This window comes from Hippopotamus amphibius, chromosome X, assembly GCF_030028045.1.
Source record: "Hippopotamus amphibius kiboko isolate mHipAmp2 chromosome X, mHipAmp2.hap2, whole genome shotgun sequence".
Taxonomy (NCBI): domain Eukaryota; kingdom Metazoa; phylum Chordata; class Mammalia; order Artiodactyla; family Hippopotamidae; genus Hippopotamus; species Hippopotamus amphibius.
Window position 1 is genome coordinate 130,944,636 of NC_080203.1, and position 288,358 is coordinate 131,232,993.

A 288,358-nucleotide genomic window follows, 5' to 3' on the forward strand; every position below is an offset into this window, starting at 1 on the left:
GGAGTTGTGTAGTTGGGATAGAGACGGTAGATTTCTACGTAGAGCATGTTATCCTGCTTGCTGGTGTTGGCTTGGTCTGTGCCAAGCTCTATTAATTATTTGTAGGAGATTTCAGATGCTGCAATTACAGCTTCAGAGGATCTTTCTAACTCTAATGTATTTACCATGCTTTATTCTCACCATGCATATTAACATATGTTTGGCATATGTGAGCAAGTCTTTCATTTTGCAGCTGATCAAAGGTTTGCTTTGATCAAGGGATTTTCCATCCAAGTCTTCCTCGAGTTACAACCAATAGAATTATTGACTTGTATCCTACTTATATTTTGTTATTTATATTATTTATGAATAGAAACAAATATTAATTCATTCTCCTCTAGTGCTTGCTCTTTTATGGACATGTACAATTTGCATTTATGTCTAGCTTTGCCAGATTTAGCAAATAAAAATACAAGGTGCCTAGTTAAAGTTGAATTTTGTATAAACATCAGATCATTTTTTAGGAGAAGTATGTCCCAAGAAAATATAATTCAAATTTAATAGGGCATCTTGGGTTTTATCTAGTAACTCTGTTTATGGTTTAAATTTATCGTATACGTCTTCTAGGATGGTAGAGCTCTAGGGACGTACCCCAATGATGACAAATAGACTTGAAATAAGGAACTGAAAACTCTACTTTTACAAATGCTTGCCATGGTGTTGATTGGTGCCAGCCATTGAAGAAAGATTTATGCAGACAATAGGCGATTCCTTGTTGGAAAGGAATTATCCTGTAACCTAGATTGATTAAATATTATACACACTTAGGAAAAACCAGGGAAGAACCTACATTCCACAGGTAGAAAATTAACATAGAGTCTGGCACTTCATAAATATGTGTCAAATCACCTCTGGATGGTAGCTATGGATGGAAGCGAAAATGAGAGATATAGGAGTGTGCTGAAATTACCAGAAAGTAAAAACAACTGCTGGGTTGCAGCTACAACGATATCATGCACCCTTTTGCCGGCACAACTTCGTTCCGTATCTCACCGAGGTTTGTTCATCTCCTTCCTAAACCTGAGTATTCTACACTGTTTTCTTATCGGGTCACTCTCCAAGAAATACTAAGGGAAAACACCCTGAGATTTTACCATGAAAGTATTTTAGAAAATAGAGACAATAAGGGAATGAGTGAATGAATGTGGTCGACAAGGCTGCTTGTTCCTTTTGAAGGGTGTGTTGTGGGCTTCGTGTCAAGGAGGAATCCTGCTCTGAGAAGAGCATCTGGAGGCTGTCCTCACCTGAGCGCTCACCTGTCCCTGGAACCTGATATACTGCGACTGTGGGTTTCAAATTGAGGTTAGTGAACACTGGTTCTGAATATATTTTATTTCATCCATTAATTGCAGCAGCTGTAATGTCCCACTCATAAAAATATTCTTACAGTCTATAAATCTGACTCTGAAATATTTTGCATGAGGCTCTGCTTAGCAACTTGATGTGATGTTTACATCTAAGTCTATTCATTTGGGAAACATCTAGTTAAACTTGCAAGTACAAAGGAAATAAGAGTGTCCTTGACCACCCAAGCCTTAGATGGTCCCCAGTTTTGAAGTTGCACTCCTTGAGAGCAACCTTTGGTTTTTAAGTAGTGGACGTGAGGGTGTGACAGAGGCCCTGATGGTGTTTAGATGACCCAAAGGAGCAAGAGCTGACCATTGATCATTCTCCCTCCTTCCACGCTCTCAGTCTTGCAGCTACCAGCTCTTCTGGCTTGTGGGCTGTATTTATCTTTCCTAAGTAGCATGAGACCCTCGTTTTTATACTGATCCTATTACTGTCACAAATTATAGGTTCTGGCTTTATTGAACTATCCTTAGAGTCAAAATAAATGACCATGGATATTTATAATTACAGTTATTCATGGAATCAGCTCAGTAATGGAGGATGGTGTGGGTTTCATAGATGCTCTGTTTTATTTATATCAGAATAATTTTATGCACACAACAGTATATCATGTAGGATGCTCCAGAGGGTGATTTTAGGGAACTTTGGCCAAAAGCTCTCCCAAGGGTTTGCATACAGTTTTAATAATATTCAACTAAACACATAATCAGATGTTTCTCATGTATTTTCAAGAGCCCCATATGGTGAGAAATGCCTGCCAGATTTCTGTTTTGATAAACAGAATGACACTTATTTAAACAGTTCTGAAAAATATCTTCTTTCTCTACTTTATGCTCAGGAAGGTTAATGCAGTCCCTGTTTTGGGCAATACAATGCTACACTGCCTGGACGTGTCCTACCAACTGTCTGATTTTCTCCCTCCCATGTCATTCTGAAGAAACTTCAAGGACATTAGCTTTCAAAGGTTTAAGAGTTTTAAACCAAGAACGGATGATGGCAAGTGTCTGACCTCAGTGAGCTGGTTGGCATTGAATTTTTAAAAAGTGATTCATTGTCTGTGAAACTAGTTATTCTCTAAAGAGATGGTTACTTTTACTGCATAACATTCAATATATTTATCATAAATTCCAATAATAGAAATTCAAGCAGAATGGCTGAAGCAATGGAGAAAGGAAAAGGAGTAAATTCTTCAGACATTGTTATGCTATGTTGACATATTTTCTGCTCTGGCTCCATGGGTCACTGCCCCCCATTATTTAGATAGCAAGAAGATCTAATTGAACTGAAAGTCCCCGTCCTTGAGAAACGGGCTGTTTTGTTTTGTTTGCCTTTTTCCCTGTCAACCTTCCCCATCTCTGAGGTTTGCTTTGACAGCTCTGAAGTTTGGGTTATATACAATTATATACACAAAGTAAGGAAATAATTAGGTTGTATGGTATGTTTTCATCCTGGAAACCACAGCTTTAAAATATTCCTGTTGTTTTCCCCTGTCCTTTGCCGTTCGCTGACAGTTAACAAGGACTTATGCGCAAAGGGATGAGACCACGTGGGCCATCCAGAGCTCTGCTTCTCCTATGGTCCCACGGAGGGAATCAGCCCACGCTGGATTAAGCACAACTGTGTGAAAGTTACATCCCAGTGCTATTGATGAGTTAGAAAAAGGGCCTTTGATTCCAAACAAAGCACTGAATAATTAGGAGAATTGTGTGCTGATGCTGGTTGTTGACGGAGGTATCCACATCATTTACTCTAAGAAGCGTGGGCGAGACATACCATGGTATCAGAACATCCAGGATTTGGAAAATGTGGGTTCATCCTGCAGAAGCCAAGGACAATCCAAAGAGCGAGCCCTGGTTGGCGCCCCACAGCACGTATTTCCACGTTGAGTTGCCACGCTAGGGGTTTCCGAGCTGTTCAGAGGCTGTTCTCCATTCTTTGTGGCTTCACTTTTGCGAAACTGGGTTCTCACGGCTTAGTTTCAGGATTTGATTTCCGTATTTTCTTTATATTTATCTGTATCATTTCTATTTCTTTGAATGATAAAGCTTACACAATGCTGCAGTGAGTCCTTATCAGAAGCTTGGTAGTAATGATAATGCTTATTTTGTCTTACATCAATATTTATTTAGGCTTATACCAATCCATACTTTGCCACCATTTTATAACTCTCAAAGATTATGGTGAAGCTTTCTTTTTCAATACTCAAAATATCTCTTCAAAAATATCATAGTGTGTTTTGATAAAAAAGAGCCTACAGTTAGGCAGCTCTTGGTAATTGCTAAAATTAATACTTAGCTCACTGAGATGATTTCCACATTTATATGATGAAGCAAGTTTTGAAAATAGACCAAAAGATATTTTCAAATAAATTTAGGCAAGTCCATCTGCTACGGGAGATTGAAAATTTCTATTTGAAATCTGCAGAATAAAATGCTATTTTTATTTGAGATTAGAGACAGAAAAGAAAATGCTGATGTTGCTTGCATTAGAGGAACTTTGGAGGCTAGAAATTTTTAATAGAAAGACTTGGGGACGTCCCTGGTGACACAGTGGTTAGGAATCTCTTGCCAATGCAGGGGATGTGGGTTCAATCCCTTGTCCGGGAAGATACCACATGCCACAGAGCAACTAAGCTGTTGTGCCACAACTACTCAGCCTGTGTACTGCAACTACTGAAGCCTGTGTATCTTGAGCCCATGCTCTGCAACAAGAGAAGCCACCACAATGAGAAGCCTGAGCAGCACAATGAAGAGTAGCCCCTGCTTGCCACAACTAGAGAAAGCCCTCACACAGCAATGAAGACTCAATACAGCCATAAGTAAATAGATAAATAAATAAATAAATCTTAAAAAAAAAAAAAAGAAAGAAAGAAAAGAAAGACAGACTTGGTCTCTGACCCAACGACTTCATTGGTGAAGAATCAGAAACAGATGTATATCTGGGATCAGGTGGGGTGAGCATTCTGGTTTTTCTGGAATGAACTGGCAGAAAGGGCTTTCAGGCGATATCTGTTAATCAGCTCTGTACATGTCTGACAGGTGCATCATTGTTGCTTGCAATCCCATCATTTGTTTCAGTTTCCCAACTGCTGGAAAACTGTAATGCTGTTGGGGAGAAGTGAATAATTCAGCTTAAAGTAACAATGTTGATTGTCTACATTTTGTAGAATTAGAAAAGTAATTTTGAGTAATTTCATAAGACCAAATCCTAGAAAAGGGAGCCTTTATTATAAACACACAACTCTCAGAAACAAATAAAAAATAACAATGTGAAATAAAAATTAAAGAAAAAGGTAAGAAATAATTCAGGGATTTCCTTGGTGGCGCAGTGGTTAAGAATCAGCCTGCCAATGCAGGGGACACGGTTTTGAGCCCTGCTCTGGGAAGATTCCACATGCCACAGAGCAACAAAGCCCATGCACCACAACAATTGACCCTGTGCTCTAGAGCCGTGAGCCACAACTATTGAGCCCATATGCCACAACTATTGAATCCCATGCGCCTAGGGCCTGTGCTCCACAAGAGAAGCCACTAAATGAGGAGCCTGCGCACCACAATGAAGAGTAGCCCCCCTCGCAGCAACTAGAGAAAGCCTGTGTGCAGCAATGAAGACCCAATGCAGCCAATAAATAAATAAAATAATAAATTTATTAAAAAAAAAAAGTAATTCAGGTAATCTCCACATATAAATACATAGTTTTTAATAAGAGAACATCTGACTACCTTGCTGAATTCAAAATATCTGAATATGTTGCACAGAAAAATGTTTTGCAAGTTTTATGAAAATGAGTACCTGGATAGAACTTTCTTCTCACAGTCATTTCTGACTTATCTTTGTAATAAATTTTGGTTTTGTAACATGAATAACAAACCTATTATTCATGTTGTCAAGGCCATCAATTTTTTAAGTCTTCCCAATACTGATGGGATATTGCATAGGATTTCACTGTTCTCTGTCAAAGACTGGTTCTACTGTATGCCTGAAAACACTGCAGTAGAGCTCCCACAGATACACATGTGAAAGATGCATAATCAGGTAACACTCCTTGTGTATTCCAATAAATCTTGACAACAAAATATTTACGAGCAGAATTGCATTTTGAAACAAGCAAGCACAAAGGAGAAATTCATAAAAATACACGAATATTTTATTACCTCTTCAAGTAGCCTTACTTGAAAAGACCATCATTACTCCATGGCACATGGACCCAGTTGATCCTGAAATAACCTTGAGTTGGATGTGTCCCTTGACCATCAGCAAGTCAAGTATATAAGGCATGGAGAAGGAAGACCCAGGTCACTCTGGGCTTCATTATGGCCAACTTAAGTGGGAAGGCTGAACAGGGAACTAGTTGGCGTTTATTGAAGAAGAAATGGCAGAGGTCTTCCAGTTGGTACCTTCCAGTCATCATTGCTTGAAAATAATGACGGATTGTGCACTTGTATGTAGCAACATAAGTCTGGTGTGTACTTTACAAGAGAGCCAGGCAATTAACAAGTGGCAATGCCAGTCCCTAGAGTCTGTAGAGTCTTTGTATTTGGGCAGCATTCCGATAGAAGCCTGGTGAGTAACCCACATCAGACTGAGGCAGGCAGATGACTGGATGTCTATTCTATGCAAACCCTTCATTCCTCAGTGAAATCCCTAAAAAACGCCTCCTCACTGCCTGCCCGTTTGTCGGAGTTGCGTCGCTACAGTGCCTCACCCTCCTGTTACTACTGATGACTGTTGCTAGAATTAAGGTCTGAAGGTGATTTTGACTTTCTTTTCTTAATTAAAAATAGTAAGCATGTTATGTAAATTAGTGCCCTCTTTTGCATGTGAACTTCTCTTGTAATAGCCCTTGAAGAGTAGGAACTTGAGAAGAATGATAATTCAGTCTCTTTGCTGCTAAAAGGATTTAATCATATTCCTTGACATTTTGTTGGCTTGTAAATGGACCATGTCCCAGAATGCAGTGCACACGAGGACATTTATTTGTCATAGCATCTTTGACAAGTGAAATTCCCCCGTTAGACTATAAATAAAAACAGCTGTGCAATCTCAGACATGTTACATAAACTGAAGATGTGTCGAATATAAAAATGAAACAGCTATTGTGGAATTGAACTCCTCCAGCTTTTAAATATCATTACAGACAACTTAATAATGCATTTCAGGCTAACTGTGGCTTTTCAAAAATAAAACCAGAGGCTTCCAACTTTAATCTAGAAAATTGCTTTTGTTGGAGATCCTTCCCTATTATCGTTATGAAACAAAAAGCAAAACAAAACATATAGATAAAAATCGTCTATGAGTAAGATTGTTAAATTGCATATTTTATTAGAGCTATTTTAAAGTAAAATCACAAATCTAACGAGATTGAGAATACTTTACATCTACTGAAAAAGCCAAGTTGAAAATGTTAAACAGTCTATCATCATTTAAATAGAAGCCGTTTAATATGCAGAGCTTTCTACTAGATGCTGTAAATATTTTATAAAGGATGCGTACCAGCCTATTCTCCTGAGAGTTTAGCAGTGCTCTCTTAAAAATCTGGGTGAATTGAGTCTCATTCAAATACAGCATAGAAATAGATGTAAGTCATGAGAACAGTTTAAAAAATTGTATGTGGTGGAGGAAGGAGAAATCCATTAACCTAGAAAAGGAATCTTGCAAAATAATATATAGTTCCCTGATAGAGACCAGAAGACTATAGTCCATGACCTCATAACTTCATGGGACTTTCAAGGTTAAATTAGTCAGTCCAGGCCCCTTCATTTCACAGAAATTCCAGGTTCTTTATTATCTTGCCTGAAGTTGCACAGGTAATTAGCAGCAGACTCAAAACTAGTCTATTTGTTCTGATTGATTTTCCTAAAATAGCAGAATATTTACGTTTTAATGTGCAGGTTTTGAAAGATTTGTATTGATCCACCTAAAAATCTTATAGTTGGATGCCGGAAGATGTCCCAAGTTGCCTTTTGAGGGTAATGTTCTTTGATTCCCATTCTAGATGCATTTTCTTTATCTAATTGAGCCGTTACACTGAGTAATCCCAGGTACAATGGGAACGGTAAGCAGGACTGGTGGTTTTAGATGTTCCTGATAGGAGAGGATTTACAGAAACTCTGGAGCATATGCAGAGAAAGTTGTTCTCTTTTCACCCCTAAGACTGCAGCTCCTGATGCAACCCATATAAATACCAGAGTATTGCTTTCAGAGATTTCCTGAGGCAGTGGGTAGTGAGACGACTGTTGGAAGCATTTTGTTCTGTTACCGACAGTGAAGGTCTACAAAGTAGATCTCAGTCTCCAGTGAATTTCCTACACGACCAGTCCCTATGCAAATGTCCCCCTGACCCTGTCTAGTTGAGCCCTACATGTATCTTTGCTTGAATGTCCCTCAGCTCTGAGAAAATTGACCGAGAGTGGGCAAAATTCATGATTCACCTAGACCAGGTGTCAGTGGTTGGGTTATGATAATAAATGACCCCTGCATTGCAATTGTCTGTAGATTTCTATGCCCGAAGGTAAAATTAAATCCAGCTACAATGTTATGTACATACTTTGAGCCAAAAAAATATAAAGTAAGTGAAGATTTTCCTTTTATTTTCATATAAAGGCTAAACAGTGAGATAATTCTACTGATGGCATTAAATGAACATATTTAAGCCCTCGGGTATTTGAGCCGGGGGATACCTATAGGCAAGCTTTAAGAAGTACTGTTGCATTGCTTTTCTTTGTCATTGTCTTGTCAAACATTATAGAAATGCATGTAAGTTCCATCTTTATTATCAGGATTAATTTTAACCAAAGCCTTCAGGTAGATCCAATAGATGTCATTGTTTACTCCTTTTTTAAAATTCATATTTGCCGAGGGCTGCGGCAGCCACCGAAGACGTGCAGAAATGAGTCTCATTCCTGTTTAGTGAAGTCCATTGATTACTCCTTTTTTAAAATTCATATTTGCCGAGGGCTGCGGCAGCCAGCGAAGACGTGCAGAAATGAAAGTCTCACTCCTGTTTAGTGAAGTCCATTGAAACCATAAATATGGTATTTGATGTCTCTTAAACCACAGGAAGGTGGCAAACACTCCATTTGAGCACTCTTTTGAGGTCCCAGAAGCTAAGGTGATCAGCCTGACCTGGTCAACCAGACAAAGCATCTGGCTCCGGACGGCAGTCTCAGCAGGCGTAATCCGTTGGCGTTGGCGTTGGCCAGACGGGTTAAGAGGGTCATCATTAATAGGGTTCCGGGATCGGCCTTTCTAACCTTATACAAAGCTCAGGAGACTAGATCGGGTGAAGAATGTCTTCCTGAAAAAGAAAATCTGCTGGCAAAGGCAACACAGCCCACTCTTAAGGGGAGAAGAAAGTGGTAGAACTACTTTAGCAACTACCAAGATGGAATCATTGTGTATTTTATTAGCAAGATGTTCACACGTCCGGGCTTGAATTCATAAAATGACATACTGATGAAATGACAGTATTTCGTTGAGGACCAGGAGGAGGTTTTGTTGAAGAGAACACGGTAAGGACGAGCAGCGTCCTTTCTTTGTCTATTTCTCTCTCGTCTCCGGGCCTTCCAGAAGCCAGCGTGGAGAGAGAGGGGTGTCATGTTGAGCCTGAGCTGGAGGTGCGACCTTATGCATCTCTGTCATTGTTTTAGGTTCCTTCGTTTCACCTGTGTAGACCTTGCCTCTTCCTCAAAGTTGTGAAAATTGTGTTAGCTGGGATTATATTCCTATGCAGCGTCAGACCTCACATCCCAATGCTTTGTAATAAATGCTTGGAAAACCTCCTTTCGGCAACGGAGAGAATTTTGCCCTATAAACGATAGCTTAGTCACTTGCCGTCCAACCTCGACTCATTCTCTCTGCCCGTTTCCCAGTCAGTCATCCTTTCCCTCTGCAGTGGCTATCAACACTGTTTGGGAATCATGGTGTCCTTGGAGAATCCGATGGAAGCGATGGACCTTTGCCATAGAAAATACTGGGTACACCTGAAACTTTGTCCTCAGGGTGTCCCCTGCCAACCCGTAGATCCTACACACCATCCACCTGCTTGCTGGCCCAGTTTTGCTGTGGCCTGAGGTGTGCAAGGGACTCCTGCATGGCCACCACATGCTTGAGTTCTTAGGTCAAGCAAAGGCGGCTGCTGTGGGATGCCGTGATCTCCTCTCCCAGATCTATACTCCACGTTGTCATATTCATCTGAAATTGAACAGGAAAAAAAATCTGTTAATTTTTTTTCGCTAGGCATCTCTGTCTTTAATTTTTTTTTTATTGAGGAAACACTGATGTATGACATTATATGTTTCACGTGTACAACATTATATTTCTACTTCTACGTACCCTACAGCATGCTTAGCACCCAAATTTTGTTTCCGTCCCCGTCACCACACAGTTAACCGCCTTTACCCATTTCATTCTCTCCCTGCTCCTCCCCTTCCTGTAACCGCTACTCTGTTCTTTGTGTCTGCATTCTTGTTTCTGTCTGATTTGGTTTGTTCATTGAGTCTGTTTGTTCGTTTATTAGTATTTTATATTCCACCTCTGAGTGAAATTATATGGTATTTTTCTTTCTCTGACTTATTTCACTTAGCATAGTACCCTCTAGGTCCATCCATGTTGTTGCAAATGGCAAGATTTCATTTTCTTTATGGCTGAGTAGTATTCCGTTGTGTGTGTGTGTACCGCATCTTCCTTATCCATTCATGCATCAGTGGGCATTTAGGTTGTTTCTGTATCTTGACTGTTGTAAATAATGTCATAGGAACATAGGGATGCATTTGTCTTTTGGGTTAGTGTTTTCATATTCTTTGCATAAATACCCAGCACTGGGATAGCTGGGTCATGTGGTAGTTCTATTCTGAATTATTGGTCACTCAGCATTTGTTTACAATGATAGGTCTGCTGAAGCCTACTTTGAATGATGTTTACTAATATCTGGATGCAGTGGCATTAAGTGGCCAAGACCTCGTGGGCTGAGGGAGGAAACTTCCAGAATGTTTTCGTGAGGAGCTCCATAAACCCTGTCTCCCTAAAGCCTTGACAAAACTGGAAAAGATTGTGAAAAGTAACATTTCAGGACTCTAAAATTCAACCAAAGGACAAACAGGATGCAGCAAAACATTTCCTCAATAGTTCTGCCAAAAAGTCGAAATCTCACATTGTCTTCCTGTTCTACCCATTTTGCCAAGCCCAACCCTAGACTGAGACAGCCATCTGCTCTTTCTGATCCAGCATCAGACAACCATGCCCTGCTGGGAGAAAACCAAGCAACCAACCAAAACACCCCAGTGTGTGCTGGTGGGGCACTGCTGTGGATTCTAGTTTCCCATGGGCCCTTGGTACCACTTAGAGATGCTTCCACTTTCCCCTCACAGCTTCCTCCCTCCGACATTACCCAAGATGGTTACGCCACATTTTTACTGCTCACTTAAGCCTCCTTTCCTGTTTTTGCTTCCTTGAATTCTCAGATAACAAGTTTCCTTTTTATTCTAGAGGGAATAAATGATCAAGTCAGAGCTACCCGAAAGTGCCTGCTTATTTAGCCTCTTCTCTTTCTTGACTGTTTCAAGGTCATCTCCCTGCCCAAGCGCAGAGCCTTTTCCCCAGCATCCCCTCTGAGTTCTTTCTCTCCCATGTCCTCCAGCTTTAGCATCTCTACTGGCCCCTTTGCTTCAATTCATGAAAACCTATAAAAATGTACAGTTATCTCCTGCTTAGGGAAAAAGCGTTCCCATCACCTCACATTTGTCTCTGCCTCTCTCCTTATCCTCTCTTTTCATAGCCATATTTTTAGTGTGTGGTCAGACACACACAATATAAAATAACCATTTGAACCATTTGAAAATTGCATTCAACCATTGTTTTTAAAGTGGAAGATTCTCCTTTTAATTATTCTTTTTGGCATGATTTTTTACTGCTTTTTTTATTTGTTTAGATATCTTTATTGGATTATTTTAGACATTTCAGTATTACAATCTAAATTCTTTTTTAAAAATTTTTTATTGGAATATAGTTGATTTACATTGTTGTGTTAGTTTCAGGTGTACAGCAAAGTGACTGTTATACATATACATATATCCATTCTTTTTTAGATTCTTTTCCCATATGGGCCGTTACAGAGTATTTGAGTAGAGTTCCCTGTGCTACACAGTAGGTCCTTATTAGTTACCTATTTTATATTTAGTAGTGTGTATATGTCAGTCCCAATCTTCAGCCATTTTAAAGTGTACAATTCTGTGGCATTCATTACATGCGCAATGTTTGGCGACCATTGCTGCTGTCAAGTTTCAGAATGTTTTCAACACTCCGAAAGAAGCCCTGTAACCATTAGTAGTCACTCTATCCCCCAGCCAGCTGCTGACAACCACCAATCTGCTTGCTATCTCTATGGATTTTCTGATTCTGGGTGTATTTTATAAACCCATAGCCATAGTTCTTGCAAAGATAATAAAAGCTGCCTGCATCCATGAGTTCACTTTCCATTTTCACCCTACTCTCCCCTAAACTTGCTCTTTTCCTATACTCTCCGCACCAAACCTGCTCTCTCTAGGACCTCAGTGACAGTCTCCTTAGCCATCCAGTGGGTTGTCTTGTCTTCTTCCTCCTTCACATCTCTGAAACACTGGAAACAGATCAGTAGCTTATTTGGGGCTTTTGCTGCAATCCATGTTTCTTTTTCTCAGCTAGGAATAAAAGATACCAACACCACTGTGAGAGCTACTCATGACATCATGTCCACTGGTGGAAAATTGGAAACTATTACAGCTCTGATGCCAGGTCTCGAGACTGGTTTCTCACCCCTGTGCTTATCCAAAGGGACATTAGAAAATGCCATCTTGAGTTCATTTGCATTTTAGATTTGTCATATACATTTTGGTTTCATGTGTTAGGCCAAAGTGGTTTTTTTTCATTCTACCGTTGTCTCCTGCGTTTATATTTTCTTACATATATGAATAGTTTTTGAAGGTTTAGTGCATACGCATGTGTTCAGTTAGCCTAGACTCACAGTTTTTAGCAAGAGTTGTGAGGTCTCATGAAACTTGAAGAGAATGACTAACTTTAAAGACATAGGTCCTATTTTATCAATGTATCTTTTAAAAAATACAATTTAAAATATATTCTTTCTTCATATAGAAAGAATTTGTTGGGCCACTACCTATGTACAGAGGAGGGAAGATGTTTAAAACTGATTTTAAATGAAAAAATTCAATACAATAATAATAAGGAAAGATGGGGGTGGGGTGGGAAATGGGTTTATTTTTGTACTTAAATTTTTTTCCTAAAATAAGAGGGATTGTCACTGCTCATCTGAAGGCTAATGTCAGAACTAATTAAGAGGCTTCCAGGGACACTTTGGCCTTGCGAGAAGTTGACATTTACAGATTTGACGAAGGTCCTCTTTTGCCTTTGGCCAGAAGACAACATAACATTAATTTTCCTATATAATTATATCAACCAAAGGGACAAGTGATCTATTGCCCCAAAACTAACCCCCCAGTTTGGAAGAGTAATGGAGTAAACAAGAGAACATTACTTTTTAATGTCAGTGAATAACGAGGTTGTGATTTTTGTTCTCACAAGTCATTAGCTAACAGCACAGAGTTTTGGTCTTCTAGCATCAAGCTAAGCAGCTTATGCTAAGGTCAATAGACTGGGTTAAAACATTTCGGCTGCTGAAGTTGCCACATTCTTTGTAATGGGGGTTTTTGGAAATACTCCTTGTATGTGAAATGAAATTCAGATTTAAAAAATCTATGCTGTATGGAATAAGCATTTTGATTAGTCAAGCGTTTTAGACCACACTGTCGTTTTAAAAGTTTTTTCTCATCATCAAGTAGACTAGATGTCTTTTTTCTCACCTATTTAAACCGTATTTTACGCTTCCGATTAATTCAGAATTAAGTAGTGATTGTTCATCACTTCTAAACATGCAACTGCCTCAGTCCTTCATAAGTGAAAGGGGTTAGTATTTTTGTTTGCTTGTTTGAGGTGTCTGTGTCTGTGAGAGACAAAGAGAGAGGGAGAGTGAGATCTCACACATTATTTATTTTGACAACATGTGTGAAATGTTGTCTGCCAAGGACGCCTATTAAAGAGTCATCACCACCCAGGGTTTTAACTGGGGCTGGTCACGTGGACACCCTCTGCCTAGCTCCTAGCAAAATTCCAGTTTCTCAGGGGAGCAGGTGTTCATCATAAACCAATCGTTTGTACAAACAATTTAGCGCAGTGAGCCGTTCTTATCAGGAATGGCAGCAACATTTCTGAGCTCCAGGTTCCCAGCTGCCATCCAAGGGCTGACCTTGCAAGCGTGATTTTCTCGGAGTGCCGTCTGAGGGCTGCTGTGTAACACTTCTGCACGAGCATCATGTTGCTTATGTCTGGCTCTACTTATCCAGACCTCCAGGTTCGTCCCCAATCCTGCCTCTCATTGACTCTTTTTTTATTATTATTATAAGGAATGGTTGCTTCCATTTATTTTATTTATTTTTATTTTTTAATGTATTTTATTTATTTACTTATTTACTTATTGTTTTTATTTATTGGCTGCATTGGGTCTTGGTTGCTGCATATGTGCTTTGTGTAGCTGCAGAGAGCGGGGCTCCTCTTCATTGCAGTGTGCAGGCTTCTCATTGCAGTCGCTTCTCTTGTTTTGGAGCACAGGCTCTAGGCACGTGGGCTTCAGTAGTTGTGGCGCATGGGCTTAGTTGCTCCATGGAATGTGGTATCTTCCCAGACCAAGGCTCGAATCTGTGTCCCCTGTGTTGGCAGGCAGATTCTTAACCGCTGCACCAGCAGGGAAGCCCCTCTCACTGACTCTTACACTGCATCGGCAGGATCAGCTTCCATTCCCTGAGAATACCATAGTCCTTCTACCCTCTGCTCTGCCTCTTAGTCATTCTTCTGCCTGTGATGTAATGGTGATGACGTATACCTTGGTAAGCTAATCTAAAATACTATTCGATCACTGTAGACACACAAACATGGGCTGACGTGACAAAAGGCTAATGTTTTTGAATATTAATGTTTGGTACATTGATGTTTTTGAACGTGAATATTTTGCATTATATTTTGAAACAAGTATGTTTTTATACAGATTTCACTGTTATTTCATTTTATAGATGATGCCATTAGATTTCATTCTGAAGCTTGTCCTAAAATTTTTTTTTAATTTTTTAATTTTTATTTATTATTTTTTGGGGGGTACACCAAGTTCAATCCTTGTCCTAAAATTTGTTTCATTTTCTTCTAATCATGCTCGTAAAAGCATGAATTGAAATGTAGTTATATAATAACCAATTACTGCTAGCAAATATTCATGTTATATGTTTCCTCTGATTAATTAAGGAGAATTTCACTTCCTAAATTGCTACACTCTTTAGTTTTTTCCCCCTTATCATGTGAAAATCAAACGTTAGGTTATTTTTGTCACAGTAACTCCTCTCTTTATGGAACATTCCTCATTTCTCCTCAGCACTGAATTTCAAAGCGCAACAGAGTAACATGTGTTGGTGCTGATGTTAAGAGTTTAGACTCCTCAAACGCTGCTGGTGGGGATGTGAAGTGGAGCGGTTGCTCTGCAAAACACTAGCAGTTTCTCAGAAAGTTAAAAAGATTTTGCATGTGACTCAGAAATCTCACTCCTAGGTAGATACCCAAGAGAAGTGAAAGCACATGTTTCCCCAAGAAACTTGAATATGAATGTTTGTAGCAGTATAGTCATACTAGACACAAAGCGGAAACAACACAAAATGCCCATCTACTGATAAGCAGGAAAACAGGATGTGGTCTACCTCTACAATGGAATGGTATTCAGCCATAAAAAGGAGTGGAGAGCTGGGGGGGGGGGGAGTCAAGGAAGGGAGGGAATACGGGGATATGTGTATAAAAACAGATGATTGAACTTGGTGTACCCCCCAAAAAATAATAAATAAAATTTAAAAAAAAAAAAAAAAGAGTGGAATACCAATTCACATTACGACATGAGTGACCCTTGAAAACATGATGCTAAGTGAAAGAAGCAGGCATGAAAGGCCACTTATTCTATTGTATCACTTGATTCATATTAAATGTCCAGAATTGGCAAATCCATAGAGACAGAAAGTAGATTTGTGGTTGCCAGCGGCTGGGAGGAGGGGGAAATAGAGAGTGACTGCTAACTGGTACAGGCTTCCTTTTTGGAGTCACGACAATATTCTGGAATTCAAGAGAAGTGAGGGCTGCACAATGTTGTGAATATAGTAAAATCCCTAAGTTGTACACTTTAAAATGGTGGATTTTATGGTATGTGAGTTACATCTCAATAAAAAAATGAAAAAACTCAGATCATGAATTTCCATTTGAAGATAAAGAAAAAAATATTTTAAGTTTCTCTGTGAAGCACTTAAAAGAATTTTACAACAGAGGATCTAATGGAAATTTTAAAGAGAAATGAGAACTGAGAAGCAAGGTAAACCCTCCTTACTTCAGTAGTCGTGTGATTTTTTGAAGAATCATTTAATCCAGCAATTAGTGTTTCATTTGTCAGAGAGTCCCCAGTCACACATAATAATGCATAATGATGTACAGTTAGTGATCCTGATAAAGTAAATAGCTTTCTTCATGTCATTCTTCACTCTGCTTCCAGTGTTTTGAGGTATTGCAGATTTTTTCGGGGATGCATGAATAGCGTAGGCAAAGACACATTGAGGGCGTTTGGAAAAACCTCAGTTTCTTATACCACTCCATCACCAGGAAAAGTAGAAAATGTGTCTGAGGATGTATGCATAAAGCTCATGTCTTTCTCTCTCCTTTCAACTCCACTGAAATGCTGTTGCATTTTTCACTCTTGCTAGCTTTGATAGTTTGTGTTTAGGCTAAAAACGATTGGTCGAGAAGAGGAATTACTCTGAGCAATGCCACAGTTAATATTGCATTTCCAGTTTCTGGCTTTTCAAGCCTGATAATGTTGTTAGACCATGAGGCAGTTTCTCCGTGCTTTATGCTACTTGAAGAAATGTAATCATACTTTCACATTTGTTCAATGTTTTTGTGTGTTTTTTTAACTTGCAGCGTATGCTTAAGATAATTATCTTTGTGCTGTGCTATTTGATAAGTTAAATTGCGACAAAATACTTCATTGATAACAAGGAGCGGTTGGAATACCTTTATTATGTAGACAGAGGACTTGTGGAATAAATTAAATGTCCAAAAATGATGACAGTTTTTAAAAGATCCTTTTTTGTTTGTTTCTGTTTTTATTACGATGTTTTAAAATTAGGCATGCTCCTTTACAGGAGAGTAAGAATAGGTATTTATTCATTTACTTAAGGAGTATTACTAAGAAGGTACCGTCTGTCAGGCTCAGGGACTAGCAGGATGACTAAGCATTCAAAGTGGCTCTTCAATCTGCCAGTGCACCAGAAGGGGCCTCTGATGGGCAGTGGGTGCATCCCGCTTCCCCAGAGCAGATCATCACGGACCTGCCCTGGCTTTCTTTCTACACCTCAGAGGTCCAACAGCGTCCCTTGACCAAGGATGAACCCAGGAGTGGAGCCATGCATGGGTGCCAGGAGTAAACATGGCAAAAACCTAGCTGTTGTGTATGGTCCACCTATGTTAACTATAATCCCATAAAATTTTACATCAGTGACCAAAATATCAGCAACTGTGAACTACTTGGGAACTGGAAATACTTCAAGAGAAATCAGAATCAGAGCATAAACCAACATTTTAGGGATGGGATTTGACCACAGTTCTGCCTCACATGAAACTTTTTGCCAATAAAAGACAGTGTCAAAAATGATACCAAAATGACAAGAGGGGCTCCCCTGGTGGTGCAGTGGTTAAGAATCCGCCTGCCAGTGCAAGGGACACAGGTTTGATCCCCAGTCCAAGAAGATCCCACATGTTGTGGAGCAACTAAGCCCATGCACCACAACTACCGAGCCTGTGCTCTAGAGCCCACGCTTCACAACTACTGAGCCCACACGCTGCAACTACTGAAGGCAGCATGCCTAGAGCCCGTGCTCCGCAAGAAGAGAAACCATTGCAATCAGAAGCCCATGCACCACAACTAGAGGAAGCCCGCATGCAGCAACAAAGACCCAACGCAGCCCCCAAAAATAAATAAATAAATAAAATGACAAGAAATTCTAGCAGAGAGAAATCGGAGATATGAGATCCAGTACAATCTAGGGAGCCATTGCACGTAGCTTTGGGTTGCTTCACGTAAATAGCAAGAACGGAACTTTCATTTCCTGCTCTGTGTTGTTTACGAAGTTACTTGCGTCCTTCGGGGGGAGGAGAGGGGAGAACAGAAAACCATTCGCCCACCATTGATGGTGGAGGAAGGGTCAGTAACCGAATTGGAATGCCCCACAGGATCAGTCTTTCATGGCCCTGGGCTAAGCGTTCAAGGCTTCTTATCTCAATTGATCCTTTTAATAGCCTGCAAATGACATGTTATTAGTATCTCTGTTTTACAGACTGAAAACAGGATAGCAAGCTAAGTCAATATTCTGCCTGGGAATAAATAGCGAGTATTTGGTAAAGATGGATGTAACGGATGTTTAATCATCATAACTGGTCTATTCTCTGTCTATACACACTTTCTTTCATCTCCTGATTCATTCAAGACTTGGGTCAAAGATCACTTTTACACTTCACCTTTTCTAGAATGCATCGTCCCTTGGTTCTTAAACAAAATTGAGATTGTTCTTATTCTTGTCTCTGTAGTGGTTCCGTAGCTCTCAAACCATGTTATGGCTGTTATTCACTTAACTGTTACCCTTAGAGGAGACGTTTTATTGCATTCGTAGTTTTATTCCTGGAACCTGGCATACTCCCAGGCGTATAGAGGTGCTCAATAAACATTTGCTAAATGAATGACTGATCGTTGAAGGAGTAAATTAGATAATGTTGAACAAACATTAATTCCCCATCCTCTGTGTTTACATACATACTACGTTAAAACATTGTCTTGAAGTTTATCCAAACATCCTATTTTCTATGAATTAACGAGGACTCCTCTGTTTTTAGATTTTCGAGTTACATCTCTTTTGACTCATATCATTTTAAAATATCAAGTGGGACAGAATCCTACAGTTCAGATAGTTGACATCTCTTTAAGGAGCAAAGGTCACCCAGCCGTCTGCCTCCCTGTCTCAGTACTCAGACAACACTTGCCCTGATGTCTGTTAATGCACATTAAATCACGTCTCCTTACCTGGCCTCCGAGTGTGCCTTATCTAACAGGTCACTTGGTTATTATTATCTTCTACCCAGAATCAAGATAGAATATGTGCCAGAGAAAGATGTCTTATAGAGATTCTCGAAATGGACTAGTTATACATAAACAAATAAATTACCAGGCCAAGCGCTCCGACCTTTTTGAAAGAGATTTGTTCCAGGGGTTGAGAGTGAAGAAAATCGATCCTTGTTGAACTGATAAGTGTCCCTTCTAGATAGTTTACATTGCCATTAAAGCATAAAGTTGCCATTTTTCTTTATCTGTCAGCTACTTATTTCCTGCATGAGCTATTCAGGCTTTCTAAATCATATCTCTTGGTCTCTTGCCAAATGCTTGGCTGTTGGGTGCATATGGAATAAATTATCCAATGAAAAAAATCTCGATCTTTCCAGCTATTTGATCAAATGCACCTGTAAATCTTGAAATGCCTGTAAAGAAATGTCTAACAAGCATCTTGGACACAAGATACAAAAATCTCACAGACGACAATAGTAACTAAATTTCGGAAGGTTCAGTGGACTTAAGAAATTTAAATAGTTAGAGAGGAAAACTCCCCAAACCAAGCCTTGAAATTCTGATAGATAGTAACCACTATTTATACACATTTATGTTACTCTTTGTATTCAGGAAACTGATGGGGACATGGATAGTGGTATTTCCTTTTTTAGGGTAGGAGGGGGAATTCCCCCCAAAAAAGGAAGGGGAGAAATAACCAGGAAAAAAGGAGCACTCTTTCAAGGCACCTCTTTCCCCAGCCATGGAGAAGGCTTCTAGTTCTGAGCTGCGCCTGCCCTGTGTTACTTGTTCTCCTGTAGAAGACTTGTCAAGGCTGCCTGTTGTGTGAGAGCTGTGTCCTCAGGCCCAACATACTAGAAGAGTATTACATATTATCACATAAACGTATGTCATTGCTAGTTCCTACCTTTGCACCTCTGTCAAGGTCATCCTTTCCTCCACCTATCTCTCATCCATGCCCCAGCTCTGATTATCCACATCCTTCAAGGGGAAGACGTTCTATTCCTGGGGGGCATTTTCTGAGCCTCCTTTACAGCCTACCTAGGGGAAACTTCTCCATCTTTTTCACTTTGTTCTACAACTTGCATGTTGGAAACCTTTACTAATGTCCTTATATACTGCATTGCTGTATTTTACAGCATTTCTTCCTTCCATTACATCTGTTGTTTGCATTCCCAGGGTCTAGCACGTAGTTTTGTTCAATACACAGCAAATGAATGAGTGAGCTAATGAGGGAATGATTAAAGATAAGATGTCCTTTATTGCCCTTTCTCATTGAAATACGTCCTTGTTCTGTGGCCTCTTCCAAAGAAGTGCAAGTTCACTGAGCATAGGGTTGCCAGATTTAGTAAAACTAAACAAAGTCTTACCATGGATCCTGCGCTTGTACTCCTTGGTATTTACCTAAATGCATTGATAAGTTGTATTCACTTGAAAATCTGCATGCAAATGTTCAAGTAGCCATATTCATAATTGCTAGAACTTGGAAGCAACTAAGATGTCCTTCAGTGGGTCAATGGATAAGCAAACTGTGGTCCATCCAGACCATGGGACCTTATTCAGCAATGATAAGAAATGAGCTGTAGTGCTGTGAAAAGACACGGAGGAACCTAAAATGTATATGGCTAAGTGGAGGAAGGCAATCTGAGAAGGTTCTGTATTGCATGACTCTGACTCTGTGACATTCTCAAAAAGACAAAACCATGGAGACAGTAAAAAGATCAGTGGCTCCCAGGGGTTGAGGGTGCGGAGGAATGCACAGGCAGGGCACGGTGGCGTTTTAGGGCCGTGAGACTACTTTATGTGGTACTGTGATGGTGCGTACATGTCCCTGTACATGTGTCCAAACCCGTAGAGGACAGCACCAAGAGTGAACCCTCATGTAAACTATGGACTTGGGGAGATGATGATGACGTATCAGTGTTGCTTCATTGATGGTAACAAATGCCCCACTTGGTGTGGGATGTTGATAGAGAGGGAGGCTCTGTGTTTCTTGGGGGAGGGGTTATATGCATATGGAGACTCTGTACTTTCCCCTCAATTTTGCTGTTAACCTAAAACACTTCTAAAAGGAAAAGTCTACCCCCAAAATGCAGGGAACCCAATTAAACATGAATTCCAGATAAACAACAAATACCTTTTTAGTGTAAGTATGTCCCATGCAATCTGTGTGTGTCTGTGTGTGTGCAAAAGAACCTTCACATCCTGCTAAGTGTTATTTGTTTTAATTGAGACACAGTTTACATTCCATAAAATCACTGTTGTGAAGTATACAGTTTGTGGTTTTTAGTGTATTTGCAGAGGTGTACAACTGTCACCACTGTCTAATTCCAGAGTGTTTTCAACACCCCAGAAAGAACCCCCACACCCACTAACAGTTCTTCCTCCTTCCTCCCTCCTCCCAGAGACTGGCAGCCACTAGTCTACTTTCTGTCTCTGGTGACTGGGTGCTATTTAAGGCCCCCTTGAACTTGGCGGTTCTGTTTCTGTGTGCCGCCTCACAGACATGAGCAGGCTTTCTCAAGGGCAAAGGAGAGCTTAGCAACTGAAGGTACTGTTACACTCACGTTCTGAACGGAAATAACTGAGGAGGAACTGTCTTTAACTCTCACATTGATCTCACGGCGCTCTCCTTCCGAATAAGCCCTAAATGTTTACTGTACCTAGACATGCGCTGGTGGGTCTGTGACGTAAAGGAAAATCCTAAAGTCAAAAAGTGAAAACTACATTTTACTTGTAGCCTCATTTTGTTCTATAGGAAATCTTAGTTTATATTATTTTCTGAATATTATGCAGTTACAGGTTGGATAAAAGAATGTTTCCTTCTTTCTTGTCTTCCTTCCTTCCTCCCTTCCTTCTTCTCTCCCCCCTCCCCTCGCTTCCTCTTTCTCTGTCTCTCTTTCTCTCTCTCTCTCTCCCTCTCTCTTTCTTTCTCTCTTTCCCTCTCTCTCTGTCTCTCTCACTCTCTATTTTCCTTTCAGAACTTGTGATTCTGAAAAGAGGAATCAGGAAATTCACACCATGCTTGCACTAAACCTCCTTGACGTAGCGTGACTGGAGAAGATGTCCCCGGGTAACGTCATGATGAAGACGGGAGTGGGTCCCCTTGTTCTGTGAGGATACCAGGTGGCACCCACACTTGTGCTTCTCATCTTTGCTTTGGCAGAGCACGCAAAGCCCAGCTACAATCAGTCACTGAAGTGCCCAAGGCATTTGGGATCAGATATGTTTTATGATAGGAGCATATTTAGGCTGTGATGGAGAAATCTGCTTTTTATTCCAAATATACCACATCTGGGTTGTACTTAGCCAAAGGATAGTCATGTTATAATTAAAAATGAATTTGTGTTCTTATAGAATTCAAAACTAACAAGAGCCGTGATTGAAAACACATGACGGTGACAGCTGAAAAACTAGCACTTGTATTTGTTTCCTGTAAAGCTATCGTAAGAAAAGGGCTTACACAGCAGAAGTAAAATACTCTGCAGCTAGATCCAAATACTTTCCTTAATGCTGTTCCTGCTCCTGGGTCTGTGCAGAGGGCTTTATACATATTTGGAGTCGAGGAGAAGTTTCTATTCAGTACATGTGTGAGTTATATGCTCTATGACGAAATACAACATATTCTTGGCCTCTAAATTTTATGAGCTCACTCTTTTTTCTTAAGGAACTGTCTTTGAATCTGATATAATTGAGGACAGTCAGTAGAGTCCTCTCATATACTTGGAGTGATGTGAGGATCTAATGGCTTCCACTGGTTTATGACAAATTCCTAGTGGATGGTGCATACGAGTTCTGGGGCTGCGCAAGGAGAATCCTGGCCTGCAGACCTGTTGGAAAAGTTTGCAAACTATTTAGAAACAGCGAAAGGTCCTTGTGGCCGCATCACAGAGAGGATGTCCTGCAAAATCATGGCAAACCACAAGGGCCTGTGCCACAGAGCATCGGGACCTCCACATGGGGCACCAGAGTCTAAGAGAGGGCGCAAGCCAAGATGAAACCAAGCCAGCTGGTCCTTCCATCTCTAAGCAGCGGCCTGCAGCGTCTGCTGGTCGGGCTGGCCACTCTTCCACGGACGTGGCCAGTGGACACAAGGAGCCTGTCAACTACAATTGGCCCTCGCCATTGGCATTTGCCATCTACCGCTGCAAGATTAAATCAGGTGCCGCTACAGCTGCTGGCTGTCAAGGCCCCCTGAAAGGCGTCCAGGGAGGGTGGAGGGCTGAAATGAGGCCCTCTGTGCTCTGTGAAAAACTGGCAGAACAGGTCTTTAGATAGATATTTTCAGGAGCCAACTTTATGGGCCCAGTTTTTTTTTTTTTAATAAATTTATTTTATTTATTTATTGGCTGCGTTGGGTCTTCGTTGCTGCGCACGGGCTTTCTCTAGTTGCTGCGAGCGGGGGCTACTCTTCATCGTGGTGCACAGGCTCCTCATTGTAGTGGCTTCTCTTGTGGAGCACGGGCCCTAGGCGTGTAGGCTTCAATAGTTGTGGCACATGGGCTCAGTAGTTGTGGCTCACAGGCTCTAGAGCACAGGCTCAGTAGTTGTGGTGCACAGGCTGAGTTGCTCCGTGGCATGTGGAATCTTCCCAGGGCAGGCCTCGAACCCGTGTCCCCTGCATTGGCAGGCAGGTTCTTTACCACTGTGCCACCTAGGAAGTCCTGAGCCCAATTCTTGTATCTCCTCATATCTAGGAAAACTCTGAAATCCTTCATGGTGACGACTGCTCCTTGTGACTAGCAGTAACCTTTTGTAAACAATATGTGCTTGATTGTATGTTTTTCCCTTTCACCAAACCACATATATACTGAGCTTCCCCCCTGCTTCTTTGGAGCAGTGTTTCAGAGCTACCTGGGATGCTGTCTCGCGGGCTGCCGTCCTCATTTTGCCCCAAATAAAACGTAACTCACAACTCTCATGTTGTGCATTTTTTTTAAGTCGACAAGCCCAGAGGGATGCAGACAGCTATGACTCACACAGGCAGCAAGAGCAAGGTCAGTGTGGCATCGGCTCCCCACGAGTCTGGTCCCACACGACAGCAAAGAAATCAAACTGGAAGATGGCAAACGCCTTGAGCGGTGGGTGGCTGAAACTAGAGAGATGGAGGAGTGACTCTCAGCAGGGGAGGTGGGGGGGTAGGGTCTGGGACCATACCTCACAGCAGCCCCTCCCCAGGCCTCTCTCCCTTGGCTCCCTTGGAATTGCAGGGCATTCCACCAAGACGTGGGCCGGCGTGTGGTCAGGCTTTGCGTGCGTGGCCTCTGGGGGGACACGCAAGGTGCCAGCATACCACCGTGGAGGCGTTTCCTACAGGTAATTGCTCAGTGTCAGAGGAGGGCCTCCATGCCTCCACCGTCCAGAGCCTGGGTCCCCTCGAGTCTGTCAGAAGCTCTTGCAGTAGTAACTCTCCAAGGAACATCTGGAGGCAGCCTTGGCTGTGGGGGTGTTTAGCATTGCACGGGGATGTGTGCTGATGAAACCAGGACCAGAACTCAGTGAATCTGCCTTATCTCTCTCAGCTACTGATTCAGGCCTGGCAATACCACCCTGGACAACAGGATCAGATAGTTCTGTCCTCCCATCCCCACCCCATCTCCTGTTCTGCATCTATTTCAGTGTTTTTCCACGACATGCCAGTGCCCTGAAACGTGCCTGGAGCCCCATGGGGACGACCTTCCCCGTGCAGGTCTGAGTTCTGAGTATTCCTCACTCCATCCTGAGTATCAGTCAGTCACTGTGGCCTGTTCCAAGATGTGCAGAGACTGAGAAGTAGGCAATGACCGCAGCTGTGGTTACTGGAGGTCTGGCCGGCCAGATGGCCCGAGATCCACCAGAAAGTCCTTCCTCTCGTGGTTCCCACAAATCAGCACACTTATTTGCCCGCAGCAATTTCATGCTGCAAACTCAAAAGATTGTTCTTCGTTCGGATGCTCATGGGTTGTCAGAATTCTTGTGCTGTCTTACACGGTAGTGTGGAAAGCACAGCCTGAGTAATTGTGAATATTTTCAGTTCATTCATTTCACCATTAAACGAGCATTTATCAGGTTACTGTTACATGTCAGGCATTGAACTGAGTGTTGAGGACACAGAGATACATGTGATGCGTCTCTTCATATAATCAAAATCTCATGATGAATGACTTTGCCATATATGACTGTGATTCTACTGTACGTCCGATCGTAGCTCTTGTCTACAACGGTGATTTACAGCGTCTCTCTCTTGTGATAATGGAGGAAACCTATTAAACCAGAGCTTCTCTGCTAAACCTATTGGGCAGCTAAGTCACTTGGTCTTAGTCTGTGGTGAGCCATGAGCGTGTCACTGTCCACTGCCTTTCTTCACTTTCTCCAACCTGGCTTCTAAGAAGGCATTAAAAACCAGAAGAAATATAAGTGTGTATTTCCAGGTTTATCAGGAAAATGGAAACTACTCTGAGTATTTAGAACAGACGACACTTGGACTTCCCTGGTGGCACAGTGGTTGAGAATCCGCCTGCCAATGCAGGGGACATGGGTTTGATCCCTGGTCCGGGAAGATCCCACATGCCATGGAGCAACTAAACCCATGCACCACAACTACTGAGCCTGTGCTCTAGAGTCTGCAAGCCACAACTATTGAGCCCATGCACCGCAACTACTGCAGCCGCACGCCTAGAGCCCATGCTCTGCAGCAAGAAAAGCCACCACACTGAGAACCCGCACACCACAACGAAGAGTAGCCCCCGCTCCCCGTGCAGCAATGAAGACCCAACGCAGCCAAAAAATCCCAAAAAACCAACGAGAACATAGGACAAACAGAGGACATAATTCAGGAAGGTGATGGAAGAACTAAACAGCCAACCTGGGATGGGAAGGTAACGCAGAGAGCAACCTCCAGAAACACGAACCCCCTTCAGGGAAGGAACACAGGAAGGAAGCAGTGATTTCCAAACCCAGGGCCTGCACCACCTGCTGGGAACTGGAGGCACAGAGGCCCTGGGATCTTATAAAAGACACGGCGGCCTGGAGGCACTGCCCATCGGCCAATCCCAGCTGGAAGCCTGCTCGTTGGAGAGCCTGGGGACCAGCTTGGGGGGACCAGCCCCAGTATCAGGAAGGGAAGACGCTGCAATACACAGAGTGTTTGTACCCCTTCCCCCTGCCAAATTCCTGTGTTGAAATGCTGCCCCCAATGTGATGGTATTAGGAGGTGGAGCCTTTGGGAGTGATGAGGTCACCGGGTGGAGCCCTCATGACTAGATTAGTGCCCTTATAAAAGAGACCCCCCAGAGCTCCCGCACCCCTCCACCTTGTGAAGTTATATTGAGAACCCAGCCATCGGTGAACCAAGACGTCGGCTCTCACCAGACACTGAATCTGTCTGCACTTGATCTTGGACTTCCAGTCTCCAGATCGCGAGAAATAGAGGCTTGTTGTTTATGCTTCCCAGCCTAGGGTATGTTTGTATAGCAGCCCGCACAGACAGGTACAAGAAATGGAGCAAATTGACAAAGACTTGGGCCTTCTAAAAGCTTACCTTTTAGGGAGACGTAGAAAAACAATAAGCATTTTATATTATTCATAATTACATTGTACATTATTAGTATAGTTTACATAATGACAATTTTATGCTGCATTTTTTAGACTTTAAAAGGGTGGTGAGTGTCACAGGGGAAAAGCAAGTGTGTCAGAGGAAAGGGGTCAAGAGGACCGGGGTGGGGGCAGTTCCCAGCTTTAAACAGGGAGGGCAGGGTGCACTGAACAGACGCGCTTGCCTCTGAGCCAAGATTGGACAGAGGCAAGTATCGCTCGTGTGAAATTCTTTCCCCTGGTGTATTTAAGGCAGAGGACACTGCAAGCACACAGATCTCAAAGGAAAGCAAGCCAGAAAAGTTCCAGAATCACACAAAAGAAAAAAAAAAAAAGGAAGGAAGGGAGGGAGGAAAGGGCCATTTCAGAAAAGGTCAGAAGGGGAGGGGGGCCCCAGATCACACACTATGGGGAGAAGTATGGACAGTTGTAAAGGAGAAGCATCTCTTCAATGTGGTCTAAAGGATGTAAATTATGTCAACATAACAACAAGATCTGTGTGTTATAAAGTAGTATTTTATCTGTAAACATGGACAGTTCAGCCAGTATTTTATAAATATTGAGTTCTTGTTATGTGTCAAGAGGGGCACATTTTAGAGAACAAACATGGATACCAAGGAGGAAAGGGGGGGTGGGATGGATTGGGAGATGGGGATTGACATATATACACTATTGATACTAGGTATAAAATAGATAACTAATGAGAACCTACTGTATAGCACAGGGAACTCTACTCGATGCTCTATGGTGACCTAAATGGGAAGGAAATCCAAAAAAGAGGGGATATATGTATACATATAGCTAATTCACTTTGCTGTGCAGTAGAAACTAACACAACATTGTAAAGCAACAATACTCCAATTGAAAGCAAAAGTCTATGTAAAAAAAAAAGAGTGGCAAATTTGATAGGAAAAAAATCCTTCTTTTATGGAGATTATATTCTAATTAGAGATAAAGAGCAAACAATAAAGTAAATGAACGTACAGGTAAAGAATGCAATTTTAGGTGGAGGTAAGTGTTAAGAGGAAAAATGAAGCAGGGTCCAGTGAGTGATTGGGGGTTGAGAGTATGTACATGACTAGAGATGGAGAAATCAGAACTTGACAAAAACATACTTTTCTCGGCTTACTACAAGCCATTTTACAAGTTTTTTGGTTATAGTGATGATAGGGAAATAAAAATCAACTTATATACCATGTTTTATGTATTGAGAATTTTGAGGAAATCTGCCATTTCTTGTTTAATGACGTTCAAAATGCAATTCTCATGAAGACTAGGGGTATTTCTGCTGGAATTTGTGGAATTATTTTCCTTGCAGCAGAGAATGTAGTGGTGACACTTGAGCAGGGTGCTGGAGGATGAAGGGCTGATTGGGTGTAAAAATGTCTTTGGCTGTGGGAAGCATTTTCTCATCTTCTGAGGAAGGAATAAGCTTGAAGTACAGCAAGATATGCATTGGGGCTGGAGTGGACAGAACAAGGAGAGGACACAAGATCAGAGGGAGGCCAGGCAAATCAGGAAGGGCTGGAGGACAGGAAGAGAGATGGGATTAAATCTACAAGTGGCGGGGAACCATGGGGGGTGGGTAGGAGGAGAGCTTCATCATCTGCTTTGTGCTTTGAGGGCTCAGCCTGCTGACATTGGTCAGTAGTGGGAAGGGCAGATGTGAAGGAGAAGACCCCCTCGACGGCTATCGAAGTAGTGAACAGAAAAGAGCAGTGTCAGGGGAGGTGCTAACGGAGGTCAGATGTGAAATAGGTGTGTCAGGGGCTCTGTAACACAATATTGTTGGCAGGAGCAGGAGTAGGGCAAGATGCACAGTCAGGAGACAAGCCAAGTGGTTCCATCACATTGAGAATGCATTTGCCCGGCATTTGGCCTCTGCTTTATACTGGGGTGGGCAAACCTGTTCCATAAAGGCCAGGTAGTCCATCTTCTAAGCTTGGTAGATCATAAGGTTTCTGTTACAATTACTCACCTCGGTCCCTGTAGTGTGAAAGGAGCCGTAGAGAGCATGCAAATGAGTGGGCGTGGCTCATTTTGTGTTGCAATAAAACTTTATTTGTGGAAACAGAGGGCAGGCAGGATTTGGCTCTTGGGCTATAATTAGCTGACCCTTGTTTTAGAATCTTGGACCACCTGTAAAATTTCCTAACCTCTGCTCCATGTAAGAGATTGTGGCCATGCATTCTGGCCGTCCATGTGTCCAGGGATCCAGGCTTCTGGACATTTTGAGCCATTCAGTATCTCCCACAACCCCCTAACTTCTGACCTGTAGGCTCACTTAATCTCTTGACTAAGATGATTCTTTTGAGTTCACTGAAATAATATCATTCTTCTCAGTGTTTGCTTTTACTTACAAATCTTTTACTTCTGTATAAGATTTTAATGCTAGCCTTTAACTTCAGGTTATTACAGATGAAGTCATGGGTGCATTTATTCTGCCTCCCAATTACTTTCTTTCTTCCATTAAATCCTTTTGTTCATTTTTGTTGTCCAGAAGGATGGTCTAATGCAAAATGCATGGCCTTTGGAGTAGCTGGACCTGGGTTTGGATAACAGTTCCACACTTACCCACTGTGTAAATTACTCAATTGCTTAATTTCTGTGAAACTTCATTTCCTCATCTGAAGACTCAGATAATATTTCCTTTGCATCCTAGTTAATATTAAATGATAGTCCTAAAGTACCAAAGTACCAGGCATTGAAAAAACTTGGGAATTCTTTATTTTTTTTAGTTAACTTTTATTGGAGTATATTTGATTTACAATGTTGTGTTAGTTTCTGCTGTACAGCAAAGTGAATCAGTTATACATATACATATATCCACTCTTTTTTAGATTCTGTTCCCATTTAGGTCATTACAGAGTATTGAGTAGAGTTCCCTGTGCTATACAGTAGGTCCTTGTTAGTTATCTATTTTATATATAGTAGTCTGTATGTATCAATCCCAATCTCCCAATTTATGCCCTTAGTAACCATAAGTTTGTTTTCTACATCTGTGACTCTATTTCTGTTTTGTAAATAGTTTCATTTGTGCCATTTTTTTTTTGGAGTATAATTGCTTTACAATGTTGTTTTAGTTTCTGCCACACAGCAAAGTGAATCAGCTGTATGTATACACACATCCCCTCCCTCCCCTACCATCCCACCCAACTAGGCCATCACAGAGCATGAACTGAGCTACCTGTGCTATACAGAAGGTTGCTAGTAGCTATCTATTTTACACATAGTAGTGTATTTATGTTTTAGATTCCACATATAAGCAATATCATATGATATTTGTCTTTGTCTGATCTTATGGCTGAGCAATGTTTCATTGTATATGTGTACCACATCTTCTTTATCTATTCCTTTGTCAATGGACATTTAGTTTGCTTCCATGCCCTGGTTATTGTAAATAGTGCTGCAATGAATATTGGGGATACATGTATCTTTTCGAATTATGGTTTTCTCCAGATATATGCCCAGGAGTGGGATTGCTGGGTCATATGGTAGCTCTATTTTTATTTTTTTTAAGGAAACTCCATACTGTTCTCTGCAATTTACATTCCAACGAACAGTGTAAAAAGGGTTCCCTTTTCTCCACATCCTCTCCAACATTTATTGTTTGTAGATTTTTCCATGATGGCCATTCTGACCAGTGTGAGGTAATATCTCAGTGTAGTTTTGACTTGCATTTCTCTAATAATTAGTGATGTTGAACATCTTTTCATGTGCTTTTTAGGCCATCTGGATGACTTCTTTGGAGAAATGTCTGTTTAGATCTTCTGCATATTTTTTGATTGGGTTGGGTTTTTTTTTATATTGAGCTACATGAACTGTTTGTGTATTTTGGCGATTAATCTCTTGTTGGTTGCTTTGTTTGCAGATATTTTCTACCATTCTGTGGGTTGTCATTTCGTTTGTTTATAGTTTCTTTTGCTGTGTGAAAGCTTTTAAGTTTAATGAGGTCCTATTTTTTTATTTTTGTTCTTATTTTCATTATTCTAGGAGATGGATCAAAAAAGATCTTGCTGTGATTTATGTCAGAGAGTGTCCTGCCTATGTTTTCCTCTAGGAGTTTAATAGTATCCAGTCTTACATTTAGGTCTTTAATTCATTTTGAGTTTATTTTTGTGTATGATGTTAGAGAATGTTCTAATTTCATTCTTTTACAGGCAGCTGTCCAGTTCCCAGCATCATATATTGAAGAGACTGTCTTTTCTCCATTGTATATTCTTGCCTCCTTTGTCATAGATTAGATGACTGTAGGTGCATGGGTTTATCTCTGGAGTTTCTATTCTGTACCACTGATCTATATGTCTGTTTTTGTGCCAGTACTATACTGTTTTGATGACTGTAGCTTTGTAGTATAGTCTGAAGTCAGGGGACCTAATTTTTCCAGCTCTGATTTTCTTTCTCAAGATTGCTTTGGCTATTCAGGGTCTTTTGTAAAAATATTTTGTTCTAATTCTGTGAAAAATTCTACTCATAATTTGATAGGGATTGCATTGAATCTGTAGGTTACTTTGGGTAGGATTTCTTTCTTAACACATTATTGACTGGGAAATTTTTGCAGAAACTAATTGCCTGTGGCTGTTGATTTGCTATGTAAGTGAGTATTGAAACACCCATGTTTGAGTAAATATCAACAACTTTTTTTGCACATAATATATTTGAAACTTTGTATGTCTTACTAAAGCATTCTAATATTTCATTAGATAGAATATGATAGGCAGTACTGCAGGCACCTCTATGCAGGGGAATAGAACATCTCTTACAAATATACTGTGTTTCACTGTGCTTTCCCCTGGAAGAGCATACTCTACACTTTCTGGTGGGGTTTTTTTTTTTTCAGTCCTGTGGGTGTTATTTCCTCTAGAATATGTTCTTTTATTTTGCCTGATAGTCAACAAGGTGGATCTTTGTGGGGGGCTCTTTTAGAAACGCCACAAGAAGGACCAGGTGTGGGACTATCACTATATTCACCAGAATGTTCAGTTACACATTCTCTAGCTTCTGCTAAAAAAAATTGCTGGCAAGTCGTTTTATTCTGTGCATTAAGGCTACAATAAATTTTAAATGCATTGAATAAACCACAATTACTCAAGTAGAAACCCACTTTCTTATACCATTTTCGAGTTTTCCAGAGGATATTGAAGTTTGCCAGATATTGATCGGATCAATCAACTCCTTTCACATGTTTATTATACTCCAGTATACACGAGTGGTCTCAGTTACCTGATGGCCAGTCCTCCTGTCTTCCTTTCCTGTAGATGCTCTGGAGGCATCATGAATAGTTGTCATCATGTAGACTAGCCTTTTGTCTTTCTGTATAAGAAGAATCACTTCTCCCTTCTGTAAGAATGTCATTTCTCCCCTCTGTAGATTTTTAGATTTCTCCTTTAATTGATTTGGTAGAGCACCATTCTCTCTTACAGTCTCACATACTCTGGTTTTATTTTTCAACAGTATTTCAGATGTGGACACTGTTGAATAATTGTCTTGGTAAATATGGTGCCATGAACCAAAATAAGGTTGTAGGACCGATAAAATATTTCTTCTTGCAGTTTCTTTCCTTCACCCGTGCAAATCTCAAGGTTGCATATGTATCCAGCTTCACTTTCACCAACCATCCTGACCCAAATTCCATATTTTGTAATTTTTCTAAGATTATAGGTTTTTGAATCTGAGTCATCCTCTCTACTTTATCATTGTCTTCTCAAGTGACAGCTCTTGTTTGGTATATAGATTGATTGAAATTTTGGTAGAAAATAATCCAAAAGAGGTTTAACTTTTGAAATTCTGTCTGCAGGAAGTGCAGTTTCCGAGTTATATAAAGTGAAGAAATGTCAATATTTGATCAAACCCATTTCTCATCATAAGCTTTGGAAAGATAGGTGTTTCAAATAAGGGATCAGTCGACCAATATTCTTTCCAGTGTGACTTTCCTATTTGTCCCATCAAAATTATTAATCCAAGAAACTTTTTCATGTCACTATTGGTTACATCAGTCCATTTTAAAGCCTTATCATACTTTTTATATGATTTTTCATTCTGTTGGTGATACAAGTTTGTTTGAGAAGCAACCAGCTCGAAAAAGTCGTTACCAAAAATTAATTCTGTTATTTCACTAACAATTTGTGGGTTATTACATTCAATAGTTACACCTGACACACCTGTAAAGTCTTTTAATTTTCATGAAATGTTATCTTCAATCCACTCTTCTGTAGACTCAAAGGAGCATTCTCCAGCACCGTGAGTTTCATTTTCACTTTCCGTATTGGAATCAATCGCTAAGGTTTTTTTTTTTATCTTTTTGTTGGTCTCATATTCACATTGCCTGAATCAGAACTATATTCTGAAGAATTATCATCTTCTGAGACACTAGTATATATGTCGCTCGGACAATCAGAGAGAGCATCTGCATAAAATTCACTGAAAAGGTCTTCTTCCCTCAAAATTTTGCGGTGCATCATTTTTGAAAATTTTACGGTAATAAACTAATATACACAATGTTAGAACAAAAACTAATGGAGCAAAATGTGAATTATAACGACAGTCATAAGTTGGATAATGAACCCTTGGTCAGTTTTAAGCTCTAACAACTTCACACGGTAATGGTAATTGCATCACTCTCTGAAAACATATTGATGTCTTGGGTCAATAGCGTTCAGGTAACAAAAGACGTATTAATACATCTACGGTCAATAAATCATTAACATATCAAGTCAAATTAGAAGGCACTGAACCCACTAGAAAATGCTGAGATTTGCAAAACCCCGATTCATAGTTTTCTAATATTTTCATAAAGTTCCAGTGACCTCTTAATTTGATTATTTATGGACATTATGCAAATAAAGCACATAAACTATGATATTTATAAGACGTTCAACTAAGTGGTTATCCTTAGGGAATACAAGATGTAGAGCAGGAAAACATTTTCTAAATTTTTGCTAAAATGTCATACCAGGCTCCCTCTTGCAAGAGCACCAGAATTACAACTAACTGCTGAACAATCATCGACAGAAAGACACTGGAACTCACCAAAAAAGACACCCCACGTCCAGAGACAAAGGAGAAGCCTCAATGAGACAGTAGGAGGGGCGCAATCGCATTAAAATCAAATCCCATAAATGCTGGGTGGGTGACTCACAAACTGGAGAACAGTTATACTGCAGAAATCCACCCACTAAAGTGAGGGTTCTGAGCCCCACATCAGGCTTCCCAATCTGGGAGTCCAGCAATGGGAGGAGGGATCCCCAGAGAATCAGACTTTGAAAGCCAGCAGGATTTGATTTCAGGACCTCCACAGGACTGGGGGAAAGAAACTCCACTCTTGGAGGGCACACAAAAAAGTGTGCTCCCCAGGACCTGGGGGAAGGAGCAGTAACCCCATAGGAGACTGAACCAGACCTACCTGCTGGTGGTGGAGGGTTGCCTGCAGAGCTGGGGGGCAGCTGAGGCTCACCGAGGAGACAGGGGCACTGGCAGCAGGGGTTCTGGGAAGTGCTCATTGGTGTGAGCCCTCCTAGAGTCCACCATCAGCCCCACCAAAGAGCCTGTAAGCTCCAGGGCTAAGTAGCCTCAGGCCAAACAACCAACAAGATGGGAACACAGCCCCACCCATTAGCAGACAAGCAGATTAAAGTTTTACTGAGCTCTGCCCACCAAATTGGATTAAAGTCTTACTGAGCTCCACCCACCCAGCCCTACCCACCATCAGTCCCTCCCATTAGGAAGCACCCACGAGCCTCCTAGATAGCTTCCTCCACAAGAGGGCAGACAGCAGAATCAAGCACTATCAGCAGTATTTCATCTTGTGGAACTAAAAACCACAGTCACAGGTAGAGAAAATGAAAAAGCAGAGGACTTTGTACCAGATGAAGGGACAGGATAAAACCCCAGAAAAACAACTAAATGAAGAGGAGATAGGCACCCTCACAGAAAAAGAATTCAGAATAATGACGGTGAAGATGATCCAGGACTTTGGAAAAAGACTGGATGCAAAGATCGAAAAGTTTACCAAAGACCTAGAAGAATTAAAGAGCAAACAAACAGAGATATGCAACACAATAACTGAAATGAAAAATATACTAGAAGGAACCAATAGCAGATTAACTGAGGCAGAAGGGCACATAAGTGACCTGGAAGACAGAATGATGAAAATCACTTATGCGGAAAAGAATAAGGAAAAAAGAATGAAAAGAACTGAAGACAGCCTAAGATACCCCTGGGACAATGTTAAATGCACCAACATTGGCATTATAGGGGTTCCAGAAGGAGAAGAGAGAGAGAAAGGACCCGAGAAAATATTGGAAGAGATTCTAGTTGAAAACTTCCCTAACATGGGAAAGGAAATAGCTACCCAAGTGCAGGAAACGCAGAGAGTCCCAGGCAGGATAAACCCAAGGAGAAACACAGCAAGACATATAGTAGTCAAATTGACAAAAATTAAAGACAGAGAAATGTTATTAAAAGCAACAAGGGAAAAATGACAAATAACATAAAAGGGAACTCCCTTAAGGTTAACAGCTGATGTCTCAGCAGACACTCTGCAAACCAGAGGGAGTGGCAATATATATTTAAAGTGTTGAAAGGGAAGAACCTACAACCAAGGATACTCTACCCAGCAAGGATCTCATTCAGATTCGATGGAGATAGCAAAACAGACAAGCAACAGCTAAGAGAATTCAGCACCACCAAACTAGCCCTACAACAAATGCTAAAGGAACTTCTCTAAGCGGGAAACACAAGAGAAGAAAAGGACCTACAAAAACAAAAACAAAACAATTAAGAAAATGGTACTAGGAACATACATATCGATAATGACCTTGAATATAAATGGACGAAATGCCCCAACCAAAAGACACAGACTGGCTGAATGGATACAAAAACAAGACCCATATATATGCTGTCTCCAAGAGACCCACTTCAGACCTAGGGACACATACAGACGGAAAGTGAGGGGATGGAAAAAGATATTCCATGCCAATGGAAATCAAAAGAAAGCTGGAGTAGCAGTAGTCATATCAGATAAAATGGACTTTAAAATAAAAAATGTTACAAGAGACAAGAAAGGACATTACATAAAGATCAAGGGATCCATCCAAGAAGAGGAGATAACAATTATATATATACATGCACCCAATATAGGAGCACCTCAATACACAAGGCAAATGCTAACAACTATGAAAGAGGAAATGCAAGGCAGAAATAGAGACACAGATGTAGAGAACAAACACATGGACACCAAGTGTGGAAAGCGGGGAGGTTTGGAGGGGGATAATTGGGAGGTTGGGATACCAAATTGTACACTCTAAATATATGCTGTTTATTGTCTGTTACCTGTATCTCCATAAAAGTTCTTAAAAAACAAATGTCATACCAGTATGCAGTGACAGAAATAGTGACTAGCTCTATAAGGACAGAGATTTTTAGTATAGTGAGATAGGTAACAGTTACAAAACTCAAAATGTTTTAAGCCATCTACCAGCGCTTCATAAATAGATATAAATACAGATCTTACGTTTTGCAGCTAGAAGCATCAACATTATAATAGCATCATAAAAAGCGCCACACATTTTCTTTTATTCATTCCTAGTGGGTCAATTTAATGTTCATGCTAGGCTTAGAAACCCAGCTAATAATCATCTACCAGTATCTTTATGTCCTGAGTTTCATTACATTATTTTGAACCAACGATTTCTTTTTCACTTAAATTTCACAGTTATTAGACTAGTCATTTAGCATGAAAAATAAAAATCAATACAGTCAGTCAGTGTAATTGTAAAGTATGGGATGATGGTTCCAGAATTGCTGTTAAACTATCTGCTAGAAATCTTGTGAGACTGGAAATAATAGAGGCCACACACATTTAGAATACATAGAGAAAATCCAGCCTAGCGGTAACCGAGGTGGCAGTTGCATTCATACTGATGACAAGTAGAGTTGAGGTGTGTTCGAGCACCGTGTTAGAAATCATGGCCTCGGTTTCAGGTTTTCGAAGAGAATTAATCTTTTAACTCATTTTTCTAGCTTTTCTTTATTTTGCAGAGATATTCGTTCCATTTTTCATGCTATACAGGATTTGAACGTCATATGACAAACGTGGGTTCCTTTCTTACATTCTCTTCTGTCTTCATGGAAGGTACCAGGGTATAGACAAACTGAGCTGACACAGAGAAGAAAGCAGGCTAGCAGTGCATGGCTTAAATGAGAACGACATTGAGTGCCAGCTCATCTGTCCCCTGCTTATGAGCACGGAATAAAGATGAGTGCATTTAAGCCTCACGAGCAAGCTCTGAGCAGGACACTGCCCCCAGGTCACTCACTCCAGGACGTCTACTTTTTACACGTTAACGTCTCTGAAATTGAAGTGGGGCTCCCAGCACAGTAACAGCATCTCACGGTCACTGTTAGTCAGACGGCAGGCGGGAGACTGCTGTCTTCACCTAAACAGGGTCATGGCCATTGTTCACTTCTGGTGGGTTTTGTGAACTGCTGGTGCCACACACGTTGGTTCTCCGTGCCCAGCAGATGACACCGACAGTGGGAGAAATCTCCAGCTCTCCCCTTTGAGGAGCGGCTGTCAGCATGCTGCTGGGTTCCTGTCAACACTGAACACGGGGTCCGAGGAGGTTTCGTGAATTTCCCACCTGATATTCCCATTGCAGGGCGGGGCAGCTCTGGCTCAGTGACGGACTAGGTGGGGAGGGCCCAGCAAGCCAGCTCACTTGCCCATTGGGAACGGGGCCTTCAGGGAGGCAACTCCAGGGCACCTCGGTTTTCCATAGTGGCTGCTACCCCTTTGTGGGAAACTCTTGCTCCCACTCTCATCACCTGAAGCAGAGGCCTTGGTTCCCAGAGTTTCCCCTAAGTACTGGGGTCTCGCTCACCGATGGTTTGGCTGAGGTGAAACCCAACGGTGTCCACCAGGCTGCAGTGGCTGTCTGCCCTTAGCACCAGCGAGGCACGTCCAAAGGTGGACCGCACGCAAGGCCATTCTCATAGCTCCGGGCAGGGCTCGCCCTGATGAACCCTGCTTTACTTTACTGATCCTCAGTGAGTTGCCACTTAGACCACTCCAGACTTGGCAGCTGTGACTGAACCACATGGCTCCCCAGTGCAGGCCACCCAACCAGGGCCCCCTCTCTGACAAGGCTCGAGGCTCACTGCAGTAGAGCTGTGCCACCCAGATGGTCCCCGATGCTACCTGGGGATCAGTGACCTCGGACCTGCAGCTCCCCATCAGGGCTCTTCAGGGTGCCCTCCCCTGCTTGCTGTCAAAGCTTTTGAACTTATTGAACACAATGTCAGTAATGCCTGCCAGACACCTCAAGACCAAGTGCGATTTGCTGGCTGGTTACAAAATGATCCCAGCAGACCAGTAACAGCCTTCACTTGCCTTCAGGTAGCTGGGGAGGCAAGTTCAACATAAAAGAAAACACACAAAAAAAACAACCTTTATTCTTAGCATTCTTTGGAACTAGAAAAGTTCATTGGTTGAATATTTGTTGAAAAGAGAAGCTCTTGCAATGAGGAAATGCAAACTGTAGGACTGAATATCATTCTCTAGAGTACTGTAAACATCTACACCCATGAATAAATAAGCTGCAGAGGGTGGAGACTTTATTTTTTCTATTATTGTGACACAGTGTCTGGAACAGTGCCTGAAACATAGTAAGAGGCTTAGAGAGTCACTGAATGAATGTATATTCTTTAACATGTTGTTAGAGGAGTAAAATGTAAAATTCAACATGTTAAAATCATGAGGTGGAGGGAAGGAGGAGAGCAAATGAGAAACAGAGAAACTGATTTAACTGCACCTCTCTCCTGGCCGGTGGAGAAAAGGAGAGTAAGAGCACGTGATTGCATGGTCTCTCCTCGGGTTGGGGGTGGGGGTGGGGTTGGAGGGCGCTGCTTCTGGTCCATCCCTGACTCCAGGGAAGAGGCCAGGGAAGCGCAGCTTGTGGGAGGGAGCTGTGGAGCCCTTAGCTGGAAGTGAGGCTGTACAAGTGGGAGCTATTTACAACCTTCCAGTAGTTAGGGAGAGGGAAATGGTTTTATCTTTACGAGAAGTTACATTGCGGCAGCTTGAAAAGGGAGTGGAGTGAAGGCAGGGTAGGGGTAGGGATCCAGAAATGAAACCATAAAAGAAATGGAAAGCTTTTCTGTTGGTTCACTTTTAATTCAAAACATCCAGAACTTCATTTAAAAGTATTGTCTCTCTCTCTTTTTTTTTTTTTTGCATGGTTATATATTGCTATTTTAATTGAAGGCCATGTTTGTTTGTTTGTTTGATTTTTCCTAGAAGTACTGCTTGGTGGTCCTCAACCCAGGGAGGGGGGCAATATTGTCCCCCCAGGGCACGTGGCAGTGTCTGGACACACCTTCAGTTGTCACACTGGGGAGAGGGTACTCCCAGGCATCCAGTGGGTGGAGGCCAGAGATGCTGCTCCCCGTCCTGCAGGGCACAGGACAGACCCCACAGCGAAGAAGGGTCCTGTTGAAAATGGTAATGGTGTGGATGTTGAGAAATCGTGAGTTTCCTAGCATTTTCATCAAATTCTTATAATTTTTCTCAAATCTATCATTTGAATTCAGGGACAGATATGCTTGTTGATTCTCAACTCTGGTGCACACCTAGATGCTGTTAAAAATGACTGATACCTAAGCCACCCCACACCAGTAAATGAAGATGTCTTGAGTTGGGGCCTGGGCACCTGCATTTCTAAGTTACTCATGGTTACCAGCATTGAGCAGCACTGGTTTAAATGATACAACACAGGAAATGAGAACCACCAGAGTTGATTTACCTTATCTGTGTTTAAAATATCTACAAATAAAATGATACAACTCTTCAGCTTAAATGAGAATATAATAGCTACCATTACTCCATGGCTTCCTATGTGCTTGCTTATATTTTATAAAAGGATTTTCTTTCACTTAGATATGGGAAAATGTGCATTAAAAAATGTTTCTGGTCTTGTAAAGATAGATCTGGAATAGGATAAAAATATTTACTTCTTTGTTTTGATATGTTAATAGCAACACAACTTCTAAGTCCATTTTTTTATGGTGAACATTTCAGTGACTTATTAGAGATGCAAAATAATAGTAATAATAATAAAAGTTATAGAGTATTCCATGCTATTAGTGTGCTAGGCTGCAAGTCCAAATATACGACCATTATAATTTCTCTATAAATAAAAACTGGGACATAAAATACCTATGGATTGATAACTTAAAATAACTTCTAGAATAATTGTGGTTTAGATTTAAACATTTTAGTTTTGGGTTGGATTATTAGTTTATTTAATTCCTTTTAACTAAGTTTGTGCTAGTGTGCAAGTGTTGTGTTTTTGTTTTTCTTTCTCTTTGATGCCCAAGACTTTTCCAGAGTTAGTTACAAGGTTAGAAATGGAAGCAGATGTTCATGTATTAGGATTCTCCAGAGAAACAGAACCAATAGAAGATAGGTAGGTAAGTAGATAAATTGATAGGTAGACAAACAGATAGATGATAGATAAATAGATTAGATACATGGATAACAGATAAGTTGATGATACTGTAGATAGATACAAAGATAGATGATAGATAGAGAGATAGATAGATAGACAGATAGATAGATAGACAGAGAGTTAGATAGAGATAGAGATAACTAGCTAGCTAGGTAGAAGAGAGAGATTTATTATAGGAATTGGCTCATGTGGTTATGGAGGCCGAGAAGTCCCACCACCTGTCATCTGCTGTCTGGAAAATCAGGATAGTCAGCAGTGAAATTAAGTCAGTACAAAGACCTGAGAATTCTGGGGCAGATGATGTAGGTCCTGGTCTGAACCCGAGCGCCCAAGAACCAGGAACGTGGACGTCTGTGAGCAGAGGAAGATGGATGTCTCAACTCAAGCAGACAGAGAGAAAATGCCCTTCCTCTGCCTTTTTGTTCTGATTAGGCCTTCAGTGGATTGGATGGTGGCCACCTGCATTGCTGAGAGCCATCTTTACTTAGTCTACTGATTCATACGCTAATCTCTTCCAGAGACACCCTCACAGACACAGAAATAACATTTCACCAGACATCTGGGCATCCCTTAGCCTAGTCAAGTCGACACGTAAAACTAATCATCACAGTTCCTTTATCATATTAATAAATGGTTTCCCAGTAGCATGAAAAAGATCATGTTTGAAGAGAGTCTTTCCTGAAACTCACTCAAGTAATCAAAAAGAGAAGTCTAACAAACATGGAGAAAACAGTTCAGTAACGTCATAGTAACAGAAAACCCTCAAATAGCTGATAGAAAGATTTAGGTTAGGTTAGGTTAGGTTATATCTGATATAGATACAATCAGGAACATATCTTTCCCTAATATTATGTTACTTGAGACTTGCCCCAGATTACAGGTCTGGGTTTTCCAGACCTCACCAATCTATGAGTCTAGGGAAGGCCTTATTATTGTAGGAACTGTTTTTCTGGCTTGTGATGGTCTTTAATCCTTGTAGCTCTTCCCATTTATATCTACACTTGCTCCCTGTGTGACCTCATTCAGCCCATGGTTCTCAGTACCATCTGTATGATGACAGGCCTTAACATTTTCTCTGTTAGGAGAGTGAAGGGCTGAGAAGCAGGGTGTCCCCCATCAGTGGGCAGGCAAGGTACACAGGGGACCATGCCACGGGTGGTGGCCTCCACATGCTGGTCGTTTAAACCCCGCAGGTCTCATAGTCTCCCAGTGAGTCAGTTCCCTGTCTTGTACTTTTTACCTTCTAATTTTTCTCACAGTCACATACGGTCTTCCTAGGGACTTGAAGCAGTTCTACAGAGTCTGGAGCTATTGCATTCTCAAGGTCAACATTCTTCAGTCATTTGAATGCTACCTTTTTGTTCCTTATTATTCCCAAGAATAACATTCGACGACTAAGGCTTATGCGTCTCTGGCTCTGCACACAGAAGAAAAGAACTGCTTTTTGACTCATTCTTTCAACAAAGAATACATTTAATATTGCTCTAGAAGCCCTGGGCCCTGAATTGCTGCTTGAATAAACATGTAGTATCTGGCACTATTAATTTTACTTCATTATATTTTTTAATTAAACTTCAGGAACATGGAGTTGGATGAATTATAATTCCTGGTTCATGACATTTTCATCATTTTCCAGCTATGGCCCCTTCTAAGTATTCAACTAGCTATTTGATTAGTTATTGTTAAGAGTGTAATGGACACCAGAAAATCCCATTACCAACAACAAAAGCTAGGTCTTTTACAATCAAGCAACCCTCTTGCTTTCTTCGCCATAACCCTGCAATCTAGGTCAACTATTCCCTTTTCTTTCCTTTTAATGTAAATTTATTGCATATGTATGCTTACGAATAAAGTAATTTGTATTCTAGTTATCATTAACTTTATGAAAAGGGTATCCTGTCATATTAATCTCGTGGCAGTTGTTTTCACTTTACTGCCATATTTTTAAGGTTGATCTTTAACATATACATCTCGGTAATTAACTAATTTTGACAGCTGTATACTACTTCATTATGTAAACACATGAGCGTTTATGCATCTGCTTTTCCACAAAGACATTTTGTTGGTTTCAAGGTCTTGCTAATTTGAGCTGTGCTGTTATAAGCTTGCTTGTCTGTGGTGTTTACAGTATATGTGCAATAGCTTCTTTTGGGTTGCCCAGGAGTGTAATTGAGGGATCATCACCTGTGTGACTGGTTGGTTGTTTACAGGTGATGTCTGACCCTTTTCCAGAGTCATTGCATCAATTTACACCTGCACCAGCAGTGTATAAAAGTGTCTGTGGAACTACCTACTCTCCAATAGGTAGCATGGTCAGATTTTCAGTTGTGGCTGAGAGAAAGGGTATAAAATCACATCCACTCTGGTCTTATTTTACATATTTTTTTTCCTGATCTTCAATGACGCTGAACATTCCTTCATCTTTCTTTTAGAAATGTGTGTTTCCTCATCTGTCCGTGCCTGTTCATCATAACTTTTGCTTATTTTTCTTTTGGTCTCTTTATGCTATTTTTATTGATTTGTAGGAATTCATTCCCTAGTCTTCATTCTAATATTTTGTCAGTTGTATTGTGAAAATATTTTCTTCCACTTTGTAATGAGTCTCTTTTCTTTCTTTAAGATGTTTTTAATGAACACTGTCTTAATTTTTAATTTAACTGAATGTCTGTCTCTTTTTTTTAACAGTGAATGCACTGTGTTTTATTTAAGAAATACTTCTCTAGTCTCTAGTTCTCAATTTATCTTTGATTTAACCTCTGATTTTTTCCTCTCATGTCAGATAATGGTTTGAGGACTTCCTCACTTCCGTGGGCCTAATTCAGGTTTTGCTGGAGGGTAAATCAGTATTGCTTTCTGAAGCTTTGAGCTTGAAGCTGTTTCTCCAGGGACTGAGCTTCCAGCCGAATTTCCAGCTCTCTGACTCTGCGGGCAAATGTTGGTGCTGCCTTCCAGCCCTTTGCTGCCCCCTGCAGGCAGCTGTAACCAGGGTTGCTGCATTAAATCAGCCAAATTGTACGCTGGGGAGCAGAGAAAAGGGTGTGGCCTAATGAATCTTTATTTGTTTCAGGTCTCAATAATTTCAGTTAATTCTTTTGCTGTTAGCGAAGCCCCACATCATACTTTCAAAAACCTTGCACAGAGAAAGGAATGAACTATTCCTGCGTCACATATGTTGAATTCAGAAGCACTATGCTAAGTGAAAAAACACCAGACACAACACTTCATACTGTCATTTGTATGACATTATGGAAGAGACAAAAATGGAAGGACAGCAGTCAGATCGCTGGTTGCCGGAGGCTGGGAGTGAGGGCAGGAAACTGATACAATAGGGCATAAGAGAACTATTTGTGATGCTGGAAATATTCTATATCACAATCATATTGGTGGTCACAGAACTGCATACTTTGTTAAGGCAAATTATGTCTTAATCAAATTGCTCATTTAAAATTTACGAATTGTATCTTATGTAAGTTAATTCTATTTTTAGTAAATTTACCTCAATAAAGCTGACTAAAAAGTAAAGAGTTAAATAAGGGAAAATATGTATAGTTTAACTCCCCAACCATCAAATTTTATGCAGCAAGCACTTAAAGAGGGGTGTTTAAAGTCAGGTAGAGTGTTTGACCAGGTGTAGAAAAATGGCTCCGGTGTTCACATCTGCTGTGTGAGTTCTTTTTGGATAATATCCGAGGTTTGACTGTTTGCCTTGAATACTCTGGAGAGGCAGATGGTAGTTGTACCTGGGTATTTGCTTTTCTCTTTAGTCTGTCATCATTTATATATGGTCAAATAAGCTGCTTTGAGAAATCATTTTGGAAAGTGGACTTGGTTTTCATGTTCAGAAGCTAATGTCCATTTCAGAAGTCATTTAAAAATCATCTTTACCTTTCCATTAGTGGGAATTGACTTCTGAACTAAAGATGCATTACTCTAACACAGTGGTTCTCAGCTGCGAGTCATTTTGTCCCCAAGGGGACACATGGTACTACTGGGGAGACAGTTTTGTTAGCTGTGATTGTTGGGGGGAGGGGGTGAATGCTGCTGTCATCTAGTGGGTGGAGGCCAGATTAGCTTCCCCATAGCAGAGGAAGCTCCCCAAATGTCAACTGTGCTGAGGTGGGAAACCTCGGTATAAAATTCGTACTACAAGAGTAGTTAAAACCAAAACTTACATTATAAATCCACTGGTTAATACTGTGAATGCTGTATTTATTTACCTTGACTCGTTTGGGCAATCACTATTAATTGAAGGTCTGCACCTAGGCTTTTTGAAATATTACTCCAGAATAACCCTGGGAGGTAGTTTCTGTTGCAATCTCTGTTTTGTAAAGGAAAGATACAGCAATGCAGGGAAGTGAAGGAATTTTCGTAGGTAGCACCTCCCTCGTTGCTCCTACTGAGATTTCAACACCAGGCTGATTCCAAACTGATATTTTTCACCCCTTCTAGTCTTCAAACGACATCATTTCTCATAATCCCTTAGTATCTGAAGAGGCAATTCTGAAGTCATAACTTTGAAAATTTTGCAGATGCAGCTATAATTTCAGTTAATTATTTTGGCAGGGAGGGAAAAATCTCTATCTAGGGTAAAAAAGTCTTTGGTATTACATTAACATTGAACAGGTGCACCTAATTCTCTGAAAACAGGAAGGGGCTTGGATCACTTTCATTTCTTTCATTGTTGGTAATGCCAGGAAGCAGTAATTCACTTAGTGAGACCCTGCTCATGTGACAGCGTCAGCCAGCTCCCAGGGATCCCAGTCTCCTCTCAACTGGCTGATCTTGTATCAGTGACCTAGGTACACGTCTGCCAGTATGGTTGCTCTCAACCCAACACTTCTTCTAGCACAGTCCTCTCATACGAAGAAGAGTGTGAATACCACGAGGTTGAAAATAAACTTCTCCGGGATGACCTTTGTGTGTAAGGCATCCACAAGGGTAGCTAGTAATTATTCGCAGGAGGAGAAAAAGAAACGGATCGAACCCACGTCCGTTCCTTCCCGTAAGTTCTTTTTGAGCTGAGAAGTTGTTGCAGTGTCACCAAGGACTTTCTCTACATGATGCAATACCCAGAAGGACTGTAAGAAAAATGTTCCCACTAGGAATCCCACTTAAACACTAGGGGAATCCCGTTTACCATCTTGGATATCCAACTCTTGTCCATCTGTGTCCCAGGGAGGCACAGATTGCTAAGAAAACAGAGCACACGGAGCTGAGTGGGCTTGGCATTCCTTGCCTGGAACTCAAAGTCAACCTTTTGTGTGAGAGGGAGTGTGAGCATTTGAGGAGGGGTGGGCAGGGGGAGGTCCAGAAGAAACTGGGTGGAGAGAGGAGGGCAGGGAATGACCTTTGATTTCTGACTCCTGGAAGCACCCAGAGTCAATCAGAGAACAGAATATCTTCCAGCTGGTTCCAGTTAGCCACTATAGAAAAGCCTGAAAGTAAACCAAAACATTTTTATTTGTTTTCCTTTGGTTCTGGGGATGCTTTTTTTTTTTTTTAAGCCCCTGCGGATTCAGAAGAGAAAAATATTAATTCAGGCCCTAGTTACATTCATCAGTCTATTCCCTTGGTCTCAGGGTATCACAGTACTTCCCTCAAGTTCTTAAATGTGTTTATCTTAATCTCTTGACTGTTGGTTCATCTTGTGTAAAGTAGCCAGTGAGCGATGAAAGGCAGTTTCTGGGTCTTCTTTCTGTTTGCTAACACCGAAGATAAAGCCTGTCAACTTTCTTTGCTTTAGTTTCCCCTGGCGTTGAGTTTTATTCACATAGTCTCATATTTTAGGAAATCTTAACAAGCAAGCAATGCGTGAGCTGCAAAGGTGTTTGGAACAGGAGCTACTTCAAATATAATTCATACACAATCTGCCTTTGTCATTTAGTTTTGCAGTGAATAGTTTGAGAAGTGCTTAAAAGCTAGGAAAAAATTCATTTAAAGACAGCTATGCTCATTTCCCTAATTTCAGTGTGACTGTAGTTTCACAGGAACGCTTTCCTGTGTTTAATTCTATGGTGGAATTAGTCAAGTTGGCATTAACTAAGAGTGATGCATGATTATCCTAGTCAGATTTATGCTTTAAAGTTGACAATTTAGTCCTCACATTAGTTTATCAGAGGATTTGGTCTTTTGCTGTTACGTTTTATTTAGATGGCCAGCGTGTGGCGCTGTTTCCTGCTAAAAGTTGCCTTTTTCATTTTTCAGAGACTTCTCTCCAAATCTATGGTATTTACATGGCTCAGTGCAAATTTCCATGGGTTTAACAACATCAAAGAAGAGCAACCCCACTTCAATCTTTCAACAGAATAGAGCTTCAGTATTTTTGAAGAGCACCTGTGTAGGTTTCTTTTCATGTTTAGGAATGAAAATCAGAATAAAAGTATGATTATTTGAACTTCATTTTAAAAAGCCAAAAAAAGTCTCATTTTACAAAATTTTAAATATGAATTTTACTGAAAAATTTCTTATTCATTTCCAATGAAAAGTAGGCCGTGCAGAAGTGAGAATGAGGTTTTTAGTTAAAGTTATATCATTTAAGACTTGGGTTAAAATTATATAATTTACATTTCTCTTAATTTGCTTATGCTTCTCAAAATGCATGTTTGGGGGCAAACTGGTAATATTTTGGTCATGTCAAGAACCTGAAATACACAAGTTACTTTCTACTTTCTATTTCTTTTTTTTAGTTTCCTGCATTTGGCTGTTATATAGTATTTCTTTTATGGCTATTTATGTTTTTCAGTATCTACAGCTTATATATAAAATGAGATGTGAGAACCCTGACTCTTTCTGGTTGCACAGTGTAGTGTTGCTAACATTAAAATTTGGGTAAAATCAGTTAGTTGCTGGTCTTTGGGACAAGTGTTCAATTTTACTGACACTGAACATTCTTTGAAACCATTGGGTTTAAAAAACCCAAGGTTCCTTGCATGGTCCAGCAGCTGTTATGCTCAATAAGACACTAAAATCAACAAAAGCCCTCAAATAAGCTAACGTTAAAATTTCCTGGGGCTGAGAGGGAAAAAGCATTTGCAGGTGAACATCACCATTGCCATACAAACATAAAAATGCACACTCTGATACATTTTTTTTAGTAAGTATTTAAATTTTAGTAATTACTACAGGGACAGAATAAAACTTTAGTGATGACTTAATCTAGAACAGGCTCTCAGCATGACTGCAAAACAGGTACCAAACAAATTTAACACTAATTGATGGTGACTTTGGGGAGAGGAGGGGAGGGGAAAAAGGGCAAGGAGACAAATTCTTGAAGAGTAGTAGTAGTTTGAAATCGTGATATTTGACAATTCTTTGCATGTTTTGCAAAAAAGAAAAGTTTAAATTTTTCATTAAAATATTCTTAGCATACAAAAGTAATAGCAAGCACATTTCTGATACTTCTTGGTAAAATCTTAGTAAATATCGAGGTGATTAAAAATAATACCTTTAAACCTGTATGTACTGCAACTGAATTTTTATAATCTTGCTGAAGAGGCAAGTGTCTTATAAACTAAAATTATCTCCAAATAGGATATTTATATTGCAAGATGATAAAAGAAAGCAGATAATTGCAAATGGATATGCGTGAGCTCTTTTCCAAAAAGTAGAATGTATATTCAATGACCCAGTGTGAAAAGCTATAATTTTCATTTGTAAATGATTAAATTTGCCATGAGGGACCAGATCAGTACAGCACTATAGAGGTTCACCCATTCTTACCTGAAATCATATTACAAAGGATGCAAATCTGATATTTCTCCATTCCGTTCTTAATTGCATCCGAGCTCCCCATTTGACTCTTTTTTTTTTTTTTTTCTTTTTCTTTTCTTCTTTAAGAGCTCGCTGTGTGTCCCCTGGATCATGCATTTCAGAGCTGAGCAGGAGAGAATTAAGTGTGGAGGGGGAGGAAGCACATTTGAAGAAGAGAGCTGGAAGAGTCTGGCCACCAAATTCTGCCAACTCTGCATGCAAATGTGGAGGTGAGTATGGGCCAAAGCTCTAGCACGGCTCACTTCTTGGTTTTTCTCAAGATATGAGTTTTTTTAATTTTTAAAATTTAATTTTAATTTCTCTGGATATTAACTGCAGTTGAAGAGAAGATGCGTGTTATTGCATCATCAAATGAAAGCAATTAAGAGAAAACTGGGCACCGTATGTGAGTTCCGGGACCTCATTTCACTGTCCCCTATAACCCATTAAAAATGACTATGGACCACACTCGGTTTAAAACTCAAAAATGCCATCAAAGGAAAGTATTGGTCTTCTCCAGTTTTAGAGCAAGTTCTCAATTTGCTTTTCCAAGAGGGAAAGTCAGAGAAAAATTGTGCTTGCTTCCTTCACAGTTTATCGTTATCAAATGCAGCTGAAAAGCCTTTAAAAACACAAGCCGCTGGCCCCCCAAAATGAGTTTAAGAGTCTTGGCTAAATGTTTTGGAAAAAATATATCAGTGTGATTGTTAAGAGGTAGATAGATATGTCCAATCTATACATCCAACACACATACCTTAAAAAAGGTACTTTAAACAAAATGAAGTCATAGATGCTACTGAAATCAAAGCTTCCACTCCATTTTAAATGGGGGCACATGTTTTCTAAATCAGTTCTCTCTCAAACCTGTGTTTTCTAAATCAGTTCTCTCTCTCGAACCTGTGCACGGCTCACTTGCTATAGGATCAGGAGGTGTTGTTTCAAAGCTGAGATTCCAGGGCTGTCGTACCCCAGATACGCTGACCCAGAATCTCAGAACGTGGAGTCCTGGTGTACACCTTTAGCCAGCCTCCCAGGTGCCTCTTATTCTCTGCTTAAGAAAAAAAAATAAGTCAAAAAGGAGAAGAAACTGATAATCTGGAACAATGGCAAGGAAGAGCATAGCTAACTTTTTGGAAACTGGGAACGGGGGCCTTGTTTTGTGTCTCTTTTGTAACCTGACTGAGAGACAGGCCACACATTCTGGTCCATATTTGTTCATATACATAGAAATAAGAGTCAATGAAGGCCCTTTTCTACTCTCTTTAATAGATGGGTATTTTGTCTTTTTAAGTCCCACTGAAGTCCATATGAGGTTCATTTCTTCTCCAAATTCAGACCATGAGGTCCAACTTGGCTTTGAGGAAAGACATACTGAGCACTTTGCTACTAATGCACCTGGACGAGTCCCACCCCCTCATTTACCCGTCATTCCTTCCTCCTTCCGTGCCTACTTCTGGTTACCCCTCATGTGGTTGGTCTTAATGAATATAGGGTGTGGCTTACCCAGTTGTCAAAAGTTAGGGAGTGTCTGTGCCAATGCAAAGGGTGAAGTGCATAATAAATTGGGCATATGTGAGCAGAATAAAATAGTAGATTTTGACTGTTACTCTGACTTTACCAAAATACTTTCCTTTTCAAAGTTACTTTAAACTGCAATTAAAATAAATAACATGAAAAAGGCCAGCATAATCACAGAGGATGTCTGTGATAATTTTAAAGATGAAAGCAATATAACCACAAGTATTATTTTAACATATGCATAATAAAGCAGCCCTATATGTTTAATCCTAAGCTTTCTGTGCAACTCACTAGATGTTCTTTTGTGGTTTATCATAAAATGCATTTATTCATGGAAATGAATATACTATGTAACCCATATAAGCAGCACACCATTGCTTTTTAAAAAAAACACTCATCCCTTTGAACACTCAAAAGCTGTTTTAAAAGCTCAGCATGCTTGTCCTTGTGATTTCACTTTCTAGAATATAAATTTCATGATATAACATGCAGAGTTATAAATCAAAGATACCATAAGGAAATGTAGGCATGCATAGTATCCTTGCCTTCCTCAAGACCAGGTATTTGCTTAAGACTCAAACCCTGTGGAAGGATCCACTGCAGCTTTTGGAAATGTTTTTTTAGTAATTCCTGAATGAAAGTGATAGAAGACAATCCTGTATTTAGATGTCTCCTTCCTTCACTGACATAAGGCTCAAAATAGCTTCCTGCTTGGGGTCACCACCCCAAGAAGCAAAGAGCTTCTTTGCTCTTAGTCAATATTAAGTATGTTTAATGTACTTTAAAAAGATTTCCATCCACAGTCCTGAGCATCTTTTAAGCAAACTTATGAGTTCACATGAGCTCGTGTCTAAAGTTTTTGTTTCCGGCTCACATGCAGAATTGTCATGCTGAAACCTACAGATGGGGCTGGCTATGTGATTCGTGGGGCTAGGGCAAAATGAAAATTCAGAGAACCATGTTCAAAATCAAAATCAAGATTGTGACAGAACATTAAACAAAGTATGGATCCTTCTAAGATCACACACCCATGAAGCCAGCTCTGCCTACAGGCCCTTTTGAACAAAACAACTCTGATTTTTAAAATTCATTGGGAAATATGCCAAGCAATTAATTTTATTGGCCTTGCTGATTTAAACTCTATGAAGAAATACACACATAAGATGATGTAAAAGAAACATGGGCGTGCTAGGATAACTGCGCATGACTGTCATTATCATTTGACAGGAAGATCTCAAAACCTCAGAGTGGAAAATGTGCAGAATTTTGGGGGGAGAGGGTTGGATATTGGAAAAAGCTGTGGGCTCTATGGGACGAGGACTCCAGCTTTGTGCTGTATCTTTGAGCAGGTTGTGTGCATCTGGACACTCCAGCTGTGTTTAGTGGTGTGTTTAGGGAGATACTACGTTTTAGAATGTGTGTAAGTGCAATTCTGTGTGAGAATGTGGCAGTGTCAGTTCACAGGAATATCAGTCAGTTGTCCTGCATCCGAATGAGTGTGTGTGAGTCTTTTGGATTTGATTGTGTTACATAAATATCCCCATTGTGGAGCACAGCCTTCCTCACATCCCAGCTCTCTGTAGGGTCTCCTACTGGCTCCGGACTGGAGCATAGTCACTTCCAAGTGGGGCTCAGGGAAGTGGAGAGCTTTGTTAGGGGTGGTGGAGGATGGATGCTGCCATGTCTCTTTCTCTGGCGGAGAAAGTGTGTGGGACGAGAACGTGTGTGGTGAAAGAGCACTGGAGAAGATTACAGGAGGTGACAGGGTGGCAATTTTGCTGCTAAAAAGGCCAAATCAAAAGGCTTGGGGTAAAGACAAGGAGAAGAGTGTCGGAACAATTTGTCTTGAGTAAGTCACTCATGCTGGGCGTGTAGTGCTTACTGGAACGACAGACACCTGAGGAAACTAGGTGTATGGGTTTATTTAACAAAGGTTCTAGCTGCCTGCTCAGATCGATTCCCAGGTGATAATTGTGAGGGAAGGAAAGGACAGGAGGAAGGTCTCCATGGAGAGAGGAAGAAGAGAGAGAGGGAGGAAGAGAGGAAGGGATGAAGGAAAGAAAGAAGGAATGGGGGAGGGAGGAGGAGGGACGTGTCAGTTAAAGGTCCCTGCCTGGCCTCCGTCTCGTCTTATTACATCCATCTCAGTCCTGGTACTTAGCTCTTTTCCACTACTCGGGGAAAAGGGAAATTCAAATAAGCGGGCGTATGAGTGGAGCTGAGCCCGGAGTCGGAACCGGGTAGGAAGCCCACAGCTGAGGGGCGCCCCGTCCTTCCTTAGGCTGTTCCCACGCCCTGGTGGGTTCCGAGGCCCTGCTGCCCCAGACAGCACCTCACATCCAGGCCCGGGCTTGCGCACACCTGACGCTCACCTGGCCGGCGGGGGGAGGTGGGGGCAGGAAGGAGCCAAGGCGGACTGTGCGGGGACCCGCGTGGGAGCGCACCACCGGGAGAGGGGCGCACGGGGGCACTCCGCCGGCGGCCCCCTCCCGTGGCGCTCCCGGCTCGCGGCCCCTTGGGCCTGCCCAGGGCCCTCCGCCCGCCCCCCAGTCACTCACTTTCCTTCCAGCCAATGGCGCGGCCGCCTGTCACCCTCACCCCACCCCTGGAGGCAGAGCGGGGAGGGCCTTGGCGGGGAGGGCGCGGGGCCGGAGTTGAATGATTGAACTTTCCAGCGGAGTTGCGGCGGCCGGGAGGTTGCCGGCAGTGCGGGCCCCGTGGCGGAGCTGGGAGCCTCGGCCGGCACCCGGCGCCCGCGCCCCCGACCCGCAGCCATGGTGCCCGGGGCGCCCGGCGCGGCCCTGAGCCTCTGCCTCTGGCTGGCGGCCTCCGGGGGCTGCTTGGCGGCCGGCCCCGGCGCGGCGGCTGCCCGGCGGCTAGACGAGTCGCTGTCGACCGGGAGCGTCCAGCGCGCCCGCTGCGCCTCCAGGTGCCTCAGCCTGCAGATCACGCGCATCTCTGCCTTCTTCCAGCACTTCCAGGTACGAACCGCTGCTCGCCCGGGTCCTCCCTGGCGATGCGGGCCGCGGCGGGGGCGCACGGGGCGCGCCTCCCGGCCAAACTTCTCGCCCAGCTCAGCCTGCAGACCCTGCCTTCCCTCCGCGTGGATTTTACAGTCGGGGTGCGCGAACCCTCCTTTCCAGCCCCCTGTCTGCTCCCGAAAGGAAAAAGAAGCCTGCAGCATCTTTCCCTAACTCCCTTCTTTCCAGGGGAAAACGAAAGGCGGTTTCTTGGGGAAGGGAGAGCAGTTTTGTGGCTTCCAAGGGTGGGAGTGTGGATTTGTTAGTTGCCCGGGACTTCCGCGCGCTGGAGTCCCGCAAACTCCGGGACGCTCCGGGCCCCCGGCGCCGCAGGCACTGCGAGCGAGGCCGGGAGGCGCGCACCGCTGCGCCCGGGGCCCCGCGTGACCAGCCCCGGCCCCGCAGGTGCCCGCGGGCCGACACTTTTGTCTGTACTGCGCTGCGCTTTCTCACTCGGCCGGCCGAAAGCCCGCGGCCCACCCTTCCAGCCCCTGCGCAGGGCACTTGGGCCAAGTCGTGTTTGTGTGGGGGCGTGGGTGGTGGTGATGATGGTAACTGCGCGCGCCCCAATTCGGAGTCCCAGAGCTTCTAAATCTCGCCAATGAATGGCGTGGAGAGTAAGGGAAGGGATGCAAGGGATACGGGACTTGGAGTTGCCGTGTTTGGATGCTCCGGGAGGACTTTCCGGAGCCAGTATCTCTCCCAGCCCTCGTAGGTGCTGTCAGCTTGAGGGTAGGAGAGCCTGTGTGTGTGTTGGGGGGTGGGGGTGGGTTGGGAATGTAGAAGGTTCAGGGAACAGCAGGCTTGGTGCCTGTGGATGGCCGGGATCCTTGGGGTGGGGCCCAGTGGGGAGGACCCCCGCCGGACGTGCTCAGGGACCCTGGATGCGGGGAAGCGCACGGGAACCGCTCACCCGGCCAGACCCAGGCGCGTCTCAAGCTGCCTTCCCCAGCTGATCCGAGTGCGCGCACTCTGAAATCATTCACGCAGATAACCTAATTTCTCTCATCTGCCGTGCTCCTCTCCCTAGCTTTCTCGTTTATCCTCAGCTGTTCACCTCTTCCAAGATCCCAGCTTCTTGCCGCAGGGAAAACTGAGGAGGCCAGAAGGAGACCCGGGCTCCTTGGTGAGGTTCTAAGCCGAGCCCTCTGCCCTTGAGAAATAAACTGGGTGCCTCTCCCCCTTGGGCGGGATGAAAGGGGTCTTCCAAGGGGCCCTGGGAACTAAGCTGAGACAGGAGGCCATCGTGATGACCGCGGAGTTTGGGACGAATCTCCGAAGCCTTAAGCGATGTTCATTCTGGCGTGAGAAGAGCTAATGAAACCTCCCGCCGAATGGCAAAAGGAGAACTAAAAGTTGGGCTCTTCAGGGAGTGAACCAGCTGGCGAAGTGTGCTTGCGCCTGAGGACGTGGTATCTTCTTAAAGAAGCGACATCCCGTGGGTTTCAGAGAACTCAGCCGTCTCTGCGGCCCTCGTGGGTCTTCAGGGAAAGGGGAAAGGGAGTGTGGTCTCCTGCACTGAAAGGACGCGGACATCCTGGAGAGGGCTCCTCCCCAGCCACCTGGTTTCAAAACCGCCTGCCCTGCGCTCAAAGTCCCTCTCCTGAGGAGATGCCACACTATTGTTTAAACAACAGAAAACAGAACAGAACAGCAGCCTATTTCCAGGGAGAAAGAGTATCTTTTCTTTCCTTCCTTCCTTTCTTCTTTCTTTTTTTGATTGAATTGTCAGTTGCTGTCATTTATTTGTTTTACAGTTTCAGCGGCTAAAGAAGCAGTTTAGATCAAGCCAATTCCCGTGAAAGGCTTTTCTTGTGGTCTCTTGGCATGATTTCTCCTCGGAAGAAAAACTGCTGACAGAATACACATTGCCAGACAATCCTGATTACATTTTAATTAGCTGGGGTGAAATAAGCTGCAAATTACTCAGTTAGGACTTAATAACTGCTGTTTTTGCAATCAATTGCAAAGCCATTCTTGGATGTTTAACCCTAACCTGGTAATGCCTATCAGATTTATCTAAATTGCAGGGATTAAGCTTTCTTAAGATTTGAAAAGACAGAAGCACATACTCCTTATAAAGCCTCACGCTTCCCTGCCCCTCCCCCTTTTTAAATAATTGGAAGGATGTGGAGGAATCAGGCTGCATGCAACTCATTACACTGCACGTGGGATTTATTAATGGGCAGGAAAGGCTGGGCTGGAGGAAGGGTTTGGAAGAGCCCCTTGTATCAGGGCACCCCACCCACCCAGCCACCCATTTGTGCAAATAAGCCAGAGAAGAAGGCTGTTTCTGGAGCAGGTGCCATTCTCAGCTTCTCCTGCACAGTTCCCGGCCTCCTTTGAAAGCTAGCTGGAAGGCTTGAGGCCAGCCAAGTGTGTGGACTCTCACGTGTGCAAGCCGCCAGGCCTTGGCTAGGAACATCCCAACCTGTGCCCTCACGGTATAGACAGAAACTCGGAGCCACCAGGGCCGGTGACCTGGGGTAGCAGGTCTGCAGGGGAGGCTGGGGTCCAAACATTCTGGCCCAATTCTGCACACTCTCCAGTGCCTCTGAGCCTTGCAGCTCGAGGCTGGAGGTAGATAGAGCGCACCTAGCGCCTCCACGTCTGTGGGGCTGGATCGGCTTCGCCTGTCAGTCATGCGGCTGTCAACCTTACCTGAAAGCACAGGGGACGCAATACGGATGCCTGGAAGTGGGGGTGGTGATGGGGATACCGGATTATCTGTATCTGGAATTATCTGTGCATGGTCCCTGACCTGAAGGAGCTTAGAATTTCATGCTGCGAGGGAGATGGATTCTGAACTGCATCGTTTATTTCATGACTGAGTGCTGCCTCTCATTTGAGAAAAGCAGTACCAGCTAGCATCTCACAGGTTATCAGTGCCCAGCTCCATGATGCCATGTGCAGGGCATCTGGCATGTCACCATTCATACATATCATGTATTCACCTGGCTAAAATCCTGCCAAGGGAGGTGATTGGGAAGGGCATCCTTTCCTCAGTGAATGCAGCTGAGGTCTGAGCGGTGGGGTAAGCGGCAGGGAGGTGCGCTCTGGAGCCGGACAGACGTGCTTCGTGTCAGGCTTTGCCACTTGGCATGTGTGTAGCTTAGGAAGATCACCTTTCTGAACTTCCAGCCTCTCATGTGTCCGGTAGGACACCTGCCCAGCAAGGTGGAGGTCATAAAGCATGCTGGGGCTAATGAAAGCAATGGCAATAAGGGGCTAGCGGGAAGGTTACTCGGTACCAGTCACTGTTTTGCGGGCCTTACAAGTCTGTCTCATTGCGTCCCCACAACCGTCATACAAAGAAGGTACTCTTGGTGTCCTGCTAGAATTGACAAGGACCCGAGATGCTGAGAAGGTGAGAGACGGTGGAGCTGGCTTCCCAGTAAGGACAGCTACTGGTTTGGGGTGTGTTTCTATTTTTAGGATTTTATTGGTTAATGGGTTGACTTCACAACTGGCTACCTTTTCTTCAGGCCCTGGTGCCAAATGGAAATGTGCTGTCCATTATTCAAAGAGCAAAAAGTATCGTTGAAGGAGCTAAAATATAAAACTTGCTCTTTCTTCTGTGACCCTTCTCTCTTGGAATTTGCTATCCGGTGCTGTTCTCAGTAAAGAATAACTTAAACGTGAAGTTATTCACATGGATTTCGCTGTTGAGCTTTCTGTTGTGTGGTGCCAGTGTTACACGCAGACATTTCACGTGTACGTGGAGTCACCCGCAGTACACAGTTTGGATCTCCTGGTTCACCTCTGGAGGGACACGTGGGGACTGGGCTCAGGAAGGTGGGAAGGAGGAAGAGGGGACCCTCCAAAGGGTCCTATATGGGGTGTGCCCAGTGGGTGCCCCACAAGGGAATCTGGTAGGATACATGCAGACTGTCATGGGTACCCGGGGTCAGGCGAGCACACATGCCTGCTCAGGCATGACACTCGCCTGGTGCCCTGTTCTGCCAGCTGCCGGACCAATGCATTGTACTTTGTTCTGGCCGGATGCTCAGGAAGTTAAGCCAGGGGTCTCCCCCTCCTACTGCTCAACCCAGAGCAGGTGGGCAGCCCCCAAGTATACTTAGATCTCCTTGCCAGATGCAGTTAGGAACCTGCACTAGGGACGGGCAGTAGGCTCGTTCCTGTGGAGTCTTGGACGCTGGCTGGCCGTCCACCAGACACAGCATGCTGGTCCCAGCATGGGACGGGAACAGCCACCACTAAATTCTGGGACACGTCAAATCATGGATGCGCCACCCTGGCCCTCCTTGTGCTCACTCTCAGGTCCCTGCAGAGGGTAGAGTGTGGCAGTGATTTGGGGGTGAGGAGGGGGAGGTTGGGAGGATTGGGGTGCCAGGGGGCCAGGGAGTGGGCAGCTGAGAACCTTCCCTGGGGAGGAGAAGGGGCCGTGGGAGGCAGCATTACGCATGCCGGTGCCTCCAGAACGTGCTCCTATATCCCATCAGACTTCACATACAAAATGCAAACTCAAAGACAAAATCATTGAGAATGTCAGTATTGGTGATCTTGGCACATTAACTCCGAGGATGGGCCACGTGCATTGGTCATTTGTCCCTGAAGCTGTCCCTGGTTTGGGTTTTTTAACCCTTAGAAGAGGTTAAGCCCACTTGTCCTGGTGGTTCTTTCTAGGCCGTCCATCATGTTCAAGGGTACAGTGCTGACGTGCTTACTTGGGAATAACCTTCTTTGCACTTGTTTTCTTAACTTTACTAGAAGATTGAAGAAGAGGGAAAGAGGGACAATGTGCCTGAAATAAGCTCTGTCTCTTCTGGGGTGAATCTCATTTCACTTGAGGCTGGCTTCCTCTTTGGTGCTGGTTGGGACATTCATGGTGGAGATGCCGCCTGTTTCCCCAGCTTCTGCTCCTCATGGCAGCGACAGAGCTGAGTCTCAGAGCCTTACAGAGTCCTTCCACTAAATATTAGCAGACCTGCAACCTGCTTTTCCTCTGCCCGTTTCTCAAAGGAGGCTTAGTAGGATAGGGCCTGAGGAAAAATAGTAGCCCAAGCGTAATAAAATAGGAAGAGCGCATCTATTTCTTTGCCACATTTCGGGACCTGAGGGGAAAAGTGGATGGAAGATAGGTAGCAGGTTGCTGGCAGCTTTGGTCCTAGGGCTCTAGAATTTTATTAGTGTTAAGAAATTCTTTCTTAATGAGACATTATTCACTCTCCAAACTACCGCTGATAGGCTCCTTTAGGTAGCTGATTAGAGATCAGAGGCTTTTTCCAGCAGTAATTGGAAGCTGTTTGTTTTGGCAAAAGAGAGAAGTAAGCTGGTGATTAGCTCATTCTACTTAGAGGACCAGCCTCTCTCTCACAAAAAGTAAACAAACAATTAGTGCATCAGAAACCTTTAGCAGCCACAAATCTACCCCAGGCTCACGGATTTTTGGAGGAGCGATTTTGTGGTGAATTTACTCAGCCCTGGTTTGTCTGTTTGGCCTGCAGTGAGATTGAAGTTACGTGCTAGAAAGTCTCTGGGAAGAAAGGCCGTCCTCAATTTTGGCTTTTATATTTTCTGGTCTGGGTCACTGGATCTCTGGCCCTGTTTCTAAGAACTTCTGAATTAGACCCAAACTAAACATTAGGCTATTCATGGCAAATTTTCATGTTTTTAATACAGTGTTTCTCACTGAACGTGATTTAAAAGTCTATCTTATTGTGACTCTTATAGAACATTAGAAAAATACATTAGAAAATACTCATTTATTTCTTTGTGCATTGTATCATTAGAGGAGAAATATCTTTATAATTTTATATTGTGTAGAGTATATATTTATGTACATATTTTTTATATTGTGTAGAGTATATATTTATATACATTTTAATATAGTACTATAATGCACACCTGTATGTACGTGTGGAGATCTACATTTAAAAGTTAATGTTGGTGCAAACATTCCCACTTTAAAAAATTATAATTAGGAGGTTATTATATTTTTTTGAAATAGATTCGTCAGATTTCACTGTATAACCTACCTTGGTATGTTCCAGCAAATAGGCATAAAACTTTCTGGCTGCGTCAAGAAACTTACGAAAGTGTTTGTGGGCACTGCTTGTATTAACTCAGAAATGGAGAAGTTCCACGTGTGACTTGGTGTTGCTTTCCAGAAATCTGACTGTTAAACGATTTTGAGGGTTGGGCTTGGGACAGTGATCAGTGAAGCATATCTGTATTATCGAGAGACTTTTTTTTGTATGAACAATAGTACTGGGGAAAATAGCAAACGCCCTGTTGGACTGCTTTGTCAAATGATTACATAACACATACTGTTGGTGCGCTGTCTGAGTTCCAAGTCCTTTCGAGTTCTGAAGCCAGCTACCTTTCAACATTTCTTTTCCACGCACCCTGCACTCCATACTTTGAAAGTATGTTGTCTATCAACATATGGCATTTATTAAGTGTGACCTAGTTTTTCCTCTTCACATTAATCAGAGATATCCATAACTCCTTCAAACTTGAGATCGGCGTGAGGTCACCCACATTACCCCGGCAGACTGATAAAACTGGCATTCTTGACGTTTTAGTTCTTTTTGCACCCTCTATCTTAGGAGAATGTGTCATTTCTTTTAGATTCTCTGAAATATTGGAAATGGGTCACAGACACCTATTCCTTCTCAGGAGACGCTGTTGGTGACCTTCCGTCCCTCACCGCACCAGCCCCCTGGCTCCTGGATCAGCTGCTAATAGCTTACAGCTGCTCCCCCTTACACACTAACCTTTAGCCCCTGGGCATCTTCTTGCCAGCAGGGCAGTGTCTCCTCCTTCCTTGATGAGGGCAAATCATGGCCATTGGCTCACCGCTGGGGATATAGGAGGCCAGCCCTCTGCTGGGATCAACTCCGGTGCAATTTATGCTCCAAAGCATTGCATGGGGCCAGGCTTATCAGGTCCGTAGCCCAGAACACATGCCCACTCAGCTCCTCCTGCGTCCTTCCCTCCCCTTCCACTGAGAGCTTCCCCCTAATAATCACATTCACAGAAAGACCCCTTTCAGCCCCTGTTTCCAGGAAATCCAATCTCAGACACCTACCTTCAGATACCTCGTCTAAGTCAACCCTTTTGTTTTGCAGATTAGACAGTTTGATGCTTATAGGAATGATTCGTTCAAGCACATACAGATAGTAGATAGCAGAACTAAAATATAATCCAGCATTCACAACTCTCAGCTCAGACTTTCCCCACTATCCCCTTTGTTTTTTTACTAGTTTTTAACTGTAATTTTTATTTTATATTGGAGTAAATTTGATTTACATTGTGGGGAATTCCCTGGTGGTCCAGTGGTTAGGACTCAGTGCTTCCATTACCAGGGCCTAGGTTCGATCCCTGGTCAGGGAACTAAAATCCTGCAAGGTGCATGGCATGGCCAAAAAAAAACAAAAAACCAAAACCAAACCAAACCAAAACAAAACAAAACACAAAAAACAATATTGTGTTAGTTTCAGGTATAAGCAAAGTGATTCAGTTATACATATACATACAGCCATTCTTTTTCAAATTCTTTTCCCATATAGGTTATTACAGAATATTGAGTAGAGATCCCTGTGCTGTACAGCAGGTCCTTGTTGATTATCTGTTATATACATAGTAGTGTGTATATGTTAATCCCAAACTCTTAATTTATCCCTCCCCACCGCCCTTCCCTTTTGGTAACCGTAAGTTTGTTTTCGAAGTCTGTTAGTGCTGTTCCTGTTTTGTAACCCACTATCCTCTTTTAAAAACTGTGAGAGTTTATACAGATTTAAAAAAGAATCCTTCTAGATGAGGAAGCACTTAAGAGTCAGTACATTTTCTGTTACTGGAATTTAGTTTCTCTATCCTGATAATTTCAGGAGAAAGATTCAAATCTTGATCGTAACACAGGAGCATATCATGCTCCTTCATTGCCTGTGTGAAACTATGTTGGGTTGGTCAAAAGGTCCATTTTTTTTTTTTCCTGTAAGGTGGCTCTAGTAGCACTTGGTTGTCTTTAACTTCATTTGAAACAATTTTGTTAGATTGTATGTGATAGCTGTCATACCAGCGTGTATTTAAAAAAAGACTTATCAAAATTGGTTAATTTTTGTGTAGCCATTTTAATATTGAAGATGGAAGAAAAATAACATTTTGGGCATATTATGCTGTATTATTTCAAGAAAGGTAAAACTGCAACTGAAACACACAAAAAGATTTGTGCAGTGTGTAGAGAAGGTGCTATGACTGATTGAATGTGTCAAAAATAGTTTGTGAAGTTTTTGCTGGAGATTTCTCGTTGGACGATGCTCCACGGTCAAGTAGACCAGTTGAAGTGTATAGTGCTCAAATTGAAACAATAATTGAGAACAATCAACGTTATACCATGCGGGACATAGCTGACATACTCAAAATATCCAAATCAAGCGTTGAAAATCATTTGCACCAGCTTGGTTATGTGAATTGCTTTGAAGTTTGGGTGCCACATAAGCGAAAGAAGCCTTGACGGTATTTCCGCATGCAATTCTCTACTTGAACATAATGAAAATGTTCCATTTTTAAAACAAATTGTGATAGGTGATGAAAAGTGGATACTGTCAATAATGTGGAACGGAAGAGATCGTGGGGCAAGCGAAATGAACCACCACCAGCCACACCAAAGGCTGGGCTTCATCCAGAGAAGATGGTGGTGTATATCTGGTGGGATGGGAAGGGTGGAAGGAAGCTCTATTATGACCTCCTTCCGAAAAAGCAATTAATTGCAACAAGTACTGCTCCCAGTTAGACCAAGTGAAAGTAGCACTCGATGAAAAGCATCCCGCATCAGTCAACAGAAAATGCATAATCTTCCATCAGGATAACTCAAGACTGCATGTTTCTTTGATGACCAGGCAAAAACTGTTAGAGCTTGGCTGGGAGGTTCAGATGAATCTGCCATATCACCAGACAGTGCAACTTTGGATTTCCATTTATTTAGGTCTTTACCAAATTCTCTTCATGGAAAAAATTTCAATTCCCTGGAAGACTGTAAAAGGCACCTGGAACAGTTCTTTGCTCAAAAACCAAAGGCGCTTTTGGCCAACCCAATATATAGTCGGTGCTCCACAGTTGGTTGAATCTGGGAATGAGGAACCCGTGGATACAGAGGGCTGGCTGAACTCTGCCATATTATATAAGGGACTTGAGCATCCGTGTATTTTGCATCCATGGGGGTCCTGGAACCCATCCCCCATGGACCTCAAGGGACGACTGCACTTCAGGTATTTCAAGTCAGCTTGAAACAGTGTGTGGTAGATGGACTGTAGGTGGGGCGAGGGGACATCATTAACCACAGTACCCCCTGGCAGGTCTAAGAAGATGGCAAAGAGGACCAGTTAGTTCAGATATTAACCAACTTTGCATTTACTCAGCAAGCAACCAGGCTACCACATCCCCCAGGACCTAGGATCTCTGTATCTTTAGAAGATTTCACACGTGGTTTCAAAATGGTGAACAGAGGCAGTTTCCCTGACGGTGGTGGAGAAGGTTGGATAAAAGTGGTGACCCCTGACAGTCAGTAAGGAAGGAAGGATTTATGGAGGCAGTGTTTAAGGCTCATTTTAATGTAAATCACAGACGTAGATGCTGGATCTGTTTCTCCCTTAAAAAGAAAAAAGCACCGCTTTAGTCACTTCCATTTATTTCAGCTAATATCGATGGATTGCTGCAACTTCAGAGATGAGGCTATAAAATCCCTACTCCTGAGGGATTTATAGTCTGGTAGGGGCTAAGACTTGCAAACAGACCACTGCAGTTCACAAGGGGGCGGGGGTGGGGGAGGGGTTGGGGAGAGTTATCTGTGTGAGATCACGGGGGGGGGGGGGGGGGGCTTGTTGCTTTAGGGGACATGTCCTAGGCGAGATGACACTTGAGCTGAGCCTCAGAAGCTGGACTCTTCCAACACAGAACAGCCAGTGTGAGTAAATGCAGAGTCTTGCAGGAGTCTGGTCTCTCTGTTGGGGGCTCCCAGTGACTCCTAATGGACAGGATGCAGTGTCAGCCCGCCCAGCCAGGGGCCGGGCGTTGGGAACTTGCTGGTGAGAGCTGTTACAAAGCTCAAGTCCTTTGTTCTGCGGGACTGGCTGAGAGCAGGTCATCACACTGAGAGGTGTCATCCTGCTCCTTGCTGACCCAGTTGAACCTCGGGCTACACTACCAGCTGCCCTCAGGCTGTTGAGCTGATCTTTGTGGAGATCCTCGCCAGCACCCCTAAGAAAGAGCCCCAGATGAACATGAAAGGGAAAGAAGAGGGCTGCCTTTCCCGTCTCCCCGCCATTTTGCTTTGCCATACCGTAGGACCCCAGTTCTGAAGTTGGGCTAAACCCAAAGTAAAAAAATCTCCTGAATTACTGAGCCACAGTGTCTTGATGTTGACAAAGTACTTTCACGTAAAATATCTACTTGACCTTCACAACAACTCTTTGAGGTCAGGAGCGTTATTTTATGTTTACACGTGAGACAGCTGAAGCTTGTGAGCTGTCGGGACGTGAGATAACCAAGTCTTCATAGCAGAAACTCAAGCCTAATTGTCATATTCCCAAATATGTATTCTAAATGACCTGCTTCTCAGCATGTTAACAGTAAAAGAAGACAGAGTGGAAGTATCAGCAGTAATATCAAGAATCATGGATTTTTGAGGGAGAAACGGACTTCCACGTCTCACTCTCTCATTGCCTCTTGGAGGTAACACTGTGTCACGAAGTGGCACAATTGTGAATGATTGAGAGGTTGCTGGTGTGATAGGAAAAAACCATGAAAAATATCAGTCTATCAACAACATCCCCTGTGCATTTGTCTCCCCCGATCCATCTTCCAGCCGATACGAATCTGTCACACACAGTTATCTTTCAGGTATCTTAGGTTCTGGGGACCCAGCATAAGTGGCACACGCTTTCTGCCTGCCGAAGAATTGTTTTCTACTAGGGAGAGAGAAAGAGACAGACATTCACGCAAATAGTTGCAAAGAGTTGTTGAAGAGAAGAAAGTGTTATAATCATGAATCATCTTTTAAATCTTGATAAATAATCATTTGACACATTATCATAATTTCTTAGCTGAAGATATTTTCCCCTTATAAATTGATTCTGTTTAGGGCCACCCCAAATCCCACTTGTCCAGCTAAATAGCAGAGTACTATTGTGATCCTTGCAGAAATGTTTCACAAACAGCTGGACTCCTTGATGTCCTAGAGGATGAGTTGTCTGGGAATAACAGAGGTCTCAGAACTTCAGCCTTGACCTTCATTCTTGGCTGTCATTGCTGTTTTGCATGGTGGTGGGACACATTTGGAATGTTTGCAAGTGGTGATCATGGCTCATAGGTATGTGACAGCTACTTCTAAGAACTCAGTGTGTCTTGTAAGTTTGCTTGTTTTCCTTTTGCTTTGATTTTGGAAGTGTGTTTACATTTTATCATTCTTTCCAGCATCTCTGTAAGGTATAAAAGTTGGATAATAAGGAATTCTGAGAAAAGAATATTGAAAATTCTCAAGGCCACATGTGAAAAGAAAACAGTGATGACCAAAAATCTATCCTCGGGGGAATCTGAGAAACAATGGCTCATCCAGAGGGAAAAAAACTCTCTTAATTCACATGCTGTTTATCCTTTTGTTTTAAATTAGAACTTTTGTCATTTAGTAAGCTTTCTGGTCTGCAAGTTATTAATATCCTGTCAACATGAGAAAATAACATTCTGTTAGAGTGACCTCAAAATGTATAATTTTGTCTTTTGTGTTACTTTCTTTCTTTGAAAGATAAGGCAGATACACTGTCACCACTGAAAACAGCTGTGTACTGTCTGGTGGTCCCCTCTTCATTTTAGGGAAGTGTGTGTTCCTCTTGGCGTGCGCAGGATCTCAACTTTCAGCGAACAAAAATGCATGTTTTCCCTCAATTCAGTATCTAATTATCACTGATGACTTTTTAAATTTCATAGTTGATTTCTGGTTATATCCAAAGAATGGACAATTTTGTAAGTCCATAAGGGAAAACAGAAAACAGGGAGTCCTTTTAATGGAACAAGAAACATTGATTTTGCAAAGTAATCCATCACCTTCCAAAAATGTCGTTAATCATACTGGTGCTGAGGACAAGAAAAATGATGGGAATTCATTCACTTAAACAGTTTAGAGCTCTTTTCTCCGTATTCTGTTTTCAGTTTACACCTTTTTTCAATCCAATGTAATATTCTAATGCGTTAACAATGCACACGTGTGAAACGCCATCACAGTGTTTTTGTTCTTCCTTTCTCCCTCCAATGTGAATGATGTTCTTATCTACGGACAAACTAGGTGGATCACGTTCTTGGGAGGTTACTGACAGCTCCTCTAAAAGAAAGACTGAAACAGCTGAGAAATTCTAAATGCAAACAAAAATAATGCTTTCAGGTTAAAGGTGATTTTACCTATTATTTATTGTGTCTCTATTGAGTTCATATAAATGGTTCATCGGATGTAAGTTTATCAACTCTTGTTTAATTCCCTGATCACACATAATGGAGAGAGGTGGCACTTACTACACTTAAATAAATGTCTCTGTTCCTGTCTTTAAATGCCTACACTACTGGAATGAATAGCACTCTTTTGAAATTTACACTGGTTGTTATACTTTGTGGACTGGAAAGAAAATTGACAAAGACTTGCAATAGCGAGAGAGAGATCTTGAAGAGAAAGCACATCTTTTAGTGATATGTCACTGCAGCCCCCGGACAGGTTTCCAAGTGCTGTTATAACAAACCAAACATGCTAAGGATCCTTGCATGTCAGGGTCATTCGCTTGCTTTCCAATTGATGAGCAGACCCCTGCCGGATGCAAACACCAAGACCATTTCCAGTCACGAGGGAGTCATCATCACCGCTGTTATCACCACCACCACCATCCTCACCTTCGTTATCCTGATTGCCACATTTGGAAATGTGGCACTCTTCCCTGAGAAATCTCTGTACAAACAATTCTGTTGAGATACTCAGATTGCCACGCCTATCCATCATGACAAGGTACTTATTTTTTCCCCTGCTGACTGATGTCTGTCCTTCCCTTGATGGCCATTCCCCCAGTGAAAAGGGTTTTGCTCACCGTAGAGGAGAAACCTCATGTGAAACAAGGATCAGAAGACCACCCAGGCATCTGGGGTGGCCCATTCTTGGCCAGCAGTCCTGCCATGTGGATGATTCACATAGAGGTAAAGTTGAACGCTTGCAGCGTAGCATAACTTGGAGCTCGCTTTCTGGAGTGGAATTGTGTTAACGATAAGAATGCCAAGTTTATGCAGACGTTACTGATTACTTTCAGAAACAATGAGCAGAAAATAGGAGGCCGGTTGCTATTAAAATGTTTTGGTAACTGCAATTCTTTTAAATTTCTTCTGCGGCAAGGAAGTGCCGGGAAATCACCCAAGATGCTGTCCACAAGTAAAGATAGTCATGGGTGGAAGGTGGGCACTTAACTTGGCTTCTCATTTTCTCTTCCATGTTTTGGACTATTATAGCCATTTAGAACTAGAACTTTGCCCTTTAAAACCTAAAGTATGTAACCCAGTTCCTTTCTTCCTCTTTTAGACATTGGTAGGCCCTCGATAGAGGTTTGCCAAGTATCTCCAACACATCTTTAACTAGAAAATACATCTTCTCTCCCTTTCCTTCCTTTATTTTGACACTTGGCTGTACCATTTTGCAAGCAGCTCAGCCAAACCCGTTTGCTGATCATTCCAGAAATGGCCTACATCTGGGAAGTTATTTTCCCATTAGGCCAGAATCTAAGAGAAAGTAGGGAACATCTTTTGTTGTTGTTGTTTCCACATTTTTGTATCCGGAGTTATGAGATAATGTCCTCACAGCTGCAAAGAAATGAAAAAATACTCCTGAACAGGATATGTTCACTTGTTAAGTATCACCAGAGAAAAACATATTTAGAGGTGAGACTCCATGAGAACAGACATCCATTTGTATTTTGATCTATTATTCAGGGGCTGTAAACTTATATAATATTTTTAACCTATTTTTATTTTGTAAGATTTGCATACTCTAGTCCTATTTATTACTCCGGAATTTTGCACAAAATGAGGAAGTTTCTCCTTTTTTGAAAAACCATCTGAAATTAGGGCCAAAATGTTTTTTCCATGTATATGTGTCTGCATGTGTATTATACAAGAGTGTCTAGTTCATGGTTTCTCAGCCTTGGCACTACTGACGTTTGGGGCCAGAGTATCCTTTATTGTGGGGACGGTGCTGTGCATTGTTACCTCTTTAGCAGCATCCCTGGTCTGTACCCACTAGATACCAGTAGCATCCCTCCCACCCCCAGTCATGACCAAAAAAGTATCTCCAGACATTATAATATGCGCCATAGGACAAAATCACCCCTGTTGAAACCACTGGTCTAGTTCTATCTCTTTTTACTTTATATCTCTCTTGATCGATATGTTTCCAATTCTGTATCTGTATTCAGATATGTATATCCATATCTAAATGTATATATGTACATATGATTCTTTTATTACATATTGTTATCCTCTTTGAAAGAATAAACTTAGATACACGAGCCAATAAATTGATTACAGCAACAATGTTCTTTTTCAGTTATAACATGGGAGTTTGGAAAGGTGCTCATTTATGTCTCCATTTGAGAATCTAGGAAAGAATAAGGCATTTGTTTTGAAAAAATACTTGGCTTCCATTGTATAGCAAACAGTCTCCTGAATGAAGACAACTGTATCTCTGTCTTTAGCAGTGATGATTCTGAAGATGTGTCACGGCATTTGTGGATGTGATAGCCTGTAAGAAAATTGTTTATTTATTTTTCAGCCATGAGCAGACAAATGTAAAGTTGATCATATTGCATCTTTTCCTTAAAATACCTGTTTTTAAACTTTGGTGAGCTGGTCCTAAAGTCCGATCCCCTTGGAACTTCTTTGCAAGTAAACTGTCTTTTCCTTTTAAAAAACCTTTGTCTCTGACCCTTCCTTTGGACCACTGATGTGCTCTTTACCTCACATTTCTCACCTATAAAGTGGTGGCAATGGTAACACCGTTTCATTGGGTCGTCTGTGATGCCATGCAGTTCACTTGGAGCAGAACCTCATGTGTACTTAGCTCTGCAGAAGTACTGGCTGTTGTTAAGATGAACACAGCACAGAGTGAGCGCTGATGCTGAAGATCTTTGGACAGAAAAATGAACAGTGCACACCCCTGGATCCTTCACAGGCTGGTCAAAGAGCAGTAAAAGGGAATTTAAACAACCTGATTTTAAAATGGTCCAAAGACCTCAATAGATACCACACCAAAGGAAGTATACAGACGGCAAAGAAGCATATGAAAAGATGCTCCACATCACGTCATCAGGGAAGTGCAAACTCAAACAGCAAGAGACCACCACACACCCATTAGAAGGGCCGTAATCCAGAACACTGACAGCACTAAACGATGCTAAGGATGTGGAGCAACAGGAACTCTCCTTCCTTGCTGCCGGGAGAGCAAAATGGGACAGTCACTTTGGAAGACAGGCAGTTTCTTACACAATGAAAAATACCCTCACTCCTCAGTATTTGTTCAAATGAGATGAAAACTTAGGTACACAATGGAACTTGCACGTCGATGTATGGAGCAGCTTTATCAGTAACTGCCGAAACTTGGAAGCAACCAAGATGTCCTTCAGTAGGTGAGTGGATAAATAAATGAGGTACGTCCAGATTATGGGATATTACTCAGCACTGAACAGAAGTGAGCTATCAAGCCATGAAAACACATGGCAGAAACAAAAATGAATATTGCTGTGTGAAAGAGGCCCATCTGAAAAGGCTGCACGCTGTATGATTCCAACTGTATGTCCTTCTGGAAAAAGCAAAACTATGGAGACAGCAAGAAGATCTGTGGTTGCCTGGGGTTGGGTTGGGGGTTGAGTAGAAATGAAGAGGTGGAGGACAGAGGGCTTTTTTGGGCAGTGAAACTACTCTGCACGGTACTAAAATGATGGATGTGTCATTATATATTTGTCCAAACCTGGAGAATATACAGCCAAGAGTGAACCCTAATGTGAACTATAGACTCTGGGTGGTAATGATGTTTCAGTGCAGGGTCATCAGTTGTAACAAATGTGCCACCAGTAGGGATGTTGATAGTGGAGGAGGCTGTACGTATTGCGGGAGCAGGGGGTGTGTGGGAATCTCTGTGCCTTTTAATTTTGCTATGAACCTAAAACTTCCCTAAAAATTAAAAACTATTTTTTTAAAGAAATGTTTTAAAATTTAATTTTTTAATTAAAAAAGACTTACCCTTTGAAGTTTCTTGGAAAGTGCTTAGTTCTAGATAGAGAGTGAAATTCAGATCTCTTACATGCTCTTGTCACTTAAAGATTTTCTATTCCCATATGATGCATGCAGATAGTTTAAGTAGATTTTTAAATTGAAATTTGAAATCCTGGGATAGCTATTATGTAAGGAGAAAAGGCCACTGAATTCTAGGTCATCTATTCTGTGAGGAAAACATACCTAACTTCCCAGATGCTGTATGCTTATAATTCTACAGATCACACATGCTTCTTGAAATTGACTTTTTTTTGGGGGGGGGGGGGTAAAGCGAGGTCTTTTCTTGGCGTTAGAGCTTCCTCTTGCATCCCACTTAATTTGTCATGTTTTCTCAAGTGATCTCATTAAAACATGCTATCTTTTGAAGTTCATATTAAAATAACCCAGAATCATGATGAATGGGCTAGAATATAAGTCAGGGTATAATCGACTATCAGGTGCTCTATTTTAGTTTGATTAATTATTCTGTACTCTCTAATGAATAACATAAATTAGCCAATGAAGAAATATATATCATAAGAAAACCATGTGACAAAGATCTGACTTAGTAAAGTCAGTTAGAATGGGAAAACCGTGTATCTCTAGTAATTCTTTTCTCCACCTTAGATTTTCATTTTCTAGAAAGGAAATTCAGCTAAACCACATCCCGAATCTTCCAGCCTATATATGTGTGTCAGGTGGTAGATTTTGCTTTAGTATTAAAATAAGTACTTCTAGAGTTTATTGAATGTATTCCAAACAGGTTACTAAAATATTCTGTAGGAATGCAAATACTTTCCATTTATGAGGTGTTGTATGTTTTTTCAAGTAACATTTTTTAGATGGTTGTAGTGATAATAGCAATAAAGTCCGGTTCATGTTATCCGGCAACATATTGTCTCTGGTTACTGTTAATGCTTATGAGTAATTAGCTTGATAATTCTTCCTTAACCTCTGCTGGTCAACATGCCAGAAACCAGGCCTTAATGTGCCTCTCAGGAACCGCTTATTAAGAACCACGGATCACCCCTGTCGAGCTTCACACCTGCCAAGCATCTGTTTTGAAAAATAACAGGGGACCTGGGAGTGCCTTTATAGTCTGCTGTGCTTTTTCTCCTCACTGTTGTCCCGATCAATACATAGCATCTTCCTAGAGTTTCTTTTATGAAGATGCTCAGAGATGGAGGTGAAACCAAGACAGAGTGGAGGCCAGCATGGCCTGCACCGCACTGGGGGTTATTGCTCTGGGCGATCCGTACTCCCCGAGTGAGCGTCTGCCTTCAGGCTCAGAAGCAGAAACACACTTGAACTGGTGGAGAATTATACATGAGCGTGGACACACACGCACACACAGATCAGTTTCTTACTTGACGGAGAGGATTGTCTGTCTCAGTACATGCAGTGCTGCTGCGAGACACCTGAAGAGCTGCACGACGTACTCAGGGGTCTACGTGGTAACATGGAGAAAGAGAGGGAAGCCACACTTGGAGTGACTCCATGAAGTCCCACGTAGCAAAGTACAGAGAACTGTCCTTCTCCCTTTGCAGCAAGGTTCTCTAGGGCTTCTCTCTAGTGCCTTTCTCTGCTTGGTGGGTTGTGCCACGTTCTAGCATTGCAACTGTACATTCTTTGCCCCCAGCCCCAACATTATTCTTCTGACCAGCCTTCCTTTATTCAAGGTTATGTAACGTTTATTAAGATTTAAGATTAAGATTTAGCTTATTAAATAGTCAGTGGTGGCTTCCTTGGGAGGAAAGTCACTGAGGACACACTCAGTTTCAATATTAAGGAGAGGATTGGAGTCACTGTTGGCTATCATCTCTTTTGCTTTTTTTAAAAAAAATACATTATTTATTTATTGGCTGCATTGGGTCTTCATTGCTGCACACAGGCTTTCTCTAGTTTTGCTGAGCGAGGGCTACTCTTCATTGTAGTGCGCGGGCTTCTCATTGTGGTGGCTTCTTTTGTTGCTGAGCATGGGCTCTAGGTGCGTGGGCTTTAGTAGTTGTGGCAGGTAGGCTCTAGAGCACAGGCTCGGTAGCTGTGGCACACGGGCTTAGTTGCTCCGCGGCACATGGGATCTTCCTGGACCAGGGCTCGAACCCGTGTCCCCTGCATTGGCAGGTGGATTCTTAACCACTGCACCTCCAGGGAAGTCCCCATCATCTCTTTTTAAACATGGGTCATAGCTCCAACCTGTTGATGGGGGAGGAAGCCCACCACTGCTTCCTCTGACCATACGTGTTCAGGAAATCTACGTGTAAGGGGAAGACACCTTAATAGTGACCTCAGAGAGCAAAGGTCATTAGTAGTCATGGTCTAGTTACAAAATGAATCCAACAACATGAAGTTGGGACTTCTCTAATGATCCAGTGGTAAAGAATCTATCTTGCAACGCAGGAGACATGGGTTCAATCCCTGGTCAGGGAACTAAGATCCCACGTGCCGTGGGGCAGCTGAGCCTGCGTGCCACAACTACTAAGCTCATGTGCCTCATCTAGAGAGCTCAAGCACCTCAACTAGAGAGCCCACGTGCTGCAAACTAGGGAAGAGAAAACCTGCATGCCACAACTAGAGATAAGCCCACGCACCACAGTGAAAGATCCCACATGCTTCAACGAAGATCCATGTGCCACAACTAAGACCCAACATGGCCAAAAAAATAAAAAAGTAAAAAATACTTTAAAAAAAAGAACATGAACTTGGGGGTCTGGACCCAGGGTAGAAAAAGCACCATGAGAATGGACTGGTTCCCCCTGGGGGAGCAGATGCTGGGTGTGGCCACGCCATCTCCTTGTGACCGTGTGGTTGCATATTTAAGAGGCCTATGTCCACCACAGACTGCACTACTTGATCCTAAAGAGTCTACTTTATGGTTAACAATTGTCTCCTTATGATGCAAGCACATGCTTTAAGTACTTTATGTAAAACACAAGGGACTGGTCATTGTTGGTGAGACTGAGATGCAGGGAGGATGGGGTGCACTGAGACACTGTGCTCTGACAGATGCCAGGAGGTGGCAGGGAGGCCAGAGTTAGGGAATAAACCCTGATGGTGCCTTTTTGAAGCAAGTGGAAAAAATGCATGAAAATATTAAGGTGCAGATTCTCGATTGGGGTGGAGGTTGGGGTGTGGTTGAAGCAACACAACATTTCTCCCGTGACTTGGATTTATTTTAGTCGCTGTCACGGGATGAATTGTGTCCCCACCCCCATGGGCTGATGTCTTAACCCCCAGTACCTCAGAGAATGAGCTTATGTGGAAACAGTTGTTGGAGATGTAATCGGTTAAGACGAGGTCGTACGTGAGTAGCATGAGCCCCTAATTTGATATGACTGGTGTCCTTATAAAAAGGGCAGATTTGGGACACAAACACATGGAGATGTGGGGACATAGGTAGAAAACTATATGAAGATTAGATTTGCAAGGAGAACCGACAGCTAATGCTCAAAAGACCCAAACTACCTGATGGCTTTCGGAGGGGGTGGTTTTGAAGGCACCATTTGGGGTAAGGGTTGCAGGGAGCATGACTTTCCTCTGGCTGGTTGGTGATGAGGAATCTCAATCGTCAACCTTCCGGTTCCGGCGAGTGTGGGGTCTCGTGCTTGTGGTCAGGATGTAGTCACCAACCTCCAGCTGGGTGGCAGTCTTAGTTTCTGCAGAACAACTCACAGGTGCACATCAGGTTTTATCTACATTCCTTGAGGAGGAGCTGGCACGCGGTTTTATCACTGACTATTGTTTAAAGTGTCATTACGTTTCTTGCTAACTGCATTTCCTGTGTTTCTGTATTCCCTCACTTCCCTAATTGGTAACTGCTTGAGTCTGCTCTTTAGAACTCAGGGAAGGCCTAGGAGACTAAAGCCTTTTTCTACAAACAAGAAACCAGGTAGATGGAGAGGACCCTGCAGGTCCTGCTCAGTTTCAGTCCGCCCTTTTCTTTGATGCTCCTCAATCCCGGTGGGAACAGGTTAGGATAAGAAAGGAAATAAAGTTTTGGATAGAGAGGTTAATCTTAAACTTGGCAGTTTTAGGGAGACTCAGTTTTACCGTAAACCGAGGAACTTCTGAAAGTGAAGAGAAAGGCATGGGCCAGATCTTCCCCTAGAGCCTTTGGAGAGGGTTTGGCCCTGCTGACACTTTGATCTCAGACCTCTAGCCTCCAGAACCGTGAGATGGTATGTTTCTGTTGTTTGAACCACCTAGTTTGTGGTACTTTATTACAGGAGCACACGAAGCTTATTGTCACTGTATTTCATTTTGAATTTTAAATACTATTAGGAATAGTGTGATATTGTGATTTATAAGAATATATATTTGGCTGTTCAGGTGACCAAAATATTTCTCATGTATGTATTTGGTCTTCACCCACTGGTTCCTGGCTCACAGCTCTTAAAATCCTTGCAGTTTCCTGTAATAAGAGTGATGAAGGTGTCTTTTGTTCTGTTAAAGAGAATGGGGTGAGTTTTGGAAAGCCCCTGGGTAATCTAAGGATGGGGCTTGCCCCCCCTACTTCAGACATGCTGGGAGGAGAGGTGGGCTGGGAGCCTGGGTCAATTGCCAGTGGCCCATGACTTAATCACCCCTGTGTAATGAAGGCTCTGTAAAAGGATGGGGTTCAGAGAGCTTTTGGCTAGGTGACCACCTGGAGGTGCTGGGAGAGTGTTGAGCTTGGAGAGAGCATGGGAAACTCCATGCCCTTTCCCCAAGGTTTGCCCTGTGCATCTCTTCCGTTTGGCTATTCTTAAATTATATCCTTTTATAGTACACCAGTAATCTAGGAAGTAAAATGTTTCTCTGAGTTCTGTGGGCTGCTCAAGCAAATTAATCAAACCCAAGGAGGGGTCATGGGAACCTCTGATTTATGGCCAGTTGGTCACAAGTACAGGTAACGACTTGGACTTGCAACTGGAGTTTAAAGCCAAGGAGGGGTGGTTGGAACCTCCAGTCTGTAGTTGGTTGGTCAGAAGCTCAGCCTGCCATTGGCATCTGAAGGCGGGGGGCAGTCTAGTGTGACTGAGCCCTTATCCTGTGGCATCTGGCGCTGTCTTGGGGTAGATACTGTCCCAATGGAGTCACACTGTTCGTGTGCAAGAATTGCTTGGTGGTGTGGAGAAACCGCCCGCTCCCCACAACGCATATATTGGAATGGGGTCCAGGAACCCCAAAGAAATACTGTTTGGTGTTATTAGACTTTTATGCTCCCCCATATGGGGTTATGAATTTAATTTAGTGCAGCTCTGCATTAAAGCACTGGTCTGATTCTATACTTCACATGGACATTGTGCTTTTGGAAAGCCTCAGAACAGCCAAATGATATAGACGTTCATAAGACGGACCTTATTCCCAAGCATCTGAAAATCATTTTCTTTATCATTAAATCAAAATGTATGGAGGGCTCTTAGAATTCTGACTTCTCCACAGTTAATCACATGAACCAGGCAGGACTCCAGAACTCTCTGTGAACTTCTTCTAATTATTGAGTCACTCCTTGTGTGCAAAGCGCTCCTATCAATGGATTTCTATCTTGCCAGCTAGACAGCATCCTTTACTTTAGAAGATCACAGAGGGTCTTCATAAACATCCCTGTGATGATCTTTGTAAAAACGCTCTTCTTTGCGTTTTAGAAAAGAAGTTAATTTTTCCAAGAGCTCACATGATGGAGAAGTGGCTTGGGGTGTGAAGTAGGGTCTTCTGATTCCACATGAGGTGTGCTTTCAACTGCAATATTTTGATTTGAATCAGTAATGTGTTACATGTTTTTAGACTTTCTGGGCTCCACTGTCTGCATCTCTGAAGAGAGAACGTTGGTCTTGAATCTCCCTTAACTGTTGCAATCCTCATGATCTAGAATTCTCCTCAGAACCTGGTGTTGCCAGTATTGCTGATGGCTCTCAAGTGTAATTCAAATCCGTGATAATCAGTGATCCAAGTGGCCAGACAGTCCTAGGCACGGTCATTCTGAGGTTTAGTGCCATCACTGGACATGTCTATCCTCCCTCTCACACTGGTGGGCATTTCTCCAGAAGTTGCCCATTTCATATTCACGTCCAAGATGCAGGTTGTCTGCATCATTATCTTAGTCCTGTCTTGAGTATTGTGGGGTTGAGGAATGTCTCTGTGGCCTTCCCTCTTAGGGCGCAGACTGGATGGACCCTGTGCTGTGTCTTTCTCATCTGGTTTTGACCTTTCTTTGTAGGTATCATAAATGTCTTGGAGAGAGTTATTAGAGGTGTTAGTTAATTAGAGGATAACATATTAGCAGGCAGAAGATCTGAAAGTTAATAACTTCTTTCCCCTTTGCTCTTTAATGGTTTTGAGAGATTTGGGTAGGAATTCAGGGATGGAAAAGTCGATGAGACAGGGTAACATGTTACTGGGACACTGTAACCTCTTTCCTTTGGAAAGTTCCTTGTATTGTAACACAATGATATGTCATTAACGACTTACATGTGTCTTGTTTTCAGCAAGAAGATGGATTAAATGACCCTCAAAGGTCTTCTCTGATTTGTAATTATATGGTAGCATCTGAGTCAGAATTCTACAGTTTACAAACATTTTGAGTGTGTATTTGCAATCATGTTTTGGGTCTCTTTCCTTTTCCTGCCTGTACTTAGAGAACAGGCTTGGCCCTAATCAAATAGATCTTATACTTTCACAGACAGAGATTGACAGAGATGTGCATGATGAAAATGCTTTGCAGAAAAGGTGACCGTTCGTAATTAATGTTGAAGGAGGTCTCAGCTCTGGAATCCCACGTGGCTCATGTGATGAGCCTGTAGTGAGTTTTGATGTAATAATAAATTGGTTTTCAATTGCTTCTGAATAAGAACAGCTTTTGTTCACTGCCCTTCCCAGGTAGGACAAGATTGAATCCCGCTGTAGCTCAGAGAGAGATCTTGTGAAGCTATGGTTTTAGTAGCTGACTGCATCCCTTTAGTTTCTGCTAAAATTTCTCCTAATTTTCAGTTTTGTTCATGTATAAAACATCGTGCAATAAAAACACAACAGCAACAAGAGCAGCAACAATTAACGAAAGAAAAGATCTAAGAAGACTCCTGCACATTACTCGTCATTTGATGTTAACGCATGCTTTAGTGAGCTGTAAATATGTAGCACATCACTGTCTGTCTAGAGGATGAGAGTAAAGGATGTAATTGAGAGTTGTGTGAAGTTATGTTTTTAAATTGCTGTTCCACGTTGCTCTTGCATTTTTCTCTCCTTTGATAATGGTTTGAATTCTTCACAGGAACTGTGATGTGGGTTTTTTTGTTTTTTGTTTTGATGCTTTAAAAACAGTTTATGGCTTAAATTATGAGTAATACCCTTTGACGAACATCTGCTCGGTTCTCCCACCCCTCAGCCTCTGGCAACCACCGTTCTACTCTGCTTTCGTGAGTTTGGCTTTTTTAGATTTCACATCTAAGTGAGATCACGCAGGACTTGTCTTTGTCTGGCTTATTTTATTTAACATAATGTCCTCTAGACTCATGCATGTTGTCCCAAATGGCAGGACAATATTCTTAAAAAGAAATATGATATAATGGAATCATATGCCATTGTGTGTATATACCACGTTTTCTTTATTGATTCATTTGTAGATGTGACATGTGTTTTAAACAATATTTCCACTGTTCCTTTCAGTCATTTGGTGCGCAGGCTAACATGAATGTTGCTTTCAAAAGTGCAGATGAACATAGCTGCCAATAACAGGTTGAAACATTTTGGAAGAACAATATGTTCTTGGGTGAATTGCTCAAGAGACCACAATTCTCTTAGTTTCAGGAAAAATGTATCAACCTGCAGTGAAATTGTGATGCCTCCTAAACTAGCTTGGTTGATTGAGGAAGAGTTTGTTGGGACTTGAAACGAGGAGATGTGTCCTTGGGGTAAAGTGGCGACCAGCTCACCAGCCACTTCGTGTGGACCCACCTTTGTCTTCCACGCTGGAGGGGCTACACTTCCATACAGCTCTTATGCCTTCCCATCACGGGGTTCATTTCTTCAACACCCTCATCTTTTTTGAGAAATACGCCTCGTATCTGCTTGCCTTTGCTGAAACTTCGCTTTTTCCGAAAGCCATTCCATTGGAGAAAGCACATTCCCTCATCCTTGATGTCTATGGCAAGAGGAGTCGTTTTCTGGGATTGTGTTATTCACGCAGCCTATTCTGAGATTTTGAGATCTGAGCTCAGAACATTCCTGGGTGGTGTGCTCAGGATCAGCCCTGGAGGGGAAGGGAAGGACACGCCTGGGGCGGGGGGAGGAGTTGGGCTGCGGGGCAGCCACCACCACAGCGCATCCCAGGGCAAGCTCTGGAGCTTGGGGTGCCGTGCACGTTACCCTGAATGGGACAGGGTTGGTCCCTTGTGCCCCCAGCATCAGCCAGTCATTGGATATGGGCTTCTGCCTGAAGACACAGGGCCTTGGGTCAGCTCTCTTCAACCAAGTACAACGTCCGGTGGGGAGAGGGGGAGTTTAGCTGTGAGCCGTCAGCTCTCAACACCCTCAGGAGCTAGCAGCATGTTTCAGCCCTGAGGTTGGGATGTGGGGACATCTGCATGGTCCCTGCAGTCTTACCCACAGATAATTACTCTTTTATTTTGTAGGACACCGTTCTCCTACAGTTCCAACCGTTGGCACACCTTGGCCCACTCACCCACCAGAGCGCTTCTATCTTACAGTTTTTAAACTCCACTCTTCCATGCTGAGCACAAACACCTGTCATTTTAGTGCTTTTATTTACTTTACACAACTGCTCTGTCTTGTTCACCACAAGACCTGCGTACTGTAATCCCTCAAAGTTCAGACAATCTATTGGCCTAGTGTTTACCACGTGTACCACATGGTAAGGAACGTTGAAGGCCTCTGTTAGTCTACGGATTCCAGGGTCAAGTCTAGGTCTGCTGAGTCAGTCCCTGAGAACATCTACGTCTAACAGATTTCTCAGGTGATTCTTAAACTGGGGAAGTTTGAAAGTAGTGTTACATTGACCCTTCTTATAATTTCCTGCTGAGTCCTATCTAGAGCTCATGATGCATCATTTTCATCTTTTTTTTTTTTTTTTCCAGTAGTTTCATTTTCTTGCCCTTTGGCTACTCTCTAGCTATAAATTTTTTTTAGTTAATTGATTTATTGGCTGCGTTGAGTCTTCGTTGCTGCACACGGGCTTTCTCTAGTTGTGGTGGGCGGGGGAGCTACTCTTCATTGTAGTGCGCAGGCCTCTCAATGCGGTGGCTTCCCTAGTTGCAGAGCATGGGCACTAGGTACGTGGGCTTCAGTAGTTGAGGCACATGGGCTTAGTTGCTCCGTGGCATGTGGAATTTTCCTGGAGCAGGGATCGAACCCGTGTCCCCTGCATTGGCAAGCAGATTCTTAAGCCCTGCGCCACCTAAGAAGTCCCTCTAGCTATAAAATTCTAACTCTAAATCCAGCAAACTCTAATAGCTGCTTGGATGTCAGTTCAGTGCTGGGTGCTGCCAGAGAAAATCACCCACCTGTACGGAGTGCTATTACTCTAAATCCATAGTCTCAGCCTGAACCGTCTGTCTATCCTCCGAGTGTGCCTGCAGTCATCTCCAACTCTCATCTCACTTCAGCAGCTAGTCCACTTTTCAGTTCTCTCCTTAAATTCCCTCCCCCATTACATTCACTGCTTGTGGAAAATTTCCTCAGTTCTGGTTTCATTGGGGAAAACGAAGGGCAAGAGAACGCCTTCCTCTCAACATGCTGTCAGGGTAAATCCTATATGCACATTCCATGTAGACATCATTGAAACTGACATTGGGTTTACCTTTGGTATTTGTGGTGTGGGCACACCTTGATCCTACATCTGCTGATCATACCCTGGTCCTTATAATCACAGGCCTGCTTTCTGGAAAATATGTATGAGTTTAATAAATCACTCACTAATCATTTCCTGGCTGCAAATTAGAGAAAGTGGGGGCAGTCCCCCAAAGAGTAACTATCAAGATATGTCAGTATGGAGAAGAAAGTTGTGTTCCATGGGCAGAACATCCATGTTTACCTAACCCTAAGTTTTTTAAAAAATTATAATAAATAATGACACGTGGTTTAATGATGGTGTTTAATAGAGCATCATTTGGTCTCACTAATACCTTGTTACTTTGTTAACACCTTTCATCTGGCCCAGGAGATTTGGTGATTTCTTTTGCCTTCATTTGCTTTTTTGCCTGAGATTGTGAATCCTTTTGTTCATATATTAGTAAGAACGTGTAGCACAGATTCATCTACCTGTGACATACTCCTTCCTTAAATCCTATAAAGTATTAGTTATTAGTTGCAAGAAAATATGAAAATGTGAAAGTTGATTCTTTCTGCTAATGAATATTTGCCATGCTTTATTCTTTGCATTTCTAAGCACAGAATAATTTTTACTTTCAATGCCAAATCTTAGTCTAATTATTTTAATCACATTTTTTTAAAATTAATTTTTAGTGGAGTATAGTTGATTGACAATGTTGTGTTCTTCTGTACAACAAAGTGAATTAATTCTGCATATATCCACTCTTTTTTAGATTCTTTTCCTATATAGGTCATTACAGAGTATCAAGCAGAGTTCCTTGTGCTGTACAGTAGGTTCTTAGTAGTTATCTATATATAGCAGTGTGTATATGTCAATCCCAATCTCCCAATTTATCCCTCTCTCCCTCGGTAACCATAAGTTTGTTTTCTACATCTGTGACACTACTTCTGTTTTGTAGATAAGTTCATTTTTACCCCCATTTTTAGATTCCACATATACGCAATATCATATTTGTCTTTCTCTCTCTGACTTACTTCACTCAATATGACAATCTCTAAGTCCATCTATGTCACTGTAAATGGCATTATTTCATTCTATTTTATGGCTGAGTAGTATTCCATTGTATACATTCTTTTTTTTTTTATTTATAAATTTATTTATTTATTTTATTGGCTGCGTTGGGTCTTTTTTGCTGTGCGCGGGCTTTCTTTTAGTTGCGGTGAGTGGGGGCTACTCTTCGTTATGGTGTGCGGGCTCCTCATTGCCATGGCTTCTCTTGTTGCGGAGCACAGGCTCTAGGCACGTGGGCTTCAGTAGTTGCAGCACGTGGGCTCAATAGTTGTGGCTCACGGGCTCTAAAGCTCACAGGCTCTAAAGCGCAGGCTCAATAGTTGTGGTGCATGGGCTTAGTTGCTCCACAGCATGTGGGATCTTCCTGGAGCAGGGATTGAACCCATGTCCCCTGCATTGGCAGGTGGTTTCTTAACCACTGTGCCACCTAGGAAGCCCCCACATCTTCTTTATCCATTCATCTGTTGGTGGACATTTAGGTTGCTTCCATGTCCTGGCTATTGTAAATAGTGCTGCAGTGAACATTGGGGTGCATGTATCTTTTCATATTATGGTTTTCTTCGAATATATGGCCAGGAGTTGCATTGCTGGATCATATGGTGGGTCTATTTTTAGTGTTTTAAGGAACCTCCATACTGTTCTCCAAGTGGCTGCACCAATTTACATTCCCACCAACAGTGTAGGAGGGTTCCCTTTTCTCCACACCCTCTCCAGCATTTATTGTTTGTAGATTTTTTGTTGATGGCCGTTCTGACTGGTGTGGGGTGATACCTCATTGTGGATTTGACTTACATTTCTCTAATAAGTAGTGGTGTTGGGCATATTTTCATGTGCTTTTTGGCTGTCCATGTGCCTTCTTTGGAGAAATGTCTATTTAGGTCTTCTGCCTATTTTTGGATTGGGTTGTTGTGCTCTTGATATTGAGCTGCATGTGCTATTTGTTTACTTTGGGGATTAGTCCCTTGTCCATTGCTTCATTTGCAAGTATTTTTTCCCATTCTGTAGGTTGTCTTTTTGTTTGTGGTTTCCTTTGCTGTGCAAAAGCTTTTAAGTTTAATGAGGTCCCATTTGTTTATTTCTGTTTTTATTTTCATTACTCTAGGAGGTGGATCAAAAAGGAGCTTGATGTAATTTATGTCGGAGAGCGTTCTACCTTTGTTTTCCTTTAAGAGTTTTATAGATCTGGTCTTACATTTAGGCCTTTAATCCATTTTGACTTTATTTTTGTGTGTGGTGCTAGAGAATGTTCCAATTTCATTCTTTGCATGTCGCTGTCCATTTTTCCCAGCACCACTTATTGAAGAGAGTGTCTTTTTTCCATTGTATATTCTTGCCTCCTTTGTCATAGATTAGGTGACCATAGGTGTGTGGGTTTATCTCTGGATTTTCTGTCTTGTTCCTTTGAGCTATATTTCTGTTTTTGTGCCCGTACCTACCATTTTGATGACTGTAGCTTTGTAGTATAGTCTAAAGTCAGGTAGCCTGATTCCTCCAGCTCTGTTTTTCTTTCTCAAGATTGCTTTGGCTATTCAGGGCCTTTTGTGTTTCTATGCAAATTGTAAAATTTTTTGTTCTAATTCTGTGAAAAATGCCATTGGTAATTTGACAGGTATTGCATTGAATCTGTAGATTACTTTGGGTAGTATAGTCCTTGGACAGTGTATATTCTTCCAATCCAAGAATGTGGTATATCTCTCCATCTGTGTCATCTTTGGATTCTTTCATCACTGTCTTATATTTTGCCTCATTAGGTAAGTTTATTCCTAGGTATTTTATTCTTTTTGATGTGATGGTAAATGGGGTTGTTTCCTTAATTTCTCTTTCTGATCTTTTGAATCACATTTTAAATAGTAATTATACCCAACATGTGTAGAACCAAGAAGGTACACAACTCAGTGTAAAGGGTGATAGCTTGCACAGCTGTGACCACCCAGTTCACATGTGTGGAAGGTTGACCTCCACATCATGACTGCCACGTGGCAAACAATGACTGTGCACATTCATCACAGTTGGGATAAGATGCACCCCGACTTCAGAGACATTCCAATCGTCTGTCTTCATGGTGTATTATCTCAGGGCTTAGCCTAATGTTGTTGAAAGGGGATGTTCGAGGTCCAAACAAGTGGATCCTGGTCATTAATATTGTTTCCAGAACTCTTCACATCCTTTTGTCCACCAAACTTTCTTTCTGTGCTTTGTCTCTAATTACTGTGGATTGCAGGTGTAGCTGGGATACTCAGATTTTAGTGGGGACCCCATATCCAAGTTTGAACAGGCCTGGTGGTTGCCATGGAGACCGATCTGAAGCCTTGTAACTGAGCATAGCATCCTAGCTTCAGAAAATGCCACCTCTGCATTCAGACACCCACCAAAGGGACCACTGAGATGCAGGCCACTTGCAGCTGATGGCAGTCCTGATCACTTTTGTGTGGCTGGATTATAATAATCTTAAAGAATGCAGAAGACTTGCCTTTGCCTCTTGATGACAAAAACAAAATGTGCTTTTATTATTAAATTTTAAAAAGATTTTAACATCTCATGTTTATGCCTAAGGACTTAGTATGCCATTTACCCCAGACTTTTGGGAGCTTTTCTATCTTTCTTCCCTATTTCACCCACTTCCTCAGCTATGGCTCCTTTTCTTCTCTTCTTCCCAGTCTTGTCTTTCCCACTATCACTGAGAACCAAACAAATGATTAAAACTAAAGTCAGGGACCCTTCAAAGTAAGGGTTGGAAACAGAAGTGTGTGTGGCCCACTCAACCCATGTACCTTGGAGACAACCCTTCCAGCACTTTGAGACAGATGGTCATTCCTACATGATGAACCCTTGTAACTCTGCCATGCCAGCCTGGGCACTTTGTTCCATAGGCGTTTGTTTACTTTCTAGACAAGCAGGTATGGCAACTGGGGAGAGATTCTTGGAATTGGGAGAATCCACACAATTTACAAGCAAAGTAAAAACTTGAGAGTGATGTCTGAGCATGCCTGCCTTTATAGTCTGCATTCATCGACACTTTTCTTGTCCCTGCTGTGAAGGAGGAGCTGGGAAGAGTATGACGTTTATACAGATGTTTCATTATATTTTAGGTTTCCCAGGAACAATGCTGTAGTTGTTTCATTTATGTAGGTACTCTGTTGATCATGCATCCCTTACTTTGTGATATGAGTCATTTACTAAATTTTAGTTATTACATTTAATGCTCCCTCTAAACCTACCTAAGATTGGATTTCTTTCAGCACAAGTCATTTATTCAGTCTTGAAACCTTCCAGGGCTTTATGTGATTTTGAGGAGAGTGCACAATTTACCAGAATTTTCTCCTGAAAATATAAATTTTATTACCAAACATGGTTTAGTGAATACATATCCAAGGTCATAGCTGTGGCAAGAATGAATTCAGAATTAGCACATCCTCTTGGGGGAGATTAAAGGTGGAAGACTATTGCTTGAGATGTGCTAACAGAAGCTAGTATCTCCGATTCTCTGGTGGGTCCCAGCATTCTCTCAGGGACGGTAAGCAGTAAAAGTTGCGTCCTCACCTAGTGCTCTCCCACAAAGAGAATTTGTAAGCCTATTCCTTGCTAAAATTCGTAGTAAAGATGCCATTTCCCATATTGACATCATCGAGCGCTTGCTGTTCTATAAATTTTCTTTAGATAACTTTATTTACATCTGTAAAAAGATTGTTGAATGATTATTTCTTAAATAATTTGTACTTGATTCTGAATACAAGTTTTTGTACAGTTTTTCATATTCTTGTGCCGAATCTCTTGGACGTTTACTCTATAGGAAACAAAATAATGAAGCCATTTCCTAAAAGCTCCACCAAGAGAAGATGAAAACTTTCTTCAGCTCTGTTTCCCTCTTTTCAGTTCCTCATGATCTAATGATTAACGTTTAAATTCATTTGTATGACTCCCTATTCCATTCATTTATTTATTCAATCAATATTCATTGAGATTGTGAGGGAGCCAGTGGTGAGGGGGAGATACAGACACATTCTGTCTTTAAGGAGGTCATAGGCAGGGGGTGGGGGTGATGATCATTAAGGAAAAACAACACAGATACATTTATACTTGACAACTGTGTAGGGTGCTTTGGTAGAGACTTGCAGGGAGGCACAGAGCTTGTGCAACAGGGGAGCTGTTGTAGTCAGGGAGTTGGGGTCAGGGAAGGCTTCCTGGAAGAAGTGGCATTTGCAGTGACCTGAAGGATGTGTGGAAGTTGTCTTGCGGTGGGGACAAGTTCTGGGTGGGAGGACAGCACTTGCAAAGGTTCTCATTCCTGGGCAAGCTCCCAGGTGTGAAGAAGTGAAGCAAAGAATGTGGCCAGACCCTGCATTCCAGTGGTGGGGGCCCGAGGGGAGGGCTGGGTGTCTGGAGGGTGTGTTTGTATGGTCAAATATTGTGTTCCTATAGAAATCAGTGCACTGTGAGATATTTGAATTTAGAATCCAGAGGGAAATTTTTCAGGGGGCGTGGTGAATGAAAGGGCTGTTTATTTACTGAAGATGATGCATAACGTTTGAAAGAACTCCTGCTATAAACAACGAATGTAAGCACATCGCTTTTTTCTTTTTTTCCTTTTAAGTAGGCTTTGTTTTAGAGCTCTACTAGGTTCACAGCAAAATCGAGCAGAAAATGCAGAGAGTTCCTATATACCCCTGACCCCATACATGCACGGCCTCCCCCACGATCAGCATCCCTCCCTGGTGCTGTATTTGCTACACTGATGCACCTTCCTTGACGTGTCGTCATCACCCCAAGTCCACAGGTCACATCCGCGTTCGTCTTGTGCGTCCCGTGAGCGTGGACGAATCTATAACAACATGCATCCACCGCTACGGTATCATACAGAGCTGGCCAGTGCCCTGAAGACCTTCTGTGTTCTGCCCGTTCCTGCCTCCTCCCCCTCCCCCCCACCTTCTGACGCCCACTGAGCCCTTTACTGTCTGCATAGTTCTGCCTTTTCTACAATGGAGCAATGGAATCACACAGTATGTAGGCTTTTCGGGTTGACTTCTTTCACGTAGCAATATGCATTTACGTTTCCTGAGAAATGTTGTAAATGAATGTATAGTTTTGATGATTGCTAGCAAAGATTCATTTTTAAAAATATTTTGAGCCACGGAAATGCTTAGTCTCAATGTAAGTCTCCTGAACTCCTCTTTTAGCTGTTATTGAATATGTGAGAAACTTGAGAGTATATCGACAATAGAAAAGAATATCCTTATAACAATAAATGAAGTCAACTATTTTATTTCTTAATTCCAAAGTAGTAGGAAAATATTCTGGATTAAAATGAATTCCTAAATTTTAATCCATGCCATCATTTAAAAAACCTTATATTTAGCATGAAAAGAAAATCATAGATTGAGTCACAGCTAATTACTTGCGGTTTCATAGGCTTGATTTGTAAAATTTAGGTCTATTGTGGGTTTTCTGGAATGGTTTCAGGTCAAGAGTTCTGTCCTGCTGTTGGACACTCATTCAGTGTTGTGTTTCCGAAACGGCACACTGGTTAGTCCTTGTGGCTATTCCACACCATCACCTGCTTGTGCGAAAAAAACAAGTGGAATCTGTCCTCATTCTCTTTTTTCTTTGCAAATCGTATCTAGATAACTAGTTTTCATCTATCTTTATCCTTCCCTTGTGGGTTGTCTTTAAATGAAGTGTTTACTTGAAGGTTTTAAAGAATTATTTTTCTTTAAGGAAAAAATCAAAAGGCTAGAAATGGAGAGACTTTGAAAATATCATTGAAATAGTGTCTGGATGCAGTTGATTGAACTTATATAAACTCTTTGAAAGTTGGATTGACTGGCATTCAAGTTTGATCTCGTTAAACCAATAAAATACAGGATGTAATCTTTATATAATTACAAAAGTCCCACTGTCTGATCCTACCTGGGGGTTACCATGATGATTCTAGAGGCAAATGTCTTTCATGCCTAATGTACTTTATTTTGCTGGCTTTCAGCCAGAACGAGACTTTATTGCAGATACTGTATTTTATTTTTGTTGTCAAGTGGCTTAACTGGTGAAGGCTATTGTAATCTGAGTAAAAACTTCCCCCAGGCGGGATGTTGAAATGTACTGGATTCTTGTATTTTTCCATTGCTTTCCTGCTCAAAGAGCATTCCAGGTAAGCAACATAAATGGATGGTGCAGTGTACATGCACACCTGGCCCAAACACAGTGGCCAGAGTTAATCGGGCGTTTGTAGACATCCTCGATGCCATTAGGCAGGGTTCTTAGAAGTTCTTTGTGGAGATCAATTGTATTGTACGGCCGTTGCTGATTGATAAAGGCAAAAGCATAGGGCAGCTGCTGTACCTTGACGGGGGGGGGGGGTGAGGGATTGTTTTAAGAAAAATAGGAAACCCAAAACGGAAATAGAGACACATTTTGAGGGGAGGTGTGTGTGTGTGTGTGTGTATGTAGAAAATTTCTGCATGAAGAAAACTTCATGAATAAATTCAAAAGACAAACGATGCACTGGAAACATTTTACAACACCTATTACAGACAAATTATTATTAAATCTATTTGGTAGTAATAGTTGCTACAATTGCTAAGAAAAGGGTAAATTATCCAAAATAGAAATGGTAAAATGTGTAGACAGTCCTTTGTAAAGGAGATACAAATGACCATTCCAAGGCAATTAAAGCAATTGCCCTCTCATCACACTGGCAAACATTGGAAATTTGCTACCGCCAAGGGGAAATAAAACGGTGATAATCACCACCCTTCCCCAGGCCCCCGCACCTCACTAATAAGATGGAACCCCTTAGCATAGGGTGAGTGTTATACATAGGAGCTGGGAGATGGTGAGTCCTCCACTCCTCAGAACAAAAATAATGACAAACAAAGGAAGTAACATCAATAATCACAATGACCTTTTTTTTTTTTTTTTTTAACTCTGTGTCAAACATTTTGCTAAATCCTTCACATGGAATATCTTTTTAATCTTCCCAAGCAAGCTATGACATACTATCTTCTAGTCATAAAAAAAGAAATGATTATAGTCACAGTAATCTTTCATGCCTGCTCACTGTTGCCCCAAATATTTCTTTCTAATGACTGCTTTTCATTTTATGATTAATGGGAAATTTTGCTTAAAATGAAAATGCTTTGGTTGAGGAAACGCACTGATATTAATTCCCACTAAAACATAAACAACAGATGGGCTTTGTGGCTATTGGGGTGTACGAACCAATAGGACAGGGAACGCTGTGTTTCATCCTGGGGCAGGCAGTAGATTTTGCATGTGCTGGGCAGCTGAAGGCAGTCTTTGCTGGATTCTTTTGTTGTTGAGGTTTGACCACTTTACCTACAAAGGGAACAAAAGGATTCTAACCAAGGTGCGCCATGAACAGAGCTTCTCACAGATCTAATCCTCTGTTTTTTTTTTTTTTTTTTTTAACCATCTGACATTTGCTAAATAAAAATTTTATTTCCAGTAAGTTGAAATCCACTGTCATCTGCTTTCTCTCTCTTTACCCAATCTCCTCTCCTATTCTCTGCTCCAGCCCACCGCTCTGATCTGCTGTTCCCTGAGCTTACTGTGTTCAGGACTGTCTGCACCAATTCCTACTCTCCTTCCAAGATGATAAACCTGGAAGTTCCTTCATAGCCCACTGTAACTCTCACTCAGTTTTCCTCACTGCGGTGCTCACGGTCGGGTTTGACTGCTGGCTTCAGGATGTGCGTATTTTAGTGGCCCTCTTTGACTCCCAGTTTCTGAAGTGTGAAATGGGTAAATGAAGCTTGTGTCGCATGCAGGATGGTCATGGGGGGTGAACATGTGGAACACCAGAGCAAGTGCCTGCTCTGTAGATGTGGCCAGTGGTATAATCATAACCATATTTATTGATAACAATCATGTCAATGACATATTACTCCATTAGTAGTATTTTTCTCAACCACTGATTTGGGGCAGGCAGCTGTTGCCACACCTACTTTTGCAGCCCCAGTCACCCTTCCATGGCCTTTGATGGAGGCCACCTCTGTGAGAACCAGGAGCTGGTCCAGTTGCCAGTGTGAAACTTTCAAGCAGAGAGGAAACAGGAAGGCTTGTCTCCTGGACCACACTCTAGTTGAGGAGCTAAGGCTTAGATCAGAGAAAATAGATCCTACAGCAGGAGAGGGCATGGTACATCTCTCAAGAGCAGGGCAGCAAATGCAGCAGAGGCAGACCTCCAGAGCTCCTGCCTATCTGTCCAGGAAAAGGAAGACCTGCAGGGAGGGGAAGGAGGTGGAAGCTGGTCCCAGGTGAAGGTTCCCAGAGCAGGGAGCAGGACCCTCTGACCTGACACAGGAGGCAGAAGGCCCTCAGACCATGACCCTGATGAAGAAGTCTGAGATTGGAGTCCAATTCACTTCAGCCCTGTGTCTCTTTAGAAGGAACCTCACTGGTTCCCATCTCCAGGCTGTGAGCACGGAGCAGTGAAGCTGGGGCTAGGATGTGCTCTGACAGACATGGTCCCTGAAAGTCCCAGCAGGACCCAACCCTCACAAGGCAAGCAGCAAAGACCCTTTTCGGAAAAGACGATGAGGGTAGAAATTCTCCAAAGCTGCCCCGGATCCTGCTCTGAGGACCCTCTCTCCCGTAAGAACATACTTCTCAACGTTTGCTCCTGCTTTTGTTGCAGTTGTCACCCTGTTTATGACCGACACCTCAGTCTGCCTAACCCCACTGTGAACTTTGAGTTTGTCACCAGGCCAAGGGCTCCCTTTATGAAACACCAATTTGCCCATAATACCCTCTTTCTTACACCCTTTATACTAACACGTCATTTCCCCTAATTAAATCATGTCCAGCTTTGGCCTCTGCCCAGTATAATTATTTCTCTGATGTCAACCCTGCCAAAGATCGTATGTAACCTCAGCTCAGGCTGTTCTTCTACAGCTCCAGCTTCAGGCCTTGCTTGTCGGACTGGTGAACATGGATATGTAGAGAGAGATGAGGGCCCACTGAGGATGCGTGGGGCTTAGTAAGGGGATGAATAGGTTGATACCAGATTATCTAAAATTGCAGGTGTGTTCAGCAATTTGGGGGAGTTAAACCTGTAAAAGAGAAATTTAGGGCCGTACGGTGCAGGGATTTAATAGCTAAAGCTTTACTGTGGGACTGAGATCTTTTAGCCTAATGATTTTTAGATATAAGAGGAAAATTTCTAATCCTAAGCAGTTGAGATCTACCCAGTGATTTGGGGAATCCTGTATTATTGATATATTATCATGAATGGAAGAGCAAATAGCCACATGATGGAATTGGACAATGAAAAAGAATGAAGTATTGACATTTATGACAATATGGATGAAGCAAAAATACTGTACAATTTAACATAACGTAAAACATTATGAAATGAAAGAAGCCAGACGCTGAAGACTACATCTTGTATGATTCCATTTATATGAAGTGTCCAGAGTAGGTACATTTATAGAGAAAGAATGTTAGTGGTTACCAGGGCCTGGGGTAAAGGACTGCTGATGGGTACAGCTTTCTGTCAGGGGTGATGAAAAGGCTCAGAAATTAGTGGTGATGGTTGCACAGCCTTTCTACTAAAAACCACAGAATTATGCAGTTTAAATGAGTGATTTTTGTGTTTGTGGGTTATGTATCAATAAACTTGTAATAAGAATATTTAAAAGATATATTATTGGTTACATTTCTTTTAACTGCAGAAAAAGGTGGTACTATTCTGTTCATACTGATGTTCTTAAAAGTTTAGATGTTCGTACATAGGAAATGGACTACTTTATCTCATACTCAACCTTGAACTTCAAAGGACAGGAGGCCACAGCATCTTAGTTATTGGGTGACAGTTTCTGTTCTCTCTTCCAATCACCCCAGCCTAGAACAATCTGATGTAAAATATCAGTCCAACCATCACCAAAATTTTAATCATGTGGAATGACAAGTTTCGAGCAGAAATTCAAATACTAGGGATAATAAATCATAGTCCTACAAAACTCTAATTTGAAAAGGTACATGCACCCCAGTGTTCATAACAGCACTATTCACAATAGCCAGGACATGGAAGCAACCTAAATGTCCATCGACAGATGAATGGATAAAGTAGATGTGGTACATATATACAATGGAATACTACTCAGCCGTTAAAAGAAGGAAATAATGTCATTTGCAGCAACATGGATGGACCTAGAGATTATCATACTAAGTGAAGTTAGAGAAAGACAGATACAACATGATATCACTTAAATGTAGAATCTAAAATATGACACAAATGAACTTATCTATGAAAGAGAAATGGACTCACAGGCATAGAGAACAGACTTGTGGCTGCCAAGAGGGAGGTGGTTTGGGGGAGGGAAAGATCGGCAGTTTGGGGTTAGCTGATGCAAACTAGTACGTATAGGATGGACAAACAGCAAGGTCCTGCTGTAGAGCACAGGGAACTATATTCAATATCCTGTGATAAACCATAGTGGAAAAGAATATGAAAAAGGGTGTATATATATGTATAACTGAGTCACTGTGCTGTACAGCAGAAGTTAACGCAACACTGTAAATCAACTATACTTCAATAAAATAAACTTTAATCAATCGGTCAATCACAGCCCTGGCATTTGGTACATGTTGAGTAACTGTCAAGCTGTGCTAAGTTGTTTGTATGTATTCCCTGTCTCACCGAGCTATCCCACTGACCTCTTGCAGGAGATCTTGTCCTTGTGCTTTACAGATGCATAAACTGAGGGACACACGTAGTAAGTCCCTTGTCTAGAGTCACACATCCAGTGAAAGGGAGAGAGAAAAATTTTTCCCATGGGATCTGACTTTCAGGCTCAAATTCTTATTACTGAATTGGTTGAAGTTGAAAGCCTCCAGGATGCCAACTTGTAAATTTACCAAAACCGCTTACTACGGGAGAAACGTCTAGGGGTCATTTTCCTGCTGGTCTGTATTTCATCACACCCTGAGAGATGGCTCAGACACTCTCCCTTCTGAAACAGCCTGAAATCTTCATTATTTTATATATGCTTGTATCATGAAGTCAAGGGCAAAACATGATATGTGTTAGAAACACATTTTCCATTTTAAGAAGAGAGACATATCAGGGTAGCAAAATTGGTCTTTCACTAATGCAAATATTTTGAAGTTATATTAATACACACAGGTGTGTGTAGTTTCCAAATAGAAAATTATTTAATGAGTCAGTATTTCTTTTTCTTTTTGCAGAACAATGGTTCCCTGGTTTGGTGCCAGAATCACAAGCAATGTTCTAAGGTACGTTCCCTACAACTATATCAATGTTTTTAAAGGCTTTTAATTTTGGAACAACTGTAGTCACAGGAAGTTGCAAAGCTAGTACAGAGAAATCACACGTATTCTTCACCCAGTTCCCACCAATGGTTACACTTTATGTATTTGTAGAACAATATCACAAGAGAAAATTGACATTGGTACCCAGTATGTATATAGTTCTGTGCGGTTTTATCCATATGTATGGATTCAGTTAGTGTAGCCACCACTGCAGTCAAGATACACCTATCAATATTTCTATATATTACCTTATGTCGCTCTTTATTCTATAATTATCTTAATCAAAAATATTTTCAAGGAGAAAACATCTTCTGATTATACCAGAAGATGTAATGTGTTCTGCTTACTGCTAAGTTATTTTTTATGTTTATTTTGTGTGTAGGAATTGCTCATTAAGTAATTTAGTTCTTTAAAGAAGTGGTCTCTTTTCTATTTTTGAGTATTTCTTGTTGCACACACATGCTCTGAAGTTGTCATACTCATTCATATGTTTAAAAACATAAATTTCTTACCTCCATCCCCAAACATCACAATCTTTAAAAAAAATTTGTGTATATACATAAAACATATAGTATGTATATGCTTTAGCCCCAGTCTGAAAGTTGGTTTTATATTTAGATTATATAAATGGATAAAGTTTAAACTTGCTATAAATACTGGAGCACTTTGTGATCGTAATAGTGTTTGATGAGATTTCTTTTATAGATACGACTATTGGATTGAAAATTGAAGCATTCTTTTTTTACAACCAAAATTTTGTTACTGTATGAATGTGAAATAATTTGGTGAAAATAAGCTTTGTTTAGCTCTGACTCTCTAGATCAAGGGCAGAAATGAAATGTCTGGTTTATGATCCTTTTCCTTTTATATAATATCATAAACATTTGCTCTGATAAGACATTTTCTAGTATCTATTATATTAATTGTTCTTCAACTTGTGTTTTGGGTAATTTTTTATGTCATCGCTGCAGAAAAGGATGGATATATATGTGTGTGTGTTTATATATATGAATATATGGCTGTGAGGCTGACTAAATTTCGTAAGTAGTGTTTTTGTCCAGTTTTGTTAGTTGGGTATTACATGAATGGTAATTTGTTGTATCAGTATTATTTCTAATAAACACCCTGTTTCTCCTTATCCCATCAAGAAATTCTTTTTTATACACTTGAAATTTGAATGGGAGAGGTTCATTTAAACTGCTTTTAAACTATCCTAATTAAAGAACGTTGCAGCTCTAGGGAATACAGCTTGTCAAAGTGTATTTTGTCATTGAATGATCAAGGCTGACATGAGAGACTGAATTTCACAAGAAAAGAAATCAATTCCTTTTGCCTGAAAGCAAAAATGAATCCACTCACAGCTAACTGCAACAGAAACTTTGGAATATATTACAAAGCTGACATAAATTTAAGGGCTGTCTTTATGCTGAATCCTTGGGGATGAATCTTACATGTTAAGCAAAGTTTATCTCCTACAGATATTATCACCACTGATGCATTTGCAGGTAGTTATAGTTTGCATTTCTTCTGAGATTCATGGAGCATTGTGTAGGCTTTTCTTCTTGCTCTTTAAGTTAATAAGGTGAAGGTTGAGTGATGGTAGCTCCATTTTACACATGGAGAAATTCAGGCACATGCATATTGGACAATGGTCCTGGAGTTACTCAGCAAATCGGTGAAGGCAAACTAAAGTGTGGAATGCCATCTCCTACCTTCTCAGCCTTGCCCTCCTGGATCACCTCCCACCCGTGTACACATGTCATCGCCTGTATTACACCCGCAGAACATTTATACCTGTTCCTTTTTCTTGGAGACTGTCTCATTCACCAGAAAGTAAGCTCCAGGGGGACATTGACTGTGTCCCCTTTGTTCACTGTAGTATCTTCAAGCCTAGAACAGTGTTTGGCACAGAGTAGTTGCTTAGCAAATATTTGTGAATGGATCCATGAATGAAGTCCATAGATTACATTTTCTTCCTCCCCCAAGGGACGTCATTACTGTATTATCTTCAGGGAAAAGATTATAATTCATTTTGTATCCGTGTAACTTAGCATGAGTATCTATTATTAATTAGGAAAATCTTCCTCCTATAATGAAGTCAGTACTATGAAGTTAGGGGTCTTTAGCGTCATTCAGCTCCTGGATGATGTAGAGCAGTGACTCACTGTCCAGCATAGCTTGAGGCCAGTGGTTCTCAAGCTGGAGTGATTTTGCTCCCAAGGGGACATTTGGCAATGGCAGGAGACATTTTCGGTTGTCACTACTGGTGGTGGGGAGTTACTGGTGTCTCCTGGGTGAATGGCAGGGATGCTGACAGAATACAAGCCACAGGACGCCTTCACAGTGACGAGTTGTCTGGCTCCAAGCTCAGTAGTGCTGAGGGAGGTTGAGAAACCCTGGTTGGTACATTTTGCGAGTTATAAAGGAACTGAAGAACACAGTCCCCTTCTCAGCAGTTTTATGTTATTATATGAGGGTGAGTCAAAAATTATTTGCACTTCAGTTATATTAAACCTGAAAACTATAGCCAGAGTGTGGATAATTTTTGACTCACCCTTGTATGAAGGGAAGTAAATATGTAATTTACTGAGCATGTGGTATGTGCCAAGCACCTTTTCTGGAGCTCATATGTTAGGAATTCTAAGGCTCATCATATACAATTTCTGTCAAAGGCCAGATAGTACATATTTTCATCTTCGTAACCCACAGAGTCTCTGTAGCAACTACGCGTGTGGCCATTGTAGCATGAAATCAGTGATAGATAGTACCTAAACAGAGGAAAGTGGCTGTGTTCCAATAAAACTTTACGTATGGACACTGGAATTTGAGTTTCATATAATTTTCATGTCTTAAAATCTTATCATTTTTCCAAGCCATTTAAAAATGTAAGAATAATTCTCTGCTTGCCGGCTGTACGGAAACAGGCGCCAGGCTGCCTCTGCCCAGTTACCATAGTCTGCCATCGCATTCACGTACGCAAAAGCTACCAGAAACAAAGCAGTAAAGTTGCATTTGTCTCTCAATACAAAGACATATCTTGATGAATTCAAACTAAAAAGCAGACAGTATCTAACATCATGGGGGGAGCATTGTTGGTCAGCTTGGGAGGATTTGTTGAATGAATGAATGGTAAATAATAGTAAAAAAAATGTCAAATCACAGTGAATTTTGGAAAATTTAATACCAGTAAAAATTGTGGAGGACTTCAAAATGGGCAAAAAGATGGCTGGATGTCCTCTCTCTTGCACCCTTGCAGGTTGTCTGCATTGTTTGTCATCTGTCTTTGAGCTGTTTTCTTACTCTGTAAGTGGTAGCAAGCTGTTAATAATGCAGGTGATTCTTGTCCATGGAAATGCAAATGACTGTGTGCAGTGGGTTGCAGTTGATGCTCCCCCCATCAATAGACCATTCTGCATCTATTTGTAAATCCATTCTAGCACCCCTTTCTGTGTGTGAATATATTTATATTCGTATTTTTCGGATTTCTCCTTTGAACCAAATGTAACATCTTACTGGCCCTTGCAGTATTTCGTGAGTTAAATCTTTGACACTTGTTCATTTTGTATTGCACGAGAGTCACATTTACTTCATAAAATAAGTATCCTTCGACCTTACACTCAGTTACGTTTCTAAACATCGCATCTAAGAATGGCACTTTTGGTGATACCCACCCATGTCTGGAGAACAAGCTCATCCATCTCTTTTTGGGTGTTATAACTCACTCACTTGACTTTTGTTTCCAATTTGGTTGTGAGGATTTGAGTTGAAAAGCAGTAATTTAGGGCTCAATCTTGGTGCGGTTGTGTGTTGCTTTGATCTCAGTGGGAGTTCAGTTCTTATAAGGGCTATAACTCCAGATTCTTAGTGATTTTCCAGGTTTATTCAGAGCCAAATTTAGAGGTGAGGAAGATTGGTTTTGCTTGTATGAACATCTGGACGGCTTCATTTGACATCTGTGAAATTTATTGGATAAAGGTCAAACCCCAGAAACATAACTGAACGTGACTGTTGAAGGTTTTTGTGTTGTGTTAGATGCTTTCTGTGATTTACGTGGTAATGACTGTACATGCATAGAGCCCCAGGAAAATACATCTTAAGGAGGAAAATGAAAACTCCAGCACCCATGGAAATGCACTGTGTCCAAATACCCAAAGAACCAAAGTTGAACAGTTTATTTTTTTTCAATATTCTAATATGCAAAAGTTTGAAATTTCTGATGTTATATGTACTTTAAAACATTTAAAGCCTATTGTAATACTTACTGATAGTCATACAGTTTTCCCTGACTTTGTATAATCAACTTCAAGGACAAAGTTTATGTATATTGAGTGTATACTGAGCATTTCTTGTCCAGCATATTGATATCTTCTGGGAGTTACCAATTACTTCATAGGCAAAGCCGCCATCGACATTGATTATCAAGAGAAGTTGTAGGTTTTTGCCACGGGAAGAGTAGAAAATGTCTCCAATGTTGTAATTAATTCCCTTTATTTTGGATACCAGTGATTTTATTTCCATAAGTAACGATCATGACGTGATTTCTAAGTAAGTGGGATGTGATAATCTAGTAAGAGAAGAGAAATCTTTTATTTCCTTAAACCAGTGGTGGAATTAAAATGTGTATGGAATCCATGTGAAAAGAAATTGTGAGGTGGGTGAAAGTTTGGCTAGTGTTCTTTTGACAAATGAGTCTGTAATGCAATATTGTACCAGCACGATGAATAAAGGTTGTCGAACGCACGTTTGTCACACCATGCTATAACATCATGCCAGTAAATGGCACAATTTTAAGTACCCCAAAGACCACTGTGTGCTTTTGTGCTTACCAAGAGATGAAGTCTCTCCTCTGGGAAACCAGAGCTCTTGCTTGGATTTCCTGGTCTGCAAGCAGTTGAAAATCACATAATCAGCAAGCTTGAGGTAGGGCTGCATGTGCAACTTCATTCATACGTACTCCATCCAGTGTCACTGTAGGGAAACGTTCAAGTTGGTATCGTTTCTGAGATAAAGGCAGAAATGGAGAAGAAAGAAAGAACAAAGTGAGAGAATGTGGAATGGATAAGAACAAAGATAACTTACAGATAGGGAAGCTCAATAAATACCTAGTTTCAAAACTTCATTTCTGAAGTGGTAAATGCTGAGATTTGCGAGAGCCGACTGAAGGCTCCCAGCGGGGTCCCTGGCTAGGGCTCAGACAGGTGGATCGGTGACTTAATGATTTTAACAATGAGAGATCTGCGGCACCCTTCCGCCTCTCACCGCCTCCTGGAATGCAAGCTCACAGCTCTAATTGGAGCCTCCAGCATGGAAGGCTGCCTGAACGGGTGTCACTGATTTGCTTTCTCTCATACTGTCATTCTTATGGTAAGTGTTCTCTGCCCTCACGCTGGGAACTTTTATCAAACATATTAGTGTGCTTTGGGGCGATCATTAGCCAGCAGTAGCTGGAACATTCCAGGGTTTTTTAGCTTAGAAACTAGCCTCTGTGCTGCAATAACTTGCAACACTTGGCCAGGCTCATAACACAATCAATATTTAAGGAAAAGAACAGGTTCTTATTTGGATTTAAATGCAGCATGTGACATATTAATAGCCCTACGTGTTTCTGATTTTCCATATCAATTTTTATGGATGTGAAAGACTTCCAACTGTTGTAAACGTCAAAGCAAAAACATGAGGAGGGGAAAAAGCACCTCCGTGTGTCTTTATCCTCACCCCTTCCTCATCTGTTCCTATTAATTTCTCCTCCCATGTCTTGAAAGAAGATGCAAACAAAATCTCTTATTTGGTTCATGACTGAGGAAGGGTTCCTGAAAGCTGGCTTTAGAAAGGGAATGCATTTTGAACACACGAAACACATCTCCGTCAGGATGCATCACATGGTGATTATGGTCTGACAGATGTTTTGCAGTTGTAATGTAGTCATCAGAAAGCACACAGAGGAGCCTGGATAGGCTCCGATTGCTTGAAGATGTTGAGTTTAAGCTGGCAGCTGGCAAAGAGCACCAGTGCCAGTTGAAGGGTGGAAACAGTTATGTTCTAGGAAGGAGACAGCATTGGATTTCAGTAGCTGTGGAGGGCAGAATTTGTGGGCATTGAACATGTCACTGTGCTTGCGGCCCTGCCTTCTCCTAGGAGGGTCACTGTCAAAGTCGTCCCCACTGAGGTGAAAACTTGCACTTGAATTTAGGGGGGGTCAGCATTTGCTTGTCTGTGTTCATGATTGTAACCCCATCCTGTAGGGAATCCTTGTCATGAGGGTCAAGTTGTTCTACCTGATCATACACAGGAATTCCTCTTAGAAGCCTGATTTGTGTTGGCACATGGTCTTTCTTGGAAACATTATTTCTCTATGTTTGTAAAAGGGCAGTCGTTATAGGGAAGTAAATCTAGGTATTAATTTCAACTTTGTTTTTACTAGCTGACACTCTTTTTACTAGGAGACACTCTTGTGTCTAATTTGTCTAAAGAAGGAATATAAGCTAATTATTTGAAAAATTCATTTTCTCAAGAGTTCTCACTTTTCATCTATTTGATGTGGAAGAACTTCCTTCCCCCTAGGCATCATCACATTTGACCAGCTCAGTATATTTGTGTTGCAGTCTCTGGGGTCAGAGGACATTCCTGTAAGATTCATTGCTCAAACCATGATGTTCTTTGGGTGAAGTTGTTTCTGAACCAAACTTGGGTCTGATCGCTTGCACCGTAGAGCCAATCTACTGACACTGGGTTGTGGTGAAGGAAAGTGCAGTGTTTATTGCAGGGCCAGTAAAGTAGTATGGGCAGCTAGGGCTCAAAAGACCTGAACTCCCCGGTGGCTTTCAGGGAAATATTTTTAATGACTGGGTGAGGGAGAGGGCTGCAGGTGTACGAACAGCGTGTGGACATTATTCTGATTGGTTGGTGATGAGGTAACCAAGTGGTATTTTGGGAGTCCACATCATCAACCTTCTGGTTCCAGCTGGTCTGGGGTCAATGTACTTGTGGTCAACATGCAGTTAACTTCTTCTCCCTGGTGGGAGTTTTGGTACCTGCAAAACAGCTCAAGGATGTGATTCAGAATATTATCTATAGTCCTTGAGGAGGAAACAAATGTCCTTGATTTTGTTTAATGGCTAAACTATTATTATTTTGTCTTGCTTGACTGTTTTCCTTTGTTTCTGTGTTTTTCACTTCTCAGATTAAATGTGCTCTTTGGAACACAGGGAAAGCCTAGGAGGCTAAAGTTTTTCTACAGACAAGAAGGCAGAGGGCATGGGGGGATGGTCTGTCCTTGGGAAGGTCCCATAGGGTGCTGCTTGATTATAATATGAAGTGTGTGTGTGTATGTGTGTGTGTCTTTCATGGCTAAGCTGGGCATTTATTGTAAATGCTTTTCCAGCCTAAAATGACTGTAGCTGTGCACGGGATCTACCACTGAGTTTGTATCTTTTGTTTTCTTCTGGGTTGGAAGAGAAAATAATTTTTCCTAAGGAGGGTCTTTACTGAATACTCCTTTCATCTTCTTTGATGCCTGTCTAGGCAGAGTTAGGATGAGGTTTTTATTCAAACCGTTGTCTTCATGAGGCTCTGTAGTTTTTGCTGTGGATGTCAGCATGAACAGTTCTGCTGGCTGTGAAAGGACAGTGACATATCAGCAAGCCGCTGCTCTCCTGGTACTTGCCAAGAACGAATATCAAACCTTTTGTATCCTTGCGGTACCAAAAGGCACCAGAGAGAAACAATATTTGTACATGCCTGATGCATATACAGTTTCCAGATGCTCTACAATCCATGTCTTGATTATAGGACTAAACTATGTCCCTTCACAATCGCAAAATTGTCCTTTAACGAATGACATTTCCTGAATCCTATGTGGCTGCAGTGTAGCACGTGTAATATTCTCAGAAACTGTCTCACAAACCCACTCAGTGAGGCCACTCTGAGGAACTTGCCAAGGACATCGGTCTGCTATTCCGTGCCATCTGTAGGAGGAAACTTGGGAAGGCATTCATCATGTTCACCTTATCAGTACTAATTATGTGTCCCCTAGAAACTGGTAGATATTGTAGCCTGTGGACACCGTGTTTCCTCCCCCTTAGAATTAGGTATTAGAAAGCTGAATGATAAGAAAAATCACCTGCTTTAACAAGATTACTGAAATTTCTCCTGTGTGTTTTGGAAACCAGCTTTATCCCTGACTCCAGTTTTTATTTTCCTTTATCTCATTTCTATCACACATACATAAGATCTTTTTTCTGGCTGTATCCACTGGTCTTTGTAAATTGTCTTGAATTCTTTTAAGAGTGAGAAAGGCAATAGATAAATCCATAAATCTGTAAAATAATGAATAACTAGAGAAATGCCACATTGTGGCTGACGCTTGCCTGGTGCGTTGTGTAGTTTCCTGAACCATTTTATCCACAGTTTCATGGTTAACTGAGATGAGATGACAAGACATCTATATGCCTCCCAAAGCTCTTTCAGCTGTGCGGTGACAACTAGGGCTTCATTCCTTGGAAAGGAGCAAAGGTGGACACTTGTCAGTTAGGTAATGGCTGGGACTGGGCGAAAGAAAGAAGAAAATGCAGTTTAAGTTGTGAAACCAGGGGGTGTGGTATGGACGTGTTCTGAGGGGGGATGAGGTAAGTGGAACAGAGGTGAAAAGCTTTTGTTTGCCAGCGCCTTTTGGAGCCAAAGGGGTTTGGCCCTGTCTTCACACATCTTAAGTCATAAATAGCAGAGGTCAAAGAATAGTCTTTAAAACCACACAATAAAGAAAGAACTTCTCTCAACTGGGTCTTTTCAGAGCTGAGCTACCCGTGTGGGTGAGTTCATTTTCCATTGGTGTGGGGGAAGCAATGACTTAAAGTGTGCACGTCATAGAGATGACTTTCCTTCCCTCTCCCATTCCTTCCTCCCTGCTTTTCTGTCCTTTTCTTTCTTTCTTTCTCTTTCTCTCTTTCTTTCTTTCTTTCTTTCTTTCTTTCTTTCTTTCTTTCTTTCTTTCTTTCTTTCTTTCTTTTTTCTTTCTTTCTTCCTTCCTTCCTTCCTTCCTTCCTTCCTTCCTTCCTTCCTTCCTTCCTTCCTTCCTTCCTTCCTTCCTTCCTTCCTTTCTTTTTCTTTTTTCTTTCATCCTTCCTTCCCCTCCCTCCCTTCCTCTCTTTCTTTCTTTCTTTCTTTCTTTTTCTATCTATTATTAGTAGCAAATGTTTATGTTGATTTCTATGAAGAACCTTCCCAATCTGCCTTAGCTTATGGGAGTCCCTCTTGGAAATTTTAGGCATAGAGAAATAGATGTGGATGAACGGCGTATTTCCCCTTCTTTACAGCGGAAACCCCACTCAAGTGACAGAGTGGGCATCTCGGTGTGCTTTTCGTTACACCAGTAGCTCAGTTCACCTTGATGTTGACATATATTCATGTTGGAAGACAGGTCGTGGGTAAGGCTGAGCTGAAGAGGAGAAATTTGCTGGTGGTTAGGAAACTGGGATCACGCAGCATTGACTTATTAAACAACGTGTGTTTTAAGGAATTACAAGTGACTGATTCTGCGTCACATTCCACGTAGGGAATGAATGCTGTTTACAACAAAAACCGTGCAAACTGTAGGGGGCCAGGACGGGCCTTGTGCTGTGCAAGCAAAGGTCACTTTGTGTATTCGGCTGCCTGCAGATGTGGCTGGTTCAGCCTTTTGCAGACATTTCTCACGTGCCTGGATGGCAGCCTTGTAGAGAGGGGCTGGGAGCCGCCCGCTCCTCCTGGGGACAGGACAGGCCGCGGCGGCGCGTCTGGGGCTCTGCCTGCTGAGGAAGGTGGGGCTCTGGAGGGCCGCGCGCCTCCCGGTTCTCACAGCGGAAAGGTTGAACTTGGGCGGTTGCAAATGAATGAGCTGCCTTTCCCAAGAGAAACTGCACAATGGCTTTGGGACTATTAAGCTGTGAAGATTCATGCTCTGGCATTTGGGGGTGTGTGTTCAGCATCTTTTCCTTGGGGAGGGAGGGGAGCATGTGCGTTTTGGCTTTTTACATCCAACTGTATGCACATTTTCCCTTTTTGTATGAGGAAATAATGCCTGCACTGAGGGTAACCCTCCCCTCCTCCTAAATCCTTCCACAAAAAGATACTTATTAAGGCTGGCATTCTGAAGCACTAAATGCTTCTTTAACTTTGCTTTATCTGCTTCAATGAGCACAGTGTACCGAGTCCGGGGAATTCACATTACGGCCGCGAGCCGCCCTCCCTATTCTCTCGGGCTCTTTGGGCACAGAAATAATCCCTTCCTAGAAGCTTTTGAGAAAGCAACTGAACTATGCAGGCTAATCAACTGTAAATCTTGGCCATCCCCAAAGTATTGCATGAAGTTGCATCTAAAAGTGTTCGATCACCAAGAAGCCTGTTGCTTTAAAGACAGACACTCATTTCAAGACCCAGGGCAGATTTGCAGCAAATGTGTTGATTTGCTGTGTTTCAAAGCTCTGGAACGCTGCTCCTTTCTGCAGCCGTCCTCCGCTTTTGTTCTTTGCATCCTGTGTATGTTTATTTCATGTCTTTGTTTTTTGGAGACAAAAAGACAATGAAACTCCTTAGACCTTTTGTTTTCCAACTGGTAATGGAGAATATTATAAGGAGACGTGAACTCTGATGGAATGTTGAATTACACACACTCAGAGGCTTTTGGTATGACTTCTAAATCATTTTCTGCTTGGTCCTGGGACAATATTTGAGTGGAAAAAAACAACCTAAGTTGGGAGAGTCACATCTCCAGGCCTTTGTGAGCCACTGTTCTGAACACCCCCCCCACCATGTGATCACATTAGGTGTCATTCTGCTGAGAGCTTGTGTCTTGCTTAGGAGGAAGACAAAGCTAGTTGGCTTGCATTCTCCTTGGACCTCTGAGATAGTATCAACCATGCATTTATAGTAGCCTTAAGATACTTAATGTATCCAGTTGAAGGCTCTTGCTCTGAATCACCAAAATCTAATGGAAATGGGACATTGGCATTTGCGCCAACATTCCTCCATTTTACATACACAAACCACTGCCATATTTCTATCCCTGAGAGGTGGGTTCAACTCCATACTCTTCTGATTTATGGTCCCTTAAAAACCCCTGAAATTGCTGTGTCCTCACTGAGACACACTTCTTCTGCCCTTTGCATGAGAGGTGGGTGAGCGGCATGTGGACAGTCGCATCTTTAGGCTCCAGGGCTGAGGGTGTGACTTACAAGCTCTGTGACCTGGACCCAGTTGCTTATTTGTCTTCCCCAAACCTATCCTTCTCGCTGGATTCTCCATATTAACTAAAACATGAGTATTCACTCAATCACTCAACCTACAAACTCAAAATCCTCCTTTACCTTCATGTCCATCCTTCTTGCAGCGTTCTTCAGATTCATGTCACAAGCTAACTTGCCATTCTCCCTTGCTGTAACTCACGCATGTATCTTCCCTGAAATATACTAGTCTCATGGCCTCTATTGTCTCCCTCTTTCTACTCTTTTATGGCTTCCAACTTCTTGGAGGAATTCTTCTCAAATATCAGCATGCCTAAGTGTCTCCTGGTGAGCTTACTCAAGTGCAGATTCCTGGGTCCCACCTCCAAAGATTCGGATTCAGTAGGTCTGGCCTAGGGTTTTAGATTCTGTATTTCTAAGAGACTTCCAGTGGATTCTGGTGTTGCTGGTCCAGCTTCTCACCATTAAGTCTGATGGTAGCTGTAGGTATTTCTGTAGGTGGTCTTTATCAAGTTGAAAGTCCTTATCAAGAATAAGTGTCAGATTTCGTTCAATGATTTTTCTGTAGCTATTAATATAATCATGTGATTTTTCTTTTTTAGCCCGTTGATGTCATGGATTACATTCACTGATTTTTGAATGTTGAACCAGCATTGCATTTGAGGCTGGGATAAATCCTAGCTGGTCACATGCTGTGAATTCTTTTCATACATTTTTGGATTTGGCTTGCCAATACTTAATTGAGGATTTTTGCATCTATGTTCACGAGAGAGAATTTTCTACAGCTTTTTTTATAGTGTCTTTGTCTGGTTTGGGTATTAGGCTAATGCTGGTCCTCATAGAATGAGTAAGTATTCCCTCTGCTGCTATCCTCTGAAGGAGACTGTAGAGAATTAGTATAATTCCTTCCCTAAATGTTTGGTAGAATTCACCAGGGAACCCATTCGGGCCTGGTGCTTTCTATTTTTGAGGGTTGTTAATTATTGATTTAATGTCTTAACATAGATATAAGCGTATTCAGATAACCTCTTCTTGTGTGAGTTTTGGCAGATTGTATCTTTTAAAGAATTGGCCGATGTCATCTAGGTTATTGAATTTTGGGGCGTAGAGTTGTTCATAGTATTTATTCTTTTATTATACTCCAAATTTCCATGTGATCCATAGTGATGTCCCCTCTTTCATATCTGATATTAGTAATTTGTGTCCTCTCTCTTTTTCTTTGTTAGCCTGACTAGAGGCTTAATGATTTTATTGATCTTTTGAAAGAAACAGCTTTTGCTTTTGTAGATTTTCTTTATTGATTTCCTTTTTTTAATTTCATTTATTTCTGCTCTAATTCTTATTTCTTCTCCTCACTTTGGATTTAATTTATTCTTCTTTTGCTAGTTTTCTAAATTGGAAACTTAGATTATTGATTGTAGATCTTTCTTCTTTTCTAATATGAGTCAATGCTACATGTTTTCCTTTGACCACTGTTTCCACTACATGCCACAGATTTGAAAAGTTGTGTTTTTATTTTCATTTAGTTCAAAATAATTTTTGAATTCCTTTTCAGATTTCTTCTCTGACCCATGCATTATTTAGAAGTGCATTGTTTAATCTCCATATGTTTGGGTGTTTTCCAATGATCTTTCTGTTATTAATTTCTAGTTTTCATTCCGTTGTGGTCTGGGATAGACATTGTATGACATCTTTTCTTTAAGTCTGTTGTGGTGTGTTTTATGGCCCAGAATGCGGGCTGTCTTGGTAAGTATTCCATGTGAGCTGGAGAAAAATGTGTGTTCTGTTGCTGGATGAAGTAGTCTATAGGTGTCAATTATATACAGTTGACTGTTGGTGTGGTTGAGTCCAACTGTATCTTCACTGATTTTCTGCCTGCTGGATCTGTCCATTGCTGACAGAGGGGTGTTGACGTCTCCAGCTATGAGAGTGACGGCATCTCTTTCTCCTTGTGCTTCTATCTCGTTTTGTCTTGTGGAGTTTAAGAACCGTTATGTCTTCTTGGGGAATTGACCCCTTTATTATTATGTAATGTTCTTTTTTTTATCCTCATAACTTTCTTTACTTTGAAGTCTGCTCTGTCTGAAATTAATATAGCTGCTCATGCTTTCTTTTGATTAGTGTTAGCATACTTTTAATCTCTATGTGTCTTTATATTTAAGTCAGGCTTCTTATAGACAACGTATAGTTGGGTCTGGTTTTTTGATTCACTGACAATCAATGTCTTTTAATTGGTGCATTTAGACTATTGACATTCAAAGTGATTATTGATTTAGTTGGGTTAACATCTATCATATTTGTTACACTTTGTTGCTGTCTGTCTTTGTTCCTATTTTTTGTGATTTTTAAAAATGGAATTCTAGTTGATTTACAATGATTCAGGTATATAGCAGTCATTCAGTTTTATATAGATATATGTATATAGAGAGATATATATACACACATACGTAGGTATAGATATTTTCAGATTTTTTTCAGATTTATTGCAAGATATTCCCTGTGCTATACAGTAGGTCTTTGTTTACCTATTTTACATATACTAGTGTGTATCTATCAATCCCAAACTCCTAATTTATCCCTTCCACCCCTTCCCATTTGTAACCATAAGTTTGTTTTCTATGTCTGTGAGTTTATTTGTTTTGTAAATAAGTTTGTTTCTATTTTCTTTTAGATTCCACATATAAGTGATATGTTGATATTTGTATACTCCAACTTCACTTAGCATGATAATCTCTAGGTCCTTCAATGTTGCTGCAAATGGCTTTAGTCCCTTCTTTCTTATGGCTGAGTAGTATTCCATTGTATATATGCACCACATCTTCTTTATCTTTTCATCTGTTGATGGACATTTAGGTTGCTTACACATCTTGACTATTATAAATAGTGGTACTGTGAACATTGGGGTGCATGTATCTTTTTGGGATACATGCTCAGGAGTGGGATTGCTCGATCATATGGTAGCTCTATTTTTAGCTTTTTAAGGAACATCCATACTGTTCTCCATAGTGGCTGCAGCAATTCCCACCAAACACTATACGAGGGTTCCTTTTTCTCTATACCCTCTCCAGCGTTTACTGTTTATAGACTTTTTGGTGATAGCCATTCTGACTGGTGTGAGGTGATACTGCATGGTAGTTTTGGTTTGCGTTTCTCTAGTGATTAGCAATGTTGAGCATCTTTTCATGTGCTTTTTGGCCATCTGTATGTCTTCTTTGAAGAAATGTCTGTTTAGGTCTTCTGCCCATTTTTTGATTGAGTTGTTTGTGTTTTTGATATTGAGCTGTATAAGCTGTTTGTATATTTTGGAAGTTAAGGCTTGTCTGTCACATCGTTTGCAAATATTTTCTCCCATTCCATAGGTTGTCTTTTTATTTTGTTTATAGTTTCTTTTGCTGTGCACAAGCTTTTAAGTTTAATTAGGTCCCATTTTTTAATTTTTGCTTTTGCTTCCATTACTCTAGGAGAAAGATTCAAAAAAATATTGCTGCAATTTACGTTAAAGAGTGTTCTGTCTATGTTTTCCTCTATGAGTTTTATAATATCTTGTCTTACATTTAGGTCTTTAGTCCACTTTGAGTTTATTTTTGTATGTGGTGTTAGAGAATGTTCTAATTTCATTCTTTTACATGTACCTGTCTGATTTTCTAAGCACCACTTATTGAAGAGACTGTCTTCTCCACTGTATATTCTTGCCTTCCTTGTCATAGATTCATTGACCATAGATATGCGGGTTTATTTCTGGGCTCTCTATCCTGTTCCATTGATCTATTTGTGTTTGTTTTTGTGCCAGTATCATATTGTTTTGATGACTGTAGCTATGTAGTATAGTCTGAAGTCAGGGAGTGTGATTCCTCCAGCGTGGTTCTTCTTTCTCAAGATTGTTTTGGCTGTTTGGGGTTTTTTGTGTTTCCACACAAATTTTAAAATACTTTGTTTTCATTCTGTGAAAAATGCCATCAGTAATTTGATAGGAATTGCATTGAATGTGTAGATTGCCTTGGGTAGTATGGTCATTTTGACGATAATGATTCTTATGATCCAAAAACATGGTATATCTTTTCCATCTGTTTGTGTCAACTTTAATTTCTTTCATCAGCGCCTTACAGTTTTTGGAGTGCAGGTCTTTTGCCTCCTTAGGTAGGATTATTCCTAGGTATTTTATTCTTCTTGATGCAATGGTAAGTGGGATTGTTTCCTTAATTTCTCTTTCTGATAGTTAATTGCTAGTGTTTAGAAATGCAGCAGATTTCTGTGTATTAATTTTGTGTCCTGCAGCTTTGCCAAATTCATTGGTGAGCTCTAGTAGTTTTCTGGTGGTGTCTTTCGGATTTTCCGTATAAAGTATCATGTCATCTGCAAACAAGGACAGTTTTATTTCTTCCTTTCCAATTTGGATTCCTTTTATTTCTTTTTCTTCTCTGATTGCTATGACTAAGACTTTCAAAACTAGGTTGAACAAAAGTGGTGAGAGTGGGCCTCCTTGTCTTGTTCCTGATCTTAGAGGGAATGCTTTCAGTTTTTCACCATTGAGTATGATGTTAACGTGGGTTTGTCGTACATGGCCTTTATTATGTTGAGGTATGTTCCCTCTATGCCCACTTTCTGGAGAGTTTTTATCATAAATGGATGGGAAATTTTATCAAATGCTTTTTCTGCATCTATTGAGATGATCATATGGTTTTTATTCTTCAATTTGTTAATGTAACGTATCAGATTGATTGATTTGTGGATACTGAAAAATCCTGTATCTGTGGGATAAATCCCACTTAGTCATGGTATATGATCCTTTTAATATATTATTGGATTTGGTGTGCTAGTATTTTGTTGAGGATTTTTGCATCTGTGCTCATCAGTGATATTGGCCTGTAATTTTCTTTTTGGTATTTTTGTCTGGTTTTGGTATCAGGGTGATAGTGGCCTCATAAAATAAGTTCAGAAGTGTTCCTTCCTCTGCAGGTTTTTGGAATTATTTGAGAAGGATAGCTGTTATCTCTTCTTTAAATGCTTGGTTGAATTCAGCTGTGAAGCTGTGTGGTCCTGGACTTCTGTGTGTTGGCAGTTTTTAAATTACTGATTCAATTTCAGTACTGGTAATTGGTCTGTTCATATTTCCTGGTTTAGTATTGGGAGATTGTACCTTTCTGAGAATCTGTCCATTTCTTCTCGGTTGTCCATTTTCTTGGCATATAGTTGCTCATACTTGTCTCTTATAATTCTTTGTATTTCTGTGGCATTGGTTGTAATTTCTCCTTTTTCATTTCTGATTTTATTGATCTGGGCCCTCTCCCTTTTTTTCTTGATGAGTCTGGCTAAATCATTTTATGATTCTAGTTTCTCTCATTTTTTAGCATATTAGTTATACTTTTTAAAAACTTTATTTAGTAGTTGTGTTAGAATTTATGGTATACATTCACAACTAATCCAATTCCACTTTCAAATAATCCTATATCACTTCACTGGTAGTGTGAGTACTTTTCAATAACAAAATAATGCTAATTCCTTTCTCTTGGCCCCTCTATCATTGCTGTCATTCATTTTACTTATATATAAGTATACAGAAATATATCCATGACTGTATATATATGTATAAATATACACATAAGATAAAATGCACATATAAATATATATTTATAAAGCATAATATATACGTAAGCACACATGATAACAACTTGATGCTATTATTATTTTGAACAAACTGTTATCAATTAAGGATAAGATAAATAAAATTTTAAATTTTATCTTCACTTATTCCTTCTTTAATATTATTTCTTGCTTTACGTAGCTCTGAGTGTCTGGTATATAATATTTTTTTCTCTCAAAAGAACCTTTTAACATTTCATGCAGGACAGGTGTACTGGCAGAAAGTTTCCTCAGTTTTGGTTTGTCTGAGAATCTTTATTTCTCTTTCACTTTTGAAGAATAATTTTACAGGGTAGAGAATTCTAGTTGGTGGTTGGTTGGTTGGTTTTCATCTTAACATTTTAAACATTTCTGTCCGCTCTCCTTGGTTTCATGGTTTCTGAGGAAAACTTGGGTGTAATTCTTTGTTCCTCTATAGGTGAAGTGTACTTTTCCCCATTTGGCTTTTTTCAGGCTTTCCTTTCTTATCTTTGACTTCCTGTAATTTGAAATCGATGCCCTAAGGTGTAGGTTCTTGGCATTTATTCCACTTGTTGTTCATTGAGCTTACAGGTCTGAAGTTTTGTGTCTGATGCTGTTCTCCTCAGCCGTGCACTCATCTACTCATAACTCCATCAGTGGCGCTGTTCATTTCTGTTACAGACTTTGATCGCTAGCAGTTCTTTCTGGTTCTTTCTTAGGATTTCTGCCTCTCTGCTCACGTTGCCCGTCTGTCCTCACCTACTGTCTGCTTTATCCATTAGCATCCTTAGCATGTGAGTCAGGGTTGTTTTAAATTTCTGCTCTGATAATTCTGACATCCCTGCCGTGTCTGCTTCTGATGCTCGCTTTTTCTCTTCAAACTGTGTTTTTTGCCTTTTGGTATGCCTTGTAATTTTCTCTGGAAAGCTGGATGTGATCTACCAGGTAAAAGGAACTGCTGTAAGTAGGACTTTAGTTACGTGGTGCTGAGATGTGAGGGGAGTGGAAGCCTCCTTAGTCTTATCATTAGATTTTGGTCTTTTAGTGAGCCTGTGCCTCTGGACTGTAAACTTCGCACATGTTTCTGAAATTTTTTCTCCTCCCTTAGGTGGGACAGGATGGCTGAAGCCAGCTGGCATTGGGTATTTCCTGTCCCTGGGTCGGGTAGTCTCTGATAATACCCTGGCCGGTTAAGGTCTGGTGAACTAGTTTCCCTGAAGCTAGCCCTCCTGGCAAGAACAGAGTGTCCCAGCATATTTCAGAAGGGTTCCTTTTGGAGTCCCTCTGGAGTTTTAACCCTCAGACCTGTCACCCGGAGCGTCCGGCAGTCGGTCAGTTGGATTTCAGGTTTCCTACTGCAGCACTGGTTCTCGCGATGGTTTCCACCTGTGGATCTCTGCTCTGGGAAGCTGTGACTGCCTGTAGTCGCCTGTCTGTCTCTTCAGTCCTGGGAGCACTGGTTTGTTCTGTGTCCTCCCTTGTCTTATGGGTCCCAGAAAAGTTGTTGCTTTTTCAGTCTGTTCAGCTTTTCATTTGTTGCTAAGATGAAGTGGCAGCTTCCATGTTCCTTACATGTGGACCTGGAAACTGGATGTGCCCGTTCCGTATGTTTTTGCTGTGAAATTCTCCTTTTCCTCCAATGGCCAGGTTTAATTCCTTTCTTCTGTGCAGCCTTTCCTGACCTTTATATTTCTTCAGTCCCAGGGCCGATGACTCAATCCCTCCTGCACGCTGACACGATGCTGTGTTGACATTCAGTGTCTTGGAGTTTCTTCTTTCTGTCTATGTGTGTGTGGAACCCAAGATTCTGGAGGGGTGGAGCCTCTTTACCCTCACTCCCCTTTATTCTATGTTGTTTACTCTTCTTCACTCCCTTTACATTGGTCCAGATTTAATTATGTTATATCTGTGTGCCTGGCCCAGCTTGTGGAGGGCTAAAGAGAAAAAGGGGATGGGGTGTGGGTTGGATGTAAATTTCGTCATCTGATCAGAATTCTTCAGCTCTCTGTTCTCAGAAGTACCTTCTGATCACTATAATTCTTTCATGTCCTTAACGTACATTAGTGGTAATTTGACATCTTTATTACTTCTAGAGTCCTCCTGAAATGTGTTGATAACAACTTTGGCTTGATCTTCAGTCCTGATGTTAATACCTTTCATTTGGTTAAGATTTACAGTCTGCGAAAGTCTTCACATAAATGAATACCGTTTGCTTTTCAAAGCATCTTTCTGAAAAGAGAAGGGAAAGTATTAACTCTCTTTGACTGCTGTGCAAGATATGATGTAGTGAGTAGTCTTCTCAGTGTCTCGTGACTAATACGGTGTGAGGACAGTGGAATGGACCCCAGTGTCCTTGGTGACTTTGAAGTAGGCGGTAGGAGAGCCTGGAGTGCAGCAGCCTGACTGCATGTGAGTTGAGGAAAGTGTGGAAAGGGAGAGATTTGATTCATACTGTGGTGCCTCCCCCTGCTTTGGTAGTGTGGCCATTAGGAAAAGAGAATAAAGATGGAGATCAGGGTTTTGCAAGGCAGGACAGTCTCTAAAACAATAGATTTAGCTATAGTTTCTCAGATATATGTAAATTAGTATTCCTCCTCACATTTTACTACTTGTATGGGTAGTGATTTTCTTTGCCTGATGTACAATTCCTAGGTGCCTAGACAATTGTAGAGGGAAAACATTTTCCCCTACTCTCTTAGGTTATCCAGCTTGGTCTGTTGACTGAACTTCTCATGTATGCTAGTTTTGAGGCAAGGGGTAAAGAAAAATGGCATAATTTTGGGACGGCTCTTAAAACTTCTGCTCCGATGTGGCACTTGGCACTTCTCACAGCCCATTGGCCAAGCAAGACACAGCGCCCACGCACAGAGAAGTGTGTGTAGCCATGGTCATGGAGCATCCCCGTCTGCGGGGAGGCAGAAAACATTTGGGATCAGCGTGCAATCTGCCTTGCTAAGAGAGTGACTTAGGATGATGAACTGTTGGTTTTAATCATTAAACATTTTTGCAGGTCTGCAAATAATGGCAATAATTGGAAATAATTTAACTCACTCATACTAAAATTATCACACCTAAGCCATTGCTGATTTAGCTGTGTGGAAGCAGTGTTCTCTTGCCCTAACATGGGCATGAAACTCCTCTGAGATAGGACTGGTTCACGCAGCTCACCTGGATGAAATGGCGTAATGTCTGTAACGTATGAAATTTCGGTCAGTGTTTATGTAATACGCACTATATGCGTAATACTCTGCTGGAAATAGTTTTGCTATCAGCTAAAATTTTTACTTTTTTCACATGTTATTCAGTGTGACATCGTAATGTCTTCATAATGCTTCATTATTTCAAGGGTGCAGCTATGCAACTCTCTGGCTGTGGCTGTATCTTCTCTCTTCCCCCTATTTTGTTCCCACACAGAGATGCAGACATCTGACATTCTCAGTTTAGATGAAAAATCATGGATTTGCCCACATGTATTTATTTAACATTGATAACTGTTTTTGCTGTTACAGACCACAAATTACTAGTGCCACGTCACACCACATAGTGCAGTGCACCCGTGTGTCAGGATGCCCTTTGGGAGCCTACTTACCTAGACCAGATTCCTCAAACCTCAGTGTGCATTACCTGGAGATCTTGTTGACATGTTGCTTCAGATTCAGTACATCCGGCTGGGACTCAAGGGTTTGCCTGTGCAGCAAGTTCTCAGGTGATGCTAATACTGCTGGCCCACGGACCACACTTTGAATAGCAAGGGTGAAATAGTTAACTGGAAACACTGCAGCCCTTCGGGGGTGGCATCGCATCTAGGATAACCTTGCTTATTAATGGCAAAGGTTATGACACATAGTTGAGTGAATTTTCCATTTTACTATGCGTACTGGCTTTTCTTTTCCTTTTTTTTTTCTTTTTCTTTTTTTTCTCCTTTTTTTTTTGCTCCTAATGGAAATGATTCTCTTTCCCAAGCCATTCATTTATTTATTTCACCACAAACTAAAATTAATCCAGACAAGCTGAGTTCCAGGAAATTTTATTGTCATTATTTGAAGAAGGAGATATTTGCCTAAAACAGGCGAGTTTTTAAAATGTTTTTCTTATTGTTAGCAGTCGGCTTGCTCATGAACCAGAAGAACTTCTTTGATGGGACCACAAGACAAATGGATCATGTTAAACCGTAGGACGTGGGCACGGGGCAGGAGACGGGGCACAGTATGTGCAGCAAGGAGCATCAGCTAATATTCTCCCCTTAGCGCTGATTCTGCAGTTCAGCCATGGTAGAGATGTGTGCCACAGGGCATACTTCCAGGGCCGTTTGCTTCCTGTGAGTGGAGGGTGCTGTGAGGGGCAGCCGAGAGGTTTCTCTGCTGTTCTCTCCCATCTCGATGCCAGGAGGACCATAGGAGCAAACTCTGTGTGTGCGCGTGTGCACACCTGCCTCATAGCTAGGAGTGCTGCATACCCAAGCTGCTCAGCTTTTCTTTTGATCGTGATAAAATTCACGTTAGGTTAGAAAGTTGCCATTGCAGTCACTTTTACGTGCACAGTGCAGTGGCATTAAGCACAGTCACACGGCCGTGCACCCGTCCCCACCATCCACCCCCAGAACGTTTCCATCGTCCCAACCCCAAACTCTGTACTCACTAAACACACTCGGCTCCCCACTCCTCCCCCCGCCCCAGCCCCTGGCACCCCCCCCCCCCTTCCACTTTCTGTCCCTGTGAACTTGACTGCTCTAGGAGCCTCATGTGAGTGGAATCATGCAGTATTTGTCATTTCGTGTCTGACTCCTTTCATTTACCATAATGCACATCTTTTGAAGCCAGGTTCTTATTTAGTTGGTCATGACGCTTACCTTTTTGCTCTAAATTGTCAAAACAAAGGTTGCTGGGATGGTGTCATCATTTAACCTCTTAGGACTCTTGAGTTGAATAAGTACTCATGTGAATGAATGGTTTTGAACAATTTGTCCTTTGGAAGAGCTCTTGAAACAAACAGATGCCTGACCCTTTTTGTTTCACAATTAAAGAGAGTTGTTTATTTTGGTCTCTTTTGGTAGCTGTGCACTTAGGGGGGCATTTCCTCTCCCGATTATATGAGCCGTGGCGTCCGGGTTGCTCCGACAGTAAGTGGTTGTGTTCCCACTGTGGACCTCTTTCATCTGCTGCGGTGTTTATGTGCCTGTCTCCTTAGGTGGGTGTCCCCTGAAGTGGAGGGACCATGCTTACAGCCTCTGGGGCTCCCTGAGCTCCTTGCTGGGCGGGACAGCCTTTTATTCTTTTCTGTGTCTTCTAGCACCAAGAGCACCAAAATACCCTCCGTAAAGGGAAATTGAAAGGTAGAGCACAAGTGGGCGAAATGTACGAGTTGGCACATTCTGAAAGATGCTCTTTTCAGTTTTTGCAATAACCCCAGGAAGTGGCTATCATTTTCCTCATTTTACAGTTCAGAAAGCTGGGCTTGGGGTGGAATAACGACTTGTCCAATGTTCCCGAAATGGGCCAGTTGTGGGCTAAATGGCAGGACTGTTTATTTCTACAGCCCACGTTCTTTCTTCGTACGTTAACTGACTATTCCTGGCATTAGAAACGTTGAGTAGAATCCTCCCCACCCCAACCCCCCAAGTATTTGGGAGGACATAGAAAACGTTAGTGTATTTCACCGCACCGAATATTATTTCTTTCCAGCAGTACCCGTATATCTCTTGGGATGTAGAACTGGGAAGTGAGACATTTCAGCCTGCCGGCTCTTGCGGTTCAATTGCCTCTGATGTTCCAGAGAGGCGGATTGCTTTGTGCGCTACTCCCTTTGAACCTGGGCTCATTCTAGGGCTCTCGGTTGTTTATGGGATTCTCTGACCTGACACGGTTTTCTCATGTCCATGGCGGATTGCCCTCCCTCCTCAAATGAAAGGGATACATTGTCACTAGACTTTGCACGTATCGGATGAACCCGTGTAACCCTACTTGAAAGGCCCCGGAGTCGGCTCAGGGTGCAGCGATGGAAATGGGGTGACCACAGCGAGCTAAGGGGCAGCTCGCCAGGTCAGGTCACTCCTGCTGCCCCGGAACATTCACACCTGGTCCCACGCGGTGGGGGTGTTCGCGGAGAGGGGACAGAGAGCCGGCAGGAACAGCTTGGGGTGGTCACGGCTGTTAACTCCCCCTTTGGTTCTGGCCCCTGCTACTGCTGGGTCTCTCTTCATCTCATTATTCCCTCCCTGGGTGGCAGGTATGGATAAAAAAAAAAAAAAACCCTGTGGTGGTTTTTAAAAGATCTCCTTTTATTATTAATTGTGTACCTTTTTGCACATTGTGGGGTTAGGATGGCTCTCACTGCTCTGAGTTGAAGACAGCAATTAATTAGTATGCAGTTAAAGTGAAAGCTCACATTGTTTTAATCCTTAGCCCTTTTAGGAAAAAAAGAAAAGTCTGAACTTCCCATCATATTTGTTGACCGTCAGTCTAGCTTTTTATAATAATCTCGGAAGTTTTAAGACAATGCTGTCCAAAATAGTAGCCGCTCAACACATTTGCTAATTAAATTAATTTAAATTGAATGCAATTAAAAATTCAATTCCAGTAGCCTCATTGTTTTCCACCAGAGATAAATTTGTCTTCCCCCCCGCCCGGGGCATTTGGCAATGTCTGGGGATATCTGTGGTTGTCACAACTAGGAGGAGGAGGAGGTGCTGCTGGCATCGGGTAGGTAGAGCCCAGGGGTGTTGCTCTAAACGTCCTACGGCGCACAGGACGGCCCCAGCACAAAGAAGTATTTGACCCAAAATGTCAGTAGTGCCGAGGCTGAGAAAGTCCACACTAGCCATGTTGCAGGGGCTCAGTGTCCACTGATAGCTCGAGGCTGTGGTGTGGGGCAGCACAGATAGGGAACATTTCCACCCCCTCGCTACGGACAGCTCCACTGGACAGCACCGTCTAAGGTGAGCGAGGAGACGGGAGTAAAGGTGAGGTGAGGCCGAGCGAGAGCACGGAGGTAATGTGCTTATAAAGTAGGTTTCTCTGAACGAGGTGCTGCAGTTTCTGTATTCCTTTTCCATAGGCAATCTCTGTCTTAAGTTTTGGAGGTTACAGCCCTCACTGAGGTCACACGATTAGTAACAGTAATGTTAGTGCTTGTCCTCATTGTGTAGAAATCCACGAGTTCCCATCACTTTACCATCAACTGTCTCATTTAATTTTTGCAGACGTCTCAATGAGATAAGCTTTCACTTTACAGATTTATAAAAATGAAAGTGTAAGTGATTTATTTGACTGTCTTCATATGTGAGTGAATGAATGTATTTTAAACAGATAACTAGTTTGGTCATGCCCATGTCACTGGGGTGGAGCCCAGGTCTTCTGGTACCCTTTCCGCTTTGTCACCGCGGTCTCCTTTGAGAAGGTTTTTAAAGATTGAAGTAGTCAATGTGTAATGTTTAGAAGTAGGTCAGCTGTCAAAACACCCAATTGGATTTGCATCTCAATTTTCTATGCTCAATCTTCGAAGGGAAAGAAAGATATAAAGAAAATGTTCTTTTTCTCTCATTGAACAATTATAGGACAATTATGGATCTTCCTAAATTTACAGGTCATGTTTTCATAAATACAGTTTTACTGGAACATCTCAATTTAAGAAGAGAAAATATTCCCCCCCAACCCAACTTCAATGGAATTTATGGGCGGATGATGCAACATTTTACAAGCAGTATCAAGTCATTTGATTTTTCATATTTGGAAAGATCATTTTCCCCAGATTGGCTTATGCAAATTAAAGATAGCATTTGCACGTGCCTTAGTTTTCTTCAGTTTTCTTAGTTTCTTTCAAAAGGAAGAACAGTTATAGTTATTCTATTTCAACCGAATGAGCGATTTTGGAGAGGAAATCAAGGTATATGATATTAAACCAGATATAAGAGAACCCAATACTCAACTTCGGCTAGTTTGCCATTTGAGTTAAATGAAAAACACATCAGTCAAAACAGCAAGAAATATAAACGAGGACACCCCAAGGAGAAACTCCTTTTAACCCTTTCTAAACAGGATTGCTGATGTCAACACGTTTAATTTTAGAGACCAAAGACATGGGCTTCTTATGTTTCAGTATCTTGATGACTGCATTCTCCCAAAATTTAAGACCCATGGCTGTTTTCCGCTCCACATTCAGGTAGAGGCTGCCATTGTCGCTAAGCTCTCGAGACTTTACCAGGCATCCGGGTGGACGCGTTCTGAATGGCACCAGAGAGGAGAGGATTTCTGGTGAACTGGTTACCATGCCTTATCTTTGAGGAGATCCTGCTTCTCTGCGTTGAAGGTTGCAGGCAGGATATGATCAATTTATGTTTATGTATTACCACATGTTTTAACCTAAAAATGATGCCTAGGAAAATGTGGAATACATTATGTTACGAGATACTTGGGAGATTCTTTCTGTTAATGTTTGTGCCCGTTGAGGGGTGCCAACTTTTGAAAGGAAATTTGTGTGAGTTGAGGGGTGCCAAATTCGTAGCTTTTGGATTGGGAGAACTTCCTTTCTTGTGTGGGAAGTGTGGTAGTCCACGCGTGCAAGACTCAATTTCTAGACTTCCTTCTGTGGCCCACATATGCCTCTCAGGTGGCATTTGGGAAGAATGACTCTACAATCAAAAAGGGGCCGAGGAAGTGGGAACTTGCTACGATATTTCCTACGGCTGATTGCATAGAGACAGCCGAGTCGGGAGGTCACATGTACGGATACCACAGTTTGCCTGAGAAAATCTGTTTGAGGTTCCTCTGTTGCTCCTGGAATCCCCCCACATTTTAGAGGCAATTCAGGGATTTCTGTGTGTGAACTGTGAATTTCACATGGGTGAGGCGTGTGCATTTTATTAGGAACTCCTCAGGCCTACAGCTTTGTGCTCTGCATTTCAGCTGTCCACGTCTTTAAGAGCTGACAATGGAAATAAAGCAACCCCTCCACTCAATTAGTGACATTTGTTATTTTATTTGTGAAACTTCTTGATTTTATAAGTCTGACTTAACAGGATCACAGAAATGTGAACATAAACAACAAAACAGACAAAGTAGGCATTTTTTTTTTAATTTCTAAAAATATTAACAGGAGTAATATTTTTGAAACATAAATTAGTGGAGACCTGGAGGAAGTGCTGTCTGTGCTTTCGCAGCAGATACGCAGGTGGATTCTGTGTCTCCCTCTTCTATCACATAACAGTGAAGGGGCTTTGTAGAGTCTTCCCACGTTAAAAAAAAAATGCAGACCATGAGTTTCTGGGTGTAAAGTAGAGAAATAAGCCAAAAGTTCCTTGCATTTGGTGTATGGGGCCCTTCTCAGGAGCTTGCGAAGTGTCCTTTTACTGTTGGCATTTGAAATGTGGTGACAGGCTGGTTGACACCTTGCACAGAGAGAGACAACAGGCACCCTTGCCGTGCAGAGCTTAGCGCGGCGGGGGTGGCCCCTTGCTGAGGCCGGCCTACCTGCAGCGTCAAGCTCACCGCAGCCTCCTCCGCTCTCCCTTTGCCCCTGCTGCTCACGTTCCCCAAGCACCTGCCCCTTTGGCCCGTCGATCTCACTTAAACGTGGACTGCACTCAACCTGGAAGATGAATTAAGCATCGCCTCTGTGGCGGTTTGGGGAGAGAACCTGACACAATCATTTCAAAACACGAGTTAACTTTATCTGACGTTTCAAGGGAGAGCAGAACTCACCGTCCATTTCTTGACACTCGCAGCGTACAGACGTGGAGGAGGATGGTCTGGAAACAGGAGTTGGTGTGTGTGTGCCGTAGGGGAGCCCCTCAGACCCACCTTTAAGGTGACATCACTGCCCACGTCATCCCGGATCGAGAGGGCTGGCGTGTCTACAGGCTGCTCTGACTCTTTGTACAAACCTGGGTTCTGTTTTTGACAGCATCTGTGAACACTCCCCAGCCCTGACCGACAGAGGCTTTCCTTTTCCATGAAGATTGCACTAATGGTGAGCAGAAATGTGTGCGACCGCCAAGTTCTGTGGTTCCGAATGTTTCTGAAGCACAACGTCGTATGAAATTGCATCAGTTTCCGAAAAATAACAACAAAATGTCATTCCTGGCGATGTCAACGAACAGAGAAAACAGCCAAATTCAGTGTTTCGTGCTAGTTTTAGAAGTGTGTTAGATCAGTGGTAGGTGGCCGTGCGTGCAGCATTAAGTAGCATTGACCACATTAATGCCAAAAGGTGAACGGGTGATGGTGGCACAGCAACAATTTTAAAATGTGGGTTTTACCTTAAAATCATGGTACATCACCTTCATGTTTTTATGTTAAAGGACATCTAAAATAAACATACGATTTCAGTGTAAAAAAATAGCTGTTTTATTTCATAATGTGCGTAATAAAATTGTATACTGCATCGATACTCCATTTTGTGTAATATTTAGTTATGTGCTACTGAGATAAAGTTCTAACTTCTTTGTTGGTTCTATTATTTTAGTAGATTTTATTTATTTTTATGTTGCCCAGAGCAGTTAAGAAAATGCCCTTTCACTCTTGTCTTTTGCTTCCTGGAAGAAGACTCATCTTATTAATGTCCATCACGCTCTCCTGCTCTGTGAGATCAGGCACCCTCTAGGTGATGAGTTTTCCTATTACAACCAGGTTATGACTGGTGTTCAAGTTGAGGACCCCAGTTGATGAATTAACAGATTGGCTGGCCCCGTCGTGGGCCGGTTAAGGGCTAGGGCGTCTGGCTCTCAGTTCTCGTCCAGGGGACGGGAGACCGGCCCCTGTGGCCAGCGCTCCCGACTGCTCAGCTGCAGCAAAGCTTGTTATCCATGAATGACTGACATGCTGGGAGCAAGGGCACCCCCGACCCCAGCAGAGATTACACAGCGGACCCCCGGTCACTTGACAGGGACCACTCTGGCCTGGGTCGCTTCCCACCGCTTCAGGCCAAGCCTGAAGAGACCCTCCATGGGAACTGGGCCGACAGATGCGGAATTGATATGCGCAGGTTAGGGCCTGAGCAGCAGATGCATTTTACGTATGTCCCTCAGGCAGTGTACGTGCAGCTACCCCCAAGAACCTGGCACTTTCCTGGTGTAAAAGTAGGTTTCTGAACTCTCCTTGGCACGACGGAGTGTGTCCAAGGTTTAATAACCTTTAATGTCAGGGGAGCCATGTGGTACGAACAGGACTGTTGGGGGTGGGGGAGGGTCCGTGATTTCTCTGGGGAAGTGATTTTTTGATCTATTCAAGAAAATTTCTATCATTGGATTTTTTGAATGGTCTTTTATACAGGCATAGTATACATGCATATAATATGACATCATAATATACAGCATGTGCGAATGTGGCTTTGTTTGAGAGAAGGTTGTTTATTATAAGTGTGCAGAGGTGTTTCCTAAGGCAGAGGCGCACTTGTGCTTCATGATGGGTCCCGGCACTGGGTCAGGTTCACCTCCCGGCTCAGCGCTGAGGCTTCCCAACCGTGTTCTTTTCTTCCTCTCTCTTGAAATCAGCAGGAAATTACTGTTCAGAAGATTAATTTAGCACTGTGTCCCTCAGTAACAACCACAAAGGAAATGTAATTTGCACCTTTCTGCAAATATCCTCTTATCTGATTTCTACATGCCTTGACCCACTTTTCTGGAAAAAACATATATTTGAATGTTAAATATTTAAAGTAAGCCATTTTCCTTCACGGAGATGAAAACATCTTTCCCTAAAGTAAATTATTTGACCTTTGATAAATGCCTCAAATGAAAAATGGAAATATTAGTAAGAATCTAGTATGTTAACCTCTCTCTTCCGGAAGTGAGGTTCTCTCCTACACATGATACCTTGATACCATGTAATGAATGACAAATATTAAATATTACGAAAAAGACTTTTCCCCTTCCTGTGACACAATGAGGGGGAGGATGGTTAATATTTACTAAACGAATGAATGAATTCTGATATCTAACTTATTTCTCAGTTTATTTTAAAATCATTTCCTCAAATGCATTCATTTGAAAAACACTCATTCTGGCACATAATAGTGCACTAAGCCTTTTCTATGCAGGGTGGTCTGCATATAGGTACAGACTCTGCCTTTATGGAGCAGAATTGGTGTTATTTCACAGAAGGGAGTGAGAAAGGTGGCCATTTCAAAAATGAAGAGACATTTTATCGAGTGTTTTGAAAAAAAAAATAGGGTACTAAGATAAGAAAGATAGGAGATGTGACATATTGAAAAGGTTCTCTGAAGGTGAAATTTCTTGGACGTTTTGAAGAGTAGGCAGCCACTGAGGAGTCAACTTGGTGGGGGCAGGGGGTGTGATATGATACACGTTACATTTGGGGGAGGGTAGTAAGGCAGCACTGGGTCTTAGCTGGGGCATGTGGGATCTTTAGTTGCAGCATGCAGGCTCTTAGGTGCAGCATGAGGGATCTAGTTCCCCAACCAGGGAGCAAACTCAAGCCGCCTGCATTGGGAGCGCAGTCTTACTCACTGGACCACCAGAGAAGTCCCAGGGTTCACTCTTAATGTAACCAAAAGTGGGGTCCAGCTCCTTGCCCCTCAAAAGCCAATAAAGAGGCACGGTTGGTGGAAAGAAAAATTTGCTTTATTTTGGATGCAGGCCACTGGGGTGGGGGGGGGGGTGCGGGGGAGAGCAGACGTCTGTCCAGAGGCTGACTCGCCGCCCCCCCCCACCCCACCCGCTCCCCGCCCCGACCATCAGCGGGCAAGAGCTTCTGTAGGCGGAGGGACGGGGCTGCCTCTAGAAACAGCACAGTCAGCTCTGACGGTCGTCTTGAAACGGGTCCTGGGTGGTCTGATCAGCATCATCTGGATTGATTAAGCACCGTTAGTCTTTAGTTCTAGGGCTGGTTGGTTCCCATTTCCTTGAGGCCAATTCTCAGAATTGTGGCAGCTTGTATCATGGCTACAGCCTGGTCATCAGGTAGGTGACGTCTTCTCCCTGATTGGGTTTCAGTATCTATAAGTCAGCTCACAGGACATGGCTCAGAATATTATCTATAGCCCTTGAGAAGGAACTGAAGGTTCTTGACTTTGCTAAATGACTAACCTATTATTATTCGGTCTCGTTTAACTGTTTTCCTTTGCTTCTGCATTTTCCTGCTTCTCTGATTAAAGTTATTTTTTGGCTAAAGTTCTTCCACAGACAAAAGGCAGGCAGAGGACAGTGAGGGGAAGGACCATAGGGTCCTGCTCCGTTTATTAATGGTGTGCATTCTGTGGGCTTTGACAAACATACAACGCGATGTATGCACTGTTACAGTATCATACAGTGTAGTTTCACTGCCTGAAAAATCCCCTGTGCTCCACCTGTTCGTCCCTCCCTCCTTCCCTCCCTCCCTCCTCTACAACTCCTGGGACCTTTAACTGACCTTTAACTGTCTTCCTAAGATGCTTTGGATTTTTACTCTCACTTCGCTTTTTTGTTAGTTTTCATTGTAGGCACAATGAGAGGATTTGCTGTTACACCTTTGATGCTAAGACCCTCCTACCTCAACCCAAACCTTTCTTTTCTTCCTTCCTCTCTCTCTCTTTCTTTCTCCCAAAGCTTTTGGATCACAGTTGTTGACTGTAGCTGGTGGGCTACGGGTAGGACAGGGGAAGGTTATGACTCCCCAAAGTTGACGTAGCTTCCCTGGGTCAGCGTTGTTTTGGAAGCTGCCACCGTGCACTTTGATTTACAATACCGACCCTGCTGCTGTGGACATAGAGGTTTTCATTGCTGCTGTTGTAATTTAATGGACCTTGTGTGCTCCAGGCAGTTGTAAGCACTTTGCAGGTATTAACTCAGGAGGATCCCACTGCAAGCCTGTGAAGTAATTGCTCTTCCTTCCCTGATGCTACACATGGAGAATCAGGGGAGACATGATTCAGACCTGGGACACCTGGCTCTACAGTCCATGCTCTGAGCTTGCATCTGCTCCTATTCCTGCGTGGCTGCAGTCTTGCCCTCCTGACCCAGGCAGGATCTGGGAGAGGGCCTGCTAGAAAGAGACTGGTCCTTTCTGGTCTTTGGCAACTAAATTCCTTAAGTTGCTCCCTCCTCTTCCCCACAAAAGAAACTCACCATATCCCTGGTGATTTGTGATGTCAAATACACTTCACAGTAGTTAAGTGGACAAGGACAGTGACCCATGATCCCATCAACTCCTGGTCCCCTGCCTGCTGTGTAAGCTGGGTCTCATGGTCATGTTCACTCTCTGGAACTCTAATCTTCTGTTTGAGAAGTGAAAGGTTTGGATGAGATGCTCTCCTGGGTTTGACCTCTAAGGTTAAGTTCTAAAACTTGCGTGAAATTAGAGAAGAATTTCATATGAGCAATATCAGGAAGGCTTGAATCTCTTATAAAGCAAATGTAAACTCATTTTTTTCACTTCATTTTAGACTTCAGTTTTCTTAGATGTGTGCTAGAATTTGGGGGGAAAATGTCAGCACCTGTGAGCATCTTGATGGGGTAGGGCTGGGTGAAAGAATATGGACAGAGTTTATAATTCCCATCCAGTCCTGCACTATTCAGCCCAAGGGTGTGGGTGATCACTGGGGTTTCTGTTCTTTTCACGAGTCCAATTGGCCTGGAGCAGGATGTATTTTCTCCCAGGTGGTTACTCCTGTGGGCACTTGGCGTGCTTGTTTGGGGTGGGTAGCAGGAGGGTGGATTGCTGGCATGGGGTGATGCTGTCAGCTCTTGGACGTCCCTGGCCCTCATCCCAGGGCTCATAAGGTGAATGGAGCTGGTGAGAGTCAAATGTTCCAGTTATCAAGAAGTCTGGAGGCTGGGAGGAAATACAGCGTTGAAGGGCACTTATCACAAGCGATGTAAATCTCCACGTTTTGGAGAGACGCCACTGTTTCATTTAGTACAAAACCAGTCTGTCTGTTTTTACTTCTTGGCCGCTGCGAAGGGTAGTGCATTTCCTCTCAAGGTTCTTACCACGTCATAGACACCAGCACATACACCCCCCAACTCCTAAATTTTTAAATTCCTCTGTAGCCAACTATCATGAGGCATCAACAGATTAAAAGTTAAAACTTGAAAACATCACAATTTTGCAGATTTTCTGACTCCATTTTGTGTGTGTGTGTGTGTAAATTTTCCTCCAGGTCACATTGGCAACATTATTTAATTTCTTGTTACAACATCTATGATATAGGACAAAAAAAAACCCAGCACTGCTTTGGGAATCCTTGAGATGTTAATAGTGAACAGTGAACAACACTATTTCCTGTTTCCTTCGATTCCCCGTATCGACACGTTAATCTTTAAAATTTATGAAGTATGAACAAGGAGATTCTTCGTACTTGTACATCTGTGTCAGAGATTATACGGTAAGCTTGAAATCTAAGACCCCTCCCCTCCATCTTCTTTTCTTTCCTTTGTGGAGTGTTTATGAATCGGACTGAAGAAATGTCAGTGTTTTTAATCTCAGCATCATCAAAAGTTGTTCACTTTGCCGGGGTGAGCATGGTAAGTACTGCCACAATCACCTGCTCTAATATTTTGAAGGTCAAATTAAGTGACCACTTTATTTTTCAATGCTAGTCACGTATTCAAGAGGAGAATTTTTTTAAATGCTTATTACGTCAACTGGGCTCCCAACATTACAGCACCTGAAATATCCACATCCTTATCGAGTAGTTTTAAGAAGGAAATAATTTGATATTTTAGACTTCAACAATTGTCTTAATGAGTGCATAGCATAAAAAGGCTGCTTCCATGGTGAAGGCAACACCCACCCCTTCAGAAACATGGAGGGAATACAAATGGGGAGAAAAAAATGTCACTCGTAGTTCCACTGCTCAGATAGGAGCATTTACTGGCATTTGCTTCCTGTATTTTTTTCTAGGACTAGGAAGCCCTTTGGTATCGGTGGAACGTTTTTGGTGGTGGTTGCGGTGCGAGGGGCTGGGAGTGGCTCACGTCTAAGCACAGCTCTGTCCAGGGCAGCTCTGGGAACCACTGGATTTCTCTTCCCTTCTGCGTTTATTAATTTGCATTCTATTTTAAGGAAGCGTTTTTTGTTTGTTTTTAATTAATTAATTTTTGGCTGCACTGGGTCTTTGTTGCTGCATGCAGGCTTCCTCTAGTTGCCGCTAGCGGGGGCTACTCTTCCTTGCGGTGTGCCGACTTCTTTGTGCAGTGGCTTCTCTTGTTGCAGAGCAGGGCTCTAGGCACGTGGGCTTCAGCAGTTGCAGCACGCAGGCTCAGTAGCTGTGGCGCATGGGCTTAGGTGCTCTGCAGTATGTGGAATCTTCCCCGACCAGGGCTCAAACCTGTGTCCCTTGCATTGGCAGGCAGATTCTTAACCACTGCACCACCAGAGAAGACCCTTTAAGGAAGAGTTTACTTTCATATTTATGTTTGCGTTATCAGTGTGGACTCACGAATTTTTATTTACCTTGTCAATGAAAACCAGAGCCTGCCCATTGCAGAAGGGCCAGTTGAAGCGTGGACATGTTTTCCTCACATTCTCCAAAGCAGCACTGCTAATGGTGATGATGGCCAGTTGTGTGTGAGACAGGACAGTCCCACAGCATCAGGACCACTGACCACGTCGGGAGTCCAGGAATGGTGGTCTTCACTGTTTTTACTACGGCGGCAGGAACTCCTGGTTGGCATCAGCTTTTTGACTTGTGGTCAGAGCCAATCCTTTATAAAAATCAAACAAGCAATAGAATTCCAAAAAGCCTGCCATTCTGGGTTGAATCGTATCTCCTCTCTCCCAATTTATATCTTGAAGCCCTAACCCCCGGGACCTCAGAATGTGACTATTTGGAGATGGGATCTTTAAAGAGGAAATTGAGGTAAAGTGAGATCATTAGGGTGGGGTCTAATAGAATAGGGCTGGTGTCCCTATGAGAAAAGGAACTTAGGGCACAGACACACACAGAGGGATGACCATGTGAGGACACAGGGAGGAAACAGCCGTCTACACGCCAAGGAGAGAGGCCTCAGGAGGAGCCAGCCCTGCCGACACTTTGATCTCAGACTTCCAGCCTCTAGAACTATGGTATAGTGCACTTCTGCGGTTAAGCCGCCAGTCTGTGGGACTGTATTATGATAGCCCTAGCAAACTATACAGCTACCCAGAGCCATACAGTTTCTCACCTGGCTGATCTGTCTACGGATGCAATCTACAGCGTATTATTTAGAACTGCCTTAGTAGGCGCTGCAGTGTTTCGCTTGTCTCCTCTGCCTGCTCTTCAGCTTCCTGGCCTGCCCTGGCACGCATCACTCTCTGGCCATTGAAGCCCTATTCGTTTTGATAAATATACGGTGAGGACCTACTCTTTGCAAAACACTCTCCATCTCTTCCTGGGTGTACACACATCCGAAGTGTGAAGCAGTGTATGTGCAAAGCAAGATTATGATCCTGTGTGGGTTAAGGCACACATATCTCATTGTTTTCCACAGCATTCCGGTGTGTGCCTTTTACCTGCAAAACAAGAGCAGAAGAGGTGGACATCCAGGGGGTGTAAGCTGAGGGTCGTGAAGATATTTACCAGACTGCCTCCTTCAAGGAGATTGTGTGCTATCTATAGTTCTTCCGTTAGAGTTTCTTGGGATCCCTTCTAAAATGACCAGGCTCCTGAGAGCGTTTAAAATCCGTTCATACCATTATTCCCAGAATAAATTCCTTCATCCGTAATACCAACAGATATTCATTGAACAATTACTAAACATCTTAGTCTCTGGGGATAAATCAGACAAGTCAAATCTTTGCGCACAGCACAGTCTTATGGGGGGAAAACAGACGATAAAGAGGACATTGTAACAGAACTTGAGAAGTGCTCTGAGTGAGTGGATAGGGCAAATAAGACGAGGCCCCCAGGACCCTGGGGTGACACTGGAGCTGAGTCGGCTAATCGGGAGGACGGGAGGCGGAGGGTGCGTCTGTGTTCTCGGGAGGCGGACCACCTGCTGTAAGAAAGCCAGACAGACCAAGTGCACTGGAGGAGGCAGAGCTGACCGAGCCAGATGCCGCTGGGGTCTCCCGTGTCCCCTCTGTGGCACTGGCTGGTCACATCCACACCCACAGCTGCTTCTGCACACGTGTGTCGCTCTGCCTGGGAGCCCAGACACAGGGAGGACCCTGCCCTGGACGCCCCTGAGGGATGGCCGGGAAGGCTGGGAGTTCCCGCCCGGGGAGCAGCCCCCAAGCCCCGACACCGGGAGGTGGAGGAGGATGAGCACCGGAGCGTCCCTGTTCCTGGGGCGGGAGAACAGTCTGCAGGTCCCAGCGGCTGAGCGGCCCCAGGTGCTCAGAGCAGAAGCTCTGTGTGACTGCTTCCTGGCCCCGCCACCACTGGCGCACTCACTGCTCCGTCCGGGCCAGCACTGACCGGGACATCTCCAGACCAGGAGGTGACAGGAATAGCCCTCCTGACCGCCACGTGTGTTCCACACATCTGACACTGACTACACGTTCACAGTTTCCACAGACCACCCTCAGGATGGATAATTCACTAAGAACACGCAGAATTCCGTGACTCTCACTCAGGTTTATTACAGGGAGAGGATGCAAATGTGAACCAGCCAGAAGAAGACACGCACAGGGCAGAGTCTGGGAGGGTCCCAGACATGGAGCTCTCCCCTCCTGGCATCCCCATGTGACACTACCCACCGAACGTCACCAAGCCTGAAGCTCACCTGTGCTTCGGCGCAGAGTTTTTCTTCGGGGCTTCATTACATGGGGAGGTACCACTGACCAGGTACCTCCATCTCCAGTTGCCGCCACTGACCTCCTCGTAAGTTGGGCCGGTACCACGTGGCCCACCACGAGTCATCCCGTTCGTTAAACCCTCATTAGTTAACAAGGGTACTCCCATCACTCAGGAAATTCCAGGGGTGTAGAGGGATGTCACCTCCCAGGAACTAGAGGACCAAGGCCAGACCTTTCTGAGGGAGGCCACCTTCCTTACCACACAGCTCCCTCAGCATGAATCTGGGAAGACCTAAGGCAGGAGTTCAGGCTGGCTGGAACATCCAGTCGTCAGGGAGGGGAATGCCCAGACCACCACTGCAGAAGTGAGCAGTGTGACAAGAGGGCAAGGCTTTGTGAACTCTTGGGAGTCTGAACGTCGTGGGAGGGCAGGGTCCAACCCCGAGCATAAAGGTGCTGGCTTCAGAGAGAATAGTGGATGTGAAGAGTGAGGCAGGAAGCAGGGCACGGAGTCAGAAGATGCTCGCAGGAACCCAGGTAGAGAAGCTTAGCCACCTGGATGAGGGAGTGGTGCAGGGGATGGAGAAAGCTGAAGGCTGTTCCAAAAGTTCCAGGCAGCTGGGTGAATGGGGTATGGCCAGGTCACTCTGAAGGGTAACCAAGAAAGGTGAGTGCCTTCAGTGTCAGTGGGTAGGACTGGGAGGTGTATTTTTGTCCCCATTGTATTGATGAGAAAACTGAGGCAGAGAAAGGTTACACAACTTGCCAAGGTCACATGACACTTCACAACGAGGCACTCCTACTCCTCAGCCTGTGTTCTTCAGCAACGTTGCTGGATCCAAAGTGTACCGGTGGCAGAGTCCGCCTTGCTCTAGTATAAGGGAGGATTTCCTCCCAATGTGAGGCATTTGCAGAGACGCAACAAGAGGTCTTGTGCGGGTGCTGGGACTATGCAAGCAGAGTCTGGGTCTGATGTTGCAGGCGTAAACCCTGGAGGCCTCCTTCCCTCTCCTGCTTCCTTAGCTCTATTGCCTTCACCTCAGCCGGTATTTACCAAATGCTGCTCTTGGCGGGGCGCCTGCTGGCGTCTGTGGTACAGGCTTGGGTGTTGATTCTCAGATTCTGGGGATCGAGGGCCCTGCTTCCCAGTTCTGCTGACTCCACTGATGTTGGTGAACTGGGCTGAATGACACCCTCTGAACTGGGCTGAATGGCACCCTCTGAGATAAAACCACCTTCTCTCCTTCCTCCTGGCCAGGGAACTTCCTACAAGCGATAAACTTGCTTTGTCCCCGCCAGAACCCTGTTTTGCCGATGCTATTGAAGGTGCTTTACGAGATAAAAGAAAACAATTTTGAGGTCTTGGATTCTTTCCAAAGGTCAGAATTCTGCTGATTTGAATTCGATATAGATTTGAGGAGAAGACTCTGTGTTCCAGGGCCCTGCTGTAGTGTGGGGAGGAGTGATAAACTAGAATGGGGCTTGGCAAGTTTTCTCTGAAGAGCCAGATAACAAGTATTTTGGGCTCTGTGGGACCAAGTGCCCTTGTTCCAACTACTCAGTCCTGCCTGCCTGGAAGCAGCTGTGGACAGTGTATCAGTGAATGGGCGTGTGAGCCAGTCACACCTTGGTTTTGGATGTTGACATTTGATTTCATATAACTGTCACATACATGAAACTTTTAGTGTTCTTTCGATTTTTTTCAACCATTTTAAAATTTAAAAATCGTGGTTAGATTGTGAGCTGTACAGAAACAGGTGTCAGGCGGGTTTGGCCTTAGCTGGCCAAACCCTGAATGATACACGCAGCCTCTGACTTAAGGAGCTTATCGACAATTCTAGAGGGGTAGACAGGCAGGTAAATCATGTCAGTGCCGTGTAGTCAGCACTGTAGTCATGGGGTAGAGATCACAGGGCAGGCTTTGGGCTAAGTTTTGCTATTGGACATAAGTTAAAGGCTTTTTGTGTTTAATTCTTAAAAATCTGCTACAGTTCCTATACTTGGTGAATTAAATAGAGATTAAAAAAACAAGATAAAATCTTGTTTGTTTGCTGAACATGGACTTTTTTTTAATATAAATTTATTTATTTATTTATTTAATTGGCTGTGTTGGGTCTTTGTTGCTGCGCACGGGCTTTCTCTAGTTGCAGTAAGTGGGGGCTACTCTTAGTTGTGGTGCACGGGCTTCTCATTGCGGTGGCCTCTCTTGTTGCAGAGCACGGGCTCTAGGCGTGTGAGCTTCAGTAGTTGTGGCACATGGGCTCAATAGTTGTGGCTCACGGGCTCTAGAGCACAGGCTCAACAGTTGTGGCACACGGGCTTAGTTGCTCCACAGCATGTGGTATCTTCCTGGGGCAGGGATCGAACCCATCTCCCCTGCATTGGCAGGCAGATTCTTACCCACTACGCCACCTAGGAAGTCCCTGGACTTTTTTTTGTAGTCTGCATCTTGGTGAATTTTTAGCAAAAGATCAGATATGTATTTTGTTGTTCTTGGGCAAATGGAGTAGAGACAGACCTTCACCAAGATCACAATTTATTGTTTCTTTTATGGTGTTATATTTCCTACTAGCAGAGCACAGATTTCTCTTTTTTGTGGGGGGGGGGGGGTGGTTGTATTTAATTTTATTGAATGCTCTTTGTAAACATCTAAATACTAATGCTGATGTCCTGTACCAGTAGACTCTGCCCTCCTGATGCAGACTGATGGGGAGGAGACACTGGGTCCAGTTTCAAGGGGGCATGGCTGGCAAAAGAGGTGTCAGCTCTGGCCCTGGGGCTGGATGGCTCGGCCTTGAATGTTAGAGCAGAGACAGGTTATGAGGCTGAAGCTGAAATGCAAAGCCGTGAATTTCACCCCACTCAGGGCCAGCGCCTAGGGATCTAGCTGAGGAGTTCCCTGGAAATTGCAGCCGTGTCTGTTTTGGTCACCACTGAATCCTCATCATCTGGCACCGTGAGTGGTACTCACCTACAGTTCAGCTGGAGAACAGAGACATTGCTGCATATTGGAGCTGTGTGTTATGCTGGTTCATTTTTCAAATGTGCATTGAAAGTTTACTTAGTGCCTACTCTGTGCCAAAGACTGTGAGGCACTCTGGTGATTCTAGAATGAAAAGGTAGACACATTCCACGTCCTCATGGAGCACCGTCTAGTGTGGAGGGGAAACAAGGAACGCAAGAAGCACATTTAAATACAGTGGTTGGTGAGGAGATCAAGGGAGAAAAACGAAGGCAGATTAGGGGGAGGTGGAGTTTGGGGAGGATGTGTTTATTGTGCAGAAGGTTCCTGCTAAAGGCCCTTCATATCTGCATATCTGGAGGAGGTGGGAGAGAATGTAGGTGTTTGGGACAGATTTTGAAGGTGGCACCACCAAGACCTGTGATGGATGGATGACAGGTGGGAGGTGAGAGAGCAAGATGTCCAGGATGACTCAGAGCATGGGGGGGGGGGGCAACTTCACCTGCTGGGGTGAAGGACTCCCAGGATGGGGGCAGCGGCTTTACCTGCTGGGGTGGACCCCATGCATTCACCATCTGGACACTTCCTTCCCACCCCAGCCAAGGGACGGTGGGTTCACAGAGACTTGTTCAGGCATAGCTATACGATGAACTTTGTTTCTTCTCTCCTCCTCGAAATCGTCAAACCCCAAACACGTCCAGTGAAGAGGTGAGCACGTGACAAACGTGAGAATTGAAAGCAGCACATCTTAGTGTGAGGATTTGAATTAAATGGAATGAAGCCTGGCTTAATCCACTCGGACACGGGACTGGCTGCGCTCACACAGTTGGCCGGACCCCGTGGAATGGAGGATACTGACTTCGCTCTGGGGAGGTGCCGCCCTGCGGTGATACAGGCTGTTGAGAAAGGGCTCTGGGACACCCGGTAGCATCGCTCCCAGGAGGATACGCTGCCATACATTCTGTTAGCAGAACCGGTTGCTCTTGAACTTCAGCAGAACGTTCTTTTTGGTATTTGTGTTGGCAGTGATTGTTCCCGCAGCCTGCTTCCTTGCTTTCGACCTCTGCATACGTGAACCGTGTGGACTGATCCAGGTCTCCTTTCCCTGTTGGGCTGTCGAAAGCGGAGACCAGTATTTGTGGCCTCCGTTCCAGGGAGTGTTAAGGCCTCTGGAGGGTGTCATGTGGTATCCGATTATTGATTCCACTTCATGGCCTCGTTTCCTCTTATTTCTTCTCATTAACTGCCAATTTAGGTCATTTTTCTATTTTTATGAATATGTGTATCATTTAGTATCATTCCTAAAAACAAAACCCAAGGCCTCCGTGTACCCTGGGCCGTTGCTGGTCACCTCTGCATTCTCAGTGCTGCTGTCCGAAGTGCCTGTCCCTGGGGGACGTTTCAACCTGACCCAGGACCTCTGATCCCTTCGCTCACTAATTACGATGGAAGCTTTAGGACAGTAAGTGCAATTTCAGCTAAACTACTGGTTTGACAGGAGTTTATTTCACGTAGATAAAAATGGCAACAACCTGCGGAGTTTTGTCTGTGCCATTTTCTACTCTGGAGTGTTTTATTGTGTGACCTTGTGGGAAGCCAGTGCCGAAATCTCAATTGGGGAAATTGTTTCTTGATTTAATATCATTTTAAGTGGTTTTTAGTGCACCCACTTTAGTATTCCACAAATCAGAGGCCCGTCCCTCAGACACACTCCTGTTCGAAATTAGATAAAAATGATGAATTTGATGATACTTGGCCACTTAGATGAGAATGAGATGATGAGAATATGGTCTTGAAAATGGTTTTCTCTTTAATTCCTCCCAAGTAATCTTCTCTTCCCACTACTGTTCTATGACTTTGCCAAACTCTGGCTAATTTTACTTGACATTTTCTCCCCAGTTCTTCACAGCCTTAACGTATTCTGTGCTCTTTTTCATGCACCGGGTGGTACGGGAGGGTTCTGGGAGGTGATTTGCATTGGTTTGAAGACAGAGGGCATGAGAAGGCCGCCTGCTTTTGAGCAGGCTACGTGTTTTGCGGTCTGAGAGGTGGCGGGCCACCTCGGAGCATCTCTGAGTCCCCCCGGGTAGGCTGGGAGGGACCTGCGTGCTCAGCCACCCCGGCGTTCCCAGGGTACGCGGCACAGGGCTCCGTGTCCTAGCTGGGCCATTTCTTCCCAATCATCTGGCCAGTCTGGGGACACTGTGTGCTTTCTTTCAGGTGTCAGTGCGGATCAAAGCCACCCAAAGGACATTTGCATGAGAATCTGTGGAATGATTAATTAGCAATGGTCATTAGTAATTTTCCTTTGAGGGCTTTGAAACGTCTTTCATTGATAAACTAGTCCTGTTAAGCCTTGACTCCTTTTCACATAGTTTTCACCCAGTCCTCCCTCTGTGACTACAAATTGGATTTCCCCCGTCTACACCTCTCCCGTTACTTGGATTAGGCAGTGTGGTGCAAAGGCCAGCCTCCTGAGGGTGACAGTCTCCATCATTAGCCTGCGCCTGTTTGTCAGACTGTACCTTACAGGAGGGTATCTTCCATCCTCTCTCGTTGCCTGTCTCTTTTATTGTAACTCCTACAGTTGCTCTATTTGCCCCATCTTCTGGTTCTCTCTCAATTGTGACAGTGCTGTTCTCTCTTTACAAAGAGTCACTGATTTGACGCTCTCTAATTCTCACACGCCTCTTCCCGATGGTCCAGGGAGCCTCGGGAATGTTCCTGTAAAGGGCACGTGGGAAGTACATCGGCAGACAGGGTCATAGGCGTATTCTGAGGCAAGAATTTCACACCCGGGAGAGACCCTGGAGACCTCGATCCCCTGGAAGACGTTGCACATCTCTGCAAGGGGACGATGGCAGGTCCCCCAGGCAGCTGTCATGGGAAGCAGATGAAACTAATACTGACTGACCCTTTCCCCAGAATAAAGCCTGTCACCATCGTGCGATGGAGGTGTGTGGACCGGAAGCTTATATGCTTAAGGAAAACGAATGAAGATTTGTTCATTTTGCAAATGCTATCTGTGGGCACGTTGCAAAGACTTCACCCAGGGCCTTGGAGGGGGCTCACGTCACGAGAGGGGCGCTGAGCTTTCCACCTGGGGAGCACCCTGGAAAACTCACTTCAGTGCCTGGGGAGAGAGGGCTCAGCCCCCTGCTGCTCCCAGCAGCTGTCCCTCAGGAGCGGCTGGTCCTTGCGGGAGCTCAGCTGCGTGCTGGTGACACGTGAGGTGACCATTCCTGTTTGTGAGAGACTTTCCATTGTAAGACTTGGTCCTGTGACGAACAAGGGTGCTGGAATTTGATTTCTGTCTTCATTCATGGGGTACCTCCTGCTTGTGCAAAGTATCCCTGAGGACAGAGACAAAAATCTTGTCCTCACGCGCGTAAGAGAAGAGGGCCGTGGGGCTCTGGCAGAAAACAAAGTGGAGGATGTGGTGGTAGGTCTGTTCCCTGTGGCTCAGGAAGGTGCTGTGACCAGTGGGTGCGTGCGTGCCAGGGCGTGACGCGTGGCTGGCGGGGAGGTGAGGAGATGTGTCCTCGAGTCCTGGTTTTGTCATGAGAAGGTGTGTTCTCTTGAGTGAGTCACCTGTGTCAACTCCCCGGGCCGTAAAGTCCTCAGCAGAAAAATGGGATCCTTTAGATCCTTCTGGATCATTCTTATGATTTAAGAAGTCTTACATTTTGTTTTCTCTATCTCATGTCTGGTCCCAACAATTCCATCCCTATATGCCTCTTACCATCAGAGATGTTGGGATCGTTTGATTTTGCATTTTATGAGGTGTCTTGGAGTTAAAACTGAGTCCCTTTGTAAATACCCGGGGTGCTGAGGGAAGTCAGGTGTCATTCCTGGGAGAGACGTAGGCTGGGGCAGTGTAGCATTTTTTCTAGCGGATCTTCACGCCTTTAAACCTTCCTCTATGGGAACCATTTTAATGGATGGTCTGGTGATAAAGGAGGTGGTGGCTTGGGACATTGCCATTCCTTGCTTGGTTCTTTAAAGAAAGGAGATCTAAGGGAATGTTCAGTCATGGGTTCAATTTTTATTTATTAAACATCTAGGGTGCACCTGGTTCTGTGTAGCATTCTTTAAAATACTGTATATACATATGTCTATAAGTATATATTAAAACTGGCTATTAGTTTTTTTAATTTAAAAAGTAAATGAGCATATGCGTTAAAACTGGCTATTTAGTAACATATCTGGAAATTAAACTTAAAAAGTAAATTAATAAGTAAACATTTATGTTAAAACTGGCAGTTTAGTAACTCTGGTTCTTTTAGAGATTCATAAGAGTATTTTAAATATAATACTGTTACTTAATATATGCCGAGTAACAAATTTCTATGGATCTTTAATTTTAGGAAGTGACAATATATAGTCAAAATATAAAGAATATAAAATTAACATATATTAAAGAATTGTGATTCTTCAACTTGGCTTAAGTATAAAAAATGATTAAAAATTTGCCCACTTTTGAATTATTTTGCTTATTTTAGACTCCAGAATTACAGCCAGTAGTGACTTAGTTTGAACGTTTATTGGGTGCTTTCTTTTAGCATTTACTTGATCTGGTTAAATTTGTTTCCTTCGTAATAAAATTATCTTTAAATTATTCGTTTTAATATATCGTATTGGTCTACTTTATAAGAAACATATAAATGATTTTCCACTCTAAAGATTAACCAGGGAAGTATTACTTTAATTGGCGCATCTAACAGTTTATAACGTCATTACAATTTAATGAACTTCACCGGGTTTCAACTGCTTGGTGGAAATGGGAAGTTTTGATGATGTTTGTTGCCCTCAATTAGACGGCTGAGCTGAATAGAGCGAGGGCTGAAATGAGATGCAATCAAAATGTCTGTGTTTAAGGTGCTCTTTTGGCTGGGGAGTGTAAAGAGGAAATTTCAGTACTGTAATGATTCATTTTTTCCCTCTGTCCTTCATCTTAGTGGGGTTCTTAGGTCTTTTCTTAACGAGGTTGAACATGGTAACTGCTTCCTTCTAATAGCTAAGAGTGAAAGTATCTCTAAAATAGCTTCTAGGTAGAAACATTCTGTTCACTGAAAAGCTAACAGATTTGACTTCTTTACATAAATATTCCAAAAGTACCACAGAAGTATTGTTCAAAACAATGTTGATTTGTGGAAATACATTTCAACCCTAAAGTTATTTTCCAGTGTTAGTTACAATTGTTATTTATTTTACTTATTCTTTTCTTTCATCCTTTGAATCGTTACAGTGAATTACTTCTATTCTAACCTACCGGTTAAACCATGAGGTTTAGCCTCATTTCAGAATTTCGATCTGGATTATATTATTGAGAAATCCATGTTGTGGAGATGAACGTTCTTATTCAGAATTAGTAGGGCAGGCTCTGAATGCTTTTTGCCTTGGTGGTAATGGTTTTAAACTTATTTATTTTCATACACTTATCCTATCCCATTGGTTCTCTACTGGGGACTTGGCAACACTTTGAGATATTTTGGGTTTTCATAGCTGGGGCTGTAGGTGCTTCTGGCATTTAGTGGGTAGAGGTCAAGGATGTTGCTAATATCCTACAATGCACACAGCTCAGCCTCCCCCAGCAAGGATATGTCCAACCCCAAATGTGCGCAGTGCCAAGGCTGAGAATCCCTGCCTGTTTCCACAAGGTGAACAATACATTACTTAGCAGAGACCTACTCAGAAGGTTAGATGTTTGCTCTACGTACAACAGATTGTGCCACCTGTGGGTCAAGCCCTCAACCTAGGTTTCATTAGTAGCCTCCAAATACAACATGGCATATTCTCTTAAAATATGATTCTGTTCTCAAAACTTTCCCTTTTTTTGCGGGGATGAGGGATAGCCTTTACTTTACTAATAATTGCAATCTACAAAAGCTATAAAGCTTTTATTATAGCCAAGTAAAGATGCTTTACGTTTATGTTCATGCTGAGACATACGATGTTATTTCAGTGTAGCCATTCCTGAAGTGCTTCAATATCCTGGCAGCAGTTTCCAAAATCATTAGACCCACAGAGTTCAAACTTCACATGCCTGAAGATGTCTTCCCTGATGATCCCGTGTTTATTATCTTGTTCTTGAACTCAGTGGCTTTTCCTTTGCTCTTTATTTCCATCTTGAAAAGTAGAGTCTATGATAGACATATTTCATCATATTACTCTCCTTCCCCAGGTAAAGACTCCCATAAGGCTAAATGCCTAGGCACAGCTAAGGATATTCTTGCCTCTTTGAAAAAGTAAATTACCGGGAGTTTTAAAACAGTCTTTTTCCAGAATCAGAGGGAATCTGTATATCTGCATATAGCCACCTCCCCTCCCAAGATCTTTTTGTAAAAGAAAAGACATACAAAGCTACATCAGGTAGACCTAACTTTCGGGCAATGTTTGAGTTCATGTGGCTTCACTGAGAAGAGAAAGATGGGATGAATTTCAAAATAAATTTAAAAAACAAACAGAAGAGCGTAAGGATAGCACATTAAAGGTGACTGGAGAAACATAGCAAGAGGAGAAACTCAAAGTACATTCATCTAAGTCTTCCAATGCATTAGGTCTGCATGGTTACTGATTGAAAATTAACTAACGGGAAAGTCCAAGTGTCTCGAATGTAGAATCTGACGGTCCATACAAGAAGTCTTCCTTCAGGGAGGACAGCAGTTCTAAATCTCAGTCAGTTCGTTCTTTGCCAACCTCTGCAGAAAGCCCTTTGGGTCACCCTTCTTGGTCCAGCGGGCGTGGACATTTCTTCTCCTGCTGGACAGCTGGTCACGTGGACCTCCCTATGTCAATGGAAGGTTGCACACAGTTCCTGGTTACTCCTCTGCCTCATTGCACTTCTCCCCCAAGGAGCTCTGAATTTCACATTGAAGAACATGCATTCGAAATTGGGTGCTTTTATGGTAAAAGCATTTCACTTTAAAATTACATATGGGAAGCCCATCTGATATAGTGTTGAGACCAAAAGGTACACCACATAAGCCATTCCTTTCAACCTAAATCTTAAAAGGAAGCAGAACAGGACAATAATATGACTTAGAATGGGAGGGCCTGATTCATTAGTGCAATGGTGGGTTTTAGCTTAAAATTTTAGTCACCAGTATCTGGGGATGATACATCATTTTGCTACATTGATTACAAAGGAGTCCAATGATTACAAGCTGCAAACGCACCTCCTATCTTTTTCATTATAGAGACCTTTACTGGATAACATATGCAATGTCAGGAATCCATAAATGAGTGCCAATTCTTGCACTGGTATGTCTAGAATTTATTTTTCAAGAGTTCATTTCATTTTCAAGAGGTCATTTTTTCCAGGTGACAAATAGAGAAAAAATGTTTTGACTGCCCTATAAAACTTAAGATAATGTCATTGTTTTCTCGCATCTTCTAGATTTACTGCTTGTGGGTGGTTAAATAAGTTGCATGGAAAATAAATTATTCCAAAATTAACATGGAAGTGGAAGCATTGAAAGTTCTTTAGAAAGATTCCCATTTCTGTGTGGCCAGGTCTTCCTCTGGACTCATTGTGATTTGGAGTAGTTGTTAGCATTTGGACCATGGTCCTCAAGTTCAGCCTGTATGAGCATCACTTGGACACATCTTCCTGGGTGCTCCTTCAGACTGAATCCCTGTCTTGGTGAGGTGTGGGGGAGGGGACGAGGCCCACACTCTGAGAAAGACTGATCTACATGCTCAGCCCACTGAATGGGATGGATATGTCTGACAACATTGAATCTATTCAAAATGGGACAAAGTTTTTCACCTACGTGACTTTCATTTTCAATTATTGTTCAATCAAATTATATATTGGTGAATTTATAAACATAATTTTTAAAAACAGTAACAGTATTGAAATGTAATTCACATGCCATACAGTGTACCTGTTTAAATAATCCATGGTTTTTCGTGTACTCCCAGAGTTGTGCAACTGTCGCACAGTTACAGGATATTTTCAGCTCCATCCCCAGAAAAACACCGTAGGCATTAGCAGTCAGTCCCACTTCCCGCTCATTTCCCCAGTCCTAGAGAACCCCTCATCTATTGTCTGTCCCTGTGTAGATTCGTTCCTTCTGGACATTTCACATAAATGGAATCATACGGGACCTAGTTCTCTGTATCTGGCTTCTCTCATCAAGCATAATGTTTTTAAGGTTCATCTATGCTGTCAGCTTGTATCACATCAGCATCATTCCTTTTCATTGCCAAATAATACTCATTGTACATTTTTATTTATTCATTCATCAGTTCATGTACATTAAGGTTGTTTCCACTTTTTGACTATTATGAATGGTGCTGTTGTGAACATTTATGTATTAGTTTTGGGTGGCAGGGGTGGAATTATAAACCTATTGGACATATTTTATCCTGAAATGTTTGCATTGTTTATTTCTAGAGTTGTCTGTTATAATATTAAGATAAATTTTTTCACCACTTATCCCCATTGTAAACTCCTGACATAATAAAACTCATGCCTGACATTAAAACAATAACAAAACAGATCCAGAGTGGATGCCTTTCTGGAGCACTCAGCACTCACCCGGAATCCGCTTGCGGGGAAGTTTCCGTAATACTGCTGAGAAAAGATGAGTAGGATGCCCGCACACACCCACACTCCCTCAGAGAGACATTCCCTTGAACACGTTTGCATAACTGGGGTCTGCATTTGGGACTTGATGTGATACCTCATGGGCTTTAAGAAATCCACGGTGATTTCCAATAAAATAGCCTGTGTATTTGTGTGTGTGTGTCCGTGTGTGTTATTTGCTTTTCAGTCTTCTGATTTTCAGTCTTCTGATTTTCAGGTCTTGTACTTTCTCTCTATAATATTCTAATGGATCAAGGAAGGATGACAGTTGTTAACACGATGGGTTTTCCAATGATACTGTCTTTCTTTTAAAAAGATTGATGAAGTAATTGCATCCACCTTAGTGAAGGAGGGCAAGGAGGGGAGGATCACAAGAAGTAATAGTTTAATGAGAAGGCGAACGTAAGGATCACTGTTTTATTTCACTGACCAGTGTCCTGAAGCCTCTTTTTTCCTCTTCCCACACGCCTGAGTATGGATTATTCCCTCCTTTACCAAAGACGAGTTTAGATAGTTGGCAGTGCACTGCTTTTATTTCTTTGCTCTGTGCGTGTGTGTGTATACCTGCTTATGTTTATAAGGACTCTTCAGATTCATAAGATATTTTTTTTACTGCTTTCTCCCCTGTAAAATTCCTTCCTCTTTGGGCATTCCGTATGTCTGACTAACCTACTTATTTCCAATAGTTTTCTCATACTTTAAAAATGCTTATTTTTCTTCATATAAGCTGAGGTACTGGAGTATGGGCTTAAAGAACATTGGAGAAGGAAGTACAGTCCTATCACAATGAGAAAGCGTTTCTGTCTTGATTATAATGACATTAGAAAACTCTGTTTTTGAACTAGTGACTTGGGTCATATTCAATGATTTAAGTTTTTAGGGGCCATCTCTACTCATTGGTTGGTTTCTGGAGTAGGAATTGTAGCTATAACTTAGGAAATAATCAATATTAATCACGCCCCGCAAATTTTTTTTTCACAGAGACTGTCTTTAGATGGAATGAGCTCTTTATTAGCGTCGAATAGCAAACATCTCTTAAGAATACAACAGGGTTCCTGAACTGAGAAGAATTAATTTCAAAGTTCTGTGCAGGATTTTATTGCAAGCAGAACAAAAAAAGCCCAAGAAGTATATCTTCAGTATTTCCAATGCTATTTTTTTGAAGGTTCTTTTTGCTAATTAACACGTCTGAGCAAAAGGCTATGTTTTGCTTTTTATCACTTTAGAGCAACACGTGAGAGCCCAGTCTGCAAGAGGGAGAAGGCTCCGTGTCTCATGGCTTAATCGAATTGATTTGGTAGGGTCTCAGTGCGGTGGGCGGCCCATTTCCGTGTGCCTGATTTCTGTCAAGTGGCAGCAGCGGATTTGCCCCGCGAAGACAAGACGGCCTTCTGAAACGGCTTCCCTTCCTCCCCTCCCTCCCTTGCACCTCTCCCTCCCCCCCCACCCCCCGTTAGGAGACCTCGCTGAAGACCAACAGATGCCTGCTGCCAAGACGCAGGACTTAACCTGACCCTCCGCGGCTCACAAAGGAGGGCTTTCAGGTCCCCCGGGAAACAGCCCCTGCATTTTATCAGGCCGTGAAATGTGGAGTGAAAAGCCCTTGCCTCTGGCTGCCTAGCCATGCGGGGCGGTGGTGAGGGTGCCGGGAGGGAAGGAGGGAGGGAGGCTGGGCAAACCACCCGCGCACAAAGGCGGCCTGCCCCCCCTTCCTTGACTGCGAGGTGGTCTGTAAGACTCCTGAGGAGCCGTGGACCGGGCACAAGAGCGTTTTCTTGTCCCTGGGTCACTCTGGGTGGGGGCGGGCCGGAGCGGGTGACTGGAGTCATCTCTGCACAGGAGGGCCCCTGTGCCCATTAACAAACAGCAAGGGCAGCTTCATTTCCAATAACATGAAGGCTGGACTCGGGAGAAGCTCACCACCTCATGGGGAAGACTCACCTGAGGGGACAAGTCTCGAGTCTCTAAACGTATTTAGGAGACTCTTTCCTGCAGACACCGTATGCCCTTTGCAATGGAGTCTGTATAGGAGTCACTCACGTTTCCCACTTCGAGTTAATAGATGCGGTACACGTTTCTAAAGTTTTGTATCGACATGTAGAGACGTTGCGAGCATATTAAAGAAACAGGAGGAGAGCATTCCTCGGAGTGTAAAAGTGCCTTTATTAGGTGCCATCAGGAATACAGCAGAGTGGGATGTAGCTACATTACCGTCAGGTGGCATTGTCTTGGCCGAATTCACTTCGAACGCTATTCTGTAGATTCAAATTGTTTTAGGTCACTCTCAGGAAGTAACAAGTGGACAACAAACTGAGCGAGCTGGGCGGAAGCCAATAGAACCTGTGGAAGAAATACCCTTTACTTTTCCTTCTGTGTGTCTTTGGCCAGTTATCCTACCAAATTTAGTGGTCCTCAATTATATTGAGCTGCCAACTCATATTTATGGGGTTTGTATACCTTATCTAAAATTTCCAAAATAATCTCATGTAATTATTTTTTTTTATCTCACAAGACTATTTTTAAGCTCCCCTAAAATGGAAGGAAAGCAGTCTTAATATACCAGCTCTGTCATAAATACCACATGTCTGTTATCATATAGGTGTGTCCTAATATATGTTGTTCTCAAGTGCATGGAATCTCACTTAGGAATTTTACCATTTCATAAAGCAGCCCTCTCCATGCTGTATTTATCAGGTAAAAAACGGCCCTGGATATGTGGAGAAACAGAAGCTGGATCATTTGTCTCTGATAAAGGGAACATAAATTTCTCTAATAACAGAGTCATTTTCTTTCCTCCATTTTACACTTTGACATCATGTCTGCTATGCTTCTGGAAACACATTCAGCAATTACCCTAAGGACTGCTAAGATCCCAGCTTCCATTTGCCCAACAGCTAAAGTTTACTCTGAGTAGCCTGTGTTATAAATCATGTATGTCTCTCATCTCACAACCCAGCATAAAGTATTGGGGTGGATCTACATTGCTGAAATCTACAGCTTTATTTTCATGCTTCTGAAGGTCAAATCTGACAAGAACATACCGCTTGCTTTTGCTACTCATTCTTCTCCGACTCATTATTCTGTTTACTGCCTAGACATCCCTTCACGGAGAGAGCTTTGTCCTGCTCTATGCTAGGGTTATGTTGTCCCCGTCTGTGCTTCTCTCCATCCTTCTTCCATGGTATTGATCCCATGTGTTGCACTGGCCTGACTAATTTTGCCTTGCATCACACGTAAGAAGACTGAAGCAGGCAGACTGTCTTACGTGTCTACGAACTCCCCGTGTCTCTTAGAGTGTCAGACACGTAGATGTGGCTCAATGAATATGTATACAGGGGAAGTAGGGAGGTAACAAAGTGAAGGCAGAGTTTATAAACTAACATGGGTGACACAGTAGACAATGGGAGAAGCCGTGGCTACATTCTTTGCATTTTGGATGGTGTAGGAGTTAAATCTGAATGGACATCTGTCATCTTGGTTGCTTGTGTCAGCCAGTGTCAATGAAGGAAGAAAACCACTCTAGGCACATAAACTGGAAGGAATTTAATAGAGGGAATTAAAGGCTTCTAAAATGATTGAAAGTGTTGAAGGGATGAGCTCGACACTAAACCTCCAGAGGTGGCTCCAGAGCAGTATAGAGCTGACCTGTTGCTCACTCCGAGGCCTCTCTAGAACAGTGACCTCAGAGCTAGGAATCTCCCCCACTGAAGGCTCTCCAGACATCCAGGAAGCTGAGGCGTGAAGACGTGAGGACGACAGCAGAAAACCTGCACGCGTCCACATGGGTTCTGAATAGCAGAAATAGTGAACAGGGGACAGGCAAGAAAATACCTTCTGCTTCACTCTCGCCTTCAGACGTTGCCCTGGAGCGTTCATTACCATGGCCAAATTACATTCCAAATCTTGGTGATACAGCCAGCTGGGAAGTGTAATTTTTATTACCTTTCCCACTAGAAGGAGGGCGTAGTGGACGTTGAATGTGCACTCTTGTGCTTTCTTTTAACACTCTCCAAGGTGGTCACCACTAGCCACATACGGCTCTGCAAATTTAAATGAAGGAAAATTAAGTGAAATTAAATGTTTAGTTTTTCATTAACACCGGCCACATTTCAGGCCTTCAGTTGCCTCCTATGGCTAATGGCTCCCATATTGGACTGTGTATACATAGAGCATTCCCGATATTGTCTTATGTTGGGTAGTCTTGGTCAGGATGATGCAAATGCTTTCTTTTTCTGCACTTTTTTGGTCCAGCAGAGCCAGCGATGAATGAGTGGGGAAAGTTGTCAAGAGAGTCAGCATAGAGTTCATCAAACGGGGTTGAATTAGCTGGGTTGTGACACGCAAAACAGCAAGAGGAGACTTCTTTGGTTGGGTCCTTTATTGTGTGTTTCAGTTCAAAAGAGTTGAGAGGGGAAATTAGCAAAGAAACCCGTATCTGTGTAAAGAAGGCTATTCTAGACCTTGTGCAAAATCTGAATCTTCATTCTGATCCAAACTTACTAAGTTTGCACTTGCTGCTAGTTTTGACTGGCTTCACAAGTAACTTTGTTATTTTATTGTAATGAAATTTTGCTGCACACAAGAACCTTAATATCACTCTTTGCGGGCTAAAGGGAGAACAAAATTAAATATCCAAGTGAGATTGAGCAAATTCCGAGTTTGGGTTAAAGGCCAAATAGGTTCTATAGAAATAGGGTCTCCCACCCATAACTAACGTATATCCTCCTCCCCAGTGTTTTCAGCTTCCGGAAGGTTACAAATATTACGACTCACTTGTTAATTTTGAGCAGACCTCCCGCAGAAGGCCCACTTGAATGGGTTTGTTCAGGGATGCCCTAATGTGCTAGAGGCCCTTGACTGTCGACAAAGCCAGGCTGATTTGATCTGGCGCAGGAGACAGGAAACATGAAAGTCCTTCTGAGCTTCAGCTCCCCACTCCTTTCAAGAGCACGCCGTGCCTTCCTGGAGCTTGACGTGTCAGGCAGCCGAACCACACAGATATATATTAAGCTGTCAGTGTAACAAGCTGCTTCTATCTGAAAAGGATTAGCGTTGACACTCCTGGTGATTTGTCTAACTGTACCGACTTACTCCATTCGTAGGTCCTCGCTCAGTACCTGCTACGATCACTCACCTCTCAGACAAACAGATTCAATTTCTTAGAAATAATTAGCCACAGTGTACATCTGCCTAGGCCATTCTTATATATTTCTGATATAAATAATCTTATTAACCCAGGGCGTGTATTATAAACAAGTTCAATAGCAGCTCTGTGAGATGGCATATAGGGCCAGATTGCAAACTCAATTACTCCTGTGCCATAACACAAGACTTTATAAGGCCAATAGCTCAGGGCAGAGGGACAGCAGGCCACCCAGCCTGGGAATACGATTGACACGGTTCTCCAACACCATGAATGACATGATTTCTGAGGAATCTGTATTGTTAAGAAAATGTGTAGAAAAAATATATACAGAGATAAGGATCAACACTAGACTCGCCTAAGCTTTTCAATGTAGCATGAAGGCAGGGAACTCCTAATCTCCATTCAGCGCGTGGTGTGGTGGGAGCAGTTCCTTAACCTGGGCCTCAGCGCTGTCAGAAGCATGCTGTGCAGATTACGTTCGGGCTTTCATGAGGGAGCTGGGGCCTGGCTGGTTAAGCCTGCAGGACGCTCTGGCCAGGGAGCCCCGTGGAGCTGTGCAGCGTCTGATCGAATGAAAGCACAAGACAGTTCTTAATTCAGTCTCTAAAATCTGGCTAATGCCGATGACAGGTTTCCTGAGTTATTGTGACTACCTGGGGTCAGTTCTGGAGAAATTGGAGTGGTTGGCTTGATAGCCCTTGCAAAGGACACAGATGCCTGTAATCAAACTACAATAAAAAATGGTGTGTCTGTGTGTGTGTGTGTGTGTGTGTGTGTGCGATACTTTCTAGCTTTGAAATGAATAGAAATAATATTTTCTAGCCACTGTTGGTTTTCTGAGCACTCTGATAAAATATACATTTTTAAAATTTTCCCAGCGGGAAGGCTGTCTTGTCCTCTACATCATTTGGTTAGGCTGTCTGCTTCTGCAGTACATTTCCCACTGGGGGTCCATTGTCAAGCGTCTTTAGGGAACTGTCCAAGTTAGGATGAGGAGAGGGAACCCACCCCTCCATTACATCCCTGCCTTGGCCAGACACCCGTATCAGCTTCTCCTCATTTGACTTGTAACAGGATTGGGCTGATTCTGCTGATTTTAGAATTTCGACATGAATTCAGGCAGCATGTGCAAATACTACCGAAAGCCGATAATTATGCAGCACGTGTCATTGAATGGTTTGCAATGGCAAAATAAATAGGTTATACTCATTTCCTACTTTCATTGTGAGAAACGTTTTGCTTTGATGTTGTAAGAAGGGTTTCTTTAGTACAAAGGAAGGAGGGACGTTTTTAGAGGCAAATTGGACCACAGGGCTGAGTGAACGCGTTTCCTGTGTTTATAATTAGAAACCGAGACAAGGGGTCAGGATGATTGGGGTCTGCACACATCCCCCGTGGAATTACCCTGGGACTCCAGAATGACGGGGCCGCCCCGGTCTCAGCACCGTCAGGGTTCCTGAGGCTGTCTTTAAACCACCTGTTCATAGAACCTGTTAGATACAACTTTGCAGAGCCTAGAAGGTTCTTGTTAACCATTCTGTGGGAAGATGTGCTCCTCAGTCACTATGAAGTTTCAGGTCTCAAGCCTTTGCCTCTAAACCTCCATGTCTTTCTACAACTTGTTTATGGCTGCTTTACTATTTTTAAAATCACCTTTTGCACATAGCAATCCATAATAGATTTCAATGATGCCTGCTGAAGAAAATGTATGATTTTGAGTAATTTTAAGATTCTTTGATGTATTCATTTTTTAAAAAATTGAAGTATAGGTGATTTAATTCCTGCTGTACAGCATAGTGATTCAGTTATACGTATATATACATTCTTTTTTATATTTTTTTCCATGATGATTTACCCTAGGGTATTGAATATAGTTCCCTGTGCTCTACAGTAGGACCTTGTTGTTCTGATGTATTCATTTTTAACTTGATTTAGAACACTTCAGAAAAGTTATGAGAATAGTACAAAAAACTTCTGTATATATCTAAATCAGGGTACAGCAAATGTTCTGACAAAGACTAGTCAATATTTTTGCCTTTCTTGGACATACAAACTGTTGCAACTATTCAACTCAACTATTGTAGCACAAAAGCAACCACAGACAGTACATAAATGAGTGGGTGTGGCTGTGTGCCAATAAATTTTATTTACAAAAACAGATAGTATGTCATATTTGCTCCCTGGTTTCTAGTTTCTGAATCTAGATTTATCAGTTGTTAACTTTTATCTGCTTTATCACATTCCCGATAGATGGATAGATAGATATAGGTGTATGTGTGTACTTATAGTTATTTTTTTCCAGCCATTTAAAAATAAGTTGCAGACATCACAACTCTTTACCCCTAAATGTTTCAGCGTGCATCCCTTACATAACTGCCATGGAATGACCAAATTCAGAGAATTTCACATTGATGTAATCCTATAATCTCATATTTGGTCTGCATTTAAATTTCACTATTTGTGCCAATAATGTCCTGTCCAGCATAGTTTTCTCTGATTCAGGATCTGGTCCGTCAGCATGCTTTGTATTTAATTGTCACGTCCTTAGTCTCCTTTCACCCGGAAGCAACCCTCAGCCCTTCTTTGCCTCTCACAACATTGGTATTTTTTAAAGACTAGAGGTTTGTTGCTTTGTAGAAGCAGCCTCATTCTGGATTTGTCTGATATTTCCTTGTGGTTTGGTTTAGGTTCTGCCCTTTGGGCAGGATGCTTCCTTGGTGATGGTGATGCTGTGTTTTTACTGCTGCATCACATCAGGGCACAATAGGTGGGTTTCCCCGTTCCTGGAGATGTTTCCTTTATCACTTAGTTAAGCTGTTGTCTCCAGGTTTCTCCACTGTAAAGTTGTCACTTTCTCTTCATTATTAATATATTTTTTAGCTTTATTAAAAAATTTTTAATTGAAGTATAGTTGATATACAGTATTATATAAGTTTTACAGGTATGCATATCTTTTCAACTTGAGAAATAACTATGAGCTGTTATTTGGAACTTCAGTACTGTGCCAAAATATCACAGCTGACGATCAGGTGGGAAATCTGGATGCTAAGAAAGTGTGCTTGGTTGAAACACCCTGAGGGATCTATTTCAAGAGACTTAATGATGTGCATAATGGTATAGTTCACATGAGAAGGAACGACAATGAGAGGATGGTTTTCTGATAATAACTACCTCGATTCATTTCTTTTTTCCATTTTAATTGTTTTTTGTTTGTTTTTAAATACTTTCTCTGAAACTGGAAGAGCTCTTGGTGTTAGAATTCCATTTGTTGTGAACAGTAGTTGTGATAAAACGAGGCCCAGGTTTCTTGATAAGCATCACGGCAGGAGAGTAATTATCCTGAGTGTCTCAGAGAAAGTTGCCTTGTGATGTGAGTTGTCTGAGGCATGACAGCGCTGTGCTGGGCTGGCATGCGGACCCTCTGGGGTTTAGGCTCTGCTGATTGTTCAACTGTACTTCCGTGGGCTGACTGCCAAAAGGTTTCATGATTTTGGCAAGACAGGGTACAGTTTTTGACACACAGGATCGTAACAATTTTCTATACCAATTTAGAGCTGGAGAGAGTCCATGAATGCTTCTGAAGCCAGTACAGTGCACATATTTTAGGAAATATATTGGGGGAAAAACTCTTCCATCTAAAAAACAGACCTACAGTTTCCCAGAGAAACTTGCTGCCATTAATTCAGAAAACAGAAAAGGTCTTTGGAAACTTCTGTTGGTAGCACTGTTATATGCTATGAATATATACCTGTTTGAAATGAAAAGTTGATGTTTTGTGTGTGGAACCCCAAATTTATTCTTTACATCCAGGTCACCGTCCAGATAAAAATTAAATATAAATCACTATTTAATGTTTTATTATTCAACAGAATTTTTGTGTGTGTGAGAGCAATACCATATGTCCTAGAAAATGTATGGTGCTCTAGTCTCAGATTTTTCCTTTTGATTTCACCTTCCAGCAACACACACAAAAGCATGCCATCCCACCCAACCATAGCTATTGGAGTTTGGGCCAAAAACTTTGGCACTTTTGAAACACTTATTGGAACATGCTTAAGGGACTGGATTTAAAAGAAATTTTATTTTCTTCTTTAATTAAAAGGAAAAAAGGTAGATATCAGGGAAATACGAAAGAACTAAAGTAAGTTCTCCTTACTGGTCTTCTAGAAATGGAAGGAAACCAGATTCACTGAGCACCTACTACATGTAGGCATTTAAAAATGTGGGCAATAAAATTTTTATTTCGAAAGAATCTTCTTGGGCACATATTACCTTTTTCATGTGTCAGAAACCTCAGACCTGGCTGGAATCATCAGTTTCTGTGTCCCTCACCTGTGTTGTCTATCGACTCACAACCTCTCAAGCTCCGTCACCAGAACTGCACGTAGAAGGGTACATGCATCTCATCAGCAGCACTTTCTCACCACACTGGAAGACTGTGGGCAGGATGTGCTTCTCATGACCGTCGTGTCTCTGCGTCCAGGTTCTTACATCCTGTAAGCTCAACAGTGAATTGAGTGGCCTGTGTCCAATCACAGATGGAGCTGTGGACCTAAATCCTGTTACCCAGCCATTGCTCCTATAAAGATGTTTTAGTTCCCACATCTGGAAGATGTGGGGTTGGGTTCGATGCCATCTAAGATACTTGCCTTTCTAAAATTCTGTGTTTCCGTTGTTGTAACCCCTGCATCAGGCTTGACACGCCAATCTTCATATTTTCTCTACTACCTTTTGACATGTATCTTGGACTTTTGCTTAAAAGTGAATGTGCCTTGTTTACCTTTCTAGACTCTGAAGAAGTTGAAGGCGTGTGTGTGTGTGTGTGCACGCGCGCGCGTGTGTGTGTGTGTGTAGTTCGTACATTTAGCAGACCCATCACTTAGTAGGACATCGCGGTAATAGAATTCAGCACGTTTATGAAAGAAATGAGTGAATGATGGAGGAAGAAGGAGAAAAGGACCTCTATCATTAGCTTTACCCTTTCTCCAGATCTGCGTATCCGCATTTCCAGTAGCTTGGTGGGCATCCCTCCCTGTATACCCACTAGACACCAAACACTCAGCACGTTAAGTGCTGAATTTCACTTATTCCCGCATGTTTGTTTCTCCTGCACCCTCCGTTGTATTGATACCATCAGCTCCTTTCCGATCGAGGTTAGAAAGTTGGGTGCCTTTCCCATTCTCCGTTCTCCCACCTTGCCTTTCGTAGGTTTACTTTTCTCTTCACCCAGTGTCCTCTTCCATCCAAACGGCATATTGGCACTAGAAGCTGGAGAGAAGGTTTGGAAGACATTGTATTAACCTTTGCTCTGGTTTAAGAAGCTTGAATGACTCAAGTCATTTTACCCACGAGTTGGGGCAAGCAGGTCTGTTCTAAGACTGTCAGTGACTCTCACTGCATTCCCAGGGCCATCTTCCTGGCCTTATGCTTTATGGCATCTTCTCCTTGTTCAGCTCTCACACTCCACGTATTTACAATATTGTCCAGGCCCCAAATCTATGTGCAGTGGCTCAGGTCCTCCTCATCCTGCTAAGCTGATTCACGAGCCCTCAGTTCTACCATATCCTCTCCAGTTACCCCATATGGAACAACATACCACTTCTTTGTTTCTTATGGGACGGCTACTCTTCTGTCACTTTTGTATACTTGGTTGCTGCACACTGATTTATTTGCATGCTTTTTCTCCCGTGGAGATCATAGACTACCTCAGGGCGTAACAAATTTCAACCAGATTTCCGCCATGTTGGTGAGTAGATGAGCATTTAGCATGTAGGAAATATGAATCCATATTTGTTGATTTAGCAGATGTGGATTTGAATAGGTTGAAATGTATGGAATGCTGGCTGCTTTGTTTTCACGTGGGTTCTATCTATTTAGCATAATGTGATTATGGGGTCTATTTCCTTGAGGATTGGGCATGTGTGAAAATTTGCACTTTATAGGAACCTTTTTTGCCATTTAGGTAATATAATTTCCTTTGCTGTCCTTGTGTGAAAGTTTTGGGTGACGTGTAAGGTATGGAACTTTGTGCTAAGCTGTCCAGATGGTAGCTCACCGAAACAGCATCGATAATTTTCCTTGTTGTCAGTACTTTGGCTCACAAGAGTTGGATCTCCTTGCCTGTGGCATACATAAATACCTTGGAATTTGTAGCACCTAGGGCATTCCGGAATTAACTCCTCCTCGGGATCATCATAATTTAGCCATCTCATAGATTTGTAAAGTACTCTTCAGTTTCCAAATCCCTTTCGCATATATCATCTCATCACGCCCTTGTAGCATGTGGCATAAATGGGGCAGTGCTTTATAATGGAAATAACACTCCTTTGAGTGTGCCAAATTGTGGCTCCAAATGCCACTTCCCACAGTCTCACCCCTAGTCGCTTGCTTTCTTTCCTCGACCTCTCTAAGCTGCAGTCTCCTCTCTCTAAAATGTGAGAATAATAGTACCTAATTTTACACACCTCTGCAGGCTTGCTGTGATGAGGCTCCATTGAGCAAATCATTTTAAACATGCTCCATACATCTGTAAAGATTCTGGCACCCTCTCACATTCAGTAATCGTTTAACAAGTTAATACAGATGATTGTGTTCTCATAGTTGAATTATCAAGCTGAGGCTAAATAATTGATGTGATTTTCTCAGTTGTGGATTAGACACATGGCCAAGTTAGGTCTCAAACCAAGGCTTTCCATTCCATGGTGCACATGACTTGTTTTTTAGAATCTCTTCTATTGTTTGCACGCTCAGTCCCATATGCCTCATGAGGGATTATGAAAGGGTTAGCAGACATATTCCTCCTCAAGAGGATTTGGAGATAGTGTAACTTCAACACAAGTCATAGATTCCACAAATCAGTCAACAGTGGTAGAATTCTTGGGGGGAACTCTGAGTGATACATGGGTGCAGAGAGGGGAAGTCTATGTGTGCTGTGTGGACAGCAATGCCAACAGTAGATGGTTTGAAGCAGCTATTGATCTGAGTGGAGAAGGACAGACTAGCTTCTCTGTAAGGAAGATGTATCATAACTGAGTGGAATTAGAAAGGATCTTGCGTTTGGGGAACAGAAAAGCAACCAGCTTCACTGGAAGCAATTCACAGGAGGTTGAAGGAGTTGGTTGGGCAGGTTGACCAAGATAGTTGACCAGATGTTTTGAATGTAAAGCCATATACTTTGGGTTAAATTTGATAATTATTGACTGGCTGACCAGATGTTTTGAATGTAAAACCATATACTTTGGGCTAAATTTGATAATTATTGACTAATTCAATCAGTGACCTCACATGTTCAAAACCGTGTTTTAGAAGGATGAATGTGGCCAAAATGTATAGAATTGTTCCTTGATTACAGGTCATAGTCCTGAGTAGTATTTACTCCTCCATCCTGGTGAAGTTGCTTTTTAGGACCAGCCCTGTTACTGTGATCAACCCACTGCAGTTCTTTTGCATGCTGTTAGAAAATTCTCAGCCTTGATGCTGTTAACATCTGGAACCAGACAACTTTTTAAAAATCCTGTGGGGGACTATCTGGCCTTGGAGGATATCTAAGCAGCTCGCCTGTCCTCAGCCACAAGAAGCCAGTACTGCTCCCCTTTATCGTAACAAACAAAACGACGCCAGACATGGCCACATGTCCCCTGGGGATACAAAATCACTCCCATTTCAGAACCACTTACTTAGAGCAATTAAAATAACTTTCCTAGTATCTTATGATATAGATAGATTATAGTAAAAAAAGACCTGTATGCAGTTGTACAATACATTTAAGAGTGGGAAGGGGCTACATCCATTCTGCATCTTTGTCTTCTCTGTAAAGTTTGAGTGCCAAGCAGTTCTGGAAAGCAACCCGAAGGCAGTAAAGATCAGTTGTTTCCTGCATGTTGGGTGAGCTCTCCAGTTTCTTTCTGTCACTCCCAGTTATTCAAAATTTACCCCCTTCACTCTTCCTTGTTATTTGCTTGGTCTCTGGAAGTGCTTGGCTATCCCACCCTAAGTACTGCTTATAAAAACACATTTGTCAATAAATTTATTCAACAGGTGTTTATTGGGCTGCTACTCTCGTTTAGATTAAGTAAAAAAACAGCTACATTTCAAATGACGATCAATGTGATTAGCTTGCTCAGCCTTTTTTTTTTTTTTTAATTTCTCTGAGATTTGAAGTTTTTCTTCATTAGGCTTGAAGCAATTGCCTAGGAGGAAATGGTTTCACACAGTTGATTATCCTAAAGCTTGAAAGCCTGAAACACTTGCTAAAATCTTAACTTTGATTACTGGGTTTTTGTGTTTGTTTTTGTTCTGTAGCTTGAGGCAGTGTGTGATCATGACACTTAGAGCTGCAATTGTCTGCTTATAGTGTTATTTCTCTGCCATTCCCTTCACACATGGAAGAGAGTTTTGGGGCTACCTACTTTGGCAAAACTTTTTTTTATTGTTACTTGGAGAAATAAGAAGTGTTTTGTTCTTTTTGAAGTATGAGAGAAATGGCTGTCATGTTTTCCTCTTTGGCTTTTGTTGAAGTCATTTTACCTAGCCAGTAGCACCATGAAGAAATAGAGCTTTGGCAAATTTATCATGCAAAGATTTACTTAAATGTTTACATCTAGGCTGTTCTTCTCAGGTAGTTTTCACAGAAGATTACTTAAAGAAAATGTTGGCTATCATTAGTAACATTTTGAGATGTATCTTTAGATGCTACTGGTTACTGGAAACGAGGCAAGCATGCGGTTAAAATAGAACTTTAAATGAATTGCATATACCCATGCTAGACTTGACAGACAGGGATTCTGGATTAACAAGAAGACACGTGCATTATGTATTGCTGCCATTAGCGTTTCATTTTTGTAAATGATATCTATTTTCTGTAAGGCTTTTGTTCCACAGGTTGTTAGGAATATGGTTATTTGGAATTGTGGACACCTCAAAGGACTGACTTTTTAATGCACTCATGTCTGTAGTTGTGAAAATGCAACTGTATACATGTAATAGCTTGTTTTCATAGTTTACATTTTCAGCAATGACAGAAAGCAAGAATTACATAATTATTTTCAGACATTTTTCGCCACGTTGCATTGTACAGCTTTTATATGGAATAAATGCTTGTTGGACGTTTCCCAAATGAAATGATGGAGACTTAACTTGTGAGTAGCTGAGTGTCCGTCTGTGAAAAATCCCCAGGTCTTGTGGAGTGGTCCTGCTCCATCGTAGGACACTTCTTCAAATGAAAAAAATTGCAAGGCATTTTAAAGACTGCCATTATTCATTTCAAGTAGTCTTGAGAAGGAATTAGGTCTAAGCATATTTATTAAATGACAAGTAAAGTTTTTTGGCTAGGAGCCAATGTCTTAAAACAATAAGGATAGCTCTGAGGGTAAGGCATTGGATGTACCTTTAGGAAACAAAAATAACTGTTTAGGGAGCTCATAAAATATATAAGGTAGACAAGTTTTTAAACTATTTCATTACTGTTAGAAAAATGGTATTCTTTTAGAACTGCTATATTGGTGAAAAACTGTACATTTGTTTTGGAACATGCTTGAGAGAGGTGAACACTGATAAACTTGGGACAAGTTTATATAGGTCTTGGGAAAGCATCATTGATAACCTCAAGTTTTTTTAAATAAAATAAATAAAAATGAATTGTTCACATACAACATTAAAGAATATAAAACCTAGAATATTCTCAGAAGAAATAGATTGATTCTTAATGATACTTACATGAACCAAGAAAGAGACATTACAGACATTTTCATCAAATTCTACAGCAGCTCTTTTTTCCCCAGCTTTATTGAGATATACTTGACATATATAACATTGTATAAGTTTGAAGTGTACAGCGTGATGGTTGGATACATGTATATATTGGGAAATGTTTAGCATAATAAGGCAGTTCTTTTTATTTTATTTTATTTTATTTTTTTATTTTTTGGCGCACGGGCTTAGTTGCTCCGCGGCATGTGGGATCTTCCTGGAGCTGGGATTGAACCCGTGTCCTCTGCATTGGCAGGCGGATTCTTAACCACTGCGCCACCTAGGAAGCCCCAAGGCAGTTCTTTTTAAAGTGTAGTGTAAACACCAAGATTTCCAGGAGAACTTGCTAAAAGAGATTCTTGGGTATCCCAGAGACCTGACTGTATATCTAGTGGCCGGTCATGGTTTTCATTTCCCATAAACTCTCATATTATTGGTCATTGATCACACTTTGAGAGCAGTGCTATAACAGATTGACAGTTGATCAGTCAGTAGTTTGTTTTCATATATGCATTCTTGATTGAAAAAAAAACAATGGATATTTGCAAATTAAATATCACCATAGAGTGTTCCAGTTCACCTTTAAATTGTATCTTTATTTTAAAACAGGGAGGTTACTAGAAAGTAGAGTCAAAAAATTGTACAGGTGTATATCCTGAATTCTACTTTGTACATGTCTGAAATTTAACTGAGAAATTTGATTTCAATTGGAAAATTTATCAATAATGAAATAAAAAGTCATATAGATAAAATAATCCTGAGCTTATGGGAGCCAAGGTATGCCAATATTTAGATAAATGACATTTAACTATACAAGATGATTAATTTGTACTGATTAAAGTTTGCATTAAAATATAATTTTAAGAATCAAATATCCATTCATAAGAATGTAGCATTTTAATTTCAATCATGTGGCCTGACATCTCTTATTTATTACGATATATTATATAGATAGTATATATAGTACTATATAAACTGTATTTTATGTGTTATACATTATATATAGTATATACTTAATAAACTGTATTTACATGTATATATACTTTGTTTATTCAGTAATGTTGTTTATTATTATAGTTGTTACTGAACAGTGGATCCTGGCTATTATCTTTGATTTATTAAATAATATGTGTAAATTATACTTAGTACTAAATTATATATATATATTCAAACTTCATTCTGAAACTCTCGTGGCAAAATCTCATTCAGGTTTATTCAATATATTTTAATAGAATAATTAAACTGGATAAATGTCAATGCTGCTGGATTCACTGAGACAAACACATAAGTTAATAATGTGTGTGATCTATATACATATATATGTACATATACATATATTTAATGCAATACCTCAGTCACTTACATATTCAAAAAATAGCCCTATGTTGTCAATTTAAAAGCAAGTTATTGTTAAAGTTCATGAGAAAAACATTCTCCTGTAACAGCAACCTTTAGAAAATCTTTTTTATTCAATAAAAATAAATATCCAGTCTGCTGTGCCTGACAGTGAGTATCTCTGCGTCTCCTACATGTCACCTCCAGACTGTGCAGCTTTCCATTTTGACGTGGAGATGTACGTCTTTCTGTCCCCGCTCTGTCGTGGTGCTTCTGCTCAGATTCCTGTGATACACAATTAAGATGAGCCACCGGTTAGTTGGATTTCCTAAAGTCACTAGGAAAAGTGGGCACTGAAAAGTCAGGAGTGTGCGCAGGTGGGTTCTTTCCTTTTGGGCTTTGTTTCTTACCTGTGTTCGCTGATCGGTTTTCACTGTTCATTTCTCTCAGTGCCTGGAGCCCTGCAAGGAGTCCTGGGACCTGCGGAAGCAGCAGTGCCAGAGCGTCTGTGAGGTAAGAGGCCCCCGCGCACGGCCACCGTTGCGCGGGACACTGCAACAGGCTGACCGTGCGCCAGTGGGTCCTCAGCGTGGGAGGGCATCACGTTCTTCTGTGGCTGAGGACGTTCGCTTTCCTTTGGGTGTGCACATGTAAATGCACGTTAGAAAAACTGTTGAGACTTCTTAAAACCTAGTCACTCACTGCTTCCATTATTAGTTAATCAGACAGGAAAACTTTTCTTATTACCAATTAGAAAAGGTCCAAGCTGTTGCCATCCTCCCACCTCACATCACGGCTCTTCTATGGGGAATTCTCGGCATGATGCTAAAATTCCCATGCATTTTGGAAGAAGTCACCCATTTCACTAGGGGCGGGTCTCTCAGACATTTTTATCATACTGTTCACCGTTTGAGCTTCCCGTACCCTGGGCTGAGGCTTGCCCGCTTTTTCCTGTATGGAAGGCAGCTTACTTTCCCTGTGCTCTCAGTTAGATAATAGAGCATTGCTGTCCTGGGTGCCCACTGTCTAAAGTCATCAGTCGTGCTAAAGTGGGTGACGGCTGCTTTGCAGCACTGTCTCCTCCAGGGCGACCAGGGACCCATGGACCTGCTGTCAAGCAGCCAGGCTGACCGCACGGTGGCTGCTCAGAGGAAGGGGAGTCAGAGAGTCCACCAGGGCCATGAGGACAGGAGTTGGAAGGGTTCACTCTAGGAACCAAAGAAACACGGTAGAGGGTAGTGGGGAGGGAACCGGAAGACATGCCCCCTGTGGCCTCAGAGGGAAACGACACTACAGGGCTTCTTGGAATGGAACTGGGGGCTGACAGGGAACTTCCGAGCTTCTGCAGACAGACACAGTGGTCTGGTGCTGCCCCTGTGCGGGAGGTGCCTGTGTGGTCCTATTGCCTGCATTTCACGTCAGAGGGCGCACAGATTCTGGTGTGAGAACATGGCTGTGGAACTGGGATCATAGCAGCTCCATCAGTTTTACGGTGCATGAAATATGTCCATACTTCCTGATACCACCTGACCTTCAGGACAAACATGGAGATAAACGGACACACTGTCAGTCCACAGAGTTGTGTGTGGAAGCGTGGAGCACTGGGAGGCTGGAAATTATCAAGTCACGTAGCTCACCCACTCCAGGTGAGCAGGACTGGGTCGGAAACTCTGCCTCTGACCCCTCTCCCTGTGTCCATGTGCTGCTGTGGCTGGATTGCCCTCGGACAGGGGCTCACGGTGTTATGGGGTTATTCTAGAAAAGTGTTGCGTTTTAGAGACGTGGAATGGAAGCGTTTCTCAACTGCTCACATGATCGCTACCTGATCTTCCTAATCTCAGGGAAGATTTATTTTACTCTGAAAGCGGCTCCTTGGCGTTGTGTGGCTGGCTGGAATATGGGTGATTTGCAGGCTCTTACATAATGACGCCTCTTGCCAGAAGCACCTGTGGCTGAGAATTACTGTCAGTGAAGTCTTTGGGAGCATTTTGTGACTGCGAACTTTAAAATGCTTCAAATAATACCTAGGACCGGCAGATATTCAAAGTTACATAGCCAGTTGCTCTGCTACTGACTCTTGTGGCTGAGCTAATGACTGTGTCAAATCAAGCAGTGGAAGACGTCCCCTATGTCTCTTTGTATCTTGTCTCTTTCCGGTTGCTGCAGATGGTGCAAAGGAGCTTAAATCATGGCTTCTGCCCTCCCTCAAGGGAGTTGACGTATTATTCTTCAAGTTTTCCAAAGTATCTTCAGGCTTCTTCAGGGATCCAGTCCAAACTTCTCCAGGAAACATGCTTACCTGGCATTCAATGTATCTTTATATTTCTTACCTCTTGCTACATAACAAATTACCCCAGAACTTAGTGGCTGAACACAATGCACATTTCCTATCCCACAGTTTCTTTGGGTCAGGAGTCTGGGCACGGTTTAAGTGCATTCTCTGCCCAGGGTCTGTCAAGGCTGTAATCAAGGTGTCGGCTGGGCTGCGTTCTCATCCGCGGGCTCGACTGTGGGAGAACCTGCTTCTAAGCTCACTGCCATTGTCGGCAGAATTCATTTCCATGCAGTTGTAGGACTGTGGTCCTGTTTCCTTGATGACTCTTGGCCGGAGTCCATGCTTATTAGCTCCCAGAAGTTGCCTGTGGTCCCTCCCCATGTGGCCCCCTTCATTGGCAGGTCACAAATTAGCTGTTTACTTCTGTCAGGTCAGCAGGAGAATCCTGGTCTCCAGTCTGCTGAGACAGAATTTTATATAACACAACATAATCTTAGGAGTGACAGTGCTTCACTTTGGCTATATTCTGTTGGTTAGAAGCACGCACACACACACACACACACACACAGGGAGGTGATGACACCAGGGCAGCTCACGACTCCTGGGGCTCACTCTAGGCTGTGTCTACTGCAGAAGCAGATAAAAGGAAGGGGTTCAGGCCTCTGAGACATAGAACAGAGCAGATTGATCAGAAATAAATAAATACGCCTTGACAGACCCTGGGCAGAGGATGCAGTTAAGCTGTGCCCAGACTCCTGACCCAAAGCAATAAACAAAACCAATGAATTAGTGCAAAGACAAGCAGAGTAAGGCTGTCCCTGTGACATCTATGTTCTTGTATTCTATTCTGTACACAAACCGTACACCTGTAGGAACTAAAACATGCTGCTGCAGAATCTGAGGACCAGGACGTGCCCTGCTCTTCACTTGATAAACACACGATCTGTACTATCACTGACTCTAGGTTGATAGTTTTAGGTCTAATCCCTGAGAAGGGAAATATAATTGAAGCTCATTTGAAACCTTTCTCCCTGAAATTCCAGACGTGATAGTGGGCTTCTGTAATTGCTGTTCTCTCCAAAATAGCTGTGAGGACTTCTGAACCACACCCAGTTTATTAAAATGGGACTTGTGTGTACAAATTGTGATCTACCATGGCAGAAAGGTTAATGGAAACTCGAAAGGTAGAGAAAACAGAGGCCAGTTAATGGGAGGGACTTTGTGGAGAGACCTCAGCCCAATGGTCCAGTAACTCAAGCCTGCATGTTCAATTTTAGTTGCTTTCATTGTTCTTATCTCTCTGTGGTTGGTGTTTTTTGTTTGTTTTTGTTTTGCTTCTGTTTTATTTTACAGTAAATGTCTGACTATTATGCTGAAACAAACTGAATCCTGAAAGGACTCGGCCCTGTTTCAGTATTTTTAAGGCTAGTCTTTCATTGAGACAGACCCGTCCATCCCCCTGGTTATCACATCATGTATTAAGAGTGTGTACAAGTTTCATATTGTCAGGAACCTAAGCTTTCCCTTTGTGAGAGTTTGGACCCAGGAGAACTCCAGTTTTCATTCTTCTACAACAGAAACAACGAGAGTATTAGATATATTTGGCCCAATGTGTTTATTTGCAAGATGGTCTGAGCTTTATCTTCTAAGGCATGAGTTTGCAAACCGCACTCCACAGAGCAAAACCGGTCTGCCTCTTGTTTTTTGTACGAAAAGTTTTATTGGAACGTAGCCAAACCAGTTTGTTTTTGTTTTTTTACATATTATCTGTGTCTGCTCTTGTGTTACAACAGCAGCAGAGTTGGGTAGTTGTGAGGTATCATGTGGTCCATAAAGCAGAAACTTTACAGAAAGTCTGGCCCTTTACAGAAAGTGTGTTCCAACTCCTAAGGAGAACCACAGTTATAATGACATCACACAACCTACCTAACCATTCAGACGGTCACATTTCTTAGTCTACATTACCAGCACCCATTTCTAAACATAAATTATTGTTCTTGGTAATTTTCATCATAAAATTGTCCGACATGGAAAAGATTTTCGGGGGCATGTTAATAATAACATATCTAGCATTCATTCATGGTCTCCTCATGTATCAGTCTCTAACCTCTCATTTGATTATCTATTCAGTTCTACTTTTGCTACTTTTGCAGGCTGGTGGCAGAGTTGTTGTTTTTTTTTTTAATTAATCAGTTTATTTATTGGCTGCGTTGGGTCTTCCTTGCTGCGTGTGCAGGTTTTCTCTAGTTGTGCAGACTTTCTCTAGCTGTGGTGAGTGGGGGCTACTCTTCATTGCGGTGTGCAGGCTTCTCAGTACGGTGGCTTCTCCTGTTGCAGAGCACGGGCTCTATGTGTGTGGGCTTCAGCATTTGCGGCATGCGGGCTCAATAGTTGTGGCTCTCGGGCTCTAGAGCACAGGCTCAGTAGTTGTGGCTCCGCGGCTTAGTTGCTCCGTGGCATGTGGGATCTTCCTAGAGCAGGAAGATGTGTGTCTCCTGTATTGGCAGGCAGATACTTAAGCACTGTGCCACCAGGGAAGTTCCTCGGCAGTGTTAATAATGTTATTCTTTAAGTAGTTAAGTGTGTTAGAACAGGAATCTTTCAGGACTCCTTCTCTGCATCATAAAGGATGATTTCTCATGTGTCCTTTTATGAAACCTGTTATTTTCCATGATAGAGACATAGATTGTGCTTTATGGCTTTAGTTTATTAACTAACCATTACCTCCTTCCTCTTAATTTTATAAAACCTTTAAGAACCACGATAAACTATTATCATTTTTCTTACTAGTCAGAAAATGCATGTTTTCCCATGTTTAAGTGTTCCTTTCTTACAATGGATGGAATCTTAAATTATAAATGAATGTATCCTTTTTCCTTGTTAGTGGTGTAAAAAATAATCCTGTGTGTTACAGCTGTTGTTATCTTAGTTTTGCTGACGCGTGATACATCGTAGTTTATGAATGGCCTTCTTGCTGACGATACACATCCATCTTTAATTTTGATGTTTTTCACTTCATAAGATCCCCACCCTGGTAGGATGTCAGCCGAGAGTCAACCTTGGCTGTATGAAAAGTGCACTAAGGGTCACGGAAAGCTGAGACCTCACCTGCATCAGGGGTCAATCAGTGAGGGAGGCCTCCATTGTTGACATTGAACTTGTCATTCCATCAGCCTGGATTCTGATTGTCCAGTCCTGGTCAGGGTGAAAACAGGAGTGAAAAAGAGATTTTCACTCTGCCACAGATATCATTATTGATTCATTTCTTTGAGCTTTATGATTTTCAAAATATTTTCCCATCTTATTCCATTCGATTTTCATAGCACTTCTTAGAACAACTTAGGTCTGACTTTTACTAGATGAACCTTATGGACAATGAAACCAGCACACAAGGAGGAAATGGTTTTATTGACCCAAGATGACATGGTTCAGAGGCAGAGGAATAAGATCTGAAACCGAGGAGGTGTCACTTCTAATTACGTTTCTTTCCCACTGCCCTCCATCCCAGGCACCTCCGTCTCACCCTGCTCCATGTGAAATTGTTGGCCCAACCATTTGTGTGTGAACAGGCTTACTCTGAAATGGGAAGGAAGTTTTGATTGTGCAAAATCATAGTTAAAGATACTTCAAGGAATTGAAGGAGGAACAAGCCTCCTTACTGTGTCAGGGTCCCTGGCCGTGGGATGTCCCAACATGACCAGAAAGAGACCTCAAAACTGAGGTGTTCGGATGTACCACACCCCTCTTCTTGCCGTCAAAACTTGTCCTCCTTCCACTGCTTCACAACACAGTTTTATGTCTTCAAATCTAGGGTTTTAAGTATGTGCATCGCTTCAGGAATTCAGGCAGAGCACTCACCTGTCTGGGAATGTCTCTACAAGAGTTAAAGGTACTGAAAGAAGCTGATGAGAGCTAAATAGGAAAAGGACGCAGTCTGCCCCAAATGTGTGTGTTCCGGGGGAATTTGGTACAAGTTAGCAAACTTTTGCTTTAGGGTACCAGAACAATAGCTGACCTGATTAGAATATCCTTGTGAAGGAACAAGTGGAGATGGACTTTGGTGCTGTTTTTTGAACATAGTCATGTGTTTTTCTTTCTTGGGGGTTGGGGATATACCAGAGCCGTAATAAAGTAAAGCTGCCTTTGGGTGCCACACCGTGGGAGTGATGATACATCACCTCTATTCTTTTGAAAAGTCAATTAGTGAAGCATTCTGAGTCCATTCAGTTAGGGTCCAATGTAAAAGATGGACTCAATTTTTTATTAAAAAGATTTGCTATTTTGGAATATTTTCCTAAGAAAGTTATATTATAGTGTGGCCCCTGAGTATTCCCTTTAGGGGACTTGTTCATATTTAGGGGGCACTAGGATGGTTCTTGAGGTGTACGCATGGTGGGTAAGAAGCACAGGTTCTTCTTACTTGTGCAGCATAAGCGGATTGGTGGGTTAGTCCAGGGTGGCGGTGGTGGAGGTGGGCAGAAGTGGTCCGCACATGTTCTGAAGGTAGAGCTGGCAGAATCTGATGACAGTTGGATGGGATGAAGCGGGGGGGGGGGGGAGTGAAGAATTGGTGATGATGCTGGGGTCTTTGTCATGAACAGCTGGGGGAAGGGAGTTGGGGTGACCTTGAGCCGATACTGAGATGTGTAGTATGTGACAGGCACAGGTTTGTGGAGGAGGGGTGAGAAAGGGTGCTCAGAGGTGTGGTGTTGGGCATGCTGTGTCTGAGATGTAAATTAGACCTCCACTTGAGATCTGTCGTGGGCACAGAGATACATGAGTCTGGAGTTGAGGGGAGAGATCAGGCTGGACATACACATGTCATGGTTGATGGATGGTATTTAAAGTCATGAGGCTGGATGAAGTGGTGGAAGGACAAGAGCTTCATAGGTTGTGCCCAGAATCACAGCAGTATAAGAGGGATGGGAGCTGAGGAAGAGCCAGCAAGTGGACTAAGGGGGGCTGTTAGGATGGGAGAAGGTCCACACGAGGGTGGAGTTCTAAAGGACACATGGCACCAGCTTTTCAAGAAGGAAGAAGTGATCAGTTGCATCTGCAAGACTGTGGAGATGTGAAAATCGGTCATTGGATACTGTGATGCAGAGGTCATGGTCGCCTTAACAAGAGCAGAGTCAGCGGGTGGCTGCAGAGAAAGCCTGATTGGCGTGTCCCAGAGGAGAGGCAGGGAGAGATGAGAGAGGAGGGGTATGAGGAGCATTTCAGAGAGCATGGACTGCTGTGGAAGGAAGGAGCAGTGTGAGGTGGTGGCCAGAGGGGGGAGCAGGGTAACCCCACATTTCATTAGGTTTAGGAGGAAGAAGTCATCCCACAGTCTAAGCCAATGGGACCTATCCTGAAGAGAGAGGGTGTTTGATGCTGGAGGAGATGGGAGAAGTGCAGAAGCGTGGGACCTGAAGTGGCAGTGGTGTCCACTGCACACTGTGAGGAAGGTTTGATGTGGGCTCAAGGACCATCCGTCTGTGTCACAGGAGAGGTAGTGCATGAGAGCACACGGGCCAGTTTCCGGTGCATCAGCAGGTATGAAGGCGGGTCGTGGATGTGTCCTTCTCAACGCTTCGCTTTTCTCGGTGAGATGGGGTGACTGTCTGAGAGTGATGTCGGCTGGGTGACCAGCACATAGCACATTTCCCAAAAGGTTCGCTTTTATCACTATGATGAATAAATGTTTATTTTTACAAATGATAAACATTTACCTTTTATATTTTTATAGTAAAGTGTTAATGATATATTCTGGATTGTGATCGTTGGTCAAGGTGCAGGTTTGGTCCGTTTTATTTTCAGTTCAGGGGGAGTGGGAGGAATGGAATGGAAACGTATCGAGGAATGCTGAAGAATTTTATAATCGTTATGAGATTTGCTTTACCATCATCTTATAAAGGAAGCTGTCCTCATTAGGTCAGATTTCACAGTCCTGGGAAATGAGGAGATCAAGAATATTGAATGACGTTTTATGGTCATTCAGTAAATTGTTCACTGGGTGAAACGTGTTCTCCATGGAAAGTGGCCTTTTTTTTCTTTTCATTTTTTTAAACAGTGAAGCTGAATTTCCATTGAATTTTCATGTGGCATTGGGGAACATAGAATTATATGAGACTCTATTGAGGACAGTTGATGAGTTCTGAAAATTTGTAAGAGGCTGAGACTGGAGGCTATTTGAAATGATTTAAAGACCTATCCTGTCTGAAAAGAGGGACTAGGCAGGTAGCCACACAAGGAGTTAGGGGACTATCATAGAAATTACAAAAGCATCTAATTTAAGTAAAAAATAAAAGCTGCATGTAAAGCACTTAAACAGTGTCTGAACATAGTACACGTTAGATAAATAGTAGCTATTTTTATTATGAAGGCGGAGGGCAAAGTCACCACTTTGGAATCCTATGACAAGTCAGTAGGATACGGCCTGAAAAGGTCCCACTGAATAGTAGATGTGTGTAAGGTACAGGGGGAAATGTACAGCAAAAGCACACAGCTCTGTCCACAAGTTTAAGTTCCTTCCTAAGACCACCGGGGTGGGAAAGAGGAGAGAGGAGTGGCTATGGTCAGGGGTTTTCATTTTGGGGAAATGGTTTTTGTGTGTTTTTACCTTGGGAAGACTCAAATACATTTATAAGCTGAGGGGAAATGGATCTCATGAAGACTGTGAAGTGGGAGATTCGTTGGGAGAAAAGCCCAGATTTCTGGAGTCAGAAACTAGGCTTGAGTCAAGTTTCACTGCAGAGATGGAGAGACCAGCTTCTGCAGATGCCAGCTGCAGCCAATGCAGGGAACACCGGTTTGATCCCTGGTCTGGGAAGATCCCACGTGCCACAGAGCAACTAAGCCTGTGCGCCACAACTAAGCCTGCGCTCTAGAGCCCGAGAGCCACAACTGTTGAGCCAGTGTACTGCAACTACTGAGGCCTACGTGCCCAGAGGCCATGCTCTGCAACAAGAGAAGCCACCCCAATGAGAAGTCACCACAATAAGAAACCCGTGCACACAACGAAGAGCAGTCCCTGCTCGACACAACTAGAGAAAGCCCGCGTGCAACAACAAAGATGCAATGCAGCCAAAAATTAAATCAATCTTTAAAAAATAAATAAACTTTCTTAGGGCAGACTCAGAGCAGCCTTTAGTCTAGGGCTAATTTGTCGCCGTTACTACGGTGATGCTTTTCTGAGCACTCCATCCCATGCCCTGTGCATTGTGTATCCTCTCTCCTCTGACGCTTAGAATGTGAGGTATCAGCCTTCTTAGAACTCTAGGAACTGTTTGCCCTAGTGCTCTCTGGTTGTTCTTTCCCAGGGCTTGTGTGCTTTCACCACATGCATGTTCAAAAAGCAGTATTCAGCCCCCAACTCAAGGGGTCCTTCACAGCTCTCTGGGTGTCTCTCTTTGCTGAATTCCATCCTTCCTGATTTTTTGTCCGCAGGACCTACCCATTTCAGCCTTCTCAAACTTTGGTCTCTTTCTCCTCAACTCAGGTAGTTGCAGGACTATCTTTGGGTCATCCGTCCTTGTCCTGTGGACGTGAACCAGCTTCCAGCCATGCACTTTTGGCCGTCTCTGGGCTCACCTTGTTTGTGTGCTCTCTCAGGGCGTACAGCCCTGTGCTGCCTGCTGGTGGTTGTCCGCTGTTGCGTATATTCTGCCCAGTTTTATGGTTGTTTCCAGCAGGTCAGTTCCCACATTCCTCAACAGGCATATGTAGAGGGTTCTTGCCAAATAAACCAGATTAGTTGAAGCTCTCCAAACTGTGCTCTGACTGCTCTCCTGAAGTGTGGTAGCAGAGTAGTCATAGGAAGGTGGCTTTCTTAAAATACATGTTTCTGATTTTCTCCTAATTTTATAGTGTTCATGGCCAAGGTCTACAGCTTGCCTGGGAACCAAATGAATTGTAATCACATCTAATAAATTAGGATGTATAACTGAGTTTCCAAGCAAATTATAATTGCATTTCCAAGCATAAATTAGAAATGTTTGAATTGAGAAGCCTTTTTCCTATTTCATGCGTACTCAGTATTTAGATGCCTTCTTTGAAAGCTACAGCTGGCAGATTTGGTTGGTCTTTTTAAACAGTATAATGTCTTTATTTTTTATAGAAATTATATATGCCCATTCGAACATTAATATAACAAACTGCACAGGAAAGTAAAACAACTTTTGGTCTAAATTCTACCATCTGGAAATAGCCATGATTACCTGCTCAGAAGAGTTACCAGAGCAAACCCGTCTTTAGAAATTCCTGCTTAAAAGGTTGACTCTTGGCTGGTTTCTGGAAACTTAGGTTTGTGTGTGTGTGTGGAGGGGGTGGTTCCCAGGGCGGAGGTTCCCAGCAACCCCTAACTGATAGGAGGGGCTCACTGTTCCCAAACTATTGGTACAAACGGCATGGTTGATGATAGGCACCTGTTTGCTTCTGGGAGTCTGGGTTTTGGTACATGTGAGGCAGGAGGTGCCTATGTGACCAGCCTCCCAGAAAAGCTCTGGACTTCAAGTGCCCCCTGAACTTTTCTGGTTGACAGTATTTTTCACGTGTTGTAACAACTCGTGGCTGGAGGAATTGAGCACATCCTGTGTGACTGCACTGGGAGGGCTTGCACCTGGTTTCCTATGGACTTCTCCCTGTGGACCTTTTCCCTTCTGCTGAAGTGCCCTGCGTGCAGGACATCAGAGCCCTGAACACGGACGTCCTAGGATGAAGTTCAAGATTTCCTGCCCCATTCCTTCTAACCTACTGGTTTTTCAAGACATATTCTTTTATTTTTAGTTTTATTGTATCAAATTCTCTTTTTTTTAACTGTAATTCCTACTTTCTTCAATTTTAGTTTTATATTTATGTGGATGATAAAATGATTAGTAATTCTTTTATGCTAATTTCTTCATTTTGGGCTTTCTAAATTTGATCATGCCTTCGTGTCTTTTAAAAGTGTAAAGCAATGACACTCCAATAAAGAGCTTAAAAGTTTTTTTTTCACCAAAAAAAAAAAGATACCATTTTCTTTGAGATGATTCACGACAGGCTTTGCCTACTATTATACCTGAAGTCCAAATTGGTTTGCACGAACTTTTTTTCTCACATAATATATAAGCATATGCTTTATTTTTCTTTGGGGGTGTGTGCTGTGCTAGCCCATCTCCTCTTTATTTCTGTTAACTTGTGGAAAAGCTGAATTTTACCATTCCATCGTTTTGCAAGAAAGGCTCATGAGTGTTGAATTCTCTGAGTCTTTATGTCTTTCAGAATATTTCTGTCACATATTTATTTGAATAACAACTTAGCTGATGTTACATATATATCTATATATCTATGTATATATTTCCTTTGTTATTATATAGTCATTGCTGCATTGCCTTCACACATTAAATTTTATAGAGAGGAATTAACCTGGGAGAAACCTTATTTTCTCCATCATAATCAACTTGCCTTTTCTACCTAGATACCTGAAAGATTATGTTTTTCTTCTTGAAGTTTAGTAGTGCAAGGTATGTCTCAGTGTTTTTCATTCTTATCAATATTCCTGGACTGTAACTGCCCTTTTGATTTACATATATATGGTTTACACGTATACACATATATAAGTGTGTGCATATATGCACACACACACAGGCTGTAGAATGTGTAGAAATTTTAATATAACTAGAGTACAGATAATTTTTGACTCACCCTCGTGTGTGTGTGTGTGTGTGTGTGTAAATGCATATATATATATATGTATGCATTTTCCCCTCTGCTCTAGTCCTGGATATTTCTGGGGTGTTAGAAGCCCCCAGGTGATCCTAGTAGGGAAGCAAGTTGAAAGCTACTGGCTTCGCGACCTTCTAATTTCACCCTGAGATCCAAGGCAGCCCTTAGAAAAACGCTGGCCCACACTCTTAACTTGTTTGTGATTTTTGGGTAAATTACAATCTCCCTAAGCCTCTGTCTGCTCATTCGTCAAATGGAAATAATCCTGATTGTGGGGCCTGGGGAGGAATAAGTGGGGCGGGGTGAGCTAGGGAAGCAGCTGGTAGACGTGAGGGCGTGGGAGACCCTCCATGGCTGTTAGCCGTGACCTACCACAGCCGGTTCATCGGCTGGTCAGTGGTGAGGGTGACGGGGATGGTGGTGATGACGGTGGAGAGCTCGCTCTAGGGATCCACACCGAAGGTTGCACACGTGGCGTGTTGGCTGGAGCAAGGAGAGAACCCCCAGGCCCTGGCTCTTTGCAAAGGCTGTATATTGAGACTGGGCCCATGTGCGATTCTGGTGAATTGAAACAAACACCAAACGCAGAGTGTTCTCCATGTTTGAGGCCTCACATTTCTGTGATTTCCATGTATGAATGTTGTGCTGAATTTCATGTTTCTGTTCATCACTCCATGACTGCTGCACAAGTTATTTTGTTGTACAATACCTTCCATTTTACACCAAAAAAAAATGAAGATAATAGTATCTTTTTTAAAAGCATCCAAGAATGGTTACCTACTATTGTTACTATTTCATTTCATTTTTACCATTTACCGGGAGAAAATTGAGCTTAGCATGTTGCCCAGGGAAGGCACTGAAAACACAGTTTGGTTTTGAACTAACAGATGGGATGTAGGAGAGATTTACAAGAGTTAATTAATATTGTATAGAATAGTAATTAAAATATGAAGGATTTTCCCCTTAATCCATTGCACCCAAGGGCATTTTCCTTCACCATTTTGCGTTTTCGAGCCCTGCTTTGGATGCATCATGACATCCTTTGGGCACTGACTACTCTAGAAAAATACATGATCTTTGAAGACCATTCTGTTCTTAGTTCTGCATGTGATCGGGGCAGAAAACACACACACACACACACACACACACACATCAATCAGCATAGTAACTATGTTTTCTCCAAATTTTAAGCTGATGCCAATGACCTGGCAAAAGATTGCAGTTTGTGTGACTTGTGAAATTATTCACATGAATAGTTTTATGAAGGACTTATAGTTACAGAATTTTGCAAGTCATAATTTGCCTTAATAGACGGGATGCAGTGGTATACACAAGAAATGCAGCATTTAGGATCCGAACCTGTTCTTGCCATGAGTGTTTTCATTTCTGTGAAGTTGAGGGACATGGCACTCCTTATGGTTTGGGTAACCCGCACCTTTCCTAAAATGTTCACATCCCTCTTGACAAGTCTACGAGTAATTAACTTGTAACATCACAAGAAATATAACATGCTTAATGGTCAGAGGTTTCTTTCCCTGCACTCAAATGACATTTGCTCACCGGATTTCCAACTTGCAATTAGGTGACTCATTTACACATTTTCTTTATATCTAGAGTATTAATATTCACACCTCATTTTCTGTCACCTATAAGCATTTTTGTCCTTATTCCATTCAACAGTAAATTCTCATTAAGCAGTGATTAAAGACATGAGGAAAGACCTTGTGTACAGATACCATATGTTCTCTAATTTATATTCAGACCATTAATATTTTTCAGCTTAATCCAAGAGGATTATCCAAGATAATTGATAGCATCAAAATTTGCCTTCAGTAGATGTAAACAATAGAACAGTGCGGCAGAACGCCTCTGTGAGCTTCCCGTACCAAATCCATGCGTTCGTAAGATGATCTTCAAGTTCAGACACTGAAGACTATTTCTTTCTTATAAATTCCAAGGGGGCCCAGTTCCCTCCTTGCAGATTTCAGTGCTGAGAGGTATGTTGGAGACTTGTGGATGGCTAGGTAGAAGCAGCAGAGCCAACTCTCTCTCTTTGCCTCTTGTAACATCTTGATCAGAACAACGGAAGACTTTGGAAATGTTAAACAGGAAACGGGTAGCAGTGGGACAAGAAAAGGTACATCCGTGAGTGCAGTCCTGCTGAGTAGCTGTTGTGAGCCAGCTGCGCATAGCAGTGCCTACTTCTCTGTGTCCAGTCTCATATAATACTCACAATGTCGTCTGCAACCCTGAGAGCTCAGGGACCAGTCTAGAAAGCTCCAGTGCAGAGAGGAGCTTTTTGTTTGTTTCCCGGTTTCTTTCCACAGACCTCAAAATAATCACCTCTCCCCTCCCCACCCAAAAAAAATCACATTTTGAATCCACAGCAAAAAGGAAAAGTATTGAATTGTACAGAACAACCCTCACATCATCTGGAAGATCCAAATTATTGTGCTAAGTATGATCATTCAGCTTTTACACTCAGTGGGAACAAATGTTGCAGATCTGTCTCCGCCACTGTTTTTGTTTATTTGTATTTAATTCTGGCCCATTAGCTCAGTGAATAAATTAGTAGGAGGAGCAGACAGCATCTCTGCTTTCCTGTCCCTCTCAATTCAAAGGCCTGACCGTTGGCGCAAAGATGATTAGAGTGATGTGAACAGAGAGCCCTTACTTTGTTTTCTGAGTCCCAGGTTGTACTCCGTTTTCACATGTGAAGAAGTTTGTGGCGAGCTGATTTGATTATACCATAGTGCAAACTAAGTCCCTGTGATTGCTAACTTAGCAAGCAGTAAACACTTGCCAGATTTAATAAAATTATTTCTACTTGCAAATTTCAGCCCGTGTGGCAGGGGCCAATGACTTTGGTAACTAAAGTATTTTCTTTCAGTGCATGCAATGTATACATTTTGTTGAAAGAGGAAAGCTGGCCAAAACTCCATAATTGTTCCAGATCCTCTTGCATGCTTCCTTGATTCCTAACTTAGATTTGGAGCTGAATTTAGAACTTCAAAAACCAATGAAGTGAAACACATCTAGCAGCTAACAGAAAAATGAGCTGTGAAATAGAATAAGGCCTTAAGAACTGATGATGCTTTAAATGTTTACAAAGTTTGTTTTTTTTTTAATTAACCAGCTACAGATTTGTGGTACTTCAATATTGAAAGCATGGCCTTTCTTCTGTCTTACCTGGAAAGTTCTTGAATTGAGACATTACTTTAATCCAGTCAATTCATGTTATGTTAACATTTTATATGTAATTATTAACAATCAATTTTATTGGCATATACAATTCTAATTCAAACCCTGAAATTATACTTTTTCTAGCTAGTGTTTCTAGTTGTCCACCTTTTGTAATTAAGAGTGTGAAAGCTTTCCCTGGTGTTTATTTATCTATTTATTTATTTTTGGCTGCGTTGGATCGTCATTGCTGTGCGCAGGCTTTCTCTAGTTGTGGAGAGCGGGGTCTACTCTTTATTTCCGTGCACGGGCTTCTCAGTGTGATGGCTTCCCTTGCTGTGGAGCACAGGCTCTAGGCGCATGGGCTTCAGTCATTGTGGCGTTGTGGCACACGGGCTTTAGGTGCTCTGCAGCATGTGGGATCTTCCCGGACCAGGGATCCAACCCATGTCCCCTGCATTGGCAAGTGGACTCTTAACGACTGAAGCCCATGCGCCTGGTATTTAATTGTCAGAGTATTGACGTCTTGATATGCATTACATTTACTGTATCAGAACTCAGCTAGAATGTAACAATCTGTGAATGTGTGTATAATTCAGGTACCTCTGTGGCATAAAAAGTAAAATTCTAACTCATGGGTCATATTTCCTTTAGAAAACTAGCATAAAATCTCACTTCTTTAGGGGGAAAGAAAGCAAGCACATTTATTTTGTAAACAATTCAAGGGAACACTTGATGGAGTAAGAATTTTGACCTGCCTTTCCGACGTCTTGGAAATCAGATGCCATGTGTCTTTAACGGGAGAATTTTTTTCCTATTCTCTCCCAGCCTCTGTTCCCCAAGAAGAACTATGAATGCCTGACCAGCTGTGAGTTCCTCAAGTACATCCTGTTGGTGAAGCAGGGGGATTGCCCGGCTCCCGAGAAAGCCAGTGGCTTTGCCGCTGCCTGCGTTGAAAGCTGTGAAGTGGACAATGAGTGCTCTGGGGTTAAGAAGTGTTGTTCCAACGGATGTGGACACACCTGCCAGGTGCCCAAGACTCTGTACAAAGGTAAGGAGCAGAGGAGGTGAAGGGACCTCCATCATCACAGGGGTCTGTGTGCGTGTGGGGGAGGGTGTCAAAGATGTGACTATTGCAAGGAAAGACAGAACTGTACGAAAATTTACTTTGTGCCACATACAAACATCTGAAAATATTTCCTGGACCATAGAAATTAGCCCCAGTGAATTCATATTGGGGTGGAGTAAATCATTCATGTGAATTCTTCTTATTTATTTATTTTATGGACGTATGGTTGATTTACAATATTAGTTCCAGGTATATAGCATCATGACTGAGTATCTTTATAGATTATACTCCATTTAAAGTTATTATAAAATAATGGCTCTATCGTATGAATTCTTTTAGAATTACTCCAACATGAGTAAATCAATGAAGCTCCGCTGGCTTCCTTGGAGTAAATATATTCAAATCCTTGGAAAATAGGCTGGGGATGGGGCCCATTTGAAAAAAGTCATAATAAATGCACGAGTATTGTGGGTTTTCTGTTGGCATAATCCAAGAACAAAAGTGTGTTTGCAGGGACTTTCAATATTTTGATTAGTATCTTTAGATCCCAGATGGAGGAACTGCCCTCTTCCAAGACGGGGATACAGCACATCACACAGCTTAGCAGACGTCACAGTTTACACTCACAGGCAGTTTCTAGAGCACTTAATTCCTTTACGCAAGAGTTCCTTGCCTCTTGCTGTAAATGTGAGGAACTTCTTTTATGCCAAACAATGCTGTTGTATTATGTACAGTTTGGGATGCCATCAAAGTACACTATGAGACACACAACATTTTGTTACTTTTTTGGGTCCAATTTGAAGAGAAAAATAGAATCAATCACTAGACATTATTCATTACAAGTAGAAAGAGAAACCTCTCTCCACTCTCTCTCATGGTCAGGCTCGTGCATCAAGTATATGTTGCTGCAGTGCCAGTTCTGAATTATGTGCTTGCTGGCAATTTTCAGAAGTCCACTCTTACGCGTATAACAGTTCAGGTCTCCCAGAAGTCACATACCTGCCCCACCTTCCTCCAGCTCCCACTTGGAAATACTCTTATCTGAAATCTACGTAATCCATCCAGTTTTCCATTTTTTCCCCCTAAGATCCTTGGAAACCTGGCACAAATACTGTCTCAAACCCAAAATAATTGCTGCTCTCCCTTTCTTTACAGACTTACATTTCTTTAACGGATTTAAACTTTTATTGTTTTCATGCCTTTTATTATAAACTACATAAAATCACTTCTACCAAATCTAACACCATTTAACTTTTTAAAAGTCTACTATTACGAAACCTCTCCTATTATTATAGATCATTTGCCACTTAAGTATTAGCATTTACCATAAAAATTAGGATGCTTTTAGAATGATTGTCGAAAACCTATTTGTAAAACCTGTTCTGTTTTAAAAGTAAGGCAGTTAAAAGAGGCAATATAAATTAAAATATGCTTTCATGTGAAAGCAGTGAAGAGTCAGTACGAATTTCAAGTGTGCCTGGTTCACTGACAATCAGGGAAATAGTCTATAAAGGGCCAACATAAATGATTAATGACTAAAAGATACCTGCAATTTAAACTTAATTTGATGGGTTTTTTCCAAGTGCTGAAGTCACCTTTCTACTACAAGTAAGTCTTGACTTGGATGCTTGTGGACAGAGGCACTAACAGAGAAGGACTAACCACACACAGAATAAACAGACTCTGTTGACCTGACAATGACTTTTGCGTAATGAGCATAAGGATAATATAGTATTATTTTGAAAAAAAATTTTTTATGTATGTATTTATATATAAATATATATATAAATATTTATATACACACACACACACACAGATATCTTTTCTTTGCTCTCTGAAGGAAGGCTGGCTTCCATGTCCTGGGAGAGTTTGACAGTCACCAAAAGAGGGTTCCTGTGCCGATGGCCTCAGCCTCTCTGGGAAAGGGTCCTTTTTGACCCAGCGCTCGGCTTTGTGAGGAGGAAAACATGTGTCCGGCCAGGCAACACACATGCAAATCAACCTGACAATCTTTGAAGGCCCAGCTGTCACTGTCGTTCTCACCTTCACAGTTGCCCTCTTACTGCCCCAAAACTGCCGGTGTGAAATGAGCTTGCCTGCCTCTGTCTGCTCACTCTAGGTCTGTATAGACATTTCCCTTAGGAAGAGAGAGCGCCATGGCTGGTTGAGCTGGACCAGTCCTGCTGTCAGTTCACAAGTGCGGAGGCCGAGGTTGCAGGCTGTCTCTAAGGGCATCAGGTGGTTGGCAGCAGAAATACATCCAATGCCCGTTCCCACCAGGCCAACTCTCCTGTCATATTTATTTTGACTCTACCCAGCTCTACTGCAATACGACCCTAAACTTGAAGCTCTCTTTGGGTACCAGTGTATTATTATGGCTCAGTTAAAACACATATCAAGATCAAAAATATAAAATCTAATACAATCACTGATTTATCAATTGTGATAAATAACATGGGGATAACATGGGGATTTTTTTTTTCTTTGAACTTAATTTCCAACTACTTTGCGGCGTTGTGATATTTAAATGAGATACAAAGTATACCTCGAGAAGAACCAAATTCTATTGGACACACCGGTAAGTTCTTCGTGTCCATTTCATTCATTCATTATTTACTTATTAAAGTATCGTCTCATAGGAAATCCCAAAGAGCATTTTCTTAACCCCATTTTGAGTTTAAAAGGGACTGATGTCACCTGGATCTACAAGTACTGACACATTTCAGCTCAGTAAATATTCATTGACTGTTTGTTAGGAGTTATGAGAAGTGCCTGACACTGGTTAGGACCTGTACTGGGTGAGCACTGGGGGTGCAGAATCAGAGGACAACAACCTCCACCCGGCCCCGCAGTTCCTCGTCAAGGAGGGCGTGCACACACACTCGCTGAAGCGGACCAATCACTTTCTTAACTTTTGCCGTAAAGTGGTATGTGAAAACCCCTGTCCTGTTTTTCCTTTTATCGCTCATTGGGTTAACGAAAAATTTTAAAAATACATGAAGACACATATCCTTTCCGCCGGGTCCACCTTTGGACTGGGTTGGCCAAAAAGTTCATCTGGAGTCTTGTGTGTCATACGACAAAACCCGAACGAACTTTTTGGCCAACCCAGTAGAAGGGGAGATGGGGTGTGGGCTGTACGGATTCTGTAGCTTCAAGAGCTTTCTATGCTGCAAGCCTGAGATTTTAAAAACATTGTGTGTTTTGAAAAGATGATCCACAGAATGCAGCATTATATTTGAGCATCTAATGTGGGTGATGCTGTGAGAGCTGTCTCTGGCTGACGCCTCTGAGTTAACTTTACAGGCTGGTGTTAGGGTCTGGAACAAAGGAAAACAGCAGAGCGTTTTCCCTTCACTCTTCGAGCCAAGGCTGTTAGAAGCAGCCCCCTGGAAGCCTTGAGGATGCTAGCGTGGGGAAAGCAGCCCCGAAGGTGCTAGTTCCCTGACACGCACACCTTCGTGGGGTTGCGGGAAGTTCGCAGGCTGATCTTCCGCTGGCGAAGCACAAGCTCCAGCTCACCGGGGTGCTGCTTTGATTGTGCCCTGTTTCAGGTCTGGTTTACAGCTCATGTGGACGATCCTCTTTCTAGAGGTGACGCCTTATGACTTTTCTGCCTCTCCTCACTGCCAACTGTGGTGATTGGTTTGGGGCGGGAAAGAGAAAAGCTGAACTTGTTTTCCAAACATAAAGAGTGAGACTAGTTTGTGGCCTCCAGGTTGTGGCCGTGACACAGCACTCATTTTCTTCACCAGGAGCTAACCAGGAATTCATCCTGTGTCAGTTTGTTTCTTTCCAAAAAGATCTGCTCTGATGATGGAGTTGATTTAATGTCTCCATGAATCTCTTAGTAGTTGAAATATATAAACCTCAGGTTTTTAGAGACGGGCCGCTTTTCAGAAATTAATTTTTCACATTTTGAACACAGTGAATGCCTTAATGTGATGTAAACACAAATTCCTTGAGTACAATTGTCTTTGAGAGATATTAAGAAGTGGTTAATTATTGAATCACCGGAACACTGTATCTTGCTGTATTTTCATACCTAGACGTGTGACAAGTATTTTTATATGAATAGCCGGATCTTGTGGTGATTTGCAACTGCTGCTGATGGTCTGTCTTTACTGATTTTTCTATCAGTATAATTTCAACATTTTTTGAAGCATTGGCTTTCTGTTCTTTTAATTTCACTAAAATACTTGTTATGCTTTAAAGAAAAAAATGAACCTATATTGTCATATGTTGTCATATGTTATACGATGGCATTTTTGAAGTTTTTAAGAGAATAGTTTAGGTTTCAGATGACTAATTTGTTCAAAAAAAAAAAAAAGGTTCTAGTCATTTACCTAATAAAAACCACAGCCAGGACAGATCCATCCTCCTGTCTGGTTATGCAGTCAGGAGTGATCTCGTAGGGATGGTTTAAGGACCGACAGTGGGGGCTGGGGTCCCCGACCGAGCCCCATCTGCATACAATTACAGCGGAGGACTGCAGTTACTCCCAATCAGGGGAACCAGCTGACCCTGATGCAAACCAGATGGACCATTTCTTAGCATGCAGATTGCAATATCATGCACATCATAATTAAAGAGATTCTGGGATGAAGGAATTTGAACTGACAGCACCCTGATGCTCATCACGTTCCGTGAAGGCTCTTGGTCGAGGAGTGAGATGCAAGACTGCAGCCTCCGAGCCCGGGGATGCGGAAGCTTGGGGCTGCTGCTCACTGAGTTCAGGGCACTTCCGCGGCTGAAGGATTTACTGTGGCCGCGTTCACACTAGAGGGTTATATGTGGAGAGCCAAGCGTAAGGGTGGGTTTGGAAGTCTCAGAGAAAGTGCTCTGTGAGGTTAAGGAACTATGCAGCCATCTTCTCTTTAAACAGTAAGTAAACGAATGTCTGAGCCATAGGACCTTGATGGAAAAGGGAGATGTGTATCCCTTGAAAGGATGCACATGCCAGAGAAGGTGGCACTGAACGCCTGTGATAAGTCTTCTTTTCCTCCCCTCCGTGACTCTCAAGCAGAGACGGGTTTAGCTTTGTCGCAAAGACGTGTGTAAATGTTCCAACTCCTCTTACTTCCCCAGGTGTATTCTCGAGTGAAGATAAAGAAAGTGGGTTGGGCTCCATCTTCAGCAAACAGTTCTGGACCATTTGCTCTTGCAGAGTGGTCTCTACAGGGACATTTTGAGGTGGGGATGGAGGAGACACGGTTCTTGACATCTGGGGCTTTAGGCCGGTAGGGGAGAGAGACAGACATTAAACGAGCTGGCTGTGGAGAGACACAGTTAAATGCACTTCGACAGCTAAATGCTGAAGAGTGGGCAGAAGAATGGAAACTTTACTTCCAATTGGGAGGTTTAGGGGAAGTGGCTCCGAAGGGTGGCACTTGGACTGAGCCTGGAAGTATTCCAGGGTCTGTGGTCAGAAAATAGAAAAGAGGTTTCAGAGCAAAGAAAACACCATGAACAGGCCATGGAAGTAGGGAGTGCCTGGCAGTGTGCTTGTGGGAAAGCTGGGTGTAAAGGCAGTGTGTGTGACAATTCTGTAAAATGCACCAGGAGATCAACTGTAAAGGTAACCGTTAGGAGACTGTGAAGATGGGTGCCTCGAGTGAGAAGTGGAGACGTCTCCCTCCATTCTGTAGAAAACGGGATGCACTTGGACGTTCTGAGAAGGAGGAGGAGAATCCCTCTTCTCCACTTTAAGAAAATAACCACAAATATGGTGAAGAGGGAATTAGAGAAAAGAGACTGGGTTACAGGGAGATGGGTTGGCGGCTATGGTGAGGGCCCAGACAGGAAAGTGCGTAAAACAGGTGGTCACCATGGAGACAGGATGACTTAGGGGTTCCTGAAACTATACTCTGCAAAAGAAAAACAGGATGTTGGTAGGTGCAAGCACAAGACAAAAGGTCCTGGGAACCCTTAGGAGTCCAAGCGCCTAGAGTTGTCATGAAGACCTACATCTCAGGAGGAGGGGCGTAGCCGGCGAGAGGCGTTTGAGATGGAACTTGAGCAGGTAGATGGGGTCCTGCAGCCCAGAAAGGGATTGGGGGTAGATGTGCGAGTCACTCGCTCAGCAGAAATAGTCCAGTCATGGAAGCGTACGTGTAAGGTTGTGCACTGAGAAGAGAAGTTTACAACACGAGCTTGAAAGCACTCGCACAGGGGCACAGCAGGAGCAGAGACTAGGAGGGAAGTCCCGCGCCACCCAGGAATGTCAAGGACCTTAGAATCACAATGTCCCAGGGATGTGCAGAGCTGCGAAAACCACTTCTTTTCTCTACTTTTCTAAGTGGCTTTTCTTAATTCAAACTGTGGCAGAAAATGCAGAGGAAGAAATTCAGAGGTGGCTCACAGCTCTAGGCAGTTTATTGAATCTTCCTCGCACCCAATTCCCTGGCGCTCAGAATGGAGCTACTTCCCCCTCACCCACTTGATGAAGTCACAGTAAGGATCAGCTGAGACAACTTTACAGGAAAGTAAAGGAGAATCCCTCTTCTCCACTTTAAGAAAATAACCACAAATATGGTGATGAGGGAATCAGAGAAAACATACAGATACAACCCTCCAGCAAAACTACATGGAGAACGCAATAGGGGTGGTGAGTGTGGTTCCCTAGAAAGTAGTTTTTAAGAGTCAACTTCTGAGCAGATATACGTTGCCGTTGTTAAATTATCCCGCTGTGTCCACCTCAATATTTAATGACCTTAAAATTCCCAACACATGATTTGGCATGGATTAAGATCAAAATGAAATGAGTTGAAATTCAGCCACATCACTTACACGCATCAGATCTTACATTTTGTATTTGCACATTTTCTAGCTTCCTCGGTTCAAACTTAAGAAATGGAAGAAGAACTGCAGCATTCTGAACAAACCATTTCGAATGACTTGTCAGTGCTTTAGGCACACGCTCGTTCTCAGCAGAGAATGATTTTAGTGGCAACTGGTGTTATTGATTTGGACGGCATTGGACATCATGGCGCCACAGACTCTACCTGATACAGCGAGTTTCATAGATCCTATTAGTATTACAAATTTGTTTTAAAACTCCCTTTCCGTAAGGGCTGCTATTTTGAATCGTGGTTCTTAAATATTTCAGTTACCAAGCAACTTGCATGCACTGTAGGGGAAGAAAGAAATCAAAATGATGAACTACTTTCAAATGAGACACCTGTGAGGGACTTTTGAAGCCAGGCACTCACTCGTGCCAAAACCGAACATTATACGTTCATCTTTTTCCAATTTTAAATGGTAAGTCAATAGGGGAGAGGGGCCCAGCAATCAGTTGGGAAATCCACAAGACCCATGCTTTGGAAACCATTCTTGTAAGATTTGACCACATGAGAGCATTGGGCTTTATAATGTTTTCCTTAAATGGAAAACTCGCTCAGATGGAGAGGAGAGGGGGAGAGGAGACTCGGGAACTGTGTTGTAACGACCCTCCGATCTATCAGCAGAGACGGAGCGTGTAACGCGAGAAAAGGGATTCGAGACTCCTCATGACTGTCCCCTCGTGCGGATTCTGGGTTGGCCTCCAGTGCTGCAGCTTGGTCATGGGATTTATTTGGAAGAACGCACAGGAAAGAATTGCTCTAACGGTTACCTTGCTCAGAATCAGGAATCACTGTAGACCCTCTAAAAAAATGGGAAAGCAAAACTGAACTTAGTGTCAGAAGATTTCAAATGTGAACCCCTGACAGGGAAAATCTGCTTTAAAGAAAGGAAACAGAGGATCAGTTGTCACGAGATGAGATTTGTCTCTTCCATAGATTTTCTTCGTCACCTTTCGCTGTGGTCTGGGTCACACGCAGGCTGTTTTAACTGGCGCGGTTCTGTTTCAGGTGTCCCCCTGAAGCCCAGGAAGGAGTTACGATTCACAGAACTGCAGTCCGGGCAGCTGGAGATTAAGTGGTCCTCAAAATTCAACATTTCAATTGAGCCGGTGATCTACGTGGTGCAGAGAAGATGGAATTATGGAATCCACCCTAGTGAAGACGATGCCACGCCCTGGCAGACAGTAGCTCAGGTTAGTACTGCACAGCCTGCCTTCTCCCTTGAGGTGATGCCTGCTACACCCACAGAGGGAAACGTAGCTTGCTGTGCCTCGCTCCAAACAGCCTGAGCACCGAAATCACTCAATCCGAGGTGCGTACGCCCTGCGTGTCAGTGGAAGACGGGACAGGCTCGTAGGCATAACCTGGTACCACGAGAAACTTGGCGTCATGTGCCCACAACATGTGTGGAAGGGAGACAGTTTTCTAATGAGTGTTCACATTTATTTCCTCCAACAGCTGCACTTCCTTGAGGTAAACGTCAGACCGACTGGAGTGAGGGAAATGCAACACCCGTAGGACTAGTTAATGTGCTGTTTGATCATCTCGGTGACTTCTCTATTTCTCCCACATGTAAGCCTTTATTCTGCACGAGACTTTCATGGCTGGAGAAAGATTCGTATCACAAAACTCCTCAGTGGGAAGCGGCCAGCAGCTCATCCATCTCCCCTCAGTGCTGTCATCTTCTTGGTCAACTTACCAACTGGTAGGCCACCTGGATGGCAGCCCTCCTGGAGGTTATCTTCCCAGTGCTTTTCCTCCTCTGTCTTGTGGATGTGAAAAGCAAAATATTTTCTTTCTTTTTAAGAGCTGTTAAATGGACTGCCAGCTGCAGGCAAACTCCACAGATGGAGAAAAGAATAAATTCTCAATATGAAACTGCCTCATGCTTTTCAACAATTAAAATGCCTTCTCCACATGTAGGTCTATAGGGAAAAATTCTTTCCTGATGTTGATCAGGTCATCTTTCTCCAAGGATGAGATTCCCATGATTTTTTTCAGTAAATATAAAATAAATTTTGGTATTCACGTGTTTAGAAGAATTTGGTCCCTTTCGCAACAGCAGTATCTCAAAGAGGATAAACACTGAAATAATTTAAATACCGTGCAAATCAATGAGAAGTGTGATGTTAAGAGAACCATCTTAAATTAGGGAAAAAAACTAGTCAGGTAAATTTAGCAATTCTATCCCACACCTATTTTGTTAAAAATTTTTGCTTTAACAAAACATAAAGATGTTCAGAATATGGCCTGACGTTATATTTGGTTTACATGGCATTCTCCCTTAATTGGTGCTACAATATCATTTGTAAATTTTCCAAATTGTGAAATTTCCAAATTATAAATTTGAAGACTTATGAAAGTAATTGATGATAAGCCCTTCTCTTTCATATCCTGTTTTTTGGAGAGAGGAAAGACCTTGCACTATCATTTTTATTACTGTTTTCACTAGTTAATACCACATGCTTCCTCTGTCTGCTAAATGCTGTGGCTAGTATGCTGACTTTAGTTCCTTAAATTGGATGCTAAAACTAGACAAACAAGTCGATGAAAATGTCTCAAATCCTACCAAACGAGGTAGAAAGCCACACTGAAGAGGTCATCTTCCTTTGATCTTGGAGATGCTTAGCTTCTTTTGAATGTTAAAGTACACATGACAGTCCTTTTCAATAAGTTCTTATAAACTGAGGTGTAGGAGGGTTTCAACTCAGTTCTGTTTCCCAGTTTCATCCACGGAGCGCCAGCTGAGCTTGGTACTAGGCACAGATGAGGCACAGAGCGCAGGCATTTGTCCCCTTGGAGTCAAGGCCAAGGTTTCAGGTCTGTTCTAGGACATTGCTGGAAGTGGGCATATTGCCCTGAGCTTGACGAAGAGGGGCACTGGGAAGATGGTCAAGTTGTTTGCTATCTTGGGACGAAGCTGTAGGGACAGCAAGACCTGAGGCCTTGTCCCAGTGTCCACTTTTCTTCTTTGGACCTTTTATTGGGTGAAGATATATTAACACACCTCACCCTTCAGGAACACGCACCTCTGCAGATCTTTCATGATTTACTCAAATTAAAAAACAAAAAAGTCTTGGGTTGCAATGTACTTCCAGAGTGTAAGTGTGTGGGTTCACATGCATACTTGCAAAATTATATTTGGCATGCACGTGGGAGGCATGTTCCTTCTATAACCTAAAGATGATTTCATTTTCCTTATAATGTAACAATTACTTCATATGCTTATTCATTCGTATGTATAATTTATTGATGAAATCTCTCCAGTGCTGTATTTAGTCACCAGATTTAAAAACAGCCCAAGCAGTCACCGTGAGATTTTGACTTCCAGAGAGCTTTAACTCTTTGGGGTGAACTATCTATGCATGGAATGAAGCGGTTGGAACCCTCCCTGCGAATTCCCTGGAACCCGACAGCCCTTCCGGTACCTGAGCAGGACTGAGCAGGATCTCTGCCCTCATCCAGGAGGCTGGGGGAGGCCAAGGCTGTGTTGCATCCGCTGATGCGTGAGCGTGTTTCTGAAACAGACCCGACGGGCACGTCAGGATGAGACAGTTCTCTCTGCTCTGTGACTTTCCCCTCAGACCACGGATGAGCGGGTCCAGCTGCCCGACCTACGGCCCAGCAGGTGGTACCAGTTCCGAGTGGCCGCCGTGAACGTGCACGGGACCCGCGGCTTCACCGCCCCCAGCAAACACTTCCGCTCCTCCAGAGGTAAGTGTGGCTTGTCTGCACCCCACCGCCCCAACTTGCCACGGGCGGGGGGCACATCTATCGCACCCCCAGGTTCTTATGTGTAGTTGGCCAACAGGTGCCGTGCTTCGCGAACGGGACCAGGTGTGTCTGAAGGTGCAGCATGAGCTCATGATTAGGACCGTTCCCTGGGCTTTGACCTCTGAGAGGCTGCAGACGATCACGTGATGGCGTTTTCTCAACTTTGAAACGATTTTCCATGACGACATTCTGTCGGGTCTCTCCATATATTCTGCATCGAGCGCCATTCACTTAATGTTTGGAGAGGAAGGCTTAGCTTCTGCCACATCAGACCGTGCAGGTTTCTTGAAACGATTGCTAAACTGAGTGTGAATTCATCTCTTTTGTTTCATAACATGCAGGTGTTAAATCCCTCCCGGGTCACTTTATCATGGCTATCATTTTGTTCAGCTCCTACTTCACTGCTATTTTAAAACCTCTGTGGGGTGCCATGAATACTAACTATGTGACGTGTGTGGTTAGTTTCGCCTGTGATAATGGAAGGACATAATTTGGCTGGGTATTAATAATAGCTCCATGTTTATTTCTCCACTTGTGTTGAGGTGACCGGGTGCGTTCTGAATTAATGACACGTCAGCTTGGCTCATCAGCGAGGACCAGTTTCGTGGATGGTGATTTGTCAGGTTATTCCCTTACTAATCAGCAGTGATCCTCTTACATGGGAGCTCGTTTAAGTTTATTTTAAGCATGCATTGTGATACTAATGACTAATGTGAGACTTGTAACATCAGTCATCTCTTTCAAAATGGGAAGCTTTGAATCAGCTGCTATAAATTGCAATTTCCGTTCCATTTTGGGGAAAACGTATGTTTCAGCTAGTCTGTCTATTTCTGACTAGGTAATATCGCCACACCTTTCTCTGCGTAATCATAGGTCCCAAGTGGAAAACTTGCAACCAAAATAATTTACTATTTGGATGCTATTACAGTGTATGCTGTAGATTTTTAACTCTTTCTTTTAAGAAGTGCTTTTAAGAAAAGAAAGGTGCATCCCCCCCAACCCGAGGCAGATACACTGAGCAAGTCAGCAGGTGAAATGATAAATACACACATCAGAGCTTCCTTGTCTGAGGACTGTCTCCAAGTGGTCTGAGGATGGAGAGAAGCCATGGGAATCAATAATTAACAGTGGGTTCAGAGGCGAGGTTCAACACAGGGCTCGAGAAGTCTTCACCTTGACTCTCACAGTTCAGACGTGGTCCAGGCGTGCCGTGGTCACAGTGCATTCCCGTCTGCCCCCTTGACTGCAGGATGGGGTCTGGAGCTCTCAGATCACGGCTGCACGTCCAGACATGAGGCAGAGCAGTTCCCAGCCTCTGCGGGCAGAAGTGGAATCCCTTTCAGAGTTCGACGGGATCTGGACAGAGGTCCTGTGACAGCCCCAGAGCTGGGCTGGTGGCTGCTAACTGCCAAAGAAGCATCCCCTCTGGGGAAGTAGCAAGGCCGTGCTGCCCCAGCCCTTCCTGCATAACTGAGCACCATATGTGTCTACAATTAGAGCGGCATCCCTCAAATTTAAGTGGGATTTTGTTGAAAGCGTGTGCACCATTTTGGGGGAGGCCTTGCAGAGGCCATTAAATTGTTCTATTTCTTGGTTTTACAAATATGCCCAGCCTTCAGCATTCCAGACTTCAGTTCTTGCACTTCTGAAACCAAAAGTATGTGCCCAGAATTCATGGTAGATTCTACTGTTTTCACTGAAGATGCATCACACAATGATGGGACTAGAATAGACCCACTGAACAGCGGAAGGCACTTTTTCCAGGATTTGGCTAAGGATACGTCACCATTTACAAGGTGGTACCACATCTCCCCTCGCCTTAGTCAGTTCTCATCAAACGTGGAAATGTGTCTTACTGGGAAGATAATTTAAACAACCTTATCGAAATATAATTTACGTACCATAAAATTCACTCATCTTAAGTGTATCAGCCAGTGATTTTTACTGTTTACTATAAAGTCGTGCAAGTATCACCGTCACGCAGTTTTAGACCCCTCCAAGAGCCTCCCTGCCTTGCTGGGAGAATTTTAAGGTAGAAATAAAGTGTTTGGGGTCTTGTTTTTTCACTCACGTTTAATTCCCTTTTTTTATTAAACAAATGTTTGTAGAGCACCTGCTATGTGTCTAGCACTGTGCTAGGCACTGAGGTAATAAGTGAAAGAAAAGACAAAAATGTCTGCTCTTGTGGAAAACGCACGTGCGCGTACACACACACACACACACACACAGACAGATTCACTCTAATTGGAGGCAAGAGGAAACAGTAAACAAGGGTAATACGTGAAATACTGTCATATACTAGGGTAGACAGTGATAACTGACAGTAAGAAAAATAAGGAACAGACACAGGAGATGTGGGGAGGGGGTTGTTTTTATTTTTAATTTTGTACTATTTCAGGAAGGGTGGGGCAAAGAGGAGATGTTGTATAAAGGAAGAGCTGGCCTTGCCACCATCTGAAGGAGGAGCCTTCTGGGTCCAGGAGGCAGTAGCTGCAAAGGCCCTGAGGCAGCAGAGAGCTTGCAGTGTTCACAGAGCAGCAGAGGAGCCTGACGGTGGAGCAGAGGAGGGTGCAGGCCAAGAGGAAGGAGGGGCCGGGTGTCCTGCGTCTTCAGGGTCACCTGAAAAGCGAGGCTTTTACTGAGTTAGATGGGAGTGGCTGGGAGGTGCTCACCTGATGTGACTTCGATTCCAGAAGGGCCACTCAGACAGCTGTGCTGAGCACAGGTGAAAGGTGGGGGAGGCAGAGGCAGGGATGCGGGTGGCGGGCGGCGGGGAGGCCAGTGCCGTATTCCCGCTCAGAGGTGGTGCTAGACTGGAGGGCACTGTGCTGAGTGAAGTCAGCCAGGGAAAGGCAGATCCCATATGTTATCATGTATATGCGGGATCTAAGAAGTACAGCAAACTAGTGATACGACAGCAACCACCCAAGGTGCCGGGAACCTGGATTGGATGAAGGCAGAAGTGGCCTGGGTGGGGAGCACGCGTGCAGAGATGAGTCTGATAGGCTTTGGGGATTTGCCCCTGGCCTGCAGGAAATGACTCCAGGGCTCTTTTGTCAGGAACTGCGGAGTGAATGGTGACTAAAACGGAGATGACTGAGAGAAGAGGATGTTTAAGGCAAAAACTCCTCTCTTCCTCGGGGGATACACATATTTCCAGAAGAGGAGAAATCCTTGCCCAGCCAGGATGACTGCTATGTTTTAGGGCCTCTCCTGCACACAGGCCTTTCCAAGGGGTGGATATACCAAGATGAAGGACCTTGGACATTCAGGAAATACCAGTAATCAAAGGAGAAGCTGGAGACACAAAAATAACTTTGTTTCTACCTTAAAAAGTTCCCCGCAGGGCAGGAAGGATCTTACTGGGGTAACAGCATCATTTTGGCCGTGATGTTCCCATGACTTAGTAAACACTAAAAATCACTGCTTGCACGCTTGCGCTGAGTGAATTGTATGGTATATAAATTATAGTTCAATAAGATTGTTACATCTTTTCCCAGCAAGCACTTTTGTGTATTTGTAAACGCAGTGCAGTAGGTGGGGAGAGACGAGGTGTACCGTCCTGTCAATGTCTTCAGCCCTTGAGCGGGTCTGCTATTCTCCCCCCCCCACCTCCCTGTCCCACTCCGTGATGCACCTTTCCCGAAACCACCGTAGGATCTACGGTGACCACTGCACAGACATGTGTGGTTTGCAGGGCGCAAGAGCTAAAGTCTGGAATGCTCCTCACGGTGAGACGTGTGCAAGGATGGATGTGAGGTGTGTTTGTAAAAGTAAGACATAGCACCACATTTCAGCAGTCGCTGCAGTGCTTCCAAAAATGGTGCCTTTTCATTTAATAAAAGCCCACCTGTGTCTGCCGTGCTCCAGAATTGACACTGTACCAGTTGTAAGTCTCCTAGTGCTTTAAAATTACTTTAGGAAAGAAGTACTGCTTCCAAAGTAATTGTCTGTGCGAAGCGTAGGCAGTTTTCTAACGTATTTGAATTTGGATAGAGGACCAGCCTCAAGGCTCGGTCAAGGGAAAGGGCAGAGATCTTTTCCGTCTCCCATGAACACGTCTGAAAATAAAAGCAACCTTAAATAGAACAGGAGAAAAACGTGATAAAATGGGCATCATTCAGTGTAGGCTTGCTGCCTGGTATTCATGGGCTCTAATCCTAGTTCTCACAGAAAAGTCAAAGTTGTTTTCTTTAGGATTATGTTTACATACAAAATGAATCTCTGGTTTGCCCAAATGGATTGGTTACTCAGTTAATTTCCTTTTACCTCTTATATTTCCCTATAATTTAATCCTGGCCGCTTAGAATACCTATTTTTGTAGAAAATTCTGAGTTGTTCATAGATCGTAAGTCAGTTTCATGCCTTTTCTTTTCCAGGTGAATACAATTTTTGGATATTTTTATTACCAACTCCTACCCCCCACCCCAAGACATGCCAAAATAGAGGTTGGCTACAAAATTGGCTACAAACTTAAAAATTAAAATCACAAGTAATTTAATAGACTAGTGTGTAATGTCCCTTTCTACTTTCTGTCTCTTTATGGAGAAAGTGGAAATGGTAACCCTTCCACATGGTGACTTAACTGCCCAGGCTACTCCTGGGTTGAAGCAGTTTTCTGGGTGCCACGCCTGCCGGACCCTAGGGCCTTGGAGACCTTTTCACCCTGTTTCACGTGGAGTGAACCATAGGAAGCGTCCGGACACAGGTGTAGATACGTGTGTATTCACAAGGGCGTTTGCACATGGGACTCCTGATGCGGGAGGTGACCTGTCAGGGACGTGATCCCCAGATGCCCATGCACGTGAAGGCTTCGCGTGGAAGCGGTTTACAGAGGAAGGGACCCAGGAAACAGGGAGTGGCGGTGAGAGGGGACGATGACCAGAAAGAGAAGGCAGACCATACAGGCGCATTCTCACGCTGCTCACTGCTGTGGACAACCCTTCCTCCTCTGGGGAACTGGGGCGTCGAACGCAGGCTGCTCCGCTCATCTGTATCCTGCGTGCGGGCAGGGCCTGCTTTGGGTGCAGACAGAGGGCCGACGAGGAGGCTGGCGTTTACAAGTTGAGCTGATGTGCCTTGAAATAGTGAAGAACAGGGGGACGGCTGGGGCCCCCAAGAGTGCCTGCTCTTTACCTCTTGTGTTTACTCAATGTCTACAAGAGTCCTCTTATAGACGTGTCTAATGTGTTTTGAATTACGGTTTAAAATAAAAATATTACTAGTTGGACAGAACTCGGCCACCTCGTGAAAGGAGCCCCCATGTTCCTGAATGTGGAACAGACCTAATAGTAAGTGCAGACAGACAGGCCTTTGCAGGCTCACTTGCTTCCCTCCGCCTGCCACCGCCCTTCCCAGCATCAGGTCCGTCTCCCATCATCGTCCACGTCTTTGACTAAGAAACCGTTGCTTGCTCACTCACAGAGCGCCCAAACGCGGCAGTGATCTATTCTGAGTGACTGTCCCGCCAACAGAAGACGTAACTTGTTATCACCTGGCATTTAACCTTTTCTCGATCATGTTGACATTTATGGACGGGGCAAAAAATGTGCATATATTGCATGTTTAGTATTGGAAATACGGATTATTTGTACTACGACCTGTTACAAGGTATTATTTACAAGTTTACTGAATTTGGGAAATAAAGTGATACAGAGACGTCTGTCAGTATCAGCAGTAAAAAGAAGGAAGCCTGACAATCTTGTGCATCGTATTAAGCGAAATAAGCTTAGTATAACGCACAGAATTATAGATCCATCTTTTGTGTGTGTTGCCCAAAAGGAGGCAGACATTTCTTTGGATGTTTGAGATTAGTCCCTATCCACATAACACTGAATTAACGTGCTTTTAAGAGACCTTATAAAGAAAAACTTAAAAATCCACTTTCCGCTGTCATTAACTTAATACGTCTCTCATGTACATAATACGGTTACTGTATTCACTTCCTTCCAAATTCAGAGTTTTCCATCCATCTTTTCCCCCTTATTTCCCCATGTGTATAGGATACATTAAAAGGAGAAGAAAGCAGACATCATTGCTTTCACAGCGTACCAGTATCACACAGGATGTTATTCCATGCATACATTACGGCGTGTTAGGAAAGCGAGAACAGACTCCGCTGTAGTTGTAAAGTTCCCTGTGGCTCCACGGGGACCCATGACTTTCTACACAGCTGCTCTGTATGCCACTTCCAGTGGGCAGCACTGCACTGAGCATATGTCCTGAAACTACTTAATAGCTGGAAATTCACCTGCCCAGCAGCGTCTGCAGCTTCCCTAAGTTGTGTGGGTCTTAGATGCTGCAGGGGGATTTTCTCTTTCTTTCTTTCTTTCTTTCTTTCTTTCTTTCTTTCTTTCTTTCTTTCTTTCTTTCTTTCTTCCTTTCTTCCTTTCTTCCTTCCCTTCCCTTCCCTTCCCTTCCCTTCCCTTCCCTTCCCTTCCCTTCCCTTCCCTTCCCTTCCCTTCCCTTCCCTTCCCTTCCCTTCCCTTCCCTTCCCTTCCCTTCCCTTCCCTTCCCTTCCCTTCCCTTCCCTTCCCTTCCCTTCCCTTCCCTTCCCTTCCCTTCCCTTCCCTTCCCTTCCCTTCCCTTCCCTTCCCTTCCCTTCCCTTCCCTTCCCTTCCCTTCCCTTCCCTTCCCTTCCCTTCCCTTCCCTTCCCTTCCCTTCCCTTCCCTTCCCTTCCCTTCCCTTCCCTTCCCTTCCCTTCCCTTCCCTTCCCTTCCCTTCCCTTCCCTTCCCTTCCCTTCCCTTCCCTTCCCTTCCCTTCCCTTCCCTTCCCTTCCCTTCCCTTCCCTTCCCTTCCCTTCCCTTCCCTTCCCTTCCCTTCCCTTCCCTTCCCTTCCCTTCCCTTCCCTTCCCTTCCCTTCCCTTCCCTTCCCTTCCCTTCCCTTCCCTTCCCTTCCCTTCCCTTCCCTTCCCTTCCCTTCCCTTCCCTTCCCTTCCCTTCCCTTCCCTTCCCTTCCCTTCCCTTCCCTTCCCTTCCCTTCCCTTCCCTTCCCTTCCCTTCCCTTCCCTTCCCTTCCCTTCCCTTCCCTTCCCTTCCCTTCCCTTCCCTTCCCTTCCCTTCCCTTCCCTTCCCTTCCCTTCCCTTCCCTTCCCTTCCCTTCCCTTCCCTTCCCTTCCCTTCCCTTCCCTTCCCTTCCCTTCCCTTCCCTTCCCTTCCCTTCCCTTCCCTTCCCTTCCCTTCCTTTCCTTCCTCCCTCCCTCCTTCCTTCCTTCCCCTTCCTTCCTTCCTTTTTCTTTCCTTTCTTTTCTTTCTTTCTCTTTCCTTCCTTCCTTGTCTCTTTCTCTCTCTCTCTCTTTTTCTTCTCTGTCTTCTCTTCTCTCTTTCTTTCTATGAGGGAAGTAAAAATTATCCCAACTGCCGTGTGTGGAAAGAATAAACAGTTTAAATATCAGAACCAATCTACTAATTCGTTGGAGAGTGTGTGACTGGTTCTATATCATTGCTTTGAAAACACAACTGCTCTTGATCCGTGCCTGTGCCTAAGAGGTCGTCCTCTGATGCAGTTCAGTCTGTTCCATGCACATCACTGGAAGAAAGCAAAGAAGTCATAAGTGAACATTCATGTTCTTAAAGCATATCTTATTCCTCTCTGTGTGTCTGTGTGTGTATATATGTATACACACATATATATTTGTTCATGATCATGTATTTATAAAGGTCTCTTTTACTGAAGCAGAGTTGATTTACAATATTGTGTGAGTGTCAGGTGTACGGCACAGTGATGCATGTATACGCATATGTGTTTTTCCAGGTTATTTTCCATTAAAGGTTATTGTGAGATATTGAGCATAGCTCCCTGTGCTGAACTAGGTCCTGTTGTTTGCCTGTTTTACATATAGTAGTTCATATCTGCGAATCCCGAGCTCCTAATGTATTCCTTCCCCCCACTTTCCCCTTTGGTAACCGTAAGTGTGGTTTCTGTGTCTGTGAGTCTGCTTCTGTGTGGTGCATAGGTTCACGTGTAGGTGTGATATCTTTCACATGATGCTTGTCTGACTCCACTCGGCGTGATCCTCTAACGGTCTCTTTATTGCCGTGTGCACACCACTCTGCTGTGGCTCTGACACGTGGGGGTGGGTCTGCGTATGTAACCAGTCGCATCGTCTGGACACCTGGAGGCGCCTGCCTCACAATAAGTGATGGGCTTTCTGCTGGGGAGGGACAAGGGCTCCTTTCCCGTGAGAGTTCACATCCGTGTGATAACAGACCTGCCTTTCTCCAGGGCGACAAGTGATTTTATTTGGCACTTTACCCATCATAGGCGTAAAGTTCCACCGTGCCCATTAGTTTATCACAAAAGGTTGAAATGAAACCATTAATCTTCTGAAACCCAAATGTTCCATCTTCCTTTGCCAAAAGCGCACTACATATGATCGTTAATAAAAGGAACCATTTTCCTCCAAGGCTGAAGTTGGATATTTCTGCTAAATATTGAATATATCTTGCCCTGGAATCACTCAAATTGTAAAAGGAGCTAATATGGCCTTCCTATTCCATTTATCTTTTTTTTTTTTTTTAAAGAGAACTTTATTATTTTTTTGGCTGCATTGGGTCTTCGTTGCTGTGTGCGGGCTTTCTCTAGTTGCAGCGAGCAGGGGCTACTCTTCATTGTGGTGTGTGGGCTTCTCATTGTGGTGGCTTCTCTTGTTGCAGAGCACGGGCTCTAGGCACGTGGGCTTCAGTAGTTGTGGCATGCGGACTCAGTAGTTGTGGCTTGCAGTCTCTAGAACACAGGCTCAGTAGTTGTGGTGCACGGGCTTAGTGGCTCCGGGGAACGTGGGATCTTCCCCGACCAGGGCTCAAACCTGTGTCTTCTGCATTGGCAGGCGGATTCTTAACCACTGCGCCACCAGGGAAGTCCTCCATTTATCTTTGAAAGTGACTTGCTTTCTGCTTTGTGAGATGTGTTTCTGCAGATATTTGGGAAGACTGCAAAGCAGCAGTGGATGAAGCAGAAAGAGAAATGAGTTGGAGGAGAAATGCTCTCATTTAAGGGAGGGGTCAGGGGAGCTCTGATCTCGTGATGTGACTCTGATGCTCTCACCCTACACTCTTGAACTAGTGAATTAAACTCTCTGATCCTCAGTTTCCTCATCTGCAAAATGGGAACAAAATGCCAACATTATAACAACAGAGTACAACCATATGCTTATAAAATTAGAAATAGGCTGTGCTTATGTCTGGTTGCAAGAGACTAAGTGGCGTCATTGCTTTGGACAGACTAGCTCAGGGGTTGGCAATCCATGGGCTGTCATCCGTATTTGGCCTGCTGCCTGTTTCTGCAGACAGCGTTTCGTTAGCACAGAGCCCTGCCCACTTGTTCGCATGTTGTCTCCAGCAGCTTTCAAAGCTACAACAGCAGAGTGGAGTCGTTGCAGCAGAGACTGTCTGGTCTGCAAAGCCTTGATATTCACTGTCTGCCCCTTTCCGGAAAAAGGCTGTCGATCCCTGTGCTAGACCGTGCTGACAGGCACTTTCCCCAGCAAAGGGCTTTACAGGTTGACTTTCTGTAGGGACGGTGGCCATCGTTACACGATGACACACAGCAGATGTAGAGATGTGGCCTCGGACCCCTCTTTCTCCCATCCCTGTCATTCTCACGCCTGGTTCTGCCACCGCTTATGTGAGTGACCTTGGGCAGGTCACTTTGCCTCTCTGACCCTGAAGATCCTTACCTGTGAAAATAAAAAGGTCACATAAATAAATTATAAAATCCCTTAGGGCTTTATCATAATGTGGCATCATCATATATACATAATTTTTTCCCACAAACTTCCAACTGCATTTCAAAGTTTTAATACAATTAAAACGACGTACATTGAAAGAAAAGATTTTGTATATTTCAGCAACGTGAATGTACTTGATTTCACAATGTAGGAAACCATTTCACAAGGCAGTGAGTGGCTGCAGTACAGGAATTTTTTGGGACTGAATGAAACCCTTCAGATAAGACAAATGGGACAGACTCTCATCTAGTCTTCAGTGACTAAACAGACACATGAACAGCTGGTTTACAGAGGATAGTCGAGGTGATAAACAGATAATCTCTGCTGTTCCCTTTTGGCTTCGTAATTTAAAAGTGGTTATTTGGGGGGAGAAAGATTGGGGGTGTCTCATGTTGGTAATGGGAGTACGTCATCTTGGTAGTGTGAATGCTCACCTAGGCCTTACTGTTAAGAAAACGTGAGGCGATACGACATTAAAGTGATAGAAAAAATATATTTTTTCTTTGTGATGAGAGCAACTTTCACATACATCGTACAGCAGTGTGAGTTATATTTATCATGTTTACATCACATCCTTAATACTTACTTATAACTGAAAGTTTGAACTTTTTGACCACTTTCATCCAATTCTCTCACCCCTGCCCCCCACCTGTGATAACTGTCTGAACTCTTTTTCTAATAAAAAAGTGAGGCAAATATTGTTAATTCATTCATTTGAAAGCACTAGTTCCTAATACTGTTTTCCTAAATTTTGCTGTTTCATGTTTTATCGTGTTTCATAAACTAGACGACATTATTCTGGTTAAAATTTTCCAGGGCAGTAAGTAATGATATAATGAATGAAGTAGATTAAGGAAATGATGAAATACCTCGTATCAGCTGACTTTCTTAAACTTGGAATTTCTTTAAAAATCAGGTGACTTTAAGCTTTTCCTGTGAACTTGGAATATCTGGCAAGTTCGCCTAACTACTTATTTTCAGCATATAGACATCCAGGTGCATCATTGAAAGCGTGAATGGCTGTGATTGTCTTTACATATTTTAATTTTTCTCTTGCTTTGAAGTGATGATGAGCTTGCCAGCTAGCTTTCTGCAAGAAAGGCCTGCAGCAACCTGTTGGAGGTGAAAGATTGAATCATGCCATGGAGGTTGGTTCTGAGGGGCTTGGAGAACACTAAAGCAGGAGAAAATCATGGTGAAATTTTTCTGGTGGGGGGAAGAAAACACATGCAACTGTTTTGAATGGGGTGACATCTGGTCGACCTGCGGTAGGTAAAGAGCCAGCATGGGACTCTTGGGGCATGGGGGTGAGGGAGGCATTTAGGCTAAACCAATGGAAAAGCCTCAGTAGCTCTTGGTTTTCATCTCCAAGAAGTCAGATGAGAACCAGGGTGGCCAGAGCAGCAGGGTCAGGTGTGGACAGGAAAGGAGGCTTGGGAGGCTACATGTGGTAAGAATGCAGAGGACTTTGGCGAGGTTGCTAGCACTTTGACTCTAAGTGAGCCTGGAGGCCATGGAGAGCTTCTGAGCTGAAGAGCTTTGACTCGTGTCTTAAAGAGTCACTGGCTGCCACACTGAGAAGGGCTCTCAGGCCTTTGCAATGATCAGGGAGAGATGACAGTGGCCTGGCCCACAGTGTTGCTCTGGTGGAAACAGTGAAATTCCAGATGGAGTTTTGGAGTTGTTGCTAGCAGAACCTGCTCAAAGAATGAGAGCAGAAGACGTATGTGAGCTCGAGGTTTGGGGTGGGAGCAGCAGGGAAGAGGAATTTGTGTTTCCTGAGATGGGGCGTCTGTGGTGGGGAGCAGGGGCTGGGAGGGACTGGGACTTTGGTGTCGGGCACATTAGTTTCAAGTTGCCTCTGAGATCTGCAGGTGGAGCTGATGGAAAGACCCCTCAGGACTTGAATCCAAGTTCAGGGGCAAAGTCTGTGGGGAAGACGTACTTTTGAGAGTCATCAGCACAAAGACTTTCTAAAGCTGTGACTGCTGAGATCTCTAGAGAGTGGGTGTAGGTGCCGAGAGGCCTCCGAGTTCAGAGTCGGGATCCTCTCCTGTTTAGAGATGGATGGGGAGGACAGGAGGGGGAGGCGGAGAAGGGACCAAAGGAGGCAGGTGGAGACCGAGACTGGGTGAAAGCAGTGATGAGTGTGGCACCTCCACGTGGATGACCGGAGTGGGGCTGCAGGGGCTCTGCAGAACCAGCACAGCGAGGAAGCTGCTGCTTCCTGAGCCCGTGATAACAGGACCCAGCGTTTTCCTCCTCGCGGGAGCCAGGGAATGTTTACACCTCCTGCCTGGCGGCCACCACATGCAGGACTGTTCAGCTTCTGGCCTGTAGATCAGCTGCTTCTGAATAATGTGTATGTTTTACATAAAAATATGTATTTTATGTAAAACATAACTATTTAACATGAACAGACTGATGGGCCCCACCTGGATGCAGTGAGTCTGCGTACCTCGGTCTAAGTCTTGGGCGCTCCCAGAGGGTTCCTCATGTTGATTGTTTGAGAACCCCTTGGTCAGAAATATCATGTAATGTGCTTTCAATTAGCCATTAGCCTAGAAAAGCAACTGCAAAGCTTTTAAAAATTAACCCAGATGAATTGGGAGATGGGGATTGCCATATATACATTGCTAATAAGAAAAAAAAATCAAATAGTACACTTTAAATACATGCAGTTTCTTGTATGTCAATTATATCTCAATAAAAGTTCTTAAAAAAAAAACTGGACAGCGTACCTAAGGTATGAACATTTCACTTGTGTAAATTATACTTCCATGAATAAAATTGTGACGTCTTATTCTTTAAAAACAATAAAAAAGGGGCTTCCTAGGTGATGCAGTGGTTAAGAATCTGCCTGCCAATGCAGGGGATACGGGTTTGATCCCTGCTCCAGGAAGATCTCACATGCCATGGAGCAACGAAGCCCGTGAGCCACAACTGTTGAGCCCGTGTGCTGCAACTACTGAAGCCCACATGCCTAGAGCCCATGCTACGCAGCAAGAGAAGCCACAGCAATGAAGAGCCTTCGCACCACGACGAAGAGTAGCCCCCACTTGCCGCAACTAGAGAAAGCCCGCACGTGCAGCAACGAAGACCCAAACAGCCAATAAATAAAGTAATTAATTAAAGAAAACGTAAACAACTCATCAAACCTCTAGAACTTATCTATCTTACGAAAAGCAACAGATTTTTTTTAAAGAACTTTTATTGAGATACAGTTAACATACAATAAACTGCATATATTTAGGGTATACAATTAGGTATCCAAATCTCCCAATTCATTCTCCCCCAACCCTCCCTGCTTGAAAAGCAACAGATTTTTTAAAAATAGTTAGTTTCCATCATTTCAAAAACACAAACCATACTGAGAGTAAAAACATGGGTATTTTTTCCCAGTCTTCCTCATTTATATGGAGTTAGACATACCTTCTTTGCCCCTCTGATGCAGATGGTATTATAATTAGAATTATTGACAGCATTTTCCTGGTAGGCAGGCGTCTTGAAATAAAACCATCTGTAAATCATTTGTGGTGAGTGGCATCTGCACTTTGCTCAATTTGTGGCAAAAAGGGAAGGAAAGACCCTCAGCTTCACACATACTTAGTCATCTTCGTTCATATATATATATTTTTTTCTTTTTTTTTCAAATGGAGATCTGTAGAGGACTCATTCCAGAACCTAATCTCTCTCTTGACAGCTGAGAAGGTTTTGGTTTATGGGACAAACTAGAAATGGTGAAATTACAGAAATGTTACCAGTCTGTCATCCAGTTTGTAATGCGGAGAAAAAAAAATTATGGTTTGTTTTAGCTCATGTCTCCATGTCACTCTTAACTTTTGATTCAAGGATCTAAAGCTCCAGGGCTTTAGATCGGATGAAAACACGTGTATAAGCTGGTCCTAGATTTCTGTCTTTTCAGAATTTTCAAAGGCATTTCAGCTTTGCTGACCTGTTTAATGTCAACCAACCTAAGTGGAATTTGACCATGTTTTATAGAACTGTATCAGTTTTGGTACAATGAAAATGTGGCTGGGTTGTAGTGATGTGAAAATGCCTAGATTACAAATATGGCTCAAACACATTTATCTTATTATTCTATAGAGTATATTTCACTTTGTCTTAAAGAGGGGTCTTGCTCAGTGCTTGTTTTCAGCCATTCTGCATATAAAAGGCAGTCTTCCTGCATCGACCCTGTAGTCATTACATGTACACAGATGACGCTCTTGTGGTCATGGTTGGCCCTTGTGTCTTTCTCCTGGGCTTTCAGATCCATCCGCACCACCGGCCCCAGCCAACCTCCGGCTTGCCAACTCCACCATAAACAGTGATGGAAGCGTGACCGTGACGATGGTTTGGGATCTCCCCGAGGAACCAGACATCCCAGTGCATCACTACAAGGTGTTCTGGAGCTGGACGGTCAGTGGCCAGTCACTTGTGCCAACGAAGAAGAAGAGGAGAAAGACCACGGGTGGGGTAAGTGGGAACTGTGGGGAGGAGGCCCATCTCCTCACAGGGGAGTTTGAACTCAGGGCACCTGGTGTGAGAGTGGCCTCTGCTGAGCCAAGATGAGGGGTGGGGGAGGGACAGGCTCCCATCCCTTCCCTTTGACCGAGGAAGTTCAGAAAGCAGAGGACCATGCCAGCCGTTTAGCCTTGTACATTTTAGGGGAGAACAGGTGAGTTTAGTCTGTTGACCTATTCATATCCAAACAGCTGGCACAACTCTAGAAATCAAAGGAACACAAATGATCTCCCTCTTAACCTGTCTAACCATTGAAAATGACACAATTCAAAATGTCCTTGACATCTAGGTCTCTTTTTTTTTTTTAAGACACCCTTGTAAATCGAAGCGTACATGTTCATGGCTTTTCTCGTGTGTTGCAAGGTGCTCCCACCTATAATCTAATCAGTGGATCAGCAAACAGTTTAGAGAATGCACGGTTGACAATATACTTTTCTTACGGATTAAAAGAACTTGGAATGGCTTATTCTCCACATGCCAAGAAATAAAATCTTCACTGAACCATTTGATGCAATGAGATCTCCATAACACTGAACATTTTGCATCATGTGAAATGTTTAATGCATAAAAATGAGTGGTGTCCTTTTAGTACACGTTCCTTTATCTTGTTGTTATAAAACTTAACCCTTCCCCCTAATTTATAAGGTTGAAGTCCATGAATAAATAAATATTTGAAAGTGCTTTAGAAGGATAGCAAGACTTTTTTTTTTTTTTGCACCGAAGATTCCAATATCTGTGCCATTGAGAATTAGAAGACAGATCTCCCCGAGTCCATATCACTGATGCGTGGCTGTGATACTGTTTTGGTTTTATTTTCAAGAAACCTTCTGACAGGTCCAGCTTTTATTTTGTCGGACTCTACGACAAGTGATCATTGGTAATGTGTGCTTATCTCATAGAAAGGACCGAAAGAGATAAAGTTGTGAAATCGCAGGTATGGACAGCAAAAAGTGATGCAATGAAACACTGAGAACCTCCCACCCGCACCCCAGACATGCCCTTAATAAGCAAACAGCATCAAGGATTAGTAGGGAAGTTTGCAGTTTATTTCTAGTATGTGTCAATTAGATAAATAAAAAATGAGCTGAGAATTTAATTATAATTGTTAGGGCCAGAGTAGCCTCAATCACGGGTCACTATCTTATGAGTGACGTGTATTTCTGGATCCACAAGAGGCAAGCCGTAGGTCATGGGAATCAATAAAGTCCTCAATATTAAAATTTGGCCAATTGAGAATTAGGATCAGAAATTGGGAACATATAGAAGAACATGAGAAATTATGAAATTTTCTTCTTGGGGATCAATGTCTTTTCATTTCCTAAGATTCTATCCTAATATCCTCGGTAACTAAGAGGACTGGGGATTTTCAAGCAAATGCTCTTTAAAAGTGAGTTTTGATTTACTTGTTTGAAGACAGTAGTTTAGGAAGAGTGACATAGAATCTAACAAGAAACCCTAACTGAAAGAAATTGGGAACTGCTAGTTCATAGACATCCTGCAGGTCAGAGGAAGAAAGGGCACGAAAATGCATGGTTTCATGGCGATACCACGGGATGTGCGGGTAAGAGCCGGCCTGGCCTCGCCTGGGAACAGGGACCACAGTCTAGAGCCTGCCCGTCAGCCTCCATTTCTGGAAATGCAGTCCTTTCGGCCGTCCAGAGCCAACCCAATGGGAGGTGGCCCAAGTTCTGATACCTGGTCTCTCAAAATCCTGACTCACGTGAGGGCATGTCATCTATTAATTTACGGGGACGTTGTGTTCACGGCTCTGAAATGCCCATGAAAATCATGTTCCCGCCCTGAAGAGAGGTCTCACATGACCCAAAAAGATGCTGAGAAAGCAGACAGGTCATTGTGGTATTTAAACAGGGGATCCGCTTGTGGGATCCGCTTGTGGGATCCACATTTGGCAACTCCAGTTGATGGTACCTTCATATAGCGCATGGCTGCACACAACTGGACTGCTCCTTGAGGGAAAGCACATGCTACTACTGACCGTCTGATGTCTGGTGTCCTCTTAGCAACGGACACATTCTTCCCTTCATGAATGTGAATACCACCAGTTAGACCATTTATAGACCAGTTGTCTTTTAGCCTAGGGGCCATTTGATAGCACACATACTATATTTTGATGAATGTTTGAATTCTAAGACAACCACTTATTTCTCTTAATTCCAAGTTCTCGTAAGAGACTTGACTATATTATTTTCTTTAATAAATTTATTTTATTTTTATTGGCTGCATTGGGTCTTCATTGCTGTGCATGGGCTTTCTCTAGTTGTGACGAGTGGGGGCTACTCTTCTTTGCAGTGCATGGACTTCTCATTGTGGTGCCTTCTCTTCTTGTGGAACATAGGCTCTAGGCCCTCGGGCCTCAATAATTGCAGCACATGGGCTCAGTAGTTGTGGCTCGTGGGCTCAGTAGTTGTGGCTCACGGGCTCTAGAGCACAGGCTCAGTAGTTGTGGTGCACAGGCTTAGTTGTTCCGTGGCATGTGGGATCTTCCCAGGCCAGGGATCGAACCCATGTCCCCTGCATTGGCAGGTGGATTCTTAACCATTGCACTACCAGGGAAGTCCTGATTATGTTATTATACCTGCAAGCCATTAAGAAGTGCTTTAAGCATTTTGTCAGGCTGATTTTTCTGGTTTTTTTTTTTTTTAAGATTTATTATTTATTTATTTATTTTTGGCTGTATTGGGTCTTCGTTGCTGCATGCGGGATCTTTCGTTGTGATGCGAGGGCTCCTCTCTAGTTGTGGTGTGCAGGTTTTCTCTTCTCTAGTTGTGGCGCGCAGGCTCCAGTGTGTGTGGGCTCTGTGGTTTGCAACATGCAGGCTCTGTAGCTGAAGCGCTCAGTAGTTGTGGTGTGCAGGCTCAGTTGCTCTGCGGCACGTGGGATCTTAGTTCCCTGACTAGGGACCAAACCCGCCTCCCCTGCACTGGAAGGCAGATTCTTTACCACTAGACCACCAGGGAAGTCCCAAGGTCGATTTTTCTTACAACTTTTGGTGGAAATTTACTCATAGAAGATTTAGGATAAAACCAGAGAAATACAGTGAATGCCAATTCATAATCTTTCCAGGTGTGTGCTAACACGAGCCTCTGCTAGTCTGTTATAAAGAGCTCTCTTCTCTCTGTAAGGCAATATCTTGTAAGGAGTGAGGGGACAGAATTATTCATTTTCCTGCTATTGGAGAGCATCCAATAATGGGATTAGGAACACAGTTTCACAAAAAGTGTTTGTGGGACTTCCCTGGTGGCACAGTGGTCAAGAATCCGCCTGCCAATGCAGGGGACACAGGTTCCATCCCTGGTCCGGGAAGATCCCCCATGCCGTGGAGCAACTAAAGCCCATGTGCCACAACTACGGAGCCTGCACTCTAGAGCCCATGAGCCACAACTACTGAAGCCCGTGCACCTACTAGAGCTCATGCTCCGCAACAAGGGAAGCCACTGCTGAGAAGCCTGTGCACCGCAATGAAGAGTAGCCGCCGCTCAGCCCAGCTAGAAAAAGCCTGCGCAGAGCAACAGAGACCCAATGCAGCTAAAAAAGGAAAAAAATAAAAATAAATCCATCTTAAAAAAAAAGTGTTTGTGCTTTTGTATGACATTTATTTTGATCCACAGTAAAACTGGATTTTCAGATGCTAAGGATGTGTAAAGTTTTGTGATCTTAGTCCGGGCAGACAGGGAGGCGCTGGTGTGCTTCACGAGGACACAGGAGGTCTGCAGGGAAGCTGAGAAGCAGGGCAGGCTTGTGATGGAGTCTGTGTGTGTTCCCTCCACCCGCAGTCTCAGAATTCTGTGACACTGGAGCCACTGCAGCCCGACTGCGACTACACGGTGGAGCTGCAGGCCATCACCTACTGGGGCCAGACGCGCCTCAAGAGCGCCAAGGTCTCCTTCCAGTTCACGTCCACACACGCCGCCCACAACAGTAAGTGCCTTAAAGTTCCATCCTCTCATTTGGAATCTTTACATGGAAAATCTGCTCACCGGTATACACGTAAGTATGCACGTAAGTATGTCCTTTGAACTATGATGCGTACAAGTTTTACCTTTGAGTTTTTCTTATGATTTTTACCTATTTCATGTGCAGTATTTTGGTGACACAATGGAAATTTAAGAAGGAAAGGTGTCTCATGCTAACAAGTGCTTATATTTACAAGATTCGGGGACCTTAGGCGCATGTGTACTTGTATTAAGGAGGATCCATACAGTTGAACTGTTAGAAACTGCTGCTTCCCTCCTAAAAATGCGACATGCCCTTTTTCACTGGTTTTACACACTGTCACAATTCCTACAAAAGGCTACCTAATACTCCACTGGGGGCAGTGACTAAATTATCCCCATACCCGTTTCCTTGCTGCCAGTGTTTCTAAACTAGTCTGTTTGGTGCGAACTGAGCAAAGCAAAAGGAGGGTCTTTGGAGACGCTCATCTCTGAGCCGGAAAATGCGTCACGTGGTGTTTCTGGCTCTGCTCCTGGGGTGGGGGGGGGACTGGTGAGAAGACTGCGGGGGAGCTGCTGCCAGGGCTCTGGGGACGGGCAGATGGGAGGCGAGTTGGGAGAGGCTGCGGGGGTCTCCACGGTGCTGCTTCCCCGGGCTCACAGGGCCCCGCGGGATCTGCTTTCACTGCGGCACTGGGCCTGGTCAGACGCGGAAGGTGTGAAGAGCCTGTTGAGTTTAGGACGGCGAGGCTGGCTCCGCAGAGCTCGATGCACCCATAGTTACCTTCTTCTACCTGGGAAGCTGGGGTCCAGCCCGCAGGTCCGCTGGAGACGGTGCTTTCCAAACAGTGCTGCAAACAGAGCTTGCTACCGATTTGAGAAATAGTCCTTTTGGAGATGAAGTGGATTTCTGTGTATAAGTCTGGGTACAGTACAACTTTTACGTAAAAATGCTCATGGAAACATTTCTATGTGTTTAGTAACTTCATTGATTTTTTTTAATCAATTTTTTTTATTGAACTATAAGTTGATTTACAATCTTGTGTTAATGTCTTCTATACAGCAAACTGATTTAGTTATACGTGTACATACATTATTTTTTAATATATTCTTTCCATTATGGATTTTTTTTCTTTAAGAACTTTTGAGATATAATTGACATACAATACACTGCATATATTTAGAGTGTACAATTTGGTAATTTTTTTCTTATTAGTAATGTATATATGGCAATCCCAATCTCCCAATTCATCACCTCCCCACCCCCCACTCCCAGTCTCCCCGCCTTGGTGTCCATATGTTTATTCTCTATATCTGCGTCTCTATTTCTGCCTTGCAAACCAGTTGATTTGTACCATTTTTCTATATTCCGCGTATATGTGTTAATATATGATATTTGTTTTTCTCTTTCTGACTCACTTCACTCTATCACAGGATATTGAATATACTTCCTTGTGCTCTATAGTAGGACCTTGTTGTTTATCTGTTCTGTATGTAATAGTTTAATCTGCTAATCCCAAACTCCCAATCCATCCCTCCCTCACTTCCCCACCCCCTTAGCAACCACCAGTCTGTTCTCTACGTCCATGATTCTGTTTCTGTTTCACAGATAGGTTCATTTGTGTCATATTTTGTAATAGATTCCACATATAAGTAATACCATATGGTATTTGTTTTTCTCTAACTTACTTTGCTTACTATGATAATGTCTAGGTCCATGTATGTTGCTGCAAATGGCATTATTTCATTCTTTTTTATGCCTGTGTAATATTCCATTGCATGTATGTACCACATTTTTTTATCCATTCATCTGTTGATGGACATTTAGGTTGCTTCCATGTCTTGGCTATTGTGAATAGTGCTGCTGTGAACATGGGGGTGCATGTGTCTTTTTGAATTATAGTTTTGTCTGGATATATGGCCAGGAGTGGGATTGCTGGATCATGTGGTAGCTGTATGTTTAGTTTTCTGAGGAACCTCCGTACTATTTTCCACAGTGGCTGCACCAACTTACATTCCCACCATTCATTGATTTTTTAGTGCAGTCATCCATTCAGTCATCAAACTATGTCTAATGATGGGAATAATTAGTATCATAGTGTTGTACACTGTTTCGTAGCATAAACATATGTATGTTAGATAATATATACAGTGTATAGAGTATGTGCACATTATATAGTATATATGTACCATGTATTTATATGTGTATATGTGTTCATGCATATACTTACATGCATAGATATACATGTGCAAACACACTTATACACACACATTGCTGCCAGCACTAGACACATTTTGACTCTGCCTTCAAAGTGCCTAGTGTTGAATCTGGGAGAGAACCACGTCACCATGATTACACAGAGACCAGTCCATTGCATACACAGCTACAGGGAAGAGTGGAGGCAGACAGACTGACATGGCTGTGGGGACCAAGAGCGCAGCACTCCTCCTGGGTCCTGAAGAATGGGTGCTCTGTGGGCCACAAGGCACAGGGCATCACCCCCCACAAGTGCACAGTTGGAAGAGAGCACTGTGTGTGCAGAGAATCAGGGTGGGGTGGGGAATGAAGGAAGGGGGGGCCGTTCCCTCCCTTGGAGACCTCAGTGGGTCCCGTGGCTGTCATAACCCTGCACGTGCTAAGACCACCCTATGTCTCCCCCCTGATGCTCCCTGAAAGCAGAGGTATATGTCTAGCTGCCTGCTCAGCAGCTCCTCTGGGGTGGCGAACAGGTACTTCAAAGGTAACGTCCCCCAAACCAAGCTCTGCACTTCCCCCTCACACATGTTCCTCTCCTGACCCCAGAGGCACCATCATTCACCCCTCTTGTTCAAGTCAAAGATCCAGAGAAGTCATTCGCCGTGCTTTGCTCTCCTTTCTCTCCAGAAATGCAATTCGTTAGAAAGTCCCTTTGTCTCTAATTTCAAATTCTGTCCAATTCTTGCCCTTATTCAGGCCGCTGTCACCTTTCCTATCAAATTAATCTCTTGATTTATCTTTGTTTGTGCTCTTTCTTAAATATCTATTTTGTAGATACCCACCAAAGTAGTCTTTAGAAAATATCAGCCTTATCACAGAGTACTCTCCTGCCTGAGTTCCATCTCAAGACTGTCACCTACGTTTTCTCTTTTCACTTCTCCCCCAATCTCATCCTTTATTGCCTTCCCCCTTATTCCTCCGCAAATGTCTTCTCAAAGCAAAACCTTTAAACTTCTGCTGCTCCTAAGACCCGTTTTTTGTTTTTTTTTTTCCTACTGGTGGTGGGGATTTCCTCTATTGTATAAAATAAGTTTGCCTGTTAGTCTCCTTCTGCTTTTTCCAATGAACAACATTCCTTCCCCATTAGAGACTGGTATGGGATTGCAAACTCCCATAATTTAATATGTGTTTCTGCCCACAAGCAAGAACAAGGAGAGAAAAATCCAGCCTCAGCTTGCCGTTTGTTGAGGTCATGTCATCGAGAGCCTCATCACGGTCCATGCCACAGACAAAACTGTGACAGACTCTGGGTCTGCAGAGCACATGTAGGGCTCGCTCTCTCCTCCTTGGGGCGTCCCCAAAGGCACCCTAAGAAGCTTGGTAAGACCCTCTTTCCTTAGCTCCTTGTCACTTCCTCTCGGATGTGATTAGAAACCTTCCTCTCTCACTGTAAGCCATGTGGCGCCACACTGTCTGAATTCCCCAGCTCAGTGAGCCACTCAGAGCCCCTGATACCAACACACCTGTCCCTCACCCATGTGTATCTTTCCCCGTCCTCTGGAATCTCGGGTGGATGCGTCCTTCCTTTTGCATGTGGGGTGTAGACCCATCCCTTCTCGACCTTGAAAAGTACGTCCGCTGGACCAAGAACTCATCTCGGTCTGAGAACACGGATTGTCCCCCTTGTGTCCGCAGCAGCCGTGAGAGCCCACGTGCTGCAGAAGCCTCTGCCTGGCCCATAGCACTGCTGCAGCAACGCCTGTGAACCCAAGTCAGTCAGGGACGCCCGCTCTTTCCTACAACCTCAACCGGTTCCTCCTCACTGGAGACGCTCGTGGTGAGCGTTACGGTCACTTTCTAATCATCTTTTAAAATGAGAGAACATTTTACATGACCAAGAAAGAGAGATGAGAGTTAACCTACCAAAGGCCACTTTATGCTAGGCTGAACTGATTCCCGTCATGCAGATTCAGGAAAATAAAAGAAGTGATAGTGCAGAGTACCTGTCATAATACCTATTGTTTGGGCATCAGGGTAGCCTTCAGAAGAGACCGGCTTCGCAAAGGATTCGGCAGGATATAGCTGAGTACGTGTCAGGCTGTTCCTTATAACCCAATGTGGATATATAATCTCATAAACACTAGTGTGCGACTTTTACAAGCACACTATATATTTCATCATGAACCAACCAGAAGTAAAGAATAATTACAACGTTATAGTATAAGCAAGGGAGATTATATTTTATAGGAAGGAGAGTGGTAAATGTCAGCACATAAATTATTTTTTGAATTATATTTTTCCAGGTCTGCAGGCTGCTAGGTGTTTTAATGACAAATATTTCAATGCAAGCAGAGCCCTGAATGTTCATACAGTTTTATAAAAGGGTCCCTTGAAGGAGAAAAGACATAATACCATCTTTAATGGAAATATACCTTGCTTTCTTGGAGGCAGGAGGAATATTTCTAAGGTTGACAGATTCCGAATGTTTTATATAGTTGCCTCATGCAACTGGGATATTCTTCCAGCTCTCAAAAATAAAAATGGAGTGGAGAGAAAATACTCCGAATCTCTCAATCTATAATCAAAATTTTGACATCTGGAGAAATAGCATAGTCAATTCTCTTAAGTTTTAGGACTATTAAAGAGTACAAATCAGACCCCATACTTTTTCAGAATGTGAAGGAATGATTTTTATTCCATATTTGTTTCCTGCTGAAAGTGGAGGACAGACTCTGAGTCAGGAACGTCCTCCCAGGACTGAAGGATCACTTCTGTCCTCTGCATGGGGCATGTCCATGTATGTCCGTGCCGGAATCATTCAATAAAGCAGCAAAGGTATAGATATGCACGTTCTTTCATCTACAGTGAGAAATGAAAGTCTCCATGGATATAAAAGACAGGAGGAAGACAAAATTCAGAGAGATTAAACATTATCTAAACTGTCTTGGTTGTCTGCTGGCAAAGTCTTAACGTCACAGGTTATTAAAGGAATTAGAAGCGTAAATGGGCTTATGAAAATCTTAAACCTTTAATTCTTTTAAAAAATGGTTTAGGTGTAACCAGCAGGTTTCTGTAACCACATGGTGGTGTCAAGAAAGGGGTGTGGGGCTTCCTAGGTGGTGCAGTGGTTAAGAATCCGCCTGCCAATGCAGGGGACAAAGGTTCGATCCCTGCTCCAGGAAGATCCCACATGCTGTGGAGCAACTAAGTCCGTGCGCCACAACTATTGAGTCTGCGCTCTAGAGCCCGTGAGCCACACTGTTGAGCCCATGTGCCGCAACTACAGAAGCCCATGTACCTAGAGCCCATGCTCCGCAACAAGAGAAGCCACGGCAGTGAGGAGCCCGCGCACCACAACGAAGAGTAGCCCCCGCTCACCTCAGCTAAAGAAACCCCACGCGCAGCAACAAAGACCCAACACAGTCAAAAAATAAATAAATACATTCATAAAAATAAATAAAATAAAATTCACTTCTTCACATTTAAAAAAAAAAAGGGGTGTGGTTGGGTGCTGCGCCTTGTGAGTTTTCCATGTCCCAGCGCCCTCCTCTGCCTCCAAGCTTGCTGCCCTGGTGTCTGCATGCTGGGAAGCAGTGTCTCTTACAGCCTTTGATGTTGTGATTTATAAGAAGACATATTTGGTGTCGACATATTCCTGGCACAAAGCTCCCCCAAACTCTTGGAATTTCCCAAGTGATGAGAGCGATAAAGGTGTCTTTTGTTACGTGAATGAGGTGATTTTTGGAAAATACCTGAGGATGGGGGTGGTCTGGAGAGGAACCAAGGGATGATTGGAAGGTTGGACTTTTCAGTCTCCCCTTCCCACCCCACCTTTGAGGAAGGGAGAGGGGCTGAAGGTGGAATTCAGTCATCAGCGGCTAATAATTTAATCAGCATGCCTGTGTAATGACGCCTCTGTAAAAATCCAAAAGAACGGGGTTCAGAGTGAACCTGGGTGGTGAACGCCTGCTGGGAGAGTGACTCCCTCAGAGTGTGGAAGCTCCACCCCCTTTCCCCACCCCCCTCCCCGTGCATCTCTTCCATCTGGCTACTTCTGACTTGTATCCTTTTTTTTTCTTTCCATTTTTCATATATCTACATAAATCAAAATTTATACTTAGGCATTATTAACTTTGAAGATAGATGCCCTTGTTTTCATGAGCTAAATATGAGCTTACGTGACAAGCAGTATTGATGTGACCATTTCTATACAGGTTTATCTATGTTATAGATCATCATCCTTAGAACAGTCTTTTTTGTTACTGTCTTTGGTTTTTTGTTTTTTTAAATTCAAGTATAGTTGATTTACAATGTTGTGTTACTTTCAGGTGTACAGGACAGTGATTCAGTTATACACACACATACACTCTTTTTCATGTTATTTTCCATTATAGGTGATAACAAAATATTGAGTATGGTTCCCTGTGGTATACAATAGGCCCTTATTGGTTCTCTCTTTTATATATAGTAGTGTATATTTTAATATCAAACTCCTAATTTATTCCTCCATTCCTCCCTGCTTTTGTGACCATACGTTTCTTTTCTATGTCTGTAAGTCTGTTTCTGTTTTGTAGATAAGTTCATTTGTGTCATATTTTAGATTCCATGTATAAGTGATATTATATGGTATCTGTTTTTGTCTGACTTCATTTAGTATGATAATCTCTAGGTCCATCCATGTTGCTACAAATGGCAATATTTCATTCCTTTTCATGGCTGAGTAGTAGTCCATCATTATATATATATATATATATATATATATATATATACCACATCTTTATCCATTCCTCTGTTGATGGACACTTAGGTTGCTGAGTTATATCCTTTTATAATAAATGGGTAATCTACTAAGTAAAATATATCTTGGAGTTCTGTGAACTGCTCTTGCAAATTAATTGAGTGAGGAAGGGGTCTCTGGAACCCCTCCCCCCCCCCATCTATAGCAGGTCATCAGAAGCATGGATGACAACCTGAACTTGAGACTGGCATCTGAAGGGAGGGCAGTGTTGGAGGACTGAGCCCTTACCCTGTGGGATCTGATGCTGTCTGCAGGTAGAAACTGTCAGAGTTGAGTTGCACTGTAGGACACCCTGCTGGAGTCTGAGAATGGCTGGTGTGGGGAACCCCTCATACACACACTGGATTTGGATGCAGAACCCTTAACCTAATAGATGTGTCTGAGTCATCCAAACATTCATTTGAATTACTTAAACTAAAATATAAGTACCAACTAATGTAAGTTTCCCTTCCCTTTTCATCAGATCCACTGCATGGATGGTTTAAAGGGCACACCCCTATAAGGAGAAGTACACATTTTGATGTACTGTTTCTTCTGGGGTCCTTAGTCTTCCTTTACTTATCCTGCCTCACCGTAGGGCAGGAATTCTCCCCATTCATTCTCATCTTTCCCTTTTCCTTCCTACCTTCCCACCTTCCCAAGAATGCAAACGTCACAGCTCTGTTGGAAAAGTTTTGATAACACATTTCTGACCGGTTTATAATCAATACAGCTTAAGCTGTTATCTCTCAAAGGGCTATTTGGAATTCTGAAAGCAGAAGAGTCTTGTCTCCAAGGACAGAATTTCTAAATGTGCAACTTCTAAAATCAATGAACTGGTAAAGGAGAGATTTGAGAGCACGAATTGTTGGTATCCTTCCTATTAAGCCATAAAAATTCTCATCTGGCTCTCTAAAGATGGAGGAACATAACATGCTGGTACCTCTGTGAAAAGCTACCTATACTGTTCTCATGAAATGGTATTTTAATATTATTTCATTTACTTCATAACTGCAAAAAAATCTATCGTGAGAAATATTGTTTCTACCTATTACTGAAATCAGAGCATCTTTCAAGGCTGGTGAATGTATGTTGATTACCAATTTAAATTCGGGGGATTCTGTGTAGTATATATGGTATACTTTTAAGTATGCATTCCAGCGTGTGATGAAGGGGGAGGTGTCATCAGCTTGAGCAGGAAGGAATCTGTAGTTGCACTACATTTTAAAAATCAGGCACTAAATATGAATGAATAGCAGAGTGAAATTAAATACACAGGGATTACTATCAGGTTACAGATCTATTTTTAACAAGTAAATCAGAATGTTGTGTTTTGTTACAGAAGAACAACTTGGGAAAGCTAGAAAAAGCGTGATGCAAATACAGCCTCCCTTTCAAAGACGACGGCCCACTCGCCTCCTGGAAATTGGAGCTCCGTTCTATCAAGACAACCAGCTGCAAGTGAAGGTCTACTGGAAAAAGACTGAAGGTGGGCAGATACTTCTCTTTATTATTTTTTTTTCTGCCTCATGGATGGCTGGAGCTGCAGGTCAAGGGTCTTTATTTGTTGTTATTTTTTAAGTTTTATTTTATATTGGAGTATAGTTGATTAATGTTGTGTTAGTTTCAGGTGTACATCAAAGTGATTCAGTTTTACACATACATGTATCTATTCTTTTTCAAATTCTTTTCCCATTCAGGTTATTACAGAATATTGAGCAGAGTTACCTGTGCAATACAGTAGATCCTTATTAATTATCTATTTTATATACAGTAGTGTGTATATGTCAATCCCAATCTCCCAATTTATCCCTCCCCATCCTTTCCCCTTTGGTAACCGTGTTTGTTTTCTAAGTCTATGAGTCTGTTTTGCCTTCTAAATAAGTTCATTTGTATCATTTTTTTAAAAATTCTGCACATAAGCTATATCATATGATATTTGTCTTTGTCTGACTCACTTCACTTAATATGATCATCTCTAGGCCCATCCGTGTTGCTGCAAACGGCATTATTTCATTCCTTTCTATGGCTGAGTAGTATTCCATTGTATATATGTACCACATCTTCTTTATCCAGTCCTCTGTTGATGGACACTGAGGTTGCTTCCATATCCTCATAATTGTAAACAGTGCTGCTATGAACATAGGGGTGCATGTATCGTTTCTAATTAGAGTTTTGTCTAAGTATATGCCTAGGATAGGATTGCTGGATCATATGGTAGTTCTATTTTCAGTTTTTAAAGGAACCTCCATACTGTTCTCCATAGTGGCTGCACCAGTTTACATTCCCACCAACAGTGTAGGAGAGTTCCCTTTTCTCCACACCATCTCCAGCACTTATTGTTTGTAGACTTTTTAATGATGGCCATTCTAACTGGTGTGAGGTGATATCTCATTGTAGTTTTGATTTGCATTTCTCTAATAATTAGTGATGTTGAGCATCTTTTCATGTGCTTGTCGGCCATTGGTATGTCTTCTTTGGAGAAATGTCTATTTAGGTCTTCTGCCCATTTTTTGACTGGGTTGTTTGCTTTTTTGATATTGAGCTGCATGAGCTGTTTGTGTATTTTGGAGATTAATGCCTCGTCAGTCACATTGTTTGCAAATATTTTCTCCTATTCCGTAGGTTGTCTTTTCATTTTTGTTTATGGTTTCCTTTGCTGTGCAAAAGCTTTTAAGTTTAATTAGGTCCCATTTGTTTATTTTTGTTTTTATCTTCATTACTCTAGGAGGTGGATCAAAATGATCTTGCTGAGATTTATGTCAGAGAGTGTTCTGCCTGTGTTTCCCTCTAAGAGTTCTATATTTGTTCTCTGCAGTGAAGAGCACTGTGATGTAAGGTGCTTGTGCAGACATCACCATCAAGACACAGTACTAAGGAAAGAGTAGCTGAAAAAAACATATTTTTATTACTATTATTATTATTACTATTGAATGCTTTGCTGTTTGTTCTCAAGTCTGAATGGGTTGCCTTTGATTCCCAGGAATCTGTATCACATACCGACATCTGCTCTTACATTTTATCATTTCAGGAATATTGATCTGTCTTCATGTCTTTCCTAAAAGGCTGATCTTGTGTCCTGAACACTCAAAACAGTCATTATTTTGCACTGTAAATTCTTGTTCTAAATAAAAGACCTATAACACAAATAAATTGGAAAACAGAATAAAAAATCTGATTCTCTTCTCAATATCATTTCATGGAAATAGTGCTTTAGTGGATTTTCTTTCAGAAGTTTCCTATGCCTCTGTTTCTCACTCAGTTGTTGTATATGTGTATGTGTGTAAAACATAAACACATTTTCATGTAATATTGTATTCATATCCTCTACTGTTAGGATTTTAATAACATTTTAAATGGCTGTGTTCATGGATGTTAGGTTTCATAATAATTCCACTACAGTCAAATATTTAGCTGCCTTCAGAATTTCCATCTTATAATTAATACTGCAATCAACATTCATCCTTAGAATAGATTCTTTTCTCTATCTTTGGAATATGTTCATTTTTTCCCTTTGTTTTCTGTAGTCTTAGTTATTTATTTTGCATTACTGAAATAGTACTTTTAGAGTTACTTAACATACATTTTTATATTTATCATTTCTGTGCATTTTAAGACAAAATTTATTTTAAGCAAAATAGATTGTTTCAAGAATTTAGTTTTTAAAATTCTTTTTTTTCTGAAGTGCAGTTTTATTCAGGATATCCGCTCACGAGGCTTTGGGGATATTGGTGTTGGAGCTCTTCTTGTTCCAGAATTTTCTTCCAAGCAGCTGAAATTTGTCCTGTAGCTAAAATAACATTACCAACGTTAATACTTTATCACTATCGTATGTTAATTTAAATTAAATTTTATTTACTCAATATTATTAAAGTATGTTAATATATCCACATTATGACATTTAATAGTTTTAAATTAATATTAAATTGTAAAATTTACTAGATCTGTTGCACAGTCAGCCCTGCACATCAGTGGGTTCTTTATCTGCGAATTCAACCAACTGTGGATTGTGTACTATATTTAAGAGCAGCAGTTGGTTGAATCCAAGGACGCAGAACCCATGAAGATACGAAGAGCTAACTGTGAGACCTGAGCGTCCTGGGAATCTGGTATCCAAGGCAGGGATCCAATCCCCAATCTCCAGTGGGTACCAAAGGATGACTGTATTTATCAATTTCAAATTAGAATTGTATGTCGGTATGACATACTAATATTAATAAAACATTTTGTTAATATAATATTGAAAATGTAAACATCTTGTGTAATGAAATGAAAATGTAAACATATAGGAGATGTAAACATCTCAAGCACCGGAGAGTAACCACCATTATCCTGACTTCTAACATTGGAGATTGGTTTTACCTGTATCTGAATTTATACAGATGGAATCATACAGTTTCCAAGTCTTCTCGCAGTGACCACTGCATGTGGGACACTCATCCATCCTGTTGCAGGAAGCAGGGATTCATCCATTTGTATTGGTGTTCAGTCGTCCCTGCTACACCTGCATCTGTATCTCTTTTCAGCAGCTGACAGAGATTTGGTTTGTTCCAGTGATGGGCTATTGTTGTTTACTTTATAGATAGTAATTTGTATCTACTAATCACAAACTCCTAATTTATCCCTTCCCCCGCCCCCACATCTCCCTTAGTTTGTTTTCTAAGCCTTGAGTCTATTTCTTTTTGTAAGCAATTTTATTTTTATCATTTTTTTAGATTCCACATATGTGACATCATATATTTGTCTTTCTCTCTCTGACTTCACTTAGTATGATAATCTCTAGATCCATTCATGTTGCTGCAGATGGCATTATTTTGTTATTTTTTTATGGCTGAGTAGTATTCCATTGTATATATGTACCACATCTTCTTTATCCATTCATCTGTGGATGGATATTTAGGTTGCTTCTGTATCTTGGCTATTGTAAATAGTGCTGCTATGAACATAGGGATGCATGTATCTTTTTATAGTTTTATATAGACATACACCCAGGAGTGGGATTGCTGGATTCTATGGTAGTTCTATTTTTAATTTTTAAAGGAACCTCCATACTGTTCTCCATAGTGGCTGCACCAATTTACATTCCCACCAACAGTACAAGAGGGTTCCCTTTCCTCCATACCATCTCCAGCACTTATTGTTTGTAGACTTTTTAATGATGGCCATTCTAACCAGTGTGAGGTGGTACCTCATTGTAGTTTCAAGTTGCATTTCTCTAATAATTAGCGACATGGAACATCTTTTCATGTGCCTGATGACCATCTGTATGTCTTCTTTGGAGAAATGCCTGCTTAGATCTTCTGCCCATTTTTTGATTGGGTTGTTTGTTTTCTTGTTATTAAGCTGAATGAGCTATTTGTATATTTTGGAAATTAAGCCCTTGTCAATTGCATCATTTGCAAATATTTTCTCCCAGTCCATACGTTGTCTTCTTATTTTGTTTATGGTATCCTTTCTGTGCAAAAGCTTGTAATTTTGACTAGGTCCCATTTGTTTATTTTTGCTTTTATTTCTATTGCCTTGGGAGACTGACCTAAGAAAACATTTGTATGATTTACATCAGAGAATATTTTACCAATGTTCTATTCTAGGTGTTTTATGGTATGATGACTTATATTTAAGTCTTTAAGCCATTCTGACGTTATTTTGTATGGTGTATAGTATATGGTGTTAGAGATATAGAAATGGTCTAATTTCATTCTTTTACATGTAGCTGTCCAGTTTTCCCAACAGTCTTCTTATTGAAGACACTGTCATTTCTCCAATGTATATTCTTGCCTCCTTTGTTGTAGATTAACTGACCATAGGGACATGAGTTTATCTCTGGGCTTTCTATCCTGTTCCATTGATCTATATTTCTGTTTTTGTGCCAGTACCATACTGTTTTGATTACTGTAGCTTTGTAGTATAAGCTGTAGTCAGGGAGCTGTGATTCCTCCAGCTCTGTTCTTCTTTCTCAAGGTTGTTTTGGCTATTTGGGGTCTTTTGTGTTTCATACAAATTTAAAAATTTTTTGTTCTAGTTCCGTGAAAAATGGCACTGGTAACTTGATAGGGATTGCACTGAATGTGTAGATTGCCTTGGGCAGTATGGTGATTATAACAATATTGATTCTTCCAACCTAGTAATGTAGTGTATCTTTACGTCTGTTTATGTCAACTTCAGTTTCTTTCATCAGTGTCTTAGGTTTTGGAGTACAGGTCTTTTGCTTCCTTCGGTAGGTTTATCCCTAGGTATTTATACTCTTTTTTTCTTTTTCTTAAACATTTTATTCATATTATAGAGGGATTTCTTTTTTGTTTGCTTTTTTCCAATCATTAGGAGAGTTGTTGATTTGATGTGATGGTAAATGGGATTGTTTCCTTAATTTGTCTTTCTAGTACTTTGTTGTTAGTGTATAGAAATGCAACAGGTTTCTGTATATTAAGTTTGTATCCCGCAACTTTACTGAATTCATCCATGAGCACTAGTAGTTTTCTGATAGTATCTTAAGGGTTTTCTATGTATGCTGTCATGTCCTCTGCAAGCAGTGACAGTTTTACATCTTCCTTTCCAACCTGGATTCCTTTTCTTCTCTGACTGCCATGGCTAGGACTTCCAAAACTATGTTGAATAAAAGTGGCGAGAGTGGGCACCCTTGTCTTGTTCCTGATCTTGGAGGAAATGCTTTCAGCTTTTTACCACTGAGTATGATGTTAGCTGTGGTTTTGTCATATATGGCCTTTATTATGTTGAGATGGGGTCCCTCTATGCCCACTTTCTGGAGAGTTGTTTTTTTTTTTTTTATCATAAATTGGTGTTGAATTTTATCAAAAGCTTTTTCTGCATCTATTGAGATGATCATATGGTTTTTGTTCTTCAGTCTGCTAAGGCAGTGTATCATATCGATTCATTTACAGATACTGAAAAATCCTTGCATCCCTGGGATAAATCCCACTTGATCATGATATGTGATCCTTTTAATGTGCTGTTGGATTCTGTTTGCTAGTATTTTGTTGAGGATTTTTGCATCTATGATCATCAAAAATGTTGGCCTATAATTTTCTTTTTTTGTGGTATTTTTGTCTGGTTTTGGTATCAGAGTGATGGTGGCCTCACAGAATGAATTCAGAAGTGTTCCTTCCTCTGCAGTTTTTTAGAATAGTTTCAGAAGCATAGGTGTTAGCTCTTCTCTAAATGTTTAATAGAACTTGCCTGTGAAGCCATCTGGTCCTGGACTCTGGTTTTTGGGATTTTTAAAATCACAGTTTCATTTTCAGTACTGGTAATTGGTCTGTTCATATTTCCTATTTCTTCCTGGTTCAGCCTTGGGAGATGGTACCTTTCTAAGAATTTGTCCATTTCTTCTAGGTGTACAGTTGGTCACAGTAGTCTCTTACAGTTCTTTCTCTGGTGTTGGTTGTAATTTCTCCTTTTTCATTTCTAATTTTATTGATTTGAGCCCTCTCCCTTTTTCTTCTTGATGAATCTGGTAAAAGGTTTATCAACTCTGAAATGACAAAGAACCAGCTTTTAGTTTCTTTGCTCTTTTCTATTATTTTTTAAGTCTCTATTTCATTTGTTTCTTTTTATGATTTCTCCTCTTCTACTAACTTTGGGTTTTGTTTGTTCTTCTTTCTCTAGTTGCTTTAGGTGTAAGATTAGGTTGTTTGAGATTTTTCTTGTTTCCTGAGGTAAGCTTGTATCACTATAAACTTCCCTCACAGAACTGTTTTTGCTGTGCCCTATAGGTTTTGGATCATCATGTTTTCGTTTTCACTTGTCTCTAGGTATTTTTTTATTGCCTCTTTGACTTTTTCAGTGATCTATTGGTTGTTTAGTCAGATACTGTTTACCCTCCACATGTTTGTGTTTTTTTTTGCATTTTTTTCTTGTATTTCATTTCTAATCTCATAGCGATGTGGTCAACACACACAATGCTATTTTTCTTTTCATCTCCAACTGATCTAATATCATTTACTTGAAAAGTAATTCTTCTCTCAAAGCTCTGTGCTGCCATCTTTGCCCTCAATCAAATATACATGTGCAAGTTACTTTTGGAACTTTCTATAGACTCAATTGGCATATTTTCCATCTTTGTGACAATACCATATTGTCTTAACTACTGTAAATTTATAAATCTTTTAAATAATATTTTTACCTTTTCAAATTATCTTGACTATTCTTGACCCTTTGTATTTTTATATAAATATCTGCATTAGTTTGTCAGTTTCCACAAAAAAAAGCCTCATGAAATCTTTACTGAGATTACAGTTAATGTCTACGTCAATGACTGGAGATGTCACATCTTAAAAATCTATGAACATGGTACATCATTTTATCAGGATTTAAATTTTTCTCTCAGCTATGTTTTATAATATATCACATAGAGGCTATAATGCCTTTTAATATGATTATTTCAAGGTATGTGTGTTTATCTTGATCCTATTATAGATGGCATACTTTTCCTCCATTTCACTTTCTAATTTTTGTTGCTGGCATATATATTTTATATTTTTATATTGACTGTGAATCCAAACATATTGTTATATTATCTTGTCGATTAAACCATTTCTTCTGATGATTCTTTTTCATTATCTATAAAAACAATCATGTAGTCCATAAATAAGGAGACTGTTATATTTTCCTTTCCAGACCTTTCACATTTTGCTTCTTTCCCGTCTTAACACTGGCTGAGACTTTGAGTACAATGTTGACTAAAAGTGATGATTGTAGACATAATGTTTATTTTTGGGGGGCTGTTTAATCTGTTTATTTAAAATAAGGATTAGTCAGAAGCACTTTGCTTTGCTTTCTTCTTGGTTACTTGGTTGATCATTTACTAGTAATTCACCAGAATATTTATATAGAAACAAGCTAACAGTATTATTTATAGCTAAGAAAAGTCATTGCAAACAAATATCTGTAAGCAACTATTATATGTAAAACATCGTACCGTTGTAAAGTAGTACTTGGACCATAATAAAGTAGAGTTTAAGAATACATACTTAAATAAGGGCGGGATCCCCTAGGGAGATGAGGGACCAGGACCTGGTGTGGAGGAATGCCAGTTTCAGTGGCAGGACAAAGGGCGGGGGGTGATGCAGCAAAGGACACTGCCAGTGACTTCCCAGAGGAACTGGAGGAGACGGGGAGATTTGGGACAGAAGCCAAGGAGGGCAGGGGTTTCAAGAAGAGGGAGCGATGTCACACACTGCTGAGACTGCGTGTAAAGTGCTGGAAACATGGTCCCGCAAGGATCACTATTTAAATCAAATGACGGCAGTGGAACCACTTCTGTCAATATCTTTGTACCAGAGGGTGAAGACTGGCCTAAAGGTAACATATGAAAATGTGGTGGAATTTGTTTTTTTAGAAAGCTACCTTATGTTACTGATTTTAGAATGAAAGGAGAGACAGTGGATCCTCCCTACGCACAGATTCTGTTTATTTGAAGATTCGTGTAGTCACCAAGACTTATTTAACCCCAAACCAGTACTGGGGGTGCTTTGGTGGTCTTTTGTGGGGATGGGCTTGAGTCACCCCACGTACACTTTCCCACCTGAAGCTGAGGGGACGATGCCCTCTTGTTTCCACTCTCCTACCAGGAACACGTCCTTTGCATGCTTTGTTTAGTGCCTTGGGTTTTTTAATGTTTTGTTGCATTTTCTTGCTTTTTGTTGGAGATTTGTTCTGTTGAAAGTGGCCCCAAGCATAGTGCTGGAGTGCTGCCTGGTGTCTCTAAGCCTTCTCAGTAAGAAGGCAACATGGTGCCTTATGGTGAAGATACATGGCTGGCCTGTGTCCCTCCAGGTGTGAGTCGTGGTGCTTTGGGCTGGGAGTTCAGTGTGAAGGAGTCAGTAATGCATCCAGAAAAAGGAAGAGAAAAGTTGCTGATTTACACCCGAGGCTGCCTGTGAGGTGCTAGAGTCACATAGTGTGTGACAAAGTTCTGAAAAGGTAAAAAAGTGGCTAACTTGGTCATTTTTGAGATGATGATGGATTTAAAAAAAGTACACTGGAGGCGCTATTGTGAGGCTGAAAGCAAAAGAAATTTACCGTCTTGCTACCCAGGATCATGAAAATGGTTTCAACTAGAGTCTTCTAAGTAAAGAAATATTACAATTAACTATGAATTCATAAGAAACATATATTAAATAAGTTTTTAAAAAACAAAAACACACGTAAAATAAGATTATGTACTGACTGGCTGAGAAAAATGTGGTCACCAGAGGCTCACAGGAAGCTAACCCTGTGTTTCCCCAAGAAGCAGCCATCCAGGGTTTGCTAATTTGGCGTTCACGGTGATTTTCTAAACCCTAACTCGTGTGGATAACGAGCACTGACTGTGTAGACGTGCGTGCGAAATGCGTGCCAGTTTTTGATTAAGCTTGGAAAAGCATGGACTGCTGTGTGTGCGTCTCAAAAAGTGCCACGAAGGATTGTTTAAAAGACAGCCTGTTCATTTGAATCATCTTTTAAAGTGTGGGTTTATTTTTCGGGTTTGGTGAAGACAGCAGATCAAGAGACAATTGCCATTGAGAAGGCAGTTTGCGACTCACAGTTGCCGAGGTGGGGCACCCTCCGCAACCACTCGGGCCACACAGGGGAGCACCAGCGTGGGTCAGGAGCCGTGACTGTGGTTTCTGCGGGAAGAACAGGGGAGGCAGGGAAGCAGTCCCAGGACTGGCTAGTTTGGAGAATCTCAGTGGGCTCTGGGTTGGGGCTGTCCCCCACTTGCTTGGCCCCTGGCCCGTGGCCCAGAGTGTGAGGGCCCTGTGGAGGAGCTGCGGGCTCTGAGTCAGCTGGTCTGCGTAGGACACACACGCCTGCAGTGGCCACACTGGGTGGGGGTGGGGGGGGGGGCAGTCCTGCCAGGGTCAGCAAGGCCCCAAGATGTCAAAACATCACAGATACAGAACACCAGAAGGCATGATTAAAGAAAAGCCCAGCTCAGTGCAGGGGGGAATTGAGGGAGGAATCAAGGGTGTGGTTTTAGAAGCGTTGAGTTTGCAAAGCCTCCACCTGAGACAGGAGGCTGGGAGCACCGGCCCCTCCAGGGATCAGCTCAGGTGGAGGTAGACACGCAGCAGCGTCAGCGGGAAAATGACTGGGAAGCCTTGGGCTTGAATGAAGGTACTCACGGAGGTGGCAGATCTGGAGCCGAGAGGGCGTGGCCTCGGGTGCGCTGCATGGAGCGCCGAGGTGTTACTCAGTGCGTCCTGTGATGAAAACACAAGCACACAGTGAGACATGAGTGGCCTTCCTAGGAGCCGTGGAGCCATGCCTATCAAGTGCACGTCATACAATTGTAGCAGCAAACTGGAACCCAGCCCCGGTGGCTCCAGACCAAGGACTGTCAGTCCTGCGCTGTGCCCAGCGGCGGGAACCGCGCCATCCAATACAGGAGCCACTCGTCACCTGTAGCAGTTGAATTATAAATTGATTTAAGTGACTTAAGACTAAAGATTTGCTTCCTCGGCTGCAGCAGCAATGCTTCAATTGCTTTCTGGGCTTGAGTTATGAGAGGTCACCACGTATAGAAGTTTCCCTCACGGGAGACGGTTGCGTTGCACGGTGCCCTGCTCACCAGGATCCTCATTGACCACGCCCAGCGTCACCTCCTTCCAGGCTCTGCTCCGAGGTCCCTGAGCTGTGCCGGCGCTTTAGTTACAGTCCTAACCCTCTGTCAGGAAGCCACGGCTCTCTCACCTCCCATCCCATATTCAGCTACGGGCTCATCCCTCTCCAATATAACTGAGCTCTCACTCGTGCACTTTATTACTTGTCCAGTCCCCTTAGTATTTAAGATGCGTGACAGCAGCTGCTTCTGGGAGGTTATTTCACCACGATGCCTAGAGCAGCACCACTTGCTGAAAGAAAGGATATGAATTCACTCATTGATTGACTTCATACTTAATGTAATAATATACAATTCTTCTGCAAAACAACAACAACAACAAAAAATCCTTGATGTCTGCCATGTAAAAAGTTAAAACCTCTAGTCTGGGGTTCCCCTTTTAACTAAACACCATTGATACCCACTTGATATCTGTTTATTTTCTCGGATTGAAAGTTCTTCTTTTCTCGTTCCAAAGTGCTCAGAGCAAGTTCCCACCAGACGCACCCAATTTCATCAAAGAGTTTTCCCCTCTGAAAACCTGCATCAAACACTTGGCGTGAGCTTTCGGACAAGATGCTAATCGCCAGAGGAAGTGATGCCTTTCACACCCGGGGACACACTGGGCTGATTAACAAGCCCAGGACTGCCTGGACCTCCTTTCCCACACTCAGTGACCAGCTTCTCATCATGCTGGCTTTTTTCCACTTGGTCGCCCAAAGTAAAGACACGTACAGAAAGTGCGCTGCTGCGGCCGGAAGTGGAAACATTTAAGGAGCCCGTATGCTGGGCTGGCTTTGAGAGCAGGCCTTACTTCCGTGGGGATTACACACACGCAGTGCAAGGATGCACTTACCGTAAGGTGCCGGGAAGCTCTTCACACTGTACCTCCTGAGGAGGGGACCCTGTCACAGCAGGGTTCGAGATGGAGCACATCTGAATGGCCAGGTTTTCAAGTGGAGGGAAAGGTTTCTGTTCTCGCCTGGGTTCAGTAGCCTCTCCATCAGCTTTGCTGGAAAAATGCAGGATTCAGAGTTGTGATGAGTCTCTCTTAAAACCTAGGCAGTAAGAGGACAGCGGCTGAGTGTTACCCTTTCTTGTGGGATTTACTTACCATGGACGCCATGGCTAGGTTACTCTCAAGACCTCTGTGGAATCAATTTGCTATGACTTTTCTAATTTTTCTATCTAGTTCTCATATTTTAATTCACATTTCCTTTGACAGTTTATTACTTTCTCCTGACTTCATTCTTAATAAGGAAACAGCAGTCAGAACTTTGGGACACCTGCCTTGTTGGGTTGGTGTGTGCATCTCCAGATCAGCTGCAGGCCTCTGTGCTGCCCTCCTAGCCTGTCGTGCTTCCAGAACAGGGGGCTGCGTGCCCTGTGACTCACAGACTGTTTCATTTGCTTGTTCATGTTGACCTTACAGATCCCGGTGTTAGTCAGTATCACGTGCAGTGGCTTCCGGAAGTCTGTGCCCACAACGAGTCTGCGAGGCCGGAGGCATCCTCAGGCGTGACCCAGGTGAGGAGGTGGCCAAAACGCCCGATTCTGCGGGGCTTCTAGACTCAGCTTATCTGGGGACACAGCTGGACAGAGACAGGTGCAGACCGTGTGCCCAGTGGGTACCACGTTCTCACCCGCTACCTACGGGACACACGGCCAGGTGGAAGCAGGACGCACAGGATCACATGTGCACTCATCCCTCAGCCCCTTGAAACCTCACCTCAGGCAGGCCCTGAGAGGCAGAGATTGAAGACACAGCTCGCAGGGAACTCCCAGGGCACGGGGGAAGTGCTGCCAGCCTCTGGGTGTTTCATGTGAGTTGCACAAAAGCTCTGAATTGCTTTCTGAATTTTGAGTCAGCATGGTGACCTAAAGGTCTCATTTCCCCAGGGAATTTCTATACGGCACGGTCATTCAGCACCTCATTTGCTGCATCCCTGACTTATACCAGCTCGTCCAGGTAATCAAACACACGGCCCGTCCTGTGTGCCACACGCTCACCTTTTGACTCTAACGGTCCCAGAGATGCTGCTGCTCTCGTAGGTGTACACGAAGCCCTGACAACCGCACCCTACAGCTGGACATGCACACACAACAGACGAAGGGCAGGAAAGCTCGTACAAGCTCCTTACAACTGTCAGTGTCCACTTTCCTGTTGGTGTAACATTATATCCTAAGCCTCTCACTCCTCCGCCGTTGAGTCTGGTTTTCGTAATTCTGTTTAATCACAGAGTTCCGGCCAGAAGCAACCATAGCCCTCCGAAAAGGGGAGGAAAGAATGTCTTCATTTCCTTAAGGAAAAACCCACATCTAAACCAAGCCTGTGTCTCAGAGAGGCCCGAGTTACCTTTTTCTATGAAAACGTTAGGTTTCGGTTTATGGCTTTATCCCCAGCCCCTCAGTGCTGCCAGCTCACCTAGGCTGGTCCTGAAGGTTAGACGTTGGCTGCTTGTAGGTGGAGTCGCCGCCGTCCTGTTGGGTTCTAGAGCCTCTGTCCCACCCCACGGGTGTAATTGTAATTAAATACAATTGTAATTAATCAAGGCAGGGCCACTGTCTGCTCTGTGCTTTTATAAAAGCCGTATTGCACACACCCCATATGTAGGAAAACAACCTTGCTAGATATGATTTCATCTCCCGCCAATTTCGTACCCTCATGAGATTTATTGCTGGTGTATTTCTCTCGCTCGCTCTAGGAAAACTACATGATTCTTCAAGATCTTTCATTTTCCTGCACGTATAAGGTGACCGTCCAACCCACACAGCCGAAGGGCCGCTTGAAGGCAGAAACGGTTTTCTTCACGACCCCGCCGTGCTCCGCTCTGAAGGGGAAAAGCCACAAGCACGTCAGCTGCCCCGGCGACGCAGGTAGGCTTCACCTCAGCTTCCAGCGGTGCGGCGCGGATGTCGGCAACCCTGCACATATTTCCAAACCGCATCTCACAAGACCCTACGAGCCACATGTGTCCCCTTTTCTAAACTGCAGTGTGACAGCCCAGTGTGAAGGTCACGTACGTATGAAGGCACACGTTCCTTGGTCCTTCCAACAGCACTGGTGAGACAGCCTTTGCTGGCAGTAGCAGCCATTCAGAAAGGAAGCCAACCGTCTGCGCACTGCTTGTGCTCTGGTGCACTTTACGTAAATGATGTCACACTTTCATCCCAGCCCTTTGCCACGGGCATTACCTTTACACACTTTCCAAACCTCCCCCACCTTGTCTTTACCTCCCAAAGCCCCTCCCACACCGGGGACAACCATTCTCAGACGCAGACCCCTGAGCTCCTTCCAGGAACTTCTGACAACTCTTGCAGGAACTTCGGCACGTACCCTTCTCACTGCAGTCACTCCTGTTCTCCGAGTGGCCAAGTCCTACCAAATCACAACATTCTTCCTCCGTCTTCCACCCCCAAAGCAGGACTCTCAAAATAACGCCCAAGGGATCAGTAGCCCTGGGCGCGAAGGTGCAGGGCCGGGGCTCCTGCTCGGAGACCGTCGCACAGGTCGCCAAGGAGACCCCTGACCCCGCGCTCCTGACGGAGGCCACGCTGCTGCCCCCGCCCCGAGCACAGCTGCCTGAACCCCACGAGGCGTACCGCCCAGGACCACTCCTGCGCTCTCCCCATCACCTAATCCGGCTTTCACCTTCCCGCCGCCGCAGGTCACGTTCACTCCAAAGTACACGTCAAGCCCGAGAACCTCTCTGCCTCCTTCGTGGTCCAGGACGCGAACATCACGGGGCACTTCTCCTGGAAGATGAGCAAGGCCAGCCTCCACCGGCCCGTGACCGGCTTCCAGGTGACGTGGGCCGAAGTCACCACCGAGAGCCGGCAGAACAGCCTCCCCAACAGCATCATCTCGCAGTCCCAGATCCTGCCGGCGGTGGGTGCCCCTCCCTCCCACACCCTTGGGCTGGCATCCGGGGCGCAGGGTTCCTCACGGTGGGACAGATGTTCCCTCACGCTGGGGCCGGTTATTGCGTCTCACATGTACGTTTTCCTCTTCCGAGTGTATTATTTTGCAAGTATTAAAGCACACCAGTGTTACTGAGAACAAACGATCATCTGGATAAACTGTGATGGCTAGAGGCAGCCCTCCAATACACCTGTGCTGTCTACGTGGTACGCGGGGGATTCAACCATTTTCTTCTCGTGAATCCCGTGCCCCTTGGGCCCAAGTGGACATGCCCTGTTGGAAGTGTTAAATTTGGGGGAAAATAGGTAAAAGAACCTTGTTCTTTCTCTTCATTTTCCCCCTTCAAATTTGGCCAGAGCCTATAATGAGTTGGCCTGTCTTCCAGGCCACTTAATTCCTTGGCTGGAAAAAAACCCATGAGTGGGCTTTTACTTGCTCTATAAATGCCCTTAAGACTATCCAACTCCTGCTCCAAAAAGAAAAAAAAGGAAAAAAAAAAAACCCCCTAAATCCTGAAAGGAAAAATTCCATGGAATTGGAAAGTAATTATTCTGTGTATTAGGTTTATTGAGTTTTGAGAAAAATGTGTTGGCATGAAAATAAACATTTCTGGCTATGGGCATTGACAGATACTGTATTTTAAGGAATCCAGTTGGCTCGTTCCCTGAGATGCGGACTATCAAGAATTCACAGCACAAGATGTGCAGATGAAAACTTTAAACCATGGGAAAGTCTTAGGTTCAGGAATAAAAAAACGCAGTCCCAGAGTGAGCCCTGAGAACCGGCCCCGGCACATCTGAACTCTGCCAAGTGTCCTCGGCTGCCAAGAACGGGGCTCTCGGTGCCGAGGCTGCCCGGGGGGACCCCAGCAAACAAGCACAGATGTTTGACCAGCTGCACTGGGGTGTCAAAGCAAGGGAACTCGCGTGTGCACTGCGATCTCGTGCAGGGAGGAAATGTCAGAGAATGAGAGTCCACCCTGAATGAGAGTCCACCCTGTGGGTTGCTGTCAGAAGGTGCCTGACGGGCATGTCCTCTCCTATCTCTCCCCCCCCCCCCCACCAGGATCACTACGTGCTCACGGTGCCGGGTCTGCGGCCGGCCACCCTCTACCGCCTGGAGGTGCAGGTGCTGACCACGGGCGGGGAGGGACCCGCCACCATCAGGACCTTCCGGACCCCCGACCTCCCGCCCTCGGCTATACACAGTGAGTGCCCAGGCCCCGTCAGGCTTGGGGACAAAGTCTCGGTGAAAAACCCAACATCCACAACTCACTGGCGATTCCTAGGGACGGGGAGTTCTCTGAACCTGGACGTCTTCCTGCCCTTTGTAAGCCCCTCCGGGATGCCACGCCTGCTGCCCGGCCGGCCTTACAGGCTTCCCCGTCCTGCTCCCTTCTCTCTTCCCCTTCCCTCTTCCCTTCTGTTACTTCCTTTCCATACTTCCATTTTTTCCCCTACATAATGCATGCTTTTTCCTTGTCTTTTAACTGTAAATGGGGGGAAAGAGTCTATCATCTTGTATCAATCTGGAATTTCTTAAAAAATTAAGATTTTCCAATATGGTAATACAGGAAATAGTTTTTGCTACGGAACTTATTACACATATTGTTACTATAATCTATATTACATGATTTTTCTTCATAATATGACCCAAATCAATCTACTTGACATATTGCCAAATCAAGCAGATTAAAAATTGTCACCTATTGTTTCAAAACAGTGGCTTGTTGGCTTTTAAATTATGTACTTTGATTTTCCCAGCTTAAACTTAAAAAGCCAAGCCAGAGGTTTATGTGTTGATAAGAAAATTGAGATGCAATCCTAGTTTCCCTTCTGTTTTTTAAAAAAGGATGGATCACATTTGTTCCAATAGCTCTTTGCACTTAGCATTTAAAAAAAATGAAAACCACCTCAGTGGGAGACCCTGGCGGCCCCTTATGTTTGTAAGGGCCGGGTGAATGCGGTCCTGGGGTTCCTCCTCTGAAATTGTGTCATAAGAGCATGTGTTAATTTTTAACCTTTTTTGAGGTAGTACAAAGGATTTTGATTTGCTTCTATAACCGTAACCCTACAGAAAGGGGCTTGTCTTCTTTTTGTGATTTTTATGGCTTTAGGGAGGGACCCAAAGAGCAGGGCAGGCAGAGAGGAGAAAGGGAGTCTGCGTGTTCAGAGTCGCGAGAGGGACCGGGATGGGGCCGGAGCGCGTGCCTGGGGCCGGCGCGCTCACCACAGTAAACGCGTTCCTGCTGTCTGTGCAGCCGGGTGAAGCAACGCGACTGACGTGTCTGCCCTGTCTGCCTAGGACCCCACCTGAAACATCGTCACCCACATCACCACAAGCCTCCTCCAGAAAGGTACTGACCTGTCGTTCCGGGACACGGCTGAACCCTGACCGAGTGTGTACGCTTGCAGACCTTCGCGAACCGGCCACGCCCGCCTGCGGCGGACACCAGGCCTCTCCCATAGGACCTCCCGCCCCGTCTAACTGTACCGCATGAAATACTTCTGTCTGTTTCGGATGCGCCCGGACTCCGGGTGCAGTGGTGAGCTAGTGGAGGTAGACACAGTTCCCTGTGGCAATGGAGACCACGAAAGCCAGGCCTGTTTCACTGCAAATTCTGATTCCAATATGGCTTAGCTCATCTCAGGTGAATTACCAGATCTGAGGCTTCCCTGAATTTGGAGCAGCAAATTCTCAAAAGAAACCAGTGTTACAAATACACAATTTATACATGTCATAAGCATACACATAGTAAGCATAAAGGTACTCAGTAAACATTTTAAAATTACTGATTTGATTTGCAAAGTCAACTAAAGACGACACAGTTTTTTAGGCCCTAGTTATTCAAATATTTCTTAAGATGATTTTTATCACGTTATTTTTTTACCTGAAAATTTATAACCTGAAACATACCAATTAATTGAAACTCAAAATGCTCCCATTCAAGCACCTAAGCTTCATTTTATACAAAGGCAAAGAAGCGTCCAGCCTGTAAATGACGATTCATGGATGACGTCCACAGCAGGAAGACGTCAGTGGCTTACGCAGCTACCCAGAGTTTGCCTCGGAGAAACTGAAATTCTTTTCTCGGGATACTTTTTCATCCTATAAGAGATCTTCCTGATACGTTATCTTATTTATATTTTCCTTTTCTTTCCTTAATGCGGAAAACAGCTGCTGGTGTGCTTTGTTTTGCAGCTTGCATGTATCTAACACTTTACAAAACCTCTTGCTTGAAATGAAAGAATCCCAACTATTGAGTATTTTCAAATCTTTACTGAGATTTGCCTTTTCTTAATCAAAGCAAGCCCTTTGTGTGGTAGAATATTCTCCGTAATGTAGACAAGGTGGAAGGGCTTTGGTTGGTAGAGAAGGACAGCTATTTGCCTTTGATTAACCTTCCTTTACTCCTTCAAATCTATTATATCTTATTTGAAAAATGTACCAGGTGACATGCTAACCTCTCATATCATGAACTCAAGTCAAAACATGTCGTCAGCATATAGTGGTGCCGGGTACGTTGGGGCAGCCCTAAACCAGAAATGTTTCGTTTAATAGTTTTCCCTTGAGGGAATACCCATCTGTGTGTTTTGAAATAGACATGTATGTATGTGTGTCTACATACTTCCGTGTATGTATACACACACATTCACGCATATACACACATATACCTAGAGTACGAATCACTGAAGAAATTGTTTTCCCAGCTCACCAATGGTGGATAAAGATAGAGCTCTCTTAAAGATTACTGGGATAATCTCTTTTCCCCATCAGTATTGACTCTATGAGAAAAGAGCAATTTATCAAAATTAAACATGTTCAAGGAAAGGCTCCCTAGTTTCATTATGCACACAAGTGAAACGAGGAAATTTTCAGTAACGCTTATCTTAGGTTTCCGTGGTGGGACTTGGAACTTGTTGCTTTGTTAAATTTTCTGAAAGCCTCCGGGTGCCCTGACTGCTCCTGGTCAAGTGAAGAGGAGAAAGACCTCTTCACTTTGCGAGGGTTCACACTGTCTAAAAGCAGATACAACGTAAACAGCAGAGAAACTATTTCTGTCACCAAATCGATGCCTGTCCTTAGGGAGCACAGTCCGTAAGCAGGGACCCCTGAAAGAAGATGCTGAAAACCGCTTCCTGTGTGTTAAGATAGTGTAGAAGCCGCCAAGGCAGGCAGTGTTTTGCAGCTGTGGACAAGTGACTACGAGGGGAATCTCAGAATGGAAGTTCACAGTGCTTCTGGCTGACTTTCTCCCGCTCCTACTGTGGTCTGGGATGGACTTAGCACAAGGTGTCCTGAAATCACCTGGTTCCAAGAGTTACAAATTTTGAATGGAGAGAACAAGAACAGGCCTCATTTAGAACACCCCTGAGCTTGAGCAAACACAGAGATCTTCTCTGAAACTCTGATTTACTCTGGTGCCATTCTCAGCATCTGAATTTCAAATTCCTAAAATTTCAAAAATGAAGAATTCAAATTATTGGCTACAAGTTTATCTTTTACCTTAATTTGTCATGAAGAAATCCAAGTATTTGTGCCAGCAAATTTTTGTACTGTTGTATAGTTTAAAATGCAGAAGTATATACATAGTTACAAGATATTATTAAATTATTAAATAAGTTTAATTGTATAAAATTTAATTGTTTCTTTTGTCTGGTAATAGACATTGAGCAAATATATTTCTAGTTCAGATAAACGTTCTTAAGCTTATACCTTCCTTAAAAAATCTAAAGTTGCTCTTATGAGCATTTCATTCTACTATAATATTCAATAATTTGTTTTACTAGTTTTTTGGAAGATGCTATTAGACAATAAAAGAAACCTGAGTTTCTTTTATGAATTTCAATCTTCAATAATCTTCAAATGAGCAAAAATATAATTACAATTATTTGAATTTTTAAAATTTGAGTGCCCTAATAAAGGACTAAAAAATCTATGTTTTTTATTTAAAAACATAGTTTTAGTGGCTGATTCCCTGATGTGTTTTATTGAAATTAGATGCATTTCTTTCATATGAGAAAGTGTATTAAGTGATGATATTTACTCTTTAAAAAACTGAGCTCATCAAACATAAGGTTATCCAACACAGTGGCTAACTCCATGCACATCAAGGCCACGTGCATTTTTTGCTTAGAACATTCACTCCTCAGTGACGGATGTATCTGTGGTGCCCCCTTGTTCTAAGTGGGCTTTACAGAGCAATTTTTGTAAACAAATGTGTGCCCTTCATGTCACCCAGTGTTTTACTATGACATATTTATAACAGGTAATTTTCTGAAATGCTTACTATTAAACAAAATGCAAAGCTTAAAAATCGATCTAGGTCCTAGAAACCTATAACCCGTCTATAGATCAGGGCTTCTCCACAGCTGCACTGTTGAGATTCGAGGCTGCATGGTGCCCTGGGGTGGGGGGGCATCCTGGGCACTATAGGGTGTTGAACAGCATCCCTGGCCTCCACCCACCAGCTGCCAGGAGCACCTCCCCTGAGGGGTGACAGCCACCAGCTCTCCAGCTGTGGCCCACACGCCCTGGGGGATAAGGCCAGCCCCGTTGAGAATTGCTGCGTGGTAATGGTTACTGAAGAGACGAGAATTGGCTCCACATGAAGAACCTTCTAAATGACAGGAGTCGGAACAACTGGGAAGTGATTGCACTGAACTTCAAAGCCCATAATTATATTTTTAATCTCCACTGAAAAGTCTGATTAAAAGGGTGAATTTGGACTTGTGTCTGTATCATGTGAGTACAAATATGCATTTTGTCCTACGAATTAGTCAGTATCCTTTGTGATAACAGCTTATTTACTTAATGCCCTTCTTATACCATGGGCCGTGGAGTTCCTCAAGTTTACTCACTCCCATGATTGCAAATAGCTCTAAATCTTGTTATGCAAACTTTCATATCGTAACCAGAACACAGAGGCTGAATATCTGTTGCATGTACTTTAAAATGCATTTAAAATATAAATGCATAAAGATGGTGACTCTTATCTACGGTTTTGCATGGCCAGACTGAGCTTATTACCTCTACTGAACATTTTAGCAAGTTATACCATTCACAGTGTGATTAACAAAGGTCTGTATGTAAAGCTGTTATTACTTTTTCTTGACTTAATTATATTATAGTCTGCATATAACAGAACGGCTACCTTCTCATCCAAATGGTCTGTAGAAATCATGTCCCTTAGAGAGGTCATTTAAAGTTGATATTTATTTATGTATGTAATAAAAAAAAGTTTGATTTCTGTGTATGTCTGTCATGTTAGAGAGAAGTAATCTTGTAAAAATAATTTGTAAAAAACAAAAGCTTTGTAAATAGCCTGATACTCCGTGACTCATTATTTTCGTGTTAGAGTCTGTACATACTGATTCCATAATAAAGGATCTTTAAACCTGCCCAGTGCACTAGACTCATTTCCTGAAAACACACACACACACACACATTTTCTTTTCATTAAAAAAAAAGAATTAACAGTTTCCTTTGGCCCCTGAGAGATTCAAAAAGGCTCACTCTCCTGTTGAAGGGAATTTGAGGTCTGGTAAGTGCAGCAAGGCACATGTCATCCTGAAGAAAAAGTCTTCTGGACTTTGACAGTCACCGCTTCAGAGTCTTCACTGTATTTACAACCACAACGCCTGATGGTTTTGGTGGCATTTTCCCATCAATAGTCTACAAGTTTAAACCGCTCCCTTCCCCCAGGACGTGTGCATAAAATGCTACTAGATACGTGTAGCGCTAATAAACTCTCACCCACACCCCGGTGTTCTCAACACCAAAGGCCACTGAAGGCTGCAGTCTCCACTCCCCAGGCAGTCTGGAGAGGTTCCTGCAGCCCCCACGCTGGCAGGCACTGTGTCCACAGCATCCCCATGGGGGAATTTGAAGAATATTCCACAAAGCACGAGTAAGAGGGGGTGACGTAGGAAAGCCAGGATTATTTTTGTCTCCATAAAATCACCTATTACTTATTTATTAGACATTCACTCAGCAGAAATGTCCTGCGATTCTGCCGTGTGCCTGGTGCTGCTCTACAGGTGGCACCCTGACTCAGCATGGCAGGGTCCAGGTTTTCATGGGCCCTTCCTTCTAGGAGGAGGAGACTGGCAGTAAGTAAGCAACACTGTCAGTGTGAAAAGCCAGGGGGTACAAAGGAAGCACGGCGCTGGGTTAGGGGGCAGCCGTGGGGTCCTGAGGATGGTGTTTTCAGGCAGGACTCACTGGGGGCGGACAGTTCAGCTGAGACCTGAGCGATGGGAAGAAGCCGGTGGCCATGGGAGGGGCGTGGGGAGCCCACACTGAGACACATGGGCCTCTGAGGTTGGGTTACCGCGTGTCATCCTGACCCACTCATCTCTCCTTTGTTGTTTTCTAGTCTCTCCTTAAACATGGAATTTTCATGACAAAAATCTCTCTAACATTTGTTTTGTGATTCTTCATAATCAGAAGCCACTACATCTAGAGAGATTGTCCTGGTCAGCGCCCAGTAACTTTCAAACACCGCTGATAGATTCTTTATAAACAACATTAGCAACACCTAAGAATCTGGACACAAAAGGCCACCTGTTGTATGACTGCATTTCTGTGAACTTTCTCGAATAGGAAAGTCCATGAAGGCAGAACACAGATGGGTAGACACCCGGCGCTTGTGGGAGGGGATGGGAAGCGACTACTTCATGGGGACGGCATTTGCTTTTGGAGTTAATGAAAATGTTTTGGAACTGGATAGCGGGCATGGTTGTACATTTTGAACATGAACTAAATGCCACTGAATTATACACTTTAAAACGGTCCAGTTTGTGTTATGCGAGTCCTACTTCAACAGGAAAAAAATATTAGCAATACTATCTAATTTCCAAATACAAACAGGTATATATCATTCAGTTTTAGTAGAAATACAACTTATTTGAAGCATAACTTATCCCTCTGATTTTCAAATGAAAACTAAGCAAAAGTGATGCCACAGAAAGTTAGTTCCTGGTCTTGGTCTTAACTAGGAAGTGTCCTGGGTTTTAGTCCTACTTCTTCTGGTACCCTGCATCCTGTCACAGGCAGTAATACCTCTCCTGAGCGACCATCACCACCGAGGCTTCACCACCCAGGCACCACTCACCCCCTCCCCACAGTGTCCTCCCGCCCGCAATGCTTCCACTTCCTGGAGCCCTTGTCTGTGCCACGGTCTGAGGCTTCACTCCCCACAGCTGCAGGGCCACTGCCCCTCCAACTGGTCTCCACCCTCCATACTTCCAGCCACTCCCGCCAAGACCAGAGGGACTGTGGGCTCCCGGCCCCAAGCTCAGGCCTGATACTTACAGGAAAAACTCGACTTCCGCACATTCTTTGACTCCCTGAGCTACACTGTGTGGCCCACTTGGTTGGAGGGCCATGGCAGAGATTCAAAACCCAATGAACATTTTCAGTATTGTTTCCTTTGGGGAGATGCTCTCACACGGATGTATACTGACAATGTGACTTTGTTATAAATTGGAGAACATGGTTGCATACAACGGCCACCTACGAAAAATGTCATGCTCAGCAAGGTAGCTGTGGGTGACGGGGAAAATTTAAAAAAGAGTAAGAACTGGGCCCCCTCTTGTGCGGTGACTCGTGGAGTGTGCCTGTCCAGTTCCACCCACCCCACACTGCAGTCTGGAGCCAGATCAGGGGCTGACGGGAGCTGGGAGAGCCCTGCCCCTGCCACAGAGGCAGCTCAGGCCCCCGGCTACAGCAAGGACAACTCGAATAAACCTGCAGCCACTGTGCCCTGGCCCCCAGCCCCAGCCAACTCCACACCACAGCCAAGCACTAGGTCTGGGGTGAACACAACGGAGAAAGGGACGTGACCTCAGGCTGCCTCTGGGCAGAACTGCGGACGCCTGCACCAGTGGTGGATAGGTTCCTGTGACCTCACCTCCTTGGGGACAGAGCACACCCTTAACAGCAATGGAACCTTATCAAACCTGACCTTCACGGTTTCTACTCCAGCAGCTGGGGAGCAGACCTCACCCCCTGACACGGCTGTGACAGCCATGGAGCAAAGAGGAGGCCCTGCCCAGCATCCAGTGCAGACTCTGGTCACAACACCTATCACACCCCCATCAAGGGCATAACGGCCAGCACACTAAGAAAGATGTGGGTGGCGTCCATAACAAAAACAGCCCCACACCAAAACTATTGGACTCGCACAGGTGACATAGGAACAGTCCCACATAAAAATACCCCTTCAAGCCCACAGTAGATAACTGTTTCTCCTAAGTTCACAGAGACAGAGAAGGTTAAGTAAAATGAAAAAGCTGACAAACTACTCCCACCTGGAAGAACAACAGAAATCCCCTGAAAGGACAAATAATGAAACAGACCTCACCAGTCTACTAGACCCTGAGTTCAAAAAGGAGGTAATAAAAATGCTAAAGGGATTAAGATAATTGATAGAAATGCAGAGTACTTTAACAAGGAACTATAAAGTATAAAGAGGAACCAGTCAAAATTAGACAACTTAATTGCTGAGATAAAACCAATCTAGAAGCAATGTATAGAAGACTAAGTAATGCAGAGGAACGAATAAGTGATCTGGAAGACAGAATAATGGAAATCACCCAATCAGAACAGCAGACAGAAGACAAATGAAAAAAAAAATGAAAGCAACATACAAGATCTATGGGATAATACAATATAAAGCAGGCCAACCCATGAATAACAGGGATCTCAGAAGGAGAAGGAAGAGAAAAGGGGATCAAAAATGTATTTCAAGAAATTATGGCTAAAACCCTCCCAAACCTAAAGAAGAAAATAGATATCCAGGTATAGGAAGCCCAGAGGGTTCCAAACAAGATGAACCCAAACAGACCCACACCAAGACATATCATAAGTAAAATGGCAAAACTTAAGGAAAGGATTCTAAAAGCAGCAAGAGAAAAATAGTCAGTTACAAGGAAACCCCTGCAAGGCTATCAGCTGATTTCTCTGCAGAAGCTTTGCAGGCTAGAGTGGAGTGGCAAGATACAGTCAAAGTCCTGGAAGGGAAAAACCTGCAACCTAGGATACTCTACCCAGCAAGCTTATCATTTAGAATAGGAGAGAGAAGGAATTTCTCAGTGAAGCAAAAAATAAAAGAATACAGCAATACTAAACCTATCCTAAAAGAAAAATCAAAAGGCCTTCTCTACGTAGAAAAGAAGCAAGAATCTATAGAAAGGGAAAATCACAATAGCAAAAGCAAATACATAAAAGGATTGAAGACCACCTAAATAAGCCAGTACATAGATTAAAAAAGAATCAAAGCAATTTTGTAAAAGTGATTATAACTACAATTCACAGCAAAGGGATAAACATTAAGATGTAAAATAGGATGGTAAAATCACAAAATCTGGGGAGGGAAGTAAAAAAATGTAGCTCTTTTAGAATGTGTTTGAACTTTTATGACTTATCAGTCAAAAGCAAATAGATACAGTTATGGATTAACATACTTGAAATCCAGGGTAACCACAAATCAGAAACACACAAGAGATTCAAAAAAGCCAAAAAGAAACTCAAGCATATTGTGAAAGAAAACCATCAAATCACAAAAAGAAAAACAAAAAGAAGAAATGAACAGAGAAAAACTGCAAAATGAACTGGAAAACAAAGTTTAAAATGGCAATAAGTACATACCTATCAATAATTACTCTAAATATCAATGGACAAAATGCTCCAAAGGACACAGAGTGGAAGACTGGATAATAAAATAAGAACCTACAATATGCTGCCTGCAAGAGGCCCACTTTAGGGCAAAAGACACAGACAAAGTGAGGGGATGGAATACCTATTTGAATGGCTATCATCAAAAAGAACACAAAGAACAAATGTTGGTGAGGGTGTAGAGCAAAGGGAACCCTCATACAGTGCTGGTGGGAATGTAAAACTGGTGCAGCCACTGTGGAAAACAGTATGGAGGTTTCTCAAAAAACACTATATTATCCAGCAAGTCCACTCCTGTGTATATATCTGAAAAAAACCAGATACACAAATTAGAAAAGATACATGCACCCCAATGTTCATAGCAGCATTATTTACAACTGCCAATATATGGAAGCAACCTAAGTGTCCATCAATGGTTGGATGGATGGATACAGAAGATGTCTCTCTCTCTCTCTCTCTCTCTCTCTCTCACACACACACACACACAATGGAATACTACTCAGCCATAAAAAATGAAATTCTGCCATTTGCAGCAACATGGATGACTTGGAGGGCATTATGTTAAGTGAAATAAGTCAGATAGAGAAAGAAAAATACTGTATGATATCACTTATCTGTGGAATCTAAAAAATAAAACAAACTAGTGAATATAACAAAAAAGAAGCAGATTCACAGATACAGAGAACAAACTAGTGGTTACCAGTGGGAGTGGGGAGGGACAATATAGGGGTGGGAGACTGGGAGATACAAAATATTGGGTATAAGACAGGCTAAAATGATGTATTGTACAACACAGAGAATATAGCCAATATTTTGTAATAACTGAAAATGGAGTGCAACCTTTAAAAATTATATACATTTTTAAATTAAAAAATAAAAAAGTAAAAATAGCAATTTAAAAAATAAAGATACTTTCCTGCAACCTGAAAAAATTGGGCCAGTGATCAAATTACAGAGGAAATCAGAAAATACTTTGAGACAAATGACAATGAAAACACAACTTTATAAAATCTATGGGATGCAGCAAAAGCAGTTCTAAGAGGGAAGTTCTTAGCCATATCGGCCTTCCTCAAGAAACAAGAAAAATCTCAAATAAACAACCCAACCTACCACTCACAAAGAATTAGGAAAAGAACAAACAAAACCCAAAGTCCAAAGAAGGAAGTAAATAATAAAGATCAGAGAGGATGTAAACAAAACAGAGATCACAAAAACAATTGAAAAGATCAATAAAACCAAAAGATGGTTTTTCAAAAAGATAAACAAAACTGACAAACCTCTAGCCAGGCTCATGAAGAATAAGAGAGAGAGGACCCAAATAAACAAAATAGAAATGAAAGCAGAGAAATAACAACTGATATTGCAGAAATACAAAAAACTATAAAACAAAACTGTGAATAATTACATGTGAACAAATTGGACAATGTAGAAGAGATGGGCAAGTTTCTGGAAACACACAGCCTGCCAAAACTGAGTCAAGAAGAAACAAATAAGTGTAATAGATCAATCACTAGAAGTGAAAAAGAATCTATAAAAACAAAAAAAAAAACTCCCAGAAAACAAAAGTCCAGGACTGGACAGCTTCACTGGGTAATTATACCAAACATACAAAGAAAAACTTATACCTATTGTTCCCAAACTCTTCCAAAAGGTTGAAGAGGAGGGAACACACTCAAATTCATTCTCTGAAGCCACCATCACCCTGATACTAAAACCAGACAAAGACACTGCAAGAAAAGAAAAGTACAGGCCAATATCTTTGATAAATATAGCTGCAAAAATCCTTAACAAAATATTAGCAAACCAAATCCAACAATACATAAAAAGGATCATACACCATGATCAAGTTGCATTCATTCCAGGTTTGCAAGGATGGTTCAATATATGCATATCAGTGTGAAACACCACATTAACAAAGGACAAAAACCACATGATCATTTCAACAGAAAAAGCATTTGATAAAATTCAACATCCATTCACGATAAAAAAAAACTCTCATCAAAGTGGGTATAGAGGGAACATAACATAATAAAAGCTATTTATGACAAACCCATAGCCAACATAATTCTCAATGATGAAAAGCTGAAAGTCTTCCCACTAAATTCAAGAACAAGACAAGGATGCCCATTCTCACCACTTCTATTGAACATAGTATTGGAAATCCTAGTCACAGCAATCAGACAAGAAAAAGAAATAAAAGGTATCCAAATTGGAAGGAAAGAGATAAAATGGTCCCTATTTGCAGATGACATGATAATCTATATAGAGAACCCCAAAGTCTCCATACAAAAACTATTAGAACTAATAAATGAGTTCAGCAAGGTAGTAAGATACAAAACCAACATACAGAAATCTGTTGCATATCCTTACACTAACAAAGAAATATCCAAAAAAAAAAAAAAAAAAAAAAAACAAGCAACAAGACAATTCTGTCTAAATTGTCATTTAAAAAATACCTAGGAATACACTTAACCAGAGAGGTGAAAGTCCTATAAGCTGAAAAATGTAAAACACTGATAAAGGAAACTAAGAAGATGATTCAAAGAAATGGAAGGCTATACCATGCTCTTGGATTGAAAGAACATTGTCAAAATGGCCATACTACTGAAAGCAATATACAGATTTAATGTGATCCCTATTAAAATACCTATGATATTTTTCACAGAACTAGAACAAATAATCCTAAAACGTGAATGGAACCAGCAAAGACCCAGAATTGCCAAAGCAATCCTGAGGAAAAAGAACAAAGCTGGAAGCATAACCCTTCCAGACTTCATATTATCCTGCAAAGCTACCATAATCAAAATAGTGTGGTACTAGCAAAAAAAAAAAAAAAAAAACAAAACCCAAAAACAAAACAGAAAAACAAAAAAACAGACATATAGATCAATGGAACAGAATAGAGATACCAGAAATAAACCCACACACCTACAGTCAATTAATCTATGACAAAGGAGGCAAGAATATACAATGGAGAAAAGATAATCTCTTCAGCAAGTCGTGTTGGGAAAGCTGGACAGCTGTATGTAAATCAACGAAGTCAGAACACTCCCTCACACCATACACAAAAATAAACTCAAAATGCCTTAAAGACCTAAATATAAGACATCAAGCCACAAAACTCCTAGAAGAGAAATAGGCAAAACATTCTCAGACATAAATGATAGCAATATTTTCTTAGATCAGTCTCTCAAGGCAAAAGAAATAAAAATAAACAAATGGGATCTAATCAAAAACTTAAAAGTTTTTGCACAGGAAAGGAAACCATCAAAAAAAATGAAAAGACAACCTATGGAATGGGAGAAAATATTTGCAAATGATGCAACTGGCAAGGGATTAATATCCAAAATATACAAACATCTCATACAACTCAACAATAAAAAAACAAACAACCCAATCAAAAAATGGGCAGAAGACCTAAATACACATTTCTCCAAAGAAGACATACAGATGGTCAATAGGCACATGAAAACACACTCAGCACTGTTAATTATTAGAGAAATGCAAATCAAAACCACAATGAGGTACCACCTCACACCAATCAGAATGGCCATCATCAGAAGGTCTAGAGTTAATAAATGCTGGAGAGGGTGTGGAGAAAAGGGAACCTCCTACACTGTTGGTGGGAATGTAAATTGGTGCAGGCGCTATAGAAAACAGTATGGAGGTTCCTTAGAAAACTAAAACAGAGCTACCATATGATCCAGCAATCCCACTCCTGGGCATATATCTGGAAAAAATAAAATCTCTAATTCAAAAAGATACATGCACCCCAACATTCATAGCAGCACTATTTACAATAGCCAAGACATGGAAACAACCCAAGTGCTCATCAGCAGACAACTGATTTAAGAAAATGTGATATACACACACGGAGAGGAATGTTACTCAGCCATAAAAAAGAATGAAATATTGCCATTTATAGCAACATGGATGGACCTAGAGGTGATCATACTAAGTGAAGGAAGTCAGACAAAGATAAATGTTATATCATTTACACGTGAAATCTAAAAAGTAACACAAATTAGTCTACATACAAAACAGAAACAGACTCACAGACACAGAAAACAAACTTATGGCCACTAAAGGGGTAAGAGAACAGGGGGATAAGTTAGGGGGATGGGATTAACAGATACAAACTACTATACATAAGATAGATAAGCAGGGAATTATACTTAATTTCTTGTAATAACCTGTAATGAAAATTAATCTGAACATATATATATATATATATATTATATATATATATATAACTGAATCACTTTGATGTACATCTGAAACTAATACAATATTGCAAATCAACTGTACTTCAACAACAACAACAAAAAGTAAAGGGAGGTTGTTACCCTAGAACTTCACCCGGTTTCCCCCAATGGTAACAGCTTGCAAAACTACAGTACAGTATCACAGCCAGGAAACTGCCATCGACACCATCCACAGAACTTCTTCAGATGTCACTGGATTTACATGCACACATGTGTGTTTGTACTTAGTTCTATGTGATTTTATTATATGTGTATATGCCATTGTGTTTTAAGTAAAAGAACATCTAAAATACAATCCCTTAAAGAAATTCGTTTTCTTTAAATTCATTTTAAGGAAGTATTGTATATTTTTGCAATTTCTCTCAGGCTGAATATTTGTTTCATGATGATTTTAACTTTAATGCTATCAAAATGATCAACTCAATATGCATTTGATACTGTCTTGAATTTCAGGCAATGAATTGTTTTCCTAAAGCTGCACGCATACCAGTTCTGTCTATAGAGATCTGTCTTGTCCAATGAAACTAAATTTATGTTGAAGTAAAATCACACATTTGAAAACTCATTTCATGGATTGAGAGGAATGTAGGTGCATATTTATGATCTAGAAGTGGGTTTTAGGGAGGGAAAAAAAGGAACAGTGAAATTCATTCCTGTTTAGGAAGTTAGGGGCTTCCCTGGTGGTGCAGTGGTAAAGAATCCTCCTGCCAATGCAGGGGACACGGGTTCAAGCCCTGGTCCAGGAAGATTCCACATGCAGCAGAACAACTAAGCCCGTGCACCACAACTAGTGAGCCTGCGCTCTAGAGCCCATGAGCCACAACTATTGAGCCCCCGTGCCACAACTACTGAAGACCATGCACCTAGAGCCTGTGCTCCGCAACAAGAGAAGCCACCGCAATGAGAAGCCCGCACACTGCAATGAAGAGTAGGTCCCACGCAAAGACCGCATGCAGCAACAAAGGCCCAATGCAGCCAATAAATAAAAAATAAATTTAAAAAAAAGTTAGACCTTGCCTAAAGTAGGAACTAGATTCAGGTTTCAGGTGAAAATAACAGTTAAAGATGAGTTTTGAACAAACGCCTGCAGTGGTGAGCCTGAGCCTCACCCCAGCTCAGATGCCCGCACAGCTAGCTGCCTCTTAGAGCCCCAGGGAGTTTTAACCAGTGTCCTCTGGCGCCTTCAGGTCTGGAGTGAAGCACGGACACCAGGGCAGTTTTAAAGGGTCCCTGGATAATTCTAAGATGTGCCCATGGTGAGAACCAGTCCTCCAGACCGTGAGGAGGTGCTGAATAAGACATGTTGTAAACATCCTGCTTGTGGAGCTGAAGAAGGAGAAGTCATACAAAAGCATCACGTTCTGATTACACCAGAGTGAAAAGAAGTTTTGCTCCCCCACTTTATGTAAATGATACCTAAAGATGTAGCTGCAGATCGGAGGATGCGTGAAGATATATACAGGTGTAGACGGATGTAGATATTTCTATACATAGACGTCTCCCATCCAGTCTTTTGGGTGTAATTGAGAATTTATTGTGGGAAACATTAATAAAACACAGGGTACTCAAATATAGTTTTGGATATCCTAGTGTGTATGTTAGTAGAAATTACATCTCTTTCCTGGCTGTTGTGAAAATCCTTTCAGAGAGGCAGCTTGTAGTGGTTTAAATGCAGTCTCAGGGAGTCAATTAGAACGGAGCAGTCGGTGCACTCACAACCTCAGGTCGTGTGAGACCCAAAACTGACTGTGACTGACCTTTTCACGCCAGAAATCTCCCTCCTCATTTCAAACAACAGCCCATCACATGCAATTGGGTTCATTACGCATAATGGAAACCATCCCTCATTCCTTTGTGGATGGGACCCGCCTGGTACTGCACGGAGTGGATCGTAAGACCCCCTTTGTATTTTACTAGAGAAGCAGGTAATGGAATCAACCCCAGAGCTAACACTGAGAGGGTAACTAACCGTAAAGCACTTGGCTCAGGGTGCTATCTGACATTAACTCATGTACTTCGACCGCCACCCCGGGGGGCTAACAGCATCTTTAAGCTCAGAAGCATGAGACGTAAATTGTTTAAGTCAACCGCTCAGATCAGGTAGCTGGAGAGTTCCAGAGTCTGAAAAGGAACCCAGGCCACGAATGTCACGCCAGCATCCTCACCATTAACTACCAAACTCTTCTGCCCGCCCGCCTGCCCTCCATGAGCTCCGGTTACAAAAGATACCGTGTAGCCTGTAAATAAGTAAGCACGTGATCTTCTATATGTGTGTGTAAATGATGTGTTCGTGAAATACGATGCATATATGTTTATAAGATAGTAGTATATATGTGTAACATATTGTGTGGATATATGTATGAAATGTAAATGATACTAAATATATCTTTGAATGTATGTATGTGACTTGCTACGCAGGAGGGTTTTTGCTTATTGGTTTATTTTGTTTTGTTTTTGTTTCCCTCACAGATTCCTTAGGAATTTTTGACGGTGGCATGTCCCTAGGGCTTCTGGATTGCTTGTAACATGCAGCCAGACAGAGAACCACTGCCTTACACGGTTGTTCAAACTCTCGGACAGAACTGTAGTCTTTTGTGATGTGCCCGTGATGTAACTTTCTTGCAGTATGGCCTCGGTGTGCCGCCTGGCATGCAGGCTAATGAATATGGGTAACTGTGAAGTTCTTTTACAAAATCTTTTCCTTTTTTCTCTCCTCCCTCCCTTACCCAGATAGGGAAGAAATCATAACTATTTTATTATTTTATACAGAAAATTGTCCTTACATGTTCGTTTCTGAGTAAATTTGGGAAACCAGAGACATAGTTTTAAGGATTTGGTCGACCACGAAAAAAAGTGCTGCATTTATACAGTCAGTTTTGTTTGCAACTGGGGTTGGCAAATATTTGCCAGTCAGATGGTAAATTTGGAAGTCTGGTTAGAAGTTTTAAGAAAAGAATTAAAAAGAAGCTCCTTTTGGCAGGTTTGATGTGACTGAATGTTCCGCATGCTCTGGAATACAGAACCAGCGGTGAGGTCTGTACTCTTTGTCTCATCCCATGTTTCTGAGCTCTCAATATCTGCCCAGTCCTCAGACTGCAAGTTGAAGATGCATTCATGGGGGCAGGTGTTTCCCAATATTTTTTACTATATTTGTATATAAAGAAGTGATTATTGGATGAACTCTATCAAAGGTTAAACACACATATCATGGGGTAATTATTTTCCTTAAAACATTTATTGACTAAGCAGTAGATGGAAGACCCAGTATTACTGTTTGTCCACATGACGATAATTACAATTTTTTTCCCAAAATAATTGCATGCAATGGTTTAAGATTTAACAATGAAAGGATTTACTGGTCCTCTGGTTCCCAGATGTAGTCATGCAAGAGGGAAGAGCTGCTGAAAGATGCCCCGGTATTTGCAGGACCAGTGATGCAAAGCATTTCTGTGCCTTCTTTATCATCAGATTCACTCACGATTCCTTCCTCCAAAACATCAGGGTGTGACTCCGGTTCCAGGCAGGGGAGGAGGTGCTGACACGTTGTCACTGCCACCGCCCCGCCCCATCTATCAGATTGTCCCTTGGCATCTCCCAGAGGATCCCAGAGGTGTTTCAGACCAAAGCTCAGGCCCATGTCTCTTCACGCGGCAGGAAAGTCACAGGCTGGCCCTGCAGCTGTGGTCCAAGTGCTGGCGTGAGCGGTCCACACCGCGTGCATGGAACCACCGGGCACCTTCACTCCTGTGCGTTTACAGCTGTTGGATGGTCCTTTGGCCACACACCAGCTTCCTCAAGGAACCCCGAAGTCAAAACCTTGGCATTGATCCAGATGCGGACAAGCCAGCACCTGGAAAAAGCAAAAGAAAATGCCCGGGGGTGGGGGTGTGAGTCACACAGGGCTCAGCATCTCGGTCCTGCCCACGGGCTTGGCATCGTGAGCTGACAAGCTGCACCCAGCTGCATTACATGAGATCAGCTTCAATCCACACGCACTTTACAGCAGACGGCACGGCTGAGGGCCTGAAACCTGTCTCTTATGCAGAGGGATGGCAAGCTCTGCGGCGTCTCCAAAAGTCTTCAAGAGATGAATCTTGGGCATGATTGTTTTTTTTTACAGCCTTGAGAAGCCATTTTTGAGGGTTGCTTTTTTGCTGTGGAGTTTTTGGCCATTCTCATCACCCCCCACAGAGCATTTAGGGCTTGGCTGGAGACCGTTTAACTTGATCTCTGTCCAGAATCAAAAGACAAGGAAGCTTTAGTCCCAGAAACAAAGGCTGGGCTTTGGGGCTGGGAGGGGGCCTCTCCGTTCATCCTGGCTTAACTGGGGCGAGTGTATCCGAGTCCACAAGCACAGCTCTGTCAACCCAGGGACACCTGTACGGCTGACCGCCCTGCTCAGGGATGAGCTGTTGACTGGGGGCGGGGGTGGGAAACGTTGTGTGTGACATCCGATGACACACACGCAGGAATTCAACCGGGAGCTCCAGCCCACTGGGGAACCAACGCAGACAACAGGCCGTGAGCCGACGACACAGCAGCGGTGCGCTCGGCCACCAGGGAAAGCCTGAACATGGAGCATGGAGTCTAATCCAGTAACTCTTCTCCAAGCCACAGTTCTTGAGAGAGCCAGAGTGTCCGCGTCCCCATGAGTGTCTATGCTTTATCGCTGCATTTGAGATTTGTATGCCATGCCTTATTCACTTCCTTCAGCATTGGTGTTCTCAACCACTGTGTGGTCTTCCAGACTTTTCTGTACAAGCGGCACTGCAGAAGAAAACTTGGACTCGCTTCTCTCTCCCCCTCTTTTTTTAACTGCAGCAGAACATTTGGTGCTTGGTATGCTATAAACTCTATTCAACGACAGCCCAAGTCCTTGACTGGATAGATCCAGAAAACCTGAGGACACGAGGCCAGCCCTGGGGAATCTATTTTCGTACCTCTTCCACCTTCCAGGGGTCACCGCACTCCTGGGCTTGAGGCCCCTTGCTCCACCTCCACAGCCCGCCGTGGGGGGTGCAGTCCTCCTCACGCTGTATTACTCTGCCTCCCTCGGCCACTTAACAGATGCACGTGATGACACTGGGCCCGGCCAAATGACCAGGATGCTTGCCTTGTTTCCAGCCCGTTAGCAACCTCACCTCCGTGTGCAGCTTTAACCCCCCGTTGCCATGCAAGGCAACATATCACAGATTGCAGGGATCAGAGTGTGGACCCGTGTGGGGCGGCACTAATCCGCCTGCCATGGTACCTGGATATGCTCTCAAACTAAAACACGCAGGCGGGAGACACACACGTCTATTAAATACGGAAAGTCCCCATTTCCTGCTCCCTACCCTCTCAGCTAGCCAGAGGTACGCGTTGCTAACATTTTCACGTGTGTCCTTGTATCTTTTCCTCCATGACTTTACAGGGCAAAATCTTTTTTTACATAAATTCAATCAAACTACACGCATTGTTCCTCAGCTTGCCTTTCTCACCCACTAATACGTCTTGTTGAATGGTCCATGTTGATGCATATAAATCTATCTTGTTCTAATTAGACTCTCACAGATTTGAATACCATAAATTACATAACCATTTTTCACTGGATGGAGTTTGAAGAATCAAAATTCTTCCCCTGACGGCTGGCTAGCTTTAGTGACGCATGTTTTATGGACACGATGGGGGTAAAAGTGACCCTGCGTGACTTTTAAATCTAGCTCATAAAAGGTAGTATGTTCTCTGCGTGTGTGTGTCTCTTGTCCTGCTCCTGGAAGCCAGCGGCCATGCCATGAGGAAGCCCCAGCCACAGGCACAGGCCCACCAGCTGTGGTCTTGATGACTAGCCTACCTCAGCCACCAGACACGTGAGTGAGGCAGCCTCCGGAAGCATCCAGTCATGGACCAAGTGGGAAGGATGGATATGGGTGAAATTCCTAAACACCTAAGGCCTACTCATCTGACAAGTGAACACAACTCTCTTTACGTTAGTTTCCCTGTCAGCTATGGCCCAGCCTGCTGTCTGAAATAGGGCATTTTTAGAGGGAATTCTTTGGGGGATTTTGGAAAATCTTGGAGCAGGATGTTAAGGATTGTTTGGAGTCATCCAAAGGAACGTTTTTCCTATATTTTACCAAGTGCATTTTACAAAGAGCACAAGGAGGCCTCTTCTGAACCATAATGTAGTAGCATCACTAATAGGGACCAACAGAGTACAAGGTGCCTAAAACCCGGGGGAGGGGGGACGTGGAGGGAGGGGATTCCCTAGACCCCCTCTCCCTGCAGGCACAGCCATGGGCTCCCAACATTGCTCTGTTCACTGATACCTACTAGTAAATGGTTTTAAGCATTCATCTTCAATTTGTTGGTACTTATTATTTTGCAAATAATATGCATGCATTATTTGTGTCCATATATTATTTACATTGTAAAACCAACACAGAATCAGGAAAAGGATGGGATTTACATAAAATTATAATGCAAAAATATTGTCCACGTATTTTTATGTATAAATAATGCATATTCACTTTTATTAGCATAAAAAAGTATAATTTGAAAAGATACATTAGCTTTAATAATGTCCAGGATGGTTGACTTTTAATTATTTTGCTACTTATAATGGCTTAAGAATATCCTTAGTGATGATCTCCAGATGTAATGCATACTCTGGGGAAGTTCATGGCAACCCCGTGGATGTAAATCCACATCTTAAATGATGCTCTTGGTAACTTCATATCCGGCAGGCTATTGCTTGTCTGATCTCATTCAATGTTTGTTGTGTTGACCTCATTATGGGGCTATGAAAAGCTTCTACTAGGATTAAACAGAAGAGTCAGCTGTGCTCTTATCTTGCTCTCTTAGACTTGAGCTGTGAGTAAATATTTTCAATCCACAGTTCTTTTATAGCAAAATTTTAAGCTACAAGTCCATTTTGTGGGGGCTAGATTACTTACACCTGGATGAAATAAACTGCAAAGCTACTTAACCATACATAAGTCACATGATACTATAAGTTCGGGATTAAGTAAAAGCCCAGCTCTGGGCTCCTCCAAGCTGCACAAACTCCCTATTTGCCCTCAGGACACCTCACACTCCCAGGACACATCCCATCTGTCATGGGACCAAACGAGGACTCAATATCAAGGCAACTGTTATGAATCAATACATCTTCATCTGTTTGATTTACAATACCATGTTAGTTTCAGGTATACAGCACAGTAATTCAGATATATCTATAGACATATATATATATATATTTTTTCAGATTCTTTTCCCTTATAGGTTATTACAAAATATTGAGTAGAGTTCCCTGTTCTATATAGTAGGTCCTTGTTGGTTGTCTACTTTATATATAGTACATATATATTAAATTTAACCTAATTTATCCCTCTCCTACCCACCCCCTAACTTTTCTCTTTGGTAACCATAAGTTTGTTGCCTACATCTGTGAGTCTCTTTCTGTTTTTTAAATAAGTTCATTTGTGTCTTGATCCTTCAATCCTACTCCTGGGCACGTATCTGGAGAAAACTATACTTTGAAAAGATACATGCATTCCATTGTTCATTGCAGCATTATTTACAATAGCCAACAGAGGGAAGCAACCTCTGTCCACTGACAGATGGATAAAGAAGATGTTATGTGTATACATACACACACACACACTGGAATACTACTCAGTCATTAAAAAAGAATGAAATGATGCCATTTGCAGCAATATGGATGGACCTAGAGATGATCATACTAAGTGAAGTAAGTCAGACAGAGAAAGACAAATATGATATTGCTTATATGGGGAACCTGAAAAAAAAGAATCAATACTTCTATCCTGAACTACTATGGAGTCCTTGCTAAAGATAAATACTTCTTAGTGATGATTTATGGAGACCCAGTAAAGAATTCAGAATGGGAGCCAACACTGCCCTCTCCTCCTGGTGCCCCATCTTCAGTGTGGAAGTGGTACCACATATGTCAAGCAACAGCTGGGGGGGGACTCTGATTTTCACTGTGACCCAGGAACAACAAAGGTTGCCTTCTCTAAGTAGCAAAGATAGAGTGTATATTTTTAAAAAATTAAACTTGGCAGAGCAATACTGGATAAAAAAGGAAGGAGGGAAAATATTGGTTCTTGGAAAAATGTGCCCTTTCTCCATCAGTGGCATGTATATTCAAGTGTTACCTGTACATCCCAGTAAGTTATTTTGCATCCATTGTTTAGCACAAAATGCAACAACAAGAAACAATGTTGATACCTGCTTTGATGGAAGGACTCAATGTTTTTCATTTATCACTGTAAATCTAAGGACAGTTTCATAACTTCTTTGGACATGGTTGTTATATGCAGAATAATGTGTCTTAAGTGGGAATAAATTCTAGTTACTTTTTTCCTGAAAGTGCTTTACTGCATAACTATATATACTTTTGAAGCAATGGTAGAGATGGATGTGAACTATCCAACAAAGCACAAAGACTGGAATTATATGCCAAGTGAATTTATAGCCCTAAAAAGCCCTCCAAACAACATCGCTCTTCCCCTAGCTTTTATGAAAGGAGAGTGCTGCCCACTGACTCTAGGCTCCCGAAAAATTTAGCTGCATTTCTCACAACAGCATCCCTGCTGATGCCAGTAGACAGAGTCCTCATTCATGCCCCCTCAACTCTCAGAAGCTTTTGCATCAGGGTAACAGCCACAGAGCTTCGCAGTTAGCCAGCAGCATCAGATGGCACAGTGGTGGCCGGGATGTGCAAGTAACTCTGGCTGGGAGATGGACCCAAGAAGTTGTCATCTGAGATGGACTGGAAGCGCTGCCTTGGAAAGAAGTATGCTATTTCACTGGTTCCATTTTAAGCAATCCTCCTCAATTCAACTGCTCTTCCTTAACCTCCATTGATGAAATACCCAAAGTTCCAGATCACCACCCCAGCGGTCTGTGGAGGGAAGCTCCTAGACGTCCTTGGTCGCTTTAGTAAATCTCGCCTTGTCTTGAAATCCTTGCTGGACCAGTAACTCACACCCACCAAGTAAATGAAACAGAAACGGTCAAAGGCAAACTCCAGCCACAGGCTGGCAGAGTGAGACGTCTTCCCTGAGGGTCTTTCAGATCCCCACTTTCAGGCATAACTTTCAGGTCTGCTATGTTATGAACAGAATTCTTTTTCATATTTAGAACATAAAACTAGTGAATGCATATGAACCCTGAAGCAACACAGCCTTATAAAGTATCCTGATGTTGTTTAGCAAGTTGACGTGAATCTGTGCTAGATGTCAGCTGAAATGGGCTGGTATGACCCAAGCATTCTTAGACTCTAAGAACATGTCTGTTACACAGATCGTGTGGTTTCTATCCTAGATAGCAACATGAAACAGTAATTAATCAAATAAGGATTTGCCACATTTCTGTATAAAGTTTAAACGTATATTGTAATGGTGGTCATCTAAAAACAATTTTTTTAAGAAACAGAATTATAAATGTCATTCTATGTGCCAAGCATATAGATTATGTATCTGAAATCATTTGCACATCTTATTTTTCATACAAAACAAATGCATTTTAACATTATGCATTACTGAGGAGTGTGAATTTACATATGTATTCCTTTTCTTTTCAAACTATGCTAATTACCTACTTTAAAGCATAGTGATAAAATCACAACATGCATACGGAATCTTGCGGGTAAATTTTAAAGAAAACAAATATACTGAGCTACAAAAGGAGGTCTAAAATTTCTACCATATTTGACCAGCTGTTTGAGAAACAATGATGGGTAAGATTGAAGGTGGAATCCTTCCGCTTCCCTTCCTAAGCAAGTCTCTGTTACTAAATCAGCTGGACATTAAATAAAGCTTTGATTCATATTTCAGTAGGTGTCACCTGAAATATGTCAGAGAACTGGTATTTGCTCTGTGGTCTTTTGCCATATTTGTGGTCTTTTTGGCTTCATCTATGCAGCTTTAAAAGTCTGTATTAAAAAAATATACTTTCAAAGGCTTCCCTGGTTGCACAGTGGTTAAGAATCCACCTGCTAAGGCAGGGGACAAGGGTTCGAGTCCTGCTCTGGGAAGATCCCACATGTCGCAGAGCAACGAAGCCCGTGCACAACTACTGAGCCTGCGCTCTAGAGCCCGTGGCCACAACTACTGAGCCCATGTGCTGCAACTACTGAAGCCTGTGCACCTACAGCCCATGCTCTGCAATGAGAAGCCACCGCAATGAGAAGCCTGTGGACCACAACAATGAGTAGCCCCCGCTCCCTGCAACTAGAGAAAGCCCGCCCACAGCAACAAAGACCCAACACAGCCAATAATTAAATAAATAAACAAATAAATGAATTTATTTAAAAAAGTGTTTAAAAAGAAAGAACCATGATCGTTTCAACATTACAAATTTAGTCTTCTTCCTGTGAAACCGTCAAGTACTGGGACATTCTCTGCAACCACAGAAAGAACAGTATACCCAGCTGGGCTTCCTTAGGGTTACATCATGTCTAAGGAATACTTCAGGCGGAAGGAATGATTGTTTGGCTACTTTTAAAAACTGTGGTTTAAAACAATTTTTTTTAATTATTCATTTCATTTTAGTTCAAGTTAAAGTTATTAAAGTAACTGATCAGAACTTCAAATGTTTGTGTGTGTATTCTTTTATATCTGTACAATCATGGGCTGGAAACATCTGGCTTTTCTAGTACCCAAAACCCAGAGTGATATTTTAAGAGAACACTTTGTGCATGGAAAAAAACGGAATAAATCAAGGATTCATACTGAACTAATTTCTAGGAAAAAGACAATAATATTCACCTCCTTGAGATGTACCACAATGCTAAGAATTGAGAGAAACTTTGCACTTCAGGGTAGAGAGGACAGCGTGTGCGACTCCAGAGGGAAATAGTTATTATCGAGCTTTACTTAGACACGATCTCATGTCCAATGCCCAATGATTAGCAGGTGCATTATATCTTTCCTTAGAAGATAACCACGTAGACAAAAATGAATGTACGCAAAACATAACTTACAATCTTTAAAATAAGACTAACCAAAAAAAAAAAAAAAAAATTGCTTCAAAAAACCCAAACTGGGAAAACAGTGTAAATCTTCATCAGGATTGAGGAAAGACAACGGAAAAAAGTCACGTTTCCTAACCTTAAAATAACCTGTGGACTCATGTCTTTTGAGTTTCAAGGGTAGATTCCACCATCAGTTATGGGGGAAAGTTTCTGCTTAGTTCTACCAACTGGAAAAGGAAAACAAGGCTTCGCCTGCCAGGTGCCAATGTTGTGGCTAAACATGGTAGTCGTTAAATGTAGCAGAAAGAGTGAGAACACCTTAATAATGCCTTCTAGAAGTTTACAACGTCACCCCTTTTGAATTATGCGATTAGCTGCCGTACTTTTCTTGACCTTCCATGTTCACACATTAATTTCCCAGAAGTGTTGTACATCCCAATGTTTCAGTCCCTGTGAACTGATTTGGGGCAAAGTGACAAAGAAGGCCCTCAGTACGCTCCTCCCTCTCCCTCTCCTTTCACTTTGCTGTGGTCCTCAGTGTGCGGAGAGAGAGCAAATGAGGGAGGAGTCCACTTCGCTCAGCGCGGAAGTGAGCTGAGCTGCAGTACCTCAGGCATCTCTGTCCACATGAGCACGGCCCTGGAGGTGAGAACACCCATCCCGCCTGCCTCTTCTGCTACTTCCTTTCTGTTCGTTTCAAAAAGCAAAAAACTCGAAAACCCCAAAGCGATGCTGCTTGGAATTGTGCCTAATTCATATGTTGGTTTTGAAGCACCATACTGTCTTTCTCTCAACCAGAAATATTTTTCCCTTCAATATGCACTCAAGTGCTCGCTTCGGCAGCACATATACTAATATGCACTCAAAACTCCTGAATTTATATATTACATATATGTTTATAAATATAACATATAATGTATAGTATATTGAGGTATATTTATATAGAAATACACTGGAAAAATACATTACATATTATAAAATATATAAATACATACATATGTAGATATGACTAAGAAAGATATGCTTGTATATAATATATATTACAATAATTTTTTCTTAGCCATTCTATCATTTTGGCTGCTATTATGAATAAAATCTATTTTCTTCTCATTTTCTACTGAATATGACTAGGATAGGGAGAAAATTTTGTTACGTATGATTCGTATCATTTATCTTGATAGCTTATCTTACAAATTCTTAAATACTTTTAATTTAAAAAATTTTATATATATATAGTCAGCATCTGCACATTAAACTGTTCTGTAAAAGTTATTATATATATTAAAAAATATATACATATATTGATTGATTTTTTTGGCCTTTGTGGTTTAATGAGATCCTCCAAGGCAATGTTGACTAAGAGTGGTTTTTTTTTGCTGACTAAGTGCATCCCTGGTTTTTTTCTCTTGATTTTAATAGAAATAGTTCACTGCTTCTTTCTTTCTTAGGATAACTGGTGGTAGGTAGTCTTCTTCCTGATTAGATTGCTTTCCTGTAGTCCTATCTCAGACTTTTCTTAGGAGCAGCTGTTGAATTTATCAAACACCTGGCCTCGTGAGGCACCGTGAATATAAACAGATGGTCTTCTTCTTTCATTTGTTAGAACAAAAGATCTTCAACCATCACTGCAGCCCGGACTGAAAATATCAGTCATCTTCTTGACTATCTTAGATTCTATTGACTAAGAATCTATCGTTTTTTGCATCTGATCATAAATAATAATCATATATATTCTATACGTTTTTCAATTATTTTGTACCTTTGCAAGTTTCAGCATTAAAATTACACTAATATCATGAAACTGGACAGTTTCCCAGTTTTTTTCTATAGTCTAGAAAAGTTTACATTACACAGAAATGATCTGTACCTTAAAGCTCAAGTAGACTTCAGCTGTAATACCACCTGGGCCTGATGTATGTTTTTAAACTTGCATCTCTTTAAATTACTTTTTCAACACCTTCTTGACTATTTGTGGATTCAGTTTTCTGCCTCTTTGGGAAGAAAGTTTGGATATTTCTTTGGGAAATCAACCATTCTCTTCAGAATTCTCATATATATTGCAATAGAGGTGCACAAAATATGTTCTTATAATTCTTCCCATCTCTTTAATATGTGATTACATTGCTGTTTTTATTCACAATCTCATTCATTTTTTGCTTCATCTAATTTTCCTTAATCTAACTTTCTGGAAAAAATACATTTAAGTTCAAAGAAAAAGCATTTGGATGTATTTATGACATATTTATGACTGCTACTATTTATACTACTTTAGTAATTCCCAGCTTTATCTTTATTCTTTTATTTTGCTTTTATTATGGATATTTTTATCAAGTTGAGGAAGTTTCGCCTCCACTGCTAGTTTACTGAGAGTTTTCATCATGAATACGTGTTGGATTTTGCTAAATGCTCTCTGTGCATCCCCTGCTATATAACCACGTGGCTTCTCTTTTTTAGCCTGTTGATGTCATGGATTACATTAACTGATTTTTGAATGTTTCAGCAGCACGGCATACAATACGGGATAAATCCCACTTGGTCATGGTGTAGAATTCTTCTCCTACTTTTTTAGATTTGGTTTGCTAACATTGTCTTAATGACATTGCATCTATGTTCATGGGAGAGAGATTTGCCTACGGTTTTCTTGTCATGTCTTTGGTCCTCACAGGATGAGTGAGGAAGTATCCCCTCTGCTGCTATCCTCTGAAAGAGACTGCAAGAGCATTGACATAATTCCTTCCTTAAATGTTTGGTAAAATTCACCAGTGAACCCGTTTGGGCCTGATGCTTTCTATTTTGGAAGATTATTAATTATTGATTCAATTTATTTAAGAGAGATAGGCCTTTTTAGATCATCTTTTCCTTCTTGTGTGAAGTTTGGAAGATTGCGTCTCTCAAGGAATTGGTGCATTTCATCTAGGTCATCAAATGTACGGGCATAGAGTCGTTTATTATCCTTTATTATCTTTTTAATTTTCGTGGGCTCCGTATGACGTCCCTCTTTCATTTCTGGTGTTATTAATTTATATCCTCTCTTTTTCTTAGTTAGCCTGGCTAGAGGCTTATTGCTTTTATTGATATATTAAAAAAAAACAACCCAGGTTTGATTTCATCGATTTTCTGTAATGATTTCTTATTTTCAATTTCATTGACTTCTGCTCTGATTCTTATTCTTTTCTTCAGCTCACTTTGGGTTTAATCTGTTCCTCTTTTTCTACTTACCTAAGGTAAAAACTTAATTATTGAGTTTAGATATTTCTTCTTTCCTAATATGCACATTCAATTCTATACCTCTCCTTTAGCCCTGCTTTCATTGCATGCCACAAATTTTGATAAGTTGTGTTTTCATTTTCATTTAGTTCAAAATACTTTAAAATTTTTCCTGAGGTTTTTTTCTTTGACCTATGCATTATTTAGAAGCATGTTGTTTACTTTCCATTATTTGGGGGTTTTCCAGTTATCTTTCTGTTACCAATTTCCAGTCTAATTTTATTGTGGCCTGAGAGCAGATACTGTCTGATTTCTAGTCTTTCAAACCTGTAAAAGTTGTGTTTACAGCCAAGAACAGGGTCTATCTTGGTGAATGTTCCATGTGAACTTGAGAAGAACATGTACTCTGCCGCTGGATGAAGCAGCTTACAGATGTCAATCTTACACAGATGTCAGTCATACACAGATGTCAGTCATACACAAATGTCAATCATGCACAGATGTCAATCATGCACAGATGTCAGTCATACACACTTGGTGCTTGGTATCTGAGTCCCTCTCCCCTTCCTCCTCCTGGAATCATGAGGGAATTTCTCTCCAATATTTACTATAAGAACCTAGTCAAACCAGGTAAACTCACAGAAGTCTGGCCCCCACCTCCCGGAATTTTTCACTCTCAGGCTTGTGCACGTGGGCCTCCAGCAAGGCATCCACTTTGGGGGCAGTGGTGTGCCCCATCCTCCTCTCTGTCATGGATTTAAGAAGAGCTGTTGATTTCTCTCCTTCCTTGTGGAACCAGAAACCAGATGTCTTATTCTGCCTTTCCAATTATGTTTTCTGGTTTCTTATATTAATGACGTAGTTCATTCATAGTCCGTCTTTTTCATTTTAATAATGAAAGCTTAGGTGGATATCAATAGGTTTGTCACAGGCTTTGCAGATTGGAATTAACCCTTTCATTACTTGCTAGACAACTGATGGTTCTGTTAGGAGTTTCTCTTTGATCTGGGTGTTGTTTCACACAATGGTTTTTTTTTTTTTTTTTTTTTTTCAATTTACACATGAATCAATTTACAAATGACTATGTTTGGAGAGGGAGTCTATTTCTATTGGTGATATCTAGCTCTGTGTATGAAAGTGTTCTCTCAAATCTGGACATAGTATATTTTATTAGGATTTTTTTAGCATATCATAATCAATATGTGGATATATATATGCAGACATACGTGTATTTATGTAGAGATATAAATGTATAGATATAGATCCAATTAAGATATAGACTCAGATACAGATATCCTGCCCATATGTCCTCCGTCGTTATGATTTTCATGAGCACTGCTCTGGTCTGTCTACCAGTCTTCCAGCACCTGTGTCTCTTTGGCACGGCCACCAGAGCCTGCTCTGCCAAGCCCACAGCAGAAACTTGCTAGAAAAACCACCTTTTCTTAGCTTCTTCCCTTGCCATACTTTCCTTTTCTCTCACTGATATTTCTTAAGATCACATCCTAAAGAAAATGCTGACATTCAAAACCCTGTCTCAACATCTGTTCCTGAGACCACCTCCCCCCTCCATACTGAAAAACAGAGCACCATTTTGTCTCCCACTACACTAATAAGGACAGGTAATTCCATCACTTAATTTGACAAGGACAGAAAGATCCGGAATGATCTACTAACACTCTTTGGTGAGTGATACATACGCTACAAAAGTTAACATTTGTATTCAAAGTCAGATCACAAAATAGCCAGTGGGAAGTTGCTGTCTCACAAAGGGAGATCAACTCGATGATGGATGATGCCTTAGAGGGCCGGGATGGGGAGGGTGGGGGGGAGTCGAGGGAGGGAGGGAATATGGGGGTATGTGTATAAATACAGCTGATTGACCTTGGTGTACCTCAAAAACTGGTACAAGAGTGTAAAGCAATTATATTCCAATAAAAAAAAAAGCCTTGTAAACAACAACAACAAAAAGCTCAGCATACTATAAGCAGAAAGACTTTCCTGTCTGTTATGTAAGGAGCTGCAAATGGTCTGAGAAGACTTCTCAAAGCAATAGCTGACAGAGCTACTTATCCCCACCTTCCAGTGGGAGATTATTTCATCCTGGCTAGAAGCTGATATTATCTCGGTTCAGTACATTCTTTTTGAACAACAATAACATAAATCCAAGTTGGGATGATCCAAATTAGTACTTGAGACTTCGAACAAAGGGAGTTCAACTCAAGGATGGATGATGCCTTAGAGGACTGGGACGGGGAGGGTGGGGGGGGGGGAGTCGAGGGAGGGAGGGAATACGGGGCTATGTGTATAAATACAGATGATTGACCTTGGTGTACCTCAAAAACTGGTACAAAAGTGTAATGCAATTATATTCCAATTAAAAAAAAAGAAAAAAAAAGATAATTTTATGGTATATGATTATATCTCAATAAAGCTATTATAAAAAGCTCAAAAAAATAGGATTAAAAGTTTGGCATACCCCATGGTGTGTAGTACAACTTAGTCTAGGTCTATGCACATTTGCTTGGTTGAGAAAGAACCCAACCAACCAAAAAGCAAGTAAATATAATACATGCTGCTGAATTACAGTTCAGTGATCATTTCAAATCAGACGCATCTGAGGTTGGAAGACATCAGTGCCCTACCTCTGTAGCATCCAAGCTGATACAAGTTGCGGGATTCCTGAAATGTAAGCCTTTTAAAGTTCTTAACTAATGATCTGGGGCTCAGGCAGTAATATGCCAGTGGCGGTTTAACAGAGGACGGGTAAATTTCCCACCATCTCCTCTGCCTCATCTCCTCATGCAGCTCATAAGTCCTGTAATGCATGAATTGCTACCAGAGATTAAATGCTTAGAAAGGAAATGGATACAAATTGAGATGAAAGCCGCATTCTACTATCTGGTCTTTCTCAAGGGGTGTTTAAAAGAATAACAAGCGCGTTTCTACTTTAAATCATCGAAGCCTCCTTCAGGCTTATCCAGTCATCCGGTGTATATGAGGTTTTTCAAGAGTTCTTAATCACAGTGATCGCACAGGCCATGAGTTCAGCTGCATGTCAAAGTGTACATGGTGACCAAGTTACTCATCTGATGCTCCCCATTCCGTGAAAAACTAGTCAGTATTATTAAGTAGCCTTCCTCTTTGGGGTCATGTGGACAAGATGTTTAAACATTTATTTTGCTTATTCCACTGAACAGTTCCCTACTCAGTTTGTGGTTATGTGGATGAAATAAACACTTGGTCTTTAAACAGTCCAGATAATGCTACATTCTTTGTTACCTAAAGTTTCTCAGTGCACACGCACAGGGCCTACGTGGATACAACTAATTATTATCATTACTATTACAGTTAATTGCAACAAAAACTCTCAATAAAGCCAGAGAACAATGTATTGATTTTTCTCTAGTGTAATATAGTTTAACTCAAAGTTGTTGTTTGTGTTGTTTCTAATACATGCTCTTACTACAGCTGGGGAGACTAAAGTGAGATGGATACACTCATCTCAGGACCTCCAGAGGCTTGTGGAGAATGATGGGAAGTGATCACGAGTCCATCACTGTTTCAATTCTTCCAGCTCTCCTGGTCCTAAAAGTATACACCTTTCCACTGGAGTGTGAGGTCCAGCATCTGCCCTATTGATGCCAGGGTGGAAAGAGGACTCGGCTGGGCCAATGGGAAGTGAGTGATACGACAGTGTCTAGCTCGGGGCTGACGCCTGAGAAGCATTACATGTTGCCTGCATTCCTTTCATCTGCCTTTCGGAGATCACGTCCCAAGCAGTCACTGATAAGAGGAATGGGGTGGCACACGGCACGTGAGCGGACACCAACCCCAGCTTGAAGCAGAGTGGCCCAGCTCAGCTACAGAACCATGAGCTGTCAAATATTTGCTGCTGTTGGCTGGGTTCTCGGATATTTTTTTCCCTCAGCATAATTATGGCAACTGCCCCGTAACAGACGATACAGCCATGGTTTGGCCATGTGATCACGACTTGCCTGAAAGCAATTTGGCTAAAAACGTTAACAGTTCAAACAAAATAATCCTCTGGCCCAAGCCCGTGGTGCCTGCACAGGACACGTCCCGCTGTGAGGAACGCTCCACCACCTGTAGCCCCCGGCTGAGCACACACCTGGGTGGTTTCTTACACCTAAGTTCCTAACCTATATTTTGGAAATCTTGGGCAAAAGGACAGAGCCACTGAATGGGAGAAACGGAACATGTAACAGAGAGAAGAGAAAGCAAAAGTAGCGAAAACTAGTAACTTCTGAGGCCAGGAAAGCAGCAGAGAAATGGTTGGTCACAGCTGCCTTTAACTCTTAATTTTCTCCACTATTCTGCTTTACCTGGGTCTCTGTTCTTTAGTGAGGCCACTGTGGGTGATCTCAGATGAATACCTCTTCAGCATGGTGGCCTCCTCCTGGAGATCCTGCAGGTCACTTATTTTCACACGTATCCTTGCCGTTTGAGGTAGAGGGATTTTCTGGCTTTAAAGCTGGGGAAACCTAATTAACATGTTTGTCAAGAGGACGCTGCTGTGTTATGCTGCTGACAGCTCTCCCTAAATTAATGCTAATACCAGAAAACATCTATATTGCAAGTTCAGAGCTGTTGCTGTTATGTTTAGCGATGGTTTTCCGACATTTGAGCACCTGGTCGGTGCCAGGCATTGTATTATGCGCTGGGGCACAAAGATGCTGAATCTCTTCTCCCCGGAATCTAGCTGCACATGTAGACACACACAAAGATAGTCTCAGTGATGTGTATTAGATGCTAGTAGATACTGGATGTTAAGGAACTGTAGGGGAGGGACAGAGCAACAGCTTCACGAAATGCTAAATAACTGGCTGGCAACTTCTCTTGATGAATTAAAGAAAAAAAACAGTACTCAAGTTTCTCTACATTCGGGACTCCCTTGGTGGCGCAGTAGTTAAGAATCCACCTGCCAATGCAGCGGACATGAGTTCAATCCCTGCTCCGGGAAGATCCCACATGCCGTGGAGCAACTAAGCCCGTGTGACACAACTACTGAGCCCATGTGCTACAACTACGGAAGCCCACACACCCAGAGCCTGTGTTCCGCAACAAAAGAAGCCTACGCAATGAGAAGCCTGCGCACCACAATGAAGAGTAGCCCCTGCTCGCCACAACTAGAGAAAGCCTGTACCCAGCAATGAAGACCGAATGCAGTCAAAAATAAATAAAATAAAAAATAAAATTATTAAAAAATAAGTTTCTACATTCATTCATTCGCACTAGTGCATTTTATACCTGCTTTCTGAGAAGGAACATCCGGAAGTACAAAATACATAGAAGGAGCCCAACGCATTCCTTCTATGATAGACCCTTGTAACCATTTCAGAAATAAGAAATCTAACAAAGAAGGGAGAGGTAGGGACATTTTAACAATACTGATTCTTCCAAGCCAAGAACACATTACATCTTTCCATCTGTTTGTGCCTTATTCAATTTCCTTCATCAGTGTCTCACAGTTTTCCAAGCTGTTTGCCTCCTTAGGTAAGCTTATTCCCAGGTATCTTGTTCTTTTTGAATGCAATGGTAAACAGGATTCTTTTTTTCTTTAATTTCTCTGTCTGATAGTTCATTGTTAGCATAGAGGAATATAGTAGATTTCTGTATATTAATTTTGTATCCTACAACTTTACCAAATTCATTAATGAGCCCTAGTAATTTTCTGGTAGCATCTTTAGGATTTTCCAAGTCATATACAAACAGGACGGTTTTACTTCTTCCTTTCCAATTTGGATTCCTTTTATTTCTTTTTCTTCTCTGATCACCGTGGCTAGGACTTCCAAAACTATGTTGAACACAAGTGGCGACAATGGACATCCTTGATTTGTTCCTGATCTTAGAGGAAATGCTTTCAGCTTTTCACTGTTGCGTCTGATGTTAACTGTGGGTTTGTGGTATACGGCCTTTATTATGTTGAGGTATGCTCCCCCTATGCCCACTTTCTGAAAACTTTTTATCATAAATGGATGTTGAATTATATCAAAAACTTTTTCTGCATTGATTGAGATGATCATATGGTTTTTATTCTTCAATTTGTCATTGTAATGTATCGCATTGATTGATTTATAGATAAAAAATCCTTACATCCCTGGGATATATTCCATTTGCTCATGCTGTATGATCTTTTCAATACATTGTTGGATTCGGTTTGCTAGTATTTTGTTGCGGATTTTTGTGGGTGTGTTCATCAGTGATATCAGCCTGTAATTTTCTTTCTTTGGTGATACCTTTGGTTTTAGTATCAGCGTGACTATACTACTCAATACAATCTACAGATTCAGTGCAATCCCTATCATAATACGGATGACATTTTTCATAGAACTAGAACAAATAATTTTAAAATTTGTATGGAAACACAGAAGACCCTGAAAAGCCAAAACAATCTCGAGAAAGAAGAACAGAGCTGGAGGAATCACGCTCCCTAACTTCAGACTCTACTATAAAGCTACAGTCTTCAAAAGTAATCAAAACAGTATGGTATTGGTACAAAAACAGATGCATAGATCAATGGAACAGGCTAGAGAGCCCAGAAATAAACCCATGCACTTATGGTCAATTAATCTACAACAAAGAAGGCAAGAGTATAAAACGGAGAAAAGACAAGCTCTTCAATAAGTGGTGCTGGAAAAACTGGGCAGCTACATGTTAAAGAATGGAATTAGAACATTCTCCAACACCATATAAAAACAAAACAAAAACCTCTCAAAGTGGATTAAAGACCTAAACGGATTAATGACCAGGTATTATAAAACTCTTAGAGGAAAACAGGCAGAACATTCTTTGACATAAATCACAGCAATATTTTTTTGGATCCTTCTCTTAAAGTAAAGGAAATAAAAGCAAAAATAACAAAAGGGCTTAATTAAACATAAAAGCTTCTGTACAGCAAAGGAAACCATCAACGAAATGAAAAGACAACCTAATGAACAGGAGAAAATATTGCAAATGATATGACTGATAAGGGATTAATATTCAACATATATAAACAGTTCATATAACTCAACACCAAAAAAAAAACAACCAACCAAATTAAAAAATGTGCATAAGAACTGAACACATTTTTCCAAAGAGGACACACAAATGGCCAAGGCACACATGAAAAGATGCTCAATATCACTAATCATCAGGGAAATGCACATCAAAACCACATTGAGATATCACCTCACACCTATCAGAATGGCTGCCATCAAAAAGACCACAAATAACAAATGCTGGAGAGGATGTAGAGAAAAGGGAACCCTCCTACACTGTTGGTGGGAATCTAAATCGGTGCAGCCACTGTGGAAAATAGCATGGAGGTTTCTCATAAAACTGAAAACAGAACTACCATATGACCCAATAAGTCCACTCCTGGGTACACATCTGAAAAAAACAAAAATACTAATTTGAAAAGATACATGTACCCCAATGTTCACAGCAGCATTATTGACAATTGCCAAGATATAGAAGGAACCCAACTGCCCAGTAAGAGATGAATGGATAAAGAAGATATGGCATGCATACACACACACACACACACAGACACACAGGAATACTGCTCAGCCATAAAAAGAAAGAAAATTTTTCTATTTGCAGCAACATGGATGACTTGGACGGCGTTATTCCAGGTGAAATAAGTCCGACAGAGACAAATGCCGTGTGATAACATTTATATGTGGAATCTAAAGAACACAACAAACTAGTGAATATAACAAAAAAGAAGTAGACTCATGGATACAGAGAACAAACTAGTGGTTCCCAGTGGGGAGAGGAAAGGTTGGAAGGGCAATATGCGGGCAGGGGATTAAGAGGTACAACTATTATGTATAAAATCAGCTACAAGGATATATTGCACAGCACAGGGAGTATAGCCAAAATTCTATAATGGATATAAACGGAGTATAACCTTTAAAAATTGAGAATCACTATATTGTACACCTGTAACTAATATAATATTGTACAGCAACTATATTTCAATTTTAAAAAAAGAAACATAAAAAAAAAGAAGGGAGAAGTACAGAGAGGTTTGCTGAGAAGGGTAGATCAGAAGGCTGACAACATCTGGTCAGCCTAAGTCTGTTCCATGCTGCTCTTTTCACATTTGTGTTCCGTCACGAGTTCCTCACATATTAAGGATGTGTATTCAAATTAATCCCAAAATGCATTCACGTTAGACATGAATTAGTTTTCCATTATCTTAGTTTTAGGATAATCCATCCCACTAGAGTATTCTTTCCAAACACTGCAGAAATAAGTTAAGAAGATTCTAAATGAACTTGAAAAGCTTTCCCTCAGAAAGACATTAGTATTAATAGCATTTAAACTATTGAGTTAAAATATTAACATGTTCCACTTAGAATGAAATTTAATAATGTATAGAAAAGTAATGCATACATTAGTGGTTCAGAAGCATAAACGATAAAAGATAATGAGGGTATAGTCTTCGTAACATGACTAAAAACCAGAATCTTCTAAAATGGATTTTATAAGCCTTGATGCTGTCATTATTAGTGTGCAGTTTCCAGGCTGATCTCATTGAAAACCTCAGGGGAACATATTTTAAAACATTGTAGTCTAATATGCTTTGTCACTCATGAAAAGTGACTTTTTCACAGACTTGTGGTTACCAAGGGGATGGGCAAGAGAAGGATTGGGAGTTTGGGATTAGCAGGTGCAAAGTATTATACATACAGGATGGATAAACAACAAGGATGTACTGTATACACAGGGAACTATTTTCAATATACTGTGATAAAACGTAATGGAAAAGAATATGAAAAGAACGTGTATATATATATATATATATATATATATATATATATATAACTGAATCACTTTGCTATACAGCAGGAACTGACACAGCATTGTAAACCAACTATACTTCAATAAAATAAATTTTAAAAAATTTAAAGTGACTTCACATAGTTGCAGATAAGATCCGAATGGTGTTACATTATTAAAAACTATAACTAGGCAATTTATTTTTTCATATTCTACACTCACACACACCTTTTCTCACATTTTTAAAGTCTTCAGACCTGAAGGTTAAGAGGCAACTCCAGCTCTATCACTGTTTTGACACCTCAGTAGGGACAGACAATGAAACATTACAGTGTCCAGGGCTCCGAAGATTTAAAAAAAAAAAAAAAAAAAAATATATATATATATACACTTACATTTACAGTAAATGTCTAAAAAGAAAGGTCTGGTCTCACAAGGAATATGCTTGAATACTATTTAAAGGTATTGATATAATTCTGGTTAGAAGACAACTTTTAATGTTGTCAATTGGGTGTCAGGTGGAATTACAATCCTCCAAAATTCACCCAACTCTTCCCTCTATGGGGACCTGTGAGTGTCCTGCTCTAGACAGAATGTTCCAAGCCCTCCTTTTTGTGTTCGTTGGTGTAGGCAGCCTTCTGAGAGGACCCCCAATGATCCCCGCCTCCTGACCTTCGTGCCCTGTGTAACACCCCCCCGTTGAACGTGGTGCCTTGCTTCTAAGGAATAGAATACTGCCGTGTATCAGGATAACACTTTAGGGTTTAACTCACAAACGACTACGACTTCTATTCTGAAGGAAAATCTTCTCTTTCTGGTTCTTTTTACCTGTTTGCTTTCATGAAGGGATATGTGAGCTGCCCTATGGAGACCCCCACACGACAAGGAACTGAGAATTTCTGTCCAAGAGCACATGAGAAGCTGAATCCGGCCATCCTTCCAATAAACATGAGAGTGAGCTGGTAAGAAGAAGAGTCTGGGTTTGAGATGTCTCAGGTCCCCGGTGACTGCAGACTGAAGCTGGAGGACCAAGTTAAGCCGCAAAATTGCTGACCCACAGAAAGGGTGAGGCAATAAACGTTGCTGTTTTTATCCACTACATTTTGGATACCTTGTTACAGCTATGGATAACTAAGGTGTTCACTACACACCATCTCTGGAAGTGGTACCTTCCCATTGACTAGATCAATTATACGTAAATACATAGAAAGCCCTGCGTCCTATCTCTTGGTATGTGGAAAAAGCTAACTGGATATTTACTAGATATGATTGGAATTACCTTAAGTATAGATCAAGCACAGGCCAGCTCCTAGGAATACTAAGATTAATACACGTCATTGGTGGTGGTTGCTGCGATGTCTCCAGTGGTGATTTTTGGCAGGATTGGTTTCAAGTCCAAAACTGACCACTGATTTGTGGTAAGATCTTGATCAGGTAACCTGGTCTTTTTGAGCCTGCTGTCTTATTAACCAAATAATGATAAAACTTTTCATGGAGCATCTTTTGTAAGACTAAAATAATATGTGTGGAGGATCTGACATTTAGAGGGCTCTTAATCCACCACAAATACTATTTTTATGTTCCCAGTCACCAAAGAGCTCTTAATTTAATAACGAAGGCAGAAATGATTACGGGAAAATATGGTACGTGTTTCACTAGAGGTAGATTCACTGTACAGTGGGAATACAGGCTAAGAAAGCAATCCTTCCTCCCTCTAAATACTGAGAATATCTTTAGTTTCTTGACTCTGAAGAGAGTAAAATGAAAAATGTGTAAGGCTATAACGGTCCCACCCTTACTAAGACTCATTAGCTAGCTTTGAAGGTAAACCAGACTTATCAATTACTTACGAGATTTCCTAAGTCAAGTTAGGAGGAAGAGAACATGCAGGTTTGATCTGTAATTGAACTACAAACAATGCCAAGAATTTATTTGAAATACACACACAGGGACTTCCCTGGTAGCACGTTGATTAAGAATCTGCCTGCCAATACAGGAGACACGGGTTTGATCCCTGGTCTGGGAAGATCCCACATGCTGCGGGATCAACTAAAGCCCCTGTGCCACAACTACTGAGCCTGCACGTCACAACTACTGAGCCGACACATCACAACTACTGAAGCCCGCGTGGCTAGAGCCTGTGCTCCGCAACAGTAGAAGCCACCGCACTCAGAAGCCTGTGCACCACAACAAACAGTAGCCGCTGCTCGCTGCAACTAGAGAAACCCGTGAGCAGCGACAAAGACCCGATGCAGCTAAAAATAAATAAATAAACCATAAAAAAAGAACACACACACACACACACACGCATACCTTACCAAATAGATGCCCTTAATTCATTGTACAGTGTACAGTCTCTGAGAGTAAATGCTAGATCTATATAATTTAAAAAGCCTCATTAAGTGTTTCTTCATTCCAACTTTCAGGAAATGGGAATTTAGATAAGGTGCAAATACCTCATAAAAATGTCTTATTGCAAACTGCTCTGTTTTAATGTTGAATTAGCATTTACTAAGGCGGTGCATTTCTCCACCTTCGCTGCACAGCTTGAGTTCCTCATCTTCTAGCTCCTTCCAAATACGTAGATATCGAGATGTTTACCTTGTCAGCTGAACCCATCACAAGTAGATGTTGGGAAAGCTAACCTTTGTTTTTCTTTTATGTCTGGCTGCTGTACTTCACTGTCTTAAATAAACCCCATGCTGCTTCAAAGCACTGAAGAGAAGCGAATGCCAGGAGGTTTTTTGCAAGAGAACAGCTGAGCCTCAAGCTCTCTCTTGAGTCTTCAGAGGGAAAAGGCGGGTGGTAACCACCTCCTCTGGTGTCAGGCAGAATTCTAAGGTCTCCCAGACACGGAGCCCGTCTTCGCATCCCTCAGCAGAGTCTAAATGTGCCGTGAGTGCCCCGGGTAAGAAGGCTGCACGCTCCTGGTTCCTGTCTGTCACATGAAGGCAAAATTCCGCGCAGACGTTAGCTCTCGTGGCTGTTCTCGTTCTTGTTGTGTAGCGCGGTCTGTTCACCTGTCAGAATCGTGTGGAGCTGTGAGGGCGAGGTCCTCACCATCGGGTTCTCCTCCATGTTGAGAGAGGGATATTGAGGCAGGGCATCTGTTCCTTCTTTTTGAGTAGAATTCCCATTTCTGCAGGCTCATCAAAGAGAGTGAACGCAATCTGAACAAACTATCCTCTAGAGCCTTTCCTATAGACAACACTGGAATTTTTATGGTTTTTTAAAATCATGATGAACATTTTAAATTAAAAATCAGGATGAATTGGGAGATTGGGATTGCCATATATACATTACTAACAAGAAAAAAAAATCAAATTGTACACTTTAAATACATGCAGTTTATTGTACGTCTATTGTACCTCAATAAAAGTTCTTAAAAAATTAAATTAAATTAAAAAATAATAAAATAAAACATTTGCTTTAAATGGTAGTTTTATTCACGAAACGCGTAAAGGTAGAAAAATAAATGTCAGTTAATTAATGCATAACTATTAAATACCACATCAAATCTACCTTTACAGCACAATTTAAAAAAAAAATGAAACATCAAAGTGACCAACTGTCAAAAGTATTCATTTCCCAACACAAACAGTTATCTTTAGGAAGACGGTATTCTTGGGAGTACTGCCATGGGGTTTTCTTGAGCGAAGGCTTTAGGGAACTCGAGTGGCTCTCAATGTGTTGAAATGAGAAACTGTTTTCACAGGGAGAAACCAAAGCTATTCTGCTTTCTTCCTTCAGCAATGTCTACGTTTATTTTGCAGGTTGTAGCAGCTTTTCACTTTTCAAAAGTTATCATTTTAGACTACAGGGCTACGGATATAGCTTATTGTACCTTCTGAAACATTTTAAAAGGCTTTCCAACACCGGTCACATCGGAAGCAAGCATTTATTTAATCAAAGAATAAGCCCCCAAGTGATCTTTTCTACTTGGTTGAATGTTTACTGTCATGGTTTATTATTTCTCCCCTAAAAATTGTCTTCATTAACAATATAGGATGGAGAAGCCCATAAAACAAAAAATAAATACGTATGTGCTCTACGATACTGAGACTTTATGAAAAATGTTCGCATACTGTAATTGTTTCATGTTTTCAGCTACGTAAGCATCAGGTAAAGATTAAACATGTAAATGGAGCTTTCTCCTTGAAAATCTTGATACACTTTTCTTCTGTTCTAACACACTGAAAATAATTTTCATATAAACAAAAATTCTCAGTTTGGCATGATAATTTTTTAAAGCTACATAAAAAGGTGATATTTATTCCTTTAATTTCACCTCATTATATCCATGTTCACTTTGTCCAATCAAGACACTTTCTAAGCCTTCTGGCAATAATGAGATAATATAACAGACCATGATTCAGAAAGCACGCAACAGGGAAACAAAAGCCCTGACACTTTGGTTGACTACGCATTTGTTCTAAGCTAGCAATGTGATAAAATCTAAATGGTTTTAAAGATCCACATATTAGAAGAATAATTTAACTTCGATGTCAAGTATGCTGCCCTGGTGAGACCACATCTAAGAATTGTATGCAAACCGCTGCCTCTCTTCACAATACAGGATGGGACAGGAACACCACATTCTCCCCGTAATTGTGGCAGACAGAAATAATCCACAGCAGCACCCTCTCTGAGAGTGCCTGAGCCACAGCAGTGCAGGCAGTCACAATAATGCACCTGCACTGCTACCTTTTATGACACAGGCTGGACACACTGTGCGGAGCAGAGCACATGGAGAAGGAAATCAGGCCTTTGAAGATGAAGATGGGAACTGGGAATACTTAGCCAAGGGCGACAAGATCCAACAGAGCGTGGGTTCTCTTCAAATATTTAAAGAGCTGCTGCGTGAAGAGGAAGGAGACCGACTGTGTGTGGTACAGCTCTTCAGATGGACACGAAGGACAGGGCGAGAATTCCAGGGAGGATCCCAGCTCATAACAGGAAGGAAATGCCACTGAGTAAAATCAGCCAAACAAGCACTCTTAAAATGTAGTAGGCGCCCTCGATCACTGGAACTACTCAAAAGCAGCTAAAGGATCAGAGCTCAAGAAGAATTTGATAACAGTAAAGGAACCACCCGAGGCTAGATTATGACATTAAAACACTCTTAGGTTTGCATGGAAAAAATTATTTTGTCACTATCTATAGCAGGTTAGCTCTCATTAAATTCAAATATTTCAGCAGAGCATAATGACCGAGTTTGGTTGCAGGCATGACTTCTGTATTCATAGAAGACTGTGGACAAGAGCTCTTTCGGTAAAAACTTGAAATAGGGACGTCCTAGGTGGCGCAGTGGTAAAGAATCCACCTGCCAATGCAGGGGACACGGGTTCGAGCCCTGTCTTGGGAAGATTCCACATGCCATGGAGCAACTAAGCCCATGAGCCACAACTATTAAGCCTGTGCTCTAGAGCCCGTAAGCCACAACTACTGAGCCCATGTGCCGTGACTATTGAAGCCCACGCGCCTAGAGCCCGTGCTCCACAACAAGAGAAGCCACTACGAGGAGCCTGCACACCACAATGAAGAGTAGCCCCCACTTGCAGCAACTAGAGAAAGCCCCTGTGCAGCAACGAAGACCCAACGCAGCCAATAAATAAATAAAATAAGTAAATAAATAAATTTATAAAAAAAAAAACTTGAAATAGATCCTACATATTCTAGGAACTTATCTCTATCACTTTTGGGCGCCACCAACACTTAGAAGCATTAATCGGTGATAAAAATTTTTATCATGGAAGCCAATGAATTCTCTTAATATATTAATAGGTGGAGACTGTCATTCTACATTTGTTTTTATCTCCATTTTGACATTTAACAAACTGTGGTAATGTTATGTAAAGAGGTGCTTAGAAAATGCTGCAAACATCTCAAAAGTGCACAGACGCCAGTTTGAAAGGACTAAGAAAAAAACCCCTGCATTTGTGTTATCCACGAGTCCATACAGATGGTGAATGAAACCACAGAGGAGGATGGAGAGCCCTTCGCTAGCCACTCCCAAATGCTGAAGAAATGGAGTTAGGACGTCACCGTTTTGCTGCCATCAGACTGGCATCAGTGCCAGCTAGATGTCAGAGTGAGCTTGATGAACAAGATGATGTGTATGTAGTCTGATAAAGCTCATTGATTTATCAGTACAATAATTTCTTATGAATTGCCAAGGGAAAATTAACAACTTTACGGGAGAGAACAAAGTAAATGTGGCAATCTTTTCATGTGTTCTGAGTCTGGATAAATGCTTACTATCAATTTTTCTACAATGAGACATTTTCTGTATGCTTGAAAATATGTCAAAATTAAGCGACTAAAATAAAAGAGAAATAGGGATGAAAACTGAGATAAATGAAAAATAAATTTGATAATGCTACTTCTGTGAATATTTTATATAAAATTGGAGTAGCCACAGAAGGAAGCACATACCACATTATACCACAGCTCACCATATATAAATAAGCACATTAGAAGAGGTGTATTATTAAAGTTCAAATCTAGAAAAGTGTGATAGTTTCCAGCTTTTACTTTTGGCGTTGGGCTTTGCAGAAATTCTGCACTTGCTGCTGAGAAGTTCAGGCATCCCAGACATTACGCAGGCACAATGGGATAATCCCAAACAGCTTGGAAACCTAAATATTCTCAGGCATGTTTCTGGTTAAGGTAAGTTCCACTGCACTTCATGTTACAAGGTGTTCTGCTGTATTCCTCTGAAATGTTTACTATAAGTCCTTGTACTTCCTTTCTGCTGCCCCAGAACCTGACTTGTATATCAGCCTAACACGACAGTGCAAATTGACCAGAAAGCAAGATCTACCGTCAGAGTCAATTCCTCACAAAATTTAGTCAGAATGACCTCAAACACAACTTATTGGTCACCCAGAGATGTACAATTATTTACGTTTTAACTCAAATTTAGTTTCCAAAGGCAGAATCCAAGTGTAATTATATGTATACATTTCACTCATACCATTCATGGAGTTCAACGTCATTACCGATTTTCAGAAATGCACCCGCAGGACACGTATTTGAGGAATTTAGGCCAGAACTCCTCGGTGCCAATTCTCTTTCTCCGTACGGGAAGAACGCATCTCTTACTTCTCTTGTCTGAGCGGACGCACAGGGGCAACAGAAGGACTAGAGGCAGAAAATAGGTGTGAATAAAATACATGATCATTGAGTGTCTTCGTTCTATTTTGAATGGGTTTTAAGAAAACTGTAAGTAGTTCTATCCACTCAATGAAAATACTAGATAGTGACAAATGGCCCTGACACCTGAGACTTGGTCTCAAATGGTTTCTTCTCCCTCTGTCCTGGAAGGAGCATAGGGTCTTTACTACACCGACCCCTGAGCCTTAGATGCTAACTAAGCAGAAGGCCTTGGACCACAGGGTTCAAGCTAAAGCACTGTGTATGGCCTTACGCATCTCAGGCTTTTGACATCCCAGCAGCGTTGAGCCTCCTCGAGACGGAAAACAGCGTCACGGGAGGGCCCTCCGCGACGACGGCTCTCAGAGGGAGGGCACCCTCCAGGGAGAGCCAGAGGCTCAACTATTCACCACGTGGTCAAAATTCCTAAGGTGGTGGAAACAGTTCTTCCTCCAACTATCAAGTTACTGGTGGTCTCTGGTGACATCAGGTTAGAACAAGCTCGTTCCTAGACAATAAAGTGTGTCCCTCACTAAAGTATGTGGTGTTCACAGGAAGATGCTGTGAACCGTCCCTCCAAGGGGAGGGTCATCCCCACCGCCCCTGCCCCAGCCATTCTGAGACCCGCAGCTGCCCGTGCTCAACGTTACTTTCCCAACAAGCCATCCCCCCACCTGGCCCTACCTCCCGGACCCCTGTCCCAAACCATTGCTCCTTTCTGTGAACGAGGGCCAAACTTTGAAAAGTAACAGGTCTTGGAATAATTTTTTTTTGGTTGTGAACCTGATTTGCTTATGAAGGCTGTACCTCATTCATGTGGTGTGCTCTCCAAATAAATCCGTCATCCCAGAGATCTATGCCATTTACATGAACATCAGAAGAACCTTTCACACAGATGCTGAGTTCCCACGGGAGATGGATTCAACAGTAACTTTGTTTCCCATGAAGTCCCACAGTGACACCACTAACCTATTGCGTATTATGTTCACTGAAAACTTGACACACTACCTACGATGTTCTTTGCGTCCTGGCCCTCTCCAAATTACCACGGACTTTCTCATCTCAAATACGAATAAAGCTGAGATGGAGACATGGAGAACTGCATACTGAAGTCTTCATTTCATCACATATATTTTAGTAGAAGAGCTGAGAGTGTTTTATTCTTAAGATAATAATCCATGAGGAGACGTACATCATTGTAAAACACCAGGAATGTGACTCCTCTAGGTGAGAGGCATACATCCCCCAATGCATACAGAGCTGGAGAATTCCAAATGGAGATATTGTATTCCGAAGCCTGCAAGTTTTATTTGTGGTTCCATTTTCCCTGTGATTCCATAGGAGGCATCCCTAGGAGACGGTGGAGCATGGGGACTGCTAAGTGATTTTCCATACCTTCCCCAAATGCAATGGCAAGCACTTTAAACGCTGGAGGCCCCCGCCCTGCCATGCCTGCCTACGACGCGGAGTGTCTGGTGTCGTCTTATGTAAGTAAGGGGAGTAGTTAAGATTTGTGTTCCTGTCTTTGGATTCAGGAGTCATAAATCTTGAGCAAGTTAAAAATGTGTGTGTGGAGATTTCATGAGAGGCTGGCGTTTCCCGTGGTCTGTTTGCTCCATCAGCCATCTGTAGGCAATAGCTCACCCAGATATTCTAGGGGTGTTACAAGTCACACGACACCAGTTTCCTCCATGATAACTCAGTGAAACTCCAGTGTTCTTCCCGGCCCCTCCGGCCTCATGTGAAACACTCTGCAAACTTGTCAGCATGAATTCAAGCAGGCGTATAATTTTCCTTTCCAGTTTAGCAAAATCCCTCTGTTTTCTATCACTCACAACTTTGGTTAAAAAAAGTCTCTGTGGAAAAACATCATTAATTGCCAATGTTTATGCTACTAATATAAATTATATCAGTTTACCTAGCTTGGGGATTATAAGAATGTCTAGAAAACACTTTAGTTTTTAACAACTGAAACTTTCCTTCAGCAGTAATTCAAAAAGACAGAAAAAAAAAGAGAGATTCATACACTACACTTGGGAGATTACATCCGGATAAGGAAATCTTAGTAAAAGTGAACGAAAAACAAAACAAATAGAAAACAAGATTTTGATTTTTCGTATCAACACTTTCAAAGTGTCTCAGGAGACTCATTCAAGACTTCTGTAAAACTCTGGTGACATTTTGTCTCAGATAAATCCCTTCCCTTCTTGGCTTCAGATAAAGTTTTAAAAACCTAAGTATTTCCATTAGGTGAAGCTTCTTGAGTCAACCTCTTTCACGTGAGTGTACCTGAAGAAGAAACGTGTCAGCTTCTTCATTAACTTCTGCATGATCCCCGTGCAAAAGCATCTTGTGCAGATTTGCGCTCTTATTTCCGAACATATGAACGTACCCTACTTTCACTTTTTGGAAACGATCTCTGGTACACGTTTTCTTCTTGGTGCTTTTTTATTTTCTGCCGACCCTAACCATTAAAATCAGCCTTTGGCCTGAAGCTTGTTGCCCCAGGAGAGGAGGAGCACAAAGAAGATCAGGGTTAAACTCCTGGCTTTGAAGAGCAAGGTACAGAATTCTCTTTCACTCGGTGGCAGAAATATGGGTCTTGAAAGCAAAGCATTTCTTCCAGGAAATCAGTGCTTGAGAAAGTATTTTTTTAATTCCAAATTTTGTATTTGAATATCAAGGGGTGAATACCAGAGAACTCAAAACACTTTAACCCTGCAGTGAGAGAAATGCACAAACAGCTAAGCACCTCCTCAAACCAAGGGAGATGAGAGTCCAGCAGAAAGGAGCCCGTGAGGGACGTTTCCTGCACAAGATCTGCAGTAAGTGTGCTTGTGGGTAGCTGAGTGTGTGCCTTTACCAGGAAGCAGAGGAGGCATCCACACGCATTTAGGCATCCTCGCCTCACCTGAAACTGGAGATAGTTTTCTGATTCTCGGGGGACCCCAGTGACACGGGGGAAGTTTTAGAACAGGAGAGGTGTGAGGGGGGTGGCGGTGGCTACCAAGACCCGGATGAACTCACCACTCAGCGGAAACGAACAACAGGTAACCTCCTGGAAACTGAGACTTCCCCGAGAGAAAGGAGAGGAGACAGAAAACGCATAGGCACAATCACCTCCAGGAAGCGATAGCCTCCGGCCTGCCAAAGCGGAGCTGGGAGAGCTGCAGCCCCATACAGAGGAAAAAAGAACACTTGTACGCGCCTGAATCTCCCATTTCACTTTAACTTGCTACAAATGATACAAAGAATAAACCAATTAACCTCTCAAAACCTGGTATCACCACAGCAAAGCAGGAATTTGATGTAATTACACACCAAATAACACACAGTAAGCACTCAATAGCTTGTAGTTAATATTATAATTGCAATCATCATAGTTGTTAGAAAAAATAAGCCTCTGAGGCAGGTGATTTGCTGCGATCACTGTGTCTGAACTTGAGTACATGAGGGTAACCTGTGCCCATCACCTTTCCCCATTAGCCTACAGCCGTTATTACACTCAGATAAAACAAATAACAAAAAGTTTCAATCCATCTCCAGCAAAAACGTTACATAGATCACTTTGCAGGGCAGCTGTAAAGGCCATGACAGTGCATGGGAAACCAGTCCAAGTTGCCCATCATCCCTCAAATTAAGAAATCCCGGGGGCTTCTCTGGTGGCCCAGTGGTTAAGAATCTGCCTTCCAACACAGGGGACACAGTTCGAGCCCTGGTCTCCGGGAACTAAGATCCCACACGCCGCAGAGCAGCTAAGCACGAGCGCCACAACTACAGAGCCCGTGTGCTCTAGAGCCTGAGAGCCACAGCTAGAAAGAAGCCTGCACGCCGCAACGAAGATCCTGAGTGCCGCAACTAAGACCCGACACAGCCAAATAATAAATAAATAAATAAATACAAGAAATCCCCTCAAGACAAACTTGTGTCAGGAAACGGGACTTGGGATGAAAGCCACTTCAATTCTATGTAACCTGCAACACTGATCTTATCTAAGTGTGCTGTAAACTGAAAGGCTCATGGGGAGGCCCTATGACTGAATATTCCAGGGAAAGTCACCAGGACCTACGGTAGAGATGGCGTAAACAAAATGGATCAGACCTGGTCTGCATCACTTGCTCCGAGTGTGGCCCGTGGACCTGCATAACAACATCTCCTGGGAGGTGCTGGGAAATGCAGACTCTCAGGCCCCAACCCTGTCCTGCTGAATCAGCACCTGTATTTTAACCCAACCCCTGAAGCTTTACACACAATGAAGTTTGAAAAGTGCTGGCTGAGACCCTTCTCCATGTCAAAATTCTAGCACTTGCATTACACAGCACAGAGAACTCCGCTCAATATTATGTAACAACTAAATGGGAAAAGAATTTGAAAAAGAATAGATACATGTCTACGAATCATTTTGCTGTACACCTGAAACTAGCACCACATTGTGAAACTATACTCCAATATAAAATAAAAATTTTTAAAAAAGCAGGAGAAATAAGTCTGAGTAGTGTCTTTTAATAAAGCTTATTTTTATGTAATATAACATGAAGAGATCAATTATATAATAATATACAGTGGCACAGATGCACATATTTTGAGATAGAGAAATGAGTAAATAAACTCCTATGAAAAGTTGTGTTAATACCTTGTAAAAGTAAAATGTATACTCCATAAATGTTCTTTGTTCTTGACGTTATGACATCGCTTTCATAAATCAGTGAAATTAAGGCCATTATTCTGAAAATAAAATATCTGTGCTCTTTTCTGTGGTGTCACTTTTTACATATTTATGTACTGTACGTCCCTTTCTCTCCAAGACTGGACACTAAAGAGTTATAACCTTTCCTGAAAAACTACAGGCACAACTTCCAGCGTAGGATCATTGAAATAGTTTGCAAGTAAATAATTCCAGCCTCCAAGATTCACTTTTTTGATAACGTTATCTAATGAGAGTCACTGATTCTGTTACAGTCAACCTGATCTGCCTACTGGTGATTATTCTAACACATCATCTGCTAAGATGCTTGGAAAATGATGCTTAGAGAACCCACACCAATGACCATATTGTACGAGCTCCACGGCATGCAAGGTCTGGTACCCTCACCAGGCAGGGAATCTGTCTTCTTTATCTTTATTTATCCACGCATTAATCATTGCCGGCACCTAGAGGATGCTCGATAATGTTATTAAATTAATAATGAAAGACCACAGCAGATTGTATGTGCTTTTCTGTCTTTGTGATATTTTTAGTAACGGCCTGCAATCGGTCAGTTCATATCGGGTGCTTTAAAACAAGGTTTTCAAGATACATTCAGCTTGTCAGCCTTTGCTTTCATTTTTATTATTTTTATGCATTGTTTCGTGAATGCAGTTCAATACAATAATGAATGTTGCACTCTCCTTCAGGAATTCTAACGCCCGTGATATCTACTGGCTGCGAGGCTGGTGACAGTTGCAAGCTATGGGAGAGGAGAGAGCTGCTGTGCCGTTGCCCACTTTGTACTGGCAGGGAGGCTGCCCTGAGCAGGATTTGAAAGCCCTGCCCGCCCCTAGGCTGCACTGCTGGCTGCAGCCCAGACCGTTTATAACCACTTACTAACCAGCAGTTTCCTCATAACCTGCCCTTTTAGCTCACTGCAAAGTCAAGTTGAAACAAACAGTGTTCCTTTCTGCATTCAAAGTAATACATCTTTGGGCAATTTGGCATCGTAAGTGGTATTCTAAGCAGTTAATGGTGTTTTCAAACTTTCTTTCTGTAGAAGAAATATACAATTTCTATTTTCTAAGGATCCTGCCTTGCTTCATCATAAACCAGCTTCTATTTGTTATGGTTTTTTTTCCAGCCCATGTCTTTTGAGGTTTAATTTTTTAAATAGTTTTTCACCCTTGATAGTTTGGAAGCTTTTAACATGGCAAAGAGGACAGCAATAAAACGAAGACAATAATTTTCTATTTAATCTGGACTCCATTTGTGAGAGTTCAAATAAATTCTTACCTAAAACATCAGTGATCACTGTAAAATAGCAGCATTATTTACAATTGCCAAGATACGGAAGCAACCTCAATGCCCATCAACAGATGAATGGATAGAGAAGATGTGGTACATATATACACAATGGAATACTACTCAGCCGCAAAAAAGAATGGGATTTTGCCATTTGCAGCAACATGGATGGACCTGGAAGGCATTCTGCTACGTGAAATAAGTCAGAGAAAGACAGAGACTGTACGATATCCCTTACATGTGGAATCTAAAAAAATAGAACTAGTGAATGTGAGAGAAAAGAAGCAGACTCACAGAGCACAAGCTAGTGGCTCCCAGTGGGGACGGGTTGCCGCACAGGAGTGGGGCAGTGGGAGGCACACACTGTGATGTCTGAGATCGGCTACGAGGATGTATGCTGCAGCCCTGGGAATACAGCCAATGTTTTGTAATAACTGTAAATGGAAAGCAAGCTTTAAAAATTACACAAAAGATGTAAAAGTGAACCTATGGCAACACCATTTTACTTTTTATAAACAGAACCAAACCACCGGAACGGGTGCATATTTCATCTCGGGCACAACACAGGCCAGCACCCCCCACCCCCACAAATTCCCTGATGCTTGAGGCGGACACAGGGAGGCCTCTGATGCGTGCCTTTGATCATCTGTGTCAAACAGGATTCCCAGAGGTTAAAACTGCCATTAAAATGTGAAACTCTTGTGGGATGAACTGGGAGATTGGGATTGCCATATATACATTACCAATAACAACAAAAAAATCAAATTGTATACTTTAAATATATGCGGTTTATTGTACGTCAATTGTATCTCAATAAAAGGTCTTAAAGAAAAAAAATCCATTAAAAAAATGTGAAACCCCTCACTGCAGTTTTGGTGATACAAATAACACCTGTTCTTTTTTTTTTTTTAAAGATTGATTGATTGATTGATTATTTCTGGCTGTGTTGGGTCTTTGTTGCTGCTCATGGGCTTTCTCTAGCTGTGGCGAGCAGGGGCTACTCTTCGTTGCAGTGTGTGTGGGGTGGCTTCTCTTGTTGAGGAACATGGCTCTAGGTGTACGAGCTTCAGTAGTTGCAGCACATGGGCTCAGTAGTTGTGGCACACAGGCTTAGTTGCTCTGCAGCATGTGGGATCTTCCTGGACCAGGGCTCGAACCCGTGTCCCCTGCATTGGCAGGCGGATTCTTTATACATTCATTCATTCATTCATTTATTGGGTCTTTGTTGCTGCACACGGTTTTATCTAGCTGCAGTGTTCGGGCTTCTCATTGTGGTGGCTTCTCTTGCTGCAGAGCACGGGCTCTAGGCATGTGGGCTTCAGTAGTTGTGGCACATGGGCTCAACAGTTGTGGCTTACAGGCTCTAGAGCACAGGCTCAGGAGTTGTGGCACACGGGCTTAGTTGCTCCACGACATGTGGGATCTTCCCGGCCCAGGGATTGGATCCATGTCCCTTGCATTGGCAGGTGGATTCTTAACCACTTTGCCACCAGGGAAGCCCAACACTTAATCTATGTAATGCTATTTTTAAGAGTGTGTACATAGGATGCAAAAAAAGAAAAAAATTCAGCTGATCCTAGTCCAATTAGTCATTTGCCTAGTCAAATAAAGGAAAAAATTCTTAGGCAATGACTCCACTAACTGATAGATATTCTTACAGAATTAGATAAATTAGTGAGTCAAAATTTCGACTAGTGGGTTCTGAAGAAATGTCCAGAAATAGCTGTGGTTTCCAGGGCCATGGAAACAGTGTGACCCCCGACAGTGCTTCCTGGCAGACCAATGCCAAGGGCACACAGAGTTAATTTCAGGAGGCAGGGATAGCTTTGGGGTCACCCACACTTTGCAAACCCTTTGGTTATGGTGATGAATTAGCCAGTTAAGTTCCTAACCATTTTCCTTCTTCAAAGCTGGTCAAGTTCACTTCAGGTACGTAGTGACCATCGGCCCCCCAAAATATATTCAGAGTACAAACTCCCAGGAGAATAACAGAGATCTATTCACTGATGTGAACCTGTGTAGGAGTTAGTGGACCGAGATTCCAATTCCGAGGGTTTATAAATCAACTTGGATCAACCTGTTAACTATTCTGTCGTCTTTTTCTCTCTCCCAATTGAGACACGGACTTTTACCCCATGGAAGCTGTGCTAACCAGAAGAAAAAAGAAGTGGCATCTAGAAGGTGCTGAAAAGGGAAAAACAAAAACAAAACCAACCAACCACCTGTCAGTCTATAATTCTACACCCAGTGAAAATTTTGCAACTTTTGCAGCAGACCTGCATTGTCTGTCATACAGAGTGAAGTAAGTCAGAAAGAGAAAGACAAATATTGTATGCTAACTCACATATATGGAATCTAAAAATGGTACTGATGAACTCAGTGATAAGAACAAGGACGCAGATACAGAGAATGGACTGGAGAACTTGAGGTTTGGGAGGGGGCGGGGGGTGAAGGGGAAGCTGAGACGAAGCGAGAGAGTAGCACAGACATATATATACTACCAACTGTAAAATAGATAGTCAGTGGGAAGTTGTTGTATAACAAAGGGAGTCCAACTCGAGGATGGAAGATGCCTTAGAGGACTGGGGCGGGGAGGGTGGGGGGGACTCGAGGTGGGGGGAGTCAAGGAAGGGAGGGAATACGGGGATATGCGTATAAAAACAGATGATTGAACTTGGTGTGCCCCCCAGAAAATAATAAATAAATAAAATTAATAAAAAAAAAGAAATGGTAAACAAAATTCCTCATGCACAAGGGAAATGACACCAGAAGGAAAATGGAATTTATATCAAGTGAAGATTGACACTGTTAATTATGTGGGCCAATATAAAAGACTTTCACCTTCTTGTTTTAAAATTTCTTGAAAGGTAATTAACAGTTTAGAGTAAAATTTAATAATAAATTATGGGTTGAACATACACATTGAAGGAAAATGTGTGACAAAAGTTGCACAAAAGACAGGGTGGACAGTATACTGTTGCGAGCTTCTTACATAGTAAGGAATGGCGTAAATTATTATTTGATGGTGTGGTCTTAAAGATGCATTATAAGCACTACAGTAACCACTACAAGAATTTTGTTAAAAATTTTAAAAGAAGTATATCTAATAATCCAATGGCAGAGACAAATGAGAGCCTACAAAAGGAACTGTTTTTTTAGGAATTTTTGTTTTGTACATATACACAGAAACTTTTACCTTTATTTCTCTTAAATACTACGTACTTACAATTTTAATACAAATATGAAGCCCAAACCAGAACAATATCAAGGTCTTCCTAAGATTTCTATGGAGATTAAAGGCGTACGCTGACGTCATTGAAAAGTTGAAAATGGATGAATTGCTGCTTCTTACATGTGCTGACTGGCTTCTTAAATGTGGCAGATTTAATATCATGCTTCAAGCCCTAAGCAACTGCAGGGCTGGGTCAGCACCACGTGAGTCTCCCCAGCCCCCCTTAGCGCACGCCAAGCCCCACCCTACTCACTATGGCATCACACCCAGCGTGGGTGGGCGGGCCTTGATTGCCACAGCAACCACCAGTCAGGTGAATCCCGCTCTCTGTCTCTCAGGGGCTGACTGAGGTACCCTGGACCTTGGAGACCCAAGGCATCTTCTTCCCTGGCTATCAACCGATTCAGAGAGATGATACATCAACACCAATGCCTGGCCTTATGCTGGACATTCCTGGACACTGATTTCAAGTGGTGTTAAGTGGAAGGCGCATGAAATATGCCAGAATGAGGGAACGAAAGAAGGAAGAACCAGGAAAACTGTAGAAAACCAGATCCAAGGCCCCAATCAATCCATCCATGAGCCAACGAAGACTTTTATGTGACATGAGCCATGAGTTAATATTTAAGAGGATGGACAATGGACCTTCTGTTACTTCTGGTGTCCAGCCCACACATGAATACTTCAAAATAATTTAACAAAAACTTTGAAAGGTATATATGGTAAAAGCTGGGAACCAAATTATCCCAAGATTAAATTAATGAATGAAATAGCGACAATGAAACATTGATCCTAAACTGTGTACGAGGCTTGGTGCCTAGTTTGATGGAGAGTCCAAGGAAAGAGAAAGACATGATTGCTGCTCTTAACTCAACAATGCACTCATGGAAGAGACAAAAGTTACTAAGCATGAGAAATGCTATAAGGATTTAAGGATATATTTAAGCATCATTTACTATCATCTACTCCAATTTCAAAGAGAAAAAAGTAAGATCTCCATCGCCTAAAGAATGAGTTCAGAAATTTTCTCCCAGAAATTGGGTCTTCAGTTGGGCTTAAAATGTTGAAATCCAGTGGAAAATAAGGAGAGGAGAGAAAGTAACTCTGGAAATACCATGGGCAAAGGTGTAGAGGTAAGTGTGTGTAGAGCATATTTTGCAGAGAGGGAGAAGGTCACCTTTTGGGACACAGAAGCATATTTGAATGACTCTATTACTTCAATCACAGATTTTTAAAAAATTGATCCCTTCTTCATTCTTTCTCTCTCATATCTGTATTGAGATGCCTCTTACCTCGCTTTGCTTCTCCCTTGGATTACAAGTGAGCACAGTCAGAAATGAAACATTTTTGTAAGTGGGGAAATCTTCACCCAAAATAAATCATTGCTAATTGTAAATTTCAGCAAATGAAAATACTTTGTAGACAACCTACCCTAAATAAGACATAATGATAGATGCTTAGATATAAGATACGGTCCCTGTCCTGAAATAGTTTATCTGTGAGGGTAAAAAGTCCATGCACGTGTCTGATTATATTTGGAAGCAGGTTATGACAACAGCAGTGAGAGAGTAAATTCAGAGACATGATTACCATTTCCTGCCATGGGGATGTATGTATTAATCAGCTAGGGTTGCTATAACAAAACACCAAAGACTGGCCGGCTTAAACAACAGAATTGTATTTTCTCACAGTTGTAGAGGTTGGGAAGCTGGAGACCGAAGTGTCGACAAGGTAGGTTTCTCTGTGAGGCCTCCTCCCTCGGCTTACAGTGGCCGCCGTCTTGCTGTGAGCTCACATGCCCTATCTGTGTGTGCTCTTGGGGTAAAAAGGGCAAGCTCTGTGGTGTCCCTTCATGCAAAGGCACTAATCCCAGCACGGGGCCCCACCCACACAGCTAGCAGGAGTGGAGGTGTGCCCATTTTTCGTGCCCCAGGCTACGGGTCTTTGATGGAATCTCAACAGTTCTTTTGAGAAGTGTTCAGGTGAGTCTTACAGTTTGTCAAGGTTCGAAGGAAGGCAAGTTAGCAAAAAGAGGGGAAAGGGAAAAAAGAAAGAGACAAAAATAGGGGAAAGGTTTTAGGGTCCAGGCAAAGGAAATGGGATTCTGTTTTCACCCATTCACACCCCTTTGAGACGTTTCCATGGACGTGCTTCATGGTTTTGGTTATATTCTACCAATGACACTGGGAGAAAAGGCTGTGCTCAAATACAGAGAAGACTCTATTCTGAACATTTCCTATTAAAGTAAAAAAAATAGTTTCCTGTTGAAAAGACCCTGAGGTTTATCAGGTTCTTCTCACTTTGCGGTTCAAGCTGTCCCTCCTTTTTGAAAATATCTTTGGGTCTCATCTGCAATTATTCTAAAGATCTCCAGAGTTACACAGAAGTGCAGACCACAGATTTTCTTTCCCCATCTTTGCTCTTTAACGTGACTCTAAGTGGCTCCTTGGGATGAGACAGATTTCCTCCGGTCAGGAAAAGGAAGCAGGCGCAGAAGGGCCTTTCCTTTCTATTTCCCAAGTCTGGTCCCTGACAGGAGTGTGGATTGCAGACAAGTTATTAATAGTGATGAGTACATCGCAGTGGAAACTTCTGCTTATGACAAATGATAGTGAGCTTAATGTCAGTCATGATATTAAGTCTGTCTTTCAGAGACAGTCATTTAAATTTTAAAATGAGTCATTTTAAAGGAAAACATTATGAAATAGCAGTACTGGGCTACGAGGATGTGGCAGACTTCCTGACACTGGGACTCAGTGACTGAGTTTGGGGAAAGGGTGCTGGAGACTTGGCCCTGGCCGGCAGTATAGCTTCTCTCCCAGGAGTATGCATGGCTTGAGAGCAACCCCTTTGGGTTCTGTCACTCACTGTTCCTATGTAGTGTGACAACGGTCCCCTTCCCTGTGTCCCCAGTCTGTGTCCCAAGCATCATGTTCTCAATGCGGCACAAGTCATACATTCCTCCCCATTGCTAAGGTGGTGTCCTGACCCGCACATGAGCTAGAATGTTGTCTCAACCCTGGCTGGGCCACGTCATGGCCCTTGACACAGATCACAACATCCCCTGTGCAAAGAAAACATTTCCTCTGAAGAGTTCAAGGTTTTAAGCTCAGCCCTTGAGTCAGCAACTAGCTAGTGTGGCAAAACATACACAAACAGAGGAAGAAGACAGGACACACGGAGCTGTGTCAAGGACAGAGCTGGTGTAGGGATGGCAGGAGACGCCAAGAAGGAAGAAACCCCAGGAAAATCTGGTGGACGTCTCCTAACGGGTGTTACACTATGAGGTGTTGCCTGCACATGGCTGATGAACTAATATTTTACTAGTCTCACGCACTCCTCTGAGCTAAGGGAGAATAGACTACCCCTGATGTACGCACAGAAGGCAGCACTGCATCCTGGAATCAGGACACTTTGTAAATCTTAGGACTACACATTATCTGTTGTGTGATGTTGGCCAATTAGTAAAAGGCATTATCAACCATGCACGCCTTCTCAGGAGCCTTTGAGGATTAAATGTGAGGCCCCACATAAAGCATTTATCTGCTACCCTTAGGAAAAGCTCAGTGCATGCCAATTATTACTTGCACAGAAAAGCACATTGAGGCCTTAGAGAAATACACTACTCGGTCCAAGTTCACGTAACTAACAAGCTTCCTGACTATGGCTGTAAGTAACTAACCATAACATAATGATTAGGAGCAGAGAATCCTCTTCTCGTTTACATCTGTCCACACAGCACATGGTAAGAACTCAGTTGTTGGGACTTCCTAGGTGGCGCAGTGGTAAAGAATCCGCCTGCCAATGCAGGGGACACAGGTTCGAGCCCTGCCCTGGGAAGATCCCACATGCCACAGAGCAACTAAGCCCGTGCGCCACAACTATTGAGCCTGTGCTCTAGAGCCCGTGAGCCACAACTACTGAGCCCATGTGCTGCAACAATTGAAGCCCACGCACCTAGGGCCCATGCCCCACAACAAGAGAAGCGAGTACAATGAACCTGTGCACCACAATGAAGAGTAGCCCCCGCTCTCAGCAACTAGAGAAAGCCCGTGTGCAGCAACGAGGACCCAACACAGCCAATAAATAAATAAAAAAAAAAAAAAAAAAAAAAAAGAACTCAGTTGTTTTCTCCACAACACCTGTCTTTCTGTTCCTATTCTCATTTGAAAACCGACTATGCTCATGTTACGGTTTTTTGAGAAATGCCGTCCAGTCCACCTCCACGGCCAGAAGGCCAGACCAAAGAAGGCTTTTCAGTGGCAAGGGCTGCAAGGTTGGGCTCAAGGTAAGGACCCAAAGAAGCACCTGCAGCTTCTGGGTCCGACAGCCGTGGAGAGGAGATCGACTGTCAACGCAGTCATAGACCCCTACAGCTACAGGGGGCTTACGGATCAGCTAGCCTGTCTGCGCCCTTTTCTGCAAAGGAAGCAGGATTGGAAAATTCAGCTTGTACTTCCTGTTCCCGTGCACGAGGCCACTCTGTCTGTCCTTGGGGGAGAGTGACTCAACAGGACGAGGAACGAAAGGAAAGCAAGCCTCACACCCTTTCCTACAGGGAGGGTGCAGCAATGTGATGGTGCTAAGGACATCTTCACCTCAAGAACAAGCAAGCAACTTCTAAGAGCCGGAGCTTCTCTGTGACACCTGCTAAGGAGACATGAAAGCCCTTTAAACTGGATTAAAAGCAAAAACGAAACAGAAAGCTGATTTCCAATCAAGAGAGCTCAGTGCCCTGAAACTCCTCTGCATTGCATGCAGCAATGCGAGTAAATATTAAAAGAGAAGATTTAAATACCGGTAGGAAAAAGCCAGAGGTCTGCCCACTGGGCTCACAATTTCCTGAGTTGGTCTCCACTGAAATAGCTAGACTTGCACTTCCTTACCTAGGAGGGGCACAGGACCTAGGTTCTCCTGCATCAAACCAGGGACTTAGGAAAGGAAGCTGATAGAAGTGGTGGCTTTCTCACACTGCCTGGTGGCTGTACCTTATTTTAAGGGTGTGGCTTTGGGACTCCATGAAGTAGACACACTTCCAACCAGAAGATACAGTGACTGCCTCAGGTAGTGATATGCGAATCAGCCACGTTCCCAGGCTCACTGTGCAGAGATTACCAACCACGGTGGACCCTTGCACTAAGGACTCCTTTTCTAAATGGACTTGCAAATACAAGTTCACAAGTATACAGAGAAATATGACACTAAGAAAAATAGCCAATGAAACCAATGGTTGAAAGATAAGTTTATTCCACATGAAACTAAAAAAGTAGAAACGTGATGAAAATTTAAAAATAACTATTTTGGATGTGTGAAAGGATAAATGGAAGTTGAATCTTAAAAGAAATTGGGGAAAAAACCTCAACTAGAGAGCTTGGGTGCCACAAACTACAGAGCCCACACGCCCTGGACCCCACGCACCACAACTAGAGAGAGAAAACCCACACAACCACAACTAGAGAGAAGCCCACACACCATAGCGAAGAGCCTGCGCTCCGCAATGGAAGACCCTGTGTGGTGCAATGAAGACCTGATGCAGACAAAAAATAAAAATAAATAAATAAAATAAAAACCTTAAAAAAATTACTATTAAAAAAACCAAAAAAACATAGTGGAACCACACAATTTCAAGGCTTAAGATAAACTGATAGAATGCACCAAATAAAAAGCACAGCTTACCTGAAATGAGTTGCAATTACAGTGCCAGCAGATTTCTTGTTTATAAATTTATAAATTCTGGTTTATAAAATTGAGCCAGAAGGTAATAAAAAGGAAAATATATAACTGTCAAAAATGTTCTCTCAGCAATTGTTAGAAAGAGTAGGCAAAGAAAAATCATTAAGGGCATAGAAGATGTGAACAGCACGCTCAGGATTGCAACCTAATTGACATTTACAGAACCTCCACCCAACAGCAGCAGAAGACACATTCTTTTTAAGGGACAAGTGGAACATTTATCAAGAGAGGCGATGTGTGGGGTCATAAAATGTTTCAATAATTTAACACAGCATATTTATTGATAAAAAATTAAAAATAGCAAAAGTGCCTAAGAAATTCCAATATGTGTGGCAATTAAGCAACATGCTCCTAAGAACACATGGGAGAAAAATGACAATAGAAATTAGAAAACATTTAAAAATTAGTGATAAAGAGAACGCAACATATCAAAATTTTGGAGGATGCAGCTAAAGTATGCTTATAGGAACATTTATAGATCTAAACGCTCACATAAGAAAAGAAGAATGTTTTAAAATCCACAAACTGACCTTCTATTTATCCTAGAAAGAGGATAGCAAATTAAGCCCGAATTAAGTTAAAAGGAAGAAAATATCAAAGATAATACTGGAGCCACTGAAATAGAAAAGAAATGATAGCAAATAGTGACCCAACCAAAACATGGCACATTGCAAAAGATCAATAAAATGCACAAACCTGACCCAATTGGGGGCGGGGGGGCATGGGGAGGTGAAGGAGGAAGAGAGGGAGGGAGAGTGGGGAGGACGGAGGGAGGGACTGCCAGTATTAAGAAAATGAGGGACATTACTGCACTCATTACTGACATTAACCAGATGCTGTGAAAAACTTCAGGGCAATAAATTAAAACACTTAGATAAAATTGACATTAAAAATATTTACCAGAACAGAGGCATAAGAGAAACAAAATCAGAACAGCTCTGAAATTGAATTTGTAACTAAAATCTCCCTTCACATAAAACTCTGGACCAAAAAACTCTATTGACGAATTCTAAGAAACATTAAAGGAAGGAACATCATGAAACTTACAAATTCCTTCAGAAAAGAGAGAAACAGAAGACACTATATATGTGATTTAATGAAGCCAGAATAAGCCCAATAGGAAAACCAGATAAGAATAGTATAAGAAAAAAACATAACCGCAACAATCCTTCACAAATTCAAACTCAGCAATAATCATGAATGAAAGATAATATGTCCAAGCGAGATTTTCCACAAGTGCATTACGAAAACCAACCAATGTAACTAGTTGTAGTAATAATTTAAAAGAAAATATAAGGTAATTTTAGTAGATGTAGAAAGTAGTTTTGGATAAATTCATGACCTAGATGTGATTATAGGAGTCTGATGGTGAAAGACCAAGTACTTTCTACTAAAACAAGGATCAAAAAGAGAACATTCACTCTCATTTTTATTTGATATTATATTGGAGGTCACAGTGCAATAATACAATAAATTGTACTATTTAAGGTAAGAATATTAAGAAGGTAGAGGTAAGGATCTATCACTGCATAAACACACTTTTGTATGTAGAAAGTGTTAACGTATATAAACAACTATTAATCCTAATTAGAGAATTTAGTATGGGTACAGAATCAAAGGTCAATATACAAAAGTTTAGTCTATTTTTATACAATAGTAACAAACAAATGGAATTTTAAGTACCAAAATGCCATCCACAATAGCATCATAAAGTACAGAATAATAGGGCCAAATCTCTACCCTAAAATAACAAAACATTGCAGAGAGGGAATTAAAGTAGATTTAGATAAATGAAAAGATAAATCATGCTCATGGATTAGAAGACTCAATATCGTTAAGATCTTAATTCTCTGCAGATTATCTATAGATGGAATGCAATTTTAATTATATTTCCAGCAAGCTTGTTGACAAGCAATTCTCAGAATTTATAAGAAGCTGCAAAGGACCCAGAACAGCCAAAATAACTCTGAGAAACAAATCCGGAGGACTCGCATCACTAGCTCTCAATACCTATTCTGAAGCCAGAGTAGTCAAGACTGAATCAGGACTTGCGTGGAGGTAAGGAAAGGACACACAGAGGGATCAAGGGAACAAAACTGGGTGTTCAGGAAGAAACACAAACCATATATATCCTGAAACAAAACTGGGCCAAAATAATTTTATGGGGGAAGGGAGAGATTTTTTCAAAATACAGTAATGGGGGCCAAGGTGGAGTAAACCAATCACAACTTCTTTCTCTCACAGAACAGCTCAACCTCTGGACAAAATCCCCCAGAACAATGACTTGAGCTAAGAAGTAAACAACAGGACTTCCCTGGTGGCACAGTGGTTAAGAATCCACCTGCCAATACAGGGGACACGGATTCAATCCCTGGTCTGGAAAGATCCCACAGGCCGCGAAGCAACTAAGCCTGTGCGCCACAACGACTGAGCCCACATGCCGCAAGTACTGAAGCCCCGGCACTTAGAGCCCATGCTCCACAACAAGAGAAGCCACCACAACAAGAAGCCCACGCACCGCAACGAAGCGTAGCCCCTGCTCGCCACAACTAGAGAAAGCCCGCGTACAGCAATGAAAGACCCAATGCAGCCAAAAATAAATTCATTAAAAAAAAGAAGTAAACAACAGGCACACGAGGGACTAAAACAAAACCGTGAATAATTTCCCATAACAGGACAGAGTTTCCCACTTTTTCCTTGTTGGTTTCCCGGCTCTGACGGGAGGGCTGACGGGTCCGGAACGGAGCAGTGAGCACGGATAACGTAAGCGCAGGAGGAAGCCCGTGCGTGCAGCCAAAGGCCCGGAGCAAGGGGCTCCTGTGTGCCCCAGAGTGAGGAGGGGACCCGCTTCTCTCTGCTCTGGTTTTCCCTCTCTCTCTCCTGGCCAGTCCAACTTGAATGGCTGCACTGCTGTGGTGGCAGCCACAGGGGCGGACAGCTCTGATCCCAAAAGGAGACCCCGCCCATCTTCTGCCTCTAGAGAAAGAAGAAAAAGAAACTCTAGTGGAGTGTTGGTGAACCCCGGTTACCTCTTCCTCTCTTTTCTCTCTCTCTGCTTCACCCCAAAGGGGGCCTCAGGTCACACAGAACCACACATAACAGGCTGGGGTTGGGCGGAGGCTAAAACTCTGATATGATAAAAACCTGCCTTTCTTTCTAGCCAAAGGCCTCAGGTACAAGGCGAGGTCCAAGGAACCTGTGAACATAACCAAACAACCTCTTCTATTTGTCAACAAGCAGGCCAGTGTATCTGTTTTGACCCCCGATCCCCCCTCCCCCCCAGTAAAGACTGGTTAGAGGTCCGGCACCAACACGGGGGGGCTTCTGATCCATCGGACACGAATTACGAATCTAGAACGTCCGGCGTCGGTACACTTGGATGTGTGTGCTGCTGTTAGCAGGAACCCTTCGATAACTACAGGATGTGGGGGCTTGTCGTGGGAACGGGAGCACAGGCTCAATGACAGATATACGTGTGAACAAGCCCCTCACTCCTCCTGCTATGGGGACCGCTGGGCGTACGGCCCTTACTGGAGCTGTGTCACATGGGCAAGCTGGGAGAATCAAAGCAAAACAGCTCTTCTTCAAAAGGGAACTGCTGGCCCCAAATGCAAATTAGGGATGTGTACTCCTGTCAGTTTCACTATCTTCAACCCCAGAGACTCAAAATGGAAAAAATGGTCTCAAAATCGGTATTTACATCAATGGGAGAGGTGTTGACCCAGGAACTGTGTTAGATTTCCGGAGTATTTCTGTTCCACGCCGGGCTTCTACACACAAGCTCTTCCATTCTTTTTATGAAGAGACAGAAAGTGGTCCTCCTCCTATTTCAGTCAGAACTAGAAACCTATTCTTAGCCCTAGCAGAGACCATAGCCCGGACATTGATGGTTACCTCTTGCTATGTGTGTGGAGGAGCTAATATGGGAGACCCATGGCCCTGGGGAGCTAAAGAATTAGATCCCCGGAGACCCTTCAACAACTCAGGGGAATTCAAGAAAACCAGGCTCGGGGTTTGGCATTTAAAGACTTCCATAATTGGCAGGAACTGCCTGGCGCGGTGGGGCCCATTATTCAACGTTCCAGTAGGAAACCTCACTTGCCTAGGCCAAAAACACTGTAAAACAACTACACACACTTTCGACTGGTGGGGAAGCCCAAACGATACAGAGCCTCATTCTCACCCTCTCGCGAGCTTCCGCAATTTAAGGACCAGATGGAATGACTTGTCCACCGAAGGCCAGTGGCCTGCTGCAGAAGGATTATATTGGATTTGTGGGGCTAACGCATATTCAGTCCCGCCAGCCAACTGGTCAGGGGCATGTATACTGGGGACTCTCCGCCCCTCCTTTTTCCTACTCCCCTTAGCCCACGGTGAATCATCAGGGGTCCCAGCTTATGAAGGCAGAGGCCCCCCCAGGAAGCGCAGGTCTCTACAGACTGGAAACTGGAAAGATGACGAGTAGCCTCCTGAACGCATAATCCAATACTATGGGCCAGCCACTTGGGCAGAAGATGGGTCCTGGGGCTACCGAACCCCAATTTACATGCTTAACAGAATTATCCGGCTCCAGGCAGTGGCTGAAATCATTCCTAATGAAACGGCCAAGGCTCTTAATTTGTTGGCAGGACAACAAACCGAGATGCGTAATGCTATTTATCAGAATCACCTGGCCCTAGATTACTTACTGGCTGCAGAGGGGGGTGTCTGTGGGAAGTTCAATCTCAGTAATTGTTGCCTACAGATAGATGATAAGGGCAAGGTTATAGAAGAAATAACCGACAAGATGACTAAAATAGTTCATTTCCCAGTCCAGACTTGGAAGGGATGGAATCCTGGAGAGCTATTTTGGGGTTGGTTTTCTTACCTAGGGGGATTCAAAACTCTTGTGGGAATAGTCCTACTCCTCCTCAGGACCTGCCTTCTTTTACCTTACCTCTTGCCCTTATTCATGAGGACAGTTTCCAGCCTAGCTGAGGCCACCACAGATAGGAGGGCCACCACACACCTCCTAGCCCTGAGAGGTTATCAGTCCCTGGGCTTAGAAGATCAAGAGGTTGATGCCTTATAAGATTTAAGGGGCATCAAGAGGGGGGATTGAAGAGGAAAATTAGAAACTTGCACTCAGCTAAAAATAACCCTATGCTCACTCTGCTTTTGTAAAATATGCTTGCTGCACCAAAAAAGAAAAACAAAAACAGGATGACCTAGCAATCAAATGTAACCATAGGATGTTTTGCTAAAGATGGAATGTTCTGCACCTGCTCTTGCAAGTTTCTGTTTGGAAACTTCCATGCTCTGTAAACCAAGTAACCAATCTACCAGTGCTAACTGTAACCATGTGCACTGACCCCTATAAAAGTAAAGCTTACCCTGAGCTCGGGGCCAAGAACTTTGGAGTGTTAGCTCGTCTGGGCCGCTGGCTTAATAAACCTGAGTTCTCCAACCCTCCGAGTGTGGTGCTTGGTTTCTTGATGGACCGATTTATGCAACATAACCAACAAGAAAGCAGTAGAACTAATAACATACATACCCAGGTCTAACACCAAAGCTGTAGTTGTAGTTATTATTATAATTATTATTTTATTATTAATTTTCATCTTTCTCCAGGCGTAGCATTATATACTGACTCTAATTTTTTTTAACATGTCTTCTATCTTCCTTCCTAAAATTTCTTCCCTTTTCCACTTTTCCTACATGTTATTAATACAATAAGCTTAACAAAGTTGAAAACAGACACACTTTTAAACCCTATTGTGTTTTCAATATGGTTTATTCATCTGTAGAGAAAAATGCATATAATAGGATCTAATTTCACTGCAGCACGGAACACTTCAAGCTCAGTGTCAGAATCTGGTCGATTCGTCATTGCTTCCAGATTCTAACACCCAAGCATGATGAGGTGTGTACTCAGGATACCTTTTAGTGTGATAAGTGCAACGATCACTGGCTATTTCCAAGGAAAAGTCTCCCAAAGCAGATTCTCAGCTTACCAGTAGGTTTAGAAAGGATCAGTCTTTGCCATAAAAAGCAACTTTTCCCTTGAACCCAACACGCTGTTTAAATAATTTACAAAAAACCTTGCCTGGCTTTCTTTTCTCTGTTGGAAATGTCACTTTGGAGCTGTCAAACTCCTTCTTACATCACAACCAAGAAATACAGGGATGTGGAGAAAGAGGTCTGGCACTGGAAATGTTTCACAACGGCTGCTACTTTTCAAAACTGAAGCATAGCAGTTGCTTTATACTGGTACAGAATGCACATGTACATCGCCCATGTCCCTCTGGAGTTCAGGTCCGTGGACAGTAACCACAGTGGGATGACTGAGTTAAAATGAACTGTCCAGGGGATGACTTGCCATCAGTTTCTTTCTGCAGTGATGGGGGTGCAGCCTCCAAATGCATGCATTCTTTCCATGCACATTACAGTTTCTACGGAACATGACTCAGGGATGCAAATATTCCTGGTGCAGCAGGGACTCCTGGGCGGGGGGAGGAAGAAACTTACATCTAAATGTGTCCTGTATGCTGCATGCATGAGACTATTTTACTAAATTCCCAAATGGTACGAAATGGCATTCTTACACTCGCCTTCCCTAAGAGGAAGATAAGGTTAGAGATGCAGGTGTTGTAAGCTTTGCACGGCTTGTGTGTGCTGGGTCCTGTGTTCACACAGCCTGTGCTCCTCCAGTGCATGCTTCAGCCTGGGTGCTGCTTCTGCAGGCTATGTGTCTCCACTTTCCCCAGCTGCTCCCCACACCCTGCAGCCCCCGCTTCTCCACTCTGCCAGCTGCTCCTTGCACCCTCGTTTCCACGCCTGCCCACTTGGACCGTGCTCTAACCTGGGAGCATGTTGGAAGCTCTCTGGACCCTCCCGAGTTTCCTCTCCTGTGTCCTATACTTTTGCATCAAACCTGCATTGGTGGGATGAGGTCATGAGTGCAGAATATGGGCTTTTGACTTGGAGGCAGATGAAACTGAATTCAGGTCTGCTCCCTGCAGCTGTGTGATACTGAACAAGAACCTCCATCACTGTGAGCCTAAGTTTATTATAACAGTGAATCCTTCTCTGGAAGATTGCTGTGAGAATAGCAGTTACTTTTATTCAATGGCTGACTTCCAATATCCACCTGG

General features: G+C 42.4%; 1 protein-coding gene across 1 annotated transcript; it reads left to right on the plus strand.

Annotated features, from left to right (window-relative positions):
- The first annotated feature begins 51,746 nt into the window (after positions 1-51,746).
- Positions 51,747-223,550, plus strand: ANOS1 (anosmin 1). Its single transcript, XM_057719056.1, has 14 exons — positions 51,747-51,953; positions 90,322-90,369; positions 154,106-154,168; positions 169,626-169,848; positions 177,717-177,901; positions 180,293-180,422; positions 194,486-194,691; positions 198,534-198,678; positions 207,009-207,155; positions 218,698-218,792; positions 219,971-220,142; positions 220,934-221,154; positions 222,253-222,394; positions 223,492-223,550. Exons 1-14 carry the CDS (start codon positions 51,747-51,749, stop codon positions 223,548-223,550), a joined length of 2,043 nt encoding a protein of 680 aa, XP_057575039.1.
- The last annotated feature ends 64,808 nt before the right edge of the window (positions 223,551-288,358 follow it).

Bases quoted from the DNA above. Each gene is read 5' to 3' on its own strand.
- ANOS1 (XM_057719056.1), top strand. From the start codon at position 51,747: ATGGTGCCCGGGGCGCCCGGCGCGGCCCTGAGCCTCTGCCTCTGGCTG. The intron at 169,849-177,716 runs GTAAGGAGCAGA...GTTCTGTTTCAG, and splicing joins GCCCAAGACTCTGTACAAAG to GTGTCCCCCTGAAGCCCAGG. The intron at 207,156-218,697 runs GTGGGCAGATAC...TTGACCTTACAG, and splicing joins CTACTGGAAAAAGACTGAAG to ATCCCGGTGTTAGTCAGTAT.